Raw genomic sequence first — 288,358 nt, forward strand, 5'->3', positions numbered from 1 at the left:
ACCTCCCCGGGCCACGCGCAGCCAGTGAGTGCCACCATCTTCACCTCCCGGGGCCGCGAACGGCCAGTGGGCGCCGCCATCTCCCCCCCTCAGTCCACGTGTGGCCCATGGGTGCCGCCATCTTGTCCAGCCTCCGCAACGTGCGGCTCATGGGCACCGCCATCTTTTCCAGCCCCCGCAACGTGCGGCCCACAGCCGCCGCCATTTTGTCCCCAGCAGGATCTTCAGGTGCCGCAATCTTGTCTTCCTCACGGGGCATGGACAACGACAGCATTCCATGACCTGGGCCCACCCTTCCATCTTCTGCGCCAGCGGCGACCAACCACAGCTCACCTCATTGACGATCGACCAGTCACGTCCACACAACCAGGCCACCGCTTCGACCAGTGTGAGAATCAACGGTCATGTGACCTCTTGCCTGCTAGATTCCGGGAGCACCGAAAGCTTCATCCACCCAGATACGGTAAGGCACTGCTCCCTCACGGTCCACCCCGCCAATCAAAGAATCTCCCTGGCCTCCGGACTCATCATGATCCGGGGGTACTGTACGGTCACACTCACGGTCCAGGGCGTAGAATTCAGCGACTTCCGCCTCTTCGTCCTTCCTAATCTCTGCGCTGCACTACTACTAGGCCTGGACTTCCAGTGCAATCTCCAGAGCCTTACCCTCAAATTCGGTGGGCCTCTACCACCCCTCACTGTGTGCGGCCTCGTGCCCCTAAAGGTCGACCCACCCTCCCTCTTTGCCAATCTAACACCGGATTGCAAACCCGTTGCCACCAGGAGCAGACGGTACAGCACCCAGGGCAAGACCTTCATCAGGTCCGAGGTCCAGCGGTTGCTTCGGGAAGGCATCATCGATGTCAGCAACAGCCCCTGGAGAGCCCAAGTGGTAGTCGTTAAAACTGGGGAGAAACACCGAATGGTCGTGGAATACAGCCAGACCATCAATCGGTACACGCAGCTCGACGCGTACCCCCTCCCACGCATATCTGATATGGTCAATCAGGTTGCGCAGTACCGGGTCTTCTCAACGATAGACCTCAAATCCGCCTACCACCAGCTCCCCATTCGTAAATTGGACCGTCCATACACTGCTTTCGTGGTGGACGGTTGTCTCTATCACTTCCTCAGGGTTCCCTTCGGCGTCACTAACGAGGTATCGGTCTTCCAAAGGGAGATGGACCGAATGGTCGACCGGTATGGTTTGCGGGCCACCTTCCCGTACCAAGACAACGTCACCATCTGCGGCCACGATCAGCAGGACCACGACGCCAACATTGCCGAATTCCTCCACACCACCACTCTCCTCAACCTCACCTACAACAAGGAGAAGTGGGTGTTCAGCACAACCCGGTTAGCCATCCTCGGCTATGTGGTCCAAAACGGAGTTCTGGGGCCCGATCCCAACCACATGCCCCCCCTCATGGAGCTTCCCCTCCCTCACTGCCCCAAGGCCCTCAAACGCTGCCTGGGGTTCTTCTCCTACTGTGCCCAGTGGGTCCCAAACTATGCGGACAAGGCCCTCCCACTCATTCAATCCACCCACGTTCCTCTTACGGCCGAGGCACAACAGGCCTTCGCTCGTATCAGAGCTGATATAGCCATGGCCGGGATGCACGCAGTAGTTGAGACACTGCCGCTCCAAGTAGAAAGCGACGCATCAGACGTCGCCCTCGCCGCCACCCTCAATCAGACAGGCAGACCCGTGGCATTCTTTTCCTGCACCCTTCATGCCTTAGAAATTCGGCACTCGCCCGTCGAAAAAGTGGCCCAAGCTATCGTTGAAGCTGTGCGGCATTGGAGGCATTACCTGGCCGGCAGGAGATTCACTCTCCTCACTGACCAACGGTCGGTAGCCTTCATGTTTAACAACACGCAGCAGGGCAAGATCAAAAACGATAAAATCTTGCGGTGGAGAATCGAGCTCTCCACCTATAATTACGAGATTTTGTATTGCCCCGGCAAACGCAACGAGCCCCCAGATGCCCTATCCTGAGGTACATCTGCCAGCGCACAAGTAGACCGACTCTGGGCCCTACACGACAGCCTTTGTCACCCGGGGGTCACATGATTGTACCATCTTGTCAAGGCTCGCAATCTGCCCTACTCCATCGAGGAAGTACGGACAATCACCAGGGGCTGCCAGGTATGTTCGGAGTGCAAGCCGTACTTTTACCAGCCGGACCGTGCGTGCCTGGTGAAGGCCTCCTGCCCCTTTGAACGCCTCAGCCTGGATTAAAAAGGGCCCCTCCCCTCCACCGACCAAAACACGTATATTCTCAGTGTGGTCGAAGAGTACTCCAGATTCCCCTTCGCCATCCCATGCCTCGATATGACGTCTGCCACCGTCATCAAAGCCTAAACACAACCTTCGCTCTGTTTGGTTTCCCCGCCTACATCCACAGTGACAGGTGATCCTCATTCATGAGTGATGAGCTGCGTCAGTTCCTGCTCAGCAGGGGTATCGCCTCCAGCAGGATAAACAGGCAGGTAGAGAGGGAGAACGTGACGGTATGGAGGGCCGTCCAGCTGGCCCTCCAGTCCAGGAATCTCCCAGCCTCTCGCTGGCAGCAGGTCCTCCCTGATGCACTACACTCCATCTGGTCACTATTGTGCACCGCTACGAATAACATACCCCATGAATGTCTTTTTGCCTTCCCCAGGAAGTTCACATCCGGGGTGTCGCTCTCCACTTGGCTCGCAGCTCCAGGACCAGTCCTGCTCCGTCGGCATGTCTGACTCCACAAGGCAGACCCTTTGGTGGATAGGGTGCACTTGCTCCATGCCAACCCCCAGTATGCCTACGTGGCATACCCCGACGGCCGCCAAGATACTGTCTCTCTCAGGGACCTGGCACCAGCAGGTTCCACCCATACACACTTCTCTGGCCCGGCGTCACCCTCACCTCCCCCGGCACTCCCAACATTAACCCCACCAGGACCATCCATCCTACCCCTGCCCACGCCAGAGGAAGAAGGAGGATTTCGGCACACTCCCGGAGTCATCCAACATCAGGCCAGCATCGACATCGCCAGCATGGACATCGCCGTCACTGCTACGTCGCTCCCAGCGGAACATCAAGGCACCAGACCGGTTGAATTTCTAACTGGCACCGGGCTTTCAAAGGACCTTTTTTTTTCCTTTTCCCTGATAAAACACTGTACATAAATTCATTACTGTATATAGTTCTCCACCACCCCCTCCGGACTCATTTTTAACAGGGGGTGAATGTGGTAAACCACTGTTACACCTTTATTAGCTGATGTAAGGTAGGATCTGTTCTATAGGTTCACCGGTATCCCCTGCCTGCTGGTTCCACCCAGTAGGAGGAGCGTGTCCTCTACTCAGCAGCCATTTTGCCAGCTGCTGTGGGAGGCCACACATCTTACTGCAATAGAGCCATAGTTGTATCCAACCTTAGTCTTTGTACAATTGATCGTGCATCAGGTAGTGATCGCAATGGATGCAGAAAAGGCTTTTGATCGGGTAGAATGGGATTATCTGTGGGAAGTACTGGGATGGTTCGGATTTGGGCGGGGCTTTATTGACTGGGTCAGGTTGCTGCATCAGGCTCCTGTGGCAAGCGTACGGATGAACAGGACAACATCGGACTATTTTAGACTGCACCAGGGGACGAGACAGGGATGCCCCCTCTCCCCACTGTTGTTTGTGCTAGCTATAGAACCATTGGCAATTGCTCAGAGAGCCTCAAGGGGTTGGAAGGGGCTGGTCCGGGGGGGAGGGGGTGGAGCACAGAGTCTCGCTCTATGCAGACGACGTGCTTCTGTATGTATCGGACCCAACAGAGGGGATGGAAGAAATCAAGAGGATTTTTGCGGAACTTGGCCTGTTTTCGGGGTATGAGCTAAATATGGGGAAAAGTGAGATGTTTGCAGTCCAGCCGAGGGGACAGGAGAAGCGATTGTGGGAGCTGCCATTTAGATTCGTAGGGGGAAGCTTTAGGTACCTAGGCATTCAAGTGGCGCAGGAATGGGACCGGCTGCATAAATTAAATCTGGCCTGACTAGTAGACCAAATGAAGTACGATTTTCGGAGATGGGACGTCCACATGTTCTGGACATGTCTGAAGCATATGGGATTTTGGCAGGGGTTTGCAGATGTCATGGCCTTCATGTTTAACACCACGCAGCGGGGCAAGATCAAAAACTATAAAATCTTGCGGTGGAGAATCAAGCTCTCCACCTATAATTACGAGATTTTGTATCGCCCCGGCAAACTCAACGAGCCCCCAGATGCCCTCTCTCAAAGTACATGTGCCAGCGCACAAGTAAACCAACTCCGTGCCCGGCACGACAGCCTTTGTCACCCGGGGGTCACTCGATTGTACCACCTCTACGTAGGCATGTCCGACTCCACAAGGCGGACCCCTTGGTGGACAGTGTACACTTGCTCCACGCCAACCCCCAGTATGCCTATGTGGAGTTCCCCGACGGCCGCCAGGATACAGTCTCACTCAGGGACCTGGCTCCCTCAGGTTCCACTCCCTCACACTTCCCCACCCACGCGCTACCCTCCCCTCCCCCGGCGCTCCCAACATTAGCCCCAACAGGTCCATCCCTCCTTCCCCTGCCCACGCGAGAGGACGAGGAAGATTTCGGCACGCTTCCGGAGTCATCTAACTACTGGCCAGCACCAACACCACCAGCACGGACATCGTCAACGCCGACACCGCCAGCACCGACATCGCCACCACCGCTACGTCGCTCCCAGCGAACCGTCAAACCACCTGACAGACATAACCTCTGACGGGAACCAGACTACAAGATGGACATATTTATTTCCCCCTCCCCTCTGCAAATTAAAATTATTTGTAAATCTGTATATAGTTCCATGCCACCCCCGCCGGACTCATTTTTAACAGGGGGTGACTGTGGTGATCCACTGTGTGCACCTGTGTTAGGGGATGTAAGGTAGGACCTGCACTATAGGTTCACCGGTAGCCCCTGCCGGCTAGCACCGCCCACAAGGAGCCGTATAAATATGCATGACCTCCTCCTGATCAGCCATTTCGCCAGCTGCAGCAGGAGGCCACGCTTCTGACTGTAATAAAGCCACAGTTGTACCAATCTGAGTCTTTCGTGCAATTGATCGTGCATCACTGTTTGAAATAGAGCCCTCTGGATTTTGAGATTGCTGAATCTAGACAAAAACATCATCTAGGGAGAATATGGATACTCTTTAGGTAGTTTAGTGCTGTGGAGATCTTGAGAAAGTTTCCACCTAAAAAAAAAGCCGAAGGGAAGTGAAACAGTTTAGAAGAGCGTCCATGGGCAGCACGGTGGCGCAGTAGTATCACGGGAGTCTCACTGCGCCAAAGTCCCAGGTTCGATTCTGGCTCTGGGTCACTGTCCGTGTGGAGTTTGCACATTCTCCCCGTGTTTGCGTGGGTTTCGCCCCCACAATCCAAAGATGTGCAAGGTAGGTGGATTGAACACGTTAAATTGCCCCTTCATTGGAAAAAATGAATTAGGACTCTAAGTTTATTTTTTTTAAAAGAGTGTCCGTGAGGAGGAGCTTCAGTTTCCTAACAAAATACCTGAAGCGCAGGAAAGCACAGACAGAGAGAGAGAAACAGAAGCTGTGAAAGAAAAATGTTTTGACAGTCTTTTTTTTTTTTTTTTTTTCTTTTTTTTAAAATTTAGAGTACCCAATTATTTTTTCCAATTAAGGGGCAATTTAGCGTAGCCAATCCACCTATCCTGCACATCTTTGGGTTGTGGGGGTGAAACCCACGCAGACACGGGGAGAATGTGCAAACTCCACACAGACAGTGACCCAGGGCCGGGATTCGAACCCGGGTCCTCAGCGCCGTAGGCAGCAATGCTAACCACTGTGCCACCGTGCCGCCCTTGACAGTCTTAAAGAGGTAATGTATTCAAAGTTGTACAACATTAATGCAACAACCACCAGAAGGAATAAAGGACACGGGATAGGAAATTCAGAGAAGTGCCATTATTGGGAATTCTTTGGAAAATGCAGATGATTTTGAGAAAGGGGCATTCTGCAGAGAGGCAGAAACTGTTTAGCATTTGGGTTGCCTCGAAGAACATAGCTGCGGACAAACCCAAAAGTAGAAAACAACCGTTTGGACAAGTTGGCAATTCAGGAAAATTGTCTAATAAACATAACAAAAAAAGGAAGAAATATTGAATGTAGAAGTAGAGTTCAACAAAAGGAACGAGGCAATAGTCCAAAACCATGCACAGCAAGTGAAGGGAGAGGCTATTATCAAATGATTGTTAGAAAGAATGTTGGATTCAGCTTGAAGGAGACTCAAAGACAGTTAAACTGAACGTGTTGCAAAAGCAGAGCAAGGGACTAGAGAATGGCTGTGATCATTTTCGGCACGAGAAAGTTACTATGGCCGAAAGAAAGCCACAGGTAATCGAGAAAAAACACCGAGGTGTTCAGTAACAGAGCATTAGACTGCCAGAAAATGTCAGTGGATTGGGAATTTTCCACAAAGGGCTAGAATGGGCTCAGATCAGCAGATGTATGGTATAAATAATTCCTCATGTCCATGTTGGTATAAAGGACTCGTCATCTCCATGTATGGTATAAGGAACTCCTCATACCCAAGAGGAAGGTTGGTTGATTCAGTAGGCAAAGGAAACTGAGATGACATGCAAGAATAAGATCGGTGAAATGGTCACACTAATAGATATGCACAGAGCTAATATGATAAAGTGGTCGATCGGAAGATGCCTAACAGAAATGCTAGAATGAGAATAGACTTTATCATACGACCGAAGTACCAGAAACAGAGTACCACAACCATCATCTTCACAAGTGACAGACTGAGTTTGTGAATGAGCTGTCAGGACATAAGGCTGTGGTGTATTGTGATGAAGGTAACAGCATGCATTGTAAAGTGAGATGCTCAACAGAGAAAAGGATCATCGGAGGATTAGAGAGCGAAACCATCCACAGAACAAAGTATGGATTCCTTGGTCAGCGCAGAGTCTAGGGCAGAAGTCAGAAAGCAGCAAGCCTGTTTGGAAGAGAGTCATGCAAGGCTACAATTGGAACTGTGCATAGTTGAAACCTGCGAGTGAGGTGTTATATTAAAAGCATGCCTCAAGATCTCATTACACTGATTTGCAAATATTCAACTTGTGTGTATAATGTTTGTGTAGAATTCGGGTTGAGTAGGTTAATTTTGAAGATTGTGTAAAAACAGGGGCTGGTTTAGCTCACTGAGCTAAATCGCTGGCTTTTAAAGCAGACCAAGCAGGCCAGCAGCACGGTTCAATTCCCGTACCAGCCTCCCCGGACAGGCGCCAGAATGTGGTGACTAGGGGCTTTTCACAGTAACTTCATTGAAGCCTACTCGTGACAATAAGCGATTTTCATTTTTTTCATTTCATTTCATTAAAAGGGGGGGGGGGGGGGGAGTGTGGTAGATTGTGGTGCCTCTCGCTTCAAGACAGCACAGCAGAGGGGGGTCACCTTCTGGGGACCAATGGGGACCGCAGATGAACACCCCAGAGGGTGAGTCCCTTCCCAAGCAGAATGCATCAGGGAACCATGTAGTAAGGGTGTAAAGGCTCGAGCAGTAGCTCTGTGCGGCTTCAGGCCAGTGAGACCACTGGCCTCTGTATCATTATTCCTTGTTAACAATAAGCTCTATTTATTCACATGAAGATCCTCCACCTTGTCAATGCCAGGCTACCACAGGAATGATCTCTGGCAGGTTATTTATATGGCTGGAGCAAACGTCTGATGCCGACTATTGGCAATTAGTGGCACCTACCCTCACCACCAACGGAATGTTAGAGTAACGCTGTACTTCTCTGATGGTGAAGGAAATGTCTGATGATGACTGAAAAAAGTCTCTCTTCTTGCGGCTTCCTATACCTACAGAGGCAAATAGGATTCATTACCTTTTCTTAGTAACAATTTAGGACTTTTTTTTACAGGCACGAAAATGATTCACATAAAATTTCAACTGCTACGAGGGCATAAGAATATAGAATGGTCATTAACCCTAGGGAAAATGGAGAATTTCCCAAGTGTTTCTGTTCATTTAACAGAGGGGTGGGAGGTGGAGGTTATCGCCGGAACAAAACATAAAACATAGAACATTACAGCGCAGTACAGGCCCTTCGGCCCTCGATGTTGCGCCGACCTGTGAGACCCCTCTAAAGCGCATCTACGCTATTCCCTTAACATCCATATGTTTATCCAATGGCCATTTAAATGCCCTTAGTGTTGGCGAGTCCACTACATTTGCAGGCAGGGCATTCCACGCCCTTACTATTACCTGAGTAAAGAACCTACGGCTGACTTCTGTCCTATATCTATCTCCCCTCAATTTAAATCTATGTTCCCTCGTGCTAGATATCACCATCCGAGGAAAAAGACTCTCACTGGCCACCCTATCTAATCCTCTGATCATCTTGTATGCCTCAATTAAGTCACCTCTTAACCTTCTTCTCTCTAACAAAAACAGCCTCAAGTCCTGTCTTGTTATGCTCTAAGTGTGGCATAAGCAGCTTCTTTGTGGTGCACTTGATAAAGGAAGGTTCAGACGTGGAGATAACTTCAACATGTTTATTAAAGTATATACACTTCTATTACTGGGGTTCAATTTGAGGCATTGTTCTGTCTTTCCAGGTGAAAGAGGGTTGTTTTACGGCTTTAGGAGTTTTTTTCTTTGATTTGGGACATTTCCCCTTTAAATGGCTGTGTCCGGGGCCTCTGCGTCATGACACATGTGACGTCAGACGTAGGAAGCGTTTGTGCAAGCGCAAATCGCTGTTCCTCTACCGGGGGCCGTTTTCGCAATTGCTCATACACGGCTTCTCGCGCATACACAAACGTACCTTCCCATTCTGTGCGATTCTCGCGCAACTGCGCATGTGCAGTTCCTTTAGAAAGATGGCCGCCGATCAAAATTGTTCTCTTCTCCGGGATCTCGACCTCGTGGTAAGTACTGATGCTTCTCTTATCTTTTCTTGCTGGTTGGAGTGTGTTTTCCTCACAGTATTTGCCGAATTTGTCCAGCATTGCCTGGAAGTTGCTCCTGTGTTGCTTTTTTGAGAAGTTGACCTGTTTAAAGTTTTCTCCTGCTCTGGCACCGGCGATGGTGAGCAGAAGCTCTGTTGTTTCAGCATCAGCCATGTCTTGTAGGTCGGCTGCTACCAGGAAGATTTCAAACCTTTGCCGGAATGCCCGCCAGTTTTCACGGAGATTGCCATGGCACTGAAGCTGCTGCGGAACCGGGATCTTGAACATCTTGCCTGGGTATTGTTGCTGGTTGTCACTGTACGCTGAGTTTTGGCTATATGGATTTAAAACAGTTCACCCCTGGTACCATGTCTTGTTATGCTCAAAGTGTGGTGCGGATTCCTTGTGGTGCACTTGACAAAGGATCTTCAGACGTGGAGATAACTTCAACACGTTTATTAAACTATATACACTTCTATTACTCGGGTTCGACACTGCTAATCCTACTATAGCTACCCAGACTGACAAACCAGTCTGCTACAATCCACGTGGTGGGAGTGATATTGAATCAACCCTGTGTCTGTACTCACTGACTGTCTCCACTGGAAAGAGGCAGATCATGTGTGTGGTGTCCTTTATATATGGGTTGGTGTAATGCCCTCCTGTGGTCGTGTCACCTCTGTGTGTATCGTGAATGCCCATTGGTCATGTCCTATCTAACTGATCTATTGGTTGAGTATCTGCATGTCATGTCTCTGGTGTTCCCTCTAGTGTCTAGCTAGTCTACATGTATTTACATTAACCCCTTGTGTATTTATAGTGATGCACATCACCACAGGTCCCTCAGCCTTCCCTCATAAGATCTTCCCTCCATACCAGGCAACATCCTGGTAAATCTCCTCTGCACCCTTTCCAATGCTTCCACATCCTTCCTGTAATGCGGCGACCAGAATTGCGCGCAATACTCCAAATGCGGCCGCACCAGAGTTTTGTACAGCTGCAACATGACCTCATGGCTCCGAAACTCAATCCCTCTACCAATAAAAGCTAACACACCGTACGCCTTCTTAGCAACCCTCTCAACCTGGGTGGCAACTTTTAAGGATCTATGTACATGGACACCGAGATCGCTCTGCTCATCCACACTACCAAGAATCTTACCATTAGCCCAGTACTCTGTCTTCCTGTTATTCCTTCCAAAATGAATCACCTCACACTTTTCTGCATTAAACTCCATTTGCCACCTCTCAGCCCAGCTCTGCATCTTATCTATGTCCCTCTGTAACTTGTAACATCCTTCCACACTGTCCACAACTCCACCGACTTTAGTGTCATCTGCAAATTTACTCACCCATTCTTCTACGCCCTCCTCTAGGTCATTTATAAAAATGACAAATAGCAGTGGCCCCAAAACAGATCCTTGTGGTACCCCACTAGTAACTGGACTTCAGGCTGAACATTTCCCATCACCACCACCCTTTGTCTTCTTCCAGCTAGCCAATTTCTGATCCAAACTGCTAAATCACCCTGAATCCCATGCCTTCATATTTTCTGCAATAGCTTACCGTGGGGAACTTAACAAATTTGTAATAGATATAAACAAGGGAGGGGGGTGAGGGGTGCAAAATGGTACCATTAAGAAATAAAGAGTGCTCATAGTGGCAAGACATAATATAGCAGAATGTGCAACTGAGCAGCCAGGCACAGGTGGCCATGTGGGAGATGGGTTGGGCTGTGTTGGGGCAGATCAGGGATCTGAAAAACAACTAACAACAAGCTATAAAGGGAGGGAGGGAGGTTGCGGTTTAAGGTGGAGGGGGACATTTAATGTTGTTGAACTCAATATTGAGTCCAGAGGCAGTAGCATGCCTATTTGGAACATAAGGGGCGTGATTCTCCGACCCCATGCCGGGTGGGAGAATCGCGGGAGTGCAGGGCGAATCACGCCACACCATCCTGGCACCCGCACGTGATTCTCCCACCCCACAAAAAAAGGCGTGTCGCGTTTTGCTACAGGCTGCTCGGAGAATTGCCGCTCCGGTCGAGCGGCGATTCTCCGGCCCGGATGGGCTGAGCGGCAAGCCGAACCCGACTGGTTCACGCCGGCGCCAACCACACCTGGTCACTGCCGGCATGAACAGCGCGTGACCGCTGCATGTGGGGGGCGGAGGGAGAATCGAGCACCAGGGGGGTGCTCAGCAGGGTTCTGGCCCACGATCGGTGCCCACCGATCGTCGGGCCGGCGTCTCTGAACGGCACACTCTTTTCCCTCCGACGCCCCGCAAGATCAATCCGCCATGTCTTGCGGGGCAGCGGAGGGGAAGGCGGCAACCGCGCATGCACGGTTTGGCACCGGCCAACCTGCGCATGCGCAGGTGACATCATTCAGGCGCCGCCGGCCACGTCATTCAGGCGGCGCGCTTTGACGCAAGCGTCATGGCCCGGTGCCTGAGACTGATGCAGCTCCGCTCCTAGCCCCCTGGGGTGGGAGAATAGGGGGCGAGGAGTGGCCTCTGACGCTGGAGTGAAACACTCCGGGTTTCACTCCGGCGTCGGCACTTTGTCTCCCTTTGGGAGAATTTCGCCCGAGGCGTTGGTGTTCCAGTTTGCATTGCCTGCGTTTAGTCTCCGCAATGTAATGGAGACCGCTTTGGGAGCAGCTAATATAGTCGGCACATTTTACTTACTCATATCAAGCATGTTGGGATATTCACGTTTATTGGAGCTCAGCATAACGAAACACAGAATCATAGAATCATAGAATCATAGAATTTACAGTGCAGAAGGAGGCCATTCAGCCCATCGATTCTGCACCAGCTCTTGGAAAGAGCACCCTACCCAAGGTCAACAACTCCACCCTATCCCCATAACCCAGTAACCCCACCCAACACTAAGGGCAATTTTGGACACTAAGGGCAATTTATCATGGCCAATCCACCTAACCTGCACATCTTTGGACTGTGGGAGGAAACCGGAGCACCTGGAGGAAACCCACGCACACACGGGGAGGATGTGCAGACTCCACACAGACAGTGAACCAAGCCGGAATCGAACCTGGGACCCTGGAGCTGTGAAGCGATTGTGCTATCCACAATTCTACCGTGCTGCCCCCAGCATCTCAATCTTACTGAGCAGATAAGCCAATTCAGTGAATCTCTTTATGAGACCCGAATACAATCTAAAAGTGCGATAATATCAGTGGCACACCTCTCTGCTCATATAGGAACTGCATAACTGTACTCTGCAATTAACCAGATAATCAAATGGATGCATGTCAAAATAATGTTGGTGGGGCAGGTTTTAAACTCCAATTCAAACTAACTGAACTCATGAAATTCAAACAAGGTTGGGCATTAATACATTTATTTAATGTCATAAAATGATGCCTCATTCAAAAGCAGAAGAGATGAGTTCAAATGCACTTGAATCCTTATGACAGATATAAAGTGAAAGTATCAGAATGAGGCAGTCTCTTTCCTGGCAAAAAGGCTCAGAAAGAAAACCGTCTATCCCTGTTGCGAAAAAAAGCGGTAGTTTTTCAAGGATAACCATTCTGAAGATGTAATGGACTAGATGCTGTTGATTTGTGTTATGCTGTCTTGGTCATGGCATCAGTTTAGTACATTGTTACAAGCAATCTGCAAGAATTGTCAACATTTTAATTCATTCACAAATGTACTGCACTCTCTCTCTCCTAAATCTAAAGAAGTGTTTTTCCACGAGCAAGATCCCAAATGAATCATAGCAAACTCTCATGTTCCCCTGCATGTATTTCATGGTGTTGCTCTGTGGATCATTTCCTGTGCTAACCCTTAGCAAAGCACACAAAATCATGAACGGTGAACCATTTTATTTTAATATCTGATTAATGGTTTATATCAGAATGCCAGTTTATGAAAAATGAAGCTAGATAGCGCTTATTAAGTAATACATTCTTAGCTCTCAGGTAAGTGCCTATAAAATAGAAATTCAAAGTACTGTCATTTATATTTTAATGTTCCCAGGAGAAACCCCACGCTAATATTCCGGTCTTTTTCTAACAGCTGAAATGGACCCTATAAAGTACTGATTATGGAAAATGGAAAGATAAAGTTTGATCAAACCTTTATGTTTCATAGCATCGGAGTACAGAGTTGTACACTTACAAATATATTGCTTTAATTTATAGCTTAAGGGGTTAACATTGTAGTATATTATAGTTACATTTCATAATGCTTTTAATTTTCATTTGTAATAGTGCATCAGAATATTTAGTATCTGAATCTAAATCTAGGTACCGGGTACTGCTCAATGGGAAAAAGACTTCTTCATTGTGATTAACTGAATTGTCCATTTGGTTATTGAGCAATTTAGATCATGCAGGTTCCATCTTGCAGTTTTCCTTTTCGCATATCATCCAGTTCGAGTCTATCTTGTCAGTCATCGTGAATTACAGTATTCCTTCACACATTTTGTCGTGATTTTAATCAATCATATTGGCTGCAACCAATATGGTGATACGATTAAATCATTACGCAGCTGACTGTCGTCTCAACTCCACTTTCCTGTCTGCCCCTAGACGTATCTTCTCTTCTTGATCAGAACTTTTAATTCATCCATTCCTTAGTGCATCTCAAGCAGTTCTTCCTGATGAATTTAATCCTCAAATGACGCCTCCAGCCTCAAACTAACTCACAGAAGATTCTTTATGCAAATCTGTCAAATTTATTTTATTCATTCAAGGGATACGGGCGTCACTGGTGAGGCCAGCATTTGTTGCCCCTCACTAATTGCCCTTGAGAAGATGGTGGTGAGCTGCCTTCTTGAACCGCTGCAGTGCGTGTGGTGTAGGTACATCCACAGTGCAGTTCGGAAGAGATTTCCAGGATTTTGACCTAGCAACAGTGAAGGAACGGTGATACATTTCCAAGTCAGGTGAGTGACTTGGAGGGGAACTGTTGGGCGGTGGTGTTCCCATTTATCTGCGGCCCTCGCCTTCTGGATGGAACACACTGCTGCTAATGTACATCGTTGCTGGAGGGGATGAATGTTTGTGGATTGTGTGTCAATCAAACGGGCTCCTTTGTCCTGGGTGGTTTCAAACTTCTTGAGTTGTTGGAGCTGCACTCATTAAGGGAAGTGGAGAGTATTCCAACATACTCCTGACTTGTAGATTGTGGACCGTCTTTGTGGGGTCAGGAGGTAATTTCTAGACTCGACCCTGCTCTTGTAGTCATGGGACGTGATCCAACTTTGTGGCCGATAATAGCCGGAGGACCTTGCTCCTGGGACCTACCAGGCTCGCAACGCCTTGCGAGATCTCACGTAATCTCGTGAGACATTGCAATGTAAATTCTACCAAGTGTGGGCAGGATCACCTTTTGACAAATCTGCATATTAAAGTAGACAGCTGGGGCTGGATTCTCCCGTCTGCCCATTTGGCACTGGTTTCCACAGATGTTAAATGGCACTTGGGGAAGGGATTGGAAGATCCAGTTGCATGCTGTTTGGGAAAGGTGGTGTCCTGGCACTGTTGATGCCAGCCTGGCAATGCAAAGGTGCCCAGGTGGCACCAGCAGTGCAAGGTTGCCACTGCCACGGTGGTGTTTGTGCATGTGTGTGATTGGGCAGAGGGTGCCCTGTGGGGTGGGGTGTGGGGGAGCTGGAGACCTTGCCATATTACGTTCAGGATGGGGGAGGGGACGAGGTTTATTTCGGGGCCTCTCAGATCGGAATGCCATTTAAACATGGGGTCGCGATCCCTTGGTACACTGGGGAATTCCAGTGAGCGGGGCTCCTCAGTGTACAAAACGAGGCTATGTGAGGCCTCCGCCGCGCATTCCCCACTGAGGCCCTTTATAAAATGTGAGTAGCATTGTCTCGCCATGTGTTTCTCAGCACTTCGAGCTCCTGGAAACACACAGCTAAACGCGCTCACTATGGTACTTTGTTCCCAATTAGTTGAATCACGCACATTGTATTTATATGGCTAGTCCAGTGCAGCTTCTGGTCAATGGTAACACTCAGGGTGTTGGTCGTGGGAAATTCAGTGATGGTAATGCCATTGAGTGTTCAAAGCAGAAAGTAAGGGTTAATAATAACATTTAAGTAAAATTTTATTATAAGGCCTTTAGGCGCAGCTGCAAAACCATATGGGAACTGAGCAGGGTGGGAGTTTTCTGACAAAGATATAAGATGCTGCTTTGTCCATTGTAACTCAGTTTTGATGGTCATAGCAACTGCTGTGGTAAAATGGCCAGGCTCTCTGGCACCTAGATCATCTTATATGGGATATGTATGCATACAGACAATGTACCTGAGGATGGACCTCTGATGGGAGTTCCTGGTGTCCTGCAGAGTTGCAATCAGCAACTCTATTGAGTGTTGCGACCCCCGCCCAGCGACGTCATTAGCTCAGAGCCAGAGAAACTTCTAGAAGGGAGCGAAAAGGGAGATAAGAACAGGACACTCAGAGACCCTTCCCAGCGAGGACTCAAAGCAGAAGCAGTGGAGAAGACTCAACAGCAGACCAGAGTACAGATGGAAATGAAATGAAAATCGCTTATTGTCACAAGTAGGCTTCAAAATGAAGTTACTGTGAAAAGCCCCTAGTCGCCATGTTCCGGCGCCTGTTCGGGGAGGCTGGTACGGGAAATGAACCATGCTGCTGGCCTGCCTTGGTCTGCTTTCAAAGCCAGCGATTTAGCCCTGTGCTAAAGCAGCCCCTGCTCTGTGCTAAACCAGCCCCTGCTGGAAGAAGCATGCGAGACCCACCTTCACAGATGAAGGCCCTGAGACGACCTGAACTCAGAGGATTGGGCCCACAGCTCAATCCAGTTCATCAGCCGGGTAGTTTTAGAAATTTGGACATTTTATATTTGGGATAATTTGGGAGGATAACTGTTTTATTGTGTTTGAAAACAAAATTGGATTGAATTGTGAACTTGTGTTTATCTCATCTCACAAATAAGGGCACCTGGGTAAAGCATTTGAATAATAAACTGATCAAAGTGTCTGAAGCTTTACAGACAACATAGTGTAAACATGATAGGACAATCACTGCTTACTTGCATGAAATGTGATCGCTAACTGTATTAAAGTAGAAAATCATGTTAATTAGTGATTGGTATATGCTGCTAATTGTAGCTGTTGAAAATGTATAACAATGATGAACTCTAACTGATCTGGGAGTTTGTACATCAGCCTGACTAAGATGCATTCTCCCCTGCATATGCTTGAACAAACAGCTGTAAAGAATCTGAGTTCTGCCTGCTGTGTGGGTTTGCGAGAGGATAGAGCTCCTGTATCACCATCCGGGGGACTGGAGAGGGATTGAGCTCTGGATTTTCTACCATAACAAATATTGGTTAGATTCTCTCTTGTTGGAGATGGTCATTGCCTGGCAGGCACTTCTACGGCATGAATGTTACTTGTTACCTGTCAGCCCAAGCCTGGATATTGTCCAGGTCTTGCTGCATTTTGACATGGACTGCTTCAGTATCTGACGAGCCATGAATGGTGCTGCACATTGTGTGATCATCAACGAACATCCCCGCTTCTGGCCTAATGATGGAAGGAAGGTCATTGATGAAACAACTGAGGATGGTTGGGCCTAGGACACAACCCTGAGTAACTCCTGCAGTGTTGACCTGGAGCTGAGATGACGGACTTCCAACAACTACAACCATCTTCTTTTGTGCCAGGTATGACTCCAATCAGAGGAGAGTTTTCCTGCTGATTCCCATTGACTCTAGTTTTGCCATGGCTCTTTGATACTACACTTGGTCAAGTGCTGCCTTAATGCCACCATATCACCATTTACTTAAGCTCAAAGCTGCTCATTAGACATATTAGTGAACTGAATGTCATGGCTATGTAGTCCAGTGTCCTTGTTTTGTATCAAACTATTGAAATTTGTTCACTCAAGTAACTTCTATTCTATTTCTACACCCTAAAGAATTTACATTCCAGCAGAGTCTAATCAAGCAAGGTTAAATGAAAAGTCGAGCATAGTTTTGTGGTATGGTTGTTTCGGTATCTATCAGTAGCTTTCCCATTGCTGCAGGGGGCTTCCCAGGCACAGTTCATCACCTACAAATGTTCATCTACATTCAGAGAAACAAAATCATGAGCAGTTTCCAGGATAATTAAACTTACAGCATTAAACTATTCCATTATAGCCTTTCCACAAAAAAAAAACGGTGTGGATCACTTAAACTGCAGGGCCTCTGTTTTTCAGAGAAGGTTTTACCATCACTATCAATTCTAGGTTGGTGAATTCTCCGTGGCATGTTTTGTTTTAATTCTGTAATAGGCCCTCTGGTCAACTGGGCTGTGAAGAGAAATACGGTGGAAGAGAAAAGAAAGGTGTTAAATATCAGGAAAAAGTACAATACAAATGTCTCTCAGACATGGGCTGTGCCAACTTGATGGATGCACCTGGCGACTTTTCACTCATTCACAATTTTGATCACAAGCCACACACCAAGGAATTGGCCAATTCTTCCTTTCAGGAAAATTGTTGGTCACGTTAATGCAATCGGCACTAACCAATGTAAACGTTAACGGGGGAGCTACAGATAACATTGTCCTGGTCACTCAGGGAGCGTGTCTTATGAATACTCGACTGGAGCAGGATTAACTGTCAATCAATTCAATGTTAATTCAAATCAGGATGTGGAGATGCCGGTGTTGGACTGGGGTGAGCACAGTAAGAAGTCTTACAACACCAGGTTAAAGTCCAACAGGTTTGTTTCCAACACGAGCTTTCGGAGCACTGCTCCTTCCTCAGGTGAAGCTAAGTCGCACGTTCGGCAGCTCCCGCTAGGAATGGGCTTTTGGACTCTTTTTAGGGCCCCTAACGGAACTTTTTCGACGTCTCCCGGTGTGGGAAGGAGTCAGCTGAGGAAGGAGCAGTGCTCCGAAAGCTCGTGTTGGAAACAAACCTGTTGGACTTTAACCTGGTGTTGTAAGACTTCTTACTGAATTCAAATCTGAGTCCCAGTCTCAGGGCTGCAACGCTGAAGCCCCGCTCTCACTACCCAGGCCCTGCCCCTCCCTCCAGGCCCCACCCTTATAACCCAGACCCCGCCCTCATCACCCAGCCCTCTCTTCAGAACCCGCCCTTTTTGCCAGACCCCGCCCCTAGTATCATGGCTCCGCCTCATCTTCCTCCAGACCCCGCCCTTGCCACCTCGGCTCTCAGCCGCTCGAGCAGAACCTTTGAGTACGGACGCTTCAGCGCGGGGGAAAGTTGTGAGCGCTGCACTCGGGCTGCTGCTTCCGGTTAAGATGGCGCTGCAGGTTGGAGCTGTTTCACGTGTGGACGGTGGTGGAGCAGAAGCGGAGTTCAGCGGTAAATGAACATGAGCGGAGCCCCGGGAGTTCTTACTCTTCTTAAAGTCTAGGGAAAAGCCAGACGGAGCGGCTGCGGGAAGAGGAAGAGGTTTGCACCGTCAGAGCGCATTTACTTCACAGTTAAACCAGCTCCCAACCCTTCCCGCTCCGCATTGTTTGGACGATTTAGCCTAAACCCATCCTTTCTGCGCTTCTGGACTCCTTATTCTCTGTCTCTACTCTGTACTTGTTTGAACGTTCCCCTGTCTTCTCCATTTGGCTTTTGACATCATTGACAACTCCATCCTCTTTCACATTAAATTTTCACGCAGTCTTCTCAATTTGCATGGCAATGCGAATGGCACAGTGGTTAGCGCTGTTGCCTCAGCTCCAGGGACGCGGGTTCGATTCCAACCTTTGGTGACTGGAGTTTGTACGTTCTCCCTGTGTCTGTGTTGTTTCCTCCGGGTGCTCCGGTTTCCTCACACAGTCCAAAGATGTGCAGGGCAGGTGGATTGGCCATGATGTCCTTGGTGTCCAAAAATGTTAGGTTGGGTTACTAGTTTATTATTGTCACAAGTACACTTACCGTTAACACGACAATGAAGTTACTGTGAAAATCCCCTGGTCGCCACACTGGTGTCTGTTCAGGTACACAGAGCAAGAATTCAGAATGTACAATTCGCCTAACAAACATGTGTTTCGGGACTTGAGAGGAAACCGGAGCACCTGGAGGAAACCCATGCAGACTCCGCATAGACAGTGACCCAACTGGGGATCGAGCCCGGGACCCTGGTGCTGTGGCGCAACAGTGCTACCACTACAGGGATAGGCTGGAGGTGTGGGCTTAAGTAGGGTGCTCTTTCCAAGAACCGGTGCAGACTCAATGGGCTGAATGGCCCCCTACACTGTAAATTCTATGATACTATACTTCTACTGGTTTTGTTGTCACTAGCGAATCCCAGGGGCCCAGCTTCGACTCCCTTTTCACCGTCAGTGTGTAATCCTGGGCAACACAATCCAGAAACACAGATCAGCTTCCATGTATCTGTCAATAGGATCCAACTAAACACTGTGCCCCCCCCCCCCCCCCCCTTCATTAAATAAAAGACTTGCTACCATGTCAAATTGTTTAATATCAAGATTAGGATGGGCCTGATCTCGTCCAGTTAAATATTCACCAGACTGAGAACTTGCTACCTCCTGTGATCCACATCCTGTTTTGCAATGTTGTCCCTTTAATGCGGTTGTCCAATATATCGCTTATTTTATATTGGGCTATTTACCAAAACTACTCTGAAACCTGCACTTGTAGAGTTGTGAAGACTTATTAAAATTCTCATTGTTACCTTTGCTAGTTTCCTGTTGAATAATTAATTTTTTTCATAAGTCAGGAGTGCAATGGAATGTTCTCCACTTTGTCTGGATGAGTGCAGCTCCAACCAACTCGAGAAGCTCAACACCATCCAGGACAAAGCAGGCTGCTTGATTGCTACCCCTTCCACAAACATTTAATCCCTCCACCACCGACAAACAGTGTCAGCCGTGTGTACCATCTACAATATGCACTGCAATAACTTGGCAAGATTACTTGGGCAGCAGCTTCCAAACCCACGACTACTACCATCTAGAAGGACAAGGGCAGCAGATACCTGGGAGCCTCACCACCTAGAGGTTCTGCTCCAAGTCACTCACCACCCTGATTTGGAAATATAACTCTGTTCCTTTACTGTCGCTGTGTCAAAATCCTGGAACTCCCTCCCTAACAGCACTGCGAGTCCCTACACCTCGGGTCAGCAGTGATTCAAGAAGGCAGCTCACCCCCACTTTCTGAAGGGCAACTAGGGATGGGCAATACATGCTGGCCTAACCAGCGATGCCCACATCCTGTTAAAGAATTTTTTGAAAATTTGCAGGTTTCCACCAGAAATAGATTCAACTTATTGCTGACCAAGAATCTGATGCTATGAAATTTAAGATGCTCTGGACTGTTCCTCCTTGATTACGTAAAGATAATGTACTGAACAATTAATTCAGATGCTCGGTCGCTGTTGATGCTTTAAGCAGTTCACTTGTGTATGTATATTTGTAAGTGTCAAAATACATGGGGGGAAAAGGAAAGCATGATAAATGAAGGCCTGTGTCTTATGTTCAGGTATATATTGTACTTTAGTGTTGGTGCCACACTGATGGGTGTATTTGCTGGTGTTATTCAGTCTCAAGATTGCTTGGCATCCAGCACCATGCTTATTCCATTTGTACTAACTGAATGCAATCAGCATTCACCAGCATTCCCGTAACAGCCTCCCCGAACAGGCGCCGGAATGTGGCGACTAGGGGCTTTTCACAGTAACTTCATTTGAAGCCTACTCGTGACAAGCGATTTTCATTTTTCAGTGTGCCATTGATGTTTGTACTTTTTCATCACTTCCCAATCCCTTTGTCGCCTCTGCTTGTCCACCATCCTGTCCCAGACAAGTCACAACACCTCCAGCTTAGTCTTGGTAAGGCTGATTCCATTTTCTCTTACCCTGACTGCAAACTCGATTCATTTACCAGTGATTCCAAGCTTTTTCCTGGCCAGTCAGATTGATCAAGACATTTTGCAATCTTGATTTATGATTTGGCCTTGAACTAATGTTAAAGCTCAACAGCTTATCCATTCGTCTCTAAGGCCTTTTTATTTGCTTTTATTATCTGCTATCCTTGCTTCAAAGCTCCCCAAAACAATTGTCATCTAATTTACTCTGGCTCTTATTCTTCAGTCAATTCAGTATTCTTGGCCTTCTATAACTCCTTCCCCATCCTATCTGTGACATCTTTATCACACTATATCGCCTCCAAAGCTATTCTCCCCTTCCTTCACCTTAACAGTCAGCTCAGTTCTACTCCATGGAGCTTCCATTCTAAATTGCTGTCATTTTGCTCAAAAAATTATTCTCAAAAGCCTCCTGAATTCTTCCCCAGCTTGACATTAATTTTCATTGCGCCTATTTGTGAAGTGCTTGGGATGTTTTTGATGCTAACGGCATTTTGCATATGCAAGTTATTGTGACCACTGCAACAATTGAAACAGCCATGTTACCTTTTTTAAAAAAAAAATATTTTCTCTGTGTTGCCAGTGAAACATCTAATAGGGTGTGTTATACCATGATATTGATGAAGGCAGAAACAACTCTCCAGGTTCTGCACCTGAAATCGGCATTAGTGTCTTTGCCAATGTAACTAGGCAGGTTGAGGTCCCCTTTGTAAAGTTGTGCTGTCCTGCAAGGAAAACATGAACTGTATGTGGCCTAACCAGCAATATTTTTTTAAGGGACCAGTTTAAAAACAAAATGATACTTTGACTTTGGGACCGAGAGGTGCAGGAGCATTTCCCCTGGATTCATTACATTGCTGAAGACTGTTGTTGGCCCCTGCTTCCTCTTTTTCTCCTGGGAGTTAGCTGAAGACTGCTGCCAATAACCCAAACTTCAAATCCTTTTCACTGACAAATCACCTGGGGATGTGCATATGCAACTCACCAATCTTCTGTTTTAAAAGAAAAAGTGCCCTGGATACACCAAAATTTGTTCACTGTGCCTAGTTCACTCCAGTTTGTCAGCACAAATTAATTTCTAGGCTGTTGTATCTCGGATACATGTGAACACCACACCTGCAAGTTCCCCTCCAAGCCACTCGCCTCCTTGACTTGGAAATATTTCACAGTTCCTTTGCTGTCAGTTTTACAATATTTTGGAACTCCCTCACGAACAGCACTGTGGGTGTACCTACGCCACATGGACTGCAACAGTTCAGGAAGGCACTTACCATGGCTCCCCAACTGCACTGCGAGAATTGTAATGTATCACCTTAAAATCAGTAAACAGTTTTTAAGTGAGAGGCAGTGAGTTAGAAAAGTACACTAGCTTTTGTGACAGTGTCCCTGAAATACTGACCATCCATGCAGACATTTGAGTCAGGCTGCTCTACAGTAACGCAAGCCGCCTTAGTTTATTAGCTTTTCAAAAACATTTTTTTACAATTGTGAAGTGACAATTCTGTCAGCTATTTCTAGTTATTTCATACACTTTATTTAAGTCTTGAAATTTATGCTGCCTTTTAAAGGGCATGTTGTGCGATTTTATTTTGAAGATATGATGCAGGACCAACTGTAGTTTTCTCTCGCCTCTGAAACCATGAGGCAAGTGGAACTTGAAATGCTAGCACAGGCTGACTGTTCTCATTCCCCACCTGCCCTGGCCTCAGCCTACCTTATCTTTTGCTGTGCACAGAAAAGGTGCTTCTGGGCTTGGCAAAGGTGGCTTTCCACAGGACCAGGTTGGATGTGCTCACAGGAAATGGTTGTGCTGGCTACCTGACACACTCCCGCAGCCTTGTCTGTCCCCAAGTGGCCCTGATTATTATTATTAGAAGGGGCGCACAGTGTCTGCCGTTATGCTTGAGTCTTTTGCAATAGTACTGCAGGTTCTGGAGGACATATTGGATGCGGACGTCAGTCTTGCTATCTAATTTGATATATTAGCTATTTTGGTTTGACAGCACTGGAGCAGCCTAGTTCTTACGAGTTTCAGAAGAAAAGGCATCCTAGTACTTTTGAGTGTTAATCTGCTCAAACCCTGTGCTGAACTGCTCCTCTGTCAGCATGTTTGTTAATGTGACCAATCCGTACAATTTTCCCAGGAATTAATTCTAAAAGTCCGAAGTGTGCTGGCATATCATAGTACCTCTGAGCTACCTTCATAAAGAGCTGAAATAATCAAAAATATTCTATAATTGTCGGAATCTGTTGAGTATTCTTCAATGCGTTAAAGTTTATGTTTGCAAATCTAAATTCCTGTGACAGGCGATAAATCAGGGTGAGATTAATGTAGCCGGAATTCAGTTTTATAAAAAAAAAGTTTAAGATCTAAAGGCACAATACAAATTTCTAATTTTTCCATTTAAGTATTTCTAAGACGGTGTGAAAATTGCAACTTTGAGACTGCTGAACCTCTTGCTGACACTAGGTGTCAGCATTGCATCAAATTGAAATTCACGCGAGTGAATTCTTTATATTTAGAGCAAAAATATCTTCTGTTTTAGATTCTGATGGAGATCTTGGAAGTGACCGCTTCTCTTCATGTGAAGATGAGAAAAATCATGCTCCAGAGGCTGAACTTGAGGGGGAAACTGCAGACCCGAATCCAACAAATTCCAATGCTGGCTGGGCAGATGCTATGGCCAAAATTCTAAGAAAGAGAATACCTGAGAATAAACCAGCAATCCTTGCTAAAACTAAAGAGAAGCTGAAAGAAAAGCGGAGGCAGGTGATGTTGGAAAAGACGAGACAGGTATTGATTGCATTGCCCTCTTAAGATCTAAACTATTGAGATTTTTTGCTTGGGCCTAAAGTGATGAAATATGTCCATGCAAACTGAATTCTACATGGGAATAATGTACGGAACATCAGGCAAGTTCCATATTTACCAGAGTCATAGCATGTCGTTTGTAAAAAAAATTTTAAATTAAGTCAGAAAAATTCTTGATGTCAGCACTTTGTTTCTGCCTGTGCACTTGACTGGGGAAGAAAGTTACCCGCTGACGGTTTACACCTCAAAACAAGAATTGAAGGACCTTCAGGTTCTGATGTTAAACCGCACTGGCAAGTGGAGTATCTTTACTGGCAGATGGTAACTGTACCAAATGGTAAACCAAATGGATTTCTTTTACAGCCAAAGGTGATGTAGCTGTGGAACAAGTTACTAGGGAAGCCCATTGAAGCTGGCACTATAAATGGGTCTTCCACACAACTCTGTGTTTCTGGAGAAGGGAAGTTGACCAATTGAAAAAGCAGAAGCATTTTCTGTAGCATTTGTGCAATATGACCAGTGTAGCGTGAATACCCTCAATGAAAATGATTTTCAAATGCCAGGTGGTTTAATTTTGCTTTTCTGCACAAACAGCATTTGTTGTGACTGCTCCACTTTGTTTTAACACTTGCATATGTTTCACTGAACTTCCCGAATAAATGCTAAAGATTTTTGGGTTTTCCACATTTCTGAATTGTCAAGTGTACATAGCGTGTGAGATCCAGATAGTTGAGCTCACAGCTGTCACTATTTCCAGACATGTCCCATTTTGTCAGCTTTTTGTTCTTGATCTGAACATCAGCCGGGAGTGTGCAAAGTTCAAGAAGATGGACTAAGATGTGAATTGGGTTGGGCTTCCAACTCCAAGTCACTTGGAAATTAAACACTGCTTTAATCCTTTTTTTTTTCTTTCCTTATGATTTACCTGATTCAGTGATATAATGTAAAACGCGACTGTTGGAATTGTGTGGTGTATATGGGTAAGCTGTGTTGAATTTGTACTTGGAGAGCCACTGTGTTTACTGTTGACCAGTGTGGAATTACAAATGTTTGTCTTGGCCATTCATTTTAAGAAGGAGGGTTACTTTAGGGACGCTGGCAGTAGATCTGGAGGCAGCAATGCCATTTGAACCCTTCAATCACATTGTAAACCACAAACTTTAACATTTTGAAGAGTTTGTCAACAAACCCCCAAGATTGGATTGCTGCCAGTAACCCTGTACCAGACCTCCAGCATTTACGATGTTTAGTAGTAAATTCTGTTAAATGTACATAAGTTTCTAATATTTCTGGAATTCCAGTTAACGTGGCATGTGTGGAAAGAAGTGATTCTGAGGGGCATTGAGTGCTGTGGGTTAGCATATTCTTAACCTCTGGATTACAGGAGGGAAGTTTTCTTTTCCCTGAATATGGGGGTTCCAATGTGAAACAAGTTTGCCTGGCTCCATTGCCATTCCTGGTGGATATGGGCCGACCATATACAACTGCTTCTAATTCAGTTTAATTGATAATCTGGCAGGGACTGATGTCAGAAAAGAAAATCTTTTACTGGTGCAGTTGGGAGGATAGATACATTTATTATGTATCCAGCCTGATGCAGAATTGCTTGCGACTGACCAGTGTTGAATGGGGAAAGTCCTTCATTTTAGCCTCCTCATTTAACACAACATTTCATTTTCAGAGAAAGCTGCTTTGCTGGCACGAGTTGCAGCATGGTGTTTACAGATGCATTACAAATACCAGTAACTGTTTTGTTGAGGTTTTAGTTTTGCTGATACTGTGGTCTCACCAGTACACGACAAATGTTTGGATATTTAATACAGTCATTTATTCATCAGAAACCTTTAGATTTCTATGAAGTCAAGACATTATTCAACATGCTCTTAAATTAGCTTTCTTTGGCAGCTGGATAAAAGGAAAGAATGGGAGCAGATTGGCAGAGTGAAACCTGATGTCATTCGAGACCGAGAGGCTGAGAGAAACTTCCAGAAAATAGCCACCAGGTAGGTATTGTGCAGGCACAGTATTGAAGGGGGGTTTTATTTTGAATAAATACAACAGTAAACATGTAAGCATGAAAGCAGACTCCTCTTCCTTGATATCATGCCTTGGGATCTTTTGCATCCACCCATGAAAATGAAGCCGCGGTTTAATGCCTCCCTCAAAAGATACTCCCCCAGTAGAAATCTCAAACACTAGAGTCTCAATCATGATTTTTTTTATGCTCAATCCCTGGAATGGCATTTGAAACCAGAACTTTGAAAACAGATAGGTGAGGGTGCTACCAACTGAGGTAATTCCGTTGAATATCAAGGAGATGTAGTTGAAACTTACATTTTATTTCGCACCAATTTGTGGGCTAGCTAAGGTGGCATTTGGGTGACATGTTGAGCGCTGTTTTCCTACAGTCTGAAAGTAGGTTAAGCAGGACACAGACCCAACTGCTCTGCCAATTACATTATGTATTGAGGTTCCTCAATATTTGAGCTTTTGTTTTGGTGAGTGAGAGTATGGGAAAACGTGCAAATTGGGTAGAAACTCACCCATCTGTGTGAACTGGGTTGACGGAACTATTTGTTTAATATGCAGAGGTGTTGTGCAGCTATTTAATGCTGTGCGAAAGCACCAAACGAGTGTGGATGAAAAAATTAAAGAAGTCGGTGGGTCTGAACGAAAGCGTGCCAAATTAATGTCATCTGTCTCGAAGAAAGATTTCATCAATGTACTCCGAGAATCAGGACAGTATGTACATCAGAACTCAGCAGAAAGGACGGCTATTGGTGGAAAACGGGTATGTGGAATTTTGTATAAAACAGGTTTAATAGTTAGCAATGTGGCTGGGTGCTTTGTTTATTTATTTTGTACCATAGAGATATCAGTTACGAGGAACAGGAGGGGGTCTTTCCTTTTATTGTTCATTCACGTAAATAGATTTCACTGGCAAGGCTAACATTTAATGTCCCTTGAGAAGGTAGTGGTGAACCACCTTCTTGAACAGTGCATTCTTGTGGTGAGGATACTCTCACAGTGCTGTTACAGTGAGATTTTCAGTATTTTGACCCATTGATGATGAAGGAATGGTGAGAATTTCTAAATTGGGGGGGGGGGGGGGGGGCAATAAGCATCCTGGTGTTTTGCCCCCGAACCTATTCCACCTTTCGGTTAGATTATGGCTGATCTGTATCCCAACTCTATTTACTCACTTCATTCTGTAACTTTTAATATCCTGACCTAACAAAAAATGTTAGGTTTGAAATTTTCAATTTGTCTATCCTCGAGCATTTTACTCTGCCTTGGCAAGGCCAGAATTACACCCCAAACAACTCAGAATTTCCTTGTTAAAGAAGATAACTAGCCAGCAGTCTGCGTTTACCAGCTTTGGAGCAATAGAGTTATTAATTTATCATCGTCAGCAGCTTAGTGTCCTACTTGCAACTTTGTTTGGCAAATCTTTGCAGGTTATTCAGATAAATTGACTTCACAACAGTAGTCTTTTCCATTATTGAGTCTTAATGGGTTTTCTGCAAAATTATCAGTGGACCAATGGCTAGCAACAATATCTTTTTCTACTAAACACTGAGAATGGCTGTAACAGCACCTCAATATTCGCACGTTTCAGGCAACATTTCCCTCTCTGCCCTGTCGCAATTTGCAGTCACCTAAGGTTGTTTCTGGGATGCTGAAGTTCAATTAGTGAGGGTGGCTGAGGCAGCACATGGGTCCGTGGATCTGGTAATAGTAGTTGTATCTCAAGTGAAGTAATTGAACAGCGTTATATCATTACCCACAAGGTGTAATGGTGGCAAAGGAGCATCACTACCGAAGGCAGTAACTAAATGTCAAAAGTACTTCATTTGTCGTGGAGTGTCCTGAGGTTGTGAATAGTGCTCTATAAATACATGTTTTATTCCTCTGACAATTTAATTTAGATGTTAGACTGGTTCAGTTTGGACTGCTTACTTAGTTCCTTTTTGATTGCATCATTTAGTGATTTTGTATCTTGTATTTAAGAATTAAATCTAAAATGAAACAACTGATTACAGCCCAGATGCAACTGATTCATTGCTTTTTGTGGTCATTGTCAACTAATATTGAGCAGAAATGTTGAATAGTAATATAGTTAGACATGATGCATCCTGACCTATGGGGCGGGATCCTTTGGCCCCGTCGAATGTGGGTGTTCCTCAGCAACGGGGGCAGGCCCGAACAATGGGAAACCCCATTGGCCATGGCAGGAACGGAATATCCTACCATTGACAAAATTTACTTGCCGGGGTGGGTGGAAAACCCTGCCCTCTGAGTTTATTTTTAATGTTTGGTATTTGTAAAATTACTTGGCAGCTTAGAATCATAGAATTTACACTGCAGACGGAGGCCATTTGGCCCATCGAGTCTGCACCAGGTCTTGGAAAGAGCACCCAATCCAAGCCCACACCTCCACCTATCCCATAACCCAGTAACCCCATCCAACACTAAGGGACATTTTGAATACTAAGGGGAATTTATCATGGCCAATTCACCTAACCTGCACATCTTTGGACTGGGAGGAAACCAGAGCACCCGGAGGAAAGCCACGCACACATGGGGAGCACGAGCAGACTCCACACAGACAGTGACCCAAGCCGGGAATTGAACCTGGGACCCCGGAGCTGTGAAGCAATTGTGCTAACCACTATGCTACCGTGTTGCCCATGCTTGGGTCTGCAAGTGGATTTTTAAAATCTTTTAATTCATTTTGGGGGTGGGCATTGCCATTTGATAGAAATGATGTCCACTTGTTTTTTTTTCTTTAAAATGGAATTTGTTTTCAAGCGAAGTGTGGCCACTAAAATATTGGAAAGCTGATGGGATACATGTCGTACTTGCGTATCTGTTTTTCTAGTTTTTTATGCAGAGAAATACTCTGCAAGGTTTGAGGTTTGACTGTTTATCTTGTGATGAATGAGCTGTTGGCTGGAGTCAAATATTTGCTTTCATTGCTTCAAACTGTAGTCTTTTTTTCAGGTTTTGTTTGCCCAGATGGAAGTGACTGCCCCTGAGTATAAGCCAGAATAACTTTTATATAACTTAAGGTGTCTTTACCTCTAAGTGATTTTGTACTTGATATTTTGGGGGGGGGGCGGTCTGATTTTCTCCAACTTCTGTCAAGTACCAAAGCAATACTTAAGTAGAGTACTTTTCTTTTTGTAACTTGTAACCATTTTTTATTCTGTGTTTTAGTAAGTTTTTTTTTGAGGTATTATGTGTAATACTTAATTAGATTGTGGAGGGTTTTTCCAAAAGAAGATTGGGTGTTGTAATTAAATACTTCAAACTTATAAAGCTGAGCTTATGCGTACTAATACTGAAATATTTGGAAAGATTTGATGTGTTACCTAGCAACATGAGAGGACTGGGATTTTGCTGAGCTCATTTCTATATAGTGTAGTTAACTCTGTCTAGGCCAGTGCAGAAGGATACTTTGAACTGTAAAAACAGTAAGCAAACCAGCTGGATTACACTTTAAAAAAGTATAAATGCAGTCAGTGAAATAGAGACCCCTTTATGGATGCAAAGTTGAATTTTAAGTTGCACAATCTATTCAACCAATACAGGTAATTTCAAAGTTTGTTAAGGAGATAAATTCAACTTTGATGGTTTAAGTTGGCAGCATTTCGATATTAGAAAGAAGGTTTACACAAGTCTTTTAAGCATGTCTGACTGTTTTCTTGCCATTTCTGTCATGGATGATAATGCTACAAGGCAGTAATTTAAGGTATAGCGTTCTGGACAACATCATACCTTGAGATGTGCTGCAGGAGTGCAATGTAAACTGGGAAGAAGATCTTTTGTTTGGGCATTGCCTAACTGCAGTTTTGGCTGTGCACACTGCCGATACCACACCGTTCAGCGGTTAGAGCACTGGGCAGTGTAATATTGGCAATGTGCTCAGCCAAAACGGCAGTCAGAAGGTCCGAACCCGTGTCATTTTCATTAACATGCTGTGTTGGTGAGCTGTGGGCACCCAGCAGGCTGCCATTGGATTCGCTCATTGGAAAATGGCACAGCTAGGCCTGGGAAGAGGGTTGGGGTGTGGTCATGGAGGAGTGGCAAGACTGGGTGGGAAGATTTTCAAGCTGGTGCTCCAACAGGATCCATTTTTTTTAAATTTAAAACTTACCCTTTGGGAGTGGCTTCCAGTCATTAAGAATAGTTGCAGGGTCGACACTTAAAGAGATGGGATTGATGTACCTCTCCTGCTTCAATTATTGCAGTTGGAATTTTACTGCAGGTCTGTGTTCAGTTTACTTAACTAAGTAACCTCTTCCTCCTTTCGGGCAGGAGTGTTGAGCCCCAATTAAAGGCTGGCCTAATTCCTGATTGGGATAGGCAAACAGGCTGCAGGGTCCCTTTTGATCTCTCAATTGCCAGCCACTCCTGTTTGGACATGAAACAGGTGGCCAGCAGTTGAAGTTCTGCCCTTGCATCTTGGTTGCTGAAAGGAGGGTGTTAACATGAACCCACAAAATGTGTGAAATGTTAAATGCCACACTGGTTGAAGGATGTGTCTTGCATTCGTTTCTTCGGCTTCCATGAATTGACTGTTTCTTCAAAGACACAAAATTAAATAATCCTGACAGAATACTGGTTTTGTCATTGGTTGAACAGACATTTAATTTGGCAGAAAGCTATCATTGAATATTCCAATCTGATTGAAGTTATGCACAACTGTACTATGCCACTCTTTTAGGTGAAGAGAAGACTGTCTTACGTTGTGTTGCCATACAAAATGAAATCCAGCTGGCTTTGAACATTTTTCAATGAATCCACAGCTAGCCAGCGACTAAACCAAAGACTCAAATTGCATAATTTTGTCTGATTTGTTGAATAGAATCTGAACAACTGAGTAAAAATATATACTGCACTCTGTGGTTAGCTTATTGATCCCCAAGTAATAGCATCAGCAAAGCTGACCGTTATGTGGATATAGTGAATCATTTTGTTAAATTAGTCTTTTGTTTAAAAAAACTATGAATAGTTGACACATTTGACTTCTTATTTTCTCTGTCTTTCTTCCTTTTCCAGGTCGCACTGGCCTCTGCCAGTATCTCACTGCTTACCAATTGGTACAAATAAACCTTTGTAATGATCATGCAGATGCAGCACTTAAGTAGAACTTGCCAAACCCCATTTTCAGTAACTGTGGCTGTTCATTTGTACTGATTAGCACAAGTCCAATTTTATTCATGAAAACGCCAGTAGAATCTCCATTGTTTTCACTTCAATCTCATCTGTATTATTTTGGTGGAAATGAACAGCATGGAATAACCAAGTGCTATTCACCAGTGATTTAACAATATGATTAACTTTTTTGCCTCTCTGCAATATCCCATTTAGAACAGTAATGCTCTTAAAATCGTAAGGGAAAACTGTAACGGTATATTGGGTAAACAGGTATAATTGGCAATACTCTTCCAATTACAGAATGTCCCGTGACATTTGGAATATATTTGTTACTTCATGATTTAATTCATCACTTTAAATGTGTCAGACGTCTGATTGGATCTTTTTGGACTTTACTCGCAGCATTTTGGTGAACTTGGCTTTTGAACAACCAGCCTCACCTGTCCATTTCATTTGTGGTTATAAAAAGACATGGCAAATTTTTTGGAAGGACCACACATCAAACAGAGCAGGCTGTTGCAAATCCCAGGACATCTGATCAGGGACTGGTTTAGCACAGTGGGCTAAAAAGCTGGCTTGTAATGCAGAACAATGCCAGCAGCGCAGGTTCAATTCCCGTACGGGCTCCCCGAACAGGCACCGGAATGTGGCGACTAGGTGCTTTTCCCAATAACTTCATTGAAGCCTGCTTGTGACAATAAGCGATTATCTCAAGAGGATGTGAAAAGGTTAATAAAACCAATATTGCAAGATTCTAATATTATTACTGACTTCAAGAAGGGCAGTTGGAGGTGATCTCTAAAGGGGAGGCAGTTCAGCGGGCTCACTAGACAGCTGAAGCTGATTACGTTATAGCATTATGAAGCAGAGGAACCTATGATTTAGAAGTACAAGTATACTTGAGATGTTTTAAGTCAAATATGAATGATCAGGTGAGTTGTGTTATGGAGAGGGGAGAAAGAGACTGAAATTCTCAATTGGCTTTCCCTTCGATCTTTCATCACTGTAGTTTAATTTTAATAAGGCTGCTGCCTGTTGCCAAAACCCTTTTAGCGTGTGGTTAATAGAAAAGTCATCAGCAGACTTTAATGGATTTAAACACGGAGTATCATTTATTCACACACGCATACACCCTGGGAGGCATACGCTATATCAGGGGTGGGCAAACTACGGCCCGCGGGCCGCATGCGGCCCGCCAAAGGTATTTCTGCGGCCCACCAAGTCATTAAAAAAAAAAAATTTAAAAAAAATTTTTTTTTTTTTTTTTTAATTTTTTTTTAAAGGTTAATGGGTGGGGGGGCTGTTGGGTTACTTACTGGTATAGGGTGGATACGTTGACTTGAGTAGGGTGATCATTGCTTGGCACAACGCCGAGGGCCGAAGGGCCTGTTCTGTGCTGTACTGTTCTATGTTCTATATGAGGCGCCCACAATCATAACCGGGTGAAGTAATTATTTTACTTAATATACTATGCGGCCCTTTGTGAATTGTGAATTTCTGAATGCGGCCCTTGCACGGAAAAGTTTGCCCACCCCTGCGCTATATCAATCGCACAACACACACCCAAGAATGGTACAATTAAAGAAGTTGGTGCACTTGTACAAGTATTATTTCTACAGCAGAATAGTTAGCCATTCACATGCTAAGAGTCCAGTGAAGAAGGGGGCTTTTCCCACTCTGGAGTTGAAGTTCAGGTAGGTTTTGATGTCTGGGAGTCAAACATGGATTGATTGCAGGGTTCATTTGAAGTAAATATTGTTCAGGTTGTGTTGATAGGTCCTGATGGTTGTTGTAACCAGAGGTCTAATTTCTTACAGACAAAATCAAAGCTGTTTGAAACAGGTTAGAGGAGGCGTTTAAAATGCCTTTTCGGCCTCATGGGTCTTGATAAAGCAAGATCACACTGCCTTTCTTTACAGCTGTGATGTTATTGGTGTTCTGTAGTTTCCCCGGTGTCTCAGTTTTTGGACCACATGATGAATGGCCATTGATGCATGATGGAAGACAAATGATGGTCTAGGCTTTTCAGTTTTGTGATCAAAGGCATCTACATACAATAAATGATCTTTAGCATTTCATTTCGGATACTCAGTCTCCATAGCCCCCCTTTGTTACATGGCAGACCTGGAGTCAGAGATTCTGGGAGTTTATTATCTCTGTTTTGGAGTAAGCCTTGATAATGGTAGGTGTGAAATTTCATAGAAGAGTGCTATTTGGACATGCCCATTCAAGGGAGACCCACGTCCATTATAATCCACTTTTGAAGTTGCCAGAAAGCTTGCTGGGCTGTCAAAGTTGCAAACGTCAGGTGACCCCATGGCAGCCACCCTTCAGTTCATCATTTTAAAAGGAATACAATTTTTTAAATGTAACATCGTCATGGCTGTACTGGCATGACTGTTTTAGCGAGTTTAGAACAAATCCTAGACTAAACTTAGCACCAAGATTGCTTTCTTGTTCATTATTTATTTAAAGTTCTTCTACACTTTGTACGAACTGGGTGGGGAAATGGCCTCTGCATCTGTAAATAATTCTTTCAGGCATGAAGCTAAACTCAGTCTACCTGTTCGGTAGTTTAAATGAAGTTTAAGGATCTCATGGCAATGTTTGAAGAGCAGAAATTTCTTTTTGTCCTAGCCAACATTCCTTCCTCAACTAGTAGCACTGAAAACAAATGAACAGATCATTCATCTTGGTGATGTTTGTGAGAATTTTGTTATATCTAAAACAGCTGCTGCATTTATCATAGTGTTTCAAATAGAATCATTTGTATGAGTGAGATGTTCAATTGAGAACTCGATCTAAGGTACTACATAAAATTAAGGCTTTTTTTTTTAAGTTTAATGAAAACAGCGGATTGAAAAATAGGACAAATGGAAGCTGCAGTTTGAATGAATTGCTCTTGTAAAATTGTTGCATTTTAAAAGTTGTCCATGGGATCTCGTGGACATGGATAAATGTGATGTGGTTAAAATATGCCACAAAAAGTTAGCTTAAATCACGTGCAACAGCATTTGCTTCGTAACACAGCATATATATTTTCTGTATCAACTTGGTGTCAGTATGATTCAATTGGTAGCACACTCTGCTGTAGTTTTTATGTTCAAGTCTCACTCCAGGGCTTGAGTACATGAGCTAGGTTACCCTCAGTGCAGTACTTGGTGGAATGCTGCGTTATTGGATGTGTCATTCAAAGTCACGCCTTGCCCTCCAGTCATTTTCGCAGGGCAGGCAGGGAATTCTGTTATTTTGGCTGGTAGACTTCCCTGACCAAAAGTACCTGAAATACGAATAATCCGGTTGATCATCTCATTTACTGTTTATAAGTTCTTGCTGCACATGGATCGGCACCCCTGCTTAAGTAAGTAAGTGAAGAAGTAGTTTTTTTGATCTTGCGTTGATATTTTTCATTTGGTATAGGCATTTGGTTTGTAGTTGTCAATGCCAAGGATAGTCCTAACATCACATTGGGCATGTGGATAGGAAAGTAGCTTGTGAGGGAGCTATTGGATGCCTATCCTTCCGTTAATATGGATTCAGCTGGCTCCTAAACTGTTGAAAGGTCATCGGCCTGAAACATCAACTTTGTTTCTCTTTATAGATGCTGCCAGACCTGCTGAGTGTTTCTGGCATTTTCAATTTTTCTTTCGGATTTCCAGCATCTGCAGTATTTTGCTTTTGTCCCAAGCTGAGATTCTGGATCCAGTCTCAGGCTCTGAATTTGGAGCTTGACACTTCAATCAACAACAATCGGTTCATTCATAACCTGATTTTGTTTTTAAATTAAAAACCATGTTTTTTTGATATAGATCAAAATTTGAGGATTGTTGGGTTTAAAATAAGTTGTTTATGGCTTTCTTTGGCTCAGGAGAAGTAAACTTTGCCAGGTAGAAGAGATTCTTCCATTTTTCTGGCTTCACACATGGTTTTAATGCGAGTTGTAGTTTTGGTCCCTCCAACCAGAAGCAAGAGAAAAGAAATCTTGTAACTGGCTGCTGATCAGAGCAACTCCAACTGTTGTGCTTTGCATTTGATCTGTTCATGAAGTTTTGGCATGGATCCTGATGGAAAGGAAAGAATGTCAAGTATAGAGCCATGAACCAAACTAAACTATTGGAAAAAAATATGCTGCAGGAGATCAGTAAAATAGCTACTCTTGTCATTGAAAAGCCTCATTAAAAATGTTGTATAGCACAAAAATCCTTGGCCCAAATAACTAATGTTAACGGCGCTGATTGTTTTGCATTTGACATTGGGATTTTTCAGCTAATCACAAACCCTTTCGCTTGACCGATATGAATTTTCAAATTTCCAATGGGCATGCATTGCCGAACCACCCATTAAGCTATTCATTTATTTTTCTCTCAAACTAAGCTATCTGGAGATGACAACTATTACAGATCAAACCACTTGCAGTTTCTTCATTGTGTTCAGTCCTTTATTTCCATAAAACCAGTGCCTATGATTAACGTTCGCAACTTAATACACGTCTCTGTGAAAAGAAAACACAAAATATACCCTTAAAATTATTTAATGGTGGAAATTCGTGAGGAGGTTTTCCTAAGTAGGCCTAATTTTGACATTTCACAGGGGAGGCACAGATCCAAAAGTAAATTTTCCCCTTTTCAGTGTTTTACATAGCTTAAGCTTAAGTTTTTTTCTTAAAAAACTGAACTTATGCTATTCTGGATAAGGTTTTCTTGGCAGTACGAAGGAATGATGTGTACTTCGGAGAAAAAGGTTATTGGCTTGGATTGTGTGATCAGTGGAAGACGGATTATGCTGGCATTTTGCTACATTTACGGCTACCCATACACTTTTTTTGTGGGCTTTTGCATGACGGATTACAGCTCTTGGAGATCCATTTTAGTTTGATGCTCCACTCAAGGCGTCGGGGACCTGTGCGAACAACAACGTGTTTTGAACCAATGAGATTGAGACGTACTTATAGAGAGACAGTTTCAAGCAGGAAGAAAATGGGAAATGCTGGAAAAACTCAGCAAGTCCGGCAGGCTTTGCAGAGAAAGGACAGAGTTAATGTTTTGAATCCTCTGGCTTCAGAGTTAAAGAGGGAAAATGTGCTGGGTTTTATACTGTTTAAAAGGGAGTGGTGCAGGTGGAGCAAAATAGAATTTCAGGGATAGGTTCCTACCTATCCTTGCCCTTCAATGTTGCTCCACCCCCTGTTAAACAGTATAACATCCATCCATTTCTCCCTCCTGAGCTCTGCAGATGAGTTGTACGGATTCAAAACGTTAACTGTTTCTCTCCAGACGTGCTGAGATTTTCCGGCATTTTCTGTTTTCATTTCAGGCTATTTTTCATGTATTTTAGTGCTGATTCTCTTGGTAAGGTATTGCTGTAATGAAGCTTGTGGAGGCCCAGGGCAACTTTGACAGCGACTTTCTGATTTGCAGAATTACACATCGTGTTCGCCATAATTATGCTGAGCGCTGATAATCGTTGCGATGCAAAAATGATGAATTGTGAAGCTATTGTGGAAATACCTATCTACTGGGAAAGAAAGTGGTGAAGATGTATTTTATAATCATGCAGACATGTGAGGAAAGAAAGTTTAAAGAGGGGTTGGGGCTAGGGAATGACTTGGTCCTATTTGTGCCAGATGCTTAATGCTAATTTATCAAAAGGTTATGCCATCAGCAAATTGCAAATAGACTTGCACTTGCTGCATAGCTCCATGGTATGTATCTCTACTACTGCAAGGACAACAAGATTGAGCAGCTCTGCCCCAGAAGATATTGCCTAGTAATACTAAACCAAATAAAAGCCCCAAGTTCAATTTCTTGTCTGTGATGAGTTGACTTATGTCATAATGGGGTAATAATTTGGATACAAGGTTTACAATAGAATCGAAAATTCATTGGGGCTCTTGCTCTTGATCACTATTTGATTTGATTTAGATTTATTGTCACGTGTACCGAGGAACAGTGAAAAGTATTGTTCTGTGTACAGTCGAGGCAGGTCACTCCATACATGAAAAACATTAGACATACGATAAATACTCAATGTTAATACATAGACATCAGGTGAAGCATATGGAATGCAGTGCTACTCAGTAGAGAAGATGCGTAGGAAGATCAGTTCAGTTTTTCGGAGGGTCATTCAGGAGACTGGTAACAACGGGGAAGAAGCTGTTTTTGAATCTGTTAGTGCATGTTCTCAGACTTTTGTATCTTCTGCCCGATGGAAGAGAGAATAACCTGGGTGGGAGGGTCTTTGATTATGCTGCCGTCTTTCCGAAGGCAGAGGGAGGTGTCGACAGAGTTAATGGACGAGAGGTGGGTTTGCATATGGACTGGGCTGTGTTCACAATTCTGTAGTTTCTTACGGTCTTGGGCCGAGCAGTTGCCATACCAGGCTGTGTTGCATTCTATGGTGCATCTGTAAATATTGGTAAGAGTCAATGTGGACATGCCGAATTTCCTTAGTTTCCTGAAGAAGTATAGGCACTGTTGTGCTTTCTTGGTCGGAGCGCTGATGTGGGTGGACGAGGACTTTGTTGGTGATATTTACACCCTGGAATTTGAGGTGGTCAACCACCTCCACCTCAGCACCATTGGTACAGACAGGGCTGTGTATGATACTTTGATGCCTGAAATCGATGACCAGCTCTTTAGTTTTGCTGACATTGAGGGAGAGATTGTTGTCGTTGCACGATGCCAGTAGGTTCTCTATCTCCCTCCTGTACTATTTGGTGATGCTGGCTGGATAGTGCAGCTGGAAAGCGCTCGTATGAAGACAGGATCTGACTTGGTTGTGGTGCCCTCTGTGCTGGAAAGCCCAATAATATTCACTATCTAGGCACAGTTGAAGAAAAATGTGCACCTTGGGTGGATTGGCAATGCTAAGTTGCCCTTACTGTCCAGAAAGGTTAGGTGGGGTTACGGGAATAGGGTAGAGGTGTGGGCTTGGGTAGGGTGCTCTTTCCAAGGGCTGGTGCAGACTCGATGGGTCGAATGGCCTCCTTCTGCACTGTAAATTCTATGATCTATGGATGGTCACTTTGCCAAGGAATTAGTCGTGCCTGTATGAGCATGCCCTGGCAAGAGGGGGTGCCAATAGAAGAGGAGGCAGCACTTGGGTTTGTGAACAGCCTTGTTTATGCTGTTTTTGAACATTGGTTGTGCTTGTGATTACATCAGAGCTCCAGCTTCTCCTGGAGAATTAATGATGACAGCCTTAAACTCCATTTGAAAACAATTCAATGTTTGTGTTTTTTTAGTAGCTTCTACACTGTTCTTGAATCTTTTAACTGCAGTAATGATTGCCAAAATACATTTTCCACATGTGTATGTGCAGTCACTAAATGACCACAATTTTGTGTGGTTATAAATTTCATAATTTCACATGGAGGGTCCTTTATAGTGGCTATAATTGTTGCACAGACCCTTAAACTGCATCAACACCTCCTGGTAATTTAGCATTCCCTTAGAATCCTAAAGAACCTAATCTATACCGTGCCTGTATCATTGCATGGAATACACTGTCATAAGATACGGGTGTTAATACTGACCAGTGGGCATGGTGATCCATGTATTGTGGTTTTGCGAGGTTTGAAGGGGCATCTCGGATATATTGGGTGTAAGATTCAAGAGCCATCTGCCTTGCAATTACCCACAGCTCTTGCCAGGTTCCAGGTTTCTTTAGAAGCATGCTAAGAAGAAGAAAAAAATTGTTATCGAAGAAAAATGAGAAAGACCATTAAGCTGTGGGTATGTAAGAATGTTCAAAACTAGCCTACAATGAAAGGCCTTCCTTCGGGTGGTGAGAAAGGTTCATTCAGCAACACTTAATTACAAAAACATTCTTCAAGGCTAAGATCCCACTTCAAAATCTTTGCTGCAAAAACAACACTCTTCGTGTTTTTATTTTAGATTTTCGTGTTATCTGCTTTAATGCTTCCGTGTTGCTGTAGGTTCTAACGGCGCAGAAAAGGGATTTATTTTCCCAGCAGACGAGCAAGCTGGTGCAGTGAGTAAATTTTGTACAGTGGGGCGGTGAAATGCTGAAAGGCGCCTCAGCGTGGCGCTCCAGTTCCACCTTAATCCTGCCCGTGTCTCGTATTCTGTTCACATATCCAGTTGTAAAATAGTAACTCTTGAGAAAAGGGAGTTGAAGGAGAACTCGCGGCTGATTTCAACTACAGAGCCGGATGCCTCTAGTTTTGAACACAAATATAGGAAATGTTGTACAAGATTGCTTCCGCTTGAACTAACCGACCGCAAGAGAATGAATTAGTGCCATGATAACAACGCTAGACTCCCAGCACAGATCTATATTATAGTCATCAGACTTCCTAAACGCCAGCTTTGTGCCATGTGATGCAATGTAGCGTATAAAGGAAATTTGGTTTTAGAGATCGAAAGAAATATTGTATCGTTTTCAAGAGGGTTAATTAGATCCAATGCTCTGTATGGGATCGCTTTGGCAGGAAATATTCAGATGAGCCAGCACCTGGGGGTTAAAAATTCCATCAGATGGGTGTCCAAACTGCCAGGATTAATGAGAAGGGAGTTTTCAACGCTCACTTGTGTTTTGATTCTATTTCATGATGAACTTGTCTATTTCAGGTTGAAGTTAAATCCGAGGATAGTGCAACATGGAACATATTACGTGATGACTTCATGATGGGAGCTGCGATGAAAGACTGGGATAAAGAGAGTGACATGGAGGAGGAGACAAAACCCCTTGGAGGTGTGGAGGAAAGTGATTCAGACCGATAAACCGTGTGGCCATTTGTACTTCTTGGTGTAAACCAACCTGGACTGCAATAATGCTCATTCTGTGAATGTGTGAAATTGTGTGCGGGATGGGGAGCGAACTGCCTTTTTTTGAATAAAGCATTGTTTCGTACCAAGGACTTCGAAATAAACGTGTTCCAAATGCATCCATCCCGCCCTACCCTGTGTACAAATTCCTTCGGTACTGAGTGAGAATGTGGAATCCATGCTGCTTGGAATAGCAATGTGAAGTTGAGTATTGCAAGGTGATGCTTGCTCGAATGTTATCCACCTTTAAGGGGCTGATCCTTGCCAGAGATGCACTAATCATTCATTCTCCCTGAGACAAAACGGACTCTTGTTACCGCTTTGTACCGTGTAACAAGCATCTGAGCTTCGCACACAAGAGGAACAATGTTGGAGTTACTCCGGGAAATGGGGCGAGTACAGGAACCCACAGAGTAATGGGGAAAAAGGGCCAGTTAATCCAGGGGATGAGAGGCTGCAGGAATCCATTACCCGTCTACTGTCCTGCCTTTGGATCTTTAACATCCACCTGAACAGCCAGAACATCTTAGTGAAGTATCAGCACTCTGCTGAGAACGATCAATGACTTTGTGCCGTCCTGGGGAGGGGTTCCTCCTCTAAAAGAGAGACGTGTATAAAATGTGTCTAAATGTGTAGCACTCACTGCTGATCCCCGCGTGTATGCTTCGCACACGGCGGCAAATGTCCATTCCTGAGGTCAGTGTGTGTGTTGAGTAAATGCTGGATCCTGGAGCGAGGTTGCTGGAGAGACTGGCATTTGCTTTGTGTGAGCTGTTTTATTTGACTGCACGGGGCTTTTTTTTTGAAGGCAGGATTCCAGTGGCGCTGCCGAGTCTGAATCACTTTATATCCCCCCCCCCCCCCCCCCCTTACGATGTGGAAATATTTGTCCAACTGTCTTGTTGGTTTAGAAACGGAACTAGCCGTCCCACTGTCTACTCGAATGTTCTGAGTCACGGAGGTGGACGATTCCTCAAATGATCAGGATTGCTAGCTGCTGCACTCTATGCAAACGGCCCATGTGGCGCCCCTTCTGGGCCCTAGCGCCCTTCTCTATTCCCATCATTTCGATTTTTTAAAAAACATTTTTTGTTTTAAATCTGAGGCGACTTCGAGCTGTGTCCTTTTCAAACATGAGTTGAAGTGACGAGACAGAAGGGCTGTGGAAGAAACAACCGGGTAGTTAGTTACTCCTCCCCTTTAATATTGTCAAACTCGCAGCGTTGAACAGTCCACAAGAAGTTGCATAAGTGCAGAAAGTCTAAACTGGAGTTTGCAACAGGTCCCTGGATGGAAACGTTCCGGGTGAGAGAAGCGCCAGGTCTCCGTGACAGAGGCTTCTGGCCATGACTCACGCGACTCGAGTTCATCCCCGCTGGGTTTGCGTGTGCATCTCTTTGATCTGTTCCCTCCCTCTCAGTTTGAGAGGATCGCATTTTCCTTCATGCTGGCCGGCTTTTGTCTGTGGAGAAATGCTGCCGGGGTGGGGAGTAAGCACGGTGCCGCTGTGCGGCTCTCTGATGCCACACGTGTTGAACAGTTCCAGTGCACTTTCATGTTTTGAGTTGGCCCGTGATTACCGCCAACCGCTTTAATTTATTTATTTATTTGCTGCGGCTTGTAGCTTAAGGTGGTCACCCAACGAAGTGGCGATCCCAGGGCTGTTTAAACATTTGTTGCTGCCACCAAGGGTTTGCACCTTTAACCACACTCACCACCCTTCAATGCCCCTGCCTCATTGATACAGATCAGGGTGAATACATCTTAATCCTATCTCGCCAGAGAAAACATTCCAGCTCCAGACATTGGCTGTGTCTGGCTACGGTCCGTAGAATTGTGCCCACTGCCTGCCTCTTCCACCCCCGCCCCCGGGGAAGGGGGCTCGCTGGACATTTCCTGTTAAATCCCATCTGGTGTAGCAGTTTGGGAAGCAGAGCCCCCTCGCCCCCCAAAAGCGGGTGGGTACCAAGAGACCGTCCACTTGGCTGGCTTCGCTGTGTTACCCTTTTCCACAAAGTCGGCGTTTCAAAGTCCAATACTGGGTCCGCTTGAGGTTGGACCGGGCAGGAATAATAATAATCTTTATTAGTATCACAAAATCGGCTTACATCAACACTGCAATGAAGTTACAGTAAAAAGCCCCTAATCACCACACTAACAGCATACTAAAAGGATGGGGGCGTGGAGAGGGGAGCCCTTGCTTGGGGGGAGCCCTTGGGTGGGAGCCTTTGGGTGGGTGGGGGGAGCCCTTGGGTGAGAGGGACAGGGAGTGGGTTGGCGCTAGGACAGCGCGGGGGGCTTGGAGCTGCCTCTGGGTAGCCCTGTTAACGAATGCTGAGGAATCTTCCGTCGGTCGGACCCCCGCGTCATTCCATGGAGGCAACACGTGGTAAATGAGCCATTATAAAGGCCTCCTGGTAACAGCCCTGATGTTATCTGCTGGCAAGTCGCTCTCTAACACGCACACTGTACACACTCTGTCTCTCTCTCACTCTCAGCCTGGGCTCTCTCAGACTAGGATGGAGCAGCAAAAGTAACGGTTCGCGGAATGACTTGAGGCTCCTGCTTGAGATTTTAAAAAATATATATAAACTTTTGCTTTTCAATCTCTTGCCAGCCTCTCCCGTCCCCCCACTTTTTTGGAGGAAAAAAGAAATCGAACTTAAGCTTTTTGCCAAATTATTTTTTTTAATATATGTGCGTGTATTTGTGTCAGATTCTCTCCTATTTTTGTCACTTCACCCCGGACTCCAGGCGATTCAGGAGAGTTCAGGAGCCCTGGTGGAATAAAGCTGCTGTTTTATTGACATCTTTATAACTGGAGACAGGCAAAGGCGCTGGAGAGACAGAGAGAGAGAGGGAGAGGGAAGTTTGGGAGAAGCTAAAAAGATTTCCTCAGGACTGCGATGGAGTGAGAAGGTGTGTTTATCTTCGGCAGAAAGGCAACGTTAGCGCCCGGGACTGCAGCTGCAGCGAGACTTTGGCAAGTCACTGAATAGTGCACAGGACTTGGGAGTCGAGCTTAAACAATAGCAACAATAAACGTGCCTATCCTCTATTTTATTTGTTGTTTTGTGGTTAAATATTTAACTTGTTTTGTTTTCGCCTGACGATCACGATCTGCAGCTGAATTTTTTTCTGCCCCCCCCCCCCCCCCCCCCCCTCTCCTCTCTCTCTCCAACTTTCCAGCTGCCCAGCTTTGAAAATGCACTACTCCATTTTCACTGTTTTCCTCACGCTGGATTTTGCCATGATCGCCGCTTGCCTGTCGACCTGCAACACCCTCGACATGGAACAGTTCATGAAGAAGAGGATCGAAGCCATCCGAGGGCAGATCCTCAGCAAACTCAAACTCACCAACCCCCCGGAACATTACCCGGAGCCGGAGGAGGTCTCCACCGAGGTGCTGGCGATTTACAACAGCACCAGGGATTTGCTTCTGGAGAAGGCGAACGAGAGGGCTGCCACTTGCGAACGGGAGAGGAGCGAAGAGGAGTACTACGCCAAAGAGGTTTACAAGATTGACACGAACCCATTGAACCATCCTGAAAGTAAGACACGAGTGGTCATTTAAAGAGGTCGCGTCCCTTTTTGCCAGTTTACAGGAGGCTGTGATGTATTTATCAAGCGAAATCCTCCTTAAATCTACTATTCCTAATACCCCAGTTTGGCTAAACCTGTATGATTGGCGAAGTTTCATTTAAAATAACAGTCTGATAGTTTTAATATCCTACCTGTGCTATCAAAAAGGGATGCGGTTCCTCTTTAAGACGAAACCCCGTTTTGCATGCACCATCAAAAAAGTTCAGTGGGCAGCGTATTCGCGCGTTATATTTTATGTAATATGTTCTGTGCGGCATCTGAAGTGCAGCTTTCGCTCATTTGCAGAGCGAAGTGACACGATTTGGGGGAGGGTGGTGGTGGATATACCAACGGCATGTTTTGGTTGGGCTTATTTTTCTTTGTCGCGGTGATTTTGAGGGCTAAGGGGGTCGATGGCTCGAGCCAGCGGTTAGACCGGTCCTGCACAGTATCCCGTGGCAACGGTGTCAAAAATATTCACCACACAACCCAGAACCTGCTGTCTTCAGTGGAAATGTTGAAATTCCAAGACAGGTGCTGTGTAAACAAACACGGCAGTCAGGCAAAGGGAGAAATATTCTGATCTCCAGCTACCATTTAACCCATTCCGCGCTGAGCTACTCCTAACAACTGCGGGAGCATTGGACACTCTCGCAGGGAACAGAATGTGTGCCCGGTGCATCCAACGCTCAATAATGGAGGGATTAATACGTTTTTTTTTAAAAAGCCCTGCCAGTTTTTTTTTCCAGATGAATTAAAATGACTTCAAAAAAAATGCTAAAAAAACTCATAAACAACTAAGTACCATGGGGATGTATAAAATGTGATTTGTCAAGATCTGCTCCATCCTGAGGTTATTGTGAGGCCTGTCAGGGAAGCGCTCGCTCGACACTTAAACTGTGGGATCTTCCCTGTGTCTTTCCTTTAGACTGCACTTCAAACGGGTTTTGGGGAAAATTGATGTGCCAAACAGCACATATTACGATGCAGCGTCGCATTTTGGACGGGTGTCGAGGCTGGGGGCCGCTCTCACGGTGCAGCACTGGGAGCCCACGGTGACAAGCGTCTGAACACTTGAGGGGTCAGTCCAGCCCGAGTGGTGTGTTCAGTCCAGACCACAGGTCCTCATATCAAAGTCTCCCCTTTCCCTCCCCTTCTGTCCCAATGGCGTGCAAGCCGTTATTTCTGTACGGAGCACGTGTCCGTTCACAGTCAGTCTGGAGCAGGTTAACTGGGGAGAAACGCCCAGCCTCGCAATCCTTGGTGTACGGTTTCACATACAGTGCTATCCTTGGCCCTTACAAAAATACCGTCAGACTCCAGCTTGGGCTGCGCGCCAACAATCATCACACACCAGGAATGGGTCAAAAGCAGAGCTGCGAGATATCGGTTATGATATCAGAGCAATTGTAGAAGTGTACAACAACAAAAGAAGGACAAGTTTCCTTGCTTGTGTTTATTGACCTGAAGCCACTTGCGCTGGTTTGAGGGCAGGGACCGGGGATCTTACGTTTTCTATCCTTCACTGAGAGTCAAATCTCCAGACTGCACCTTCTTTGGTTTTTCCTTCATCAAAAGCTTTGCTAGCCAGCCAGAAATGACCGTGGTTTGACTCGATGAAATGTCTGTGCTTGCAAAATATACATTGTCCCAATAGTTGGTGCGTTACGAACATGAGCGCAACCGAGAGAGGAAGGGTAATTGGAATAGATTTCTCTTCAACTAGAAGCCTAGGCCGTGCATTGACACAAATCCCCAGTAATATTCTTGTAATCGCCTGGGAAGCAAAGTTTCAATCCGTTGCAAATCCGCGTGTTGTGAACTACTCTATAGCACACACGCAGCATTTCCTAATGTCAACTTGCTGCCCTGATGAATATTTTCAGAGCCAGTATTATGGGGAGAGATCTGATCGTTAAGAATGAAAATGTTTGCGTTTTCATGACGTGTGTATGGGGTTAATGTTGGAATTATTAAAATATAATAACGGGGGGGGGGGGGGAGTGTGAGCAGAATGAAATCGCGCGTTCTTGGCTGGAAAGGGAAAGTCTTTTGGAGCGGCGTGAGGTCCTGCGAAGCGTTTTATAGATGCTGGTCTTTTCCTACATGCCTGCATAATTTGACACGAATGGTGCTAAACTCTGAACAGCTTGCTCTGAATTGCATGTTCTGTGTTCCTGGTTCAAATCTCCAGAGCCCAGATTAATGGCCTCTGCCTCTCAGGCTGGTGTTAACCCTTGATGCAAACTCGGTGTCTGCACATAAACGACAACTTCCAGCCGCCAAACTGCCGCCTATACTTTGCAGTAACTATGTGTGTGTGGTTATAAACTCCAGTGATGCAGTTTTCGGATGCTGGCAGAACAATGCAGACTCCAAATCCAAACCTAGGGGCTCTCTATTCCGTCCACCCGACTCCTGCTGCAACCCCCTCTGGTCTTGGTGTTCCCTGAGGTGAGTTCCATTGATCTGAATGGACAACTTTCAACCACTGGGATGCGGGGGCGTAAGTAACGTCGTTGGTATTCAGGAACACCCAGGTATACATCAGTGTTGAGGGGGGGGGGGGGGGAGTCATCCAACTTTGCAACAATTTCAGGAGCATTAAATGATGGTTCAGATGTTTAAAGATGATCGAGAGGTCAGTCCAACAAGAGGAAATGTGAAATGTCACCGTCTCTCCTACTGTGGGATGCCCAAACACACCAGCTCCCCCCAACATTAGAAGCAGCCGGCTGCTGCTGAGCTCTTCCTTTCCCCCAGCTGAAGGGCCAAGCCAGCTTGGGCTGCTCCAGAACTCGACCTTCGTGAGCCATACATTTGGGAAGTTTGTTTTTACAAGTGTTTACTTCTCCCCATCATTGGCCACAACCATAAACTGAATTTGGCATCAATCAGGTCCTGGACACTGCCCCCTTTTTGCAATGCGCGAAAAAGCGCCTCTCTGAGGGCACATTTCAACACATTTTACTTTCTTATTTTTTGAAAAAGAAGAAAACAAATTATTTCCAGACTGTATTCCAGCTTTGAGACTTCCCTCTCCACAGCCTCTTCAGGATGGCATTTTATATCAGTTGGCACTGCCACAAGTCAGTTAGGGATTCCCCAGGAAACTTGATTGCAGTTTAAAATGCTGCATTTGTCTCAGAAACAGTAATTTTTCCTTTTTCCAGGGAATATGCAATCAACTGGTTCGCTTCCCTGAAACACTAGAATTTCGTGGACTGCATTTACCCAAAACTTACGTCAAAACCGATACCCGAGTTTAGGAACCAGTAAATAACCAATGCAAATAAATGCAACACGACCATTAGACTGTAAGCTTTGGGAGCAGAAGGCCATTTGGTCCATCCGTCTGCTCCACCATTCAATGAGATCATAGAATCCCTGCAGTGCCAAAGGAGGCCATTTGGCCCATCGGGTCATCACTAACCCTCCAAAACAGCACCCTGCACAGATTCACTCCCCCATCCACCATGTCTTATGCCTGCAACCTACCTGATAATCAAGGTTTAACATGGCCAATCCACCTATCTTACATATCTTCCGACTATGGGAGGAAACTGGAGCACCTGGACCAAGCCCATGCAGACACAGGGAGAACGTGCAAACTTTACCCATTCATCGAAGACCATAATTGAACTCGGTTCCCTGGTACTGTGAGGCAGCAGTGCTAACCAACGTGCCACCCCCTTCCCCCCGTTTCCCCCCCAAGTTCAAGAGTAACAAATCCTATCAGCCCAACACCACTGCTATTTGAATTTAGATCAATCATAGAATGGAATTATAGAATTCCTACAGTCCAGAAAGAGGCCTTTCAGCCCATCGAGTCTGCACTAACCCTCTGAAAGAGCATCCTACCTAGGCCAAACTCCACACAGACAGTCATCCAAGGCCGCAATTGAACCCATGTCCCTGGCGCTGTGAGGCAGCAATGCTAACCACTGTGCCACCTGATCATGACTGATCTGAAATGATAATCCTCAACTCCACTTTCCCGCTTTATCCCTAGAACCCTCAATTCCTTTGCTGATTGTAGATAGGACAATAAATGGTTATCTACTGCATATGCTACCTCATTCTCAGAGCCTTTTGTCTTTACCTGCTCCTCTGTCACTTCTACTGTTGTGAAGAGCATGGGTATGCTCATTGGGAAGATGTTTCCACCTGCGTAGCCCGGAAATAGAACAAACATAGAGCATACAGTGCAGAAGGAGGCCATTTGGCCCATCGAGTCTGCACCGACTCACTTAAGCCCTCACTTCCACCCTATCCCCATAACCCAATAACCCCTCCGAACCTTTTTGGACACTAAAGGCAATTTATCATGGCCAATCCACCTAACCTGCACATCTTTGGACTGTGGGAGGAAACCGGAGCACCTGGAGGAAACCCACGCAGACACGGGGAGAATGTGCAGACTCCGCACAGTGACCCAGCGGGGAATCAAACCTGAGACACTGGCGCTGTGAAGCCACAGTGCTAACCACTATGCTACCGTGCTGCCCTAAATGCATGGGAAAAGGGGTGGGGGCGCAAAATATTTCAGGTGGACTGCGACTGACAGAACTTTGGTTAAGTATAATGCACCTCTCAGTAAAAGTATTTTCTAAATCATGAAGAAAATCATTATAAGAATCTATGACTTCCATTTATACCAAACGCAAGTGCCTTTGAGCAGTGCCTCACCCTCAAAAGTGGCTCATCAATCTACTCTCGGGCATTTTGCTTTCACAAAAATCAAGCAAGCGCAAGGGCCCTTTGGAGGCTGCTGAAGAGGTTAACCTGAATGATTGCAGGAATAAGGGATATTAGCTCCAAGGTTTGGTTGAAGAGGTTGGTGTTGTTTTCATTGGAGCAAAGGGGATTGAGGGGACGTCTGATAGAGGTGCACAAAGTTACGACATATTTGAATAAAGCAGACAAAGAAAGCTTGTTTCCATTAGCTATTGGGGCAAAAACTAAGGAAACACAGATTTAAGGTTTTGGGCAAATGATGCAAAGGGAAATGTGCAGAAGGATTTTTGTTTCTGCAGTATATGGAATTCAGCCTATGTGGGGGGTGGAAGCAGAAATAATCAATCATTTAAAAATTAAATTGGCCGTATGCTGAGGGAAATAAATTTGCAGACAAAGATAGAACAGAATAATAAGACTGACTGGATTGATCTGTATAGAGCCAGTATGGATTAGTTGGGCTGAATGGCCACCTTCTATGCCATTCTAACACGAAGAACTTAATATGTAACCTGATCTTTTGCATGGGGCGAGGGGGTGGGTGTTGGTAGTGTGGACCTATGTAAAGAAGCAGCTGAGGGTTTTGCTGGCTATAGCTCTGAAGTGGCAAAAAATAATTGAGGCAATTTGCGCATTGCAATGTATCAGTGTTTAAGCAACGCTAATCAGCTATGCATATGTTTTCTTGGAAAAAGTTGGCACATCTCCAATCTTACAGTATAATTTCACGGAAACTTTCCAGGAAATTCCAGGCCATCATTCCGTCGTGTGAACGTTTTCCCAGCTAATTTTCCTCGCACTTGTTTTCTCTTTATTATTTGGGCCAGGAGGGGTTTTTGTTTCAGCATTTTTGCTCAGCAGTTGTGCTCAGCCGTTTCCAGCTGCTGGTGTATTTTGCACAAGATAGGGAACATTCACTGTTCCATGGGTACTGCGAGAGAAAGCCTCCTAATTTAATATCTATTTGTAAACAATGCCAAATCATTCCTCACACTTTAAAAAAAATTAAAATGCTAGTGTATTGTGCTTCTTATTTAGGATATAATTCCTGTAACTCTGGTATAAATTCCAAAAATGCCGCTGGATTGTGGTTTTGACAGAAGGATTGGTGAAATATCCTAAAACCCTGGTACAATTCCAAGAATATGACTGCAGGCTTTGCAGACAAGTCATCCCAGTTATAAATGGACAAAGTGCCGAATTCCAATTTCAAAAATATAGATAAAACCTCCCGGAATCTCACAAAATAAAATTTGACCCCATCCAATCGCAATAAATAAATGGCCCAGCCCACAACTGGGCCATTTATTGAACAAGAGTTGGCCTTACCATCGAATGCAATTTTCAATGTAGCCGCACACGATTGCGGGATTGGCATGGCCTTCTCTTCCAACTTTCTTTGTTAAAAAAAGGGCAGTACAACATGGTTGACAGGAATGGTAAGACATTTGCTGGCTGTGGAAGCGGGCTCAGATCCAATCCACGAATGCCATGTTATTGAATAATTTGATTATATAGCAGTGGTTATATAGATCAACCCAGACAGCCTTATTCCTCTGTTCTGTCCTTGCTTTAGGAAGAAAAGCGTAACAACAGATGATGTTCCTAATTGTTGCTGTCTGTTATGAAAATAAGCAACTACTATCCTTGGATTTCTATATTTTACACACCACCCCAAAAACAGATAGAAATCCCAAGCTTCACTTCAGTGACAAAGAAATTAAAAGATAAATGGATTTAGCATCAGGGAACAGGACCAAGTACTCCAAATAAAGCATATTTCTCCCCAAGGAATTCCTATAAGAAAATAAAAAATGGTTGCACTCTAAGATAATTAAATAGTTGTCTGAAATATTTTATGGTCCTGAGACTAAAACTCTTATCTGACTGGAAGGTTGGAACTGCCTGTGCAGTCATTTTCTCTTCAGAATGTAAGGTGTGCACAAGTGGATAGCACTGTGGTTTCACAGTGCCAGGGTCCCAGGTTCGATTCCCCTCTGGGTCACAGTCTGTGCAGAGTCTGCATGTTCTCTCCGTGTCTGGGTGGGTGTCTTCCGGGTGCTCCGGTTTCCTCCCACAGTCCAAAGGTGTGCAGGTTAGGTGGATTGGCCATGATAAATTGTCCTTAGTGACCAAAAAGGTTAGGAGGGGTTTTTGGGTTACGGGGATAGGGTGGAAGTGAGGGTTTAAGTGGGTAGGTGCAGACTCGATGGGCCGAATGGCCTCCTTCTGCACTGTATGTTCTATGTTGTGTCTGTGTTTTAAAAGTATTCAAGTGGTCTGTTGCAATTCCTGGGCACTTTATAACCTTAGCATTGAGTCGTTCTAATCTGACGAGTAAGTGGACACTTGTGCATGTGCAGAGATACACATGCACAATGCTCCTTCCTGTTGGGCAGATTATGATTTCATGCCACTCACAGTCCAATATATAAGTTGAGTATTGCTGGCTGCAATTCAGTTTAAAGTTATGGATCTTAGACAGCAGGACAGTGTAACTGAAGGCTTGCTGAAGGAATAGTAGCTAGGTTTGATACATGTTTTGATGTACAGTTTCACAAAAGTCATTTCAAAATGTACTTTTTTAGCCAAGTGAATTTGGAAAGGCCAGTGGCTCGAAATGAAAAGATTTCTATTCAGGGAGATTATTAATCATCCACTAATTTATCATGTGCTGTTACTGATGCGCCAGTGTAGTTTATGTAACATCATCCTGACATTTCCAAGTTTTTGTCAATATGAAGGTGATCTTGGATAAGCTAGCTCCAGGCAGGAACAAATATCTACCTAAGAATGCCTCTACATATTACATCACCGACAACATCGATCAGCTTTAGGGGCATTGTCAGACCCAAAACTAGGGGTCTCCCATTTAAGACGGAGAAGAAATGTGTTCTCTCAGAAGACCATGAATCCTGAGAACACTCTTTCCCAGAGAGCGGTGGAGGCTGGGTCGATGAATATTTTTAAGGCAGGAATTGATAGATTATTGACTAACAAGGGAGTCAAAGGTTATCAGGGGTAGGTGGAATGCAGAGTTGATGCCAGAATCAGATCGATCACGTTCTTATTGAATGGCGGAGAAGGCCCGAGGGGCCTACTCTTGCTCCTAATTCCAATCCTCGTAGGTATGTTCTAGGGAATCTTTCCATTGCATTCAATCTGAGATTCAGTGGAAAAGTATTTGGACAGATATTAAAAATACAGAAGCACTGGAAAACTTTGATGCGGTTGGAATGTTCACTGCTAATAGATGCTATCCTGGCACAATGAGCCTGTACTGAAACAATACTAAAAGTGCAGAACAAAATAGGCAAATGTACATTGATGTGCTGGTAGCAATTACACGTGGGAGAGTGCTCTTCACTCAGTAATGATGTGCTTCAGTTTCAGCATAAAACAAGTCTGAATCGCAGTAAAGTGCAATCATTCACATTCAGTAATCGTCAAGGACCAAATGCCTCATTTCCTTTCAGTCTTTCGATCATTACCAGCAGTCAGGTGCTGTGTACAGTGCTGCCTGCATGGATAGTGTGGATATCAGACTACCTCAACTCGATGATAGTACAACCGGATGTAGCTCTCTGTTATAATGTTATCCCATTGATAGCCACATGCTTGTCCCAAACCCAACCCCCTTTTGTTCCTCAGAATGATAGCTTCAACACACTCACTGTTATCTTCCCAACCTCCCACCCTTCCCAAGAGGATCCCAGAGTGCTTCTCTAGTACAGAAAGTTTTGATGTCTCTATTAACCTGCTTCAGGATGACCTTGCTTCCACCTCATTGCTTTAATCCCTACAGGGTCTGGCCACAGTCCCTCAAACCCACTTTTCAGAATGTCGCCTCTGCCAATCTGCAGCCTTTAGCCCTCAGAAACTCTTGGTCTGAGCGCTAGCTGTACTTCCTCCATCTTTTGTAAGAGTGTTTTAGCAAAGGCTCGTCTGTATGGAAAAAAACCTCACGTGCTGAGAGCACGTAATTACTGATTGATGGGTTCACTATGGAACAGCAGATATGCAATTCTCTACAGAGTGAGTTATATTTTTAACTGTGTGAAGAAGAGTATGTGCAGTGCAGTAGTCAGACATCTTTCCCACAGTAAGGAAAGAAAGATGAAAGAGGGGATCATATCCAGCTAATGTTGTACACTTACTATAGTGACAGGTCAAGTGGCATTGCTAAAAGATAGGGGAAGGTCTCTTGTGCATCCTCTCGTCGGTACGGAACATGAGGAAACTGGAAAAAAATGGAAAGTGAAGCACCACACATTAGATTAGATAAAAATAGGAAAGTACTTTGGATCATGTTCCTCATTCACCACCAAACTGAACAGTTCATTTCAAATAAAATGATTGAACTGTGGCATCACAGTTTGGGTTTCTAGTTTTTATTTCACATTTTAAAACATGGTATTGAATGTTTATTTTAGGCTTCTTCTCTGTGCTTTCCATTTTTCCTTCATTAAGAAAGGTTACATGTGAAGGAAGATTAATAATGTAGAGCTTTCCCAAATGGCCAGTTTCAATGTAATCTGACAATGGGAATAAACAATTGTCTGTATTACTATTGAGATGTGAAATGACATGTTTTTATCTCCAAGAAAACATTATTTAATTAACATGGCTATAAGATATTTAGCAGGCAAATATATGGCAGAGCTCCTTCTAACCTCCCCCTTAATTTTTATGTTTATTCTGTGTTATCGAAATAAAGAATCATTTCACCATTTTTCTTTCAGGGGAGGATTGTCATCAGGTCTTACTGGTTAAAATTAAATGAGGCAACCTTATTTACCATGTGTCTAAGCATGTGTGTGAAACAGATTTAATTTTAAGTGAATATGTAGAGACAGTGGATGGGATTCTCCAAACCCCAGCCTCATGTATCTCAGCCGGTCCCGTTCGCTGGCGGCGGGAATATATCTTCCCGCCGCTTGCCAATGGGAATTCCCATTGTGACCACCCCACACTGCCAGGAAACCGGAAGGTGGGGGTGCACTGTCGGCAGGAAAAGTGGATCGCAAAAACCGGAGAATTCTACCCGGTTTTATAATCTAAGCGATTGTTAGTGTGATAAGAATGTCTATTTAATACTCCCTTTCACGTGCTTGTTCCTTTGGTGATGAATGTTAATATTAATGAATGGAACATTTTCTATGTCTGTCACAAACGGGCAAGAATTTTGCTGCGGCTTTCAGGCTGAGATATGGGTCAGAAGCCTGCACTATATGTGAAGCAGTCACTCACTGTGATTTTCCCTAGAGCAGTCAATTAGTGGCCAGAGGGTGGGCTCACCTTCCAAATAAGGATGCTGGACAAGCTCCTAAAGCTGGAGGACCAATCTGCCTCTGTACTCCAGCCTGAAATCAGCAGAATGGAAGGTAAGTGAGGTAGAGGACACTTCAAAATGGAGGCACCCACTCTTCAACACTTTTTTTCTGGTAGCCTTCTGTCTCATAAGATTATGGTTTGCGCTGCCGTGGGGAGCTCTGTGTTAAACATCGCCTGGTGTGGCTCAGGATGTTACCAACTGTCTTGTGCATGCCATCAACCACGTATAAGTCATCTGTCAATCCTGTGGACATGGTCCTGACGTCCTATGGGGCCCCTCTCAGACCTGGCAGTCTCTGTTGCATTCGCTGTAGGGACAGTGGACTGTGAAGGTGCATGATGCATTGGCCTCTGTTTTCTCTGGGCCATATCATCAGCGAGTTGAGCTTCTTGTTTCTGCTCACCTCTTCCAATACCCTTCCAAACAGTCAGCCTCCAGAGATCACAGCCATCAGCGACTGTCTCCCAGATGTCAGAAACAATGTCCACTATCTTCACTGACTTGCAAAAGACAGTTGGCGAGATGGGTGAAATAGTCCCTTGAGCTGTACACTAGGGAGAACCCTGTCAATGAGGAAACTCTAGACCAGGGAGTGCGGCCCACCAAGTCATTAAAAAAAAAAAAATTTTTTAAATTTTTTAAAAAATAATTTTTAATTATTTTTTTTAAGGTTAATGGGGGGGCTGTTGGGTTACTTACTGGTATAGGGTGGATACGTTGACTTGAGTAGGGTGATCATTGCTCGGCACAACGTCGAGGGCCGAAGGGCCTGTTCTGTGCTGTACTGTTCTATGTTCTATATGAGGCTCCGAGAATCATAACCAGGTGAAGTAATTATTTTACTTAATATACTATGCGGCGCTTCAAAATTGTGAATTTCTGAATGTGGCCCTTGCACGGAAAAGTTTGCCCACCCATGCTCTAGACATTATAGAAGGCCTGCCTGACATGATAATGCTGGATTTTGAACCCACAGTGGAGAGGCTTAGCACACTTATAGGTGGAGTTTTTGATACCCTAGAGGTCATGACCCAGTGGCCGGTTCACCTAACAGAAGGTTTTTAGTTTATGACTGCCGTTCATCAAATGAATGAGGCTCAGCCAATGCAGTCGCCCTGGACTTAGGAATGAGTGTGGGCTGATGGAATTATCACTTTCCAGGGCCTCTACTTGGTGACCTTGTGCTGCCAACAGATGTTGAGGATATATCTGAGTCAGTGAAGGTGGAAACTGTTCAGGCTTTTCCCCTGCTGTTGTCCAGCTCTCAACACTGTAGAAAAGTGCACTGAAGGTGAGGGCTGGGTAGACTCACGTTTGGTGTTCTCAGTCAGATTGCTGTTGTTCCACACTGCCTTACTCAGCTTGGACATAACAGCTGCAGCTTTTGCAATCTGCATGTTGATTTCAGCATCATGTGACAGATTGCTAGTGATTGTGGAAGGGAGATATGTGAAGCTATCAACAACATCCAGCGTCACATTATCAATGCTGATAGATGACGGTATGGCAACATCCTGTATAATTACATTTGTCTTCCTAATGCCGATGGTCAAGTTAAACTCTTTACAGGTGTGAGAGAGCCTGTCCAACTTCTTCCATCGGGCAGGAGATACAGAAGTCTGAGAACACACACAAATAGACTCAAAAACAGCTTCTGTTACCAGGCTCCTAAATGACCCTCTTATTGACTGACCTCATTAACACTTAACCCCTGTATACTTCATCCGATGCCAGTGCTTATGTAATTACATTGTGTACCTTCTCTTGCCCTATTATGTATTTTCTTTTATTTCCTTTTCTTTTCATGTACTTAATGATCTGTTGAGCTGCTCGCAGAAAAATACTTTTCACTGTACCTTGGTACACGTGACAATAAACAAATCCAATCCAATCCAATCCAATTTGTTGCTAATGTGTTCCTGGGTATGAAATGCTAGTGCAGTCTTATCAGCATGGATCAGCTCTCTGTTGAGGGCTTGATGCATCTTTGTCTAGGCTCGCAGGAAGGCAAGGGTGAACAATATTCTGTCAGTTCTGCTATGTAACGTGAAGGCATATGACAGCAGCAAAGAGGTGAATATGCCACAGAGTATCTGTGCCAGAACACAACCCTCTTTGACCCAACAGAGGATTTCAAAAGCTGCCCTTACCCATCATGTTGTTACGGAAAGAGGAGATCACATTGAGCAGCTTCATCAGGCAGCCAGTTTTCTCCAGCAACTTAAATAGACTGCATCCGCTCACATGGTCAAATGTCTTGGTGAGACCGAAGAAGGCAATTTTTGAGGTCTCCTTTGTTCACGGCAGTTCACTTGCAGTTGCCGAACTGAGAAGGTCATGCCATTGTAGATCTTCCCATTCTGAAACCACACTGGGGTTAAGGATAGATACATTCAACCAGGCTCTACAGTCTGACAAGGGCAAAATGAGCGAATACCTTTCCCATGATACTCAGCATGCCTGAATAGTTGTTAAAATCGCTGTGGTCACCCTTGTTCTTGTATATATTCAAAATCTTTGCATTGCACATATCCTGTGGCACAACCCCCTCCCTCGAACAGAGACATTTGTGCAGATGCTACAGGAATATCAGTTCCCAATACTTGATGAGCTCAGGTAGTTAAAGCATTAGCACCTGGAGCTTAGTCCATGGCAAGTGAGTCAATGACTTTGCTAAGCTCGGCTGCTGTGGTTTCGATACTCAGCTCTGTCATCACGGGTGTCTTTCTATGGTATCGAGAGCTTCCTCATAGACGGTGTTCTCTCTAGAATGCAACTCAAGGTAATGTTTCACCCATCTCTCCAACTGTTTATTGCAGTCAATGATGGCCTCCCCTACCTTTGTTTTCAATAGAGCTGTTTTTCTTTGTTGATAGACCTGTTGTCTGTTTGATCCCTTCATACATGCCCCGATCATTCCATGTGTTGACGGACATCTGGATATTCTGGCAAAGTTGTAACCAGTAGTCATTGGCGTACGGCCTAGCAGTCTGTTGGACTTGACTTCAAGCGGCTTAGTGCATTCAGAGTCCCTCGTGCAATTAATAAGAGTGGACCGCTTGGCTTCAATGACAGGTTCCACAACAGTGACGTTAGCCTCGAACCAGTCAGCACTTTTCCCTTGCTTCCTACATGGTGAGCGTGCAGTATTGTAGGTGCCTCAAACTATGTTCCATTTTGCTTCAGCACTCTGTGGGAATGCTGGAGAGCACCTGTTCAACCTCGTGAAGGAACAGTTGTTTTTTTATCTGGGTAGGAAGTATGGCTGACGTTGATACAAGGACAGCATTTCAGCTGTGAATGAAAAACCTCAAAGTTTGCATTCTAGCGCTGGTGCACATCAGGGAGTGTGATCTGCATCATAGTCAGCAATGTGGTAGCTGTATGTGTTCAGGATGTTGTTTAGAGAGTCACGTCTGGTGACGATCAGATCCAACTAATGCCAATGCCCTGATCTTGGATGTTTTCAGGACACCTTCTGATCTGGTTTGTTCTGAAAGAAGGCATTAGTTACACAAATCTCATGGTAGCAGGAAAGCTCAAGCACTCTCTGCCCATTCTCATTTATCTTTCCCAAGCCATGATGTATGAGGCAGGAGGGCCATGCCTCATAGTTCATGACCACTCTTGTGCTGAAATCACTTAGCAGCCAAAGATGTTCTGAGCTAGGGATTCTGTTGATAGCAGTCTTATAGATCTGCGCCTCTGCACTGGACTATAATGTAAGAGCAGAGATAGTCATATGGTTAACTAGCTATGTTTGAGCCATTTGTTGAGGGTAACAGGTTTCTTACAGAGAAGTCCACATCTTGCTCAAGAGGTTCCTCTGAGCTCTCCCCCTGCCAGATGGCTGAATAATGTTTTTCTCCTGTAGGGAGGCTGTGTCAATGTTCAGCCTATCAAGCTTCACGTTGATCCCAGCTGTCTTGTGGACATTATCGACCAGCTGCACATCATCTGTTAAATTTCAAGGGCCTAACGTTCCTGCTTGCCAAAGAATTGGCATCTTCTTTCTTTTTGTTTGTTTGCCTGGTGTAATGGATTCCGTCGCCTGTTGTGTGGACTTGACATTCCAAGTACCTATTGAAGCAGATGGACTGTGGCAGGTCCGTAACGTACTCGTCAAGATTGCCTGTCCTAAGGTGGACATTGGCTGACCAGTGGAATACGATGTTCCCTCTTACCATTGGAGATACCCTGTAACACCTGTTTTTTATGCCAAGCGATTTGTGTTTATCATTCGTAGTTGCTGTCTCTCATGTTGTGTTAACACTCAGCAGCGGAACTGGAGTGTCCTCTCTCAGGCACAAACCTGTGTAATATGTGTTTTTTCCCCCTCCATGGGTTTCAATTTTGTTTTTTAAAATAAATTTAGAGTACCCAATTCATTTTTCCAATGAAGGGGCAATTTAGCGTGGCCAATCCACCTACCCTGCACATCTTTGGGTTGTGGGGCGAAACCCATGCAAACACAGGGAGAATGTGCAAACTCCACACGGACTGTGACCCAGAGCCGGGATCGAACCTGGGACCTCAGCGCCGTGAGGCAGCAATGCTCACCACTGCGCCACCGTGCTGCTCCTAAACCTGTGTATTATGGAGACCCTGGGCTGCCTGAATGCCTGAGGCCCTTTCTCGATCTTTTTGCTTGAGCCCAAAGGTACGCAAGACACTATGTTTGGCACCGGTTTGATTCCAGGAGTTGCCGGAAAGATGGACATTTTTTATATTTGAGGGATGGTGCAGAGTCCTTCTATAGGCCGGACTGCGGCTGCTGCTTTACCCAGGCAGGCAGAGAGGGCCTTTGGATCTGTCTGAAATGCTGCCTCTGGCAGCCTCCTGCTTTGGTCTGTCAGTTAGACTGGACTATTCACTGCCTGTGGGCCAATTGAAAAATCAGCATGCAGGTGGCCCTGTTGCCAACCACAACCACCCTCCCCCTCCCGTTCCCCACCTCCTCTGCCACCTATTCACCCTGGGGGCAGGATGGAGCTGAATAACTGGCACCCATGTCAGCAGCACTATCTTTGATGCCCACAGGCCTCTGATCCAAAGTTCCAACTAAGTGTCAGTTCAGAGCATTCAGAAGCCAGGTACAGCATGGTTAGATGGAGAGTGAAGCTGTTTCTGCTCTGGCCTAATGATGCACTTTAGGTCCATCCTGAGTCATTTGAATTAAACCATTGATACATTGTTTTCATTTCCCACACCCAACATCCTGGGGCCTCTCTACATAGGATTGGGAATATGTGCTAATTAGTATTTGGCAATTTTCATGTTAGGAACTGTTTTAAGAGCGACAACATTTTTGACAATCCACCAGTATACAGGAGCTAATGATATAAAATGGTTTCCAGAGACCAGGAAGTTCTTTGGAGCTGTTCTTGTGTTTCAAAGAACAATACAGCAGAGGAACAGGCCCTTCGGCCCTCCAGGCCTGTACTAGGCATAAGACCAACCTTGGCCAAAACCCTCAGCACATCCTAGTGCCGTATCCCTCTATAGCAATCCTATCCATCTATTTGTCAAGGTGCCTTTTGAACACCGTGAATGTACCTTCTTCCACAACCTTTCCTGGCAGCGGGTTCCAGGCACTCACCACCCTCTGTGTAAAAACCCTGCCTCGTACATCTCCTCTAAACTCTGCCCCACAACCTTAAATCTATGCCCCCTAGTGACTGACCCCTCCACGCTGGGAAAGAGTGCCTGCCCCTCATAATCCTGCAGACCTCCATCAGGTCACCCCTCAACCTCCGTCGTTCTAATGAAAACAATCTGAGTCTATTCAGCCTCTCCGCATAGCTAACACTCCCAGACCAGGCAACATCCTGTAAACCTCCTCTGCACTCTCGCCAAAGCCTCCACAACCTTCCATAGATTTTTTTTCCAGAAATGTGGCATAAGTCCCGTTATGCCAGATTCCTGAAAAAGTAGAGCAGGAGCAAGTTTGAGAAATTTCCTGGCCAATGTTTCCTCCATGTTACTGGAAATGTACCGCATTGAAGTCAATTCCTGTGGAGTGAGCTTTCCTGGAAAGCAGTAGAAACCTTTGCGGTAAGGAGATGATTTACCTGAGTCCAGCTTCAGGAAACTGCTTCTATTCACTGCATACAAAGCTGCACTGGGTTCTGAGCAATCCTTGTGATTGGTAACAGTGGTGAGTTGTTTAACAACCAATACTTTGTATTTAAAACACAGAGGGGTGATTTTTCATATTCAATGTTGCATGGAAACTGGCGATAGCAGATCAACCACTCGCCCGCCTGCCCAGAATAGATATCTGAGCAGTGTGGAAAACAGCCGACCAACCCACTACCACCACACTGAAGGAGCGGCAATACAGGAACTTCAGGTGCAGTTTCTGGATTAAGGGGAATTAATCCCTTCACCAAGAGCAGTTCAACTATTTCACACGGCACCACAAGGAATTTACTTTTGCGATTATTTCAAAGCGTTTAATTTCTCGAACAGCAGGAATTGCAAATTAATTCCACTCTTTACGGCAGTCATAAAAAAAAGAAAAGCTTGCATGATTTTATGAGAAAAGTGAATGAAAACTAATATTTTTAAGTGTGGTTTTCCAAAATACATGCCGTGCAATTTTCCACACTCTCCCTCCAGTCTTATTTACAATTTCTGCAACAAAAGAATTCCAGCCAGTCAAATTGGCAGCAGGAAGCAGTCCTCTTCATTTTAGAGCCCAGTTGCGCCAGGAAGTGCGGCAAGATATTTAAATTCCCTTGACATCAGCGGGGCCGGAAAATCCCACCGGATCTACCCCCCGGGAGTATTTTGTGGTGTCGAAGGTGGCCCGCCATTGGCTGGCAGATGGATAATCTGGCCTCACCACTGTGAAGGGGGCTTCCCGTTGTTCGCACCCTCCACTGCCAGGAGACCCATCCAGGGGGAGCGGGGTAGGGTCAACGTCGTTGGGACCATAAGATCCCGCCGGCAACATTGGCTGGAAAATCCCACCCCAATTGTTGATTGAAGCAATCCACAAAGATAAATAAACAATAAAGTTCTGTAGTTCTAACATTTGATAGCTTTGATTCACAGACTATGTGATAACAGAAAATGATGTGTAACTGTGGCTGTGGATATTTAATATAACAGGAATGTTATAGGCTTTTTAGATATTTTTAAAGGATGTCTACCCTGGGGTCCTACTTCACTCCTTTCATATGGGAGGCAGTGGCAAAGTGGTATTATTGCTGGACTAGTATTCCAGAGATCCAGAGCCAGTCTCTGGGGACTGGGTTCAAATCCTGCCATGGCAGATGGTGAAATTTTAATTCAATAAAATAATCTTGAATTAAAAGTCTAAAGATGACCATGAAACCATTGTTGATTGTCATAAAAACCCTTTAGGGAAGGAAATCTGTCCACGTGTGACTCCAGATCCACAGGGATCACCAAGCCAGCGACACACATATCCCATGAACAAATTTTAAAAGTTACCTGCAACCCCTCTGATGCTTAACATTGGTTGAGTGCATGGGGTAATTTGGCATGATTTTCCTCTTTAATTATTCTCTCAGTTCAATGCCTGGTTTTGCTACTCTTTGGAGCATGACTATGTTTGAAACTCGGCACATGTACCATGGAACACTGCATAATACAGTAGCAATGTCCTCCACCACGCGATGCAGAACATTGGAGTAACAACACACCACATATGGCAACAAACTTTCTTTAACCCTTTAAAAGTGAATGCAATATTTTGTGCGTCACATCCAAAACAAACATGAAATTGCAACTTTCTGTTTTTCCTGATGAAATAAATCGGGATAAAACTCACAATTCCAAAGTAGAGATTGAATTTACCAGCAGACAGGCAGACCCAAAATAATACCATGGCTGCTAAATTTCACCATCTTAGAAGCCCCGATTAGTTGCCAGATATTATTTTAAAAAAGCTAATTGCAAAGATAACCAATGTGCTAATCATGTGGGAATGAATCTGGTGTTTGCGACAAATCAAAACATTGAAACATACGAAATACTGAATGTAAAAGACCGAGATCCATCTAGTTCACATTCTATTATCTCATTAGTTGTCCAAAAATTTAATTTGAATTTGCTTTATTGTCACGTGTAACAATGTACAGTGAAAATGTACAGTCCAGACATGTCGTTCATACATGAAAAAACATAGGACATGCATAAATACATAATGTAAATACATAGGCACAGGCAGCGGGTGAGTATGTGGAGTGTAGTACTACTCTATAGAGAAGATGTGTGAAGAGATCAGTTCAGTCCATAAGAGGGTCATTCCAGGAATCTGGTAACAGCAGAGAAAAGAAGCTGTTTTTGAACCTGTTAGTGTGTGTTCTGAGACTTGTATCTCCTGCCCGATGGAAGAAGTTGGAAGAGAGAATAACCCGGGTGGGAAGGGTCTTTGATTATGCTGCCAACTTTCCCAAAGCAACGGGAGGTGTGGACAGAGTCAATGGTGGGAGGCGGATTTGCATGATAAACTGGGCTGTGTTTATGACTCTCTAGTTTCTTACGGTCTTGGGCCGAGCAGTTGCCATACCAAGCTGTGATGCAGCCAGCTAGGATGCTTTCTACGGTCACCTGTAAAAGTTGTAAGAGTCAGTGCGGACATGCCGAATTTACTTAGTTTCCTGAGGAAGTATAGGTGCTGTTCTGCTTTCTTGATTATAGCGTCGACATGGGTGGACCAGAACAGATTATTGGTGATGTGCACATCTAAGAATTTGAAGCTGTCAAATATCTCCACCTCGGCACTATTGATGCAGACAGGGGTATGTACGATACTTTGCTTCCTGAAGTCAATGCCAGCCCTTTAGTTTTGCTGACGTTGAAAGAGAGATTGTTGTCGTTACACCACTCCACTAGGTTCTCTATCTTCCGCTACAGCAAAATGGAAATGCTAACTTATCATGACAATTAATCTCTTATCACTCAATCTGCTACAGTTGATTGTAATGGTGGAAAACATTGGGAGTCATAGATTAAAAGTTCTTCCCAAGCTACACGTATATATGTCATGCCTCAAATTACTCACAAAGCAAATGTGAAAATATTCAGATAGAAATCTAATTCACCTGTGAATGAAGACAAATCCCCACTTATCTATGATGACACAAATAACCTTCTGGAAATACTAGGGGACAGATTGTGTAGCATGAAGGAGAAACTGAAGGAAATCCTTGTTAGTCAGGAAATTGTATTGGGGAAATTGATGGGATTAATTCCAATAAGACCTCAGGGTCTGTGGCTCTGCATCCCAGAGCACTTAAGGAAGTGGCCCTAGAAATAGTGGATGCATTGTTGATCATTTTCCAGCATTCTATAGACTCTGGAAGAGTTCCAGTAGATTGGCGGGTAGCTAATGTAACTTAATGTAATTTTAAAAAGAGGGAGAGGGAAAATGGGGAATTATAGACCGGTGAGCCTGACATTTGTGGCGGAGAAAATGCTGGAGTCAATTATTAAGGATGAAATAACTGAGCATTTGGAAAGCAGGGATCGGATCAGTCTAAGTCAGCATAGATTCACTAAAGGGAAATCAGGCTTGACAAATCTTCTGGAATTTTTTGTGAATGTGACCAGTGGACAAGGGTGAACCAGTGGATGTTGTGTATCTGGAATTACAAAAGGCTTTTGACAAGGTTCCACACAAGAGATTAGTGAGCAAAATTAAAGCTCATGGTATTGGGGGTAATATATTGACGTGGAACTGGTTGGCAAACAGGAAGCAGAGAGTGGGAATAAACTGGTCCTTTTCAGAGTGGCAGGCAGTGTCGAGTGGGGTACCGCAGGGTTCAGTGCTGGGACCCCAGCCCCCAGCTGTTCACAATATACATTAATGATTTGGACAAAGGAATTGCATGCAATATCTCCAAATTTGCAGACGGCACTAAGCTGGGTGACAGTGTGTGCTGTGAGAAGGATGCAAAGTGGCTGCTGGATGACTTGGACAGGCTGGCTGAGTGGGCAAATACTTGGCAAATACAATATAATGTAGGTAAATGGGAGGATATCCACTTTGGTGGCAAAAAAAGGAAGATTATTATCTGAATGGAGGCAATTTAGGAAAAGGGGAATGCAATGTGATCTGGGTGTCATGGTGGAACAGTCGCTGAAGGATGGCATGCAGGTACAGCAGGCGGTGAGGAGAGCTAATAGCATGTTGGCCTTCATAGTGAGAGGATTTGAATATAGGAGCAGGGATGTCTTGCTGCAGTTATGCAGGGCCTTGGTGAGGCCACACTTTGAGTATTGTGTGCAGTTTTGGTCTCCTCGCTTGAGGGAGGACATTCTTGCTATTGAGGATGTCCAGCGAAGATTCACCAGACTAATTCCCTGGATGGCAGGACTGACCTATGAAGAAATACTGGATCGACTGGGTTTGTACTCACTGGAGTTTAGAAGAATGAGAGGGGATCTCATAGAAACATATAAAATCCTGATGGGACTGGACATGCCAGATATGGGAAGAATGTTCCCGATGTTGGGGACTTCCAGAACTCGGGGTCACAGGCTAAGAATAAGGGGTAAGCCATTCAGCCCTAAGACAAAGAAGAATTTCTTCTCTCAGAGCGTTTTGAACTTGTAGAATTCTCTCCCACAGAAAGCTGTTGGGGCCAGTTCGTTGGACATATTCAAGAGGGAGCTGGTCATGGCCCTTGCGGCTAAGGGGATCAAGGAGTATGGAGAGAAAGCTGGAGTGGGATACTAAATTTGCAAGATCAGCCATGATCATATTGAATGGTGGTTCTGGCTCGAAGGGCAGAATGGCCCACTCCTGTACCTATTTTCTATGTTTCTATGTGATGCTAACGTTCCCCCCCCCCCCCCCCCCCCATGTATTATAATTAGTTTCAGAAGCACATCAACATAACCTGAGAACATAGAAATTAATAATGTTGTATCTGATGATGTAATTAATGTTTTGTGTTTGGTTGACTGCCAAGTGGGATGAATTAGTGGCTCATCTAACTAAAAGATGTTGCTCTTGTACGTCCTTTCTTTGGAGAATGGCGTAAAATTGTGGAAGGATTTTCAGCCTGATTCACAATCACAAAAAGCCCCAAATGGTCTCACAGAACTATCTTTATGCCAGCTTATATGGTGATTCATCCTGTAAAGTGAGAGGCTTTAATGGACTCCCCTTACCCATATGATATGGAGAGTCCTTTACATCCATCAGACCCATACATCCCATTGGACGCTAACCTTACAATTAAGAACCAGCATTCAGCCACTACCTCCAAGACACACTGGAATTAAGATCAAACACTGACTGAGGGACAGGAAACCAAAGGCTCTCCCCCATCCAGCTGCAAGTGAAAGCATTCAATTTTTACTACTAATCTGCCTAAACTCTAATTATCTGCTCAATTTCCAATAACAAAATACTGTTTAAAGCAAAAAAGAGCTAATTTAGTAAGGAATGTTGAAATTCTGTCTTGAAAGGGTTAAGTGGGTGTCCCTCTGTATTGGAAACAAAAATTAACTTAAAAACAAGCCAAACTATCTGTCAGCCAAAGGTGTTGTCATGGTGACCTCTTTATCCAAAAACATATTTCATGGAGGTTGGATAAACTTGCTATCCTGGCCACTGATAGCTGTTTTTATTGGCCAGTTTTTCTGAGGTCACCTGGACTCTGTTGATTATGGAAAACGATCCAGAATGTAGGCAGTGCCAAGATTTGTGTGGAAGCATTTCAAAGCCCGCATTTGAAAGATTGCTGCTGCTGGGGGTCCCGTTGTCTGGTTAACCAGCATCTGCAGCCAGGAGGACAAAAGGTTATTCCATCAATGTAAAGGATGACTCCAATCCACATCTTATATTCCCTCCATGGAGTAAAACTGGAATATAGGAACAGGAGTAGGGCATTCAGTCCCTCAAGCCAGTTCCGTTCTACAATTAGGTCATGGCTCTTCTATATCTGAACTTCATTTTAACCTCAAGCCCCATCTGTTTCTTATCTCTTAATACGATCCGGCCATAAATATTCCTGAATTTGTTTTTCGATCTCAGCTGTGAGGATTTCAATTGGCCTAGACTTAGTACCTTTTGGGGGGAGAAAGTTCCAGCAACCACCCCCCCCCCCCCCCCCGCCCCCCGCCCCCCCCTCTCCCCCAACAACATTGCATTGCAGACTCACCAATAACACTGGTAAAATGCTATTGTATGCTACAGTGTATTATCCCTTCAGTTTGATTGGGCAATGTGCTGACTGTGTCAACTCATTATGGGACATCACTCAGAGACTGAAAAACATGATGGTACAATGGGTTCATATATTCCCTCAACTCTAACTTAGAGTTACGGCGTGGTGGCACAGCAGTTAGCACTGCTACCTCACAGTGCCAGGAACCTGGGTTCAATTCCGGCCTTGGATGACTCTCTGTGTGGAGTTTGCACATTCTCCCCTTGTCTGTGTGAGTTTCCTCTGGGTGCTCCGGTTTCTTCCCACGGTCCAAAGATGTGCAGGTTAGATGGGGATGTGGGGATGTGGCAGTGGGTGGGGGTGCGGGGGGGGGTGGGTTGGGCCTAGTTGGGTGCTCTTTCAGAGGGTCAGTGCAGACTTGATGGGCCGAATGGCCTCCTTCTGCACTGTAGGGAGTTTCTGGATTCAAGATTCAGAAAATTACAGATCACCTTTGTGCATATGATCCCACTTTTGGAAGTTGGATTTTTGTGACTTTTACTTCTGAGAAGAGTCGATTTATCTGCTTTTATCACTCAGTGCATCATGTACTGCCTGGTCAGGTAAACTACCAGTTATAAATTAAGTGTATTAAAATTGTTGCCTCACCTAAGTGCCCCAGTTTTCTCCAAAATGTAGAGCACCTCTGTACATGAGCATTGATAGGATGCAAAATGATTTGCTGTACGCAGGTGAAATAAGGCACTGATTCTTGGAATTAGATTTGTTCCAGTGAGTAGATAGGCTGATGTTATGGCATTTCTGGGGCACTTTGTCAGTGCCAGCTGTTATACTGAAGCTGGCACAGCTACTTGAGCATTCAGCTACCTACTCAGGAATTGGCTTCGGGAGGCGTAGCAAGTGCAACAGCCCAATCAGTGTATAATTGGCAACCATGATTTTTAAGTCAAATTCATACATTAAACTCGGGGTGAAAATTCTGGATGCAAAGATCTAAAGAAAAACTTGGAACAAGATTGCCTCTTCAGAGAAAGAATACCAAAGCAAAATTCAAGACTTTTCAGTATAAAGGATGTGGAAGTTTTGGACAAGCTGATAGGGCTTAAGACAAATTGTTCCCCAGGGACAAGTTGATATTTATGTCAGAGTGTTGAGAGAGACTAAAGAGAAGATCTGAAAGGTACCGATAATCATGAGGAGAGATTTATTGGACACTGAAGATATTAATAGATTGGAAACATACCCATTTTCAAAAATAGTGGCAAAGCAGATGCAGGGAATTGTAGCCTATTCATCCTATTTCAATTCTGTGCAAAACAATGGAACAATTATCAGGAGTAAACCCGAGGATTATCTGCATAGAATTAACCTAGTTAACAGCAGGGAACATAGTTTTTACATGAGCAAGATCCGGCCTGATTGATCCCCTTGATTTATTTTAGAAGTGATAACTCTCAAATGAGTCCTATGAATTCCAAAAGATGATTGATAAATCTCAACATAATTAAACTCTGTGCAGTGGGGATTTAGTACTAAACCTGGGTGTGAATAAGAAATTGGATGAAGAGTAGAAATGTTTAAGCATTTTTAAAGGGGTTATTGATGTAAGTATTTAAACCGAGAGACCCAGGGCTCAGCAATGGGGCCAGTGCTGTATCTATGAAATTCAGAATTCAAAAATTCTACTATAAGCTGGTCAAATGTCAAGACAATACCAAAATAAGAAGGGTAGTGAAATCAGAGATGCAACCTAGAAACCTCAGGATGAGCTAAATACAATATACACATAGTTTGAGCAAAAACTGATAAAATGTAATGCAGGCATCTATGAAATGTTGCACACAGGGAGGAAATGGGTGATTTATGTATTTGTGTGTAAGTAGCTACGGATGAAATTGAAAGAAACCTGAGCATTAGTAGATTGAGTGTTCAATTTGTACAGACAATGCAGAATAGAAATCACAAAAGCCAAGCTGAGAATCCAACGACATATCCAAGGCAGCAGAATACAAATCAGAGGAAGTCAATGAACAAACTATATGGTGCTCTGGTCAGATTGCACCTTGAGTACTGGGAAATGAGGAAGATATTTAATTCTGAAAGCATTGCAAGGAAGAGCCAATTAGCTGCAGTCCCAGGGACCTGAGCTATGAAGAAAGACTGACAACACTGAAGCTTTCCAGCCTAAAAGGGAGGAATTTGGAAGGGAATATTATGGAGATACATGAGAGAACTAGAAAGGTTATTTTGGAATACTTTTTAAATAAACTGGGAATAGGGCATAGGTTCAACCCCATTAAAAGTAACTAACAACGTGAAATGGGATTCTGGATAGAGGAGTGGAAGTGCAAACCTTGGAATGAATTGAGAACTAGCTAGATACAGCTACTGGGAAAGTATAGTCATTCAGAATGGATGACTTAAAATAGGTAGGATTGTCTTCCTCATCTCAAATTTAATTGTAATCTTGTGAGGATAAAGTTACCCTTACTTCACTCTAACGTTATCCTCAGTGCAACACCCTCTATGGCATCAATGTGGCACATGTCTTTGTCGCAGGCTGCGTCATTCTTGATTCAGAATGAAGCTGGAAATTTAGTATTGCATCATGCTAAAGTGTGGCAGCTCTGATCATGTGTACTTTTTGGGAAGTAGGTTGAGACTGCACAAACTTAGTTCATGCAATAGTTCAACAACCAGCAGGGAGAGTAGACAATCTGGGTTGTATTTATTCTCAATTTCCTCCTATCTCCTTCTCTTGAAAAGGCTCCCTACTCTGCGCAGTTCCATGAATTACAATCATATTTCAGTAACGTATCCAGACAATTGTTATTCATGTATTACATTTTTCATTGAGTGTTAAGGGGCTATTAAATGTCAGAGCTATCATAACCAAGCCTGATCTGGTCCTCAGTTAATAGTTAATATGGGCAGCATGGGAGCACATTGGTTAGCACTGTTGCTTCACAGTTCCAGGGTCCCAGGTTCGATCCCGGCTTGGGTCACTGTCTGTGCGGAGTTTGCCCATTCTCCCCATGTCTGCGTGGGTATCCTTCAGGTTCTCCGGTTTCCTCCCACAATTCCCGAAAGATGTGCTGTTAGGTAATTTGGACATTCTGAATTCTCCCTCTGTGTACCCGAACAGGCGCCGGAATGTGGCGACTAGGGACTTTTCACAGTAACTTTGTTGCAATATTAAAGTAAGCTTACTTGTGACAATAAAGATTATTATTATAAACACATGCACACACTAATAATAACAATCTTTTTTGTCACCGGGGGGCCTAGAGCCCCTGCCGATTTACTGGTATCACTGGCATCACAGTGCCACTCTGTTCTGGCTGCTGACCTTGAGATGCGCCAGTGTCAGGAGGGGTGATTCAGGTGAGCTGGAGACTGCCGTTGTCTCCTTGGTGGCAGGCCCCGGGTCAGCCTCCAGCACTTCCTCCTCCTGGATGATGCCCGTAGAGCCCTGGGGTTCTCCATGGGATAGAAAGGTAGATGTAGTGGGCTCCAGAGGCCTCTCCATCATCAGGCTCTGCCGATCCTGGCACCTCACCATTATCTGCACCATGGTGTTGACGCCCTCAGCGATGCTGCTCAGTGACTAGGCCATGCTCTGCAGTGCCCCGGCAATGTCCACCTGAATCTGGGACATGTCCCTCAGTGACTGGGACATGATGTTGAGGCCCTCAGCCATGGTCAACGCTGACTGAGCCAAGCCTTGGACACCACCCCGTATGGCCCGGCTGCATCAGGTGGATGAACATGTGGTCAGTGAGAGGGAAGGACCATTTTGTCTGACATGAACAACTCACTTGAGACAGGTCATCTGGGTGAAGGCGTAGTGGATCCTCACCTCTACGGCGCATGCAAACTTTGCTGTCAGTGACCGATCTCTCCTCTGCTAACCCCGCGATCTCCAGGCCCCATTCCTGATAGAGGGTGAGGACTCTGATATCCGGAGCCCCACTGCCCATTGCATGTTTCCCGCCTGTTGTGGGCCAACATCTCCTGCGGGGACAGAGAGGGGGAATTGCGAGCCACATGTTTGATGCATCAGAGGGGGTCTATTGCAGGTCTAGGCACCACTCCTGCACATGGAAAGGTTCTAGTGGCAGGCACCAGGGTGTGCTGGGGCACAAGCACGGTGATATGCTGTGGAGGTGAGGGTAATAGGTGGCAGGCGCCAACTTGTCGATGGGAGGTGGGGGGTGCCGGAGATCAGAGGGGGTGGCAGGTGGGACTGATGCCAGGGAGCCGATATTAACTTACCCTTGCAGCCCAGTGGAGCTCATTAGTCTCCTTCCGACATTGGACAGTTTGCCCGAACTGACGGCCAACTGAATCAGTTGACGGGATAGCCAGTTCCGCTATAAAGCTCGTGGGGGGATCATTGTCGGTGCAAAGGCTGTTAAATACCGGCCACGGTCTCGCTGGCTTGGCCATCGGGAAGCACCCAAGAAGTCACGCCGGATATGACACTGAGAACTTTTCTCATTAAATCGCACCCTAGTTGATTAAAAAAAATGTTTACAGACAATCTGCTATTACTGGAGTTGTTTAGATCTCTAATGCATGTATATTTTGAAAATTACTAGGGGATTTTAATGTCTAAATAATTGAAATACTGCAATGATTATCACAAATCAGATGGTGGGTCACACTAGGTTGACAGGGAACCTTTTCTGCATCCAAGTCATGCAGTCCTGAAGAGACACTCCCACTTTTCTAAAAGGAAATGAAATTAAATTACAAAACTGATTGGAAGAAAACATGAAATTAGTGCTATGAATTTCATTTCAAACCATTTCACAACCGCAAAAAGAAAACACATGTTTGTCGGATAATGTATGGTTGTAACAAGGTGGTTAGTTATTTGAAGAATCCAGGTAATATCATAAGCAGCAAGAGCACAGCTCAAGCTGTTCAAGGACTCAGCTGAACCCCTGCGGGTAATTCACAGCCTTTTACTTCATTTCAACCATATTATATTAATACCTGAATTTGAAAATATTTGTTGGAAGTCTTTTGTGTCTGTACTGTTAAAATAAATGATTAATTTGGCAGTTTTATTAAAGCAGATGTTTTATTAATATCCTCACTAGTTATTATGGTGCAGTACCTGGAAACTACCTGCCACAGAAGGCCAAAATGAGGAAACCATTTAGAAATTCGAAAACAAAATTGTGAGGAATAGAGTGTGTCATTGCTTCAGAGTTAGAAAGTATTATCATTGTAACATTTATTACAGATTTGAAATGCAGACAAATAGAATGCTTACCTGATGTCGAAACCTGGAGCCTTGTTACCCTCTGAAACACTATTGTTATTGAATAATGCCAGGCTTTGGAATGTGGAAAATATCATAATTTAATGATTTACATTTAAACTTAATTGTTTATGAAATCTGGGAGCAGGGGTCATGGACTATATTATATTTATGTAGGGACATCTGGGAACACTGACTGAAACTAATACTTTACACACTGACTTCAGTTGTTTTTACTACTATGCTTGTTGATCTATGTTAATATACTGACTTGTCACTGCTCTGTACATTTCCATGTAGATGTCATCCTGTCCCAACAATATAACCGATACTTCAGACGTGTGTACTTAGACGTCACTTCAATGGAGAAAAATGTTTCGAACCTGGTGAAGGCAGAGTTCAGAGTGTTTCGTTTACAGAATCCAAAGGCAAAAGTAGAGGAACAACGAATAGAACTTTATCAGGTAATTTTTCATTTTTAGAAAAGCTTATTGCATTTAACGTTCTTTTTATTTGATGCTAATTTAAATTGTTGTACATATGTTGTATGTTGAATCATTTCATTTATTATATCATCTTTAGGAGCCATTAAGTGTTTATATATGGGGAGAGTTCTTTATAGAGGAACAATATGCTCTACCAACATGCACGTCAAATATGGAAATCATCATGTTTGTAGGGTATAGGGTTTAGTAAAATCACCCCAGAACGCCCTAAATGCCCTAAATAATATGCATTGTTACAACACCCTGGGCTAGTGCGCGGTCAATTCCAGCTCCACTTGACCCGGAGTCACAACACAAGTGAATAAATCAATATTGCTTAGAAAAACACCCTCTATACACACACACATAAGACAGAAATACGCAGAGGGGTGGAAAGGGGTGAAAAACATACATGAAAGGAAAAAGAGTCTTTGTTTCAGATGGTGTTTGTTAGCACACATTATGTCACAGCAAGTGTACAGGTTAAAATCCCGGTTGACAAGCTGTACTGATCTTGGGCGAAATTCTCCGACCCCCAGCAGGGTTGGAGAATCGCCCGGGGCCACCGAAACTCCCGCCCCCGCCATGTCCGGAATTCTCCCACCTGCAAAAAGTCGGCGTGCCGCCAATCCCGCCGCCCGCCTCGGAGAATGGCGGGGGCCGGCGGGAGGCTACGGGTTTCTGTGCTGCCGTTATTCTCCGGCCCGCGATGGGCCGAAGTCCCACCGCTGGGAGGCCTCTCCCACCGTCGAGTTTGAACGACCTCTGGTGGCGGCGGGATCGGCGACGCGTGCAGGCCCCCGGGGTCCTGGGGGGTGCGCGGGAGTGATCAGACCCCGGGGGTGCCCCCACGGTGTCTAGGCCCGCGATCGGGGACCACCGATCGGGGGGCGGGCCAGTGCAGTGGGGACACTCTTTCTCTTCCGCCGCCGCCACGGCCTACACCATGGCGGAAGCGGAAGGGAATCCCCCAGCGCGCATGCGCCGGTGGTGACATCAGCGGCAGCTGCCGCTGACATCACCACCGGAGCATGCGCGAACCGGCGAAGGCCTTTCGGCCAGCCCCGGCGCCGGGCGTCAAAGGCCGTTGGTGCCGGTTTTGGCGCCAGTCGGCGTGGTGCCAACCGCTCCGGCGCGGGCCTAGCCCCAAAGGTGCAGAGAATTCCGCACCTTTGGGGAGGCCCGACGCCGGAGTGGTTGGCGCCACTCCCCTACGCCGGGACCACCCGCCCCACCGGCTAGGGGAGAATCCCGCCCCAGATCTGTAAATTCATTCAGTCAGGCTTCAGAAATACAGCAGTCACAGACTATCTGGAGAGAGAAAGCAAGTCCTAGTCTTGGTTTGCAGCCTGTACTGATTTTTCTGTAGATTAATTAATTCAGGCTCTCTGCAGCCCTAGGAATACTGGATTCACAGCCTTTCTGGAGAGAACCTGGAGGAGAGAGAGTAGAAGGATCTTGTCTCTGTTATGCCAGGATCAAACTGGACCTCTTTAGAACTTTGAAAATCATTCCACTGGGATAGGATCCAATCGCCACCTGTTACTGAGCAGAGTATGGCCTTTTGGGTTAATTCATTGGTGACCAGCCAATCAAACTGAGTCCCATCCCATCTCTCCTCTGGTGCCGACAAGTTTGCAGCTTCTGTTTCAACCAGCAGAGTGTTCTCTCCTATAACTTCTGAATTCTGCAGCTTGCCTTAAAGATACATATCGATTAATCACCCATGGATCAAAAGTAAGAATGACAAAATAAAGGAAAGGGGAAATAAGAGGAATAAACAGGAAAGGCCCACACAGCATCCATGTGCAGATGTTGGGAGAACACTTGAATCCCAAAGTTGTTCAGCACAACATTTAGTAGCTGACAGGGGAGGGGATTAGCATTGACTTGACATTTCTTTTCATGTACTGCAGGACAGTTGGTAGCATTTCCAGCATTACAGTGCCTGCTCTATTTTCTTGATCTGCACTTGTGGGAAAGTCATTATGGTATTAATGTGAGTCAGCAATCTGCTGTATTATACTCAAACATGAAGAGACAATTATACCTTGACCAATTAATATATTCTAATGCTTTAAATATTTGTAACCTTTCAAGAATAAGTAACTTTTGCCTTCAAAGACTGAACTAGATTGCAGTTCAAAATGCAGGAAAGTTTACAAAATGTCAAAAAGTGAAATATCTGTCGGGAGGGGAAGGCTTTGCTCCCAGAGTTCAGTAAGTATGCACATAGCCCACCAAAAAACATTTTGTTTCACCAGCATACAAAACGCATTTTTGTGTGCTTTGGTTTTTACCTACGCTACAAGTGGGTGAATATATTGGGCAGACCAGCAGCTTACGTTTCAACAGACTTATGTCTCGTTGCAATTTCAGTGTAACTAATTGTTTTTATGCCATTGACAAAAGTCTTTGGGTTTTGCCTTCATGGGTAAAGGGTCTGAATTATAAAATGTGGCTGCACAAAACATTGTTGAAAATCTAAAATTGCATGCACTAAAACCAGACTTATTTAATTATTGTAAAGCAATCATGCTAGTTACAAGCTTGTATTCCAGGTTTCGTGATTCTTATATGAATTGTCAGCTTATGGTGCTGTGTCAGCTTTCTTGAGTTTATGAATTTTATTAATTATGTTTATTATATACTCAACATTTCTGAGTTTCCTAGATCAATATCTATGTTCACAGGATACTGCCATTTAGCCAATTTAATATGGTTTCACTTCAGTATTAAACAATTTACCAGGCAGAATGAGAGAATAATATTAAGCATGTTAAATATGATTTTCCTATTAGGCTGCAAGCCATGTCGAATATGATATTGAGAATGTAATTTCTAGATTAGAAGGGGAACCATAATTGCGCTGTGGGGGAGGAATATTTTGAATGGTTTCTTTATGATACCCTTGAATTTTAGCTACATTCATTTTGCTATGGTTGTAGGTACTATACCATTATCTGAAAATAGGGGTGTCCGTATTTCTCCCACCTTTGGTGCTTCTAGTTAGAATGTTAGTACAATGATGGATTAGAATTGTGTCCATTTCTGTGTAACATTTCAGTCTAATATCTGAAGTTGTGGCATGTTATGATGTAATTGGCTGCATAAATGCAGCTGTCATGCTTGCATATCAATATTTCTTCGATTAAGCTTCTTTTAGGAATCTGGAACAATGCGCAAAATTCTCCCCTACCCGACGGGGTGGGGGGTCCCGGCATAGCGGAGTGGCGCCAACCACCCCGGCGTCGGTTCTCCCCAAAGGTGCGGAATTCTCCGCACTTTTAGGGGCTAGGCCCGCGCCGGAGTGGCTCCCCCTCCGCCGATGGCGCCAACGGCCTTTGGTGCTACGCCGGCCGGCGTTGGGGCTGGCTGAAAGGCCTTCACCGGTCCGCGCAAGCGCCGGAGCGTCAGCGGCCGCTGATGTCACCACCGGCGCATGCGTGGTGGAGGGGGTCTCTTGCGCCTTCGCCATGGTGGAGGCCGTGGCGGCGGCGGAAGAAAAAGAGTGCCCCCATGGTGGATTGGCCATGCTAAAATTCCCCCTTAGAGTCAAAAGATGTGCAGTTAGTTGGGGTTACGGGGACAGGGCTGGAAAGTGGGTCGAGGAAGGGTGCTCTCTTAGAGGGTCAGTGCAGACTTGATGGGCTAAATGGTTTACACAGAACAGTACAGCACAGAACAGGCCCATCAGCCCTCAATGTTGTGCCGAGCAATGATCACCCTACTCAAACCCACATATCCACCCTATACCCGTAACCCAACAACCCCCCCTTAACCTTACATTTTAGGACACTATGGGCAATTTTGCATGGCCAATCCACCTAACCCGCACATCTTTGGACTGTGGGAGGAAACCGGAGCACCTGGAGGAAACCCACGCACACACGGGGAGGACGTGCAGATTCCGCACAGCTTCTAAACTTTAGGGATTCTATGATTCTATGAATAGCATACCCCAGGTGTAGCATATAAAGTCACACGGTAATAAACAGGTTGAGGAATCTATAAAGAACCAGACTACTTGGAGCAGCATCATGCAAGACAGCAGTAAGTGGGACATGCACATAGTTAATGATTAACAATAAACAGTTTATGTTTAAACATACAAATCTCAACATTGAAACATCAAACATACCAATAATAAAACATGCTACTCAGCGGTGGCATCATAATACAACAGGTACTCTCTAAATGCAAGTTGTTGATGCTACCATCAGCTACTATATTTTTGGGTCAACTCAGATAACCAAGAAATGAGGAAGCTACAATATAAAACTGAAAGAAGAAGTTTAAACAAACGTAAAGCAAAGTGGAAATCTGGCAGACTGGGAGAGTTAGTAAAACAACCAAGGGAAACAAACAACAATATCATCAACAATTTGCCTCCATGTACACCATTAATATAAGAAAAAAAAACAAAGGTACTTCTGGGAGCATTATTCACACAGACTATGTAAGGAGATATTGGGACAGATGATCACAAGTACGTTTCAAAGAGCATCTTTAAGGAGGGACGAGAGGTACAGCAGTTTAGAGAGGGAATTAGTTGGTCCCTTAAGAGCATCAATAAGCCCAAGAGTGGCAGGGCTGTGTTGCCTCATTCACCCCTGTAAAATTTCAGACAGTTTGGGGCGAGTGCGTAGGCGGCGGAAAGGCCACTTTTTAGGTGCTCCCCCACCCCCATCTTCAACCCACAAGCAGGGGAAGTGTAAAATCCAGCCCAGAGAGAGTGAATGGCAAAACTGAGGAAAATGAAGTATACTGTTGGTAATTGTGAGATCATCCAACTTTACATGATAAGAAACTAAGATCTGTCGAGGAGCAAAGGGATTTGGGTGTCCATCTGCACAAATTATAAAAAGAAAATGAAAAGGCATTAAAGACAGTCAAAACACTCATGGAATGTTGACTTTTATCCCAAGATTGTTTGAATATCAAGAGAGGAAGTTCTTCAGTTCAATAGAGCCTTGATCAGATCCAGCTAGACTACTGCATTCTGGGCACTATCCCACATGCAGTATCCATTGACCTTGGAGGGGTGCAATGGAGATTCACCAGAATGGTACTGGAGGTTAAAGGATTTTATTGTACAGACAGGTTGCACAAACTAGGCGTTGAATTTTTCCCATGGCTAGTGGTGAGAAAGATCCTCCCCGTCAGATCCTTCCTGTACACCCGGAGTCTCACTCCATCCGCACATTAACCTTGAAGGGGCTGTGGTGGGGAATTGACCATTCTCCACCCCCTTCTGGAATGTGCCTTCGTAAAGAAGGTTTAGAAAGAGATTCAGTAGCTTTTGCCGAGGTTCATTCCCAAAATTGTAACTTTTAACCTCAGCCTTAAACGTTTCCACACCCCTTGAAACCCTTACTCAAGAATAATCTATCAACCTCAGGCTTAAAATTATTATAGCTGAAAGGCAGATGGATGGAGGGACTGAGTGGCCTACTCCAATTCCAATGTTCTAATATTTAGCTGGCGAATAACTATCTCTTATATGGGTCCAATAATGTTCATTGCACAGCCACGTTTCTTCCAACTTCATAATTTGATGTACACCCAATAGCACAATAAATGGAGAGGAAAGGGGGTGGATGGAGCAGAATGGGGGCCCTGGTGGGGCAGGGGTGTTGGATTTCTCTGCGATTTCACCCAAAACAGAGAATAACAGAAGGTCTAGCCTCGCTGTGCCCACCAACAATGCTCACCACTGGCTGTTACCATGTCCGTCACATATTCCCCCCCCCCCCCCGGTGGATGCTACAGGACATTTAAATTGCCGTTTCTTTCAGCTGGATCGCAGTATCCCATCGGGCAGGAGGGGCTGCAAAATCCTGGCTCCGAAGTCCCAGGAAGCAGTTGCAAAGGACACAACAGTAGTTCCACCAGTAGAAGGAGGGGATTGTCTCCTCTCCCTCCAAAGCTGCGGAAGATCCCCCTGTCTTGACCAAAGCCTTCAGAGGAAGCCTTTATTCCCATCGTTGTAATACTTCGGCTCTCTTGAGGCTCCTTGTTGCCACTGCAGTTTGTTTAGTTGCATTGGTGGGTCCCATCATGATGGAAGATAATCTGCCAAGAGCCTGTTGTGTATATATAATGAGCCCCAATGAAGGGTGTAGCAATGTACAGCATGTACCTGCATGCATACGTGCTTTGGCAATGCACTAAAATTCAAAGGAAAGATTGTGGGTGGCCAGAGAACTGCTTAGCACAAGTGAACAATAACAGATACAATGACTTGTACCAAGGGAATTTACGCCAACAACCAAGAATAATGAGAGCATGAGAGAGGAGCCTTACATTGCTGTTAATTAATGTCTCTGTTAGAGACACCATAAATCAGCCTGGCAATTCCTGAAAATGATGCCACACCAAAATTAGGCGGAGAACCTCATTAGCATATTTTAGCATATTTTAGGGCAGCACGGTAGCATTGTGGATAGCACAGTCGCTTCACAGCTCCAGGGTCCCAGGTTCGATTCCGACTTGGGTCACTGTCTGTGCGGAGTCTGCACATCCTCCCCGTGTGTGTGTGGGTTTCCTCCAGGTGCTCCGGTTTCCTCCCACAGTCACAAAGATGTGCAGGTTAGGTGGATTGACCATGATAAATTGCCCTTAGTGTCCAAAATTGCCCTTAGTGTTGGGTGGGGTTACTGAGTTATAGGGATAGGGTGGAGGTGTTGACCTTGGGTAGGGTGCTCTTTACAAGAGCCGGTGCAGACTCGATGGGCCGAATGGCCTCCTTCTGCACTGTAAATTCTATGATAGCATATACCAGATCATAAAAACACACTTAAAGCAAGTGGGAATCACACAAAATATCAGGAGCCTAGGTACCCAGCAAACTAATGCCACCTTCCTTCTTTAAGGTCCTCTTTATGCATGAACATTAAGCTTTTAAGTCGTCAGACTAACATATATACATATAAATACGGCATGGGACCTTTTCAATATTTAGTGCAAATCATTTTGTTCCTTGGAAATATACTGAAAGACACATAAAATATATTGATGCCTCAGTGGAGGGAAATGATTAGAAAGAAGTTATTGAAAATGCCATGAAACTCCAGAAATAATACCTGAGGTCCTATTGTAGCCTGAAATGATTTACTGCCCATTCAGAACGGGCAAAAATTCCAGAAATCGAGGTTATCGAGATTTGCAACAAAGGTTCCTTTGAATAGGCAAATCGGTAAAAGATCGAGAAAGCTATTTTGTAAAAGCAGCGGCAAGTGATTTACTCCAGAATTTTCTTAATCTTTTACACTGTCAATTGGCATTACCGTGATTGTGCTGTTTTTTCTTCTGATACAAATTTGCAGGCCATGCTTTATTCACATTCACTGTTGTACAGGGAGTCCCATACAGTATGAGAGGGAATGTTTAATATGCTTTCTCTACTGTTTATGGAATCTCAACATTGTGCTGTCAGGAGGTTTTATTTGGACTTCTTGACTTTTGTGCTTATTATTGTGAGTGCTCTCTATAAAAAGAAACGGCTCACAAAGACACGTTGAAAGGCTTGTTTTGAAAATATAAGACTTTATAATTAACTATGGGTTGTTTATGCCCTGTTTTCAGAGGAAGACAATCAGCCGTGAATAGACAAGGTGGAATGTGTTTATTTTCTTAGGGCTGCTGTTCAATAATTTCAGTTAAACCCTGTCTTCTTCTGTCAGTGCAGGAGCACCACAGTTCCATGTTTAGCTTGGAGATTGTAAAATCTCCTGATGTGGTGCTTCGAATATAATTAAATCATTGTTTGAATGCCAGATGGCTCTGTGCCATCAGTATCCTTTTATAGGGTTTTTAAAAAAAAAATTCAAAGATGGCACAATGGCAGTGTGGTGGCATGGCATTGTGGTAGTGTAGACAGTGCCACAGAATGATGGGATGCAGACAAATAGGAATAAAGGAATGGGAGTATGTCTTTCAACCCCTCGGGCCTGATCTACCACTCAACTTGATCAATGGCCTCAATTTCTCGCTTAATAGGTTCCTGAACTCAGTCTGACCATCAAGAGGAAATAGAGAACATAGCCCACACACTTCACAACAGGAGGGGAGGAGTATCCACAAGAGAGTCACACTGAGGGGTTGTAATGTTGTTTGTAGTGAAATCATTTGCAGATGGCTGAGAGCAAGTTCCCTGCCCTTCCTCTCTCCGGGAGAATTGCTAGAGATTCCCACGAAGAAGCAAAAAGAAATTAAGGAGAAAAATACCATAGGTATTGGAAAACCAAGATAAAACAGAAAATGCTGGAAAAATGCAGCAGGTCAGGCAGCATCTGTCAAGAGAGAAAAATACATTGCCAGGCTGGATTCTAGTGGTTGCCAGGTGGCGAGGGCAGAGACAAGGATATGCCAATAAAATGGCGGGGAGTTCTGTCAGAATCAGAACAGTCCACCAGTTGGGTAGAGGTTCAGCCTGGATGTGGATTGCCTGCTCGCACTATGGACTCAGGCATCCAATTTTCAGAATTAAGGCCTCAGTTCATTTAACCAAGCTGTTGGCATTTTACTGATGGCTGACCAGTCCGTGCCTCATCAGCTCCATGGAGACCACCTGCTTTCCCTGGGATCCTCAGAGCCAGAGGCTCCATGGCTCAACAAAGTGGTTGCCAGCATGAAAGAAATCCCCATCAACCTCAATGATTCTACCCCCACCCTCTTACCGCCCTCGGCCCCCCATCACCAGACCCTAAATTTTAAGTAGAATGAGAAAACAGTAAAAACTGGGAAATAAGGGGACGGGATTCTCTGATCCCGTGCCGGGTTGGAGAATCGCCGGGTGGGGGGCGCGAATCCCGCCACGCCGCTGCGACACCGGGCCACCGATTCTCCGGTCGGGAGCCACTAAACGCGGCCCACCCCCCAGCGATTCCACGCGCTCGATGTCCGCCGAGTTCCGCCAAGTCTCACCGGCGTCGTTCACGTGTGGTCCTACCCAGCGGGACCTCAGCGTTCTGGCTGCGGGAACCGTCATGGTCGGGGGGGAGGGGACATACGACTCCGGGAGGGGGGGGGGCCTCCAGGGTGACCAGGCCCATGATCGGGGGCTACTGATCGGCAGGCGGGCTAATTCCGGGGGGGGCATGTCCATCTGCGGCAGGCCCCTGTAGGTCTCCGCCTTGTTGCGTGGGGACTGACACGGAGACAGCAACCCATGCGCATGCGTGGACCCGCGCCGGCCATGCTGGAGCCTGTATCGGCAGCTGGAGCTGGCCCCCTGTGGGTTGGGGGATCACTGCTCCTAGCGGCCACAGTACATTTCCATCTACCGTTTCAGGTCAATGACCTTTCATCACAGCTCTAAAAGCTTTCACAGAATTTTCTGTCTTTATTTAAGACAACGTAGTCTTGCCCTGTATAACTCTTCACTTCCTTCCAACCCCCCCCCCCCCCCCCCCCCCCCCCCCACCCCACATTAAGAACACATATAGGATTCTGATCCAAACTCGATATTTCCTGAAAGATTTTCAGGCTACTTCTCCAGCTACTGGATTGCTCTACCACCAGTGGGAGCCAGGGAGAAGCATCAGGTCAATGTCTGCCATATTTAGTCTCCAGCGTTCCAGTCAATATAAAACAATATGGAGATCTCGTATAGCATTGTAAAAGTAGTATAGCATTATCTATGTGTGGTAATATCGTGCATTGCAATAACTTGGTTTTTAAATCAACATCGTATTAGAACATAGAACATAGAACAGTACAGCACAGAACAGGCCCTTCGGCCCTCAATGTTGTGCCGAGCCATGATCACCCTACTCAAACCCACGTATCCACCCTATACCCGTAACCCAACAACCCCCCCCCCCCTTAACCTTACTTTTTTATTAGGACACTACGGGCAATTTAGCATGGCCAATCCACCTAACCCGCACATCTTTGGACTGTGGGAGGAAACCGGAGCACCCGGAGGAAACCCACGCACACAGGGGGAGGACGTGCAGACTCCACACAGACAGTGACCCAGCCGGGAATCGAACCTGGGACCCTGGAGCTGTGAAGCATTTATGCTAACCACCATGCTACCCTGCTGCCCACAATTACTGATTGACTCTTACGTGAATGCTGTTGCATGAATGAAATTTAACCTATAAATTAAAAATTGCTCTTCAAACAAGTGTATCGATTCAGACAGCCACTGATCAGTGGAGGCTGACTTGCTTCTTCCCAGAACATGCTGCTGAACCACCTGTAAATGTGGTGCGGTTACATTGTCTCATTTTAAAATCTTATACATTCAGAAGTATTGTAATTATATGTTTCCAGGAAGCCATTATTTTCACAAAATAAAAGGTGAACAGCATCCCTGTGCTTTTCATCGGGAAGGCAAGACAGATTTGCTACAAATAATAGCTCTGCCAAAATTGAATTATGTCAATAATATCACCGGCAGCTGTACCAGAGTACTCTAAAATTACCTCTCTTAATAAAGCCCCTTTTTACGGCAAGTGAAAAACACCTTTGAACAGTGATTTCTATCTGCTAGAATAGGGGAGATATGAGGGTGGGCCATGGCCTCCCAGAAGCAGCAGCATTCTTTGCGCTTTTTAGTTTATTTTCACAAAGCAATCTCCTCATAAAATCAAATAAAAATACTGATGTATTTCATGGGGTGTGTGGGGGACAGGGACATGGGGGTAAGTGGTCGTAATTTGGATTCTGAAAATTTGATCAGGAATAAAATACCTTGTCCCAAGAGTCCCAGCCTTAAATGGTAGTGTTAGATCTGAACTTTTAGCTCTCCCATAGTGGGGAAGCAATTTCTGAGACTGCAGCATTATACTGTGGGAAATGAAGAAGCTTTTACCTACTACATTGTATTGTGACTGTTGGATCATATACAGTCAAAACACAAATATAATCCAGAAGGGTGTCTGTTGGCCAGTTTGAATTGATATTAGCTTACAGCTGCATTCTACAGTTATCTTGAGCTGCTGGCAATAGCATTTTACTTAGCCTGGCATTGCTATCCTTATCTACCCTCTGAAAGTAATGATTTCCCAAAGCACAAGCAGTAAAGTTGATAGTCTTGCTATTTCTTGAGATATGGAATGTATGAAGCCAGCCAGTGCCTCAAGAAGCCAAGCTCTTGACTCCGAACCAAAAGGTTGGAAAGTTTTTTCAGCCCCTTTAACTGATTGTTTTCTTTGGGAGTGCATTGTTCATTGTTGGTGGGTGTGTTAGATAAAAGCGCCGCACAAAATTCAGCCAGCTTATTTCTGGTAGGGGGCTGAGTAGAAAATACGTTGCCAGTTTATTTTATTGAAAGCAGTTGTGGAAACCTCTGCAGCTTAAACCTGTCTAGTCCATCTTATGTCAGTGGGATGGGCATGGGGGTAAGAGAATATGGGGAGGGGGGGGGGGGGAGATGGGAAAATATATTCATTAAAAATTAAACAGTAAAGGGCTAATTTAAAAGATAAATATATCTACACCTAAAAAGGAAAAGCATGGAATGTGAAGATTTGTGTGGTCTTTTTGATTGGTGGCTCCATAGATAACATGCAAAATGACCCGAGCTGGGTTTCTGCTACAGTCTGTGATGCTAACATGGTGGAGGTTGGAATCTCCTCTGTAATCCTCTTTGGAATGGGGTGGAATAGTGGTAGAAACTGAGAGGAATGGGGCCGTGATGGCAACTGATGTTTTACTGTTCCAACCTGAATTGTCTTGCCTGTAATGCTAACAGAACCTCAGTTGAAAACTCCTTCTTCACCTGCTCCATGCAAGTGGCAGTGGCGGAGGTAGGAGGAAAGGTGGTCCCATATGGATATTACTGATACCTGGGTCTCTAGTCCTCCTGCTTCCCAGGAAAAGTGGCAGTAGGCTTGGATCAGCTGAGGAAAGGATCCAAAATTATTTGGAAAGAGGGAGAAGGCCTAGTAATGGAATTCTGTCCCTCCAATTGCTTATCTGTTTGAATCCTCAATCTTTGGGCCCTGTAATACCTCCCACCTTTTTGTTTGTTGCAACAGCTGTCCTTCTGCAACACAATCTTAATTTTCCTGTGGACCACTGGTAGGTTCGCACTTTCTACCAAATCTTGCAATGGAAATCAAATGGTCCCCAATTCAGGAAACTGGCAGAGTTAGGATGGTGAGGGGCAGAAGCTCTGCAGCGGCTCAGCCCTGACATGGTGAAGCAAGAAAATCCGGCCCACCCTCTGTATAGAAACAATGTGCCCTTTTAAAATTTCCATCCATTAGTGATAATGTAGCCAATTTCTGACATTATTGGGGGGGGGGGGGGTTCCAGGCCTGATTGCCGTGGGCACGAATCCCATTATGACCGCAAATTCTTATGAGAGGGCCATAACGGGATTTATATCGAGGGAATCACTATTGCTCTCTGCCCACCAGCACTCTGGCAGTGCTAGGTTGACAGTGCAAGGTTTGTACCATCACGTTGGCCGTGCCAGGGGAGGGGCAAAGGGGCAGGGCCAGGGTGGGGGGGTCTCCAGGAAACCCCCATTGTCGGGAATGGCAGAGTCCCACTATGTGGGGTGCCAGTGGTGGGGGTGGGCACTGAAACCATGATGCTGGCAACGGTGGTTGTAGGGGCGGTCTTTACTTTCACAATGAGATCAGGACGCGCTTTAAAATGACGCCCCAATACCTGTAGAGTTGGACATGCCTGTGTCTTTAGACAGCGCCCCTCAAGAATGACAGTGGAAAACATGCCTCCTGTTTTCTTTGCACAAAGTGCCAGAAGATCTGGGGAGAAACCCTGGCTGTTTTTCTATGGAGAAACATGCCGGTTTTCAGTAAGAACCTGACACTTCACCATTTTTTAGGAAAATTCTGCCTATGTCGAGGGAAGATGGATTGAGGATTGGCTGAATGACAGAAAGCAGAGTGGGGTGCCGCAGGGGTCAATCCTCAGACCTCAACTGTTCACAATCTACATGAATGATCTGCAGGCAGGGACACAGTGTAACATAGCAACATTTGTGGATGATACTAAATTAGGTGGGAAAGCAGGCAGTGAAGAGAATTTACATACGGATATAGATAAGCTCGGAGATTGGGCCAAAATTTATCAGGTGGAGTTTAATATAGATAAGTGTGAGATTAACCATTTTGGCCAAAAAAATAGAAAGGCAAATTACTATAAATTATTATAAAATGCGTCTGGGCAGAGCGATCTGGGTGTCGTTGTTCATGAGTCGTAGAAAGTCGGTATGCAGATACAGCATGTAATTTAAAACGCAAATGAAATTTTAGCATTTATTGCAGAATGACTGGAGTAAATAAGTAGAGAAGTATTGTAATTGTATACCGTGTTGGTGAGACCCCATCTGGAGTATTGTGTCCAGTTCGGGTCTCCTTATTTGAGGAAGGATGTGGCGACGTTGGTGGCAGTTCAGAGGAGATTCACCAGATTGATTCCGGGTATGAAAGGATTGCGTATGAGGAGAGATTAAACCACTTGGGTTCATACTCACTGGAGTTTAGAAGATAACAGGGGTTCTGATTCAGGCATATAAGATACTGAAAGATATTGATAAAGTAAATGTAGACCAAATGTTCCCCCTTGCATGGCAACCTAGAACAAGAGGTCACAGATCTAGGTTGAGAGGCAGTAGATTTAGAACTGAGATGAGGAAAATGAAATGAAATGAAAATGGCTTATTGTCACGAGTAGGCTTCAATGAAGTTACTGTGAAAAAGCCCCTCGTCGCCACATTCCGGGGCCTGTTCGGGGAGGCTGTTACGGGAATCAAACCGTGCTGCTGGCCTGCCTTGGTCTGCTTTCAAAGCCAGCAATTTAGCCCAGTGTGCTAAACAGCCCCACTTCTTGGGGCACTTCTTGCAGAGGGTGCTGAATTTGTGCAACTAGCTGCCCAATAGGGTGATGGAATCTGAGTCGTTGAATGGTTTTAAGAAGGAGATAGATATATTTCTGATAAAAGCAGGTTAACGGGATATGGGGAACAGGTAGGGAGGTGGATTTGAGAACAGGGAGATCAGCCATGAGCTGATTGAATGGTGGAACAGGCTGAAGTGCTGAATTGCCTGCATCTGCTCCTAATTCCTATGTTTCTATGTGTTAATGTGATGTTCCAGATGGCATTAAAGTACCTTTATTATGGTGACATTCTTTTCTTATCACCTTCTTCACAGGGAAAGCTTTTTTCCTTACAGTCTAGCAGAGAGCTGCTAACTTATGTTTAGTGGAAAATTAGTTTTGTTATTTATTCTCTTACTATACATACACTAATTGGATGAGAAAGAAATAAACAGTAAAAAAACCATTCTAACCCATTGTAAATTTACTAACCTACAAAAAGTCACTAATATATAATGCCATCATCGTCACAAGCTCAACGTGCTCTCTGAATGTTTCTAACTTTCTGTGTGGCTGAATAACTGGCACACCACTGTTCCTTAATGGCAGCACACGTGCTGTCATTATCCATAGGAATTTAATCAGATCATCTCAGTGCTAATATTGAGCTCTCCTCTGGATTCATTCAAATCATGTATTTAAATGCTGTCATGTTGGCAAATACCTGACGTGTCGGCGTGCACATGCATTCACACAAAAACTTGGATTTTGATTGCGTGAAGGTCCATTAATTGTGCTGTCAGTGGCCCTTTCCACATTGGTAGAAGATTTTCCATAGCAGATTTTGCAGAACAGGTGTCAAACTGCAACACGAGTGAAGGAGGAAACAAGCACCATGGTGGTTATATGTATTTATTTTGCATCCAATATAAATATTGAGCATTGGGGGATTGGATTCAATCCTACTGCACTAAGTACTGGGGTTTATCATCCAAGTCAATTTAGAATGATTTAGAACAGATATTAATCCCTTCTAAACCGTCAAAAGTAAATAGCGCTCTATTAAAGGATGGAGTTATTGGTTGTTGAAGGGGTGGAAGTGAAAATTTGAAACTCCTGGCAGCAATGTTAGATGTCCAGCACATTCACAAGTTGGGTAAGGAAGCAATACCGTCCAGTCCCTGTTTAAAATGAAATGCCAACCTGTTTCAGAAGGGAGTTTTCATTAGCCACTCCAGACATAGTTCAAGAAGAGAACAGGGCTAAAGTTAAATGGCAGAGCTGGCTTCCAGTGGATTCCACAGTCCAGGATGCTCTGTGACCGGAAGTTGGACATGTCAGATCCTAAAACTGGTCCCATTTATTCATGAAGGTCTATATTCAGTTTCTATTCATGACCACCCTGAAAATACAGAAGTTACCTTCGAGCTGGAGACTGATTGAAGTCAGATTGGCTATTTGTAGTAAGCTGACTAGGTGTGTGTTCTGCAGAGCAATGGGAAGGAGAACTCATGTCTACTAATTCCAGAAGATACACCAAAGCCACAGGAATTCTATGAGGATCTAATACCTTTCACTTTGTCTGCTTTCTTCCTCGCTTGCTCGTTCCTTCTTTGAGCTTTGATACAGCGACCAAATGTCCTTTCCTTTAGCTTAGGGTTCACAGAGCAGCTGTGTCCTTCATTCAAATTATTCTCAAATCCCACATTTCTGAGAATATTTTTCTATGGATTGTATTTCAAAACAATTCCTGTTCTTTGTGCAGATTTACAGCCAACATGAGCAAAAGGTGCCAATTGCAAGCATTTTAGATTACTTTAAAAATCCACTACAAAATGGTAACAATTTTACAGTGTTAATGACTGGGCATTTAGCCCATTTTAGATTTTGATTTCGATGAGAGGTTATGAAATTCTGGTATTGCCAAATGTGTGTGAAAATTAATCATACTTTAGTCAAGCAACAGGCATCCCAGAAACATCCACTATATTCTTCCATGCCTCCATCAGCCTGCCCAGCATTAGACACATGCAGATGCTGACACACAAACATGCTCACACAGAAGCCCCCTGCCCCCCCACACACATGTACACAGATCAGAATTTTCTGGCCCCGACCACCGCTGAGATCATCCGGTCCTGCCAAAAGTCAGTGAACGTTAAGCTGGGCCTTGATGGGGCCAGAAAACTGCACACACAGATACGCACACACACACGTACACACACAGGCACACAAGCTGTGACTTGCGCTCAGACATACACTCTCCTTCTCCCATATAGAATCATAGAATAGAATCATAGAATCCCTGCAGTGCAGAAGGAGGCCGTTCGGCCCATCGAGTCTGCACCGATCCTCTGAAAGAGTATTCCACCCAAGTTCACTTCCCCACCCCTTAATCTAACCTACACATCTTTTTTGAACACTACGGGGCAATTTAGCATAGCTAATCCACTTAACCTGCACATCTTTACACCGTGGGAAGAAACCCACGCAGCCAATGGAAGAACGTGCAAACTCCACACAGACAGTGACCCAAGGCTGGAATTGAACCCGAGTCCCTCGTGCTGTGAGGCAGCATATAGTGTCAATTTTCCAACATTACAACAATGAATACTTTTCTGAAGTACTTTACTGGTGCTTTGGGGTGTCCTAAATCTGTCAAGACACGCTGAAAATGTAAGCCTTTTTGACTTTCTTCTTTTCAATTTTCTACAATGGCTCCAGCCACATAAATTGAAGGTTTGTAGGTGGTCCTGTTTGGAGTTATTATTTCCTAGTTTTTCAATGTATTTTAAAGCTTGTAGAGAAGTCATTGGAAAGGTGTTTGAAACAAGTACATTGAAGGTGTTCTTACATTCAGTTTCTGGGCCCTTCAATCATTTGCCAATCATTTATCAAGAGTAAAAAAGGCCCAGACAATCAGTTCTGGCACACATATCCAACACATAGTGGAAAAGGTATTGCATGTGTGCACCACATTGGCATGAATTGGTTCCAACTTTGAAGAAGTATAATGGAGGCATGTGTGTCCTGTCTCGCCATACTAACACTTGGCTGAAGAATTGCAGGACCAGACTCTTAACTCTTCAGTCTTCCAGTTGTCCCTGATTTGAACAAAAGCCAATAGTACACATAACACAGCAAGTCCATTGCCGTTTTCTTCGCAGACCATTTAATTACTTTCATTCTGTGTTTTCCTCTTTTTATCGTGAATTTTTTTCACAGCCCCAGCTGTCCTCCCTGTGGAATGTGCTACAGTATTACAACATTCTTTTCTCAAACGATCTCAGCTGTCCTTTTGCGGAACTTCCTCGTTTCTGCTGTCGATGTTGCCACCCTCCCAGGGTTGGCTTAGACAGTCTTGTTTTTGAGTGGGCTGTCCGGAAATATCTAAGATGTAAACCAGACATCAAAAGTCTGATTTTTAAAATATGAGCCCCAAATTTTTTTCATGCATGTTTGCGTCTCGTAATGTGGCGACATTAATTATTGAGGTTATGAGGGGGCTTTTCATCACCAACACATTGAATCTCAGAACATAAGCCATAGTCTCACACACTGCCTCCCGCCACAGTTCCACCCGTGGTCTGGTTTTGAACTTGGCAGAAGATGACTGAATTAATTGCATTTGTCTAAAATGCATCGTGAGAGCTTGCTTCCTTACACCATTAACCTCTTGCTAGGAACGAAGCAAATTTCACTAATGCACTAAATAGAGCAATTTAATTGATAGTGTTCAGGTCTTCCATTTCTAACCATTATTGCCCCAGCGTACCGATCTAGATTTCTGCTACAGATATCAACTTCCTATCAAATGATACCAACTTATCATCTATTGAGATAAGTTCCCTAACCATTGACAAGTGAACAAATGGATGAGACTCTGGTAATTTTTCTGTAGATAAGACAAACGAGGGAAAAAAAAAAGCAAAGGGTCAAGAACAACTATTCAAACAGGTGTTTAGTGAAATAGCCAACAGAGAGGCAGAAAAAGAAAAGATTTAATCATCAACAAAAAGCGCATTCAACTTGATTGACGCTGAATTTACAATAGTGGCTCTTTCATTATGGAGCCTCAGTTTTTTTTTACTTCTCCAATTGGGGGCAATTTTGCGTGGCCAATCCACCTGCTCTGTACATCTTTGGGTTGTGGGGGTGAAACTCACGCAGGTATGGGGAGAATGTGCAAACTCCACACAGTGACCCGGGGCCGGGATCAAACCTGGGTCCTCATGCCGTGAGGTAGCTATGCTAACCATGGTGCCACTGGAGCGTCTCAGTCGAGCGAATCTAGCCACGCTAATTTCAAATGCAGCTTCATTTAAATATGTCTCTCTGCTTCCATCTCTCCAATATGCCATAAGGTGGGACAGAGCCATAAAGGCTGGGAATTGCTGGAGGTTCAATTGCGACCTGTGTTGAGTTTGCTAGCCATGGAAACATTTTGGTACATTCCAATGGCCTCAGTGGTCCGGATTTTAGCTACTGAGGTGGGTGGCTGGCATTGGGAAATTTCCTGACCCAGCGGAGCCACCTCACCTCACTGACCCTGGAAGTAGATCCTCGCCAGTCATGGTTGGCGGGGTGGGGGAGGGGGTGGTTGTGGGTGGGAGCATGGGGAAGTGCTGTGAGCAGATGCCGAGGTGGGCTGGTTGGAATGCCCACCTCCGATATCTGAGAATCTCTCCCAGCTGTTTCAGACACTGTTAGGTCTTCTTGCTCAATTCGCCACCCCCAGCTCCATGCCCCTTGCCCTCATACCACCTTCATGCTAATTCATACACTCTGCCCACTCCCATGCCACCTCACCCCATTAGTGACTTCTCCATTGCCAGTATCCACCATGGCTGGACTTCAGGAGCCATATGGAGGTGAAGAAAGATAAACCACTAACAACCTAACAATTCACTTGATCATAAAAAAGACTCCCATTCAGGAAACAGCTTATCTGCAGACCCCAAACCTACGACCAATAATAGCCTTTTTAACTGTCAAGCCATGAATGTATAACCCCATGCTTTTAAAATTCAGCCAGGCTTTCATAATGGCATAAGGATGGTTGTTGTGGAAATGTCAACAAAGAACTCTATTGAAACCGGGTGACCATTTGGTAATCCATTTTTCTAACCTACACCAAATGGCCTGTTAATCAAAGCAGCCCACCAGAGGGTTCTTTTTGTAACTCTCATTGTCAGCTTCAGTCTGTTTTTTAATGTTGGGGGATTTAAACTTCAGATCATGACATTTAAATGAACCTTATCCGCTACATCTACAGAATCAATTTTTGTCTCCCTTGAAACAGCAAAAACGGGGCATGTTTGAACTCATCACTAAGTTCAAATGACCCTGCAGAGTTTGGATTTCCTGCCTGTGTAAATAACACTCATCCCCCTTTCCCCGATGGCAAAACGTGGATCTGTTTGGAATGGGGATAGGACTCCTGCTTCTGAATATCATCCACCATTTTTAAAGGTCTGCAGGAAAATTTTAATCAATGTCTCAAGTTAGGTAGGATGTGAAGATGTCGGCATTAGTCTGTGGTGAGCACAGTAAGAAATCTTACAACACCAGGTTAAAGTCCAACGGGTTTGTTTCGAATCACTAGCTTTCGGAGCACAGCTCCTTTACCTGAGGAAGGAGCTGTGCTCCAAAAGCTAGTGATTTGAAACAAACCTTTTGGACTTTAACCTGGTGTTGGTAGGGTAGGTAGGAAGAAAATCAGCCAGGATCTACAGTTGAGTGATCCTCCTAGAAAATCTGGGTGCAGACATTGGAATCAAGGTCTACGCTAATACTTTTATGGTTGGAAAACAGGCAGACATTTATTTCATGGGCTTACCCTTGAAGAATTATGACTTTGGTGAGGTACTGGAGGACAGCAGTTGTCTATGAGTTTATGAGTTGGGAGCAATTAAGAAGAAAGTTGGAGAATATAAACTAGTCTCATTAACAGTAGTCATGAAGTGAAACCTATTAAAATCTGAATTCTTGGCTCAGTTCAGTATAACTAAACTGTAGATTTTGGTTTGCATTATTAGCATTGACTTTTTTTGGTAAAATAACTGCTGCAGAAATGGAAAAAATAACCCAACCTGTTCTGCACATTTTTACGCAAACCATTTTTACATTTGTTTTTAGTTAGATTGTCAATTTGTATATATTGCACAGGGGAAAAAACACCAATAGGCAAACACTAATGAACAAACTTTATTGACACCTCCCTAACAGAGATGGCAGCTGAGAGGACAATGTTGCAGCATGCTCCAACCTATTGATAATTTTTTTTTTAAGAGTACACAATTATTTTTTTCCCCAATTAAGGGGCAATTTAGCATGGGCAATCTGCCTAACCTGCACATCTTCGGGTTGTGGGGGTGAAAACCATGCAGACATGGGGAGAATATGCAATCTCCACACAGACAGTGACTCGGGGCCAGGATTGAACCTGAGTCCTCAGCGCTGCAGTCTCAGTGCTAACCACTGCGGCACATGCCACCCACCATGCTCCAACCTTACAATACACAACATTGGTAGTTAAAAACAACAGATACATTAAAACGTAAAATGGTACTTGCACATAATTCCCCAGGATGCAATATGACAAAACTAATATCAACAATATCTGAAATTTAACAGGTTGGGTCGCAGATTTGTTTTTACTGTAATCACAATCAACATAGATATGACCAAAATTACCGGAGTAATTTACATGTAAAAAATGCTTTTCCTTAGTACCAGTATATATTTAACAAGAGTGTCACCATTTGACATGAAATAATGAAAAGAACATGGACGGGATTCTCCATCAGCTGACGGCAGAATCAGGAAATGGGATTGGGGAGAATCATGTTTGACGCCAAAATCACGGTGGGCCCCGGTTTCACGCAAATCCCAATCTCCGGTGCCTCAACAGCTGCGTCAATGTGTTCCAGAACACACGTACAGTAAAGGCTGTTTGCATATCATTAGCTGCCCTGACCCGGTATTCACTGGGGCCTCCATGATTTTCCCCCTCCACTGGAATGAATTCCCAATGGTACGGTTCACTTGTGCTTTTAAAAATCATGAAACAGGTGTCGTGGCTGATGAGGGAGAGAGGGGGAATTGAAAGTGTCCAACATCACGATAGTTTGCTGACAGTTGTTCCGTTGACCGGGGGCCTTCTGCAAGGGCCGGGGAGGAGTAGCGGGGGGTGGCCAGGAGGTGGGCTGTGGGGTTGGGGTGGGCAGGCACAGCGCACCATTGCCACGGCCTGCAAAGCAACCACGTTACTGTGTACTCCGGTGACTGCCCACTGTGAACTTAGAGCCACAGTTCATATGGGTGTCCCCCCCAGGGCAACCCCCTAGTGCCCTCTGGCTCCAGCTGACCCATCAGCTGGATGGGTGCGCTCAAGGGACCAGTGCCATGCTGTTGGTTTGGATGAGTGTGTGTGGGAGAGTAATGTGTATATGCGGTTGTAACTTGTTTGCCTCCCAGGTATCAATCACCGACCTGGCGAATCTCGCACTCTTTCTAATTGGAATTGTTTGTGTTCCACGTGGCGCCAGTGCTAGCCCCTCCACAGTGACTGAATCGGTCCAGGTGCGGTGCCACTTTTGCTGTAATGGAAGTCCACGAATCCGGCCCCGGCATCAGCACTTAGGCTCAGGAACTGAGAATACCACCCCTAATTTGTTTCTTCCTTCCTACATACTTTCAATCAACCCACCTTGCTCCTCAATCTTTCATCTAGGTAGCTCCTGCCATTTCCATTAGCTTGACTCAGCACTCTCAGCATTTCTGACAGTCAAATCTAAACTTTGACGAGCAATTCCACTTAACAGGACTGGGACTTTGATATGTCTTAATGAAAGACCACTACCTTTGCTCTACCGGGGAATTCTGTGGTGTCAGCAAACTTTCAGTTTCATCTTGATTTTTACTTTCTTTCTGACTTTCACTTTGGGCTAGATGAGGATTTGAACTCTAGGAGCTTTGTCATGCTCTCTCTTCGTCAGATTTCCCGTTTCAGTAGGTATGTGAACGCACCTAGTCTCTTTATGCAACTCCAATCTCAAATTTCTCCCTATCTCGATGGTTTATCGCCATGGCCTTCTGACCAGCACTGAACTCTCTTAAGTTTTACGCCTGGTGCATTATGACTCATCTTCAAATTGGAACCATAAAACCGTAGAATCCCTATACTTCAGAAGGACAATATTTGGCCTATTGAGTCTGCACCAACCCTCTGAAAGAGCCTCCTAACTAGGCCCACTTGTCCACCCTATCCCTGTAATCCCACCTGACCTATGGGTCAATTTATCATGGCTAATCCACCTAACCTGCACATCTTTGGACTGTGAGAGGAAACTGGTGCACCCGGAGGAAACCCATGCAGACATAGGGAGAATATGCAAGCTCCACGCAGACAGTCACCAAAGGCCTGTTTTTTCTTCCTTTGCTCTTGGCATCAGGCTTAAGCAAACCAATCATTGTTCTAGAGGATGTTTAAAACTAACTCACAGGGTGAGCAACCTGTTGTAAACTGCATGTTGTAAGAGAACAGAAAATTGTTTATCTGGTGTTGAACAAGAGTGTAGAAATTTCTGCCTATCTTGCCACCGAGCAAAGGCCTCTTCACAATGTGTGCACTACTTTCAGCAGCGCCATTTGATGTTGGGGCATTGTGGTGATATTAGAATGTGTTTTACTTGATTCTTACTCCTAAATATTTCAAAATCTTCTGAATTAAGCTGTGAACCATTATCTGACACCGGCATCTCTGGCAGCCCATAGACTGTAATCCAGCTTCTTGAAACATCAAGAATTTTGGCACTTGTGGTATCGGGCATAGATTCAACATTAATCCACTTGCCGTAGCCAACAATCAAAACAAGGTATACTTTTCCTTCTGCTTCAAAGAAATCAGCACATACTCATTCCCATGGTTCCCCTTTGTTTGACCACGGAATAAAAGGCACCTTGGTTGGATCATTTCTCAATCTGAGACACACTTAACAATTTTTCACCAACTCTTCAATATCTCTGCCTTTGGATAGCTTTGTGATCCTAGTTTCATTTGGACTATCTCTATTGCTCTTGATGAGGCTCCTCTAACAATCTCTCTCGAAACCTTGGTGGAATAATGACTCTTAAACACCATAGGTGACAGCTTTGGTCTACACTGTGTGAAACACTCCTGCAATTTCTCATCATCACACTCTTTAGACCAGCCATTCATGACATATTTGAGCACTTTGCTGAGCATCACATCCTTGCGAGTTTCTTCATTAGTTTATCTGGCTGACACTGGCATGTAATGTAATTCACAGGGAACCCCGTGGTTAGAAATGAATCATTCTTCTCAGGAAATATCAAATAAATTTCTGCATTTGCATGATACACTGACAAATGCGGCTGGATTCTCCATTCCCGAGACTAAGTATTGACACCGGGGCAGGATTCGTGGACTTTCATGACAATAAAACTGGTGCCGCACCTGGACCGATTCAGCGACAGTTAAGGAGCTAGCATTGGCGCCACGTGGAACGCAATTGCTTCCGATGGGAAATGGTGCAGGATTTGCTGGGTCCATTATTGACACTCGGGAGGCTGACAAGGTGCAGCTGCCCACACACACCGTTCCAGTCAACAAGATGGTACAGGTTGTGCTGGGGCACGCCCATCACACTGATGGGTCGGCTGGGGCCAAAGGGCACCTAGGGGTGGTCTGGGGCGATACCTATAGGACCTGTGGCCCTAAGTTCACAGTGGGCAGTCAGCGGCATATGCAGCTGCATGGCTGCCTTGCAAGCTGTGGCAATGGTGTTCTCAATCCCGACTCCACTGCCCACCTCCTCGCCATCATCTGCTACTCCCCCCAGACCTGGCAGAAGCCGCTAGCCAGCAGCACAACTGTCAGCAAACGATAGCGATGTTGGATACTTTCTGTACCCTCTCTCTCTCCCTCAGCAGCCATGGCGCCTGTTTTACAATTTTTAAAAGCGCAAGTGAAATTCACCATTGGGAATTCGGGCCATTGGAGGCAGAGGATCGCGGAGGCTCCGGAGAATACCGGGTCAGACCCGCTAATGATATGCCAAACCCATTTACTGTACCTGCTTTCTGGAATGTATTGATGCAGCTGTCGCCGTGTTGGAGAATTGCGATTTGGCGTGAAACCAGGGCCGGCCAGAATTTTGCCGTTAAAACTGATTCTCCACCCAACCGTGTTCCGCAATTTTGGAGAATCCCGCCCATGATATTTAATTCATAATGTTGGCTAATTTTATCATTTGGTCCTTCTTGCTCAAATACCACTTTCATCAATGATAGATATACCCGTAATGATTCCTACAGTGAATACCTCAGTCCAGTTTAACTAGATTTCCTGAAGCCAATTCCTTTTCTCCTACTACTACCAATGACAAGTCACAGGATATTTCATTGTATTCCACTCTGACACTAACTTCACATCACTTACTGTTATTGGAATAACTAGCCAGTGTCGCACCAGTCTTACATAAGGGAATGTGTCTTAGGGACTTCTTGTATTCTTCTTCTGATATATGTGGTAGTTTTATCAGTGATGAAACAAAATTATGAATCTCAGCTTTAATTTTTCCTGTGGGTGGCATCCCATGGTGGGGCCCTGCAACGAAAATCAAAACGGCAAAGGAAACTTAACTAACTAAACCAAAATATCATTTCCAGAGGTGATATCCCCTACTTATATGGGCTCAAAGACTATTAACACCCCATCACCTGTTTTTCTTAACCTTAATAATGTAATTGACAAGATATTAACAACTGACAGGACAGTATTCTGAACCAATGATATTCAACAGCTCCTGGTCCCACAGGTTGGTAGATTTTGGATATTTTCAAGTCCTAATCTTGTGTATCAGTAACTTATAGTTGCGCCTAATTCCAAACACCAGGAGTTGGATTTTCCCTTTGTGTGTCTGAATCCCATTTTTAGTGTCTGCCCAAGTCTGTTCCGGCCCTGGCAGAGGCTAAAAATCCAGCTCCAGGAATCATTGCCGAGAAAGCAATTTTCAGTGGGTTCACCAGATGTTTTCACTATTAATGAGCAGAATGATTTGAAATTCTTCCCGAGTAAATGTTGCCAGGAAGATTCTCAAGTGCAATGTTGAAAGGTTTTGACAGTGTACCATTTTTCGAATTTGGAGGTACTCTTTATAGAGCAGACAAGAAGGGTGGTCAGGTGAAAGAGTCCATTAAGCGCGCACTTTCTTCATGGATTTCCGTCTAGGTTAATGGGAGGAATTCTCTGGCATCGCGATTCACTTTTCCCACTGGCACCGCATCCCCATCAGAGGGTTTCACAGCAGCACGGGGTGATTTCAATGGGAAATCCCATTGACAAGCGGTGGGAAGATAAAATCCCGTCACCAGTGAACGGCACGCTGCTGAGAAACACGTTGCTGGGGACCAGAGAATCTCGCCCAATGTCAGAAGATGACTTTCCAGGGAGACAAACATGGTTGCCTCTTGTTGTGACTTTCAATTCAACAGCTCTACATTTGTTTTCTAAGCTACATTCCAGTTCTTCTGAGACCATATCCTTATGCGTTGTAAGAATGAAATGTCAGGAACGCCATTCACATTGCGGAAAAAATTGGCTCCGTTGTGGTCTCGGAAGGCAAACTCTTTGTATGTACAAGCGGCCACAAATATTCATGCATGGCTATGGTGTTTGAGTGAATAAGTCAAAATTATTTAACTATCGAAGAACTGGATTATTCAACATTCACTAATGAATGAGAGCAGGGGAGAGAGTAAGACTTTAATTTCTAAAGCTGTATGTTGTAGAATTTTTTTAAATGCCTGGAATTCTGGGTAAATTCTTAACTCAAAACATTGTTCACATAAATACACACATTCTTTATTCTTTTGGCACAAAAGTAGTATTCCGGGTCTCAGAACGTGCTGGGTGTTCTATAATCAGGAAGGTTGCAGAGATAAGTCCGAATAAATGCAATTATTGTTACTAACAGGGAAAGAATTTAGATTCACACTCCCTAGTTCTTGGTTCAGTGAATAAAGATACCCAGCCACAAAAATGGGAGAATCCAGAGAAAAGAACAAAGTGTGAAGCTCAAGACTGGCATCGTCCCCAGTTGAGAAAGCCAATAAGTAACCTGATAAGTAACCAAATAAATAACCCCCCAGAGCTCCACCAGAATAATTTAGTCTTAGAACTAACAGGAACTTTGTTTTCTTCTGGATGTTATAAATCAGGAAATGTATGTATGTCCTACAATCCTGAAGGGGTTGTGTTATTTGCAAAAAAGTGTAGTCCAGGCAAACACTATAACCACATTTGAATATATGTGAGTGCCCAGGCTAATCATAATAACTAGCTTTCCATGTAGAAACAATATATTGCAGTTAAATGATACTTGCAACAAAGTTTCCCAAGGCACTTCATGATGGGTTGCACAGTATTAGAAGATTTAGGGGAAGTGATCACAGGCAAGGCAAGGTTAAAGAGGTCGTTTTTGAAGAGGAAAGTGAGCACTAGAAGTACATTTTTAACATTTCAACTCACCTATCAGTCAGTTTTATTATTAAAATATTATTTTAGATTTTTGTACTAAACCTACTTTTCTAAACCTGAGTCAAAACGGTTTCACAAAGCGAGGGACGCAAATAGCTCAGTCGGCCTCTGCCAATTGACCTTAATTGGCCTTTAATTGGGTACCTAGTGCTAGTGGGTGTGTACAACTTCCATCCTGCCTCTGGGAAAATGGACAATCGGCAAATGGTGCCAGAAACTGATATGTCGGCTAGCAGTGTGGGTTTTCGCACTTGGCTGCCTCCATACCTGTCCATCATTGGGGATGAAAATCCTGCCCCCCAGTGTCAACATCAAGCATGCTCAAGTCAAGCAAGCCACAGCAAGATACAGAGAAAACCCTGCCTCAATCACAAATTGGCACTGTCTGTTGCACTAGTGTGAGGTTTTCTGGTTCATGTAGATTCCTCCACTTAAATTGACCATTAATGCTAAGTTTTTGTTGTAGGTCCATAGTCATTAGGAAGGGATTTACACTGCCCAATCATTTTCATATATGAAACACTTTGCCCACAAGGCCAGGATCTATTTAAATTTTGGTCCTGGAGGTAATAGTCGCATCAACCAATTCCTTATCAATGCTTTTCTTATTGTAAAATTGATGTTACAGCCTTTCAGTTCATTTTCTGCCAGCTCCACAGTGTCCATTTGGATGTCAAAGCGTGTTTATCAAATCCAGGTCCTAAATTGAAGTCCCATGAGTTTTCTGATATTTATAATAGCACTGAAGATTTGAATACAATAACCATTTCAGTTGCACATCAGGGATTTCCCAAAGAGAGATTGATTCTATTTGCCTCCAATATACAAGCTGGTGCAGGGATTGGCTAGTGGAGTATAGGCAGCACGGTAGCATAAGTGGTTAGCACTGTGGCTTCACAGCGCCAGGATCCCAGGTTCGATTCCCCGCTGGGTCACTGTCTGTGCCGAGCCTGCACGTTCTCCCCGTGTCTGCATGGGTTTCCTCCGGCTGCTCCGGTTTCCTCCCACAGTCACAAGACGTGCAGGTTAGGTGGATTGGCCATGATAAATTGCCCTTTGTGACCAAAAAGGTTAGGCGGGGTTATTGGGTTACGGGGGTAGGGTGGAACTGAGGGCTTAAGTGGGTCGGTGCAGATTCGATGGGCCGAATGGCCTCCTTCTGCACTGTATGTTCTATACAATTACAGGTTAAACAGAATTGTATTGTCACAGGAAACCTATCTCAAATGGAAACTATTTCTATCCATTCTGTTTGTTTACTCGAGAAATCTGATTTTCACGATCAACCGATATTAGTATCTGTGTTGAACATTATGCATATACTTTATCAACAGCATGATTTGTATTTTTGTATAACATCTACTGTGTATTGTATGTTCCTTCCTTATAAAATGCAACTAGAAGGATAGGGTCAGCAGATCTATCGGGAAATGGCCACTTGCAAGTTCCCCTCTGAGCCACATATTACTTATTAATAATAATAAGTGCTTATTGTCACAAGTAGGCTTCAATGAAGTTACTATGAAAAGCCCCTCGTCGCTACATTCTGGCGCCTATTCGAGGAGGCCGGTACGGTAATTGAACCCGCGCTGTTGGTCTTGTTCTGCATTACAAGCCAGCTGTTTAGCCCACTGAGCGAAATGATGGTCAATATTTTCCAGCCCCACCCATCACCAGGGATTTCTGGTGCCGTCGAAAGTCAATGGACTTCTGGCTGGCTCTCCAAATTTCTATTTCCGCTCACGACAGTACTGGAATAACCCGGTCCGTATCACCGTTCGTTCACTGTCGCTGGGTTAAAATCTTGGAATTCCCTTCCTAAGAACCCAGTGAGTGTACATCCATCATATGGACTGCAGGGGTTCAAGAAAATAGCACACCACTACTTTCTCACGGACAATTAGGGATGGGCAGTAAATGCTGGCCTCAAGCGATGCCCACATCAGGTGAAAGAATGTTTCAAAATTCTACTTCCATTGGATGCTAAATCATACAAGGAGAATCAATGACATCTACTTAAGTATTAAAAATTAACATAATATATTATAATAAATTATATGAGACATAATATGTGATGTAAAATTGTATTGTATATTTATTACAATAATACATGTTAGTGTTGTAGCTTTCTCGTAGCTCAGTAGTTCAGTCTGATATGTCTGAAATGGCACTGAATCATATGCACCAAGATGGAGGTAAGATCCTGGATTATTTTGAGATAGCTGATATCAGGCAGCTAAAGATAAGCATGCCACAATTAGTATCAACACCTTGGCCGGGATTCTCCGGTATCCGGCGGGGTGGCCGTACCGGTGCCAAAGAGTGGCGTGAACTTCGGGGACTTGGCTGACGCTGGAGTGATTGGTGCCGCGCCAACCAGCATCGAAGGGCCTCCGCCGGTCGGCGCTAGTTGGCGCGTACATAGTAGCGCCAGCATGTTCCCAGAACCGCTGGCGTGATTCCTGCGCATGCGCAGGGGGTTTCTTCTCCGCCCCGGCCATGGCAGAGCTTTACACAGGCCAGCACGGAGCAAAAGAGTGCCCCCACGGCACAGGCCCGCTGGCAGATCGGTGGGCCCTGATCGCGGGCCAGGCCACCATGGGGCTCCCCCTGGAGCTGGATCCCCCCGGTCCCCACCCCCACCCCCTCGAGGACTCCGCAGGCCGCCCTCAGAGCCAGGTCCCGCCAGTACGGACCTGGTCTAATCCACGTAGGCGGGACTGGTCGAAAACGGGCAGCCATGTGGGACCGGAAAATCGCCGGGGGGGGGGGGGGAGGGGCACTGCCAACGGCCCCCGACCGGTGCAGCACGATCCCCGCTCCCACCTAAGAACTGGCGCCGGAGAATTCGTCAGCTGGCATCGGAGCGGCGGGGCGAGATTCATGCCGCCCCCGCCCGGTGATTCTCCGACACGGTGGGGGTTGGAGAATCATGCCCCTTGTGCCAAGGAAGGGAAAATCAATCCCATTCCTGCTCACTGACTCCAACTGGGAGTATCTGTGTGTGAGTATTGGGATAGGTTCAGGTTTGGTTGCAATAGACTCTAACACTGCATGTTCTCCCTGTGTCTGCGTGGGTTTCCTCCTGGTGCTCTGGTTTCCTCCCACCAGTCCCGAAAGACATGGGGCAGGATTCACCCCGCCGCAGTGGGGCGGGCGGTCCCAGCGCCGAGGAGTGGCGTGAACCACTCCGGCTTTGGGTTGCCTGAAGGGGCTGAATCCTCTGCACCTTCAGGGGCTAGGCCGGCACTGGAGTAGTTTGTGCCCCGTCGGCCGCCGCAGAAAGGGCTTGGCGCCATGCCAACCGGCGCTGAAGGGCCTCCACCGGCCGGCGGAAGTTGGCGTATGCGCGGAAGCGCCAACGTGTGCTGGTGTCATCCCACCGCATTCGCAAGGGGGGGTTCATCTCCGCGTCGGCCATCACGGACTTTTACACCAGCCGAGGAATAGAGTGCCCCCACGGCACAGGCTCGCCCGCGGATCGGTGGGCCCCGATCGCGGGCCAGGCCACCGTGGGGACACTTTCCGAGGCCAGGTCCCCCCGAGGACTCCGGAGGTCGCCCACATAGCCAGGTCCCGCCAATGAGTACGTACTCTGATTTACACCGGCGGGACCGGCTGAAAATAGTCGGCCACTCGGCTCATCGCGGGTCGGAGAATTGCCGGTGGGAGGGCGCTGCCAGTGGCCGGCGACTGGCGCGGCGCGATTCCCGCCCCCACCAAATCCCCGGTGCCGGAGAATTCGGCAGCTGGTGGGGGTGGGATTCACGCCGCTCCCCCGGCAATTCTCCAACCCGACAGGGGGTCGGAGAACCTCGCCCGTGCTGTTTGGTGAATTGGATATTCTGAATTCTCCCTCTGTGTACCCGAACAGGTGCCGGAATGTGGCGACTAGGGGCTTTTCACAGTAACTTCATTGCAGTGTTAATGTAAGCCTACTTGTGACAATAAAGATTATTATTATATTATTATTACATTGCAAAGTCCACTAACAGTCACTTGCCAGATTTGCACATGAATGTGCCCTGGAATCATTGCTTCCAGAGAGATGAGGTAAAAGGAGAAAACAGGCAGAACAACTCTGGTGTGCATTATAAATAACCAATACCAATTAGCAAGTTTAAGGTAGCTGTTAAACCCTTGGTTTCAAAGGTTTTTGCCAGCATGGATGCAAAGGGTTGAATCATCTCCTTTTGTCTTCTAATCACTGTTATGGACTCTAATGACAAGTGAGGTTTTTATGGTGCCAACTAAGCTCCAGGATTAGATTTGTTTGTTTCTTTAGCAAGGCCGGGCCCATAATGTGTGACAGCATCAAGGCTGCAATATGGAGGAAGAAGACAAAATAAATCAAGTGGGTAGGTGATGTCAAGGTTGAATTTGAAAGGTTATGGATGTAAAGAGGAAGGGAATATTGAGGATTGTAAGTATGTTGGCAGGTTTGATACCCTGGAAAAGAATGAATTAGACTAGGGGAAAGCGTGATGGGTCTGGTTTTCGACACAGTAAGGCATAGAAAATAGGATGAGTGTGCAGGATAATGAACTTGGAGTTTTAGAAGAGCAGGAGTATCTAATAATTCATTTGCAGGCATCTACTATCTTGTAACGAATGACTTGTACTCAAGCACTGATAGTGTTTTATTTATAATGTGTGTGTGGTCTGGGCTGCTGCAGTGTATGTTGCAGGGTGACTTTGCAACCATACTTGTAAGCATCTCCTCCCAACTCCTTTTCTTCTCTTTCTACAAACACCAATTGTCATCACAGCTGGAATCCTTTCCAGCTCTGCTTTCTGCTCCTGTTTAGCTAAATGAGCTGCTTTTTCATAAGAAAGTACTTTCAGTGAAATCTAAAAAGTTGCATGTGCTTGCGAGTCGGATGAAGGAAAATTTGGGATTTGGGTTGAGACTTTTTTCTTCTTCCCGGGGGGTTATGTAGCCTGCTGACACTATGTAGATTTACACATGGCAAAACAAATCGATACTGTGTGATATCCTGAGGGTCACTGGTGCCCAGAAACTGGGCTCCAACTTATGTCAGCATCTTTAAGGGGGGTGAAATTTGTGATGAAAGTTCCTCATGATTTTATTATGTTTTGGGGCTATCTATGGGACATTTTCCATATGTTGTGCTTGGCATACGCACTGTCCACATTGTAGTAGTCTACATGAAATAATGGGCAGAATTTTCCCCCCAATATGGCAAAGTATTAGGTTCTGACTGTAAACCAATGTGTTTCTTCCCAGAGAAACAACCAGGTTTTCTCTCCAGATCTAATATGGAGCACGATCCAATGGCCACACTGCACCCAAAAAGCAGCTCGCCGCAGCGCAGCGTGGACAATTAAAGCTGGGAGAGATTTAATTCTGAGATCGCCCTGGCAAACCCCACTATGGCCCTCTCACAAGAGTTAGCAATTAGTGGTCATAATGAGATTTGTGCTCACCGGGCCTGGAATATCTCCCCCCCCCCGGTATCTGTTTTCTTATCTTCTAATTATCTTTAAGCAATTGTGCAAAAGTCTGTGTGTGAGCAGTTTTTTTAATACAAGTAATTCCAAAGATTACTTCAGAACCTATTGACTTTAATGGAAAGCCCGACACAGGCCATGTCTTAATACCAGCCATCAAGGATTTCTAATACTGTAATATCACTTTCCTCTTCTCGTAGTCTACCTATTGCCAAAAGTAATAGAGATAAAAGCCAATAACAACATTTTTTCAGTTAGTAAATGTAAAAACATGTGACCTCTGAATACAAAAATGAATATTGTAAAGAAAAATATTAAACACTGTGGTAATGAATTAAGATAATAGTTTGTGGTGTCTCTCTTCATCTCCAACTATCTGAATTTCTACCTCAGTACCTAATGGTTCATTACATTATATCTCTTCTGGGTTCATTTATAGTTACAAATCCAAATCTTATTTATTCTCTGGCGCAAATTTAAAATGAATGGAATCTGTACACCTCTAATCTCAACATGTCGGCAAGTTTTAGAAATCTTTATTTTGATTATTTCACTTTCTGGTCCTTTGTTTGGTCTTCCATTGCTACATGTTAGCTTGCCAGATGGGAGTGAGACAGTGATGCACTGTATTTCAGTTATGTTATTAAAGCTGCAGCACAGAAAGCTGAATGCTTTGTGTGGTGATTGTTTTCTCTACATTCAGGGAAGCTACAGATTAAGACACTTAGATATTGTTAGAAGTGCATCCAATGTATTTTGTGGCAATCTAGTTTATTTAAATACTTGTATTTTCCCATTCTGAGCCAGTGATGCAGAACTCCTTTTCTGCAAAACGATCCTGTTGATACCTACTCTCCAAATCACCAAGGCCAGGGTTTTACAGGCCCCCGGAGGGGGACTGGAAGGCCAGGTGTTGTGCACTATAATTGTAGGGAGCCATGTCAAATTGGCTCCTGGCATAGTTCTGCCATAATTGGCAGCAGGAACAAAAGTGGTTGCCCACTTTAAGGAAGCAGGCAGTCGATTTCCACAAAGACCTAATTAGGGACCATTTTATAGGACATCGCATATGAGTTGGTTGCTGGCTAAATGAGATGATCTCCCAGTGGCAACTTGGTGTCGGGAACATTTTAAGGTATAAAGATGGGGCTGTGGACAGGGAAGGCAGTCCCAGCGGCCCCCATGATTTCCCCAGAGAAATTTCCCCTCCGACTTGAGATCCTTGGTTTTCTTTTCATTCTATTTATTTACCTTCTGTCGGCCCGAACTGTCCTACATTCCTCAGCTGTGACCACATTTCCCAGTGGCGCTGCTGAGACTTCGGAGCTGCCAGCCTGCTGATTGGGCTGGTACATCAAGAGCTTGCTCATCATCCATAATTGGAGGGCAGGCCCACAGATGGCCAATTAGGGTACATCCTACAGGGAAATAGCTCAGCAGGTTCCACTGTCGGCAAGTGGGGACTCTTTTCACTGTACCATCAGGGTCCTAAATCCCTTCCCGAAATTCAGCCCCAGGTTTTTGGCAACTCACTGGGGTCTGAAGTGTGCATTCTTTGGGTGGAATCAAGTTTTTAATAATTGGTACTAGCCTGTAATCTACATCCTCTTTCTCGAGTGCCTTTCTCTTGAACTAAGGCTGTCACATTTATGTCAAATGTACAATCTGTTACCAAACACCTGTGTCTCTGAGATGGATTAAAGATATTTTTTCCACATACATTCTCCACATATCGGTGTCAGTCCATTGTTCTGCTGTCTCTCAGGAGATGTTCAGAATAGTTTCCAGATCAGAGAACAAATTCAATGATGGAAAGTATAATAAATGGACCAAAATGCATTTGAAGATAAAGCTATCATATTGCCAGGAGTATCACCTTACTTATTCCAAGAACAAATTTTTAAAAAATTGTAAGGCATTTATTTCTTCCTTTCCTTTTCCGCTCTTCATGGTTTCCTGCACTAAAGTTATTTTAAAAATAGAGAGGCGCATTTAAGAAAAAAATTACTGTACTTAACCATGTGCATGTGTGTGCACTTATCCATTTTGCGTTACTGGAACAGACTGTGGGAGAGGAAATGGAAAATAGAAAAGTGAATGGAAGAAAAACTGGAACCAGAAAAGAATTCTGCACTTCCCTTAAAATTGTTGTTTTAGTCATCAGCTGTACAGATATTCTATTTACTATTCTTGAATAAGAAAATGAACCATGGTTTGTTGGATCAGCCCTGCAGCAGACATTGTCTGCCCACCAGATGTTTTTTTTCAGTTGTTAGTTGAATATTCCATTATTTAATTTGCACTTTAAATGTGCTTCAATATATTTCCCCATTTTTTTCCGTGAAAAGAAAGTAAAGGAAAGTACAGAGTCAGAGCAGGACAGATAGGGAGAGTTCAAGATGACTTAAGGCTTAAAATAGAGAGGGATTTTTTTCTCTCCCTGGTCAACTGCAGATAGTGCTGGGTGGTGAAACATTTAGAATAGGATAAGCGAGGCAGGCGTGGGGAGGTACAGGGAACATAAATCTTGCTGCACTAGTACTTACAGTGTTTACCGATATATACCAAATGCCATTTCTGTTGAAATAGAAACCAGGCTTGCACTGTAGTCACATTTTTCTTCTATTAAGAGGTCTTGGGAATCACTGCATTAACTCTTTACATTCATAGTTTTTTTTCCCTAGTTCATCCAAGATAAAGGTCCAAGACAGCCTTGCTCCGGTCAAGATAATTTTCAGCTTCGAGAAGCCCAAGATTTCTAGTGTCAGTGGTTACATAGGATTATCCATGTCCTGGGTGGCTCAGTGAACACACTCAGGAGCCAATAGCACAATGTTGACAGTGTCATCCTTCAATCAATTTGCTTTAAGTGTAAGGGAGAAAATAAACCTAGGAGAATTTAAAGTACTTTCAAATACCAGGAAGTTCATGACTGTGACCAGTGCTTGGCCCTTAACTTATTTCTGTGTAAGATCAACATGTGGACCTTGATGAAACACAAGACAAAGGAGACACACTAAAGAATATCCTGATCCCTGTACCCAGATTTTATTTGACAGTGCAGAACTGATTTATGGTACATTTGGTGATGATACAGAACTTTAAATTGTAGCCAGCTTCAATACAGCAAGCATTTTAAGCTGTTATATATTTATCTATATGCTATATAGCTATAACTCACAAATGGTGAGTTATTGTAGCATTGTGTTGGTATTATGCCTATTGGTGACACTCTGAAGGTCAAGTTGTGTGACCTGTCAAGTACAGCAAGCCACAACTGTACTGATTAGTACTTCTTCATTGCATTTGATAACCATTGAGTTGAATATCCAAATTCATTGAGCAATGAATGGATGCTCTTCATCTCCCCTTCCTAGCCTTTAAATATTTTGAGAAGTTAGCTGCAATGATACCTTTGCCTTTCTTGCAACCCCATTGATTGAATTTGAAGAGGCAATTCTACTATTTCTGCTCACATGCAACACTGTACCATTATCCATCCTCGCCGTTGCCCATTCTCACATTCTCCTACTCTGCTCCCCATGTTCTTCACTCACCTCTTTCTTTGTCTTCCTTCTTTCTTATTTTCAACCCTCCTCCTCCCTGCCCTGAGTCCACCTTTAACTTTGCTACGCCTGAATACGGAACTTGGTCTTGGCTCCATGGGCTGGATTTTGCCAGGGAAACAGTGGCCCTGGCAGGCAGGAAAACACAGGCAACCTTGCCTTGGCCTTTTTTGGGGAGGCCCGACTGGATTCTGATACACAGGCAGTTATTAGCTGCTATCAGAGCTCCAGTCCCTTTAAGGAAATCTGTCCACTGTTCCATCCCAGCAACAGTTGAGGTGGCCACACATAACTTCACTCACTGTACAAAGTCTGGAGAAACAGCATGTCCATCAACCTCCGAAGATGGTAAGTAGGGTCAGGATCACTGGGGCAAGTCAAGCAGGCCCCACGAGGGTGCAAGGTTTGGCTGATGATGGCAAATGGGGATATTGTCACAGAGGTCCCCATTACCATTGTGCAGGTGCCCTCATAGGAGGAACTCGCCTCCCCCTCCCATCCCCACCCATCTCCTCCACTGCCACCTCCAAGCCCACAGGCAGACCATCAGGGTTTACAAGGTGGTCCCTCCACACAGCAGAGGGATAACCACCCACTGTTAAATGCCAACAGTTATGGGAAGAGGTTCTTAAGTGACAGTTTAATGGCCTCAGTTGGCCTCAGGGCAGGAGGATGGTTCTCCACCATCACTGATAAAATTCTCTGGCTTTGAAAGGCAATAAACATTCCACTGCTACCTCCCTTACCATTTTATAGACCACTCCCCACCTCCCAGTCTGTCCCTGAACACCCCTTAAAATTCAGCCCCATTGAATCACCAATGCTGGATTGTACCTGTGGTACAAAATTTAGTGTTTGGTGGATTAGTACTCGTCTTTATTTTTATTTTAATAATCTTTATTATTGTCACAAGTAGGCTTACATTAACACTGCAATGAAGTTAGTGTGAAAAGCTCGTAGTCGCCACATTCCACCGCCTGTTCGGGTACACAAAGGGAGAATTCAGAATGTCCAAATCACCTAACAGCACTTCTTTTGGGACTTCTGGGAGGAAACCGGAGAACCCGGAGGAAACCCACGCAGACAGGGAGAACGTGCAGACTCCGCACAGACAGTGTCCCAATCAGGAATCGAACCTGGGACCCTGAAGCTGTGAAGCAACAGTGCTAACCACATTGCCCCTTTATGTCCAAAAATGTGCAGGTAACCAGGGGTGTGTATGACACTTAGCTTCCTGAAGTCAATGACCAGCTCCTTAGTTTTGCTGACATTGAGGGAGAGATTGCTGTTGTTACATGACGCCACTAGGTTCTATATCTCCCTCCTGTACTCTGACTCATCGTTGTTCAAGATCAGAAGAAGCACTACGGTCGTGTCATCAGCAAACTTGTAGATGGAGTTGGAACCAAATTTTGCCTCACAGTTGGGTGTGTATAGGGAGTATAGCGGGGGCTAAGCACGCAGCCTTGCAGGGCCCCGGTATTGAGAACTATCATGGAGGAGGTGTTGTTGTTTATCCTTACTGATCATGGTCAACGGGTCAGGAAGTCGAGGATCCAGTTGCAGAGAGAGGAGCCAAGGCCTAGGTTTTGGAGTTTCGATATGAGCTTGGCTGAGATTATGGTGTTGAAGGCAGAACTGCAATCAATGAATAGGTGTCTGACATAGGAGTCCTTGTTGTCAAGATGATCTAGGGATGAGCGTAGGGCCAGGGAGATAGCGTCTGCTGTTGACGGTTTGTGGTGATATGCAGATTGCAGTGGATTAAGGCATTCTGGGAGTATGGAATTGATGTGTCTCATGATCAACCTCTCGAAGCATTTCATAATGATTAATGTCAAGGCCATCGGATGGTACTCATTGAGGCAATTTTCCTGGTTCTTCTTTGACACCGGTATGATGGTGGTGTTCTTGAAGCAGGTGGGAACTTTGGAACGGAGAACAGAGAGGTTGAAGATGTCTGTGAACACACCCTCCAGTTGGTCCGCACAGGATATCAATGCACAACCAGGGACTCTGTCAGGAACCGTTGCATTCTGAGGGTTCACTTTAAAGAAGGCTGATCTGACTTCGGAGGCTGTGATGGTAGGTACGGATGTGACCAAGGCTGCTGGGGCAGTTGACAATGGTTTGTTGGTTTCCTGCTCGAAACAAGCATAGGATGAATTGAGTTTATCGGTGAGGGGTGTGCTGTTGTCGGAGATTCTACTCGGCTTTGCTTTGTAGCCCATTATGTTGTTTAAGCCTTGCCACAACTGACGAGTGTCCGTGATGGTAGCCTGTGACTCTAGCTTTGTCTGGTATTGTCTCTTGGCGTCCCTGATGGTTTGCAGAGGTCGTACCTAAATATCTTGTATAGGTCAGAGTAGCCTGTCTTGAACACCTCAGACCTGGCCTTTAGTAGGGAGTGAATCTCCTGGTTAAACCATGGTTTCTGGTTGGGGAACGCACGTATTACGTTCTTTGGCACTCAATCTTCTACACACTTACTGATGAAGATGTGTCTCATGATCAACCTCTCGAAGCATTTCATAATGATCAATGTCAAGGCCATCGGATGGTACTCATTGAGGCAATTTTCCTGGTTCTTCACTGACACCGGTATGATGGTGGTGTTCTTGAAGCAGGTGGGAACTTTGGAACGGAGAGCGGAGAGGTTGAAGATGTCCGCGAACACACCCGCCAGTTGGTCCGCACAGGATGACGGTGGTGGCATACTCGTTTAGGTTAGCCAGTCCACTGACTCCAAGCAGTCATGTAGGAGCTCTTCCGTTCCATCAGACCAGCATTGCATGACCTTCTTAACCGGAATCTCCCTCTTAAGTTTCTGCTTGTATGGCGGGAGAAGGAGCACGGTCTTGTGGTCCGATTTTCTGAAGTTCGGTTGGGGAATGGATCGATAGGCGCCCTTGGTGTTTGTGTAGCAGTGGTCAAGGATGTTGGGGCCCCTGATGGGACAGGAGATGTGTTGGTGGAATTTTGACAGTACACTCTTGATGTTGACTTGTTTGAAGTTCCCTGCCACGATGAAAAAGGCCTCCGTGTATTCTGTTTCATTGTTATTTATAGCAGTGTACAATTCATCAAGCGCCTTCCTCACTTCCGCTTGGGATATAGTCCACTGTGATGATGGCAGAAGTGCACTCCGGTGGAAGGTAGTACGGGCGGCACTTCACAGTCAGGTATTCAGGTCAGGAGAGCAGTAGTTCACCAGGGTTGCCACATCCGAGCACCAGGAGTAGTTGTTGAGGAGAAAAAACCCTCTACTATTCACTTTGTCCGATGGTGCCATGTGGCCCATCCGGTGTGTGGAGAACCGTCAGGTTGTATGGCACAGTCCAGTTTGAGTCGCTGGCAGCTTCTTCCTGGGTCAGCTTGGGCCGGGTTACATGATCAGTTCCAGTGTTGGTGGTTGGGTCTGGCTGTCCTGCAATCGGGCCTTAGAGTAGGCCTGTTCTGGCCTCCATGTAGATTCTCCTTTCCTCCATCTGCCAGCATGTTGGGTGGACTGGATGGGCCTCTCCGGGTCGAGTCGCGCTGGGTCTCGTGGTCGGGGACCAGGTCGGGCATTCCGGGGCACGGGGTCGCTTCCTAGGCTGGGTGCCCCATGCGCTGGGTCGTTTTCCAGGTCAGGTCGGGTTCATCCTTCAGCGTCAGGCCTCTTCTGCTTCCAGGGCAAGGTTAGGGTAGAGTCACCGGAGGAGTCCTACCGAGTCAGGTCCTGTCGGGTCTTGTGGGCCGGCCCACGTACGTCGGAGGTTCTTCAGTAAGTAACACAAAAGAGAAATGTTCGAGATAATATTAGTGTTAGTATTGAGTTTTAAAAGGTTAGTAATGTTGTAAGAGTTGTAGGAAAACGATCTGTGGGAGGGAGGTCGCAGTCGCCATGCTCCGGTGCCGTCTTGAGCTGCAGCACGCTTTGGGAACTGTGCATGTGTGGTGCGAGTTGGGAACTGCACATGTGCGGTGCACATTGGGAACTGCGCATGTGCAGTGCGCCTTGACAACTGCGTATGTGCGATGCGCCTTGGGAACTGCGTATGTGTGATGCGCCTTGGGAACTGCGCATGTGCGGTGTGCCTTGGGAACTGCGCATGTGCGGTGTGCCTTGGGAACTGCGCATGTGCGGTGTGCTTTGGGAACTGCGTATGTGTGATGCGCCTTGGGAACTGCGCATGTGCGGTGTGCCTTGGGAACTGCGCATGTGCGGTGTGCCTTGGGAACTGCGCATGTGTGGTGCGCCTTAGGAACTGCGCATGTGTGGTGCGCCTTGGGAACTGCGTATGTGCGATGTGCCTTAGGAACTGCGCATGTGCGGTGCGCCTTGGGAACTGCGTATGTGCGGTGCGCCTTGGGAACTGCGTATGTGCGGTGCGCCTTGGGAACTGCGTATGTGCGGTGCGCCTTGGGAACTGCGTATGTGCGGTGCGCCTTGGGAACTGCGTATGTGTGATGCGCCTTGGGAACTGCGTATGTGTGATGCGCCTTGGGAACTGCGTATGTGCGGTGCGCCTTGGGAACTGCGTATGTGCGATGCGCCTTGGGAACTGCGTATGTGTGATGCGCCTTGGGAACTGCGCATGTGCGGTGTGCCTTGGAAACTGTGCATTGCCCAGGAGCCTGGTCGGATTTCCTATTAGTGACGTCTCGTCGGTGCTGAAAAAAATGTGCGGATTTCAAAATTTTTCGGTGTTTGGAATTTCGGATAAGGGATGCTCAGCCTGTAATAATTGAGTCTAGTTTACAAACAGTATTGATGAAAAAGTGTTTCTGACCCCGATGAGGAAAGAGTGAGGGGGTTTAAAGAAATTTCAAGAATAACTACTGAAACAAAGGTAGGGGAGGTGACACTCGGTGGAACACCTTCCAAAGGTCCCTTGATCAAGCACTGAGTACCTTTGAACAAAAGACCCCTGGTGGGAACATAGAAACAAACAAGACTGAGTTTGCTTTTTGTGTTCCTGATTGGCAACAGCCCCACCCGCTGTTGATTGAATACCAGCAACGATAGGACAATACCTTTAAGTGGACAAATGCAATTGGTGGCAGGTTGGGAAGACCTTTCCACCCCAACCCTATTTGTGGCAGAGACAAGAAGACAGTGGAGCCCGCACCAAGCACATTTTGTAGCTGATTAAATGTTCCCTGCCGCTAGACTCATCTTCGTGAGGACATTAATTTCCAGGCATGGTGTCTGCTTAATCTTACTTCTCAGTAAAATAGGACAATCAGTTGCAGACTAATAGCTGGCCCAAAAATACCCACTATAAACAAAATACCCACTAATACTGCTGGACCTTAATTCTCATGCTTGGCCTGCTGAATGTTTGTAATTTGGTAGCTAGGTGCTGCATTACTGCTTGTACACTCTCCGGTGAAGGCTGTGGGAAAGAGATCTGAAACAAAAAACTGAAAACAAGTGAGATATTTGTCTTGCACTTGTCAACAACTGTAGCTATTCCTCCTGTGCGAAGAGTGCGTCAACATTGAGCAATATACAGAGGATGACAGGGGAATATGTTACTCTTCATATTGAGTTATAAATGTCGGGCGAGATTTAACGGACTCACTGTGCCCGACTTGGCGTGACGAGGCCACTGAATCTCATGCGAAAACTCGCCAGATTTCCGATGCTGAAAGCACCTTGCCCTATTTAACAGAGTCTCGCGAGACGTCACATTCTGGATCTCGCCCTCACTGCGCGTGATCCAGATCAACATATTTAAAGTGGCTATTGGTCTCATATAAATACAGGATTTTCCCACCCTCAGGGCCTAACAGCTGCGCCTGAGAATCCTCAATAGGTTGCCATTTCGTACTGGTTTCCACAAACGTGGACCAGTCGTAATGGTACCTACGGCGCTCTCACAGGCTATTAAACACCCCTGGGAGGTCGGGGATAGAGCAGGGTGGCACCCTGGCACACCCTTTCGCATCCGGGCATCTTGGCAGAATCACAGGGGGTCGGCGTGACTCCCCCCCCCGCCGTCCTCCCAATTCACCCGCACCCCCAAAAACCGGCCTGGCGTGAGTCGCGCCACCCACCTCAGAGAATGGCGGGGTCCGACGCGAATCAATGGGTGCCAGGGCCGCCAAAATCTCCGGCTCGCGATGGGCCGAATTCCCGCTCGTTTGTGGCCAGTCCCGCCGGCATAAATCAGAGTAGGTCCCTTACCGGCGGGACCTGGTGGCGCGGGCGGGCTCCGGGGTTCCTGGGGTGTTGCGGGGGGATCTTGCCCCGGGACGTGTCCCCATGGTGGCCTGGCCCGCGGTCGGGGCCCACCAATCCGCGGGCGTGCCTGTGCCGTGGGGACATTCTATTCCTTCCGCATCGGCCATTGTGGTCCTCCACGATGGCCGATGCGGAAGTGAATCCCTGTGCGCATGCGCGGGGATGACGCCAGCATGCGCTGGCGCTCCCGCGCATACGCTGACTTGCACCGGCCGGCGGAGGCCCTTCCGCGCCGGTTTGCGTGGCACAAGGCCCCTATCCCGCCAGCCGGCAGAGCGCCAGCCACTCCCGGGCGGGCCTAGCCCCTGAAGGTGCGAAGGATTCCACACCTTTGGGGCTGCCCGACACCGAAGTGGTTCACTGTCAGGGAATATGTAAGCGCATGGATCCATTGTACTTTGAATCCTTGGCAGAGAGCAGGAGTCCAATCACCAGGAAGTGCCCTAAAGTTGGGGATGCATGCCATGATTCAATTCAATCAAAACTGAGTGAGGCATATCAGCGTTGTGGATTCCCTGAGAAAAGGGTATTGCCTTAATGGGAAAATAAATAAACCCAATAAATAAATAAACTAAAGTCAGAATTGCTGAGCTCGATTTTTGCTCAGTCAGATTGGAAAGTAGAAAGGTAGTTTGATGGGGAAAAGGAACAGGAGCATTCAATTAGACCATGATTGATCTGTACCTCAATTCAATTTATCCATCATTTCTCTATATAGTTCAGTACTGTGACTCAATAAAAAGCATGGTCCTTGACATCAAAATTTCAATTGGCCAGATATTCATTGCATTTTAGTAGAGATCACTCCACATTTCCATTACCCTTTGTGATAAAACTATTCTTTGCATAAGATTTCAATTATTGGCTCAGAATTTCATTCCCTGCTCTACTTTCCTATCAATGCTTTTGCCATTTGATTTGAGGGCCCATTTTACTGAAGGCTTAGATCTCTGACTCCGAGTGCCTCCTAGATTTGATTTGGTTCTGCAAAAAGGTTCCTTTTAATTTTCTTCTGTGCACAAGCCAGCTCCCTGACTGAGTCCTCCTGCCACATCTGGCATCCTATGTTGCAAGAAGTGTTTTGCAATGACCTCATTAAGATGATGCTAGCTATCAGTTTGCCACTCAAGTGATTTACATCAAAGTTCTGAATAGCAAACATCTATCCCATTCTTGGTTAATAGGTATGGGGCGGGTTTCTCCGGTACGCCAGCCATGTTTTCTGGTGCGGGATTCTCCATTCCCGCAGCCGGTCAATGGGGTTTCCCATTGTGGCCACCCCACGCCATTGGAAAACCCGTGGGCGCGGGTGTGCTGCCGGCAGACTGGAGGATCCGGTCAATGGAGAATTCCATTGGTGGTCTTTGATTGACATTGATGTAGTCAGAAAAATTTACCATTCTTGCATTCTTATCCTCAGGTTCTAAAATCTAAAGAACTTTCATCTCCATCCCAGCGGTATATTGACAGTAAAGTAGTACGAACAAGAACAGAAGGAGAATGGCTGTCCTTTGATGTGACTGAGACAGTTAATGAATGGCTGCTCCATCGAGGTAAACTTCTGCAGTTGTATATTTAGAGTGAAATGCTTTTGATTTTGCAAATTGTTTGTTTGAGCTCTGTCTTCAATTGTTCGATATTTTGTGTTTTGCAGACAGGAACCTTGGATTTAAGATAAGTCTACATTGCCCATGTTGCACATTTGTGCCTTCAAGTAATTATATTGTACCAAATAAGAGCGAAGAGCTGGAAGCCAGATTTGCAGGTAATTAATATGACAATTCTTACATTTCACGTAGTCTGATGAAGGGCAAAGGCACTTCCTTTGGCTCTGGATGTCTGTGGTTTCAGCTAAAAGTATCTGTGTTGTAACTCAATGTAAATTTGGTCCTGAGTCTGTCACAGCTTCTTGTCATCTACCTTGGCCATTGTGTGTTTTGCTGGTTGATACCTCAACAATGCTGGCTCTTCAAAAGAAATAGTATCAGTTAAAAATACCTTGGAACAAACCCAATGTCATCTGCTATAATTTTATTATTAGTATAATTTTGAATGAACTTCACAGTAAAATATTCACAATGTGTACTGCAAGAATGTGGCGCAATTAATCACTCAACACCACTGCGTGCAGGACTTGGAAAGAATTGTGTAGTCTCTAACTTGCAAGTAAGAAGATAGCTAATGCGAAAAGTTTAAAAACAATGGGCAGGATTTAATGAGTCCTTTAGCCACATGCGCATATCACATAATGGCCACTAAATATCACAAGAGTCAAAACGGGATTTGTGTCTGCGAGATTTCAGAACACTATCTTCCCGGGCCCTTCTCGATGATCTGATCAGGTTAACGCTCTGGGCATCAGGGATTCCCTTCATTGACCACCAGATGAGGTTCATGTGTGCCCATTTTCTAGGGAGCATGCATGAGATCTACATTTTTGGGAAATTGCAAATACCTAGAATTTTCATGGATGTCTCGCTGGAGACAAGGGATATCCCCTGAGGTCTCTGCTGATGGCTCCAGTGCGGAGGCCTGAGACTGTAGCAAAGCCCCAATATGATGAGGCTCACAGTGCCACCCGGTCTGTGATAGAACGGTGCATCAGCCTCCTCGAGAGGCACTTCCACTGTCTCGACAGGTCTGGTGGGGCCCTTTAATACTGTTCCCAGCACATCTCCTGCATTGTGGTGGTCTTGTATAACCCTGCTCAACAGCGGGGTGGCAAACTTACTGATGAAGACCTGGAGGAATGTCATGTTTCTTCACATGAGGAGGACATCCTGGTGGGAGTAGAGGAATAGGTTGATGAGGAGCCAGAGGATGGGAGGCCACGCAAGGTTGAATGCTCGCTTGGGCAGAAGGGCTAGGGAAGGCTTTATCACTTCCTGCTTCATGCAGTACGTTGTCCGACAACAAGCTCCCCCCTTGCCCTCGCCCCCACACTGCTGTGACCCCTCACAACCATAGGATGAGGGTTGCAGAAATCTTAGTTATCAGGGTGCTGGGGCTGAGGAGTCCTTACGTGCCTGCTGCCTAGTCATTGCCGGAGAATGATGATGACTCATAGTGTAGAATGGCCTGCTAGTCCTTAAGTCTGACTCCTGTCTGTTTGCTGCCAGAATGCTGACTCTCTGGCTCATGAGCTAGTGAGGTATGGCTCTAGATTCCTTTGTCCCTTAGCACTAATAGGAGTATTAGGGGTGAGGGTCTTTGGTCACAGGTTCATGCCAGAATCCTATTACAATTAATGAAACATTGTCTATGAGAGTGCCTCACTATTTGCCGAACATTGAGGGCCTGTGAGAAGATCTTTGTCCAGATGTGGGGAAGCGCTATGACACTGGGAGGAGGGTTAACAAAAGTGAGGCCTTAAGGTTGTGAAGACCAATAAAATTTAATACAGTGAAATGTGCAGATGTTACAGGTGATAAAGACCCAACTATCTGTGCTTAACTTCAGCCATGCCCACACTGTGCTTCTACAATTCCCTACACTTGCAAACCTTCCCACTACATCTTGATGTATTCCAAGGATGCATATCAGAGGTGGAGACAGCCTGCTACCTCCCACACCCTGTTGCCTGATACGCCCTTGGCGGGCATCCTCTGGTGGGCCGGAACCTGGAGGGCCGCGGCACTTTTGGGTGACACTGGTTTTGTTGCATTAACCTGTTGTGCTCATTGCGCCTGAGTTGCGGCAATCTCAGGAACAGGGGATTGAGATGGGCTGGTGTTTCTCAAGGTCACCTGGGTGGATGGCCCTGGGATGTGCTCCAGTGAACCCTCCTCACTCCGGTGCTCCTGGGCCCCTGGGTTACTCAATGGGATGGAGGGACAGCTGGAGTGAGCCTCATCTCATCTGCTGCTGCCAGTCCAGGAGGCCTGCCAGCATCTGCACCATGGTTTTGAACCTCTCAGCCATGGTCATCAGGGACTGAGCCATACTTTGGATCTGACCCCTTGCCCCAGGTTTTCCACTGCAGACACCATCCTTATAGTGTTGACCTGCGTGCTACGCATTGACAACAACATTTGTGACAGAAGGCTTTGGGACTCCTTCATTCGGGAATGCAGTCACAGGAGTGTTGTTGGCATCCCTTCAAGGTATTCCCGGCTCTGCCTTTACATCTCCAGCAACTGAGGGACGAATGTGTCCAGAGGCAAGTCATCTACCTGGGCACAGCTGTGTTCTGGAATCTAGCAAACCTCTGACTGTCTGATTCATGGGACTCTCCTGTCTCCCCTTGATGTACAGTAGAAGCTGTGTTGTGCTCACAAGAAAGTGACCCTGAAGCCTGCCTGCTCAGTTTGCCTACCGAAGTGTGCATCCCTGTGATGGTGAATGGTGCAGGTGAAAGCTGTGACGCTTAATCCGTGATCTCCTTCAAGGTTTCCTCCAAGGTGATGTCAAGGGTGGGTGGGGCGACACTGTTGGTAGACAGGCTTGGCTCTACAGTTGATTTTCCTGCAAAGCAGGGGACTTCGTTTTGGTGCATGGCCTGGTCAAGGTTTTGGACCACAAAGAACTCACCTGAGACTAGTTATCTGGATGAAGGTGCAATGGCTCTTCACTTTTCTGTCACTGGTCAACCTCGCTGTCAGTGCAGGCCCACTGCTGCTCCTTCCCTGCGAGCTCCACCACCCTCTCCTCTTAGGGAGTCAGGATCTTCAGCTCGGGCATCCCATTGCTCATTTTCTCACTTAAGGCAGTTATGGATGATCTTCTCCTGCAGGAAAACAAATGGGAATTATGTGAGCTGGTTGCCTGGTGAGTCAAATGTCGATGACACCTGGCATGTGTGGCCACTGAGGGCAGCACGGTGGCACAGTGGTTAGCATTGCTGCCTATGGCGCTGAGGACCCGGGTTCGAATCCCGGCCCTGGGTCACTGTCCATGAGGAGTTTGCACATTCTCCCCGTGTCTGCGTGGGTTTCACCCCCACAACCCAACAGAGGTGCAGGATAGGTGGATTGGCCATGTTAAATTGCCCCTCAATTGGAAAAAATAATTGGGTACTCTAAATTTATTTAAAAAAAATGTGTGGCCACTGCAACTAAGCAGGGAGGGGACGGAATTTTCCAAAGAAAATGGCAAAGCGTTGGGTTCTGACTGAAAACAGACATATATCTCCCCAGAAAGACAACCGGGTTTTCACTTCAATGTTCTTTGTCAAAAAAAAGTCTTCTTTTGAGAGTTCGCGGGCATTACAAGATTTGCGCCCACGGTGAACGGGCCCAGAAAACCCTGGGCCAGATGTTCCGATGAGAAGTGCAGTGATGGGGTGTGGGGGGGGGGGGGGGGGGGGGAGTTTGGGAATACTGCTGGGAAGTCGGTTGCTGGGGCCCTACGAGGTGGTGGCATGGGTCAGGCAGGTGACTTTCTGGGGATGACAGAAGGTTGAAGTGCAGAAAGGAGACTGGGAGCACTTACCCTTGCTGAGTAGATCATTCATCTTTTTCCTGCACTGCACACCTGTCTTCTTGCTGGCACTGGCCAGGGTTGCCACCGTCTCCCAGGTGGGATTTGTCATCTGGCTGGAGGATCTTCAGCCAGCCCGAGGGCATATGTAGCCCGCCTCTCGGCCACAGCATCCAGCAAATAGCTGAGTGCCCCCTCTAAATCTAGGAGCAGGTCTCCTCACTTCCAACCTCCTGGCCTGAATGGGAGCAAGCACTATGGAAACATTTAAATGCAGCACCCCTTCATTGAAGTGCTCAGATGACCCCGGGGCAACCAATCAGGCGCTTCATGCCTCAGGTGTGGCGCTTATCACGTGGCGGGGGGGTTAAATCTTTTCAAAGTGCCTGAAAATTGTGTCCCGGGTCACTCCGCCAGGGCCGACGGGAATCACATCTATTTTCTCGCTGAAAATTACATTTTGCCATATTTTGGGAAAATTATGCCAATGTCTGAAGACCCAGATCATGATACATCACTCACCACTTATACCATACCAAATTGAGCCTACCTTTTTGTTGGGTGGTGAGGTGTTGGGAGAAAGCAGCAGCTGTGTTCTTTACAGACATTCATTAAAATTGTTTAGATTTCTTAAAGGAAAAGGATCATGTTTGAATAATGCATCCAAGACTTTTCTAATCATGTACTGATCAGTCAGGGTCCGTGGAGGGAACTCTTTTGACATCAAAAATAAATGGCCTCAATATTTACATAGATTTTGAAACAGATCATTTGTACAGCCAAGAATTTTTATAAAGTTCTCCAAATATTTTCCTTGTGGCTGCTTTGGGATGAGGACATTCATTCTCGAATGTCAGCGACAACTACTTCTTAAAACAAGAAATAGATAATTACTGTAAAAATATTTTTCCATTTTGTGACAGTGGGGTCAGAGTTTCATGTTAATGGGGATGACTTGTCTGACTAGTGAGTTTACTGCTGTTGTTCTAATATGGCTTTTTTCTTTGATAAACAATTATTGTCCAACTGTTGATAACATAAGTGCTCCAACAAAGCCAAACCAATGAATCAAACGTGCTATTTAATAGCAGTGAGAAAATGGTAACAAAAGTGGACTCGTGCCAAAGCAGCATTTGTAGAATAGTGCTTTGATATTCTTATATTTAAAAAAAGCTAAATGCCAGAATATAAACTCATTAACATTTTACTTGTTCGATGTCCATATTGAGGCGAAGCTGTTTTTAAACTTATGAGTGCTTTTTAAAAACTCCATTTTATTGACTTAACCTCTCCCTACCGCTTCTAGGGCCGACATTGGAATTCAGGATTTTGAGCAGCACTGCATTTAGTACAGTGCTACAGTAACGTACGTTACAATTGCTGGAAAAATGGATCTTGCTACTGGAAACAGTAAGCATTCCAGAGATTCCTTAAGTTAACAGACCTTAGTTAGGTCATATTTATAGAATTTCACAGTAATGTTACATTGAATCTTTTAAGTTCTCGCAATCAAATAAAGCATTTCAGTAACCAGGGATAATACTTAAACCCAAGTGAAAACTTAAGAGACTTGAACTAAAACATTTCAGTGGCTTTAATTAGTGCAACCAATTATTGAAATGATTTCCACAGCAGTGCCTAAAAGGGAGTCTTGAGGCAGGCCTGAAGGAGAGCTGAAGAAATTAGCGATGACCCTTTCAGCTCAGGTTCAGTACATTTTATGCTCCTTGCTTTGGTGCTGGCTGTGTTGGCACTCTTTTTGAGAATTGTTTCATTAATGTCAATTTTTACCCATTTAAGGCCCCTCAAATTTGGGGTGATTAATCCTCTTAAGAAAATAAAGCTTTATGTCCACACAAACTCAATGGGGCCGATTTTCTTCGCTGCCCTTTTCTCAGGCACATGGCAGTGTGTGGTAATTGGTGAGATGACCTTACCTCTGGTGCAGGCCCATCCGTGACAGCATTATGTACCAGGAAACAGGAGCTGAAATAATAATGTAGCTGCAAAATTAATCGCTGACGTTTGGAACTTCCTTTGGCAAACAACAGCCAAAGGACCTTCAGAACTGAAAATCCAATTTAATAAAAGGTAGGCTACTTGCCTTTTTGTCCAATTTTACCTAGCTGCTTGGCACCCTCAGAAAGACTTTAAGGTTCAAGATCCATCATCAACTTTTTGGGGTGCCAGTGGAAATGGGTGCCCTTAAGGGACAGGATCTTCGTCCACCTCATTACCTTGCAAATGCTGGGTCTGCACCTATGTTGCCAACTTTGGGTCGACAGCTTGGATGTCACCTCAGGGCAATGCTCATTTTATTTTATGCAAATTCAAAAGAAAGCAAATAATAATAAACTATTGCCGATTGGATTCAAGCGGATAATCTGCAGTCTCCAAATAAGTCTGATTTTTGTCGCTTTCGTCTGGGATAAATCTTGCTCTTGAAGGGATACTGTGACAGTAACTTTGGCCTCAGCAATTCTAATTTCAGGGGCTGAGGCGGGGGTGGAGGGAGCATCCTCAATTTTGGCATATGATAGCAAATATTGTGGAACTACGATGTTGTGGCCATTACAGAGACATGGATTTCACAGGGGCAGGAATGGTTGTTAGATGTTCTGGGGTTTAGATGTTTTCAGAAGAATAGGGAAGGAGGTAAAAGAGGATGGGGAATGACATTGTTAATTAGGGAATGCACCACAGCTGCAGAAAAGGAGGTAGTTGAGGAGGGTTTGTCTACTGAGTCAGTATGGGTGGAAGTCAGAAACAAGAAAGGAGCAGTCACTTTATTGAGAGTTTTCTATAACCCCCCAATAGCAGCAGAGAGGTAGAGGAACAGATTGGGTGGCAGATCTTGGAAAAGTACAGAAGTAACAGTTATTGTCATGGGTGACTTCAACTTCCCTAATATTGACTGGAACCTCCTTAGTGCAAATGGTTTGGATGGAGCAGATTTTGTCAGGTGTGTACAGGAAGGATTCCTGACTCAATTTGTAGAGAGGCCGACTACGGCGGAGGCCATATTGGACTTGGTGCTCGGCAACAAACCAGGCCAGGTGTCAGATATCTCGGTGGGAGAGCATTTTGGTGACAGTGACCACAACTCCTTGACCTTTACCATAGTCATGGAGAGGGATAGGATCACACAGCATGGAAAGGTATTTAATTGGGGGAGGGGAATTTATACTGCTATTAGCCAGGAGCTGAGGAGCATAAAGTGGGAACAATTGTCCTTGGGGAAATGCACAACAGTAATGTGGAGATTGTTTAAGGAGCACTTGCTGCGGGTTTTGAATAGTTTTGTCCCACTGAGACGGGGAAGGGATGGTAAGGTGAAGGAGCCTTGGATGACAAGAGAAGTGTAGCATCCAGTCAAGAAAAGAAGGAAGCTTACGTAAGGTTGACTAAGCAAGGATCTGACTTGGCTCTAGAGGGTTACAAGCTAGCCAGGAAGGAACTCAAAAATAGACTGAGGAGAGCTAGAAGGGGGCATGAAAATTCCCTGGCAGGAAGGATTAGGGAAAACCCCAAAGCGTTCTACACTTATGTGAGAAATAAGAGGATGATCTGAGTGAGAGTAAGGCTGATCAGGGATAGTGGAGGGAACGTGTACGTAGAGTCTGAGGACATGAGGGAGGCACTAAATGAATATTTTGCTTCAGTATTCACTGGAGAGAGGGATCTTGTTGCTCATGAGAACAGTGTGAACCAGGTTAATAGACTCAAACAAGTTGATATTAAGAAGGAGGATGTGCTGAAAATTTTGAAAAGCATCAAGACAGATAAGTCCACTGGGCCTGACGGGATATACCCAAGGTTACTACGGGAAGCGAGGGAGGAGATTGCTGCGCCGTTGGCGATGATCTTTGCGTCCACACTCTCCACTGGAGTTGTACCGGATGATTGGAGGGAGGCGAATGTTGTTCCCCTGTTCAAGGAAGGGAATAGGGAAATCCCTGAGAAATACAGACCCATCAGTCTTACGTCTGTGGTGAGCAAAATATTGGAAAGGATTCTGAGAGCTAGGATTTATGATTATTTAGAAAAACATAGTTTGATTAAAGACAGCCAGCATGGCTTTGTGAGGGGCAGGTCATGCCTCACAAGCCTCATTGAATTATTTGAGGATGTGACGAGACACATTGATGAAGGTTGGGTAGTGGATGTGGTGTATATGGATTTCTGTAAGGCATTTGATAAGGTTCCCCATGGTAAACTCATTCAGAAAGTTAGGGGACATGGGATACAGGGAAATTTGGCTGTCTGGATACAGAATTGGCTGGCCGAAAGAAACAGCAAGTGGTAGTGGATGGAAAGTATTCCGCCTGGAGGTCGGTGACCAGCGGTGTCCCGCAAGGATCTGTTCTGGGACCTCTGCTCTTTGTGGTTTTTATAAATGACATGGATGAGGAAGTGAAAGGGTGGGTTAGTAAGTTTGCCGATGACACGAAGGTTAGAGGAGTTGTAGATAGTTTTGAGGGTTGTTGCAGGTTACAGCAGGACATTGACAGGATGCAGAGCTGGGCTGAGAAGTGGCCAATGGAGTTCAACCTTGATAAATGTGAAGTGATTCATTTTGGAAGGTCGAATTTGAATGCTGAATGCAGGGTTAAATGTTGCTTTATCTGGCCACAAGCTGAAATATCTCTTCTGTACAAACATAGTGGAGATGTCAGGCTGGATTCTCCGATCCTGCGGCTATGCCTGCAGCATCTGGTCTTAAAACCAGAAAGTCGGCACCGCCCCTGCACCGATCCTCTGTCCGGTGGGGGGGGATAGCAGCCGCATAGCATAAAGCCCCTTGGTTTACCTGTGGATATGGCCAGAGAATGGCCGGGTCCGTGGCCGCGCATGTGCACGGTGGCGGCAGTGGCGTGCAACATTGCGCCGGCCGCACACGGACCCGGCCTGCCAAAAACTGCCCCCTTTAAGCAGCCTCGCCACCCCTTGACCACCGCCCCATCAGTGCCCCCGCCAAAGCCCCCTCTGCCAGTGGAATGGCACCCGCCTGACTGACGGCGCTGGACTACGGTCCGCAGCCACCACGTGAGATCCCTGAACGGTGTGAGCACACGTGTCCCAAGCCATCGGGGACTTGGCCCATTGGGGGTGGAGCATCAGGGGAAGGCCTCAGTTGACGTCCTGAGGCCGTCCATACAGCATGCGGCATATCCCACGAGTACGCCTTTTTTGAGGGGCCGGATCATCGCTAAAACGGCGCCTCCCCCGATTCCGGAGTAAACGGGGATTCTCCGGCCGATCGCCAAACGCAATTTCGGCACCGGCAATCGGAGGATCCAGCCCTTCATTTTCTGCCTCCATACTGCATTTATTTAAGAAACTGAGGCAGAAGGCCCACTTGCCAAGGTTGGCAGTGGGTTGGGAAGCCAATAATTCATGAAGTGGGCTTTGTTATAGCTTTGCCATTCCATAAGAATCCTGCTTACAGGTTTTCAATGAATTTGAGCAGCCAGGCAGGATGATGATCTGCGCTTGACTGTTTAAACTTCATTATTGAATGGGACCTGGACAGGCATTAGAATGGATCCATTCCACAACTGTCAGGCCAGAGACAGCAGCTGGACAGAGGGAGTTTCAACACCGGAAAGGTCCCACATTGGTCCTTGGAGGCCACTAAGGATCATATTGCGGTTGTAAAGGCCCGCAGAGAAATATTCTTCCCAGAAAGTGGTCAATCTCCGTGACCAAGCAGGCTGAGGAGATAAGCAGCAGCAGTGTGGTCCCTCATTCAGTGCCTTGAGAGATTCAGTGATTTCATGAGGGGAGGAGAGGTAATTGGCATGCCAAACCTCTGACTTCACCAACCTTCCCTGGCACACACACTCATTGCCATGCCACACCATCCCTCACTCCCAATCCTCACAAATGTTGTCCTACCATATTTCACACTCATATCTCTCTTTCTTCTCTCCGGCTAACAAAGGAGAGAGAGCAGAATGTCAGGGAGAGGCAGAGAACTGGGTGTGGCCCTCCAGTCTTCACCAACCCGATGGCTGCAGAGGAAGATTTACTGGAGATCGGTACATCGGCAACTATGTTAGAGATGGAGAAATGGAGGTCTCCCAGATATCTGCCGATAGAATTAAATATCACACTACAGCATGGCACACAACACTCACTTATGTTGACATGATGCCAGCAAACAAAGTAATATAATCATCTGCACAAGAATGACTTTGAAACTTTTCATCTTGCCAGTTCTAATTCCTGTCTTTCACCTCATACAAATACCACGAATGACTGCCCCACCTTGCTCCAACTCGACCATAGGGACAGGGCGCAGCATGTTGGCTTCTGACTGGGGCAGTGGGGACAAGTGACTTTTACTTCAAATTGCATTTTATCAGCATATAGGATGGGGCTAATTGTATAGATGGCACTAATCCTATTTTGCTTTAGAGTCCTTCCTCCTCCTCAGAAACTGAATTGTCCTTTTTCTACCTGCTGAATCAAGAATGGTCAGAATTCACGCAGTGTGCATTGTTCAAACTCTGTATAGCACAGCTAATAAAACCTTTGTTACCAAATCATCTAACCTGGACCCAAGACACTGGAACATTTCAATTTTTAACATCAACAAAGTTGGCTGTCTGGTCTGGTTTTTCAGAGGGCCTTTTAACATATTGAGATAAAGAAATATGCTGAAGGCAGGAATATGCATTGCTACCTTTTCTAACTGGAAATGTTGTTACTTTTGAAGGAATTTATGACAACTATCCAAGAGATTATTCCAGTGGTGATAAACTAAAAAGTAATCATTATAATGGAAAAACGGCGCATCTTATCCTAATGCTACTACCAACCTATAGACTTGAGTCACAACAATCTAGTCGGCGGAAGAAACGTGCACTGGATGCTGCATTTTGTTTTAGGTAACGTAAATCCAAATGTTTCACATTCCTCAGTCCCACATATCTTTGTGAACTCACCTACGTTTTGAGGTTTGAAGTGTAACATTTATAAAACTGAGAACATTACTCTCTTTCTCCACAGAGAGTGAAGTTTTGGGATGAATATTGTGTTCATGAAGCTCATCTATATGTTGGTACAATCAAAGCCTTTATTGTCTTCTCCCTCAGCTATGTATTCTGTTCTCTCATCCCTGGCCCAAGCTTATCCCACTCCAGCCATTGTGCAGAATCAAGCTGTTCCCTACTTTGGTGTCCTGATTACCCAAGCTCAGTTTTAAAACTCATATCCTCACCAGCACAATGATCTGCTTCCATCACTATAACGAGTCCGTCTCTGTTCTTACCTCAGCTGTTATACATCTGTAAATCTCACTCACATTTGCCACCTTGCACTCAAATACCTCAATGCTCTTAGCACTGGCAATCCATTCTCCAAAAACTCCACCCTGCCCAAAAGTCTACTGCTTGTATTCTATCCCATACCAGTTGCTGCTCACGGGCGGCAGGGTGGCACAGTGGTTAGCACTGCTCCCTCACAGCTCCAAGGTCTCAGGTTCAATTCCGGCCTCGGGTGACTGTGTGGAGTTTGTACTTTCTTTGTCTGCTTGGGTTTCCTCCGGGTGCTCTGGTTTCCTCCCACAGTCCAAAGATGTGCAGGTTAGGTGGATTGGCTATGCTAAATTGCCTGAGTGTCCAAAAGGTTAGGTGGAGTTACTGGGTTACAGGGATAGGGTGGAAGCCTGGGCTTAAGTAGGGTGCCCTTTCCAAGGGCCGGTGCAGACTGGATGAGCTGAATGGCCTCCTTCTGCACTGTAATTCTATGACTCTATTATTAATAATGTTTAATTGTGTGCAGGAAGTGGATATTAACTGTGTATTCACTTGTGCTTATATAAATAGGCTGAAACTATGAACATTAGGTTAGGAGGTGTATGTTTGTAACATGTAACTCTTCAAACAATTGTTTCATAGTCACCATTATTAAAACTAACTTTATATTCCAGATTTTATCAGTTGTTATTAAATTCCACCATCTACAATGATGGGATTTGAACCCATGTATCCAGAGCACGTGCCTGGGCCTCTGGAGTACTAGCACAGTGACACTATGCCATCATCTCCCCTATAACCTAGTAACCTGATTATCTGCTATTATAGTTTTATCTCTTTATTGCTTCTACAGATATCTCTAAACTGCATACAGATTTCACTTTCTATGTTTTAAAACAATTTGATGCTCTGAAAACACAGCCAGTATTGTAGAAATCCCATTGTTAACATCTTAGCGGAATTCACACTCACCTTGTTTGATATTGCTCTCATTTCCTAGTTTTATTCCTTATTAGTTGCATAATAGAAGTCCTTTGCTGAATTAGGTGTTTGCAATTCCATATATCAAAACCTATCTTCTCACCGTGATTATGTATGTGATTATCTCGCCCTTTAATTTCCCAGGTGAGTGCTTCATTTTCTAGCCAAAACAGTGGGGAAGCTTCTATTAATATCACTGCTAAACCGGTCATCAACAGGTGACTCACCAGTCAATTTCTCCTCCTTTGATATAGGAACAAGCCTAACCTCAGTGTTGTGGCTGCCATTCATGGCCTGGATGTGATTGGAGAGGTTGCTTTGTGGGAACTGTGCAGTTTTAACCTATGTTGCATTTTACACTGGTGTAGCCAGTTGGAGCAGTACCAGATGGCATCATATTACTGACTTTTCATAAACTCGTAGCCAAGATATAGACATCAAAGTCTTCTACAAAAATAAGTTGCAACAATACTTCAGATTTTCAGTTGCTGAAAGCCTAGATGAGGATTTATTTTGTCTGAAAATGGCCAATTGATTAAAGTTTAAAAAAATAGTCAAGTAATGAAAAATATTCTGTAAATTAGCTTAATGGCTCCATTTCAAATTAATTCCAATTAGGCTGGAAAGTATTAGAAATGGATGTGGGATTCTCTTTCACCTGTATGTCCCTCTGGAGGAAAAATTTTAATGTATGAAAGTGTTTGAAATTAACATTTTCGCTCACTTTTGTGAAAATGTTGGCATTGTTAGAAACAGAAAATACTAAATGTGTCGCATCCCATTTTCCCCACTCACATTAGTAAAGACAAGCCAAAAGTTATATGTTTTCTTAACGTGCAAAACTTACATTATATATTTTGCAAGCTTTGGCCAGCATTTTTTAAAGTTTGATTTTATTGACCTGATAGCGTGATAAATGCAAACACATACCTTTCCAGCAGGCGCATAGCTTTGGTTTTGCAAAGCATATTTGGGGACAGCTTCAGGCTATATTTTTACTGTCATTATTCGTTATCTTTCATCTAAACAGATCAGATTTGTGCAGATTAGTTTCTGATCCTCCAAAGCTGGGAAATGTGAGTAAGAAGCATCACCTTTTATGTGAAGTAGTTATCCACAGGCGAACCAGTGAGTGCAAGTGAGATCCTACATTAAACTCAAAAACATTACGTTTACTAATAGATTTAGGAAACTACTGAACTTCATCTGCATTCCTGACTGAATGCACGCAGATCAGCTTCCTCAGTGCAGTCGCTCTGACAGTGCAGGGAACACAGCAGCCAAATTGCGCTCAGCAAGGTCACAGCGAAGTAATCAAGATGGGTACTGACCAACACCTTGTACAGGAATGATAGAATCTCCTTTAATTTGTACTCTATCTCTTTGTTAATGCAAAACATTACTTTGTTTGCCTTTTATATTGTGGCTGATTGCCTTATAAATCTTTCCACAACCAGTGCACATTATCCAATCAGCCTTGCTAGATTTAGGAAAAAAACATACAGTTTTAAAGTATTTTTATTTTGTAATTACCGGAGACTCCAGTCCCACACCAACATGGTTGAATTTTAATGGTCCAGTAAACCACTGAGTTGTACCAGTTGTATGAAGGTTCAGGGCAATTAGGGCTTGGTAATAAATGCCAACTTTTCCAGCCGCACCCGCATCCTGAGAACTACAATTTAAAAACTGCTTTAGACATACTATTGCACAAGTCAGAAATTTCAGGAGATAAGGGGAAAAAGGAGTACGAAATTGAAAAAAAAATCCGTCCACCTAAATGTGAACTTTTGTCTATTGAATAGAAATGTGCAGGACAACTGCTGCCTACGCCCGCTATACATTGACTTCCGGAGAGACCTAGGGTGGAAATGGATTCATGAACCCAAGGGCTACCATGCCAACTTCTGTGCTGGGGCCTGTCCTTACTTGTGGAGTTCAGATACTCAACACAGCAGGGTAAGTACTGTTTGTGACTGCACAGACACAATTGCACTGTGATGTTGAACAGTTTAACGATTTTGGATATTTTACAATGCTGCTAATTTGTGCCATGTAGTTTGATATATTTTTGCGCTGGCGCAAGGGAAACTGCTGTATGTTCTCACTCTGTATTTTCTACACTCCTATAAGGATGTATAATAAAATGGACATTGTGCTATCAAAATATGTAAATAATGATCAAGCAGTGCAAATTAATTTAATCATCTAAAATTTGAGCAGTTGCTTGTGAAAGAGGAACGAGTTGCGGGCTGGTCCACCTTGGCTCGATTTTTCTGAAATTAGTTTCTAGAATTAGGAAGTCTTGTTGGGCTGGGAATAATATCACTTTTCATTTGCACAGCGCTCGGTAAATTTAACCGTTCTGGACTCAAAAAACAACTGGTGAGAAACCACAATGCAGTTGAAAAAACTGGATGCTTGACAGCGCAATCCAGCCTACATTTATAATCATTTAGAATCAATATAATCAACCCGAGTGGGAGAACAGGAAAAAAAAAGTCAAATCCATGTCCTTGGTCATCTCATCACATATATCAAAGGCTGCTGCAGACCAATTATTAGGACTGTTATTCGGACAATCATTAGTATAAGGTAGAATAAGATTACTTTTTTAACCAATCTGTTATATGAAATTTCATTAACATAATCGTGTTCATGCATATCAAATTATCCATTTCACTGGGTTCCAATATAACAATGTTCTTACTCCACATTGTCCATGGACAACAATGTACCAACGCCACACTGTTCTCATCCACCACTCAACTTACCCCACACTGATTCTATACAGCAGGGCAGCCCTTTTGCATTTTTCCTATATTGCAGTATACCTATTTAATACTGTTCTTATTTAACAATCAACCCATTCCACACTTTTCCTCTGGAGGAATACCTCTATTCTACTTTGTTCTAAGAGAGGAGTACCCCTACGTTTTACTGTTCTAGGTTTCCACCACCTGCACTATCTCTATTAAGGAAAAATATCTATTTCAGCTTTATCTTACAATGTGGTAACCCTAATGAATACTCTTTTAATTTCACAAAATACTTTTATCAGCAGGTTGCCCGTTATTTGGTCTGTCCTGCACCAGCTTTGCAAAATCATTTTGAAGCTGATGAGCAGGAAATAGGGGGGCGATTCTCCGAGCCCCGCGCCGGGCCGGAGAATCGGCGCAACCGCGCCATGACGCCCTGACACCGGCGCGCGATTCTCCAAAGTGTGGCGAATCATGCCATTTGTGCTGGCGCAGCGCCAGCCGTGGGCCGCTGGAATTGGCTGGGCCGCTGATTCTCTGGTCCGGACGGGCCGAGCGGCCACACAGATACGACAGAGTCCCACCAGAGCCGTTCACCCCTGGTCGCTGCCGGTGGGAACTCTGCGCGAACGGTCGGGGGGGAGCGGCCTGTGGGAGGAAAAGGGGGGGCTCCTTCACCGGGGGGGGGGGGAGGGGGGCACCGATGGGGTCTGGCCCGCGATCGGGGCCGGCCCACCAATCGGCGGGCTGGCTTCTCCCACCCCCGGGCATTCTTCCCCCGGCCTACGTCCCTGCGTGTGCGGCCGACCCCTGAACACCAACGCCATGTTGAGTCGGGGCCGGCACGCTAAAGACGTCCCCCACGCATGCGCAGGTTGGCGCGGCCCAACTGCATATGCGTGGGTTGACACGGCGCCCATTTGGCGCAGGGAAAGGAGGCTGGAGTGGCGTGAACCGGTCCAGCGCCGTGCTGGCCCCCTATGGGGGACAGACTAGGTCGTACCCGGGCCCGGTTTGCACCGTCGTGAAACGCGATGGCGTTTACGACGGCGCGAACACTTAGGCTCCATTTTGGGAGAATCGCTCCCTAGGTTTTACTGTATGGAGTGACAGCATGATGGTGGTTAAAGTTGTGCAACTCATTCAGCTACCAATTTCTGGCAGCCATTTTGAACACATTAAGCTCCAAATGTCTACATTTTGAGCCCAATTAGCAAAATCACTCGTAGCCCAATTAGCAGAATAACTTTCCAGCCTATTTAAAGAAATCCCCAATTTTAAAATTAAAAAGTAAGGAAATTAGAGATATAACTCAGCCCTGTTTTATTCCTAGGAGGCACTCAAAATATTTATAGATGCCAAAAGGTGACATACTGTAGTAATGGCAAAATTTACTTCAGCATTTCACACATTGCCAAGGATTTAAATTAAATATTTTCACTTCCATCTGTGTCCATCAATAGGACTGAGTGTTCCTTAAAAACAATACACCCTGTATGTGGTATCTCTTTTAATGGTAGAATGTTACTATAAAATCATATTTCAGAATTGAACATGTTATGGTGTCAGGAAAACAGCATCACAATTCTCTTTTGCTTATTTAATAGGTCAATGGTCAAGCTGCAAAACTGCCTTTGTCCCAGTGTGGCAGTATTTATTTAGGCTATTTCTCAAGTGACCATTCACTCTTTATTTCAGTCATATATAAACTTCCTACCAGAATGACCCTGGGCCAGTTGACTCTGTTTTTCTAAAAGATTATTGGCAGACTAAATGATGTTTTCTTTATTTCAGATACTTAGTCTGTACAACAACATAAACCCTGAAGCTTCTGCCTCCCCTTGCTGTGTTTCTCAAGACCTGGAGCCACTCACCATTCTCTACTTCGTTGGCAAAGTTCCGAAAATTGAACACCTTTCGAACATGGTAGTTAAGTCTTGCAAGTGCAGCTAAGAGTGAATACAACACCCCTGAAAATCCCAGGTTCATCAGTGTTAAATAAAAGAACAATACATGGTACTAGTTTGAACTATTTGGAACATTTGTTTTCGTTTAACTACCAACAGAAGCAAAAGGAAAAAAAAATGTACATTGAAGGCTTTATTCCTATCCTTCACCTACTAATTTAGTGTGATAGATGAGACACAGAACCTTTAAATTTAAATAAAAACACTGGAAAAATTGTAAGTGTTAATATGTGAAATAAAAAGAGTCCCACTTAGTGGAAATGCTGTACAGGTCCCATGCCTTACTTGATCTTTTGTATTGTTATGCAATTGGCATCCTATATACTCCTTTCTTAGGGCACCAACAAAGTTAGATGTATTGCTGATATGTTCATTGACGGGATGTGCTATTGGTTGAAGTGGTGGCAGACAATAACAAACTTGTAAACAGCACACAGCATGTACTTTTTATCAGTCAAGTACGATATTGGTCGAGGGAATGAAAGTGATTACAATTCGGACCTAAAAATGAGTGTGTTACAAGTAAGAAGAAACAGCAAGTGGAACACTTAGAATCCAGATGTTAGCATGTTTGTAGGAGAACTGTTCAATGAAGATGCATTCTGGGAAAGAGAAGATGTTGAGTGATTATGGCAAGAAGGCTGAATGTTGGGGTTGATTTTTGAAAAGAAAGTGGAGACTTGTTAGACTTCATGCCCTTTCCACTAAAAACCATACATTGTACAGTCTGGATTAGATTTAACAAATTCATAAACATGATAGCCTGGAAATTGTCAACTCTGCTTTTGGTGCAGAGTCTTATCCAACAGAAGTGTTGACTGGAGAATTATCTGTGGAGGTCAGAATGGTTGATTTAATTTCTAAACTGTTAAAATCAATGACTGGAATATCAGAAATGCCATCAATCGAACTTAATGGGAATTCGTTCTTTCTAAAGCACCTTTGCCGATATTTTCCACTGTGCACTGGATTTGTACTTGCATTTCCAGATAATAGCCTGAAATTGTGAAACTCTGCTCCAGCTAAGATCGGAGAACTACATGCAGAGGTCAGCATACTTGACTTGTGGGACTCATAGGACGGGATTCTCCGGATGCACAGCGATGTGTTTCCTGGTGGTGCGCCGTTCGCTGGCAACGGGATTCTCTCTTCCTGCCTCTTGTCAATGGAATTTCCCATTGAAGCCACCCATGCCACCAGGAACCCCATGGGCGAGGGTGTGCTGTCAGCAGGAAAAGAGAATCCCAGTGGCCGGAGAATACTAGCCATAATATTTCAGCATTTAGACTAGGGGCTTTTCACAGTAACTTCATTGCAGTGTTAATGTAAGCCTACTTGTGAAAATAATAAATATCATGATTAATAGCCAAAAAATAGAACTGCAGCAACTCAGGCACACTGACCTTTCCACCAAGTCTCCAATCTGTACTCTTGCTGAGCTAGATTGCATATTAGGAACAGTCTCTTCCAATTCCAGACCTGCGACACTTCTGAATTTGCAAAAACAAATGCAGAGAGCAAAATACGAGGACTCATGTCCTTTAATGTTTCTGTTTTTGGTTTTCCATATTTCAGTTTCATCTTTAGATGCAATTAAGGAAATGCCCCTTTGTCCCTCAAGCCAGATATGACATTTGCTAAATTATATCGGCTTTATTCTTCATCTGAATTGAGCATCAGCCCAAAAATTCCATCTCTTCTGTTTTTAAATCTACTTGTGTGATGCATTTTTGTTATCAGTTACTTATGAGTGAACAGTTAGCAAGCACAACAATGAAATGTGTACAGTATTGTTAAAAATAAAGAAACTAGCACAACAATATGAAAGTGATGCTTCTGTTTCCACCAAGCAAAATATTTTATCTGTAAGGGGCGGCCCATAGCTACGATACTCATCTGATTAAAATACTCAAGTTCCTTTTTAGGTTAGGTGCAGTACAAGGACAATGCATTTTTGCTTCAGGTTTGTAATAGGGATGCTGTAACGTGTTGTATAACAGAATGAGAGAATGTGGGTCTGTGTCAGTATGTCGTCACATGCTGAGCTCTCTGTTTTAAGTGGGGACCAACAAATCCTCACAGGAAAGAGAAAAGAAAATCAAGTGTTTCATAGTCCCTGTCATAAACTGCCAAGTGGTGTCTCCTCAGGCCGTTCAATTTAAATCCCAGACAAGAGTCTGCAGATTGACTAAAAGTCCAGCTAGAAATCCTAGACTGCTCACTAGAAATGCTGGTTTGGTCTGCCTGCCACAGTCAAAGCAGTGGGATAAAGAAAGGAAAAGAACTGGGGGTTGGGATCAATTGGATAACTCCTTCAAAGAGCCAACATAGGCACAGTGGGCCAAATGCCTCCTTCTGTGCTGGACAAGTCAATGGAAAACTGCTGGGGGAGAGTCTGCTTTACACATTGCCCTAGTGATGTTTCTGGTTGCTGACTATGGAGCAGCATTTACGGTGTAAATGGGGAACAGTGTACATTGTCTCCATAGTTGCACCTCCCAGCTGAGAAGGACACGAGCAATGGGGGAAGGTGGGGAGAAGGCCATGGAAGGACCTATTTACAAGGGCAATTATGAAAAGTCAAGTTTGATCAGGTATAGACCCTTTATTATTTCCAATATTTTAATTCAGATGTATTTTCAATAGTAATTTCAAGAAGTTTTACAATGTTAAACCATGGGAATCTCTCACTGTTGTGACTACTTCCATTCACTTGGTAAGTGTAAAGTAAACATAACGTCACTAGAAAAATATGCAAGAAAACAGCGTGCTAAAGTTAACTCATGGAAATAAGGAGTGACCTTTGACAGCTTCCTTAAGATACACAGTGGAATGTGTGCTGATGTAGTTTTCTAAATAAAATAAATATCCAGATCCCCTTTATTACTTCTCATGACTCACTGATGTGTATAGGACATTCATCTAAACCTAATTTGGAAACCCCTGCTTCTGTGATGCTCATCATACTAGATGATCAAACCATGTTACTTATTTTATAATACTGTCTATTTGTTTCAGAACTTTTTGATTTGTTGATCTAATTCCCATATGATTTTCATTCCTCATTGGGATAGAAAGAGTGAATCATTTTAAAGGGCCACTGCCTTCAAGAAAAAAAGTCCCTGGCCAACTTTATTATTTGGCAAATGAGAAAACCCATGCATCATCTTCATTATTGTAATAATGCCTGCAAATGACACAGTGATACATTTTGGCTGGGTTTACAACTATGAGGTAACTGCGTCAGGCAAAATGAAAAAAATGTTTGCCAAATACTGTTTTCATGAAGACAGTGGTCTCAATTTAGCTCTAATCGAACACTTTTAAACATCATTTGAAAGTCACAAAATATACCTTGTAGATAAATACATGAAAATAGCTTCTGACATCTGGAATGCCAGTCGTAAGCACTTTTGTCGGGGAGAACCTATCTTTAAATCTTTAAGAGTGTCATTCATTGTGGATAGTATGGGATCCTATATCTGAATGGCATAATAATTTGTCTTTTAGCTCCAATTAAAGGAGATGGGATGCCAGAATGTCAAACTATACTTGATTGCGCTGGACGCAGCCAAATGTTGAATGCTTTTTTTTAAAAGAAAAAAAAACGTATCTCTGTATTTTGCTCAATATTTCCTTCTGCTGTTTTTTTTTTGCCCCATTAGGATGAAGTTTCTTTTCCTCAGGATTGCACTGATACTAGTATAAAGCTTCCTCTTGTAATGCTGACGTCTTTGAAACTATTGTTTTTAAAAATTGTACACTTATTTCTTGATCCTTAGTAAATGTTGGACATTTGATGATCTTACCACTTGGGTGGGAGGGTGGGTGCTTTTTCCTCGTTTTATCTTTCAATCGTACATTTTGGTCAAACATACATATTTGTTGGCTAATTACTATGTATTTTAACACATGGTATGTCTGTGAAGCCTGCAGATTTTGTGGTGCTCTAGTGGTTAAATAAATTATTTCAGTTTTACTTTTTTTTGGAAGTCCTTGACTTATTATAAAAAATATATTTTACAGATGTACAACAGCCTAAGGTCCAAGATGTTCTTACTGAGATTACTGGAGAGATCATAATCCAGGTGTCTCTTGACTGAAAACTGGCTTAAAACACTTAGTCCAAATACCGTTCATCTCGGCTCGCAAAGACTTATTATGCAAATTACTGGATTAGCAAATGGGCTGCATTTTTATGAATAAATCATCTTGGTTATAAGAGATCATCATTGAAGAGAATTATTATCTGCTTTGCCCTAAATTGGTTGATTAGCTAATTACCATTGGCAGTACAAATTTGGAAGTAAATTCAGGAAATCTTCTTTGAATCTTTGAAACATTTGTGGAAAGTCTCCAAAATATTGTATTTCTATAACTGATAAACAGCAGATAATAAAGCATTTTAAAATGAGGCAATCTTTGAAACACTCGGGGCATTTTCGACCTCAAGCCTGCTAGACTGATTCCAATTACATTGATCAGCCCTTTACTGATCTACTGAATTGTTTGAATTTTCACAATACAATTGACAGATGACACTAACCAAAGCAACAGTACCAAATGATGTGAGACAGGCAGTTAACATACGTATGTACGTGATCGTAATTGCATACAACTGAAGTCAACAGATCTTTGTATTTCAATTTTTAATGAGCCACAATTGAATGCGTTTTACTGCTGGGGGGACCGATCCATTTGCTTGATGTGTAGCTCCTGGCTTTTCAGACCTGAGAAACAAGACAAAGATTGGTTTGACTTTGTAATTCCATTTTTTAAATTCATTCATGAGATGCGAGTGTCGCTGGCTGGGCCCAGCATTTATTGCCAATCTCTAATTGCCTTTGAACTGAGTAGCTTGTTAGGCCATTTCAAAGGATATTTAAGAGTCAACCATATTGCTGTGGACCTGGAGTCACATGTAGGCCAGGCCCAGTAAGGATGGCAAATTTCCTTCCCCAAGGGACATTAGTGAATCAGATGGGTTTTTATGACCATCGACAGTAGTTTCACAGTCATCATTACCCTTTTAATTAGATTTTTACTGAATTAAAATTTTGCAACTGACCATGGAAGGATTCAAACCCGGATCCCCAGAGCATTACCCTGGGTCTCTGGATGACTAGCCCAGTAAAAATACCACTTCACCATCACCTCCTGCACCGCCAAGTATGAATTTTTTATCGCTTCATTTTCTGACAGATCAGCTATTCAAATGGCAATTGTTTCAAAGTTTCTCAAACTTCTAAAATACATGGCAATATTACAAGTCACTGATCCACTCAAGTATGGATGTTATCCGTATCCCGTGCTGGCATGGGCTGCTTCATTATCACAGGCAATGTGGATGATGCTGAACACTATGGGATTTTTAGTGATCAGCCCCACTCCTGACAGTATGATGGACAAAAGTCATTGATAAAACAATCAATGATGACTGGGTTAAAGATGCAATCCTGAGAGTCTCCTGCAGTGGCATCCTTGGGCTGCAAATATTGGCCTCCAAAAACCAGAAACTATCTTTGTGAACGAGAAACTTTCATTTGATCTCAATAACTTCAGTTTTGAAGGGACCCTTTAGGGATACTATGTAAAATGCTGCATTAATATCAGCATCAGATACTCTCACTGTTCTGTTGACAATCAGCTTTTGTGCCCACATTTGGATCAAGACTGTGATGAGAACTGGAGCCAAGTGCTTTTGGTGGAAACTGAATTCAGCATCAGTGGGCAAGATATTGGGGAATAGGGGTCAATTGATTGGAATATTGTTGAATCCAACTGAAACATAAAAACGTGGAAAATAATTAAATTCCTCCCGCACATCTACTTGCATAAATGTCTTGGACTAGAACACGTGGGATTTAGATTTATTAATGCTGATGTTAGAAAAGTAAGGGAAATATTGAACATCAAACTAAAATGATCAATCTATGTTGCTCTGATGTTACAGTGCAATACATCCACATGCTTCCCCTCAGCGGCATCATCCAAAAATAAAACATCAGTTTCACATGTACGCCGATGACGCACATCTGTACCTCACCACCACCTCTGCTCTTGCACTTCCGTGAATTTGTAATGCTGTTTGTCTACCATCCAGTATTTCCTGTAACTAAATATGGGGAAGATAAAACATTCCTACAATTAAATATGGGGAAGACCGACGCCCTGGACTGATATTCCTATGTCCATGAATACAGTTTTGGAATCAGGGGTGCGAAGCACTTTGGAAAGGTGCGCATTGATTAGATTCTCCAATGCATTCCTACCTCCAAGCACCACCAGTAGTGGCAAGAATCCACCTAAAGATGGCAATGAGTAAGGCACTGAACTTCAATTTTCTAGGCCCCAAACGATTTTCCCAACGCACTGGCCTGTGTCAGGTGCCTGAAAATGGATCAGTGGGTGAATTTGTAGTGGGAGAGCCAAGCTGTGAGTCAACTGAGGATTTAAATTTATTTTCTGGCAATTCACAAAGGAGATCTAACTCCAGGCACCAGACATGTCTTTGAAACCAATTCATGGAGATTGATGTCTCTGTTAACGCTTGCCCTGCTTCAATGGTAGCCACTTCTCTTCCAGAGCAGGGCTCTGTTGCTGCTGTGGTTTCTGCTGATGGCCAGATATCGGCCACACACCGAAGGATGCTGGGTAACCCGGTTTACGAGCAGCACTGAATAGAACTCCCATTGCTGCAACCCAGCCACTACCTAGTTGGATGGGGTTCATGGAGGAGGCTCATTAATTAGCCATCTCTGGACAGATCATAGCGGTCATTTAGTCACAGTCACTTCCAGGTTCCCAACTTAGAATGCCACCTGACATCTGGATTGTGATCCGCCCATGAAAATCCAGCCCATTGTCTTTGATTGCCAGCACAAATTCTTTCCCTAGCCACTGACTCCATCCTTCTCCCTCCAACTGCCCAGGGCTAAGTCAGATTGTTTACAACCTTAGAGTAGTTGTAAATTAGCCCCAAGGTGAGTTTCCCACCACATATCGGCTGTGCCACCAACTTACTTCAATTTCCATGACATAATTCCACTCTGCCGCTGCCTCAGCCCATCTGTTGCTGCAACCCTAATCCAGGGTTTCCAAACATTTTCCATGGAACCCTTTTGGGCCTACCAAGAGTACTTACGGGACTTCTAAGAAACCATAAGGCCATAAAATGTAGGAGTAGAAATAGCCATTCGGTCCATCGAGTCTGCTCTGCCATTCGATGAGATCACGATTGATCTAATATGATAATCCTCAACCCCACTTTCCTGCCTTATCACGTAACCCTTGATTCCATTACTGATAACATACTTAACGACCCAATCTCTACAACCCTCTACGGTAAAGAATTCCACAGTTTCACTACTCTGTGAGAAAATAAATTCCTCCTCATCTCTGCCTTAAATGGGCGAACCCTTACTCTGAGATTATGCCCTCTGGTCCGAGACTCTCCCACAAAGGGAAGCAACCTCTTATAGAATCCCTGTAGTGAAGAAGGAGGCCATTCAGTCCATTAAGTCTGTACCAACCCTCTGAAAGAGCACCCTACGTCGTCCCACTCCCCACCCCATCCCTGTAATCCCACCTAACCTTTGGACACTCAGGGGCAATTTATCATGGCCAATGCACCTAACCTGCATATCTTTGGACTGTGGTAGGAAACCCACGTAATAATGAGGAGGAAAGTGCAAACTCCACACAGTCACCCGAGGCTATAATTGAACCTGGGTCCCTGGCTCTGTGCCACCGTGCCACCAATGTCAACATCTACGCTGTCAAGTTCCCTGAGAATCCTATATGTCTCAATAAGGTTGCCTCTCATTCGTCTAGAGTGAGTACAGGCCCAGCCTACTCAACCTCATTCTCAACATTCTTATTACATTGAATAATTAAACCACAATAAAAATTATTGTTATTGCGCAAGAGGTTCAAACGAAAACAAATTTGAAAGATTTTTCCATTTCTTATATGTATACACTTATTTTAATGTAAATGTTCTCTCATTCAATAAATACGTTCTTTTGTAATTTTTAATGGGAGCAGTAATGCTGATCTTTTGCTGACTAATTAATTCAATACTGGAAATGCTGCTGAGGAGCTGGATTTTCATTTCAGACACACACAGGCTCACACCCAAAAGCCACACAAGCGCACACCCACTCACTACCCCCGTACACATGCACACAAACGCACCCCTCTTCCACTCACGCACACTCACCCCTCTTCCACACACACGCACTCACCCCTCTTCCACACACACGCACTCACCCCTCTTCCACACACACACACTCACCCCTCTTCCACACACACACATTCACCCCTCTTCCACACACACACACCCCTCTTCCACACACGCACACTCACCCCTCTTCCACACACACACACCCCTCTTCTACACACACACACACCCCTCTTCCACACACACGCACTCACCCCTCTTCCACACACACACACACCCCTCTTCCACACACACACACTCACCCCTCTTCCACACACACACTCACCCCTCTTCCACACACACACACTCACCCCTCTTCCACACACACACACACCCCTCTTCCACACACACACACTCACCCCTCTTCCACACACACACGCACTCACCCCTCTTCAACACACACACTCACCCCTCTTCCACACCACACACACACCCCTCTTCTACACACACACACCCCTCTTCCACACACACGCACTCACCCCTCTTCAACACACACACACTCACCCCTCTTCCACACCACACACACCCCTCTTCTACACACACACACACCCCTCTTCCACACACACGCACTCACCCCTCTTCCACACACACACCCCTCTTCCACACACACACTCACCCCTCTTCCACACACACGCACTCACCCCTCTTCCACACACACTCACCCCTCTTCCACACACACACACTCACCCCTCTTCCACACACACACACTCACCCCTCTTCCACACACACACACACACCCTCTTCCACACACACACACTCACCCCTCTTCCACACACACACACACCCCTCTTCTACACACACACACACCCCTCTTCCACACACACGCACTCACCCCTCTTCCACACACACACACCCCTCTTCCACACACACACTCACCCCTCTTCCACACACACACTCACCCCTCTTCCACACACACACACTCACCCCTCTTCCACACACACACACACACCCCTCTTCCACACACACACACTCACCCCTCTTCCACACACACACACCCCTCTTCTACACACACACACCCCTCTTCCACACACACGCACTCACCCCTCTTCCACACACACACTCACCCCTCTTCCACACACACCCCTCTTCTACACACACACACACCCCTCTTCCACACACACACACTCACCCCTCTTCCACACACACACACACCCCTCTTCTACACACGCACTCACCCCTCTTCCACACACACACACTCACCCCTCTTCCACACACACACACACCCCTCTTCTACACACACACACACCCCTCTTCCACACACACGCACTCACCCCTCTTCCACACACACACACACCCCTCTTCCACACACACACTCACCCCTCTTCCACACACACGCACTCACCCCTCTTCCACACACATACCCCTCTTCCACACACACGCACTCACCCCTCTTCCACACACACGTACTCACCCCTCTTCCACACACACACACTCACCCCTCTTCCACACACACACACACCCCTCTTCCACTCACACACACACACCCCTCTTCCACACACACACACTCACCCCTCTTCCACACACACACACTCACCCCTCTTCCACACACACACTCACCCCTCTTCCACACACACACTCACCCCTCTTCCACACACACACTCACCCCTCTTCCACACACACACTCACCCCTCTTCCACACACACACACTCACCCCTCTTCCACACACACACCCCTCTTCCACACACACACACTCACCCCTCTTCCACACACACACACCCCTCTTCTACACACACACACACCCCTCTTCCACACACACGCACTCACCCCTCTTCCACACACACACACACCCCTCTTCCACACACACGCTCACCCCTCTTCCACACACACGCACTCACCCCTCTTCCACACACACTCACCCCTCTTCCACACACACACTCACCCCTCTTCCACACACACACACTCACCCCTCTTCCACACACACACTCACCCCTCTTCCACACACACACACTCACCCCTCTTCCACACACACACACACCCCTCTTCCACACACACACACTCACCCCTCTTCCACACACACACACCCCTCTTCTACACACACACACACCCCTCTTCCACACACATGCACTCACCCCTCTTCCACACACACACACTCACCCCTCTTCCACACACATACACACCCCTCTTCTACACACACACACACCCCTCTTCCACACACACGCACTCACCCCTCTTCCACACACACACACACCCCTCTTCCACACACACACACACCCCTCTTCCACACACACGCACTCACCCCTCTTCCACACACATACCCCTCTTCCACACACACGCACTCACCCCTCTTCCACACACACGTACTCACCCCTCTTCCACACACACACACTCACCCCTCTTCCACACACACACACACACACACACACCCCTCTTCCACTCACACACACACACCCCTCTTCCACACACACACACTCACCCTCTTCCACACACACACTCACCCCTCTTCCACACACACACTCACCCCTCTTCCACACACACACTCACCCCTCTTCCACACACACACTCACCCCTCTTCCACACACACACTCACCCCTCTTCCACACACACACACTCACCCCTCTTCCACATACACACTCACCCCTCTTCCACACACACACTCACCCCACTTCCACACACACACACTCACCCCTCTTCCACACACACACACTCACCTCTCTTCCACACACACACTCACCCCTCTTCCACACACTCACCCCTCTTCCACACACACACTCACCCCTCTTCCACACACACACTCACCCCTCTTCCACACACACACACACCCCTCTTCCACACACACACACTCACCCCTCTTCCACACACACACACTCACCCCTCTTCCACACACACACACTCACCCCACTTCCACACACACACTCACCCCTCTTCCACACACACACACTCACCCCTCTTCCACACACACACACTCACCTCTCTTCCACACACACACTCACCCCTCTTCCACACACTCACCCCTCTTCCACACACACACTCACCCCTCTTCCACACACACTCACCCCTCTTCCACACACACACACACCCCTCTTCCACACACACACACTCACCCCTCTTCCACACACACATTCACCTCACACTCACTCACCCTCTTCCACACACACACACATACACACACCCCTCTTCCACACACACACTCACCCACCTCCCACACACTCTCACATTCACCTCACACTCATTCATCGTCTCCCATACACAAACACTCACCCTCTTCCACACACGCACACACACTCACCCTCTTACACACACACACACACTCACCCCTCCCCCTCACATGCACACTCACCCCTCTGCTACACACACACACATTCACCTCACCCCCACTCACTCCTCCCACACCTGCACACATTCACCTCACACACACTCACCCCTCACGCACACATGAACACACACTCATCCCGCCACATGAATGCACACTCAGCCCACTCCCTCACACACAAGCCTACATACTCACCCCTCTTTCACATATGCATACACACTTACGTCACACACATATATGCACTGCTCTCCCACACATGCACACACAATCACCTCATACACACACACACACACACACTCTCACCCCTCTCCCAAACATGCAGAAATCCCACTCCCTCTCAATTCTCCATATGTAAATTTGCGTGACTATAGATTGGAAATCGCTGGGAGGGCAAATCCGGTGCAATTCAGCTCTGGCAGGAGAACATAGGGCATGATTTTTCATTGGCCGAAATCTAGAAATGCGACTGGGTCGCAGAATAGCTTCCGACTCCAAAACCGCAGTCAAACAATACATCAAATTGGGATGCATTGGCACCCTGAAAATGGCATAAATGCGTCGCTTGCCGCGCCTGGTAAAAGTACAGTAGGCATACCATTAGCGGGCCTGACACCCTATTCTCCGGGGCCTCCGAAGGGCCAAGTTCCCGACGGCGTGGTTCACTTCTGCTCTCAAATGTCAGGAACCTGGCATCATGGCTGCTGAGTGAGACAGAGAGGAGATAGGAAATGGCGTGGAGTGACTGTAGCTGCAGGTTCGGACACCGGCCGTGCTGGCTGGGGTGGGGGGTGATAGGCTGAGCAGCCGGGGTGCTTCACCATAGGACTGGCGCGGAGTCCAGCAACCGACTGCCATTATAGTGGCCACCTTGCTGTGCAACCACTGACCATGCACCTCGGCCCCTGGTTCTACACAGTGACACCCAACATCCCGCCACAGTGAACCCCCCCCCCGACCCGAACACCCTGCCCAATCGGCCGCCATCCACCAGGGGACCACCCAGTGCAACACCCACGGCAGCCCTCAGTGAGGGCAGTGCCAGGCAACGATACCCCTGGTAGCAGGGACAGGCGTTAAGACCAGGGGCGCCGATGGTGCCAGATGCCAACAGGGCAGGGGTGCGGGTTGGGGGAGGGACATGCGCAGGTAGAGACCGCAGTGCCGACCGGGGCCACCATGTGGCCCATGGACCCTGGCTGGGCTGGGGAGTATTAGCCGTGCTAACATGCTGGCCTTCTAACCCCTGCAGATAATGGCGTTTGGCTATCAACTGGCAATGCTGACCGCCGTGGCGATGGTCGCACAAATTCACCTGCACTGGTGCCTCCCCCACCCCCGCACCTGCAGTCCCCTCCCCCCCCTCCCCCCCCCCCCCCCCCCCCCCCCCCACACCCCGGCCAGCCCAGACCAGCCCACCCCCAAACCCATAACCATCAGACAGAGCCACGAGGCAGGTTTCAACAGTGTTAACAGGTGTTCATTGTGCGGAGATATATACACGGTCTGTGCCCTAGCCCCTATAACTAAACTGTCCCCTGCACCCATGCCAAGCTAACTGGTGTATAACTTTCTGGCCTGACGAGCCCCAATCTAGGTGGTTGCCCAAATGGTACAGAATGAATGGAGGCGAACTGTTGTGACTCCTGCCCTGTGACAAGGGTCCCCGTTGGCACGCGTCTCCTTGGGAGACCCACCTCCCTCTGGGTGTGGGACGCCTCCCTCTGGGTGTGGGACGCCTCCCTCTGGGTGTGGGACGCCTCCCTCTGGGTGTGGGACGCCTCCCTCTGGGTGTGGGACGCCTCCCTCTGGGTGTGGGACGCCTCCCTCTGGGTGTGGGACGCCTCCCTCTGGGTGTGGGACGCCTCCCTCTGGGTGTGGGACGCCTCCCTCTGGGTGTGGGACGCCTCCCTCTGGGTGTGGGACGCCTCCCTCTGGGTGTGGGACGCCTCCCTCTGGGTGTGGGACGCCTCCCTCTGGGTGTGGGACGCCTCCCTCTGGGTGTGGGACGCCTCCCTCTGGGTGTGGGACGCCTCCCTCTGGGTGTGGGACGCCTCCCTCTGGGTGTGGGACGCCTCCCTCTGGGTGTGGGACGCCTCCCTCTGGGTGTGGGACGCCTCCCTCTGGGTGTGGGACGCCTCCCTCTGGGTGTGGGACACTTCCCTCTGGGTGTGGAACACCTCCCTCTGGGTGTAGGATACCTCCCTCGGGTTGTGGGACACCTCCCTCTGGGTGTGGGACACCTCCCTCTGGGTGTAGGATACCTCCCTCGGGTTGTGGGACACTTCCCTCTGGGTCTGGGCCACCCCATCAAGTGTCTGCGCAACGCTGATCTGTGCCTGGACAATGCCGCCGACGTTCCCAGCCATGGCCTGCTGTGACTGGGTCATGCAGAGGATCACCGCTGCAATTTCCAAGTGGGTCTGGCACCTGTGAGAGGGCAGCACTGTCCTGGGCCTCGGATAACTCCTGCACAGAATGCCCCAGGCCTTCAACACAGTGATCCATAGCCGAAACTGTCGCCCCCAACGACTCCACCAAGGATGCCACCCATGCAGTGTCGGCCTGGATGGCACGCAAGACTGGCACCACCTCCAGCTCCTGCATACGGATAAACTCCTATACCTGCGCCTGCAGGTGCCGGATGCCGGCCGTCACCTCCTACTGTGGCCCCTAGGTCTCTGACTCCATCTGCACTGTGGCTGGGACCGGATGTTCCAGAAGCCCAGAACCCATCTAGATGGCAGCTGGTTCCTGGGGCCGGCCTGCTCTCTGACCGTCCGACCCTTCGTCTGCTCCTACCTCCACTTGCTGTACCAGATGCAATGTGTGGTGCACATCAAATAGTGCATATCGTGTCCCAGGAGCCTCTTCACGAATGTGCCCAGCCGAGGTGATAGTCTCTGGGATGGTGGCGGGTGCAGGAGACATCAGTAATGGAAAGTCGGTGTCTTGCTCTGAGCCGAGCACTGGGGTATCCCGAGTCTTGGATGGGGGGCTACTGTTCGAGCTGCTCTCCCCATCAGTGTTCGGCTGTCTGGGGGCCGCCGGCTCTGGCACTGGCTGGGGCCGGGGGGCTCGAGATGCAACCATCTACGGCAGATCCTGGAAGACACAGGATGACATGTATGATTAGACAGCAGGCTGGGGGAGGGTGGGGGGGGGGGGGTGGGGTAGGGGAGACACGTGACATGGGGATCTGCAACTAAGCAGGGTATCACTTCCTCGCCGGCCGCCGAACTCCGCCTCAGCGACCTCCCTTTCCTCCGGGCCTCCGATCACGTCCAGTGCCCACTTCCCCGGCATGGTGAGGGACCGCAGTTGTGTGATGGTCCCAATCCGGTACTCTCCCGATCCCGGCGGTTGTGCGTGGCCTTCTCCTGGGGGGACGGGGGAGGGGGCTGGTGGGGGGGGGGGGGGGGGGGGGGACACAATCAGCAAAGCCGTGAGACGTTCCAAAGCATGCAGCCCAAGAGTTGGGCTGGGGTGTGGGTTCTACCATCCCCCGGGGGTGGAGGGGCCTGGTTACGGGTGTGTGGGGGCCGTGGGGTTAGTGCCAGGGGAACGGTGCAGCCAACACACCCTGGCCCCCTGAGAAGGTTGTGAAGATTCTTTCGGCACTGCATGCCAGTCTGGGCGATGTTGCCCATGGTGCTGACTGCCTCTGCCACCTGCACCCAGGAACGGTGAACAGCGGTGCCTGGCGGCCTTCCTCCCAGGTCAGGGTACAGGGCCACCCTTCTCTTCTCCACAGCATCCATGAGGGTGTCCAGCTCAGCGTCCCTGAACATTGGCGCTGCTCTCCTCCCTGCCATCTTGTTGGCTGGGACTGTGTGTGTGGAGGGATGGATCGTTTAACTGCGGCGTGTGAGCCTCATGTGCACCAATCACGGACCCGATGAATCTGGCACCGTTTTGCATGGAATTGATTGTGTTCCATGTGGCGAAGGTGCTAGCCCATTTAAAGTAGCCGAATCGGTGCAGCTGTTGCACCGTTTTTTCTGTCATAAAACGACAATGTTCCCATGCTGGCGTCGGCGCTTAGTCTCAAAATCAGAGAATCTAGCTCATAGTCTCCCAAACGGAGAATCTTGCCCAGAGTTTCCGGAAATTGGGTGGTCATATCCACGATCAGAAGATGTATTAATGTCCTGCCCTTGTTTTAGGCAATCGTCCTACACAATCTACCAATACACCACAAATGCTTCTTCCAAAATTGATAAAGTATTAAATACATGGGTTTAATCCCATGTTGCGGTTTACTGATTACCTAACAGGTATGACTGGTTGTACAGAATCACACTATAATTGTTCCTGTAACTGTTCTGTCTCCTTATCTTCTCTCAGACTCCCTGTAATCATGGGTGAATCTATAACTTTCACTCCTGCCAAATCACTGGGGGTCACTATCACCAACAGTCTGTCTTGGTCCACTCATGTTGATGCAACAGTCAAGACAGCCCAACAACATCTCTACTTCTGACGGAAGCTGAAGAAATTTGGCATGTCTGCATCCACTCATAAATTTCGACAGATGTGCAGAGAGCATCCTATCTGGCTGCACCGCAGCCTGGTATGGCAACTGCTCGGCCCAAGATCGCAAGAAACTGCAGTGTGGTGAACTCAGCCCAACACATCACACAAGCTTGTCACCCGCACATTGATACTACCTACACCTTTCGCTGTCTTAGGAAGGCAGACAGCATTATCAGAGACCCCTTCCTCCCATCTTTGCCTTCTTCGAGACACTTCCATCAGGCAGACGATTCAGAAGTCTGAAAACCTGCACATCCAGACATAGGAACAGCTTCTTCCTCACAGCTACTAGACTCCTCAACGACTCTCCCTCAGACTGATCTGTTTCCTGTAAGAACACTATTCACGATGTCCTATGGTGCTCTTGCTCATCTTTGCTTTGTTTGGCCCTTTGTTCCGCACTGTAACCAATCGCTGTTTGTCAATGTACCATTTGTTAATGTACTGTCGATTATTCTTTTTCGTCTACTATGTACGTACTGTGTACGTTCCCTTGGCCGCAGAAAAATACTTTTCACTGTACTTCGGTACATGTGACAATATATCAAATCAAATTCCCCATAAGTAAGTCTGCTCGGTCTACTGGTAACTTCTTAAGCCACTGACAGCTACTGGACCTGATAATAAATCACACTCCTATAGTAACATTATACAATGGAACTGGGATATAAAGGCTGGATTCTGCATTTGGGAGACGCTCTCCAGCCAGAGATTAATCGCCTCTGACTTGTGCTCACGCTGTGAATGGCAGGCAGAGATGATTCACCATCCCCTGCTATGCCAATTTATGCTTGGCAGTAATGCAAGTCATTCCTCTGTGAATCCCGCTACTGGGCCGCCATTTTGAATGAGCAGCCCGATAGTGAGGACCGGCGACTGGCCATTCCCCCCCCCCTCAATTCAATTCTGCTCCCCACCATGGGATTAGCTGGGTCACCAGTCCAACAGTACGAGGGTGACCAGACTCCCCTCTCCACCAACCCCCACAGCGACCCCCATAACAGAGCCCTCAACCAAAGACTATCCATATCAGAGACCCCCACCAAAGTCCTCTCCATAACAGACCCCCCCCCCCCCACCCCCCACCCCCCACCCCCGGAGTAAAAAGACTCACCACTATTTTTAGAATTCCCTCTATGCCAAAAAGGGTCAATAAGGTATTCTAAATGGTGAACAGGGATTTTCACTCCCTGACTCCTATGCAGACTTAGGTGGGTGCTATTTGGGTCAATCTATATTTTCAAGTTATCCCCCGGTATAACCCATATCTTCATAGAAGATTTCATCTACTTACCACTTTGTAGCATCAATCCTGGGTCCCGTATTGCTAAGTAAGTAAAGTAGACTTTGTAATTACACTGTTTCAGATTAAAACTTTAAGTTATTTTATTATTATATTTTTTCTTTTAAAAGATGCAATCACTGTCTTTACAGAAAAGTAAAAAGATCTGGCTTCTGGATTCTCCATGTTGGTTGAAAAGACCCTCAGGTCTACCTTGACAATCTTTCTTCTTTAACTTTTGGTTTTCTCCTGATGGATTCGCTGTTCTGCTCGGTTTCTGTGTTCTACCCTTCCCATGACAGAGGGCAGCTATGAGAGCGGACTCTGCTGGCTGTTACCGATTTATGGTTTATATTTCCCTTCTAGCAGTTATTAAGTTTATATAACATTATCGTAAAGTAACTTTGTTTTGCTCTTGATTGTTCAGTGTACCTTTAATCTTAATTACTTCTAACACGACTATGTATTCATGTTGAGCATGACTTTACTTCATCAAACTCTGATTACATTTTTTCCCTTGTAATGTTCAAAAGTGCTTTGATCCAAGAGAGGTGTTACATCAGGTTCCTTTCACTTCTAAAGTTGCTTTATTACCAAATAGTTCCCTTAGCTTCTCAGGACTCTGACCCCGATTCGGTGTTAACCTGTGCTCTCATGGACACATCATCTCTGGCTTCCCATATTCAACTCGTGTCAGCAAGATTTCACACCTAAACATTTGTCACCTAATTCAACTGAGGATCCTGGCAATTCTTCAATAACTGCTTACTGAAATAATTAACTTCAAAGAAGGTGCGAAATATTGTTTCCCCTTCATGTAACTAAAAGTTCAATCTGCTTTAACTTGAAAGACATGCATCACTTTTACAACTTGAGCTGTTACAAGCTGTTTTCTTAATGCCTGTTTGATAAAGGCTATCTGCATTTCAAAACTTTTGCTGCTGCTGTTAACCCTTCGTGGGATTTTTCCCTATATTTTCTCATGTACCCTCAGGTCAGGTTTTGCCAGACTTCCATGTTTCAAATGACATATTTTCCCATTTTTATTTTACACCCCCCACCAGAGATCCCCCATAACAGAGCCCTCAACCAGAGACCTCCCATAACCGAGACCACCCCCATTATAGAGACCCTTGCCTAGAAGACAGAGTGCAGTTCAGAAAGGGACAGTGGACAAACAAAAATCACTGCTTTAAAACTCACCTGTCCCCGACACTGGCTGCCTTAGGCAGAAAAAAACAACAGCTGTAAATTTGTAGAAAGCAAAACCACATCTCCAGAGTTTGAAACCTCTCAGATCTTTGATCTGCAAGGCTTTCATTCACATTAATGACAAATTGCTTCTACTAGGCCATGATTGACAGCTTCCAGCTGTTTGGATTGTTTAATTTCATTTCCCTTCATGCTTGAATGGATCTCATGTAGCCCGCTGTGAAACTAACCACAATGTTGATAAACATCGAGCTTTGATTGACAGCTCTTGATCACATTCAAAGCTGTAAAGTGCTTTCTGCAGATAAAAAGGGGCGGTGAGAGCACTCTGTGGGACTCAGGTGAGGGGATATTTTAGGGTTTAGTCTGGTGGGGGTGGGGTGAGCACAATTTGCATTGTCAGGGGATGCGGACCCCCTTATGGACTTTTGGGGCAACTACCTTAAAAACGTATTACCTTCGATCACCGCGAGGTCCACCATGCCAGAGCCACACTGACAAATACCTACACCACTCCATACCCATGTGAATCCCGGCCCAGAGGACTGGAGAATCACGGAGACGGGGAGAGTCTGTTGTCTATCTGCTGATAGAATGCAAATGGGCGAATCTGACCCATTTGCATCCTCCCACTGGTGCAGGGCACGTGCCTCAATGCTGTCACCAGCTGGAGCATCAGAAATGGATTGGCGCCCGGTGCCGATTCTAGTTTTTGACAATGCTGGATTCTCTGACCGACATTTCTCTACCTGCGTCAGGCAGCAGAGAATCCATCCCATATTCTCCTCTGATCCCATTAACTAACAAACTGAGTGGGATTCTCCATTAGCTGATACTGGAATTGGGAAACGTGATTGGGTGAAAAATTGGTTCTGATGTCGAAATCGTGGTGGGCGCTGGTTTTACGCCAAATCAGAATTCTCCAGTGCCTCGGCAGCAGCGTCAATGTTACCCACTCCGCATGTACAGTAAACATTGTTGTCATATCAACAGCGGGCCTGGCCCGGTATTCTCCAGGGCTTTGTGGGCAGCACGGTAGCATCGTGGTTAGCACAATTGTTTTACAGCTCCAGGGTCCCAGGTTCGATTCCCGGCTTGGGTCACTGTCTGTGCGGTGTCTGCACATTCTCCCCGTGTGTGCGTGGGTTTCCTCCAGGTGCTCCGGTTTCCTCCCACAATCCAAAGATGTGCAGGTTAGGTGGATTGGCCATGCTAAATTGCCCTTAGTGTCCAAAATTGCCCTTAGTGTTGGGTGGGGTTACTGGGTTATGGGGAATGGATGGAGGTGTGGGCTTGGGTAGGGTGCTCTTTCCAAGAGCCGGTGCAGACTCGATGGGCCGAACGACCTCCGTCTGCACTGCAAATTCTATGACACCATGATTCTGTGATTTTCCACCCCCACTGGGGGGAATTCCCGATGGTGAGGTTCACTTGTGCTTTTAAAAATTGAGAATTAGGCGGTGTGGCTGACGAGAGAGAGGGAGGAGGTAGAACACGCAGAGGCACAACCGTGGGCTGCCGGGATGGGCACTGGCCGGGCTGTCTGGAGGGAGCCTTGCCAGGGCCAGGGGTGGTGGTCTATAGGGGGGAATGGAGGTGGAACCGGGGTGACCCTCTAAGGGACTGGGGTGGTGTCCAGGCAAGGACCACCATTGCCGCAGCCTGCAAGACAGCCATCTTATTGTGCACCCTACTGACTACCAACCTTGGTCTTGGTTCTGCACAGTGAAAACGGCCGAACGGGTGCCCCATCCCACCACTCCCGCACTCCACCCTCCGCTATACCACCTCCCCTCAACCAGCCACCACCCGCTGGCAGGGCATCACGTGGCCCACCCAAAGGCAAAGCTCACAGTAGCCCCTACTGGCAGTGGCAGTCAATGAAACAGCTGGCAGCAGGGAGATGAGCCAGGGCCAAAGGCTCCCACGGTGCTGGGCACTGATGGGGCAAAGGGTGCGGGGATGGGGGAAGGACATGCGGGAGCAGGGTCCACAGTGTCAACTGGGGCCACTGTGTAGTCGGGTGGACCTGCTTCGGCACGGGGGTACGTACCATGCTAACGTGTTGGCCTTTGAGCCCCTGCAGACAATGGATATTGGAATTCAATCAGCAATGGTAGCCTTCCTCCTGGGCACCACAGCCTGGACGATGCACTGCAGCTGTATGAATTAGAGCTGCTCGAGGAGAAAGCTGCAGCGCTGTTAAATTCTGTTGTTAAATTCTTCCAAAAAATGATTTCTTTCAGCACCTCATAGATAGTTTTAACTACCAAAGTTCATATCCACCTATTAATACTATTCCGCTTTATCCTTTCAAATTCAACATACGTCTGTCCTAACTGTTTGCTTAAATTTCAAAACTTTTGCCTACATGCCTCTGGAACTAATTAATATGCTCCTAGCCTTTTTCACCTCGTTGTAATCCTTAGACAGGGAAGCATAAATTTCCTGTGCCAACTCTGTCAATTTACTTTACACGGGTAATGTCCACTTTTCCTCTGGCCACTCCATTTGGTTCGCTATTTTTTCAAATGCTATGAAGAACGCCTTTGTGTCCTTTTCCTCAAATTTTGGTAGGGTCTGTATAAACCAAAGTTTATACCCACTGGGGTCTGACCCAGGGTTAGGCTCGCCTCTAACTCTTTGCAGCTCTACATCAATTTCCAGCGCCTTAAACTGGAACGCTCATTACATTTTTAAAAATTCCCTCTTGTGCGCCAAGTGGAACCGAATTATTTCCAGATTGATTTTCCAGCCAGAAAGTGCCTCTGATGCTACACTCCCTGGTCTACATGCTTGTGGGCTTTCCTATGTTTTTAACAGATCCAAGCACTCAACCACTACATCATGTATCTCTGCCTTCCTAGCTTTAGCCAGCAGCTCTACTTTTAATTCACTTGCCAATTCAATTAATTTCTCTTTTCGAAGCACTTGGAAATAAACCAAAAACAAGTCCTCCACCTGAAAAAGGCCTTAGTAGCTGCCAGAGCCATTCTTTTATGCTATTATAAACCTGATGCCTCAAACCTAATGGTTAATATATCCTGTACCGCGAAATGTCGCTATCTACCATTCTAAGGATACCCAGATGATGCCTGCGAACTATGTTTTGACACCCTAGGTTAGTGCGTGGTCAATTCCAGCCCCAGTTGATGAGGTCCTTGGCTGAGCCCAATAAACTGCAGTTACCAAGTGTGTAACTTTAACAGAATGTACATTTTATTATTAACAGTAATTATAATGAAATCGGTAAAACATACAACGGGATATCTATTGTCTGATTCCCAACCCAAGCTTCACTTTTTAAACTTTCCCCACCCTCTACTCACACACGCAGACAAACAACACAGAAGGAAAAGATAGTGGAAAGGGAAGAGGAATAATAAGAAAATAAAAGGATGAGGGTTTTTGATTCAGATGCTTGCCTTCTACTTAGTTTCTTTCTCAAGGTTAGGCCTTCAGTTGGGTACTTTCTTTATCTTCAGCTTGTGTCAGTCTTCACTGCAGACTCACAGAGACAGCAGCAAACCGGCAGCAGAGGGAGACACACAGACATAAACACTCACCTCATATACACACACTCACCCCTCCACCACACACGCATACACCCCTCTCCAACGTATGTACACTCCCATCACACACACAGCCACCCTGCTCCCACACTCACCTCAGATACGCACTTCTCTATCTCCCACACGCATACACACTCACCTCAGATACGCACTCCTCTATCTCCCACACTCATACCACTCACCTCAGGTACGCACTTCTCTATCTCCCACACGCATACACAGACTCACCTCAAATACGCACTCCTCTATCTCCCACACGCATGCACACTCACCTCAGATACGCACCTCTCTATCTCCCACACGTACATTGAGCTCAAATACGCACTCCTCTATCTCCCACACACATGCGCACCCTTCTATCACCCACACACACCCCCCTCTATCACCCACACCCCTCTATCACCCACATACATGCGCCACGCTATCACCCACACACGCGCGCACCCCTCTATCATCCACACACACCCCCCTCAATCATCCACACCCCTCCATCACCCACACACGTGCATCCCTCTATCACCCACACACGCGCGCACCCCTCTACCACCCACGCACACACACCCCTCTATGTCCCACACGCCCGCGCACCCCTCTATCTCCCACACACTCGAGCACCCCTCTATCTCCCACACGCCCGTGCACCCCTCCATCTCCCACACGCCCGCGCACCCCTCTATCACCCACACTCACCCCTCTATCTCCCACACCCACGCACCCCTCTATCTCCCACACACTCTTATCTCTCACACACCCCTCTATCTCCCAGATACGCACACCCCTCTATCTCCCACACACATGCGCACCCCTCTATCTCCCACACACATGTGCACCCCTCTATCTCCCACACTCGCGCACCCCACTATCTCCCACACACATGCACGCCCCTCTATCTGCCACACACATGCACGCCCCTCTATCTCCCACACACATGCGCACCCCTCTATCTCCCACACTCGCGCACCCCACTATCTCCCACACACATGCACGCCCCTCTATCTGCCACACACATGCACGCCCCTCTATCTGCCACACACATGCGCAACCCTCTATCTCCCACACACATGCGCACCCCTCTATCTCCCACACACACACACCCCCATCTCCCACACACACATACCCCTATCTCCCACACACACACCCCTATCTCCCACACACACACCCCTATCTCCCACACACACACCCATCTCCCACACACACACCCATCTCCCACACACACACCCATCTCCCACACACACACCCATCTCCCACACACACACCCATCTCCCACACACACACCCATCTCCCACACACACACCCATCTCCCACACACACACCCATCTCCCACACACACACCCATCTCCCACACACACACCCATCTCCCACACACACACCCATCTCCCACACACACACCCATCTCCCACACACACACCCATCTCCCACACACACACCCATCTCCCACACACACACCCATCTCCCACACACACACCCATCTCCCACACACACACCCATCTCCCACACACACCCATATCTCCCACACACACCCATATCTCCCACACACACACCCATCTCCCACACACACACCCATCTCCCACACACACACCCATCTCCCACACACACACCCATCTCCCACACACACGCACCCATCTCCCACACACACACCCATCTCCCACACACACACCCATCTCCCACACACACACCCATCTCCCACACACACACCCATCTCCCACACACACCCATCTCCCACAAACACACCCATCTCCCACACACACACCCATCTCCCACACACACACCCATCTCCCACACACACACCCATCTCCCACACACACACCCATCTCCCACACACACACCCATCTCCCACACACACACCCATCTCCCACACACACACCCATCTCCCACACACACACCCATCTCCCACACACACCCATCTCCCACAAACACACCCATCTCCCACACACACCCATCTCCCACAAACACACCCATCTCCCACAAACACACCCATCTCCCACACGCACACATCTTCCACACACACACGCAACCATCTCCCACACGCGCACACACTTATCCATCTCCCACATGCACACACACTCATCCATCTCCCACGTGCACACATACTCTTGCATCTCCCACGTGCACACACACTTATCCATCTCCCACATGCGCACACACTCATCCATCTCCCAAGTGCACACATACTCTTGCATATCCCACATGCAAACACACTCTTCCATCTCCCACATGCACACATACCCACCCATCTCCCTCACATACCCACCCCCCCCTCCCACATATACCCACCCCTCTCCCACATACCCACTCCTCTCCCACATACCCACTCCTCTCCCATACGTGCAGTCACCTCACACACACAGACGTACAAACATACTCACACATCTTTTTTGGGCCCTGGCCTATCTTGGGTCCCCGCAGCCTCATATTCTCTCGGACCACTGCAACATGTCTCAGCCCCCATGATGCCGGACTTTCTCAGAACCCACAGCCCCTCTGGGATCCCATGGCCCCAGACTCTCTCGAGAACACTCTTGGGCCCCTGCAGCCCAGGGCCTCTCTCGGCCTCGGGATCAAACTCGCTTGGCCCTTGAGCCCCATCCTCTAATTACCTGGCCGGCAGGAGATTCACTCTCCTCACAGACCAACGATCGGTTGCCTTCATGTTCAACAACATGCAGCGGGGCAAAATTAAGAACGACAAGATTTTGCGGTGGAGGACCGAGCTCTCCACCTATAACTACAACATCTTGTATCGCCCTGGGAAGCTCAATGAGCCCCCAGATGCCCTGTCCCATGGCACCTGCTATCCACAACGACCTCTGTCACCCGGGGATCACCCGGAACCTTCCCTTCTCCACAGAGGAGGTCAAGGCCATGACCAGGGACTGCCAAGTCTGTGCGGAGTGCAAGCCTCACTTCTATCAGCCAGACAAGGCCCAACTGGTGAAGGCCTCCCACTATTTTGAACGCCTCAGTATGGATTACAAAGGGCCACCCCCCTCCACTGATCGTAACGTGTACTTTCTCAACATTGTTGATGAGTACTCATGTTTTCCTTTCACCATCCCATGCCCTGACATGACCTCTGCCACAGTCATCAAGGCCCTGCGCAGCATCTTCACCCTGTTCGGTTTCCCCACTTATATTCACAGCGATCAGGGATCCTCATTCATGAGCGATGAGCTGCGTCAGTATCTGCTCAGTAAGGGCATTGCCTCGAGCAGGACTACCAGCTACAACCCCAGGGGAAACGGGCAGGTGGAGAGGGAGAACGCTACGGTCTGGAAGGCTGTCCTTCTGGCCCTACAGTCTAGCAGTCTCCCAGTCACCCACTGGCAGGAGGTCCTCCCTGACGCGCTCCACTCCATCCGGTCTCTGTTGCGTACTGCCACTAACGAGACCCCTCACAACCGTCTATTTGTCTTTCCCAGGATGTCAATTTCCGGGGTCTCGCTTCCTACCTGGCTCAAATATTGCCGTAGCCTCCGGCGCCTGCGGGTCAAGATCTAGCTGATTAAATTGATACCAATCAATCCAGTGAGAACGATAGTTAAAAAGAACTGTGGTTTTAATGAGCTAGAATGTGCCCACCAGTAGCTCCTCCTGCACTGAGAGGCTGTCCTGGATCAATGGGTTATATACCTTCTCAGAGGGGCGGAACCACAGGCGAAGCCAACAACAACATCAACACAACAACAGGAACAGTGGGTAAATACAATAATATATACAACAGCCTTGAGTAAATACAATAATATATACAACAGCCATGCTGGCTCACCACACTCGGGGATATCAAGCCCTGGGCCACGACCTCTCTTGGGCCCCTTTAGATATGGACGCTCTGCGCTCATGTGATCTCGGACTCTCTTGGGCCCCTACAGCCCAGACTCTTCCGGACCTCTGGCGTCTAGAATTCGTCGGACCTCCATGGCCCCAGACTCCACCGGATCTCTGGCATCTAGGACTTTCTCGGCCCCTGCGGACTAGGATTCGTTAGGGCCCCAACTGCCCTGAATGGTCTAGGGCCCCTGCAGCCCCGAAGCTCTCGAGCTCCCGTGACTACAGATTCTCAGGCCTCCCTGGGTTCTCGGGCCCCCGGGCACTCTAGGACTCTCTCGGGCCCCCGGGCTCTGGGCCCCTCAGGCTCCAGGACTCTCTCAGGCCCCCGGGCTCTCTTGGACCTCAGGCTCTAGGACTCTCTCGGGCCCCCGGGCTCTCGGCCCCTCAGGCTCTAGGACTCTCTCAGGCCCCCGGGCTCTCTCGGCCCCTGTGGCCCAGACTCTCTTGGGATGCTGTGCTCTAGGGCTCTCTCGGAACCCCACCGCCCTGAACTATATTGAAGCCCCGGACTCTCTTGGGGCCCCCATGGCCTCTCTCAGTCCCCACAGCTCCTGCCTCTCCCGCCCTGCGGATACGAAAGTCCTTGCCTGTGACTTCAAAATTTTACCAACATTGCTGGTATTTCCAGCTTGTCCAATCAGTGCCTGGCTTTTTAGTTCATTGGTTTCTCATAGGCCGATTATTGTGCTTATCAATAGCCAACACAGTGAAAAAAGCTGCCTTTGAATGATCAGATTGGAAGGGCAGATTTTGTAAAAATTTAAAATTGCTGGACCCAGCCCGGAATCTTTGGGTAACCCAGTTTGGGAAACCCTGCCGTAATCTATCCTTTGTTATCTCCAGATTTGATCACAGTCAGCCAGCCTAACATCTCCCACATCTCAGAAACTTAAACGCGTCTGGAATGTGAACACCTGCATCCTAACTCACACAAATCCCTGTTCCACTATCACGCCTAAGCCCACTGACTTACACTGGCTCCCCATTGAATAAAACCCTAATCTTCACAAATTTGTTTTCAAATCCCTCAAGGGCCTTGCACTTCTCTATCCCTGTAATTTTTCCCAGCCCTACAACCCTCTGAGATTTCTGTGCTGTTCCAACTCTGGTCCCTTGAACAATGCTGATTTCAATGGTTCCACCATTGATAGCCGTGCTGTCAGCTGCCTGAGCCCGAAGCTTTGGATTCCCCTCTCTGAACCTCTCTACCTCTCTACTTCTCTTTGCTCCTGTAACATGCTCCCTTCCTGTAACATGCTACTTAAGACCTATTTCTTTGACAAAGCTTTTTGTTATCTGCCTGAATATCTCATTGTGTGGCTCAGTGTCAAATTTTGCTTTGATAAAGGACCTGTGGAGCACCTTATGGGTGTTTTTTCAAGTGAAAGGCACTATAAAAACACAACTTGTTATTGCTTCGAAGGTATTTCTGACCTGTTTCAATTCATTTACAAAGCATTGCTGAATATGCCAGAAAGCATCTACATAATTGTTGTGGCTTTTGAACAGCAGTTACATTTGGCTCACTGGTCCATACAGGAGGCCTAGCCAGATGACCTATTCCCAGGCCTTTGCCTGTGCTGTTCTTTGTTTGCTAAGAGATGCAGAAGAAACGTCCTGGATGACTTCATTGAATTCCCGCTTTCCATTAGGACGACAGTATTGGACGTTTGTCAGGCATGTCTGAGGTTGATAACTTACTGTGTACTGAGGGCAAACTTCAAATTCTGACAACTCTTTGGCATCCAAATGTCAATGTTCTTTGAAATAAAACATTTTTGTCCACTATCCACTTCTCCCTCCATTTTCATTACTTTGAGTACTGTAATTGAATTTCCTTTCTTTTTTTCAGAGTCTGTCATATGCCTTTAAAATAGGATAAATAGTTATTTTCAAAGTGTTGAATTCTGATGAAATGAATTGTAAAATTCACAATTTTTGATCAGAATAATTACAAAACAGATGCCCCTTTAATTGACAAATGTCATCAGACAATATAATATAAATGGAATAGTCCTTGCCCCTACCATTGTAAAACTCCAGCATTTTTGATCTCCCTATGGAAATAAAATGAACATATTTGAGCACCCAGTCGGAAACTTAAAGGCCTCATAACACACAAGGGCTTGCTCAAAAGCACAGGTGCAGGATGTTATATTCCTTGGAAACAAATGGCAGGAATTCCCTTTATCTGCCTTCCATTGATCACCCTATTGTTGGACGTTTCTGGGGCTCTGGCTGAGGCCTTTTAAGGGTGAAGTGGACAGAATGTTCTTGGAAAATTCAGGAATTTCCCAGATCTGCCCCATTGGTGAGCAGTCTGCTCAAGGCCACCCCACCAAATATAACAGGCCAGATTATAATGGGGAAGAGTCCTGTCGCAATAGGTTCTGTCCCAGTTCTCTGGCTCTTTACTGGCAAAGCTCTTTCTTCCCACCCTTCTCAATTCCAGGAAATTGAGGGATACGTTCGAATTTTTATGAAGTTAAAGAAAATTGACTGGCCACAGCCACAAAATCTTATCCACCCCACACCAGCGTGTTTAGATCATAGAATTCACAGTGCAGAAGGAGGCCATTTGGCCCATCAAGTCTGCACAGGCCCTTGGAAAGAGCACCCTACTTAAGCCCACACCTCCACCCTATCCTCATAACCCAGTAACCCCACCTAGCCTTTTTGAACACGAAGGACAATTTATCATGGCCAATCCACCTAACCTGTACATCTTTGGACTGTGGGAGGAAACCAGAGCACCCAGAGGAAACCCACGCAGACACGGGGAGAACGTGCAGACTCCGCACAGACAGTCACCCAAGCCAGGAATCGAACCTGTGTCCCTGGAGCTGTAAAGCAACGGTGCTAACCACTGTGCTACCGTGTCGCCCACTGTGTGACACAGATCTGTGAACTGGAATATTAAGAGGGGAGCAAACTAAATCCATGGGCGCAACATTTAGCCGCTTCCAGGAATCACTAATAGCAATGTTGATGTGCAGAAATTGTTTACTCTGTGGCTCTGAACAGATATCATTTCCTGGCCATTGATGACATTTTAGTTTAAGAATTTTATCAAACCCTTCCTGCACGGATATGAGTATGATGTAAGTTTGGTTTTCATTATCATTTCAATCATTGGGATAAAGAGGGTTGAGCAGCATTTCAAGTCAGAACGTAGTTATGTAAGAAGAGAAAACAAACGTTTCATTCCATTTAACCGCGATGCTGGCGAAGAGTGCTACTGAATTACACGCAAGATCAACTCAGCAACACAAAGCAGTCTATGGGTAGTACAATCATCTGTGAGCCATAGAAAAACATAATACACATAAGCATTACCACATGTGCGGAGGAAATATATTCCAGCCTGTATCATCCATTTCATTTGTCTGTTCATGTTGAAATGTTTTTTACTTGCGCCTTATTTTTTTTTCCTGGTGTAAGGCAGGTTGCAGACACCACAGATCAGCAGGTCAAATGTCATTCAGCCAGGTGCCGGCAGTTGCAATAGTTCCATGAAATAAACATGAAAAAATTAGTTGAACCCACCGTCCTGACCACGTGTAAAAGGCGTTTCCTTAAAGTAGTCTGTCAGCTAAGAATTTTGTGTCTCATTCTGTAGCTCTCTTGATTTATGAGTGGTTCAATTTTAAAATAACCCAGCAGACAAGCTTTAGCCTTCGACAAGATAAAAGGTTGGTTTATTACAGACACCGCTGCTGAAAGTTACTGAGGTAAAAGTGATAACGTTAGTAACTAAAAAACAGATACAAGGAATAAAAGCAAATAAAGATTGAAAAAAAAAGAAAATTCAAGATGAGATTTCAAGTCAGTGCCTGTGAGGTACTGTTGCTGGCCTGTCATTTGAGTTCCTTCTTCCCGAAGTGAAGGTGTTGAAACTTGAGGTTCAGTTCAGCGGCTGCATTGGCTTCTGTGGTTGAAGAGTTGGGGTTTACCTTTGCAAGTGGCTCAACAAGCAGAGCATGGCCTGGGACTGAAGGCTTCCATTTTCACTGTTATGGTACTGCAGGTGATGTTTCTTGGCAGCTTGATTTAGTACAGCAGTCCAACAGCTGTTTCTGGAAACCTTCCTCGGTCTCTCCCTGTTGAGAGCAGTTCCTGTGTCAAGGTGTGCCTCTCATGATGTTCAAGATGGCTCTGCACACAAAATGACTGTCCGCAGCTAGTCATTCTTGTTCCAACTTAAAATGGATGCCAGCCCAAACTGTCAAATCATGTCTCCAAATTAGGTCTTGGGGATGTGAGGGGTAGAGGTGGTGGTGCACAGTCCCAAACATGTCTTCTTAGCAGAGATAATTAACCTTTTAAAGGTCTCAGCCATTAACTTAATGGTTCCCATTCTCCCTGGTTTGAGATAAGAAAGAACTATTTACTCCTCCAGGGAGCGGCACGGTGGCATAGTGGTTAACACTGCTGCCTCATAGCGTCAGGGGCGCAGATTCAATTCCGGCCGTGGGTGGGTGACTGTGTGGAGTTTGAACAGTCCAAAGATGTGCAGGTTAGGTGGATTGGCCATGCTAAATTGCATTAGTGTCCAAAGGTTTAGGTAGGGTTACAGGGTTACGGGGATAGGGTGGGGACCTGACCCCAGGTAATGTGCTCTTTCAGAGAGTCAGTGCAGACTCAATGGGCCAAATGGCTTCCTTCTGCACTGTAGGGATTCTATGAGACCACATTGAGTTTCTGTTTAACCTGGTGGAAATGCAAATTGAATTTAAAATATCAATATTATGGATATGTCAACCGCAATCCGTCTGGAGCTTTCTGGAAGCCTGACCAAAAGGTTAGGCGACTTTTGGCGGCTATCTTTCAGGCTTCTTGCATTAATTTAAAGCTGAGAGTTCTGGAAAATACTCAACCAGACAGGCAGCATATGTGGAGAGAAAAACAAAGCAGTTGATGCTCTTTCAGCTGAACAGCTGGTGTTATTTGTTGTCACTCAGAATTGTTCTGCTTCAGTGTCATGCACAAGCCTGATTACAAGGCCATATTTGGTCTTATTTCACACTTTTTCAAAACCCACTGCAATTCTTATCATAGAAACATAGGTCGGAATTTTCTGACATTTTTCCTAAGTGTTGGCCTCTGCGAGAAAACTTGAGAGAATCTCGTCGGCGAGAAAAATCACCATATATTCAGCCACCTTTTCATGAGTTTCATGCCGCGCTCAGGACAGCCAGCCCCTGATTCGCTCGCTGCAGTAAAACCTAATCAAACCTAAACCTAACTCAGTGGGGAACTCCTTTTAAATGCCTCCCCGGGGGATGGATGCCAGGATGATTCAAGGAGAGAGGGAGGGAGGGAGCCCTCATCAAACCTCTAGATGGGGCAGCAGAGGCATGACATCTTCCACCTGAGAGCGGCCCTACATCCAGCAAGCAAGGTCACCTACTCTGTCTGGGAGGCTGTGGCCGCAATAGTGAGCACCAGCTTACTCCACAAGAGTATGAGGCTACAGTGCCGAAAGAAGTTGAATGACCTTCTTTGTGTAGCAAGGGTAAGTTTGTCTCCTCATGTCTCACACAGCATCACTTAACACACCCATCACACCTCCATGGTGATCTCACTCCCAGCTAACTCACAAGGGCCCAGTACTTGCCATGCTGCCTCCCAACCAACCCCCACCCCCACACACATCATCCACACAGTAGCACCTCACATCCCCGCTCCAACTCACCCCCCATGCATGTCAGATTTCATGACCATCTGATGTGGCAGGACTCCTGCCTACACTCTCCCCATCTGTCTCATTGCAGGTCCGATCAAGGACAGTAGCGGGAGATTGTGTATTGAGTCTGAAGAGATAGGAGAGGTTTTGAACAAGTATTTTTCTTCAATATTTACAAACGAGAGGGGCCATATTGTTGGAGAGGACAGTGTGAAACAGACTGGTAAGCTCGAGGAGATACTTGTTAGGAAGGAAGATGTGTTGGGCATTTTGAAAAATTTGAGGATAGACAAGTCCCCCGGGCCTGACGGGATATATCCAAGGATTTTATGGGAAGCAAGAAATGAAATTGCAGAGCCGTTGGCAATAGATCTTTTTGTCCTCGCTGTCAACAGGGGTGGTACCAGAGGATTGGAGAGTGGCGAATGTCGTGCCCCTGTTCAAAAAAGGGAATAGGGATAACCCTGGGAATTACAGGCCAGTTAGTCCTACTTCGGTGGTAAAGTAATGGAAAGGGTACTGAGGGATAGGATTTCTGAGCATCTGGAAAGACACTGCTTGATTAGGGATAGTCGGCACGGATTTGTGAGGGGTAGGTCTTGCCTTACAAGTCTTATTGACTTCTTTGAGGAGGTGACCAAGCATGTGGATGAAGGTAAAGCAGTGGATGTAGTGTACATGGATTTTAGTAAGGCATTTGATAAGGTTCCCCATGGTAGGCTTATGCAGAAAGTAAGGAGGCATGGGATAGTGGGAAATTTGGCCAGTTGGATAACAAACTGGCTAACCGATAGAAGACAGAGAGTGGTGGTGGATGGCAAATATTCAGCCTGTAGCCCAGTTACCAGTGGCGTACCGCAAGGATCAGTTCTGGGTCCTCTGCTGTTTGTGATTTTCATTAACGACTTGGATGAGGGAGTTGAAGGGTGGGTCAGTAAATTTGCAGATGATACGAAGATTGGTGGAGTTGTGGATAGTGAGGAGGGCTGTTGTCAGCTTCAAAGAGACAAAGATAGGATGCAGAGCTGGGCTGAGAAGTGGCAGATGGAGTTTAACCCTGACAAGTGTGAGGTTGTCCATTTTGGAAGGACAAATATGAATGCGGAATACAGGGTTAACGGTAGGGTTCTTGGCAATGTAGAGGAGCAGAGAGATCTTGGGGACTATGTTCATAGATCTTTGAAAGTTGGATAGAGCTGTGAAGAAGGCCTATGCTGTGCTAGCATTCATTAGCAGAGGGATTGAATTTAAGAGCCGTGAGGTGATGATGCAGCTGTACAAAACCTTGGTCAGACCACATTTGGAGTACTGTGTACAGTTCTGGTCACCTCATTTTAGGAAGGATGTGGAAGCTTTGGAAAAGCTTTGGAAAGATTTACCAGGATGTTGCCTGGAATGGAGAGTAGGTCTTACGAGGAAAGGTTGAGGGTGCTAGGCCTTTTCTCATTAGAACGGAGAAGGATGAGGGGCGACTTGATAGAGGTTTATAAGATGATCAGGGGAATAGATAGAGTAGACAGTCAGAGACTTATTCCCCGGGTGGAACTAACCATTACAAGGGGACATAAATTTAAGGTAAATGGTGGAAGATATAGGGGGAATGTCAGAGGTAGGTTCTTTACCCAGAGAGTAGTGGGGGCATGGAATGCACTGCCTGTGGAAGTAGTTGAGTCGGAAACGTTAGGGACCTTCAAGCGGCTATTGGATAGGTACATGGATTAGGGTAGAATAATGAAGTGTAGATTAATTTCTTCTTAAGGGCAGCACGGTAGCATTGTGGATAGCACAATTGCTTCACAGCTCCAGGGTCCCAAGTTTGATTTCGACTTGGGTCACTGTCTGTGCGGAGTCTGCACATCCTCCCCGTGTGTGCGCGGGTTTCCTCCGGGTACTCCGGTTTCCTCCCACAGTCCAAAGATGTGCAGGTTGGGCGGATTGGCCATGATAAATTGCCCATAGTGTCCAAAATTCTATGATTAACCTAGGACAAAAGTTCGGCACAACATCGTGGGCCGAAGGGCCTGTTCTGTGCTGCATTTCTCTATATCTAATCACAAGCACAATTGGCAAGAGTGGGTACATCCAGCCAGAGTCATGCCCAAGCCAAGACCCATAATCTCCTTTGAGGAAAGAGCCCTTGAGCTGGCCAGCGAGAAAAATGTGAATCCTCAACACATCCAGCCATGGCACCAGTCTCATTTGAGTTAACTTTCATCTATCAGTCTGGCCTGCCAAGCACTAATGCCATCTCGCTTCCCTTGCAAGTGAATTAACAGACTACCCCAGACCATCCGCGTGCCCTCTGGACAGCACTGATGCAAGCAGCTCTGAGGAAGACATCTCGAAGACGAGCATTGAAGAGGTGTCACATCTGTCACCCGCCCCTCCACCAACGCAGATATTCGCATCTTGGTGGAAATCATTAGTGGGCAGACTTCTAGGTCACTCAGTGGTGAACACCTCACAGCTGGTGAAGGCAGGGATGCCCTGGGGATCTGGCACTTGGAGGGATGCACAATCTGGGGCCTTCCACCCAAGAGATCCTGGGGGTGCCCAGCCCATCTGACTCCACCCTCCCTGTGACCGACACACCTCCAGCCCCACCAAGGAGGATAGCTCTGCAAACATTCCTGCTGCCCAAAAACAGGGCAGGACCCTCAATGTCCCGCCCTCCAGGGGATGCCCGTCAAGTTCATCAGCGGCAGTAGGGCATAGAAGCTGCCCTCTCCCCATCTGTGCATCCTGGGAATACACCTAGACATAGCGGGAGGGTGAAGAAGGCAAAGGAAAGAAAAATGAGCCCTGGCCATTGCCCAAGATCCTTTTCCTCTCTGTCTCCTTCAGATGTTGACCCACACTGCCCTCCTCAACCTCCTCATCTGAGGAGATGTGGTGCTTCTGCATTTCCTCCTCATCCAGCATCTCTCCCTTTTTGCTGTGCAGCAAACCCCGTTGATGTGGGACACCCTCAGGGGGCTGCACTGAAGGGCTCGTGGAAATCATCCCAGGCACTGGAACTGCATTGTTAGCAGGCTGATTGCCTGTGCGACCACACAATTGCATTCTGTGCATTGAGTGGTCGCACATGATCTGTTGAGGGAGTGGAATCCCTTGCAGTTGATAGACAGTGCCACATGACACAATGAGGAGTGCAGAGCCACATGAGTGCGGTTTATGACACCCTGCACTTGGGGCAAGCCAGCTACATGGGGGGAGCCAATGATGCTAGATTCCGGGCTCTCCTGATCCCGGTAAAAGTTAATGTATTAATGAGCCCTTGCAAAAAGTTCATCTGTCAACCTCTCTTATGCATTTATGTGCAGCAGACTGGGAGATACCACACAGGTCACCTGTGCAGTCCTGAAATGAGCTGCTGACATAAATGTTCAGCGCTGCTGTAACTTTCAGAGTCACGCAGGCAATAGGTGACCTCCCGATCCATGCGGTGCCAACTCCTGCATCACCTGGCTCAGGTAGCGGCACCAGCCCTTGCATCACGTGACACAAGTGGTCCACCGTCCCTTGGGCCAGATGCAGTCACCTCAGGCATTGGATCTCTGACATCTGGAGATATGATATTCTCCTCCAGTAGACCCGTGGCTGGTAGTGTCTCCTCCAAACCACCTCCATGTGTTGCCCTGCACCCGCTAAATCAGTGGGCCCTGCTACCCCTCTCCTGCATGTTGCTGGTCCTGCCCAAAGGCAGCCGCACATTGACACTGTTGCTTCACAGCAATGAGTAGCACTGCCAGCTTGACTGGCTCCATCATCCTGTTGGTCCAAAAACTAAAAGGAGACAAATATAAATGTGAGCAATGAGGAGTCCTGAAAATGCACTAACCCAGAGCCCTTTCAGAATTTGGGATATCCACCCATGCACGTTCTCTTGTGTGAGCACCTTTCCAATGCGCCTCACTCCCTTTTCTCTCACACCGCCTTTCCCAACTCCACTTGACAAGGCATCCACCTTGGTCAACCTCAATGGCCCACGTGACCACCCAAGGTTAAGGACTGAGGACACATGACTGAACACATTTGAGCCACGTACTGAGTTCCCAGGGGTACGATATGCTGGCATGTTATGGCTGACTGACTGAGCTCATTTACCCTTGCGCCTTGCATTGAGGGAAACCTCTGTGTCAGACATTGGTCTGTTTCCATAGCGAGTTATTCCTGGAACAGGTCACTAGTCATCAAGTTCTGGGGTGGGACTCGAACCCGGACATTCTGTCTCAGAGGCAGAGACGCTAATTCCACATGTGGTTGTGAAATTCTGCCTGGTGTTTTATATAGGTTTAACATTACATCCTTGCTTATGTACTCTATACCCCTATTTATAACCCTAAGATGCTGTCTGTTTTATTACACTCTCTCAACAGGTTCTTCAGTGATTTGTGTACATATACACTCACGTCCTTCTGCTCTTCTAACTCCTTTAGAATTTTACCCTTTATTTTATGTTGCATCTCTCTACTCTTCCTACCGTAATGAACCACTTCACATTTCTCTGCACTAAATTTCATCGGCTGCTTTACTGCCCTTTCCACCAACCTGGGCTTTGAAAGATCTACACTATCCTTCTAATAGTTCACAATTCCAATTCTCTTCCTGCACCTAGTGATGCATGAAGGCAGACTTTTTAAAAAATAAATTTAGAGTACCCAATTATTTTTTCCAATTAAAGGGCAATGTAGCGTGGCCAATCCACGTAACCTGCACATCTTTGGGTTGTGGAGGCGAAACCCACGCAGACACGGGGAGAACATGCAAACGCCACATGGACAGTGACCCAGGGCCGGGATTCGAACCTGGTCATCAGCGCAGTAGGCAGCAATGATGGCCACTGTGCCACCGTGCTGCCCCAGAAAGGCAGACTTTTGACTGTTTCCACGGAACATGCCGCTAGTCTGTTGCCAGAGGCTTTAGCTTAAGGGACGCCACTCCACCAGAGGTCTCTCCTGCTCTTACCACCAATCATTGCCATATTTGAAAGAATTGACAGGATGACATGCAACTTGTTTGACTGTGTTATGAACCCACCTTCCCTGACCTTCAGGTCCTGGGGTGAGAATCAAACCTGGAATTTCTGGCTCAGAGACACTAACGCCACAAGACCTCCTCTATAGTTCACAGTACAAGTTTTGTATCATGCGCAAATTTTGAAATTGTGCTCTGTACATTAAAGTCTAGATCATTAATATGTATCAGGAAGAGCAAGTATCTTAACACTGATTCCTGGGAACTCCACAATAAACATTCCTGCGAAAAATAACATTTAACCACTACTTTCTGTTCGTAGTTTTCTGGCCCCAGCTTCAGCAGACATTATCGTGGGCAGGAAGGGAACATTTGGAGAGCATTGACTTTTAACGGCTTTGCAGACTTTCCTAGCTTGCTTGCGATGATACCGGCAGGCTGGGGCCGAAGTATCTCTCACTGGACAAATTTTGTTTCCCTGTTGTTACTGTCCGGTTAATTCCAAACTTTGCTGATAAGCCTGTTATATGGCACGGTATCAAATTTGTTTTGGAAGTCCATGTACAGCACATCAACAGCATTGCCCTCATCAGCCTTCTTTGTTACAGCATCAAAAAACTCTAACAAGTTAGTTAAACACAATTTTCCCTTAATAAATCGACGCTGGCATTTCTTAATTAACCCACATTTGCCCAAGTGACTATTGAAATAATATCAACATGAATCCTAATTTTGCTACTTCTGTCTGTCCAAACCTGTTACCGACAATTGCATATGTTAATTTATTAATCTGAATTTCACAACCTAAAAGCTCACAACTCACCTGATGTTCCTGCTCAGGTTTCCATGTGTCCCAGCAGTGTTCACAACTGAGTTCGGGTGCTGATGGGTCTACTGAAGATGCAGGCAAATCAGCTTGCCCAGAGTATGATCCTTAACCTGTTTAGCATAAGACCTGTTTGTTATTTCTGCCGGGCAGGCTTTTTAAAAGTGGTTCCGTTTGGCCTTTCCTTTGGGGAGGGGGTGAGCAGTGTGTCCCTCCCCCCTTAAAATCCATCCCATTATGTACCATGCCTCTGGTTTTGATGTTCTACAAGGGCATTTCCATTGGCAGCTGTGGTGGGATGGAATCACTTTTTGCACATATGAGTAGCTGTAGATTCTGACCTCAAACTGCACGCTCGTTCCCACTTGTTTCACCACTTTACCAAAATTTTGTCGCACTTTCTTCTTTTCCAGTTGTTTTTCAAACTTGTGCATGCTAGCAACACGTTTATGAATCTTTTCATTCGGCAACAAGTCTGGTAAGTTGAGTTGTCTTTGTTTCAAAGTTATCTGTGGAACTCTTATATAAGTTTGACAACTCCATCTGGGCATTCAGCTCTGTTGGGAACCTCTCTCCCAATCTGCTTTGTAGAATTTCTCAGATGATTTGCTCTTCCATATTTCCCATCTCAAACTACATGTTGTTCAGGTTGGACCGAAGTCCAAGGACTTAATCAGTTTTGGTTGCTAATTCTGCTTTCAAGCAACCGTTCTTATTCGTCAATAATTCTTTCTCCCTGTTACAAGTATTTTGGGGCAGGATTCTCCGTCCCACTGCAGCGTGCTCCTTCCAGGGTGGGATTCTCTGTCCCGCTGCAGCATGCCCCCGCCGGGGCGGGATTCTCCATCCCGCCAGCCGGCTAATGGGATTTCCCATTGTGGGAAGCCCCATACTGTTGGGAAATCCCCGGACGTGGGTGCGCTGTCGGCGCAATGTGGAATCCTGCCAGTGAAGAATCCAGCCCCTGATGTTTGAAGTTCATCATGTTTTAATTGAAGATCTCTCTTTGTTGAGCGTGCAAGTTTGTCTTTTAAGCATTTCAAATCCTCTTTCAAGTGTTCTACTTCTGGTGAGCGGTAATACATTGTTCTCATTCATTCTTGTTTTTGCTTCATTTTTAAAAAAAAAATTTAGAGTACCCAATTCATTTTTTCCAATTAAGGGGCAATTTAGCATGGCCAATCCACCTACCCTGCACATCTTTGAGTTGTGGGGGAAAACCCACGCAAACACGGGGAGAATGTGCAAACTCCACACGGACAGTGAGCCAGAGCTGGGATCGAACCTGGGACCTCGGCGCTGTGAGGCTGCAGGGCTAACACACTGCGCTACCATGCTGCCCTTTTTTTGCCTTCATAAATTCATCTTTTGTACATGCATGTTGGTTCTCTACGCTGATCAGTTTTTCTTTAGCAGAGCATAATTTCTCTGCACTATCCTTCAAACTCACGTTTTGTTTTTGAGACTCTTCATGCTCTTTTGTGAGAAGTACTAATTTTTCTTGCCATTCTATATTCTTAATTTTTATCTCTTCGTATCTCTCTCTGGAAAAGAGTAACGTTTTCCCAAGTTTCTTCCAAATTTCGAACCATTTTTTTCAGCTCTGTCACCTTTTCTTGTACATTTTGGTTTCTTCCTGAAATTTAAAAGATTCCGGAGTCTTCTTTGCCAACTGGTTCTTCAGTTCTTTGAAATGAATGAAATGAAAATCGCTTATTGTCACAAGTAGGGTTCAATGAAGATACTGTGAAAAGCCCCTAGTCGCCACATTCCGGCGCCCGTTCGGGGAGGCTGGTACGGGAATTGAACCATGCTGCTGGCCTGCCTGGGTCTGTTTTAAAATCCAGCGATTTAGCCCAGTGTGCTAAACCAGCCCCTTTCAAGGCCGCAACCTCTTTGAGTGCATTTTCCGCCTGCAATTGTGTCTGGTTGTATTTCTGCTTGAATTTTCCCAACTCCTGCTTTGATTTGCCAACGATGGAATTAACAGTTATTATTTCCTATTGATACTTTTGTGACACCCCAGAAACTTGTTTGCTGAGATTCCAAACAGTTTGGTTAATTGAGGACTTTAGTTTATCATGTGTTTTCAAAGATGCTTCCAATAGAGCAGAGAATTTCTAAACTACCTGGAGTACATCAAGTTTAAGTAGAAAGTCAGAAAAAATCCCAGATCAATACCTTCTTATACTGGCTAGGCGTACCTGTGGAGGACGTGATCCTAATTCAGTGCATTGAAGAATCCTTAACCAACTTCAATGAAATATTAAATGCCTTTGACAAATATTTTTATATTCAAGTTGTGGAGTGCATAGAACTTAAAAAAGGGATAGAAACCCTCCAGCAAAGCTATGAAAGAGCAAAATATTATTAGGCAAGTAAGTCACAAATTTGTAAAATCCTGCCTTTTGCTTTCTGAGTTTAGGAGTTTAGGAGTCGCGATTCTCGCAGATTATTTAAATATTTTTCTGATTTCAGAGTGTGTTTGCATGCTGGGTGTTCAGGCGCTGACTTGGAGGATTGGATTCAGCGATGGTTCTTTTCAAACTGCACTTCTGACTCTGATTTTGCAGGACTTGATGTAGCCTGGAGTTTTAAAAGATTTAGTTTACCCCTATAAGTGCTGATTTTGCACTCTGGCATTAGAAACTGGATCTTTGAATGGAATTCAATGGAGTCTTCTGCTGCAGTAAGGAACTTTAAATTTCTGCCGTCAGCTTCCAAGCCTCTCTTTGAAGTCTTTTTCCTGATGATTTTTCCGCTGTGCCTCTGCTACTGGAGCTTCTTTTCCGGTCAGCTTGCTTTGCTGAAATTATTCTCAGCATTTTAGTTTTTCTCTGCATTTTCTGAAGGTTCTTGGGTTTTTCCACAAACTGTTGCCTTCTTGTAGAGTGTTGGTTATAGTTTGATAAGTCTGAAAAAATCTTTGTAGTCATACGTAGGTTAACTGTAAGTCTTTATTAATTTTTGGAACTATTTACTAACATGCAGTAAATGATACAAGCTCAGAGCTGTCACCATGCTTGCTGGTACACAAGGCTTAGTTCAACACTCGTCTGATCCTGGGTGAGGGTCATGCACTCTCTTACATCACGGTGCGGGTGGTACTCAGACCCACATTAACTCAAGATGTGCCAGACCCTCATACCGCAGAGGCCAGATGTGTCAGTTTACTATCTTAGTTTTCAAATGATGAATATAAATGGAAAAGATTGGCTGGTAGATCGGTCCAGCACCTATTTACTTTACTTCAAAGATCTGAGCTAGAAAGCCTCTATTTTCTGGCTGTGAATGTCTAAGTTGAAATAAGCTGAGCCTGCCTCACCTCAGTAATTGGTAGCAATAGGCCATCAACGCAATACCATCATTTATTGGAGCAAATTGGCAACGTTATTAAAAAGAGCACAGTGAGGCTGGTGTTGAAAATGGAAATTTCACAATGGTGAGTACTGGACAATTTTCTGAAGCTGGAAACTTTTGTAATACCTTTCTGGTATTACAACCTCAGACCAGACCCCAACAGTGGCTAGCGTACTGGACATAAACCCAAATTATTTGTGAGGAAAGGATACATTGCTCCGGGAGGGATTTCACAAAGAAATAGGGATATTTTAAAACAATCTTTATGACTAACACAGTATTAAAATCTTTAACATCACACTAGGAAATAGCTTATAATTATCCCTTAAAGAGTACTACTCAATACAATGAATACAAAACCCTTAATTGCTATCTTTATTCTCACTTAAACAACAAGCAAATAAAGCAACACAGCTCTCAATCAACCTTAAATACAAATGACACAGATGAATACTTTCTTTACAGAGATATTCTTTGCGAAAGAGATCTTTTGACACTGCTTTACAGAAAAGATCTGACTTCTGCCAGACTCCTGCAGAAAGTCTTGCTGCTTGGTTTCAAAACCTGTTCCAACTGGTTTGTTTCAGCTCCCCATTGTTCCCAGACAAGTCAGCACTACTTTCAATACTGCTAATCTCTTTTAACTAACCAGGGAGAGCAGAACTGCCTCACCTCTGGACACAGCTTCATTCAGATCAGAACTGAACTGAAAATTTGTTCCCAAAAAGCCTGATGCCTTAGCACCACCTAGAAACCATGGGCTGGTTTAGCACAGTGGGCTAAACAGCTGGCTTGTAATGCAGAACAATGCCAGCAGCGTGGGTTCAATTCCCGTACCGGCCTCCCCGAACAGGCACCGGAATGTGGCGACTAGGGGCCTTTCACAGTAACTTAATTGAAGCCTATTTGTGACAATAAGTGATGATTATTATTATTATTAAATGACATCATCTCACCAAGCTGAAAACTAATTAACTCCACAGGGAATCCCCTTAATAAAACAAAACTGCATTAGCCAAAGTTTTTACGGTGGCTAATTGCACCCCTGGTTCATAAAATATGCTTGTCTTTCAAAATAGGATTTATTTCAAAACATGGCTGCAGCAGTCAAACACACTCTGATCCAGAACTTTTAACCGTACTGCACCAAATACCTATAATACAACACATTTGAAATTCCTACATACATCACACTGGGTTGAGAGAGGAGTCACCAGGGAGTTTGGTTATGGGGACACTGATAAACCTTCCATTGCTGGCATTCTTTGTTTTTCAAAATTTGAGGCTGGATTTTTAACATTTTACTGCAATAGTTCAGCCAACCAAACAGAGAGGCTATTCATGATTTCACCAATGAACCAGTGGAAGCAACCTGGCATAAGAAAGAACCGCTCATTTGCCTGATGTTTCCCAAAGTCCAGTACAATAAAAGCCAAAACATTGACTGTTGCAGGGACTGCTGGTTAGGCCAATTTCTCCTGGTAAAAAAGGGCAGAGCATAGAAGCTCATGATTTGCAATTATAGGCTCCCTACCTGCCTGGTTCAGGCACATGTGCCTTTGGCTCCTTTACAGCCCCTACTTATATCAAGTTAATTTGGATGTCCAAGTTGCCAAATATCATGCTACTCCCCCTGCGCACCAAATTCCCACTACTGACCGCCTCTTTTTCATGCCTTGAATGATGATTAATAGAATAGGTCTTTTTCATGTTTGCGACAGAGAGAATCATCTTTTGTTTCTTTCATTGGTTTCCAAACATACAACACTTTGATTTGAGTCACATCAGAACACATGACGGGACAGCGCAAGGATGAAAATAACACATGTCTCTTCAGGTTACTTTTTAGAAGCACGCCAGTCACTTTTTTTATGGAAACAATGCTCTTTCAAACCACTTTCGCTGGCGGGCGAAGAATGCAGGCTAAAAATAGCATGGTTTTATGTTTAATCATGGTTTAGTTTTCTGTTTGAACAGGTAGGTTGGACACAAAGTTGGCCAAGCCACTCCAATGGAGGACTTTCAGAACACACAATTGCCAATTGTTGACAACCAATGTTAATATCACTCATGTTACAAACAAAAGACTCTGGATGAAACAATAATCAACATTCTTAAATGGCACTGGGTATTCATATTATCAATAGAATAATAGTCACATAAGGGAGATAAAAACAGCGCAGTTTTGGATGATCTGCATGCATATTAATATGCAGTGTTGCATATACAAGTGCCGTGATTTATTCTCTCCCTCCCCATCTGGAATTTCAATGATATTAAAGGATATTTTAAAACGTTTGATCACATTCAATGATTCAGCAGGGGGAGTCTTTCTAGATAGCCAGGGAAATTCAAGTTTTAGACGGACAGACCACAACATTGATCCCCCCCCCGAACTCCACCCAAGTGCCAGGGAAATTCACAGCTCAACTATTTTGTCTACACCAATAGGAGAAACCAGGGATATGGGGTGGATTTTGTTTTTGTGTCATTTGCCTATGTTGCTGCTTTGTAACTCTATGCCAGCTATTATTTAAAAAAAATTTTTTTAAATAAATTTAGATTACCCAATTATTTTTTCCAATTAAGGGGCAATTTAGCGTGGCCAATCCACCTACTCTGCACATTTTTGGGTTGTGGGGGCGAAACCCACACAGACACGGACAGTGACCCAGAGCTGGGATCGAACCTGGGACCTCAGCGCCGTGAGGCGGTTGTGCTAACCACTAGGCCACCATGCTGCCCTTATGCCAGCTATTATTACATGTAATATTACACTATTACATATACAATAGTACAAGTAAAACACATTTTAAATGCAGTGCTGTCGCTTTCAGTGACCGTTATACTGAAAATCCGATTTAAAGGCAATATTTTTGTGAATATTGGAGTAACTCAGTTTTCTCAATGTGTATTTTTGTTCTGAGCATTGTCATCTGTGCAAATTGGGACTTGGAGAGATTTGCCTTTGCCAGTGTCAACCAATCCTGCATTTTTCACTTTCAATCAAACTTGCAAAATGCAGACACTGTCAAAAGCAGTAAACAGTGAGCCTGACTGCTTTCAGTGCCAGGATTCATACTGCATGCATTCTGCTAGCCTGAGTGACAGCAGGAAACATGAACACTGCCAATACCAACAAATTCAGGTTATCGAAGCGGGATCCAATCAAACATTGTGGATTGTTCCGTAATTAGAATTAGTGCAGCAACAGGAGACCCCTTCATTTTAGCAAGGACCAGTTGTTTCTGCTATTTGAGATGCCTGATCTGATAAATGAAGAGGACCCTCATGTGCTCAGAGCATGGCCATTAGAAGTAACACTTCAAGAGTTAATGGGAATTTTGTTTCACTTCATTTCAAAATGATGGTCAATACTTTACAATACTACTTTTTGTGATATATAATTCATACTAGTGGCGTAACTATCAGCAGAACGTTTCCTTTTAACCAGAAGGACACAAAGGGAGTCATTTTCCTTCAGGACTGACCTGTACTTGTACTTGAATATACAGGACTTGATTTTAACAAGTGAGCAGTTAAGATCATCTAACCAGCTCGTACTACAGGGAACTCATTGTGCATTATTTGACTGAGTGCCTGGTCAAGGTCACCAATACAGGAGTGTTGTGAATAAACTCAAATATGGTCCAATGATACTGGATGAGCTGATCAGAATTCCCACCCAATGACTATTATTGATCGGACTAAAAGCTGAATTTAAAAGAGCACTTGCCTGTGGGCACTCAAGATGTGTGCACAATAGGGCCGGTACGGTGGCGCAGTGGTTAATATGCTACCTCATGGCGCCAAGGATCCGAGTTCAATCCCAGCCCTGGGTCACTGTCCGTGTGGAGATTGCACATTTTCCCCGTGTCTGTGTGGGTCTCACCCCACAACCCAAAGATGCGCAGGGTAGATGAATTGGTCACGCTAAATTACCCCTTAATTGGAAAAAAATGAATTGAGTACTTTAAATTATATAAAATAAAAGATGTGTGCACTATTGCATGGTAGCACAGTGGTAAGCACTGTTACTTCACAGCTCCAAGGTCCCAGGTTCTATTCCCTTGGGTCACTGTCTGTGCGGAGTCTGCACGTTCTCCCTGTGTTTGCGTGGGTTTCCTCCAAGTGCTCCGATTTCCTTCCACAAGTCCCGAAAGATGTGTTTGATTGATGTATTGGGCATTCTGAATTCTCCCTCAGTGTACAAACAGGTGCTGGAGTGCGGTGACTAGGGACTTTTGACAGTAACTTCATTGCAGTGTTAATGTAAGCCTACTTGTGACAATAATAAAGATTGTTGTTGATAAAGATTGTTGTTGTATTGTCAATAGTGTAATTCCAACGCAGCTCTGAGCTTCCAGTTTGTTTGTTTACTGATCAAAGTCCCTACTTCATACCTCCTCATTAAACGCTTATGATTTTGGATGGTTTAACAGTTGGAGGGAGAGTAGCAGCAGGATGAACAACCAGAACAAGTGATAGATGTATTTGTTATAAAAGCAGGGATGTACTTCTGAGGCTTTATAAAGCACTAGTTAGGCCCCATTTAGAATACCGTGAGCAATTTTGGGCCCCACACCTCAGGAAGGACATATTAGCACTGGAGCGGGTCCAGCGGAGATTCACACGGATGATCCCAGGAATGGTAGGCCTAACATACGATGAACGTCTGAGGATCGTGGGATTGTATTCATTGGAGTTTAGGAGGTTGAGGGGAGATCTAATAGAAACTTACAAGATAATGAATGGCTTGGATAGGATGGACGTAGGGAAGTTGTTTCCATTAGCAGGGGAGACTAGGACGTGGGGGCACAGCCTTAGAATAAAAGGGAGTCACTTTAGAACAGAGATGAGGAGAAATTTCTTCAGCCAGAGAGTGGTAGGTCTGTGGAATTCATTGCCACAGAGGGCGGTGGAGGCCGGGACGTTGAGTGTCTTTAAGACAGAAATTGATAAATTCTTGATTTCTCGAGGAATTAAGGGCTACGGGGAGAGAGCGGGTAAATGGAGTTGAAATCAACCATGATTGAATGGTGGAGTGGACTCGATGGGCCGAATGGCCTTACTTCCGCTCCTATGTCTTATGGTCTTATGGTCTTATGTTAGAAGATAGTCGGTGAAGGGGTTTGTTTGCAGAGTCTATAAGCTCAGACTGGGGTTCTTGCATATTTCTTAGAGGCAGTGCATGCGGAGGTTGCAGGCACACTGTTGCTGATCCATGCAGTCTGTCCAGAGTGCCATCTTTTGCCAGTAGCTTTCAAAGCTAAACAGCCCTGTAACGACTTTGCCACAAGCTTCGACCATTACAGCAGACATCACGTGCATCTCTCAATTGCAATGCAACAAGCAGGTCACCAATGCACCCCCCACCCCCTTGCCAGAGCAAACAAGTTTATTGTCTTGATGATGAATGCCAGAAGCCATAATGTGAGAACAATGGGATTTACAGCAGTGGCAGCTTTCCTCATGCCCAGAGTATTATAATCATTTAGTTATCAGAGCACCAGCCGGTGAACCAGTGTGAAAGCAAAGGGTCTATTTCCATCAACATACTACTGGTGTCTGATCACCACAGACGGATAATGCGAGTTGGTGCCAGTTTTACAGACTGCTGGCATGATTTCTTCTTCCTGTGCCATCTCCACACTTTTCCATCCCTCCAGAAACATCAATGCCTTGCTGCTGGGTGAGAAGGCAACCCCTACAAACATGGCTGATGACTGAGAGCCAAAAGACCACCATGAAAATTATTGACTACACCACTTCCCTTTTGAATCAAATATCCAATGCCTTGATTGCATTGGGGAATCCTGACAATATGGCCCATATAAAGTTAGAATCCTATATATCTCAATGAGGTCACCTCTAAACTCCAACGAGTACAGCTCCAATCTAATCAATCACCCCAGGTGCTTAGGACTGATGGGCCGCATGAAAGAATCTCTTCAAAAGAATTCTCTTCTTCCAGCTGTCTTCTTTAATGGGCTTTGGCTGTTGCAGGTATAAAGAAAGGACTCAACATTTTCAAACAAACTGTCTAGATGGAGGCACCTCCCAAAGCACCTTCCAAACAGTGAAGCAGTTTTGAGATATAATCACTGTTATAGTGTATTAGGAAATGCGGCAGCACATACAGCCAGGTCTCATAAAGAAGTTTGAAAATAATAAGCTGATAATCAGTCTATATCTTTATTGATATTGATGACCAAGACATTGACGCATCTAATTGTGTCGTGGAATCTCTTCTGTCCCCCTGAGAGGACATCTGGGGCCTCAATTTCACATTTTATTTGAAATGCAATACTTCTGATAGGACAGCACTCACTCAGTGCTGCACTGAAGTGTCAGCTGGAGTCTCTGGAGTGGAACTTGCCCCGACAATGTTCTGTCTCAGAGGTGAGAGTGTTTCCACTGAGCCAACGCTGACAGCTAAAGGAAGGAACCTGGAGGGAGGAAAATGGCAGAGTTAAGATGACACAGAGAGGTGGACCCGAGAGAGGACACGGTACAATAATGCAGCAATGTCTGGAAAACGCACAAAGGGCTGCAAGAAAAAGTCACAAATGCCATTCAGAGAAAAACTGGCCTCAAACCCTCCTAACCTGACACTCAAGAAACGTGGCCCTGATGTGGTGGACCTCGTGGTGGGCCAAGGTGGTAACTCCAAAGTCCATCAGAGGGCCACCCTCCCTCCCCACAATGCAAGGCTTGCCCACCAGACACCCACCAGACTCTCTCCCCACTCTCCACCATCCCCTTCACCAGAGACCCCCTAAATAAAGAGATCCTCTCCAGGGGCTCCCTAAGTAAAGAGACTCCACAGAGACTCCCGAAATAAAGAGACCCCCACAGACCACCTAAATAAAGAGACCCCCACAGAGACCCCCTAAATAAGGAAGTCTCACCTACAGACACCCAGAAGAGAGACTCCTGTCAGGAAGCCCCCCACAGAAAAGAGACCCCTGTCAGAAAGCCCCCCTGAAGCGAGGCCCTTGTCTGGAAGTTACCGCCCCCCCCAAAAAAAAGAAGCCCAGCCTGGAACCAAGAGAACAGTCCAGAGAGAGGCAATGAAAACAATCACTGCTTTAACACTCATCTGGGCAATACATCTGCTGGCTCAGAAAGTAACACCTGTCAATTCTTGGAAAGAGAAAACAAGTCAGCTGGGTTTAACCCCCCTCAGATCTTTGATCTGCAAGCCATTCATCCATTTCTCTTTGATACTGATTTTACTAGGCTGTGATTGATAGCTTCCACATAACCTCAGGAGTGTTTCATTCATCTCCCCTCAGGGTTGAGGAACTTTGAAGTGGTTTAACCGCAATGTTTATTAAATGCAAGATTTGATTGACAGCTCCTGGACCACTTCAAACAGAATTAAGTGCTTACCAATCACATCCCTTTATGTCTGAGTAACTTTGAAGTGGTCAGCTAGAAACTGACAGCACTTAACTTAATGAGGGAACTAAATTGCGATGCGGAGGGAACTGGCCAGTTATGGCACCTCACTATCAGGCCATTGGCTCAAAATGGCGGCCCTATAGCGGGATTCCCTTGTAATTCTCACCATGCATACATTTGCATAGCTAAGGATTGGTAATCGCTTCCTGACTGGGAGCTCAAATCAGGTGCAATTCAGCTCCGTCGGGAGTACATAGTCTCCGAAACGGAGAATCTTGCCCAACATGTGGAAGTGTAGTGTAACATTTTGTACTAAGGGAGTTGTTGAGGGTGGCATGGAAGGGGTGAAAGTTTGTTGAACATGCTGTTGCGAGATGGACAAATTAAGAGCTATCCTCACCTTGTTACTTTTGGAGAGGTCACTGGAGCCAATCACATAAATCTCTCTCCATAGTGTTCTTGGTTTTTCAGGTTCCCAGGTGGAAAGAAAACTTCATGCCCCACTCTGATCTCTTCACACATAGAAACTTCAGGAAAGCTTTAGTGACCTGGGCTTTATTTTCTCATCTTTGATTACGTTCTCCTACCTTGTACAGCAATATTTACCCAGGAGCTGGAAGTCAGGGCAACCTCATTTTAAGAAAAGCTGACCCATTGGAAATTCAAACTGGGTGAGTTTTCTGGTATTTCAGCTCGGGAACTACCCATGAGGTTGAATGAACCCTGGGAGTAAAAATATACCTGACCTATTTTCTGGAGAAGTGGATGAGCGGTATGCTCACCCCACTGGCCACCCATCCAAAACCCAGCCACAGTTTGAGTTTGGGCCATTAGTTTAGTGAATGTTGTCCCTTCTCAGCTACACCACTAGATGGAAGTGCAGCGTGAAAGCAAGATATTCCATTTCACAAGTCTTTGGAGCCTGATGCTAGCTTAGTCTGGTCGCAAGTTCTTGAATGTTACTCAGAGAGATTGTGAGAAGTCTGCAGTTCAGTCCATTTTTTCCTGTCAGAGGGAACAAGCTGCATATTGTTCTAACTGGAGAAGGTAAGTAAATGCTTAAACAGTATGGATCAGCACACAAGCCTTTGCAGACTAAGACAGATTTTGACCCACAACCTGATAAATGTTCCAACTCACCCAATTGATCAATGAAACTGACCACTTTTACAAACAAAAGACCACATTGGCATTTTCCTTGATTCATTAACCAGTATTCGAGGCAATGCCTTTGAGATGGACAGTGAGTGACCTTACCAACTATTACTATCAGAAGGCAGCATCTCTGAACTAGCAACAATGTCTCACTATGCGTTCTCAAATGTTCAACTCTACTTTGAGGGTTGAATCTAATTTTGGGATAATTCAGTGAGATTTCAACGATATTTCTTCCTCAAGATTTCACTCAGATAATTATGTCAAAAGCTGATTAAGTCTTTAATACCACCTCAAGCAAAAACCTACTTTTCTTCCAAAGTGAAATATAATCCTGCTAGTAGCTGAAGGAAGGCAAGACAGAAGTACAACTATTAACTTGTCCTGAAATTGGTGACAATTTATATGATTTTGTTTTCAAAAGAGTACCATACCGAATACTTCATCTTGTGTATGTGTCAAGATTTCAAATGTAAAACTTTTCATTCCGACCAGAAATCAACTAAGTGGATCAGCCAGTGGAAAATAACTCCACTGATGATCTGGATTTGATAATAAATCCATCTGCTCATTCATTGGTATATAGGATCAAAATAAATTTCCATTATTTCCTTCCTTAAAACCCCTAACACTGTATCTATTCACACAATAAACAGAAAACCTGTGTAAAGACAACCACCCCAGCTCATAGTATGCAGTGTTGACGAGACACGGATCCTACCAGCTTACGTTAAACAAAGTATTACCTATCGGCATGGTGCTGCTATCTTACATTGATTTTTAGGCTAATGAACTACCGTGAAAAGCAAGGCCAATTTAGTGACCTATATCTACAGTGAACTGAATTCAGACTATTTTGTACAAATGCCTTATCAGGCTGTTCTGTAGTTAAACAGATTTATTCTGAACTGCAAGAAGCACATGTCTCACAGACATTCTGTCTCCACCCCCTATCCAAATATTTCCACTTCCTGAGTTCACAGGGAGGTCATACTTGTTTTGAAAGTGTCAACTCTACATCCAGTCTATGGGTTTATTGAAAAAAATATTTTTTTCACTAAAAGTCCATTCGAGACAGTTGTTTTGAACATCATCCAGGTTTTTGCCCAAGTTCCTACTTCCTTTTGGTTACTAGGACAAGCGTCTAATGGTTCTCCGGTGTATGATTCAGTTGCAGATGTTTATTGGCAGTACCTGATTCTTTAATTTGGTTGTTTTGAGCCTGGCGTAATGCTAAAATAACTTACTTTTGGAGGAGAATCCCCACTGATAAGGTAGAATTGCGGAGCTGAGTTTGAATCTGCATGAGTTGGGGGGTGGGGGGTCAGAAGCAGGTAGGGGGAAATGAACAGCGCATTGACAAGCTGACTCTAATGTGCTTTATGCCTCAGAGATGTGCAGATAGGACACTCAGCAGGTTCTATGTGAACAGGATCTTTATTCCAATGCTTTTAAAATATCAGCAGCTACAAGCTGACTGTTTTATTTTTCTCTAATCCACATACACAGGCTTGACTCACAGCACACAACATAGAGACCAGTCAACAGATGCACACAATTGAATGCCAAACAATTGACCAGTTGAACACAACAGACTCCACATTTCACTCAAGCGTGTTAAGATTCATCCTTCCAACCCGCTTCGGAGAGACAGACTATCAATATACACTAATTGCTGAACTACAGTGGTGTTTTTAAGATTTTTTTTGGTTAAGTGCTGGGTCCACGGGGTTTTGGGTTTTGCTAGTGAAAGCAAGTCGAGTATACAGTGGTCACAACAACCTTCAGGAAATGTGTCAATAAATGCCCGGTATCCACAGCTGCTTTCTTGCTGGTGGCAAGGGATTTGTTCACAGTACCTTTGCTGAAAGCTTACTTTCTACACTTTGGAGGTTTACTTCATTACATCAGCCACTTCCAATGTCTTATTTTGGACCTCAGATGCCCAGCAGTAGCAACAACAATAGCACTTACAGACCTGTAGGGCTCGACAGGGGGGTGGGGGGGGGGGGGGGGGGGGTGGGGAAGGAAGATGAGGCAGTGCATTAGGTTATTGACTAACTGGTGAGCTGTGGGTGCGAAGTGGAAACTTTGGATGGAGACCCTACTTCCAAATCCCATTTTGTTGGGGTGGTCAGGGATAGGGCTCTCTAATGGCCTGCGACACCCCCCCCCCCCCCCCCCCCCCGCCGATGTGCCATCACACCTGGTCCACGTTTGTGAAAACCAGTGCTTAACGGCGCCTGGTCAAGGTCTCACAGGCATAGCCATTGACTCCTGGGTGAAAGAACTTCTGGGTGCTTAAATGAGCCTCATTTAAATATAATTCTGCTGGACGGAGAGAGTCGGGTGAATTGCGATCAGCTCAGTGCCCAGCGTGGAGTCAAATTTGGGGCCCTCGTGGGATTTACCCGCTATGCCCAGCTCCACGCCGGGCGCAATTAGTGACCAAATTGGGCCCATCAAGGATACACCGCAGCTCGAAGTAAAGCTAAACTTACAAAAAGAAACATTCTTAAACACAAGAAATAGTGAACAGCTCAGTTGCGCTTAAATATTTCAGCATAAAGTTACACCCATTCAGAACCAATCTCATTGCAAGAAGGTCACATTCTCTGGTGAACTGCAAAAGGCAGAATTCCATTAATTGGCTACATTTCAGTCGACGTAGCTGGTGTTTGGCAAAAGGAAGAAGCAAGGCTTTCAGAAACCATTGAGCATGTGGCTATGAAGAGCAAGATTAACATGAAGAGATGTCCAGTCAATGGATTTTCATTGTTCAGGTGCTGATAGTCTCAGTAATTCTGCTCAGTTTTCATATTAATGCCACAAGCAAATTACTTTTTTATTTCATGAAAAGAAATGTTGAGCAACATTTTTTTTGAATTGTTGACAATCACACAGCCCCCTAAACATAATCACGGCTTTTTGCAGTAATTCCCTTTGCAGTCATTTTGGTTAAAATGGTGCATTAATCCTCTGAGTCTGCTCCTTGCCCAGAAAATAAGGGATTGGATTGGATTGGATTTGTTTATTGTCACGTGTACCGAGGTACAGTGAAAAGTATTTTTCTGCGAACCGCTCAACAGATCATTAAGTACATGAAAAGAAAAGGGAATAAAAGAAAATACATAATAGGACAACACAAGGGAAACAATGTAACTACACAAGCACTGGAATTCTCTGGCCTTTGCGGTTCACATTTCCCGCCCATGGGTTTTCCCAGCGGCATGGGATGACTTCAGTGGGAAATCCCATTGACAAGTGTGTAGAATCCCGCTACAAGTGTTTGGCGCCACACCGAGAAACACGTGGCTGGGAGACCAGAGAATCCAGCCCAAGATGTTAATACATGTTTGAGCAATAGTTAACAGTAATGGTAAAGAGTAAAAGCTAATCACTTATTTCATGAAAACAATCAATTCCTGAGAGTAACAATGAGACAGTAATATTATTAATGACATCATAAGCTACTAGAGTGAAACTTAATCATTCAGAATTATTTTGTAAGCCTCTATTTGAGGTTGCAACCTTGAAATATCTCTAAGGTGTCTATCATTTTAATGGTGCAGGTATATATCATGGCCATGAAGGTGAGGCTCAATTCACAGTAGACAATGGGCACAATTCAGTGGACAAATGTTACAGAACGCGTTGGGGTGCGCTGAGCAGGGTGTTTCTCAGTGGCTGTAGCGCTGAGAAACACCCCACCATCCAACGGCACTTTGCCTAATTTCTTTTGGTCTCGGAGAGTTTCTTCCCTCTGAGGCCACACTTGGAAGGATTTCCTGCTGGCGAGCTGATCTCAGCAGTAGGAACGGCTGTTTGCAGATCGGGACGCCATTTTGATCGACAGCCCTGATCTTCCACCCCCTCTCCCTGCTTTTCAGAGCTCCCCCGACTCAATCAACCTCCCCTCCCTCACATCTCCAACCTTGCTGAGATCCTTGGGAACATCCCCTCACTCCCGCCTCTAATTGGCAAGGACCCCCCCTACCCCCTCGACCTGACCCCTGTCAGTGCCAATCTGGCACCCAGGCACCCTGGCACAGCTGGTCTGGCACCCTGGGCTCTCACTTGATTCCCCCCTATGTGCCCGGATCCACCCTGGGCACAACGGGGTCACTGAATTGCACCCAATAGCCCTGTATCCCTCTGAAATCACCATAGGATAGCATTCATGGTGAAGATTAACAGTTGTGCATAGTCACTGAGAGTTAAATTAATGATAATCAACGATTACAACATAATTGTACAATTGCTATTTGCATGGTTTCCCATTAGCTTCTATTCTATGTTCTTGTTCAAAACATTACAGATAGTAAAACAGGCTGCTTAACCCTCAATAAACTATGATTTCCTTGAAGACTTCTTTAATTTATACTGACTAAGAATGAAATGAACACTTGCTTTGGAGAGTTGGCAGTTTTCATAACAGGTATATTAGAAAGTGTTCTTTTTCATATAGCTGTCATGCTGTGAGCTGAGCTATTCATTACATCTGTATAATAGGATTTCAGACTTTGTAAACCAGACTAGTCCATATTAATCAGTGCTTTTGTTCGTCGGCTTTTAACTGATATAAACATCTAAGAAACCCATGATTATTGAGTTTCCGACAATGTTTTGCTAAAGTATCTGCTGCCATGGATGAAAAGGTCCCTTTGTTTTGGTACTTTCCTGTCTGATTTTTAATTTTGATTTCTTTTTCAATGAAAATTAAAAAAAGAATCGTATAAAGTTCTTCTGTGATCTAAGAGGAAATAACATTTACCTCATAATTTCCTTCTTTATGTCTGTGTAAATCACATTATCCTTCTTGTGAAGGTAGTTTCCCATTTGGGAAAACTGCTAAGTTTTTCCCTCGCACTTGAAATTTACTTACCCGGGGTAACAGGAAATGTGGAGAGCTGAGCCCTCGATTATTATACCAGATGTTAGACTTAACACATACATGTAGACCATCAGTGACACTGAGTCATCAGCAGAAGAACCCTTCATCTGTTAAAATTTAACAAAAAGACAACTTAAAAGACTGTTGTGTGATATTGCATCTAATTTACATTGGATACATATATTTTTTAAGTGTTGGTGTTTTTGCAGTGGAACAGTTCTCCCATGCTGCAGATATTCTTCATGTAGCACAGTTAATCTCGTTCTTACAGTTTCTCCATTACAAACCTCTTGTCATAATAAACAGTTTTTCTTGGTCCTGAAACTCCATTAGAGCCGGATGATGAGCTCACACCTCAATAGGATGAACAGCCTGATAAGAGGACCTGCAGTCAAATGTCACCAGTGCAAGCATGTGAGGGTAAAGGAAGTAATTTTCCCTTAACAGGAGTTCACCTTATCGAGGTTTGAGCTTGCTTTCTAATAGTGGGCAGCTTTTTAATCAGGCCATCCGGAAGACACTTTGTGCAATAGGAGGTGTGTAGATGCTATCATGTTAATTTAATTTTGTGGTTTGACTTTTCAGAATTTTAATATGATTGTCTAAAGCTGACAGATGGATGAATGACGCCTTCCATTTAGTTTCATTTCAATTTCATTTTTTTGATCTACAAAATAGATAAATTAAACCAATACGAAGAAACAGCTTTTAGAACAGAACAGGGCTTGTAATAAAGCTGGAATCTAATTTGCCAATCACCACCAATGTGCTATGATGAGGCTTACCTGCGGCCTGGAAGATAATTTTATATAATCTTCATAATACATAATTCATAAAGTGCACAATACAGCACTTATTAAAGAAAATCTTTCTATGCCTTAAGCTACGAAAGCATAGAGTCCCTTCTCCAGACAAGTGCACACAACCTCAGACAGTAATAAGCAGATGATCTTGTGTGAAATTACCGGAAAATATTTGCACTTCTATGATGTCAGCAAGAAACAATGCACTTAATTACTAAAAATTGCATTGGGCTTCCTCATTGTCCAATTCTCAAGTTATAAGGGCTGTAGATTATTTTCCATTTCGTCTGTTATGGTGACTCAAAGGACTGTTGCGAAGATTGGAATGTTAGTCCACCACAGCTGAGTTATTACATAAAAATATGGCCATCTCTTTAAACTATGGAAAAACACACTAATAATGATTGAAGATAGAACCCTTAATGCACAAGCCAACCCTCAAGTGGGGCAAAATAGATATTTAACAAAAAATGAAAAATACTGCAACGTAAAATTTGTATTTTGTTTCAATGCTTTTTGAAGAATCCTTATATTATATGCATTTTGGGGACTATTTCTCAATTCAACTACTCTGACTTATAATTCTTTTGTTGGAATATCGAATAATGAGTCTTATAAAAGACAGATTACATTCCAATGAGCTATATTACAACAGACCCCTTTTCTGCTCTTCGTTGAAACATTACTGGGTGTCAGAAAGACATCTCACTGTTTGGCTGCCTATCGAAATGAATTGATCAGCATGGAGTTCCTGCACTTGTAAAGCAGATACAAGTTATATTCAGCACAGATCATGAGGGCTTGTCCATTTTAATCTAAGTATCTTTTTAATGGCATGATAAATGTTAATTACTTCCAGCAAGCCTCTGCAGCATTGAAAATTAACTATTACAAGTGTGGAGTCCTATTTGTTCAGATTTAATTGTTGTGGAGATTAATATTTTTTCTTAATCACTTAATGATTATTTCCCTCTTTATTTTTCTTTCTAAACTTGGTTTGTTAAGGAACTCACTTTTCTGACTTACTCATGTGCGTCCTTTGTATTGTTAATTTTACAAGTATTCAATTTGATTGGTTGAGCAGTAATACAGTTGCTTGCCTGTTCGCTCAGATTCCAGATGCCCTGTAGATATTGTGACATTCCCATCTTGCACACCTGGCATGACAATATGGATAGTCAGGCCCAGGTTTTCATTCTCAGGTCAGGTGTGCAGAGTCGAGAGATTTCCTTGCTCTGCAAACCTATCTTTTAAATATATCGGGGAGGGTTGGGTCACATGATGGGAGCATGATTGACTGTGTTTCTGTGAGCTCTGGTCCTATTCAGCCTATAATCTTGTTATTTATTGCATTTACACAGTTGGTGCTTACCTAATTTGGGAGCAAGAACTCCAAATTATGTCCCTAGAAGATTTCTGGCTAAATGTTGGTGACAAATATTAAGCAAATTGTTGACAAAAAAGAGCAGTCAGAAGTGAGTGGGGTGGAGCCGACTCCTCAACATGGCGACTTAGTGAGTGAACAGGCTCTCGATCCAATACTTTCAAACGTATTACAATAGACTAATATTATGAAGGTCATTGATGAGAAACTCAGGGGTGAATTCTTCACCGGCAGGGTTCTCCGTTCCTCCGGCAACACACTCCCGCCCACAGGTTTCCTGATGGTATGGAGTGCTTACCATGGGAAATGCCATTAGACAGCGACGGAAATGGAGAATTCCGCCGCCAGCGGTGGCGCGTTGCCAAAAAACACGTAGCTGGAGAGGCGGAGAATTCACCCCTCTGTCCTTTAGCAGAAAATATCAGTGCTCATACTAGAGAGCTGCAGAATACGGGTAAAAGGCTTGCGAAGCGGAGGAGAGAATTAGTACTGCTGAAAATGCAACTTCCTTGGAAAAGCAGATGCATGGTTTGTCAGACTTCCTTGACGACCTGGAAAACTGAGGCTGGGATTGGCGGTTTGCCAGAAGGAGCTGAGGGTAAGCGCCCAATAAAATTCGTTGAGAGCTGGCTACTATGTTTTAATTTAGAAACGAAAGGTGGGCCCATTAAATTAGAAACATTGTATCCTGTCTCTGAGGCCTGGGGGTGATCAATGACCCCGGCCTGTAATTATCCATTTTCATAACTTCAAGGATTGCAAAACAGTATTTGGGCAACTAGACGTAATGGGGCTTTGCTCTATGAAGGAGCGAAGGTCACTTTTTTCAAGATTTCTTGGCGACGATACATCAGAGATGCATGAGGTTTGATGAAGTTAGAATATAGAACATACAATGCAGAAGGAGGCCATTCGGCCCATCGAGTCTGCACCGACCCACTCAAACCCTCACTTCCACCCTATCCCCGTAACCCAAGTAACCCAATAACCCCTCCAAACCTTGTTTTTGGTCACTAAGGGCAATTTATCATGGCCAATCCACCTAATCTGCATGGCTTGGACTGTGGGAGGAAACTGGAGCACCCGGAGGAAACCCGCGCAGGCAAGGGGAGAACGTGCAGACTCCTCACAGACAGCGACCCAGCGGGGAATCGAACCTGGGACCCTGGCGCTGTGAAGCCACAGTGCTATTCACTTGTGCTACCATGCTGCCCTAGTTGCTTGAAGGCCATTAGAGGGCAATATGCCCAAATATATAAAGACGTTCAATAATCCAGCTAAAATCTTGGCTTTTGTGAACTCTATGGAAGATAATAATTTGTAGTAACAGACTGCAGTTCACTGTATAATCCGGACTCTATCCCTTGTCATTCTAATTCTTTTCTGATTTTGTACTGGTATTTTTTATTCTGACAGAGATGATTTCGCAATTGAGCACTACAATGAGTTTTTATCCTTAAGAATGGCAGGGACGTCCCTCATACTCCCTATATCAACCAATGCCCCCCCCCCCCCACCACCAACAACCCGTTGCTCTTGTCCCCTCCATGTCAACTCATCTAGTATTCTTGCATACTTCATTGACAGCTTTGACCCTTCCTTGAGAGTTCCTTGACAGTTGGACAATTCTATGACAGTTCTTTAACAACTGCACAATTCCTTATGCAAAAATGCATAATCATGTTGAATTTTAACAATCCCAAAGGATGCCATACCTCGTAAGGAATGACTATAGCAACACTAAAGACATAATTCTCTGAACTCCTTAAGTGGCTGCCTCAAGAACAGTATTGATGCTTTTCTATCCAACCTTTCAGTCAGGGAGGGGGTTACTTTCATTCGAAGAAGCTATAAGGATATTTATTGTGAGAAGTGGGAAACTCATTCTTACAGTATCAGATCATCTTTTGAGGATATGTGACAAATGAAAATGAGTTACAGGCTGGACTTCCCTAATCATTGCAATTTACTTTTCCTGCCGGCAGCGCAACCCCACCCATGCGGTTACAAGGGGAAATAAAGTTGACAAGCGGCAGGAAGATAGAATCCCACGACCAGCAAACGGCGTGCCGCCGAGAAACACACGATTGGGGGACCGGAGAATCCCACCCACAATGTTTTAGATGGTGGATTGTAGCAAGGAGTTGGTAAATTTCATTCAGCTCACTGTATTCATTCCTTATATTACTATTTGTATGATTTGATTTTGGAAGGCCAGGCATGTGAAACCCAAAGTGTGCCGATAAGAACAGGTAAGAGGAGGTCTGAACTTACTGTATTTGTTTGGATAACCAGAGTACCTCTTTGGAAAGGTATGGCACCGCTTTGTATAGGGTTCCGGGACACCTTTGGGAATGGTAAGGCACCCTTTGTGATTGTTAAAATTAAACATGATTATGCACTTTTTGCTCATTGGAATTTATTGGAACTTCCCAATTCATAACTTTGAACTATGTTGAGCATAAGATCAAAAGATGGGTCATCATGCCAAATGGGGTCAATACGAAGCAATAAAGGGTGCATATGACAGATATTAGGTTGATAATACAAGTGAGAATTAGGCTGAATATAACAATTTCGAAGAGGAAATGAGAAAGGAAACATGAGAGTCCAGAAGACAGCATGAGAAGAGATTGGCAGCTAATCTAAATGAAATCCAAAAGTGTTTTGTAGGCAAACAAAACTTATAGGGCAGTAAAAGAAGGAGTGGGACCAATTTTAGGAAACCTAAAAGGGGATTTATACATGGAGACAGAGGGCATGGCTGAGGAACCAAATGAGTGCCTTACATGTCGTTACCGAGGAGGAAGATGCTGCTGAAATCATAGTGAAAGAGGAGGTAGCTGAGACATTGGATGAGGTAAAAATTGATAGAGGAGTTGTTAGCAAGGCTGGCTGTAATTAAATAAGATAAGGTATCCAGAATCAATGAGTTGCTTCTGAGGATATACAAGGAAGTAAGGAATAAAGTAAGGAAGAATAAAGATTATTATTAGGAAGGGAATTGCAGAGACACTGGCCATAATCTTCTCATCTTTCTCAGGTATAGGAATGGTGCCAGAGAATTGGAGAATTCCAATTGATGTAATCTTGTTCAAAAGGTGTGTTCAGATAAATCCATCAACTAAAGTCTCTGAGACAAATGTGGAATAATTAAGGAAATCCAGAACAGACTTTTTAAAGTCAAATCATGTTTAACTAATATGATTGAGTTTTTTGACGCGGTAGCAGAAAGGCCATGTGGTTGATTTCCCCCCCCCCCCCCCCCCTTTAGTCTTGGGATGTGGCTGTCGCTGACAGGGCCAATATTTTTAGCCCATCCCTTCAACTGAGTGCCTTCCGAGGCCATTTCAGAGGGCAGTTAAGAGTCAACCATGTTGCTATTAGTTTGGAGTAACATATAGGCCAGACTGGGTAAGGATGGCAGATTTCCCTCCCCAAAGGACATCGGTGAACCAGATGGGTTTTTGCAACAAACCATGATAGTTGTCAAGGTTACCATTACTAGAGACTAGCTTTGTATTCTAGCTTCACCAATTGAATTGAATTTCCACCAGCTGCCATATAGGGATTTGTACCCATGTTCCCACAGCAATGTTGGGTGCCATATGCAGTAGTATCCCTCATGCTGGTGTATGGTTACGCTGACATCGTTACCCCCACCATAAGCATTATTCTTTCACTGCTTGCCAAGTCGAGCACGGCATATAATAATGTAATTTGTATCTGCATGAATGAAAAGTACCGATGGTGCTTAATGCAACTATTTTGCTCTCGTCTAATGAGAATTAAGTGGATAATAAAAGATCATGCTGTTGAAGCCCAAAGTAGTGAGCCGATCGTGTTATCAAAAAATATCGTGGTCCGGCCTAAAAAGAAAGTGACTTTTAATTCATCTTCGATAATGTTTATCATAACCAGTGATGAAGCTCAGGATATTGATAGTACTGCTGAACTTGATGCCACGAACCTAAACATCATCCAAGTGAGACCATTAAATTCAGAAACAGCAAAAAGAGAGTTTTAAAACAAATTGAATACTGTTGCATGTTGCAGGGGTATGTTTTCTCATTGTAAACGGAATTGTGTCCTATAAATAACTCTCCACTTGTAACTTCTGTAGCATCGTGTAGTTAAAATCTTGAGAAAGAGCAATGATAAATTTATGTTAGAAAAAAACTGGGCAGCACGGTAGCATGGTGGTTAGCATAAATGTTTCACAGCTCCAGGGTCCCAGGTTCGGTTCCCGGCTGGGTCACTGTCTGTGCGGAGTCTGCATGTCCTCCCCATGTGTGCGTGGGTTTCCTCCGGGTGCTCCGGTTTCCTCCCACAGTCCAAAGATGTGCGGGTTAGGTGGATTGGCCATGCTAAATTGCCCGTAGTGTCCTTAAAAAGTAAGGTTAAGGGGGGGGGGTTGTTGGGTTACCGGTATAGGGTGGATACGTGGGATTGAGTAGGGTGATCATTGTTCGGCACAACATCGAGGGCTGAAGGGCCTGTTCTGTGCTGTACTGTTCTATGTTCTATGTTCTAATAGCATGAACCTCTGGATCACTAATCCAGTGAGATTACTACAATGCCTTTATCTACCACTGCCCCAGCCCCACACCCCCTGCCCCCTCACCCAACCCCTACCCCACACCACTCTGTCCCATGGTGTACATGGACTTCCAAAAGGTGTTTGATAAAAAGACACATACTTGGCTTGTTAGCAAACTTAAAACCTGGAGAAAAAGTAACAATGGCAGCATGGATATGCATTTGACTGAGTGACAGGAAACAGAGAATAGTTTCTTAGACATGAGGAAAGTATGCAGTGGGGTCTCCCAGGGTTCAGTATGAGGACAACTGTCTGGACCTGGGTGTCCAGGGCAGAATGTAAATTTATACAATGACACAAAATGCGAAGGTATTATGGACTTTGAGGAGGATATTGATAGACTTCAAAGACTTAGGCTAGTGGAAATGGACCTATATATGGTCGGTCAAATTTATCACAAAAAAATGTAAAGTGATACATTTTGGTTGGAAAAACGAGGGAGGCAATAGAAAATAAAGCAGGCACGAATGAAGGGAGTGCAGAAACATAAGGAACTGATTGCACATGAACAAATTGTTCAAGGCAGCAGGAGATGTTGAGAAAGTGGTTAAGAAGGCCACCAGGATCCCAGGGTTTATAAGTAGATGCATAGGCTTGGATTTTCACTCCCAAGGCAGATGCACAGAGTCGGAAAATTTCCTAGCTCATTTCTCCCGTCTTGTGAAATAGTGCCCTGAATAACAGGACCTTTGGTCCGGTGCACTATGGTATAGCGCTATGTGTTGGAGTGAGGCCCGTTGCCTCCAGAGAAAATCTGGAGGTCATGGGCACCAAGTGCAGAGACAGACACAGTGTGTGGTTGAATATTAAGCCCCCCTTAAACCTTACAAATCACACTCCCTCATTCCCACCCACATCCAAATGTACCCTTATTGCTGCTATTTCAATTTAGTGCCAGCTCGTACTATAACATGCCTCTCCACCAATCACCTTTTTGTCAATTTTAATTCCCCCAGTATCCACCATGGGCATACCTCAGGAGCCATGTTGAGAGGAAAGAAAATAAAGTTCTAAGTATCTATTACAAACTTCACAATATGTTGATAAAAGTCCATTTAATAAACTTAGATTCCCTTAAGTACTTGATCCTTCATACAAACAAGTGTTTGTATTCATAGCCTCATATCAAAAACAGCATCCCTTAATGACCTCTTGGAGTTGTTAATCAAACTGTGAAACTTACACCCCAACTGTAATAATGATGAATTATGGAAATAATCAAAATGTAATAATGCTATAATGATAGTCTTTAGGATTACATCAAGAAATAGCTATTGAAACTTAAAATTCTGGGGTGAATTCTCCGCTGGCAGGATTCTCCATTCTACCATAGTGTACCCCTGTCCACGGGTTTCCCAGCAGCGTGTGGTGACCACAATGAGAAATTCCATTGGCCGGCAGCGGGTACAGAGAATCCCGCTGCTGGTGCCGGTGCACCACCAGCAAACACATGGCTGGGTAGGCGGAAAATTCACTCCTCTGATTTTTTTCGACTCAAAGACATGATAAATTTTCTTTTAAATTTTAAATGGTAGGGGTTTTAAATAATTTAACAGCTTGGCAGTTCCACAAATCATATACACCCTTCATGAGCATTCACGTTTACTGTTAAAAATATTAAGTCACACAAAGTGGGAAACAAACCTTGCTCCAGTGAAAATAGGATCTGTCCAAACTCACCAATTTTCAAATGACCCTGCTGGGTTCAGGTTTTGCAATGTGTGAATCACGCTCTCTTTCGCTCCTGGAAAAAATACGATTTGTTGGAAGTGAGGAAGGGTCTTCCGGAACCAGAACCCGGAGTAATTTTGGATAAGGCACGGAGGCTCCACAACTCTGTGAAAATCAGAGTTAGAGTGTAAAAAGGAAGTTATTGTGAACCTTCACAAAACAATGGTTTAGCCTCAACTAGATTATTGTGTCCAGTTCTGGACACTGAACTTCAGGGAAGAAGTGAAAGCCTGAGAGAGAGGGTGCAAAAATGACTGATGAGAATGATTCCATGGATGAGGCTTCAGTTACATATATGGATTGGAGATTCTGGCATTGTTCTCACAGAGAAGAGAAAGTTGACAGGAGATTTGTTAGACATGTTCAAAATTAGGATGGGTCTAATCAGAGCAGCCGTGAGGGATGGGATTCTCCGGCCTCCCAGTCGTGTTTCCCGGTGGCGGGAGGAATTCCCATCGAATTCCCATTGAATTCCGCCAGGAAACCTGCACAGCCAGGGTGCTTAGGTTGCACTTCCAGGCTCTCTGGGCACTGCCAGGCTGGCAGTGTCAAGGTGCCCAGGTGTCCTGTTTGCCGTACCGGTGTCTTTTTAAAAATTCATTTACGGGACGTATGCTGGTTAGGCCAGCATTTATTGCCCATCACTAGTTGCCCTTCAGAAGGTGGTAGTGAGTTACCTTCTTGAACCGCTGCATTCCCTGAGGTGTAGGTATACCCGTTGTGCTGTTAGTGAAGGAGTTTCAGGATGCTGCCCCATTGACAGTGAAGGAACGGTGATATATTTCCAAGTCTGGGTGGTGAGTGACTTGGAGGGGAACCTCCAGGTGGCAGGGTTCCCAGGTATCAGCTGCTCTTGTCCTTCTACACGGTAGTGGGTTTGGAAGGTGCTGTCTAAGGCCCCTTGGTGAGTTACTGCAGTGCATCTTGTAGATGGTACTCATGGCTGCCATTGTTCGTCTGGAAGGATCAAATGTTTGTGGAAGGGGGAGCAATCAGGCGAACTGCTATGTCCTGGATGGTGATGAGCTTCTTGAGGGTTGTGGACCTCCACTCATCCAGGCAAGTGGACAGTATTCCATTTCACTCCTGATGTGTGCCTTGTAGATGGTGCACAGGCTTTTGGGGGGGGGGGGGGGTCAGGGGATGAGTTACTCGCCGTGGGATTCCTCGCCTTTGACCTGCCCGGGAGTCACAGCATTAATGTGGCTAATCCAGTTCAGTTTCTGATCAATAGTAACCTCCAGGATGTTGATTGAGGCGAGTGGGGGTTCAGTGATTAGGCGGGGTGGGGGTTCAGTGATGGTAAAGCCATTGAATGTCAAAATGCGGTGGTTAGATCCTTTCTTGTAGGGGGTGGTCATTGCCTGGCACTTGTGTGGCACAAATGTAACTTGCCACATGTCAGCCCAAGCCTGGAAATTGTCCAGGTCTTGCTGCATTTGAACATGGACTGTTTCATTATCTGAGGAATCGCGAATGATGCTGAATATTGTGCAGTCATCTGCGAACATTCCCACTCCTGACCTACGTTATGTTGGAAGGGAGGTCATTGATGAAACAGCTGAAGATGCTTGGGCCTAGGACACTACTCTAAGGAACTCCTGAATTGATGTCCTGGAGCTGAGTTGATTGACCTCGAACCACCACAACCATTTTCCATTGTGCCAGTAATGGGTCCAACCAGCGGAGAGTTTCCCCCCAATTCCCATCAAGGGTTCCTTGTTGCCATACTTGGTCCATTGCTGCCTTGTTGTCAATGGCAGTCACGCTCCTCTCAGTTCTGGCATTCAGTTATTTTGTCCATGCTTGAACCAAGGCTGTAATGAGCTGAGTGACCCTGGCAGAACCCAAACTGAGCTTCTGTGAGCAGGTTATTGCTGAGTAAATGCCATTTGATAGCACTGTTGATGACTTATTCCATCACTTTGCTGATGATGGAGAGGATACTGATATGGCAGTAATTGGCTGGGTTCAATTTGTACTGCTCCTTGTGTACAGGACACACCTGGACAATTTCCCATATTGCTGAGTAGATCACCAAATCATGGAGAGGACCTTCAGCCCATCGAGTCCGCACCGACGCATGAAAGACACCTGACCTGCCGACTTAATCCCATTTACCAGTATTTGGCCCATAGCCATGAATGTTATGATGTGCCAAGTGCTCATCCAGGTACATTTTAAAGAATGAGAGGCAACCTGTCTCTACCACCCTCCCAGGCAGCACATTCCAGACCGTCACCATCCTCTGGGTAAAAAGGTTTTTCCTCAAATCCACCCAAACCTCCTGCCCCTCACCTTGAACTTGTGTCCCCTCATAACTGACCCTTCAACTAAGGGGAACAGCTGTTCCCTATCCGACCTGTTCATGCCCCTCATAATCTTGTACACCTTGAGCAGGTAGTTCCTCAGTCATCTCTGTCTCAGCGACAAGAGCCCTATCCAACTTCTCTTCATAACTTAAATGTTCCACCCCAGGCAACATCCCAGTGAATCGCCTCTGCACCCCCTCCAGTGCAATCACATCCTCCCTATAATGTGGCAACCAGAATTTCACACAGTACTCCAGCTGTGGCCTCACCAAAGTTCGATACAACTCCAACCTGACCTCCTCGCTTTTGTAATCTATGCCTTGATTGATAAAGACAAGTGTTCCATATGCCTTTTTCACCACCCTATTAATCTGCCCTTCTGCCTTCAGTGATCTATAGACAAACACGCCAAGGTCCCTTTGTTCCTTGGAACTTCCCAGTGTCAGGCCATTCATTGGATACTTCCTTGTCAAATTACCTCTTCCAAAGTGTATCACATCACACCTTTCAAAGTTAAATTCCATCTGCTACTTTTCTGCCCATTTGACCACCCCGTCTATATCTTCCTGTCACCCAAGACCCTCAACCTTACTGCTAACCACCTGTCCAATCTTTGTGTCTTCCGCAAACTTACTGATCGTACCAGTGTTGTAGATGTATTGGAACAGCTTGGGTAGGGGTGAGTTAGGTTCTGGAGCACAGGTCTCTAGTACTATTGCTGGAATAGTGTCAGGGCCTGTAGCCTTTGCAGTATCCAGTGCTTTCAGCTATTTCTTGACATCATGTAAAGTGAATCGTGTTGGCTGAAGACTGACATCTGTGATGCTAGGGCCCTCTGGAGGAGATCGAGATGGATCATCCACTCGGCACTTCTGCCTGAAGATTGTTGCGCATGTTTCAGCCTTGTCTTTTGCACATATGTGCTGGGCTCCTCCATCATTGAGGATGGGGATATTCGTGGAGCCTCCTCCTCCAGTGATATCAATTGTCCACTACCATTCATGGCTGGATGTAGCAGGACTGTAGAGCTTAGATCTGATGCCTTCAGTGTGGAATTGCTGAGCTCTGTCTATTGCTTGCTGCTTATGCTGTTTGGCACACAGTTAGTCCTGTGTTTTAGCTTCACCAGGTCAACACCTCGGGCGAAATTCTCCGACCCCGAAAATGCCGCCCCCGCCATGTACAGAATTCTCCCACCCGCAAAAAGTCAGTGTGCTGCCGTTATTCTCCGGCCTGGATGGGCCGAAGTCCCGCCGCTGAGAGGCCTCTCCCGCCGCCGTGGTTTGAACCACCCCTGTGCCGGCGGGATCGGCGGCGCGAGCGGGCCCCCGGGGTCCTGGGGGGTGCGCGGGGCGATTGGACCCCGGGGGGTGCCCCACGGTGGCCAGGCCCGCGATCGGGGCCCACCGATCGGCGGGCGGGCCAGTGTCGTGGGGGCACTCTTTTTCTTCCGCCGCCGCCACGGCCTCCAGCATGGCGGAGGTGGAAGAGAATCCCCCAGTGCACATGCGCCGGTGGTGACGTCAGCGGCAGCTGACGCACCGGTGCACGCGCGAACCAGCGAAGGCCATTCGGCCAGCCCCGGCGCCGGGCGGCGGGCTTCAAAGGCCGTTGTTGCCGGTTTTGCCGCCAGTCGGTGTGGTGCCAACCGCTCCAGCGCCGGCCTAGCCCCTCAATGTGAGGGCTTGGCCCCTAAAGGTGCGGAGAATTGGCGCCACTCCGCTACGCCGGGACCCCCCGCCCCGCCGGGTAGGGGAGAATTTCGCCCCTCATTTTTAATATGTCTAGTGTTGCTCCTGGCATCCTCTTCTGCACTCTTCATTGAACAACGGTTGATCCCCTGGCTTTGTGATAATGGTAGAGTGGGGAATATGCTGGGCCATGAGTTGCAGATTGTGGTTGAATACAATTCTGCTGATGGCTCACAGCATCTCATGGATGCCCAGTTACAAGTTGCTAGATCTGTTTGAAGTCTATTCCATTTAGGATGGTGGTAGTACCACACAAGACGATGGAGGGTATCCTCTATGTGAAGATGGGACTTTGTCTCTACAAGGACTATGTGGTGGTCACTTCTACCGATACTGTCATGGGCAGATGCATCTGCAGCAGGTAGGTTGATGAGGATGAGGTCAAGTACATTTTTCCCTCTTGTTGGTTCCCTCATCGCCTGCTGCAGAACTAGTCTAGCAGTTATGTCCTTTAGGACCTGGCCAGCTCGGTCTGTGTTGGTACATTGAAATCCCCCACCCAAAGTATATTCTGGGCCCTGGCCATCCTTAGTGTTTCCTCCAAGTGGTGTTCGACATGGAGGAGTACTGATTCACCAGCTGATGATGGATGATACGTGGTAATCAGCAGGAGGTTTTCTTGCTCATGTTTAACCTGGATCCTTGAGACTTCTTGGGTCTGGAGTCGATGTTGAGGACTCCCAGGACAGCTCTCTCCCAACTGTATACCGCTGTGATGCTGCCACCTCAGCTGGGTCTTTCCTTCTGCTGAGACAGGGCATACCCATTTGGCCCATCAAGTCTGCACCGGCCCTTTAAAAGAGCACCCCCTTAAGTCCACACCTCCACCCTATCCTCGAAGCCCAACTTCACCTTTTTGGACACTAAGGGCAATTTAGAATGACCAATCCACCTAACCTGCACATTTTTGGACTGTGGGTGGAAACCGGAGCACCCAGAGGAAACCTACGCAGACACCGGGTGAACGTGCAGACTCCGCACAGACAGCGACCCAAGCGTGGAATCGAACCTGGGACCCTGGATTTGGGAAACAACAGTGTTAACCACTGTGCTACCATGCAGCCCTGAAAGAGTAGATAGAGAGAAACTTTGTAAACCAGAGGACACCGTTTTAAGATGACTCGCAGAAGGATCAATGGCAACATGAGGGAAAACATTTTATTGTGGTTAGGATCTGGAATGTGCCATCTGAGAATGTGATGGAGGCAGTTTCAATTGTAGCTTTCAAATGGGACTTGTTTGAACATCTGAAAAGAAAATGCTTTGTAGGACTATGGGGAAAGGATACATCAGAAGAAACATAGAAACATTAGTAGGCCATTCAGCCCATCGAGCCTGCTCTGACATTGAAGGACTGAATGGTCAGAATGGTCTCCTTGTCAGCGATAACCATTCTACAGTGTTACAGTGCTGCATCAGTGACCAGATACAGCTTCTGTAAAATATTGCCTTTCTTTACTAACTTCACCATTTCAACTCTTCCAGAATTGATCTGATAGCCTGACAAAACCAAAAAGAGCTGAATGTTTGGGATTGTTAAAGACCAGAGACACGTGGCCGACATCATGATCAATCCTCCTCAAGTTATTGACATGACCTCAGTTCTAAACAAAACACATATTTTGTCTGCTTGCTCTCTCATTCTGTTTCTATCTGCTTGCAGTGTTGGTTGCTGGTTATCTTTCAGAATGTGGTATTAATCATGCTGAAGAGAGTGGTGTCATCAGAAAAGAAAACAATGTCAGTTTGGATGATATCTACCAGACCATTGATGAAAGCGCGAAATGGGAAGAGACAGGGATCGCACACGTTGCTAAGGGCCTCTTGCATATGTGTGCATAGGTGTAATGTAATTGCTTTGGCTTTTCATTCCAGTGATGTTTTTGTTGATAGTCATATTGTGAGTACATTTTATCCCAAGACTAAACTAGTCTTAGTTTGCCCAGCTCCCTTCAGCAAAAATGGGTGTGATCAAAAGGAAACATTTCTAAGAGTCATTTTGGATGCGATTGGGTTTTTCTCGATGGCCGCGTTGGTAAGATTGTGGCCTGTATTTAACGGCACATAGTGTAGGAAATGAGCCCCCCTGAGCATCTCACCATTACTGGCTGAGTCGCCATCTGGGGCTGGTTTAGCTCACTGGGCTAAATCGCTGGCTTTTAAAGCAGACCAAGCAGGCCAGCAGCACGGTTCGATTCCCGTACCAGCCTCCCCGGACAGGCGCCGGAATGTGGCGACTAGGGGCTTTTCACAGTAACTTCATTGAAGCCTACTCGTGACAATAAGCGATTTTCATTTCATTTTCATTTAATCTGATTAGCCAGACTCGAAGCTCACCATCTTGTTGCTAAAAAGGGGAAGCTGATTTTAAACGCCCCCTCATTACCTCACTCCCAGTGAACATACATGCATGGCAGCACGCAGACCTGCTCCTCACTTTGGAGTTGCCAACCTGGACAGGCTTCTCGACACTGTGAATGAGAGGCGGGGCATCCAGTTACCTCGAGGGGGTCGGAGGGCCAGCAGCAGGGCCACCAAAACTGCCTGGGAGGCAGTGGCAACGGCTGTCAGTGCGGGCAGCATGACCAGGAAGACCGCAGTCCAATTTCGGAAGAAGGCCATTAAGCTCCACCTACCTGCAAAGGTAAATTACCACCTCTCTCCTGGCATCAGTTCTGCCGACCAACCCTCAAAGTCTCAACCCTAAACTCCCTGCCCCACAAATCATTGGCTGGCACCTCGCACCCACCCTGCACCCGATATTCTTCTTGTTCATCAGCACTCACCACCACAGCCCCTTCATGTCCAGTTGCAGTGCCCACACATGCCACCTGCTATAGACCCCTCTGACCTATCAAACGCGTGGCTCACACTGCTTTCTCTTTGCCCCCAAAGGAGAAGACAGCCCATAATAAGCAGGAAAAAGCCAAGACGGAGGAGGGAGGGAGCGGAGTCCTCATCCCCTAGGAGGATAGGCCCTGGAAATCGCGGGGTTGTATGAGGAGAGAGTAGTCACTGACAGAGCGGTTGGTCTGAGCCACAGAGGTAAGGATCTGCTGCCCCTTCACCCAGATGACCTGTCTCAAGTGAGTTTTGTAATGATATGTATAATGTAAGGAGTGTAAAGAGTTAACAAGATTATATTCATGTATCTCAACACTAGATGGCACCACAGAGTAGTCTTGTAAAAGGCTGCGTCTCTAGGTTTTCTGGGAGAAGGTTATCAAGAACCTTCTCAAGAAGTATAGTAAGAGGTTGAGATGGATTGCTAGCTGTACTAAAAAGATATTATAGGTCTATAACATAGATTTTACACTGTTGTTTTATTAGCTATTACTTAGTGAAGTGTGCGAACCATTTGAAGTGGTGTAAAATAAACTAGCCTTTTTTCAAATACATAGCTTGATGTTCTTTGTCAGCACCACACCTTTTAGCCACCTTGGAGAACTATACAAGGAACAGCACAAGTTTTTCATGACAAAATGATCCTTCCCTCTCACAGTCCAGGGGCGCGATTCTCCCAATGGGAGACTGAGTGCCGACGCCGGAGTGAAACCCGGAGTGTTTCACTCCGGCGTCGGAGGCCGCTCCTCGCCCCCTCTTCTCCCCCCTCCCCCAGGGGGCTAGGAGCGGCGGTGCGTGAATCCCGAACGCCCAGCCTTGACGCTTGCATCAAAGGGGCGCGCTGGGAATGACGGGCCGGCGGCGCCAAAGTGACGTCAGCCGTGCATGTGCAGGTTGGCTGGCTCCAACCCGCGCATGCGCGGTTTCCGTCTTCCCCTCCGCTGCCCCGCAAGACATGGCGGCTTGATCTTGCGGGGCTGCGGAGGGAAAAGAGTGCGTCGTTTACAGACGCCGGCCCGATGATCGGTGGGCACCGATCGCAGGCCAGACATCTGCTGAGCACGCCCGTGGTGCTCGATCCTCCTTCTGCCCCCCACAGGCCCCACACTCACCTGTCGCGCGCTGTTCACGCCAGCAGCGACCAGGTGCAGTTGGCGCCGGCGTGAACCGGTCGGGTTCGGCAGGCCGCTCGGCCCATTCGGGCCGGAGAATCGCCGGTCGCCGAGAGAAACGGCAAGCAGCGATTCTCCGAGCGGCCTGTCAAAAAATGCGACGCGCCATTTTTGGGGGGGTGGGAGAATTGCGGGGGTTGCCAAGGTAGCGTGGCGTGATTCGCCCGGCCCTCCCGCAATTCTCCCACCCGGCGTGGGGTGTGGGGAATCGCACCCCTCATGTCCATTCTCCTGCAAGTCCTCTATCTGATGGGGCTGGGCCATCCAGAGTTGCCACCGAAGAGATAACCTCGGAGGAAAGTTTGAGGAGATCATCATCGAAGCATCACAGCTATCACCCCCACCTTCGGCCACCGCAGAGACACATACCTCGGTGGGTGACACTAGGGGACAGGTTTCTGGGGCACAATCTGGTGAGCACCACATAATTGATGATGCACATCAGGTGGAGGCAGGAACATCCAAGGGAGTCAATGGTCGGAAGTCTGCTGGATCCCAGGACTCAGCTGAGTCCCTGTAAGATGCTGGGCCTCTGGACAAGGTCATCCCAGATGCTAGTACACAGACATGAGATTCAGGAGGGGTGGTCAGTGACATTCCAGTGAGTGCATAGCCGGTTGGAGGAATCCCAAAGGCTACGTGTGTGGAGATGATGCCGACAATGCGTGGCACCAAGGCCAACATTGCGAGGGTGGGGACCACAGTGGACAACCTGGTGTCTTGAGTGTTGGTGTCCAAAGCATGGCTCAGTCTGTGACGACCATGGCTGAGGGCCTCGACATCATGTCCCAGTCACTGATGGACATGGCGGGGCACTGCAGAGCGTGGCCTAATCACTGAGAAGCATTGCTTAGGGTGTCGACACCATGGGACATACAACGGGAGGTGGCCAGGACCGGCAGAGCCAGATGACTCAGAGGCCTCTAGAGCTCATTCCAGCTGCCCCTCCATCCAATGGGGACTCCCTGTGCCCTATAGGCGCCGTAAGGGAGTCCAACCTGGGACCTGCCTCCATGAGATGGTGGCGGTCTCCAGTTCTTCTGAATCCCCTCCACCTGACATTGGCGCATCTCAAGGAAAGCAGGCACAATAGGGTGCCACTGTGATGCCAGTGGAACCAGAAAGCCGTCCGGGGCCCTCTGGCTCCAGGCCTCCCAGAGGACGTCTGGCAAAGGCATTAAAGACCACATGGTTCCCCTCCATCCATTGATGTTCTTTCTGAACACGACGAATTTTAGCCATCTTGGAGAGCTATACAAGGAACATCACAAGTTGTTCATGGCTGACAAAATGATCCTTCCCTCTCACCGTCCACATGTCCATTCTCTTGCAAGACCTCCATCCGATGGGGCTGGGCCATCCTGTGGTGGTCCTCGAAGACACCGGGCATCTGCAAGTGTCACAGGATGTAGCTGTCATGCACATTCACTGGGAAGAGTGCACACACGTGCATGATCTGGAGCCAGTGGTCGCACACAAGTTGAATATTGAAGGAGTGGAGCCCCTTCCTGTTAATGAAGGGAACTCCCTGATGCCCCGATGCGTGCAAGGTGACATGCGCGCCATCAATTACCACCTAGACCGGGGTCATCCCAGCAATGGAAGAGAATCCTGCAGCCTGGGCACGGTGGAGGGCTTGGTTCAGCTCAAAGTTGATTAAGTCTGATGCCCAGGCATGCAGGGCATCCGTGACCTCAAAGATGCACTTGTGGATCCCTTCGAGTTGTCCCTGCTCGAAATCTGGAATGGCCTGGTTGCAAAGAAGTTCAGGACTTCATGGCCACCGAGAGCAGGTTTCCTTCTCCTTCACGGGGTGTCACGTCCGCATGGTGTCACGCTGTCTCTATGTTCAGATGGAGTTTCCTGCGGCCCATGCTGTCCTTCATCTCCTCAAAAGACCAAATACGCCAATATGCCTTGGCCCATCGCTGGATCCCACCTCTGGATTACTTCTCAGCATGATGGGTGGCCAGGTATCCAGGATGGGTGGCCACCCCCTGAATATGACACACTGCCTCCGGTCTGCACCGACGCTGCTGCCTTCTCTGCCGTCTGGCCACTTGGGCTGCCACTAGCACTGTGAGGGCATCCTCTGCAGGACCGACACCACCATCTGGAGCAGCAACTCCAGTACCCTGGAGCCGCATGCCCGAAAATGGAAATGACTACTCAGGAGCTGGTTTAGCTCACAAGGCTAAATCACTGGCTTTTAAAGCAGACCAAGCAGGCCAGCAGCACGGTTCGATTCCCGTACCAGCCTCCCGGATAGGCGCCGGAATGTGGCGACTAGGGACTTTTCACAGTAACTTCATTGAAGCCTACTCGTGACAATAAGCGATTTTCATTTCATTTCATTTCATTTTCATCTCCTTAGTTCCCCTCAGTAGCATTGCGCCAACTTCACGTTTTTAAAAAGGAGTACTGAATGACGCCTGTGCGATTTCCCGCTGGGGAGCCAGTTAATTTCCGGGAGGCCATTGCATTTGACTTCAGTCTTGCTAATGAGGTGGAAATTAATGTAAATTAGGGCAAATTACATATGCACCTAATTTGGGCGCGATCCAGAGCTCGTCATTGGGACTGGGCCAGTTAGATAGCAAACCAATTTGCCCCCAGCGCGCATCTTGAGTTTGGTCTTTCCCGCTATTTAACTGGCGCATCCAGATCCGTGCCCGGCACAACACACCAAAGGTCTTTGTCAGCAGAATTTTCAAGGCCATGTGATTTGGTAACCTCAAGTTAGATGTTAAAAATAGAATATGAAGAGTGCAAGACAGTTGCCGTGGCATCACATGCATACGCGTGCAGGAATCCCTCAAATGCCCCTGTGGAATTCTCTGACATTTCCTCTCTATATCAGTACATCAAATGTTCAAATGCGTCACAGAGGCACTCCTTCCCTTGCTGGCGGTGTGGGGAGATGGGAAGGATGAGGGAGGATGGGGTTGGGCGTGGAAGGGGGCACTTTAGAATCCTGCATATTTGAGACTCAATGCTTGCCCTGCTCATTGGGAACTAAATTTCAAAAGGCCTCCTACAAGCTTCTTTAGGTCCTTCATATTCAAAGAATCTAACACCTGTTTTAAGTGTCTATCATTGACCCCCACGACTTTGGCCATAAAGCTAATGCTGGTGCCGAGTGATTGAAGGCTCTTCCCACTGTTAAGCTGGTTTCTACCCTGTTATCTTTCATCACCTAAGATTTATTGCACAGCTCAGAATATAGTGCTTTAAGTGACACCTGTTGTCCTTTACATAACTGCAACAATGCATATAAATTACTGCAATCTGTGCAAGTAATCATCTCAGTCCCAGGACATCACTGTAGGAGTTCCTCAGAGTGGTGCCGAGGCCCAACCATCTACAGCTGCTTCATCAATTATCTTCTTTCCAACATAAGGTCAGAAGTGGGGATGTTCACAGATGATTGCACAATGTTCAGCTCCATTCAATGACTCCTCAGATGCTGAAGCAGTCTGTGTCCGTACGCAGAAAGAACTGGACAGTATCCTGGCCTGGGCTGATAAGTGCCAAGTAACATTCAGTCCACATAATTGACAAACAATGATAATCTCCAACAACAGAGAATCCAACCATGTCCTCTTGACATTCAATGGCATTACCATCACTGAATCCCTCAGTATCAATATCCCGGGCATTGCCATTGACCATAAACTGAACTGGACTAGCCATATAAATACTGTGGCAAAAAAAGAAGGTCAGAGGCTAAGAACCCTGCAGCGAGTAACTCATCTCCTGACTCCCCAAAGCCAGTCCACCATCTACAAGGCAGAAGTCAGGAGTGTGATAGAATACTCCTCACTTAGCTGGATGAGTGCCACTCCAACAACACTCAAGAAACTCACCACCATTCAGGACAAAACAGCACGCTTGATTGACACCCCATCCACCACCTTCTCCATTCACTCCCTCCACCACTGACACACAGTGGCAACAGTGTGTACCATTTACAAGATGCACTGCAGCAATTATTTGTTACGGTCAAATGACCATGAATTTTAGGTAAATTAATCCATGTTAGAAAATTATCACAATTCCCAATATCATGCATTTCCATCCAGAATGTACCGCCACAACAGTTGGCTCCTTGAAGTGCATGTTGATTAAATATTTAGAAAATAATTGGTCAAATAATTTGTAAATTATTTTACAAATAATTGTAGCTAAAACAAAAGGGAAGAGTGGAATCAACCTCCATATAATGAAATGTGGTTAAAGTGCTTACTTATGATTCAGGCCAGGAGTATAGGTTCCATTGAGTAGTTCTTGTTATCACCAATGGAAAATCGATACATAAAAAAAAACTGGAAATCTACATAGTCACAAAGAAATTTAAATAGATTTCTACAATCCATATATACAACTTCAACATGTACTCCAACCCTAACCTCAGAAAAGTACCTCTTCTGCGCCAGTGTGATTTTTTTCCATTTCTCATACCAGCAATCCTTTAACGTGAGATAGCTATTTGAGTGCTAACTTGTGATGAATTATGGACATTTTGTGCCGTGGGACCATAACCACAAGAAACTGAGCCGAGAATATCAGATCCCTTACAACTATCAGAGGAGGAAAATTTTGCATCTGGGCTGGATTTGAATTTAATGTGAAAGGGCAGTATGCTAGTCCTTTATATCACACATTCCCAAACGATGGGGGTTTTTAAAAAAAATTCTCCACCACCAGATTTTGTCCAGCAAATTCCTTACCTTTTAAAATGGTTTTGATTCTTTTCAGAAGCGTGGTTCAATGCAACGCAGTCGACTTTGTATACTCAACCTCCAAGTATGAGCCTCGAGAGTGAGTTAGCAGGCTAGTTGATTCACGAGAGCCATTTGCAAATTTGTTTGTGACATTTACGTCATTGCTGCTTGTTGAACCTTGCTGTGCACAAATTGGCGGCCACAGTTCGCTAAATAATGACAACGACTACATTTTACAAGTACTTCATTGGCGGGAAAGCTTTTAAATATCCGAGGTTGTGAAAAGCTCTATAATAATACAAGCTTTCTTTCTATTGGTTGTCCAGTTAGTTGTGCTAATACATCAGCATAAATTGCTACTTTTCTAATAACGACTTCAGTGATTACTATGCTAAATCAATATGATTTTGACTGAGCATACAATATTAAACCTTTGCAAAGGTTTGCCTTTCCTTCCCTGATGGCAACCTTTAAGTGTAGCTCAAGATTTGGTAGCTGTTCATCTTTGTTTCTTGGGTTTGGGACTTCAGAACAATCATATTAGTGTGAAGCACTGCAAGGGATATTATTTAATATCCATGCTCCCCACACTAGGACACGGTGACAGTTTTCCTGATTCATTCATCCTTTTAAAGTTACAGAACATCTTCTAGACCTCCTCCTGGATCATTCTTGCGGATTTTCCTGACTTGGCCTGATTCGTAAACTCCTGCCAAACTTTGCAGGTTTGGTTCACATATATGGGCGATTCCATTGCCCTGAGAACTTCCGTCTGCTTTTTTTCCCTCCAAAATGCTATGAATCAGTATCTTGATGACCTGTCAATGAAATATCCTCTTGGACATTTATTGTCATATTTATACAAATCTTTGCACACATTGAGCCAAGTGGATGAAATATTAAGCATTCATTCCAGCAAAATTACAACTTACACAATTGAAAATTATAAAAGCACATCATAGTTAGCTTGCTCTTTTTCCTTCTACTGAACTTACAATGCACACCCACCATTTCACTTTGCATTCACATTTTCCCATAAAATTGGGGCAATTAAATATTTATTCAGCAAAAAATGCAACCAAAAATGCTCCCTTCTTGGTAGCTTGAGAAAAATCTGAGACATGTCAAGTGATTATTCCAAACAGGATCAAGTTAAAAAAATTATAGGAGGAAACAACATTGCGATGTGACAAAAAAATTGAGATAGCAGAAGACATAGCTAATGTCCCAAAACAGGCATTTCCTTTGGTCTGCAATGGAAAGAATGTTTATATAGTGTCAACTAGCAAAGTGTTTCGGAAGAAATCTGGCAGAAAACCATATGGAAACAAGTAATGATTATGATCTTGATGAGTGCAATACTTGTTTAGAGGATGGAAGGGGTGTCTGTAAAGATTGAATTGGCAAGAAGGTGGACAGATTATAACAGGGGTCCTTGTTCAAAGCCAATGCATGTGAGATGATCAATAATTCAGTGGTAATAATTAATATTTTGTTCACTTCTAACACAAATCCTTTCCAAGTTTAACTTGCAAAAACCTTTTAAAGAAGTGCTCTTCAAACAAGAAAGATTTGGACAAAGCTATTTTTCTTCAGAATGAAGAAGAGCAGAGCTCCCTGCCCTTTTCATTATAATAGCTTCATGTTAAGATAATATATTTCAACTTGATTTATATCATTATGCTGTGCGTTTGTGAAAATGAGAAACGGATTGCCAAACACTCTCCCATGAACATTTTGCCTTCTGAGCATTGAGTGCTCTTTGGCAACAATAAAAAAGAACATTTTCTTTGGACACTTTATTAGCATCAGTTCAAATTTGTTCTTGTGAACCTTGTACATAAAATGCTTTTGGGGCAAATTATTTATCCAAAATCAGTCTGCTGGTAATAATAGAATGAACGGACATTGTAAATGGCAGCAGCACAATGGAAAGAAAATGTCCCCTTTGTCTAACTGTTCTAGTAAGCCAAGAACATGAAAATTAAGTTTGCAAATATTCAGAGTATTATTTAACACTTCAGATTCAATTTTGTTAGTTTTTAAATTGTATTTTCACAATAAAATCTTGACATAGATTATCTGCTTTACCAATCAGAGAGTAAATTTATGTGTGGCTTGATCTCTCTGAAGAAAAAATGGAGGGAAGAACAAAAGTGAACATGGGTGTAAAAGGTTGTCTGTAAGGCAATGAATCCAGTTCATCTGTTTGATAAACCAACAACTTTCCTCAAATAGTATTAGTGTGAAGCTGCCATTCACTGTAAGAGAACATTTCTGATAACAGTTGCTCATAATTGATGCTCATTGTGAAATAAATACATTCATTGGTCTGTAATTGATGAACAGATTTGATAACTAATAACTAATGTTTGAACATAATTTCCTCTCTTTGTTCAGCAATCAGGTATCAAAAGATCCTTTGACATACTCTGAGGGCCCATGTGCTTTCCACTCCAACCACTTGCAAGAGTCGTGGTGGGTGGGGGACGACGACACTAAATGTGTTGTGAATAAAAAAGTCTGATTCCTGCCATCGGGTTATTAGTTTTGAATTTTCTTCTTCAGACTCTTTGATAGTGAGCTATGTCAGAATGACATTTGCATTCATTTGCATCTCATGAATTGTCATTAGGAGGCAACTCGCCGGAATTATGCTCCCCCTCCAAATTAAGTGACCAGCCAACGTATAATTGGAACGGACTATTTTACGACATGGTGTGCACCTGGTGAGCTTCACTTCATCCATGTCTTGGAAGCAGTAGATACTGCCATCTTCTTCTTTTAAGACTTTAACTGAAAAAATAATAAGGGCCTGCAGCACAAACTGCATCAGTGCCTGGCATGGGACGCAGCACCATTGGGGAAGAGTGTGATAGAGGCAGGATTGTGGTGGGGTGGAACATTCAACAATAAGGTAAGATAGAGGCAGGGCTGGGGCAGTAACATGAGAGGGGAGGGCTGAGACAGAGAGAGGACTTGAGGCGGTAGGACCATGTGAGGGGAGGGGTAAAACAGAGACAGGACTGGGGGCGGGAGGCTGGTCAAGGATTAGGTTGGAAGGATGAAAGACTGTCCAGAAGCAAGAGTTGAAAGATTGTCTGTGACAGAGTCAAAGATGGTCCTGCGACTAGGACTATGCTGTTGGTGCATATATCAAAGACTGTCCTTGATGCTGAGGCCATGCTCTCAGGGCGTATACCAGAGACATTCTTGGTGTTGTATGGGCCATGTTATATGGCTCTGCATGAAATGCATGTCTTGGTTCAGTGGAGGCAGGACTTTCTGGGCAATGGCAGTCATGCACAGTATGGTCTGTAGCAAGGGTGGGCAAACTACGGCCCGCGGGCCGCATGCGGCCCGCCAAAGGTCTTTAAGCGGCCCACCGAGATCAAGTCATAGAAAAAAAAAAAAAAAATTTCTTTTTTTTTCTTTTAATTTTTTTTAATAAGGTTAATGTGGGGGGGCTGTTGGGTTACTGGTATAGGGTGGATCCGTTGACTTGAGCAGGGTGATCATTGCTCGGCACAACATCGAGGGCCGAAGGGCCTGTTCTGTGCTGTACTGTTCTATGTTCTATATGAGGCGCCCAGAATCATAACCGGGTGAAACGCCATTTTTGAAAAGTAGAGATAAAGAGGGCTAAAGGCAGGATGCCGCCGGGGGAAGCGCTGAGGTATATGCCGCACGCTAATTGGTTACAACCGGGACTATTAATAGTATGCGGCCCTTTAAAATTGTGAATTTCTGAATGTGGCCCTTGCACGGAAAAGTTTGCCCACCCCTGGTCTGTAGGGTTTGGGTCATGGTATTGCAAGGCAAATGGCACAGCAACATTAAGGGGAGGCATCTGGACCCTATATGTTGCTAGCTGAAAAGTCATGGGGGGAGGTATTTGATGATGAATGGTGTCATGGGGGTGTGTCCTGAAAGCATGTTGACTCTCAACCTCGCTTTAACCCCTCCATGACTCCTTGAGGAAGAGGGACACCCAGAGAGAGGTCAAGGTTCCCCATCACCCTTTCACTGAGCCACAGCTGGTGAGAGCGATAGTGTGCAGGTCCAAGGACAATTCCAGCAGAAACTGTGCATTCTGCTGGACCTGGGTCTTCAAGGCAACCGGCATCCTCCCAATGCAGACTTTGATGTGCTTGCATGCTAGAGCCATGACATCAGACAGAACGTGAATACATTCCTTCATCCTTCGGCCCAGTCTGCTGACGGCCTCTGGCAACCCTGACTGATGTTCCCTTGCCTATTTCTGCATCTCCAGCATGCCTGTTAGTGCTGAATCCAGAGGCTCATGATCAGACACAGGCTTTGTAGGGGCCTGGCCTCCTACAGTCCTCCAAGTGTCAGAGACCTCAGCTGTCACAAACTCTGGCTGCTGTCGACCCATGTTGGTGAGCTGAGTGTCAGAGTGTGAACCCAAACCTACTTCAGAACTAGATCCCAACAAGGTGCTTGTATCTGCGCTGGTGAAGGATGCAAGTGAATGCAGTGATGGTTCTTCATTTGATAATTGTTCTGCTTCTTCATCTGAGGTAGCCAGAGGGCTGGGGCTGAGCCTTGGAACCATAGAATCCCTACAATGCAGAAGGAGGCCATTCAGTGATTTAAGGCTGCAACAACCCTCTGAAAGAGCACCCTGCCGGGGTCCACACCCACGCCCTATCCCCGCAACCTCATAACCCCACCTAACCTGCACATCTTTGGACTGTGGGAGGAAACCGGAGCACCCGGAGGAAACCCACACAGACACAGGGAGAAAGTGCAGACTCCGCACAGACAGTGACCCAAGGCCGGAAATTGAACCTGGGTCCCTGGTGCTGTGAGACAGCAGTGCTAACCACTGTGCCACCGTGCCATTCTGGACGACATCCAGAGGACATCCTTCACCTTTTCTTGCTCATGCCTGGAATAGAGAACATAGATAATGAGTGACTGATTAGGCAGGCTCCTACACAATAGGTCACTCACAGCCATTTTCCACATGTTGCCGATGTTTACTGGATGGGGCCTCAATGGCTTGTTGGTGGTTGCAATCTTGCTTTCTGCACTGCAATGATTCCTACCCTCTCCAGCCGGTTCTGTGGTCTGTTCTTCGTATGGGGAGAGTCTAAGAGTCCTTCTTGTTTATTTCCTTTCTTCCCATTTCGCTTATTTTATTATTTTTAGTCCGTGGACCCATAATTGGAATGCGCCTTTAAGCTGAAGAGTGCTTGCCAGGACAATGTGTTCCTAAGTTTTGTATTTTGAAGAGGAGAAACCAGTCTCATCGGCAGCGAGTGAAACTTAGGAACTGGTTTTGGAGGAAGTCAGTGCGATTGGGGAGGCCGGGGACAGTGTTCTGCCTGGCAACAGTTAGCACTTGGTTCTTGTCAGGTGGTTTTCTTCTGAGAGAACTTGCTAGAAGCCTCTAGACCCTTGAAGGAAGAGGAGATGTCTTTCCATCTCTCTGCTGCTGGTTTCCTGCTGTCTCTGTGAGTCTGCAGTGAAGATCATTACAAGCTGAAAGTAAAGAAAGTACCCAACTGAAGGCCTAACCTTCAGAAAGAAACTAACTGGAAGACAACCATTTGAATCAAAGATCCTTATCCTTTTATTTTCTTGTATTTTCTTTACCTCTCAACAACCCTTTTCCCTCTGTGTCATTTGTCTATGCGTGTGTGCTGAGAATGGGGTGAGTTAGAAGGGGGGGGGGGGGCGCAGTAGGGAATCAGATAGCGAACAGCCAATTGTTTTTTTGCCTGTTGAATTATAATTACTGTTATTAATAAACGGTTAGTTGTATTTAAATTTTACAAACCTGGTTGGCTTCTGTGGTCAATTTAACCCAACCAAAGCCATGGGTATCAATATGAAATCCAATTTCACCTGTGTTGCAACTCCGGATCAAGTGGGATTGGAATTGACTGCACTAGCCTAGGATGGACGGAGATAGCAGCCCAGTGGAGCGGGCATGATGTGATGCGGCAAGCATGGATCCGGTACCAGAAAAGGTTCAATGATCTTCTCCGTTTTGCAATGTACCGAGTTGGCATGAATGTACATTCATGTGACTTAAAGGGTGGCCATTCTTCATGGCGCTCAAGGGTGTGAGATTCAAAGTACCAAATGGCACAAATACCTGTGCTGGTCAAGGCTGGGAGACCTGCTTGCTGGCCTTGGCCGCATAAAAGGAGGAGGTGTGCTAATCTGGCAGGCACCTCAATCTGGTCCCCTGGTGGTGGTGGAGGGAGGTGAGGGTGAATTAAGGAATGAACATTTGTCCGTGCTGTGGAGTGCTCAAGAACGGTTGTTGGGGTGGCCAATCTGCTCATGCTGAGCAAGTTCAAAATGGATGCTTAGAGTTGAAATGCTAGTGTTGAGCAAGGTCCTCAGGTTGCAGAAAGGCAGGGTTCTCAGGGGACAGTGAGAGTCCATTGGACAGGTGATAAACTGGCAGAGTACGTAAGAAATGTAAGGTTATGCTGTCCCAACTGATAATTTACAGTGGTTAGCATTGTGGCTTCACAGCGCCAGCATCCCAGGTTCGATTCCCGGCTTGGGTCACTGTCTGTGCGGAGTCTGCACGTTCTCCCCGTGTCTGCGTGGGTTTCCTCCGGGTACTCCGGTTTCCTCCCACAAGTCCTGAAAGATGTGCTTGTGGTGATCTTTGTGTGGTTGACTTCAGGATGGAAAGCGTACTGTTCATAAAGACACTTGAAGCTATGTTCATCAACAAAGCTAAATGTATTTACGTTACTTAAATTAAAGTTCGACACTTATTCCTACAGTAAACACATAGATTATATTAAACTACATTCACTTACACTGGGCTGAATTCTCCAATTCGGGGGCTATGTCTCCATGCCAGCGTGAGAACGGTGGCATTTTACGGCAGAAGAAATGGTGTAAAATGGCCACCGATTCACCTTTTTGCTGTGGGCTAGCAGGAAGGTAGCGTAGAGCACCTGGCTCTAGCTGCCAATACGGCCTGGACAATTGCCGGATCCGTGGCCACGGATGCGCATGGCGGCCTTCCTGCAGCAGCCATGCTGTGCAACCGTGCTGTGCATCATGGCGGCGGCCGCTCGCGGACCCGGCACGCGAAATAATCCCCCCTTCGGCCGGCTCGCGCGCCCGGGACCACTCCCCCCATAGTGCCCCAGTCCCTGATAAAGACTCCCCCTGCCCGCGGATCGACCCTCCCCCAGCTGTGACGGCACTGGACTGAGTCCGCAACCATCATGCCGAGTTCCAGACGGATGATACCACATATGTCCCCACCATCGGGAACTCAGCCGGTCAGGGGAGGAGCATCGAGGGGCGGGCTTCAGGCAATGTCCTGAGGTCATCGATACTTGACGCGTGCGTTGGAGGGCGCCACCCCCCGATTTCGTTGGGAACTTGGATTCTCCGTCTGGTCACCAAACGCGATTTCGACGTCGGCGACCGGAGAATCTAGCTGACTATCTCTATACTCTAACCATAACTATATTCTCTCCTCTCTAGCTCTACTATGCACTTCACTCCCATCTTCCGCTCCCCTTTACAGATAGACGGGAACATTGTGTTTAAGTGAGAATATATATTTATTGCAAGAATTTGTAAAGGTTGAGGTCGTTTTATGTCATTGTTCAGCTGATAAAGTTAAATGTTAAGTTTAATGTTTACTGGTTTCAAAGTTTTGTATTTATAAAATTAATTTTGATAAATGTTTTACATTAAACTTTACAAGTTCTACAAATGTCTTACTGAAACATCAGAACACAACATTTAATTAGGTAATTATAAATGAATAAGATTTAATTTTTAAAAATTTAGTCTACCCAATTCATTTTTTCCAATTAAGGGGCAATTTAGCGTGGCCAATCCATCTAACCTGCACATCGTTTTGGGTTGTGGGGGCGAAACCCACGGAAACACGGGGAGAATGTGCAAACTTCACACGGACAGTGACCCAGAGCCGGGATCAAACCTGGGACGTCGGCGCCCTGAGGCAGCAATGCTAACCACGTCGCCAGCGTGCTGCTATAAATGAATAAGATAATTGAAGTAAACAAGGCAGAAACATAATTAACACAGGTAACTAGGTGTCACTCTAATTAGCACTGCTGCCTCACAACACCAGAGACCCATGTTCAATTCGGACCTTGGGTGACTGTGTGGTGTTTGTACATTCTTCCAATGTCTGCATGGGTACTATAGAACCATGGATTAGAACCATAGAATCCCTAGAGTGCAGTAAGAGGCCGTTCAACCCATCAAGTCTGCATCGATCCTCGGAAAGAGTACCTTACCTGGGTCCACTCCCCTCACTATCCCCAAATCCACCTAACCTGCACATCTTTGGACTGTGGGAGGAAACCAGAACAGAGCACCCAGAGGAAACCCATGCAGACATGGGGAGAACGTAAATTGTCCACACAGTCACCCAAGACCGGGATTAAACCTGGGTCCATGGTGCTGTGAGGCAGCAGTGCTCACCATTGTGTCACCATGCCGCAAGCAGGAAGCTACGGGCCTTTATTTCAGAAGTAGATAGTGGACATAAGGGTCCCAGAATGGCCCAATCAGAAACATTCAGTGAGGAGGGGTCGCCTTTGCACTCACTTTCAAGCCTTGCGTTGGATGCCTAGCTGAGAGAACAGTGAATCAAGCCCTCCTTGGTCTAACTGCGTCCCAGAATTCTCATCACTCCTACATCCATGTCCTCACCCTGGGCCTCCTCTGGCTCCTCCTCAGACCCATCAGTTGAGTCATCCTCTGTGGCCTAGGGAGCTGCCTCACTGTCTTCATTCTCCAATGGGTTCCCCATTAACAGGGTCAGATTGTGCAGGATGCAGCACACAACAACAATAGGTGCACGCACAAGATATTTCAATTCTCCTTTCGGTCTTTAGAGAGAAGTCAGAGCTGTGGCCCTCGAGTTTCATGAGCAAAACTAATACTGAAAGCAAGCACACAGTCTCGCAAAGTAAGGAACACCCCAGAATGATCAGCACCAAGTGTTAGTTAAGATCCGGGAATTTAAAAAGCTTATTTGCTGCCAGCCAAGTCCATCAAGATGAGCCATCACCGATGGCAGCACAACTGCACAGTCTGCTGGGGGATTCACTTTTTCTTAATTAAAGGAGAGGTCCATTTTAAAGGCATGGGCCACAGTAATTGTCCACATTAAAAAAAAGACAAAAGCAAAAAGAAAAGAAATTACAAAGGAAAACAAGAGACAGACAAGGATTTACAAGAGGATCCTTACATTTTGTGCTGTTTCACCTTGATCATTTCACTCACGCTGTTACTATTTCTGGTTTCAGTGACATTTTTGTTATTGAAAGAGTTGTTTGCATGCAGCAAGACATTAGTCTTTGGACACTCCTTAAACATGAAACATGAAGTAGAGATAAAACAGATTTTTGAATCCCGAAAATGCTGCAGAGAAGACACAGAAAACCCAGGCACATGGAAATGTTTGAATCTGCAAAAAAGCTGCTGAAAAAAGAAACTGAAAAGCAAACACAGATTGCAGGCTGTAAGTAAAACACAGCACAGGCACAGCTGAGAAAGACACATAGGAAAGTAAAATCTGAAGAAAGCTACAGAAAAAGATCAAAGGAAAAGCAAACACAAAAGAATAACAGGAAAGCAGACGCATAGCAAAAGCTGCAAATAAATAATGGATGAGTGAACATGGCAAAATATGCAAACTTTCCAATCCCATCTTTAGTAATATTGGATGGTGATTATGTGGCAGAATTGACAGATTTGCCACTTACAATGCCAAAACTATGACATTGCAACAGACTTAAATGACAAACATGAACTGATAAGAGTAGCCACATTCCTAACACTGCTCTGTAGGGACTGCTTTAAGTTGTATACCCCCTAAATCTAACCAACGAGCACAGAAAAAAAATCCAACAGAGATTTTGAAAGCGTTGAATGAAAACTTTGATCCCCAAGTGAAGGATGGCCCAGCATAGAAATAGCAGTGTTTTAACCGTAAGAAGCTGAATCAGTTTGCATACCGATTGGGGGAGAAAAAAAGCAAAACAAGCTTATACAGATGGGGACTGGTGAGAAATCAGCAGAAGATTCTGATGAAGAACTATACACCATCCAACTGCCAAGTCGCTAAGGGATAAATGCTTTATGACTGTTACAATGATGACCGCAGAAGAAGTGTATCAAGTGAATAAAGAAGTGTCAGATAGACACTGATGTGCCCTGCGGCATAATGACATTCACAAAGGTGAATTAAGTGCCTCAATATGGCAACCCAGAAATAAAGCCCTGAAAGGTAAGATTGAGGCTATATGAAGGCCCAATACTCATACTGAGAGGACAAATTAGTCTGAGAGCATAGTGTGATGGCAATAAGGATTATCTAGAGTTCCAGGTCATAGATGGGGCACAACGGACGCTCATTTCAGCAGAAGCCAGTCTAAAGCTTGGACTGCTAACCCTGAATGAGCCAACGGAGGTTGGCAACGTGTCACAGCACATGAAACCAGTGATGACAGGACAGACCCCAGAGGAGTACAAAGTTGTCTTTACAAGGTTGGGATGTCTACCAGGAGAATATCATCTGGCAGTAGATGAGATGTAAAGACCAATTCAGCATCTCTCAAGCAGAGCTCAAGCCAAAGAGATAAGATAGGTCTTTACCTGGATCCTGACAAGGTGAGAGCTGTCACAGCATTGCGGCGACTAAGAGATATGAAACCAGTGCAACGATTTGTTGGATTTGTGAACTCTTCCGCAAAAATTTTGCCAATTTTGCAAATTTTGTAATTTGTTACAGAGTGTGAATCATTATGCTAGGTCACTACAAAGGAGGCATTGTAATATTAGTGAACAGAGCAAGACGTAATGTTGACTAAAATCAAACAACTAGTGATGACAAACCCAGTGCTGATGTACTATGATGTCAATGAAGAAGTCACTTTGCAGTGTAACACCAGTAAGACAGGTCTGGGAACAACACTGCTGCAGCAAGGACAACCAGAGCACTAATGCAAATGAAATTATGCTCTGCATAGATTGAGAAAGAGTGCTTGGCTATTGTTTTTGCGTGTGAGAATTTGCATCAGTACCAGCTTGGGAAAGGCAAAGTAACAGTGGAGTCTGATCATAAACCACTTTAAAGCATCTTTCTCAGACTGCTACTATCTGCTCCAAAGTATCTGCAAAGATATCTTCTAGATGTGACATACAAGCAAGGAAAACGGATACACATGATGAACATGCTGTTGAGAGCAGCGCTACGCATAAAGAAAGTTGAGGATTCTACGGAATGTGAAATCTTCCAGATTCAACTTGAAGTATAGAACATAGAACATAGAACATTACAGCGCAGTACAGGCCCTTCGGCCCTCGATGTTGCGCCATCCTGTGAAACCCTTCTTAAGTCCCTCTACACTATTCCCTTGTCATCCATATGCCTATCCAATGACCATTTGAACGCGTTTAGTGTTGGCGAGTCCACTACTGTTGCAGGCAGGGCATTCCACGCCCTTACTACTCTCTGAGTAAAGAACCTCCCTCTGACATCTGTCCTATATCTATCTCCCCTCAAATTAAAGCTATGTCCCCTCGTGCTGAACATCACCATCCGAGGAAAAAGGCTCGCGATGTCCACCCTATCTAATCCTCTGATCATCTTGTATGCCTCAATTAAATCACCTCTTAACCTTCTCTCTAACGAAAACAGCCTCAAGTCCTTCAGCCTTTCCTCATATGATCTTCCCTCCATACCAGGCAACATTCTTGTAAATCTCCTCTGTACCCTTTCCAATGCTTCCACATCCTTCCTATAATGTGGCGACCATAACTGCACGCAATACTCCAAATGCAGCCGCACCAGAGTTTTGTACAACTGCAACATGACCTCATGGCTCCGAAACTCAATTCCTCTACCAATAAATGCTAACACGCCGTAGAGATATTGGGCGGAATTCTCCATTCCAGTGGCTAAGTGCCGGTGCCAACGGTGAATCCACGGGTGGTTCACAACAGGAAATCTGAGCGAACCCATCATAGGTTCTGGTACCGGTGAGGGACTATCACCGATGCCGCATGAACCACCTGCGGATCGCATGGAAAACAGCCAAAGAATGGTCGGGCAGGGCTGCACCGGTCACGCCGAAAAACATGGCACCAGCCATGCTAGAACCCTAACTTGCCCACCCCTACCCCACTACCCCACAGCCTACCCCCTGCCCACCCCTTCCAGTCCCCTCAGCCCTAGCAGAAGCCCCCTGGCCAGTGGCACGGATCCCGGAGGTGTGTGGCGGCTCTGGACACAGTCCGCAGCCGGCACGCCAGGTTCTCGACTGCTAATGACAATATTGAGTTCTTTACCCGTCAGTCTGGCCTCAATTAAACTCGAGATGGATTTGTAGGTATAGTATTATTTATTTTTAACCAACTTGCAAGGCTAACTCACTCCACAGAGATTCAGAACACACAGGCAGTCTTCTGATCAATGAAATTAAAAACCGCATTGGCAAGCTAGAGAACAGTTGATTATGTATGACATCCCAGACCATAAGACCATAAGACATAGGAGCAGAATTAGGCTACTTGGCCCATCGAGTCTGCTCCATCATTCAATCATGGCTGAAATTTTTCTCATCCCCATTCTCCTGCCTTCTCCCCATAACCCCTGATCCTCTTATTTACCAAGAACCTATCTATCTTTGTTTTGAAGACACTTAGTGATTTGACCTCCACAGCCTTCTGTGGCAAAGAGCTCCACAGATTCACCACCCTCTAGCTGAAGAAATTCCTCCTCTTCTCTGTTTTAAAGGATCGTCCCTTTAGTCTGAGATGGTGTCCTCTGCTTCTAGTTTTTCCTACAAGCAGAAACATTCCCTCCACATCCACTCTATCCAGGTGATGCAGTATCCTGTAAGTTTCAATGAGATCCCCCCTCATCCTTCTAAACTCCTACGAGTACAGACCCAGAGTCCTCAACAATTCCTCATACGACAAGCTCTTCATTCCAGGGATCATTCTTGTGAACCTCCTCTGGACCCTTTCCAAGGCCAGCGCATCCTTCCTTAGGTATGAGGCCCAAAACTGCTCAGAGACAGACCATGGATGAAGCTGGGAGTAGCAGTAACTGATTATTGGGTCACTGTACACCACTGTTATTTATGGTGACATTGGTACAGTCAATGAGATCCTGGAGCTGTGCCTTTCTGCATCTGGAACACTAATAAACGAGGAAATGCAGTTAGATTCATTCTGGACTAAGGTGTTTGCATGTCTGGGGTTGATTAAGTTTGAACTGTATTTCTATTGTGCTTAGAGAGAGCTAGAGAGAGCTACAGTATGAAAAATAAATAAAAAACATAAGCATCTGAGCGTTGCTTAGCAACTGCTGATCCTAGTAAGGTAGATTGCTTTTAAATTTTAGTTCAGGTAATTTGAGAACAACTGGTTACAGGATCTTGCGGAGGGGACATCTCTCAACTCTGCCAGAAGAAAGATTCGCTAGAACAGGAGTTGCAAAAAGGCAGGCTTCCTAAAGTGCAAGTTACAGTTCAGATAACCAAACCATAGAATTGGGACAGGAAGAGTGTCTAAGAAGTCTGGAATTAAATGAACAGTAACCAAGGTATTGTTCAGAAGAATTCAAGGCAGAGTAAACAAAGTGTTCTGAATTAAAGAGACAATCGCAATGACTAGATTTAAAGTGGGACAGCAGATTTCAGAGACAGACAAAATGTTTGATGTCATTTTAATACAGTCTGTAAATCGAGAATTAAAGCAATTGCGAGCAGTTTGCACGCAGTCATTACCAAGAAATCCTAAAAGGGTTGGTGTGAAATCCTGGACTAGATTCAATGCTAAAAGTGGAGCAGAAGCTTTGTTTGAAAGTGTCATTTGTAAAACCTGGATTGGTTTTCAAACTCAAACCACCAAGGGAAAAGATTATTATGAGTGATGATTTTAATGCGTGCCTTTGTGGGGCAAGTTTGAAGACTGTCATGGAACAAGTATCGGGGGGGATTGTGAGGAGAAAACCACAGACACCAACTTGGGTTCAACGCAGAGTGTGTGCATTTGTCCACTGTCATCATAAAAGATATATTTTTGTGTCAATGAGATCATAGCAGATTAAGATGTACTTTGTAATCCATGTTAATCTTTAAAATCTGTGAGTGTTTGTTGAACTAAGGGAGGAGTAAAGGAGTATTGCATAATAATCTAACTTTTCATGTTCAATAAATGTATTTTCCTTGTTGTTAAAACTAATGAGTGGTCCTGTGACTGTCTTCCTCCATGCTTTTTAAAGAAAATATAAAAGTTATGGGGTGGGACTCTCCATTTGAGAGTCCAATGCCTGGATTCTCCATTTCAGCGGCTAAGTGCCGGCATCAGAGGAGCATGTGTGGTCCTTTACAACCAAAACACAGTGTGAAACCCTCACCTATTCCTGCACAGGTGAGGGGCTAGTACTGGTGGCGAGTAAAAACGGCCAGAGAATGGCCGGGTCCTGGGCTGCGCCGTGCATGGGTGATGGCTTGCAGCGGTTGTGCTGTACAACACGGCATGGCTGTGCAGGGACCCATCCCGCCATCCGCAACCACACATCCCACCCCCTCGCCACCCCTCATCAGTCCCCCAGCCTTTGCAGAAGCCTCCCCAACCAACAGCACAAATCCAGGCCGAGTGTGGCGGCTGGACACAGTGCGCTGGCTTCACGATTTGTGTGACAACACGTGGTCCTTGCCATCTGAAACTCGGTCTATCAGGGGCGGAGCATTTCAACTGGGCCAGCTGGTGACCCGCCAACACGGCGTGCGTCACAAGGACTGTTTGGAGGAGTCAGAGCATGGCTGACTGGCGTAAATCCGAAGGTGGCCCTAATTCAGGCGTCAGTGCTCATTCTCCGCCCAATTGCCGAACATGATTTCAGCGTCGGGCAATGGAGAATCCCGCAGAATTGGTGGACCTCTACGACAGCACAATTGGCTCCGTTCCCAGAGCAATTCATCAACCATTGACATGGGCCTGGAGCAGGAGGTAGAGGTCGTGAGTGCCATGGGCCACATTGCAAGGAGCGGACAGCAGTGCCAGAAAAAACTGCTCGACCTCCTCAGGGCAGCTAGGGTAAGTAGGCCCTTGATGCCCCTGGCACCAACCCCCATCCCACACGCTCAAACCCCCCCCCCCCCCCCCCCAACTCAAAGGGTGACCGAATGCCCACCCTGCGTTACACGCCAGCACGCATACCAACTGCCATCGCCGGGTTCCCTGGCCATGAAGGCCACCAGCTATCCACCCCCCCGTGCTCCATGCATCCGACTTTCTAACACTGTGTTGAAGTGTTGGCTAGTGTAGACTTGAGAGATGAACAGACGCTTCCAACACTGATGAAGGTCCAACTCAATTTTATTAACTACTTCTAACTAACTAACACACGATGACTGTGGGTCTAAATTATGCTAACTTAAACTAGAGACCTAAGCCTTGTCCGGACCAGTTGATTCTCTCAGCATGTGTCGGGAGTCCATGCTGGGCTGGATGAGTTCCTGTTACACTCAGAGGCAGCAGCCAGAATGAGCGGGAACCATGGTGCCCTCTGCCTTTATAGTGTGTGTATTCTAACTGGTGATTGGCTGCGATGTTTGTACATGTTGATTGGTCCCTGTGTGTGTCCATCAGTGCGTGTCTGCACCATGATATACTGGTGTATATTATGACATATGTGTTTTCTGTCTCCCCCGCAGGAGAAGGCAGCTCACACCCGCGGAGAGGGAAAAGACTGGAGGGGACCCATGGGCAGCAGAGCAATGGGCCTGGAGAGAGGGCCGTGCCGGGGTGGAGGGGGTTGGCATCGGGTGACCAAGTGAGATCCCGCTGAGTTGCTGTTCCCCATGGCACACGAGACATCACCCCCATCAGCACCCCACACCCCCTTCCACCACCACCACCCCCACAACTCCCTCCACCACTATCATGCCCACACCACCCCCAAATCCCCCCCCCCCCCCCCGCCACCACCGCACCCACATCACCCCCACACCACGCCAATACGCGATTCAAACAAGCATCATGTGTCTTGCAGGATCTCCTGGTGATGAGCTGGGCTCCTCTGGTGTCCCTCACCACCGTCCCAACAACAACCCGAACCCCATGTGGTTCGCAGCGAGGAAGAGGACACAGACAGCAGCGGGAGCCCTCGGCCAGCAGCCCAAGACACCCCAGAGTACCAGTCCGGAGATGACACTGGCTTCCCATTAGAGCTGTCTCCAACACTTTCCACCATCCCAGACCCATCTCGGTTGGGCACTTTAATGAAGAGGCTCCTTAGGCACTACCTGGCGAGCACACAACACGAAGGGAGGTCCCATCGATAGCGGAGATACAGTCGCAGAGCCAGGGACTTCATGAGAGGGTGTCAGCAAAGATCCAGCGCCTGCAGGTGCAGTTGGAGAAGCGGAAACGCCTGCAGAAGGTGGTGCCAACCATGCCTGCCACCCAGGCCAACACCGCACAGGTGGCGTCCACGGTGGAGGCCTTGGAGTAGAAGGTTTCAGCCATGGGTCATGATGTCCAATGTCTGGAGCACTCTGTGTGGGCGGCGGCTCAGGCCCAGAACAGCACTACCCTCACACAGGCAGCCATGTACCAGGGCCACCTGGATATTGCAGTGGTGCTCCAGAGTGTGACCCAGTCACAGCGGGTCATGACTAATGCCCAGGCGCTAGCTGATGTGGCACAGACCCAGAGGGAGGTGGCGCAGTCATTGGCTGATGTACCACAGATCCAGAAGGTGATGGCACAGTCACAGCGTAACTGATGCAGTCCCAGAGGGAGGTAGTCCACTCCCTATGCTTCATGGCTGCGAACATTGAGACACTGGTCGAGAAGGGAGCGGGCCCCCAGGATTGGCAGCGTCAGATGGCAGGGAAGCCTTAGGGGTTAGCTTTGCTTGCACCCTAGTCCCATGGAGTAGCCCAGGGCCATTGGGCAACCTGAGGGAGGAAGAGGTGATGGGGCCCATGCTGTTGCTTCCCATGAGGAGGTGCTGGAACACCACAGCACCTCGGACTCCCTCCCCCCTGTCCCTGGTGCATCTGATGGGCAGCGGGCAGAACAGAGCCAGTTATCGAAGAAGACAGCCGTCAAAAGAGACCCCGGTCATAGGGCAGAAATCAGAGCAGGCCACCTCCACACCTGATGTACCACCTGGGGATCCACCTCGGTGTAGCATTAGGGCCTGTAAGGCCAGAACGATAGACACCAGTTAGGTTGGCACGGATGCAGCACACAGTATAGCAATATGAATTAGGGACAAACCTGTAAATATATATGTTCATTGTTGCACAATAAACACCTGTTCACAATGTTTCAATCTGCCTCGGTTCTCCGTCAGGTGGTTGTGAGGGATGGGCTTGGCTGGTTGCAGAGGGTGCACTGTGGCGGGGTGCAGATGGACCTACGGTGAAGATGGGCTTGGGCCAAGGACCCCAGTACAGGCAGCATTCACTGCTCCAGGACCCCACCCCATCCTTTTCCACCATATCTCCTCCCCCCCACCCCCTGCCACTGTCCCCACCTCTGCCATTCCAAGGGTTCAGTGAGACCATATGATGGAATGGCCAGCTCGCATGCAGGGATCACCGAGGTGGACGGTGTAAAGTGCTACCGTGGGCAGGGGGCAGATGTTGTCAAACGGTGCGGAGCACCAGAGCTCATCGCAGAGCGGGTCGTCATCACCCTCATCCAATGGACCAGACCCACTGGTACTGCCACCCCAGGGCCCGCATCCAGTAGTGCAGCAGGTAGGAATCATGGAAGGGATTGCAAAGTGTGTGTGGGGGAGGGGGGGGGGGGGCATGTGGGGTTGGGATGGGCTGTCCTTGTTGCTGGCCAGGAACTCCAGCTGGTGAACCTGGAGCCGATTAAAGCCTTCTGTGTACGTAAGCCCTGGTAGACATGTTGTGAGGGCTCCGGTGCCTGCCCCGGACCCATATCCTGGCCATCCTCGCCCTCTCCTGCATCCTCCTCATCAGACGAGCCCTGGCATTCATCCTTTGTCACAATATATACCAGTATATCATGGTGCAGACACACACTGATGGACACACACAGGGACCAATCAACATGTACGAACACCGCAGCCAATCACCAGTTAGAATACACACACTATAAAGGCAGAGGGCACCACGGTTCCCGTTCACTCTGGGTGCTGCCTCTGAGTGTAATAGGAACTTATTCAGCCCAGCACGGACTCACAACACGTGCTGAGAGAATCAACTGGTTCGGACAAGGCTTAGGTCTCTAGTTTAAGTTAGCATCATTTAGACCCACAGTCATCGTGTGTTAGTTAGTTAGAAGCAGTTAATAAAATTGAGTTGAACCTTGATCTGTGTTGGAAGTGCCTGTTCATCTCTCAAGCCTACACAAGCCAACACAACATCCTTCTCCTCCAGCATGTTACCCCTCTGCTGCCCGGTGTTGTGGAGGTCGCAGCAGGCCACCACAAAGTGGGAGACTCTCCCAGCGCTATTCTGGAGGGCCCCTCCACATTGGTCTGTGGCCACCGGATAGGCGTCCGCTATGGTTGCAGCGGATAACCCTTGTCGCCAAAGAGCCAACCCCTCACCCAGGGATGTGCCTTGAAGAGGTCAGGAACCGTCGAGTGTGCCGCTCTTGGATTAAAGACATCCATTAGTGAATGAATTTTTATCACTTCCGTGACAACAATTTCCAAAGAGGTCCCTGCACCTCTTCAAAAGCGGAAGACCCAAGAAATCTCAACCCTGAGGCAAATATTTGAGACAGCACTTAGACCAAATGATTAATCTTCCTATTTCTGATACGTATTGAACTTGAGTTACTGGGTGTGTAAGTCAAATGGGTATAGAAGGAAAGCCGAACAAAGAAATTTGGTTTGAAGTATAAGTATGTATTTGTCGTACTTCAAAAGCTTTAGCTTAACTAATTATTTATAATAGTGCATTCATCACTATTTGTAAATACCTTGGTTTGTGCATTCTTAAATAAAATAAGTGAAAACATCTGGGGCGCGACTTAATGGAAAAAAAACACTGTCCCATATTGGGAGCCTTTAGCAGGGTGTTTTTTGGTGGCTGCAACACTGAGAACGACCCTGCTATTTTTTATAATCTTTATTATTGTCACAAGTAGGCTTACATTAACACTGCAATGAAGTTACTGTGAAAATCCCTTAGTCGCCACTCTTGCGCCTGTTCGGATACACAGAGGGAGAATTCAGAATGTCCAAATTATCTAACAAGCACGTCTTTCGGGACTTGTGGGAGGAATCCGGAGCACCCGGAGCAAACTCACGTAGACAGGGGGAGAACGTGCAGACTCCGACAGACAGTGACCCAAGCCGGGAATCGAACCTGGGTCCCTGGCACTGTGCTACAGTACCGCCCAATTATTAAACTGGGCTCTGTTTTTAGGGGGGCCTAGGCAAAGAGCGACCCGTGGAGGCCACACTACAAAAGCTAGTGATTCAAAACAAACCAGTTGGACTTTAACCTGGTGTTGTAAGATTTCTTACTGTGCCCACCCCAGTCCAACGCTGGCATCTCCACATCACACTTAAATTCATTCAAGTGAGCAAGGGGCCAATTTGAAATGCTGTCCCGATGGCTCGAGCCCCCCTCCCCCACTGTGGCCTCTCGATGCCCCCAACTTGCCAACTAGGGGTCTTCGAGCCCCCCACTCATAAGGGCCGGACACCCCAGGGTCTGATCCCTGGCATGGGAAAATGGCACCTTGGCACCACCACCAGCTTGGCAGTGCCATCTGAGCACCATGACAGTGCCAAGGTGAAAGTGTCAGGCTGGCAATATCAAGGTGCCAGGCTGGCAGTGCTAAGGTATCATCCTGCCCAGAGCCCGATTATCTGGGGGCCTTCAATCACCTGTGAGACCCCCGACCCATCAAGTGCTGTTACATTTAGTCCATGTTTGTGGAAGCCAGTGCGAAACAGCGCCATGATGACATCTTGCAGGCATGGCCGTTCAATCTTGTGCCTTGGAAGACTCCAGCATAGACATATTTAAGTGAAGCTAACTGCTCACTTAAACATGCAAATCTGGATCCCACCCAATGAGGGTGAGGTCCAGAGGATGATGTTTTGTGAGATCTCATTACATCTTGCAAGTTGCCCTGAACATTGTAAATCTCGTGTAAGTCACCAAGTCGGGAGCGACGAGGCTGAATGATTGCGCCCCTGGTCTCCATTGAGATCATAACAATACAATATTATGGCACATATGTAATTCCTGTTGCCTATTATCCCCTTATTAATGTAAATGTACTAGGCACCTTGGTCTCGAAACTAAGGCCATTATTCGGTGCATGGGGACACAGGGCATGATCCCTGCACTTGAACAATGAAATCTGAGGATCTCAGGTCTCATTTCCACCGTGGGAAAGTGGCAAGAGTGTGAGGTACCATGCCCGCAGTTGAGGTATCGTTGAAAACTGGACGATTTTGATACTTGCACTGCCGCCCAGCCAAGTGAGAGGGGTGACCAAAGGGGAGAAAGAGGTCAGGCTTTGAGCCAGAGGGAAAAGAGCAATGGACTGGCCAACCTAGACTACACAGCTGTTTTATAGGCCTGTCCACTATAGAATTGTTTTGACTCTTAAAAGGGGAATTAGAGAGGAGTGCTGTATTTTCAATGTTTTTTTTATCCCATTCTTAAAGTCACAGAGTGGACAGGACCAAGCCCTCAATCCATCTCATTGTTTACTCCTAAAACATATTCAAATTCAAACAGAATCCAATTTATGGTCTCCATAAGAGAGACATACAAGACCCAAGCTGACAAGAAAAGGCACCTCATCTAGGGCTTGATCTTAGCCAACATCAGGAATTTGTTTTGTTTTGATGGAATAACCTGATAGATGCAATTGCTTAATTTCTTCTGGGAGTTTCAATCAACAGGATTCAGCTACAACAATAAATCAGATAGAGCAGATGACTGAATGGCAATAAAACACAGTGGTTTATGATCACTTTATATTTCATTCACCTTGCACTTTGCACTTTGGAGATGTAACTGGTGCCTATCACGGAAGTGGAAGCTCGGGTATTTCTGTGTTGAGCAAAACAGGGGCTCCCTGAACAGGCGGCGGAATGTGGTGACTAGGGGCTTTTCACAGTAACTTAATTGAAGCCGACTTGTGACAATAAGTGATTATTATCATTAACAGTCACAAATACCGAAAGGCTATTTAACACATTTTTAACAAATACATACCAGTGTCCTTCGTTCTTGTTTGCACGTTACTTTATAATACTTTTTGGTGTATTTTGCAAAATTCAACAAAATAAATGTATCCCTCATATGAGGAAAGTTTATAATCCTGTGAAGTCGATGTGAAGTGATTTGTATACTTGGTGGACATTACAAAAGTTAATGGCAGCAATAAAACAGCTATTAATTATTTGTTCTCACTTTTTTCTGCAGAAATATACTTCATGTAAGTGGCACTAAAATAATGATAATTTTATGTGATTTAGCTGGGGGGTGAGATGGTGGGCCAATAGTTATAGCATTGCTAACGAGACAGGAAATGAAGAATCCAGTGAAATTCAAACAAAGTCCTGAGGTTGAATTCACTGGACAATATTTTCATGACATATTGAAAGTGTACTTCATCTGGAATTGGCTATAACTGAAAGACTACAGGAAGCTGTCAAGATTATTGATGATTTGTAGCTCTCCTTAGAGAAAGGAAAAACAAATGTACTGGTCCTGTGCGAATAAGATGATGTGTGCACCATTGCATGGGATATGATTACCACAGGAAGGGTATACCCATTGATAATTACTTGTGCCAAATTCTGTTCAAATATGAGTACCATAGACACAGGTCCTTTATAGATTCATTTCTGGATTAAACTGTTTAAACTGAAAAGGGTGCACGTTCAAAGTAACATGTCATTGCACATTTATCCAACAGATGGAGTCTACTCATAGAGGCAATGCCAAAGAAGAACAAGGTAGCCTTAATGACTACTGACTGGTGGCCCTGACGTCTGTTATCGTGAAATGCTTCACGCGGCTAGTCATGAGACGGATCAAAGCCAGCCTCCCAGATGGTCTCGATCCACTGCAGTTTGCCTATTACCGCAACCGGTCCACAGCAGATGCTATCTCCCTGGCTCTGCAATCATAGGCAACAGCACCTCCTCCACAATAGTCCTGCAAGGATATGTGCTCAGTCCTCTACTGTACTCCTTATACACACATGACTGTATGGCAAGATTTAACTCCAATTCAATCTCTAGGTTTGCGGATGATATGACTGTGGTGGGTCGTATCTCAAACAACGACGAATCAGCCTACAGAAGATAAATAAATCACTTGGTTGCATAGTGTACCGAAAACAGCCTCTCTCTAAATGTTGGAAAGACCAAGTAGCTGATCATTGACTTCAAGAAGCGTAGCTCGACACACACTCCCGTCTGCATCAATGGCTCCGAAGTGGAGATGGTTGATAGCTTTAAGTTCCTGGGAGTCACCATCACCTACAGTCTGTCCTGGTCCACTCACGTTGATGGAACTGTCAAGTAAGCCCAACAATGTCTCTACTTCCTACGGAAGCTAAAGAAATTCGGCATGTCTGCATCGACTCTCACAAACTTCTACAGATGTGCCATAGAGATCATCCTATCCAATTGCATTACAGCCTGGTATGGCAACTGCTCGACCCAAGATCACAAGAAACTGCAGAGCCCAACGCATCGCACAAGCTTGCCATCCCCACATTGATTCTGTCCACACCTCCCGCTGCCTCAGGAAGGCAGACAGCTTTATAAGTGACCCCCCCACCCAGGCATTGCTTCTTCCAGACCCTTCTATCAGACAGAAGGTACAGAAATCTGAAGACCCACACATCCAGACATAAAAACAGCATCTTCCCCACAGCTACCAGACTCATCAATGACTCCCCCTTGGACTGATTTGTTCCCTGTAAGAACACTATTCACGACACCCTGTGCTGCTCTTGCTCATGTATTTGCTTTGTTTGGCCCCTTGTTCCGCACTGTAACCAGTCACTGTTTGTCGATGTACCATTTGTCAATGTACTCTGTTGATTATTCGTTTTGTCTACTTTGTATGTACTGTGTACGTTCCCTCGGCTGCAGAAAAATACTTTTCACTGTACTTCGGTACATGTGACAATAAATCAAATCAAATCGACCACCATTCATTTTGTAAGGTTCTGGCTGCGAAATAGAGACCCAAAATTCATATTTGTTGGCAAGGAAAAAAAGCAGACACGGTGATATTTAAGAAACTGTGATCTGCTTAATTTTGCCTGTATACAATGACGCAGGTTAGGCTGGATGTGCCATTGAATCAGACAGCAGAAAAAGAGGCCATTTAGTCCTTTGTGCCTGTGTTGGGGTTTTGTGCAAATTAGTCCCAATCCCCTCTTCTTTCTTCACAATATGCATTTTTATTTTCAAGTATATATCCAATTTCCTTTTGAACAGCAATTTATGAAAAAGTGCAATTTTACTACAGACGTGAATGAATCATGAATGCTTGAGTATTCATTACATGATATAGAAAAGATACATAAGACTTATGGATGGCATAGAATCATAGAATTTACAGTGCAGAAGAAGGCCATTCGACCCATGGAGTCTGCACCTGCACCTGGAAAGAGCACCCTAACCAAGCCCTTACCTCAACCCTGACCCCACACTTCCACCCTTTCCCCAAATCTCCACCCTATTCCATAACCTTTTTTAAACACTAAGGGCAATTTAGCATGGCAAGCCCACCTAACCTGCACATCTTTGGACTGTGGGAGGAGACCGGAACATCTGGTGGAAACCCACGCAGACACGGGGAGAACATGCAGGCTCCGCACAGATAGTGACCCAAGCTGGGAATCGAACCTGGGACCCTGGAGCTGTGAACCACTCTGCTACCGTGATGAACAGTTAATTATATTGGATTGGGTATTTACAGACACTGTGGTTATTTGAGCTGTGGGAATATAGAAACATAGGACCTGGAGTAGACCATTCAGCCCCTCGCCTTAAACCAGCTGAGACCTTCAATTAGATCATAGATTATTGTCTACCTCAATGTCACTTTCCCACACTACCCCCATACCTTGAAGTCATCAGGATTTATAAATGTATCGATCTCTGTCTTGAACATGCTCTATCAATGAGTCACCACAGTCCTCTGGGTAAGAGAATTCCAAAGGTTCACCACCCTCTGAGTGCCGAAATTCCTCCTCATCTCAGTCCTGGATGACTTGCCTCTTATTGAGACTGCAGTTTCTGGTTCCAGAGCTATTCCCACCTCCCCTGGATAGGAGAAACATTCTTTCTGCATCTATCCTGCCTAGCCCCTTCAGAATTTTGTACATTTTAGTGAGATCATCTCTCATTCTTCTAAAGTCCAGATAATAGAGGCCCAGGGCGTGATTCTCCGGAAAGATTTCCAAGTGCACACAGCAAGCGAATTGCCAAGAGTTTCCCGGCGCTCGGCCTGGCGAGGCCTGCAACACTATTCAACGTTAATTGGCCAACTTAATGAGGCCTCACGGGCATTTTGCCCTGAATGCCGGCTCGCCAGCTGATTCACCGGGACCGCTCTCGCCAGCGCCCCTGCTAACCAGGTCAAGCAGCACTCAGGCTGCACTTGCTCAGCCAACCCCAGCCAGCTCGCATCGAGGACGCCCAGGAGACTGGCCCCAAGATTTGGGGACGCTGACCCTGGGGAGGCTCCTGGATGCGGTGGAGGCCGGAGGCATGTCCTATTCCCCGGGGGGCCTGGAGGGTGAGCCACAAGGCAGCCAGTGCTACCTGGAATGAGGTAGGAAGCTGGCTGCCTCCATCTCTGATGTGCATCCTGGGGACACAACTAGATGTAGTGGTAGGGCTAGCTGGGCAAAGCACCTCGAGGATCGCTGAGGGCACCGGGGGAGGGGGGACAGGGTAGGTAGGGGGTGAGGGGTGGGTGGGGGGAATGAGGAGATGGAGGGTGGGGAGGGGTGGTGGGTGGGGCATGCACCATCAGGAGAGTGGGGGCATATATTGAATAATAAACACCCTTGTGCTCAACTAGTGGGAAGCCTCTGTCACTTTTGTTTATCATCACCCCCCCCCCCTGCCCTCGACAGTGACCCGCAGACATTGCCGCCACAGTCCCAGCCTGGAGTGATGTCACACATACTCTGAGAGGATGGGAAATGGGGGTGGCGGGTTGGTAAGAATGCGACAATGGACTTGGCCATGTTCTCGGTGAATTGGGCCAATTTGAGGGCCTCCCTGGCCCACCGGGCTTGCCGGACCCTCACCGCTGCCACCTGTCCTGCAGCCTCCGGATGGGCCTCTGGTTCCTCCCCAGATTCATCCTCCAGCCCCTGCTGGTCCGGTGCCTTCTCATCATCCTTGTCGCCGACCCTCACCCCTCTCCTCTGCCACCTCCTCCTTCCCCTCCTCCCCTCCCCCTCCTCCTCCCCCCCCTCCCCGCTGAGGTGGCCACATGTTCCTCGTCACAATCTCCAGCTCGTCGCCCCGCTGCTGTGTGAGACTGCGGAGGACACAGCAAACCACAACAAAGCAGGCGACCCTCTGGGCGGTGTACTGGAGTGCATCTACAAAGCAGTCGAGGCATCGGAACCACATCTTGCGGATGCACCACTCAATGACAGCCGGGTGACAGCATGGACATCATTGTACCAGGTCTCCGCTTCAGCCTCCGGCCTCCGTACTGGCGTCATTAGCCAGGTCCTCAGCGGATATGCCTTATCCCCCAAGAGCCAGCCGTCCATCATGGGATTTTCCTTGAAGAGGGCAGGGATGACCAACTGCCCCAGGATGCAGCTGTTGTGCACACTCGCCGGGAAGCAGGCACACACGTGCATTAATTGCATCTGGTGGTCGCACACGAGCTGTATGTTGAGGGAGTGGAACCCCTTTCTGTTAACATAGGGCACCCCTGATGGCCCGGTGAGCGTGGGGCAACATGCATGGCATCTATGACTTCCTGGTCCTGAGGCATCCCGGTGATGGCGGAGAAACCTGCTGCCCCGGCATCCAGTTCCATGTCAAAAATGATGTAATCTTCCGCCCAGGCATACAGGTCATTTGTGACCTGCCAGGTGCACATGTGGGCAGTGGCCTGTGAGATACCACACAGGTCCCCACCCGAGCCCTGGAATGATCCCGTGGCATAAGTTCAGAGCTGCAGTAACCTGGACGGCCACCGGGAACATGTGTCCTCCTCCACGTGGTGCCAAGTCTGCGAGCATATCGCACAGGTCTCGCACGATCTCCTTGTTGAGGCGGAGCCTCCTGCGGCATGCGCTTTCTGTCATTTGTTCGAATGACCAGCGGCGCCTGTACACACTGAGCCATCGTGGGACTACCTCTCTGGGTCCCTCTCTGGCCTGATCGTCGCTCGGGTCCTCAGGGTGTAGGGCGGTATCTGGAACATGGGCCACTGCCTCGAGCATTTGCAGACACTGCTGCAGCTGTCGCCTTTTCCTGCATCTCTGGCATCGAGTAGCACCAACACCACTTGGGCAACTTCTGCATCCAACACCCCTGCCGTGGAGTTCAATGTCTGTAAGGCATTGGGTGAGGGTGTTAGACTGACAAACAGCAGTGGTTCCCATCCCAGGACCCTCCATTCCCCCATTGATTACCCCCACCACCCTACTCGGAACCCCCTACCCGCATACTCCGGGCTGCAGCGGGCCCTCCTCACCGTGCCCCAGACCCTGCACCCCGGACATCTGCTCACAACACCACCGGACCGAGTGCTGGCACCCTCCCCGTGGCACTCACCCACCGTCCAGCCATGAACATGTCGCTGGAACTGTGCTCCGTCCCCTGGGTGTTCAGATGTTGGCTGCTGTGTGTGCAGTGTTACCTCCCGCAGTGTTCAGGTATACTGCCCAGGCATCAGGATCTGATTGGGATGATAGGCAATGATTCCCACATGCTATATGGCCCGCCCACCCATGGGAATCCACTTGGGTTGTGCAAAGTGCTCACTTAACCACGATTCCCAATTCCCTACTGCAGCCCCCCCCCCCCCCCCCCCACCCTCCAAAGGTGCCCTACCCCTGCGGAGGGTCCTCCCAACAGGGTGCCTCCCACCCCCAGCTAAGGTCCCCCACCCCACACTGAGCACAGGTTGCAGCTAGCCCAGTGCCTCTGGGCTCTTTGCCTGTGAGCAAAGATGGCTACTCACCTCCTCGGCTCCCCACAAAAGGTGTTCTGATCGGCGCCACATGAGCACAGGCTGGGGAGGCCGGTGAATGACGGGAGACAATTGGGTTACAGGTGGCTCTCATTAATTGTATGGAAATGGGGCTTAAGTGGTGATACTTGGTTTCCCGCCACGCTACGGCGAGATTCCGAATTCGCCTGCGGGAGCAGACCAATTGCATCGCAAACTGTTCGGCGCTTGGCGCGGTTCCCATTTTTGGCCTCTCCTGCTATTCACCGGATTCGTTACGTTTGGGCGCGAGTGTAACAAAGCCGGAGGATCGTGCCCCCAGTCTTTTCAATCCCTCTTCATAAGACAATCTCACAATCTCTGGAATTTGTTTGGTGAACATTCCTTGCACTCCCTCTGTGGCAAATGTATTCTTCGTGAGGTAAGGAGACCAAAACTGTACACAACACACCACGTGTCTGACAAAGGGGGACACCCACAGAAGCTGCTACAGGAGGGCGCCAGGTCGGGGCCGCAGTGCTTAACTCTGGCATGGATAGACCAGCCACCAGTGCCCATGCTGGCAGTGATGGGTGCCATGCCCAAAGGCGCCAGGCATTGACAGGGCCAGGGATGCGGGGTGTTGCGGAGGGCAGAGTGCCAGTGGGAGCGGTTGAGGGTGGGTGTGGGGATGGGAGAGGTGGGAGGGGGTGAGGGGGACATGTGAGGGCAGGGGCTTCAGTGCAGGCCGGGTCTGCTGTTTAGGTCATTGGACCTGGCTGGGCACAGAGGTATGCACCATGCTAACATGTCTGCTTTCCACCCCCTGCAGACAATGGATTTAAGAATCCAAGCAGGAATGGTTGGCATCTGCCTTGCTGCTGCAGCCCTGGGGATGCACTAAGGCTGCACGAGCTGCAGCTGCTCGAGGGGGAGGCTGCAGCAGCGGATCCTGCCCCAGGGGAACAGGAGCCAGCTGATGAGGATGGAAAGCCAGCCGCCCAACAGACCGAGGAGGAGGTGGGAAGGAGGTGTCGCATTTGGCCTTGTGTGTACCGGCAGCGCCTGTCATTTGAGGACCTGCTGTGCCAGGCGTGTCATCGAAGACTCTGGCTGAACAGGGGTCCCCCATACCGGGCACCACAGGGGTATGGGGGAAGGAAACCCACCAATTGCCTGGGCAGTGAGGTTCGCCCCCATTGCCGAGATCCCCCATGTCCAAGGGGTGCTGGACAGGCCGCATGTTCCCCACGAGCAATGGCGCATGTTGGGCTGGCCTGCACAAACCAAAACGGGTTCCACTCCATGAACGTGTAGCTGGTGTGTGACCACAAGATGTATATCATGTACGTCTGCACCCGATACCCAGGCAGAATGCACGATGCCTTCATTCTGGCACACTCAAAGGTTCCCGAAACCTTCGAGGCCCATCCCCGAGCAAGGAGTTGGCTCTTGAGCGACATGGGTTATCCGCTGCGGTCATGGCTGATAAAGCCTATCCAGCGGCCACAGACGAATGTGGAGACCCGCTACAACAACGCCCAGGCCACGATCAGGGCCATGTACAAGCAGTGCATCGGCATCTGAAGATGCAGTTAGGTGCCCTGACCGTTCTGGAGGGGCCCTCCAATATAGTGCAAGGAGAGTATCCCACATCGGAGTGGTTTGCTGCATCCTCCACAACCTCATGCAGCAGAGGGGCGATGCGCTGGAGGAGAAGGATGAACACCAGGCCTCGTCTGCTGAGGAGGAGGGCCAGGATGGGCAGGACATAGGGCCCAGGCAGCCACAGTGGGTCGCACCATATGTGCACCTTGACTGCTGCACATGGAACACTCTAATCACCTCTATGTTCGTCGGTTAGGGGACCTGGCTGACGGCAGCATGAACATTCTTCTGGGAGGGGGCTGGGCCGGGTACCGGGCGATGTGTGGCAGCTGACCTGGGTGGTCCTGGTCTGTGCCCACCTCCAACAGCCACCCTTCCCCCACCCACTCACCCCAGCGCCAACTCTGCAGCCTGCCCAGCTCAGCTCATCCCTCACACCCTTCTGTCAGAGCACCGAAGAAGGTTGCGAAGAGTGTTTATTGTGAAAAGGTGAACAAATTTCTCCAGCTTTCTTTCCTTGCCCCTAATGCCAGTTTGTGTGCTGCTCCCGTGCCAACTTAACTGGTATCTACCTTTCTTGCCATAGCGCCCTAACGCACCTACCAGGTGGTTCCCCAGGCGATACATCAGGTGTGGTGGTGGCCTGCTGTGATTCCCACCTTGTGACCTGAGCCCCCTTTGGCAGCCGTCCTCTGGAGTGACTGGGTCTACATGGACCTGGCAGTTTCTCGGGTGTCCTAGGTGGTGTAGTGCAACCCTATATTGCCCGCTGCCCATCAGATACACCAGGGACAGGATGGGGGGAATCTGAGGCATTGTGGTGTTCTGGCATCTCCCCTGAGGGGATCAGCGGCAGGGGGCTCCTTCACCTCCTCCTCCATCAGGGTGCCTGATTTACCGCGGGCTACTCCTTGGGACAGGGGATGCGGCTGGAGCGAACTCTGGGGACTCCCCCGCCACCTGCCACTGTCAAACCTGGAGGCCTGCTCTCATTTCGACCAGGGTTTCAATTCTCACTTCCATGGAACACAGGGCTTATGCCATGCCCCTCTGTGACTGGCACAGGTCAGCCATCAATGCCCGCAGCCCTGTCTCTGTGTCTGCATCTCCAGCATCAATGGGACCACTTTTTCCAGAAGCCCGAGACCCAGCCCCATAGGGGCTGGTTTAGCTCACTGAGCTAAATCACTGGCTTTTAAAGCAGGCCAGCAGCACGGTTCGATTCCCATACCAGCCTCCCCAGACAGGTGGCGGAATGTGGCGACTAGGGGCTTTTCACAGTAACTTCATTGAAGCCTACTCGTGACAATAAGCGACTTTCATTTTCATTTTTCATTTAATCTGGATGGCAGCTAGTCTCTGGAGCCGGGCCGCCCTCTGAGCAACAGCCCCCTCAGGAGCTCTACCTCCACCTGACTACCGCTGCACGTGTGTGGCAGACTCCAGATAGTGCCCAGGAGCCTCCTCACTGTAATGCCCAACCGTGCTGCATGTCTCTGGAAAGTGTTGGAGATAGGCATGATGGAAAGTCAGTGTCATCCCTGGACTGGTTCTCCTGAGCTGGCATTTGGGGGCTTGCGTTACTGTCCGGTCCCACCTTGTTGCCTCGTGTTTCCTGGCATTTTGGCCGGGGGTGGGGAGAACCAGAAGGACCCGCCTCATGGCCAGACATAAGACTGGACACATGGTTGGATCACGGTTGGAGTGGTGGAGGGGAAGTGTGAAGGTGGTGCGGTTGCTGGGGTGATGGTGATGGAGGGGTGGTTGTGGGGTGGGTGGAATGGTGGGTGGTGCGGGGATGGTGCCACGCATCCCATACGAACACGACAACTCAGCGGTCTCACTTGGTTTTCCCATGCTGCCCTCCGCATTGTCAACTACCCACTCTCCGGGCCCACTGACCTGGCCCAATGGCCGCCACCCCACTTCAGTCTGCTCTCTCTCCCTGCGTTTGTGTGGCACATACTACTGGCGGGGGTGGGGTTGGGGGGTTGGGGAGGGAGGGTGGGGCGACAGAAAATGCAATGTGAGGATGTTGGACGCGGGAAGCACAGCAGGTGGGCAGCTAGTAGCCTCTGTGTGCAGGGCATCTGGCCACGGTGGATGTTATGGGTCTTGGCATGTGCTGCAAGATGGTGTGTGAATAGACTGCCAGCGGTAGGGTTTGATTGCCCTCTGGGTGAGGGGGTCGGGGTGCTTGGGTGTGTGAGATGGGGGTTGATGTCAGGGGCACGGTGCTAGCTCCCCAACCTGGCCACTCTGAGGAGGTCATGCAGCTTTGTATGGCACGGCTGGTCACTCCTAATGGCGGGGCCCACAGTGCTCACGGCCTCTGCCACCTGCGCCCAGTCCCGATGTACGTCTGCGGGTAACAGCCTCCTTCCCATCCCAGGTAACAAGGTGCCCCATCTCTCCTCAATGACATCCAGCCAGCAGGGTCTCAAGCGCCACATCTATGAAACGGGGTGCCACTCTCCATGCTGCCAACCTCTTGGCTGGAATGAGTGCCTATTGGAAGTGGAATGCTTATATGAGGCTGCAGTTTGACATCTTCTCGAGTGCCAATCCCGACCCCAGCTAATCGGATGCCATTTTGCATTGGAATTGCATTAGTTCCATGTCTGGTGCTTGCCCATTAACGGATCCTGAATTTCTCCGGGACCGGCACCGCTTTCGGGATCGTAGAACCCCACAGATTCAGTCCCAGCATTGTCATGTTAGGTACATTGGTCTAACACTGGCTGCAACTGGATGCAGCTTAAATCAGAAAGATACTCCAGACCTTAAAGTTAGTTCAATCAGGTTTATTGAACTAATAGCACAGTTAGTACAGTTCTCTGTGAGTTTGACTCTCTGCTAATTTAAGTGTGGTTACTCTGTCTGACTGAACCAGACTAGCTCTTAGCCACGTGGTGGGGGTGTGAGATTGTAACAACGCCCTTGATTGACTCTCTAGATGTTCATCCTTGGAAAGAGGCGGAGTGTGAGTGCCTCGTGTCTTTTATAGTCAGATCCCACCCCTGAGTGTCCTGCCTGCTTATTGGTCATGTCCTGTTCTCTGTGTCCATTAGCTGCTTGTCTGTATATCATTATGTGTGTGTCTGCATATCATGACAAGCGTCAGCACTTAACCTCTGAAACGGAGAATCTGGCCCATTATTCCTGCAGAGTTATTAACAGATTCATCTCGCGCCTGGGACTATCTAGGTCAATTTCAATGGGGGACCATTGAGGGGGGGGGGGGGGGGGCAGCATTGACACCTTGATAAGCTTATCCCTCAAGCAGAATCAGAGGATCTGCCTAGATAATGGCTTCCTGGCCAAGAATCAGAATATGAATGATGACTATTGTGTTGTTCTACAATCCCCACAACTATTTCAAAAGCAAATGGCTGGGACATTATCGGTCCTGAAGTAACAGCCACTTGCAGACAATAGATAAACATTCCGCTTGGCACCATTGTGGAGAAAGAAGGTCACAATATTTGAGTGACCATTTTGAAATCTCCATATTCCTTTGAGAACTGAAAACCTGGAGACTGCTGCTTTACCATCAAAGAACAAAGAAAAATACAGCACAGGAACAGGCCCTTTGGCCCTCCAAGTCTGCGTCAACCACGCTACCTGTCTAATCTAAACCTTTCTACACTTCCGGAGTCCGTATCCCTCTAATCCCATCCTATTCATGTATTTGTCATTGTGCCCCTTAAATGTTATTATCGTATCTGCTTCCATCACCTCCTCCAGCAGCAAGTTACAGGGGTGCCAGTCAATTTTTAAAATGTAGCCTTTCGAAGGGTTAGTTAATTGGTTGGAGTTTGCAGGCTTATAACGGAGTACCAGCCAGATAGAACCACAAGATTTACCGACACTGGACAAAATGTGGAAAATAGAGCTCCTTGGTTTGGATTCCAGGGCACCATTCTCATAGGGGAGTGGCACAAAGTGCTTGGCAGTTAGTTGTAGAAACTTTGGAATGAAAAGAAATATGAGCCAAGGTGAAGTTACCTGCATATTTTGTTTAAATAGGTGAGTGATGTATGCATGTCACAAGCTGTTTTCATGCACCTTGTTTCACAGTGACTGCAGCAATTGACAGAGCAATTTGACTACATTACAGCAATATGAATGCTTCCATACATGTCCATGTTGCAGTAAGGCATCAAATATAGCTGCAATTTATCACTGAAACTCGTGACATATTGACATTTTAAAAGGGCTCCATAAAGCCAGTTGCGATAACAAAATATATGAAAATGGTACATTTTCATGCACATACACATGATAGGCTATAGCATGGACATTCATGTGTCACTTTACTCATGCCACTCCTTCTATCTCAAAACTACCTTTCTGCTTGCCGGGCAGAGCAAGGTATCTGGGATTCAGCAGAACTGGAGAGTGCTCCCAATATTAGTTGCCCCTGAGTGTTTTGTGAAGATAATTTATAAATTGTGTTGTGAGAGAAAATGCAGCTGGAGGCATCTTTCAACCTAACATGCTGACTCGTGCTCATTTTATCTTTCTTATTTTATTTCTTCTTCATTTGATCACTCATTTCCTGTTAATTCTTCCAAGCCTACACTGAAGTGCACACACTGTCACAACGCATAGTTCCATGCAGCCAGTATTTTTTTAAATGCTCCTGTTCTTTTGGGATCTCCGCCCACCCAAAGCAAAACAGGTTTCAGTGCCTTAGGAGTCAGCATCTTTCAGCACCTTCTCTATGTCATTTACAAGCATAAAACAGCCATATACATTTCAGAGGATGATCTTGAAGAACTAGCACGGGGGAATCACATTAACACAGGTGAGGTGGAGAAAGAATTTGTTGCATAGTCATGTGGATTCTATCAATTGTCCATTGCACATTGGGAAATGCAATAAATAAAATTGGAAAGTCATGCCTTGCTCCTGTTGCTGTTCAGTTTGAAAGGGGAACAAAATTCCGGTAATTCTGATGGATCTAACACTTGAGACAGATGGGGGCTGTATAATCGGTTAATAATTCATATATAATAATAATCTTTAATGTCACAAGTAGGCTTACATTAACACTGCAATGAAGTTACTGCGGAAATTCCCTAGTCGCCACATTCCGGCACCTGTTCGGGTACACAGAGGGAGAATTCAGAATGTCCAAATTATCTAACAGTAAGTCTTTCAGTACTTGTCGGAGGAAACCGGAGCATCCGGAGGAAACCCAGGCAGACATAGGGAGAACGTGCAGACGCCGCACAGACAGTGTCCCAAATTGGGAATCGAACCTGGGGCCCTGGTGCTGTGAAGCATCAGTGCTGACCACTGTGATGATGTCCACACTAGCCCAAAAGGAGCTGGAGACTGCAACAAATAGGTATGGTGCTCGCCCTCTAGCGTTGTTGGCTTCAACAATTATAGATGATAGCAGAGCTGTGTAATTGGCATGGCACCTTTTTGAAATCAGTTTACAATGGTAATTAATAAGGAGGTGTCCCAAATTCTATACATTTAGGTGGTGGCGTAATAGTTGGAGCCGAGAGTCTGACAGTGGTTGGAATTCTCTAGCCGCTGCGATTCCCTTTGCCCGATGGTACTGCACCCTTGCCCCTGGGTTCCCCACTGGCGTGGGGTGGCTTCAATGGGAAATCCCATTGACAAGTGGTGGAATTAGAGAATCAGAGAATGGCGTGCCAGCGAGAAACACGTTGCTGGGGAACTAGAGAATCCAGCCCGGTTAACGTGTTTGGCATATTTTCTTTCATTTTACAGCACTTCAATGATTACAATTTGGTTGATTTGAAAGCAACACTTAAAATTCACAGAATATGGGCATCTCCAACCAGGCCAGTATTTATTACCCATCTCTAATTGCCCTTGAAAAAGTATTGCTGTGTCACCTTCTTGAACCGCTCCTGTTTATGGAAGGAACAATCCTTTTAGAGTATGTTCATTGCATAAACTTAGTGATTCATGAAGGTGGATCTTGACTTAAAAGTTATGAAGGGATGGTGATATATTTCTAGGTTCGAATGGTGTTGACTTGGAGTGAAACTTAGAGGTGGTGGTGCTCTATACATCTGCTGTCCTTTTCCTTCTCGGTAGTAGCGCTTGAGGATTTAGGAGGTGCTAGCAAAGAAAGCTGGTGAAAGAAATGAAGACACCTCCTGTGGGCTGGCATGCAGACTGTTCTAGTATTGCCATTCTTATAACTACCATGATGACCAGTGGCTACATGAAATGAAAAAATGAAATGAAAATCGCTTATTGTCACGAGTAGACTTCAATGAAGTTACTGTGAAAAGCCCCTAGTCGCCACATTCCGGCACTGGGGAGGCTGGTACGGGTACATCAACTAGGTAACAGGCACCAACTCCAAAAACAACAGCCTACAATGTCATGTGGTAGTTTCATGTGCGGCACTTTATTTTATTTATTTTAAAAATAATTTTTATTGGAATTTTTTGATAAATATATATCAACAAAACAATAAGAATAATAACAATAATAATAATAAACACCCCCCGGCACCCGTAACAACGCATATAACAAACCCCCCCCACCCCCCCAACCCCAATAAACAAAATAAATTAACAATAAGCAAATTAACTTAAACACTATCCCCCTAAAACACCCCCCCCCCCCCCTTCCCCCCCTCCCCCCCCTCCCCCCCCGGGTTGCTACTGCTGCTGACCTAGTACCTTATCGTTGAGCCAGAAAGTCGAGTAAAGGCGGCTACCTCCTAAAGAACCCTTGTACCGACCCCCTCAGGGCGAACTTGACCCATTCCAGCTTAATGAATCCCGCCATGTCATTAATCCAGGTCTCCACACTCGGAGGTCTCGCATCTTTCCACTGCAGCAAGATCCTCCGCCGGGCTGCTAGGGATGCAAAGGCCAAGACATCGGCCTCTTTCGCCTCCTGCACTCCCGGCTCCACCCCAACCCCAAATATCGCGAGTCCCCAGCCTGGCTTGACCCTGGATCCACACCGTCCTCGCCACCCCCTTCCAGAACTCCTCCAGTGCCAGGCATGCCCAGAACATATGGGCATGGTTCGCTGGACTCCCCGAACACCTGACGCACCTGTCTTTGCCCCCAAAGAACCTACTCATCCTAGATCTGGACATGTGGGCCCGGTGCAGCACCTTGAACTGGATGAGACTAAGCCTCGCACATGAAGAGGAGGAGTTCACCCTCTCCAGAGCGTCCGCCCATGTCCCCTCCTCAATCTGCTCCCCCAGCTCCACCTCCCACTTAGCCTTCAGCTCCTCTACTGACGCCTCCCCCACCTCCTGCATTACCTGGTAGATGTCAGACACCTTCCCATCCCCGATCCACACCCCCGAAAGCACCCTATCCCTTACCCCCCGTGGGGGCAGCAAAGGGAACCCCTCCACCTGTCGCCTAACAAACGCCTTGACCTGAAGGTACCTGAACATATTCCCCGGGGGAAGCTCAAACTTCTCCTCCAGTTCACCAAGGCTCGTGAACCTCCCGTCAATAAACAGGTTTCCCAACTTCCTAATGCCCGCCCTGTGCCACCCCAGGAACCCGCCATCCATGTTCTCTGGGACAAACTGGTGGTTCCCCCGCAGCGAGGCCTCCACCGAGCCTCCCACTTCCCCCCTGTGTCGCCTCCACTGCCCCAAAATTTTGAGGATAGCCGCCATCACCGGGCTTGTAGTGTACCTCGTTGGAGGGAGCGGCAGCGGCGCCGTTACCAGTGCCTTCAGGCTCGTTCCTCCATGGGACGCCATCTCTATCCGTTTCCATGCTGCCCCCTCCCCATCCATTATCCACTTACGTACCATCGAGACGTTAGCCGCCCAATACTACCCAGAGAGGTTGGGCAGCGCCAGCCCCCCTCTATCCCTGCCCCGCTCCAAAAAGACCTTCCTTACCCTCGGTGTCCCGTGCGCCCAAACAAATCCCAGAATGCTGCAGTTCACCCTCCTAAAAAAGGCCCTCGGAATGAAAATGGGGAGGCACTGAAACAAAAACAAAAACCTCGGGAGCACCGTCATTTTAATGGACTGTACTCTACCCGCCAATGACAACGGCAGCATGTCCCACCTTTTAAATTCCTCCTCCATCTGCTCCACCAACCTAGTAAAATTGAGCTTGTGCAGAGTCCCCCAGCTCCTAGCCACCTGAACCCCCAGGTACCTAAAAATCCTCACTGCCCTCCTTAGCGGGAGCCTACCAATCCCCTCCTCCTGATCTCCCGGGTGTACGACAAACAGCTCACTCTTGCCCAGGTTCAATTTATATCCCGAGAAACTCCCAAACTCAGCATGAATCTCCATCACCTCCGGCATTCCCCCCACCGGGTCTGCTACATACAACAGCAAATCATCTGCATACAGTGACACTCGGTGCTCCTCCCCACCTCGCACCAAACCCCTCCACCCCCTCGACTCCCTGAGAGCCATGGCAAGAGGCTCAATTGCCAGCGCAAAAAGCAAGGGGGACAGGGGGCACCCCTGCCTCATCCCACGGTGGAGCCTGAAGTACTCGGATCTCCTCCCTTTTGTCGCTACACTCGCCATCGGGGCCTCGTACAGCAACCTCACCCATTTAATAAACCCCACCCCAAACCCGAACCTCTCCAACACCTCCCACAAGTACCCCCACTCAACCCTGTCAAAGGCCTTCTCCGCATCCAATGCCACCACAATCTCCGCCTCTCCTTCTGCTGCCGGCATCATTATCACATTTAGCAGCCTTCGCACGTTAGTGTTCAGCTGCCTCCCCTTCACAAAACCCGTCTGATCTTCATGTACCACCCCCGGCACCCAGTCCTCTATTCTAGTGGCCAAGATCTTCGCCAACAACTTGGCGTCTACATTCAGCAGTGAAATCGGCCTGTATGATCTGCACTACAAGGGGTCCTTATCACTCTTCAGGATCAGGGAGATTAGCGCCCGAGACATCGTCGGGGGCAGAACACCCCCCTCCCATGCCTCGTTGAAGGTCCTAACCAACAGGGGGCCCAGCAGGTCTGCATATTTCTTATAAAATTCAACCGGGAACCCATCCGGTCCTGGCACCTTCCCCGACTGCATGTGGCCAATCCCACTGACCAGCTCCTCCAACTCGATCGGCGCCCCCAGTCCCTCCACCTGCTCCTCCTGCACCCTTGGAAATCGGAGCCTGTCCAAAAAACTCTCCATTCCCCCTCCCACTGCCGGCAGCTCCGACCGGTACAGTTCCCTATAGAAGTCCTATAGGGGCCTCACGGTAGCATGGTGGTTAGCATCAATGCTTCACAGCTCCAGGGTCCCAGGTTCGATTCCCGGCTGGGTCACTGTCTGTGTGGAGTCTGCACGTCCTCCCCGTGTGTGCGTGGGTTTCCTCCGGGTGCTCCGGTTTCCTCCCACAGTCCAAAGATGTGCGGGTTAGGTGGATTGGCCATGCTAAATTGCCCGTAGTGTAAGGTTAATGGGGGGATTGTTGGGTTACGGGTATGTGGGTTACGTGGGTTTAAGTGGGGTGATCATGGCTCGGCACAACATTGAGGGCCGAAGGGCCTGTTCTGTGCTGTACTGTTCTATGTTCTAAGTCCCTAAAGACCTCATTGACCTCTGCCCCCTGCCGCACCACATTCCCATCTCTATCCTTCACTCCACCAATCTCCCTAGCCGCGTCCCGCTTACGAAGCTGGTGCGCCAGCATCCTGCTCGCCTTCTCTCCATACTCATAGACTGCTCCCTGCGCCTTCCTCCACTGTGTCTCCGCCTTTCTGGTGGTCAATAAATCAAACTTGGCCTGCAAGCTACGCCGCTCCCCCAGCAAGCCCTCCTCCGGGACCCTGTGCGGCACTTTATGTGGCAGAACCTGTCTCAAGGATCGGCTTTCACAACTACCAGCAAAGGTGAACCAAACAAAGAGACCCCGCCTAAATGGACTGTTTAATCGTCTCTTGTCGATGGAATGGTGCCAACAGCAGCCCTCCTTTTCCTTCAAGGTGGTAGAGCTTCTGAATTTAGGAGGTGCCGCCAAAGAAACCGTGGCAAGTTGTTGCAATTCATCTTGTCAATGCAGCAATGTTGCACCAATGGTGGAGGGAGTGAATGTTTAAAATTGTGGTAGGATTTAGTGGGCAGCTTTGTCCTCGGTTACGTTCAGTTATTTGTGTATCGTTGGAGCTACAGACATCCAGTAAGTGGATAGTGTTCAACCTTTGTCTATACCTTGTAAATGGTGGAAAGGCTTTGGGGAGCCAGCAGATGAGTCATTTATTGCGGAGTTCCCCAACTCTGACTTACCTTTGCAGCCACAGTTTTTATTTGGTTGGTCCATGAAGTTTCTGTACAATGTTTATGTCAGAGGATTCGACAAAGATATTGACATTGAAAGTCAAGGATAGGTGGTAAGACTATTTTGGTTGGAGATTGTCATTGCCTGGAACTACAGTGGTGTGAAATTATTTGCCACTTATCAGCCAAAGTCTACATGCTGTTCAGATCTTGCTACTCACAGGCTTGGATTTGTAACCATGATGTGGAGATGCCGGTGTTGGACTGGAGTGGGCACAGTAAGAAGTCTTACAACACCAGGTTAAAGTCCAACAGGTTTGTTTGGGATCACTAGCCTTTGGAGCACTGCTCCTTCCTCAGATGAATATGAGGAAGGAGCTGCGCTCCAAAAGCTAGTGATTCCAAACAAACCTGTTGGACTTTAACCTGGTGTTGTAAGACTTCTTACTGTATTGGATTTGTAAGTGATATATTTAATAATGGATTTGTTTGTTAATTGAGGAGTTGTGAATGGTACTGAGCACTGCAATCATCAGCGAATATCCTCACTTCTTACTTTATGATGGAGGGGAGGTCATTGATGAAGCAGCTGAAAATTGTTCAGTTTCAGACCCTCCCCTGAGGAACTCCTTCAGGACTGGCCTAGGGTTGAGATGATTGGCGTCCAACAGACAACCATATTCCTTTGTACCAGGTATGATTACAACTAGTGAAGTCTTCCCAAGTGATATAACTTTAATTTCACTAAGGCTACTTGATGCACACACAGCTTTACAGAGCCTTAATACGCTATAAAATATGGGGCAGAATGTTACGCTAGCGGGATCTCCCAGTCCCACTGAAGTCAATGAACTTGAATGGCTCACCGCATTTATAATAATCGCTTATTGTCATAAGTAGGCTTCAATGAAGTTACTGTGAAAAGCCCCTAGTCACCACATTCCGGCAACTGTTCGGGGAGGCTGGTACGGGAATTGAACCCGCGCTGTTGCCTTGTTCTGCATTATAAGCCAGCTGTTTAGCCCACTGTGCTAAACCAGCCCCTAATTTAATGGCCCAGTAAAATTCCACCCATGGAATTGCCCCCAGCAATGAGGAAACATGAGGCAGCCATCTACACAAACTACAAAGACGATGGATGGGGTTTTCCATTGTCCGATGCCGATATCGTAATTGCTGATTCGGCAGAGAATCCCTTCCGATGACCAAACTGGAGCTGGTGCCGGTTTGATGCCAGTTTTCGAGTCTCCGCCCCCTCCAAAATGGTGTCATCATGTCACGCACTGCACGGCGTTAAAACAGCGTTGGTACGTCATCAAAAGGCCTTCCTCTGATACTCCGCCCCCGATGAGCCTAGTCCCCGACCATGAGGTTAACCTGAGGTCTGAGCGGACGGGAACCCAACGTATCGGCTGCGGACTGTATCCAGCATCACCACACTTGGCTGGGAGCTGTGCCAATGGCCGGGGGGGCTTCCTCGAGGGCTGGGGAGACTGATGGGGAGTGGCCAGGAGGTGGCCTGTGGGGCCGTATTTGGCAGGGTCAGGTTCCTGCATGGCCGGCGCCCTGTTGTACGGAGTGACCTCTGCAGGTTGTCGCCATGGGCATGCGCGGCCATAGACCCAGCCATTCTCCGGCCGTTTTTGGCGCGGAAGCCGGGATTTTCACCCGGCGCTGCTGCTAGCCCCTCACCGGTCCCAGAATTGGTGAGGGTTCGGCACCAATTTTGGCGTTGTAAAACGTTCGCGAATTCTCCATTGCAGCCGGTACCAGCCGCTGAAATAGAGAATCAAGCCCCTTGTTTCCAAAACAGTTTATCCGCAATCTTTCTTCTAAGCACAATGTTACAATAGAACAAGCTGCCATCGCTTGAAATCTTCACGGTAGCATAGTGGTTAGCATTATGGCTTCACAGCTCCAGGGTCCCAGGTTCGATTCCCAGCTTGGGTCACTCTCTGTGAGGAGTCTGCACGTTCTCCCCGTGTGTACGTGGGTTTCCTCTGGGTGCTCCGGTTTCCTCCCACAGTCCAAAGATGTGCAGGTTAGGTGGATCGGCTGTGTAAATTGCTCCTTAGTATCCAAAAGGTTAGGTGGGGTTACGGGGTATGGGGTAGAGTCGTGGGCTTAAGTAGGGTGCTCTTTCCAAGAGCCGGTGCAGACTCGATGGGCCGAATGGCCTCCTTCTGCATTGTAAATTCTATGTTCAAGACCCATCTTTAGTTCCTCCCCATTTATAAGTTTTCATTATCATGACTACCACATCAGTAGGTCATGTCTGGTTCAGCCAGCCCTAAACACATCCATAAATGTTGGTGGAATACGGATGTTACTCTGTGATGCTGACACAACCAAAGCAGAAGCAGAAGATATTAAAGGCAGTCACTCTCACTTAACTTCTGGAGTTCAGCTCTTTAATGCATGTTTTGATCCATGCTCTAATGAGGTCTGGAGTCAAGTGGTCCTGGTAGAAGCTGAACTGAGCATTAGTGAGCAGGTTATTGCTGGGTAAGTGCTGCCTGATAACGCTGTCAATGACACCTTCCATTACTTTGTTGACGATTGCAAGTTGGCTGATGGGGTGGAATGGAGAACATGGTGTGGCCATTTTCCATTTTGTATGGTAGATGCCAGTATTGTAGCTGCTTTTTAACTGCTTTATGAGAAGCGTGGCTTGTTCTGGAGCACAGGCCTTTAGTACTACAGCTGGAATGTTGTCTAGATCTAGCAGCTCCAAACTGGACATCCATGAGGTGCTAGATCTCGACAACATTCCAGCTGTAGATCTAGCACCTCATGGCTGTCCAGTCTGGAGCTGCTAGATCTGTTCTGCATCTAGCTAATTTAGCACGGTGTTAGTGCCACACAAGACAATTGAAGATGTGCGAAGTGTGAGGACTGAATTTCATCACCACAAGGTCAATGTGTTATGGTCATATGATCTACAAAGGTTGATTGTGATGATGATGAGGTCTTTCCCCCAAGTTAGTTCTCTCGCCACCTATAACAAGCCAGATATGCTCGTTGAGGACTCAGCCAGCTAAATCAATAATGGTGTCACTGAGCTAGTCTTGGTGACGAACATTGAAGTCCTCCGTCCTCAGTACATTCTGCGCCCTTGCTATCACTTGTAAATGCTCCAATTCCAGTTGTTATCAACGTTTCTCTTCTTTGAAATTTTTATTGCATTTATTTATCTTTAGTTTAATTTATAGCCCCGATTAATTCACTAACATTGTGATCATTGTTTCAGAAAGATATCTGTCACAGTGACTGCTTGGTTTACAAATAAACCTTCATAATGCACTTTGTTGGGTAGCTTTGTTCCACTATGAAGAAAGGAAAATGCACAATATAAATCAACAGGCGTCTCAAAGGTGCATTATTGAATAGTCAGTAAAACTCCGTAATGGCATAATATGGATTGATATATGTATTATGCAATGTAATTTTCATGGTTTTATTAATGGTTGACAGCAACTGAAGATGTGATTAATGTGAAATGTTGAAAATTTACAACAGCAATACACATTTGAAAGGAAAATCAAATCTGTGCTCTGTTTGAGTAAAGTGATGAACGTAGCAATGCCAAGATTGGTTTTGAGGGAGCAGGAATTCAGATGCATTCAAAGCTGGGCCATTGAGCTGAGCAGAGTGGGAGGCATCTCACAAGTAAAGCAGCATTGAAGACTGGGGCATTGCAACATTAACAGCAATCTTCAGATAAGTGAAGGGTGCCAGGCATGCAACTGTATTAGCAAAGTGGGTGTGTGATCTGGTCAAAAAGGTTGGACGATCAGATCGCAAGGATGGAGACTGGTTTGGATAGGTGGGGTATGAAGTTGGAAATGATGGACAATTTAGTTGGGAGGTATTGATAGCAGGCAGGGGTAATTGCCGTCCGGTGAAGAAGAGCAATGTCTAGAGTGAGGTGGGTAATCAGCGACTGGGAAAAAGCAATGGCAGGAGAAATGGTGGTTGGCAATTGGGCTTGTAGTGGCTGTGCAGTTGGGTGATAGGTGGCTAGGAAGAGAGTGATGGTTGGGAGGTTCTGGTGAGTAGTGGCTGAGGGTTGGTATTTGCTGCCTAGGGTAGAAGCAGAGCTTAAAGATAGAGGTGTGATGGCTAGGTGGGTGGGTGATTGGTGGATGGCGGATGAGAAGTTATGGAAAAAGGGGTAAGGGGAAGGGCGGCTGTGGAGTTGGGCAAAGGATTCCTACTAATCTGCAACATGGGCCTAATTTTCCTGAGGGAAAACCAATCCTGCAGAGGAGGCTTCCAATTGACATTTGCCCCTTTATTTGACTCTGCAAAGCATAAAACCTGACTCAGAATTCGGCAGTGCATGTTGATTATTTTGCCTTTATAGATATGTCAGATCATGTGCTTCCTTCCTGCCATATTGGTGGTTTAAAGACAATTGAACAACTTCGAAATAGGTGCCTCATGGTCTTTGATAGGGGGCAGGAATATAAGCCAAGGTTTTTCCCACGAACGTTAATGGAATAGAAAATTGAGAATGGTGCAGATCAGGCCTCAGTTTGTGCCCCTCCAAAGCTGAATTTAGTTCCTTAGGTAATCACCAATATTTCTACTCCACTATTTCCTTGGAGACATTCAAAGTGACTCTCTCTTTGATGTCTATCTTTCCCTCTAGAGGAAGTACTGAGCTCCCACATATTTTATGTATCATAACCATTTCATCTACCTTTACAGTTTTCCACCTTTCTTTCAGCCCTTACCTCATTCCCACTGCTGCTGAAGCCATTATACATGCTTTTATTACCTCAAATTCAATTTCTGCAAATCTCTTCTCATTGACCTCATCAGCTAAATCTGGTGTAAGCTTCAACTTTTCAAAGATAGTGAAATGTATCCTGTTCTTCAATACATTTTGTTCATTCATTTCCCTGCTCTTGGCACTCTTCATTGGCTCCCTGTTTTGCAATACATTGAAATTAAAATCCTCGTCTTAGTTTACCAAACCCTCCAATGTTATCGTCTCACCCGGCTGGTCTAAGCTTTTCCAGCTCCATATCCCAGGTTGTGCCTTTCAAAATCCTCCCGCTCTGTCCTGTGCAATCCACTCACTCCACACCACCACTTCATTCCTGCTTTGGGTGCCCAATTTTACCAACACGTTTGCAGTCATCTCTCCTAAATCTTCTGTTGCTGCTTAATGTCCATTTCATCCCTGTGAACAGTTTATCAAGTTAATGACACTCTATATATGGAATATTGCTATACATGACTTGTTAACCTCTTTGATTAAAAATGAAAGGAAAGAATGCAACAAGCTAGGTGGAACTAAGTAAGTTGAAACTTTACCAGAATTAAATGACACAGGTCACAGTTTGCGGAGTTACTGGTATGAGTATTCACCAAATGCCAGCTCCCTAATAACTATTTCCAAACATTTCCATTAGTATGTAATACAAATAATTTATAACATAATAGTTAATTAAAGCATTACATTAAGGCAGGGCATTTTAACCTTTGTTATGCCCTGTATTAGTAGCGATAAATCCTCAAGCTTGTCTGGGACAACACAAAGGCAATTATACTATTCCATAAACCCACATAGAAGTATGGATGTAAAAGTCAGTTTGCTAAATTAATCATTAATTCATTTAGTCGCAATCAGCGGAAGTTTTGCTTTGGTGAAAAGACATTAATGCTCTTGGTGCCAGTGCAAATGTCGATGTCCCCATGGAAATTTAACAAAATAGACCACAGACTCCTGGTCTAGAGCGGCAGGAGTCCAGGGGGATTTTGTTTTCTTGTTCAACGAATAGTCAGGACATCCAAGCACTTATTTTTCATGCTCCACCCAATGCTGGAATTTCAACTGAGGTAGCCAGTAACATGGCTACCAAAGCAGCGAGCATATCCCACATGCCAACATAAAATGTGGTGGGAGCTTAACAAAGTATAATTTTGCAACCTATTCCAAATGCAAATCACACAAATGGAAAATCCCCCCCCCCCCCCCCCCCAACCCCGTGTATAAGCAATGCCATGTTCACATATGGACACAAGCATTAGGAACTGTAATAGGCTATTCAGCCCCTCAAGCCTGTTCCACCTTTCAATAAGATCACGGGTGATCTGATTATGGCCTCAACTCAAATCTCCTGTCTGCCCCCCCCCCCCCCCCCCCCCCCCCATAACCCTTAACTCCCTGCAGGTCGATCAAAACTCTATGTAACTCAGCCTTGAATATATTCAATAACCCAGCCTTCACTGTTCTCTGGGGAATTGACTCCCGTGGACTAACAGCCTTCTGCAGGAAAAACAATCTCCTATCTCAGCCTTAAATGGGAGTCCCCTAATTTGTAAACTCTGTCCCTTAATTCTTAACAGTCCCAGAAGAGGAAATATCTGTGGATCCACCCTGTCATGTCCCCTCAGGGTTTTACATGTTTCAATAAGACCACATTTCATCTGTTTAAACTGTAATGAGAATGGGCCCAGTTTTCTCAACCTTCATCCTGGGAATGAGTTGATTGATCATTCTCTGAACTGCTTCTAACGCAATTATATCCTTTCTTAAGTAAGGAGACCAAAACTGTACACAGTCCTCCAAATGCGGTCTCACCAAGGCTTTGTACAGCTATAGCAACACTTCCCTACTTTTATACTTGATTTCTCTTGCAAAAAAAAAGTCAATATTCAATTTGTTTTTATAACAACTTGTTGTAGTTGCATATTTTTGGTCCCTTATCATCCAAGTCATTAAGGTAAGCTTGTAAGTAGTTGACGTCCTAGCACTGATCCCTGTTGCACTTCAATAGCTACCAACCAGAAATTCCCCATTTGGATCTACACTCTGTTTTATATGATCTAACAAATCATCTATCCATGCTCACATGTTACCCCTACAAAATAAACTCTTATTTTGTGAAGTAAGCTTGAATGTGGCTCCTTATCAATTGCCTTTTAGAAATCCAAGTACACCGCATCTACAGGTTCCCCTTTATCCACCTTGTTTGTTACTTCCTCAAAGAACTCTAATTAATTGGTCAAACACGATTTCCTTTTCTTAGAGCCATAAAGAATCTGTTTGATTTTCTTATGATTTTTTCTAAATGTCCTGCTATTACCTGCCACTTTCCTGGTCAAAGCATGGTACGAAGAAAAATTACCAAATGGGGAGAAAAATAATTCAAAAAGCATGAGAATCGAAGCAAGGAGAGTTTTTCACAGCCTCCCATTCTACACATCACTTCTGTTCCATACTCAGGATTCATCCCGCTGCACCCATACAAGAATTCTTCTCCCTATTACCTACCTATTCTCCTCTGAAGCACTCTTAATTGCCATGATCACCCTAAAGTTTATGGATCTAAATGATCTACTTACAAAGGTGAAGGCCGGCCCTCTCAACCTTGCCCCTCGACTGAGGTGTGATGATCCTCAAGTTAAACCACCACCAAATTGCTCTCCTCAAAGGGGAAAGCAGCCTATGGTCACCTGGGACTTTTGCGACTATACCTATATTTACAAAGATGAATTGATTGCAGAGTTTATGTTTGTGAGAGGAAAATAAATGTAAAAGTAAGTAAATATCTATTATTATATTTAATTGGTAACAATTAGATATGATCTGCATGTTCCATTACTTAAAGAAAGAATTAATGGGCCGGAAGAAAAATTGGTTAAAGTGACTTAGATTATTAGCTCAAGTCAATGTTCAAATATATCTGCTGGATAATGAATTTAACTTGTTTTAATGCAAGCCCTATTATTATTACACTAAATTAACATCTATTCTACTCAATAATAGTGTATTTACTTTTTGAAAATCGTGCCTGGGAGCAGAATCTGGACAGAGATTACAGGCTGTGAATTTAAAACATTTCAAAGAAATTCTGGAACTGAGCCTGGGGTGATATTGACCTGGGGAGATCATTTGTTTTCCTCATTTTGTGAACACCCATCAGATGTATCATTAACTTTTTTCGCACATCTTACAATATTTCAGTCCTTGATGATGCTGATCCATCAGAAATGTAAAGTTCAAATATGATTTTGTTCAGTGGGAAAATGTGTATGTGGGATACCAATGAGAAGTAAAATGCTTCAGGAGGGACGGCTGTATCTGTTAAGAGGTTAAAAGGTTATGAAAATAGCCTTTCTCCCAGTTCTAATAAAGTACTATAACTGATGAATGGAGCTGACCTGTCTGATGAATTTCAAAAAAGATTATAATCAAACTGCAAAAAAATAAATCAAAGCTCTGAAGGAGATTGGGAGCAGAACCAAGTGTCAAATGCTTGCACCTCCCCCCCACCCCACCCCCACACATCTCAAAAACAGTAACAGCATGCTTGTGGAGATGATTCAACTTCCCCTGATTAAAGAAGAAAATTTTCCATGCCTATAAAATAATGGGATAAGGTTCTCATCCCACATTGGAACATCTGCCCACGTTGGATCTAAAATTCTGGTGCACAGCTCGGTCACAGATAATAAAATGACTTTCATTCTTCGATTTGACTTTGACCAGTGGAAGCCACAGGTGCCAACATAGAAACATGACTCACTGCAACTTGCTCCTGCTCCGCAGTCACAGGGCTTCTGCACAAAGCTTTCGTTCAGCAATCCACAGTATCCAACTTGAAAAGGCTGACAAATAGAATTTGAGGATCTCTGTTTCCACAGGGTATTTTCTTTCTGAGTAACTGCTGGGGAAACAAGTAAACTATGAGGTGTCTCCTTCTGGTCGTCTGTGGTCGGATTTGCCATGATGAATCATCTGCTGTGAACAAATAAAAAGACCTTCCCTGGCACTACTATCGAATATTAATAAGACTGACAATAAGCTCAAATGAGAGTCAGAGTCTGTATTTCTTTAGCAGTGATTTTAACCCTTAGACATGGATTACACCATGTTCACCAGGGCAGACCATGTTTTAGGTTTGCAAAAACATTATGTGGCTGAAACAAACTCAAATCATATCGTAATATCGTGCCTTAGAGTCAGTATTGACTCTGAGGATGAAATTCTTTCCTTTATTTAAATTAGTGAAGTCAAGAATTTACATATTTAAGATGGTAATATTTAAGAGCTAATGGTGCAGGGCAGGTTTGACCATCTCACAGGTCACATTACTACCCCTCCACCCCCCAAGGCCTCTGAACCTGCCCCGCCAAAACTGTTGGGCTTTCAACTGACTTACAAAAATGGAGTAAAGCTGCTCAGCCAACCACAGGCTGGTTCCTCCCTGCATTTGCCGCTGATAGGCTCATTAGTAGCAAATGCAGAGAGAAATCAGCCTGTGATTGGATGAGCAGTGGGAGGGATATTTGTAACGTAAGTGAAGGGAGGTGGACTTCCAGTGACAGGGATGTGCTGAGCAGTCTCATATCAGGTGGCCCTCCTCTGAAAGACAAGAAAATAGACATGTTCAGCCGAATATAGCCCATAAAAATTGGACTAAAACATCCCCTCACCCTCAACAATACTAAGAACGGCAACGATGCCAGGAAACAGCAGCTCAAGAATCACTGGGCAAAGGGAAACCCCGGAGTGCAGGGTTCACGCACATGGCGTTCACACAGTTGGCGGCCATGTTGGGTGGCTCCTGGACAAAGGGAAACGCCAGAGCACAGGAGCCCGGCCTCATGGTGAGTATGGTGACCACTGGCATTTTTGATGACCTGCTAACAAAGGGGAACCCCACAGTGGGGGGGGGGGGGGGGGGGGGGGGGGGGGCGCATCCGCAAAGTAAGTATGGTTGGTCTGCAGGGCGGGGGGGGGGGGGGGGAATAGAAACCTCCCAACCAGAATAGTCAGGAGACTTCATGGCCCACTGAAAATATCCAGAATCTTGCCCATCCGAAAAGTATGAAAATCGACATTGTCTTCCTTCAAGAGCTGCACCTAAGGGTGAAGGACCAACTGCGGTAAGGAAGGGTTGGGTGGGACAGACATACCATTAATGTTACCAGAAGAGAGATGGGGGGGGGGTAGTCTTACTAATCATAGAATCCCTACGTGCAAAAGGAGGCTATTCGGCCCATCGAGTCCACACCAACTCTGAAAGCTAGTCCCAATCCCTCTTCCTATCCCTGTAACCACACCGAGGGACAATTTAGCATATGCAATCCACAGGGAAAATGGCAAGTATGGCTAAAGAACTAGGGCTAGAACTATGGAGCAGATGGGGCAGTGGACCCATGGAGGTTCAGGCACCTGGGTGAGAAGGTGTTCTCATTTTTTTCGCAAGTTCACAAGGTTTATAATTGCATCAATTTCTTAGTAGTGGGGAAATCGGTGGTTCCAGGGATAGTAAGAGCGGAATACTCCGCAATTGTATTCTCCGACCACGGTCCACACAACATGGATGTGAGGTTGGAGACGGGCCGTGCAAAACGCCCCACATGGAGGTTGGACACGGCCCTACTAGCCGACAAGGTCTTCTGCCAGAATATACAGGCCATAGACAAGTGATTACTAACATCCAGAACGGGAAGTTCTCACCTGCAACATTCTAGAAGGCGCTGAAGGCTGTGATCAGAGGAGAGATCATCACCCACAAGATATGCAGAGACAGGGATGAGAGGGCGGCTAGGCAACAACTGATCGATTCCATTCTGGATGTAGGGAGAAGGTAATCCGCGGCTGCGACCGTAGAGCTTCTGGCAGAGAGGAAAAAGCTACAAATGGATTTTAACTCACTGTCCACCAGGGAAGCAGTGCCCCGACTCTGCCAGACACAGCGGACCTTCTATGAACACAGAGACAAGGCTAGCCGCCCACTGGCTCAGCAGCTGAGAAAGCAGGCAGCCACAAGAGAAATAGCCCAGGTAAAGGATAGCAAAGGCAGACTGGTAGTCGAACCAAAAAAGCTGAATAACGCGTTTAAGGCCTTCTACCGGGGTCTGTACACCTCTGAGCACCCCGACGGGGACTCAGGGATGAAACGGTTCCTCAATGGACTGGAAATGCCAGTCATGGGGGACAACAGAGAAGGGGGGAGCTGGAAGAACCAAAAGAACTGGGAAAGGTCATGAAGATCATCAGCTCCATGCAGGCGGGGATGGCACCGGGACCCGATGCGCACCCGGCGGACATCTATAAAAAATTTGCGACAACACTGGGCACCATGACTTCTACGTTAACACAAGCCACAATATCATTGAGACCCAAAAAAGACAAAGACCCAACCGAATGCGAATCATACAGACCCATTTGACTGTAGAACTGCATACCAGAGGTGGTCACTTGCTTTGTTAAGGGTAGACAGCAAACAGCAAACATCAGACGACTGCTAAACGCGATAATGATCCCACCCAGGGAGGGACCACCAGAGGTGATTTTCTCCCTGGACGCAGAGAAGGCCTTCAACAGAGTCGAGTGGAAATACCTCATTGAGCTACTGGAGTGGTTTAGCCTGTGGACAGGGTTCACCTCATGGCTGAAACTTCCTGTACAACGCCCCCAAGGCGATCATACAGACCAACACCACCAACTCGGAATACTTCCAGCCGCACAGAGGCGTAAGGCAGGGATGTCCGCAGTCCCTGCTCCTATTCTCGCTGGCAAATAAGCGATCACCTTCAGAGTGGCAAAAAGCTTGTAAGGAATCCAAAGAGGAGACAGAGCCTCCACATCTCGGACCCACAAAAAGGCATAGAAGGGATCATGAAGCCCCTGAGAGAGTTTGGAGTAGTCCGAAGGAAGAAAAGATAAATTTTTTCCGCCGATCTGGTGAATTACGGCCACCTGGAACTCAATGCACGGAAAGACTGTGAAGTTAGAGATAGGAGATTTGAAGGCACCCCACCAGCTTCAAGTTACTGGTAACATATATGAAAATTGGTGTGCTTTCAAGCAGCAATTTAGACTCGATATTGCAGCCCTTGGCCTGCAGGCACAGCCTGACGAGAGGCGGATTGTGTTGCTGCTCACGGTAGCAGGTCCTCAAGCTATAGAAATGTACAACACATTCAACAGTGAAGACGAAAGCAAGAGCTTTGATGAAGTAATAAAGTATTTTAATCATCATTGCTCCCCGAAGAAAAATGAAACATTTGAACGTTACATATTCTGTACGCCTAGCCAAATGCAGAAATTTTTTTTGATATCTTTATAACCAACTTGCAGTTGAAGGTGCAATTGTGTAATTGTGGTTCTTTAAAGTCGTTGATGATCCGCGACCCGATAGCGTTTGGGATCGTGAATGGTACGTGAGAGGTTATTCAGGGAAGACAACCTGAAATTAGAAAATGCTATCAAAATCTGCCATGCAAGCGAGCTAGCTGCACAGCAGATCAGGACGCTCAATCTGGAAGAAGATGCCAGTGCCTTAAGCACTGTGACGCAGTTGAATAAAAAAACGTTATCTCAGTGCGGGCAGCGATTTTAAGCGGCTGGCTGGGTCCGCAATCTTATGCCAGCAATGCGGCAATCGACATGGGCCACAGCAATGTCCCTCATTTGGGAAAGTATGTTCCAAGTGTGGCCGCACAAATCATTTTGCAAAGCAATGCTTTTCGCATCCAACAGTGGACCAAACAATGTTAGTCAACGCAATTGATGAGAGGTCACTTGAAGGACTGTTTCTCGTTGATCTGATTTCGACCAAGGACACAATATGCTCGAGTATGGGCAGCATGGTAGCACAAGTGGATAGCACTGTGGCTTCACAGCGCCAGGGTCCCAGGTTCGATTCCACTGACTATGCGAAGTCTGCACGTTCTCCCCGTGTCTGCGAGGATTTCCTCTGGGTGCTCCGGTTTCCTCCCACAGTCCAAAGTGTGCAGATTAGGTGGATTGGCCATGATAACGTGCCCTTAGTGACCCAAAAGGTTAGGAGGGATTATTGGGTTACGGGGTAGGGTGGAAGTGAGAGCCTAAGTGGGTCGGTGCAGACCCGATGGGCCAAATGGCCTCCTTCTGCACTGTATGTTCTATGTAAAGAGGTCTTGCTGACCAGTTGTGACAATAGTCCCGGAGATGTTGATACCATTGAAGGTAGATGGACAATTCCAGTGACACTGAATGCCACATTGATAAAATGTAAGTTCAATACGGGAGTGAGGGCCAACCTCCTCAGCTGGTCCGAATAGATCGGCTGCGAGTTAAAAGAAAGCCGACTGAAAGACTACAAAGGGAGTGAGATTGCAACACTGGGTGTATGTGAACTCGAAGCATGGGTACACAACAGAAGCTGCATCATACCATTTTCCATTGTGGACATGGAACGCGAGTCCATCATAGGTGCAGATGCGTGTGAGGCCCTAAACCTAGTTGAGCGGCTGTACATTCCAGACAGTGCTGATACTGGCAACGAAATATAATAGCGCAGTTATCTGGAGAGATACAAGCGAAAGTTAAAGTGGAGGAAGACAAACCAGATGAAAAGATGGAAGAGCCAAAGAGAATTCCAGATTTCTGGTTAACAGTTTTTAAAAATGTGAATTTGCTCAGTGACATGATACAGGAGCATGATGAACCTATCCTAAAGCATCCACAAGATATGAACATTATGTTCACATCCGGAACAGACAATAAGCTTCACTCTGGTGTTTAAGTTTGAGCTAAATGAGTATTTCACAAATGTTGCAAAAGCATACCAGCTGGAGCCGCGGCCTGACAAGTTAGACTTCTTATTCTTTGACGAATCAGAAATCATGGGATGCACAGGGTGCCAAATTGAGTGGAAGAAAGGAAAAAAACATCACACAGAAAACCATTAAAACCGAGCAGAAGCATAAGGGTCAGAGCCCTGGCAGAGCAGTTATGAAAACTGTACCAAATGACACTTTCTTCAATTTCTTCAGTCCTCCTGACGTTCCAGAGTATATAGTGTGCGATGCAAGACTCGCTGCTGACTTTGAAATTGGTCAATTCTTACGTCAACACATAATTCCACGTGCAATGTCATATTTTACAGGAGAAGCCATTGCAGATGATAATGACTCCGATGATGATTACGAAGATGATAATTACAACAACCATGATTATGATAAGGAAAATAGAGACTCAGATGATGACCCTGAAGAGGACGACTATGAAACGCTCTTCAGGTGGTTTGGTTGTCGTGACGAGGTGATCACAAGGGGCGCCTGTGATCTGTGCAGGACAACAAAAATTGTGAAAGCTCTAAGATGGCATGTACAGAGACTGAAAGAAACAGATATATAAGATGAGAGCACCTCAACTGCGAACAGGCTGGTAACTGAAGAAATAATCCCCATTCTGGAAAAACTGGCTTGAAGGCGTACGGTGAATCATTTCAAGCCCGTGAAATGGGTGGCACGGTAGCAGTCAAGTCAGTCACCTCAACTGTACTGTGGGTAGCCGAAGAAACTTCCAGTGACAAATGGGAGGAAGTTCATCCAGTATTGGTGGCAGATGAGGATTCTGGGAGAAGTCAACTCAGTCACCTCGACTGTACTGTGGATAGCCAAAAAACTGGGGCGAAATTCTCCCAAAGGTAGACAAAGTGCCGACGCCGGAGTGATAACCGGAGTGTTTCACTCCGGCGTCGGAGGCCGCTCCTCGCCCCCTATTCTCCCCCCTCCCCGGGGGGCTAGGAGTGGCGGTGCTTCAATCTTGCGCGCCGGGCTCTGACGCTTGCGTCAAAGCGGCGCCACCTGAATGACGCCACCCGCGCATGCACAAGTTGGCCAGCGCCGACCCGCGCATGCGCGGTTGCCGTGTTCCCCTCCGCTGCCCCGCAAGGCATGGAGGGGCGGAGGGAAAAGAGTGCGTCTTTCAGAGATGCCGGCCCGACGATCGGTGGGCACCGATCGCGGGCCAGACCCCTCCTGAGCACCCTCCTGGTGCTCGTTTCTCCCTCCGCCCCCCACAGGCCCCACACGCAGCGGTCGCGTGCTGTTCACGCTGGCAGCGACCAGGTGTGGTTGGCGCCGGCGTGAACCGGTCAGATTCGGCAGGCATCTCGGCCCATGCGGGCCGGAGAATTGCCGCTCGACCGGAACGGCGATTCTCCGAGCGGCCTGTCGCAAAGCGCGACACGCCGTTTTGGGGGGGGGGGGGGGGGGAGAATCGCATGCGGGTGCCAGAGCGGCGTGGCGTGATTCGCCCGGCACTCACACGATTCTCCCACCCGGCGTGGGGTCGGAGAATCACGCCCCTGGTGTCAAGGAGCGGTTAAGCCCAAAACACTATGTTAGTGTTTCTCTCCTTCCTTCCTTTTCCTCTAACCAAAACAACAGGGACTGTGAGGAGGTCAAGCAAGGGTAAAGAAGGATGTCACAGCCAGCAGCTAAGTGATTGGCTAGTGACTGGTAAGTAATTTTTATTTTCTATTTTATTTTCTCTTACTCTCTCTTGGTGTTGTAAAGTTAACTTAAGGGTTAAGTCAAGCCATGAGATCCCAGACCCGTGTCATGATCCTCTTGTGCGATGTAGGAATTCAGGGACCCTTCCAGTGTCCCTGATTCCTTCAAGTGCAGAAATTGTATCCAACTGCAGCTCCTGTCAGATCCCTTGATGGCTCTGGAGTTACTGATGGATTCACTTTGGAGCATCCGCGATGCTGAGGATCTCGTGAGTAGCACGTTCAGTAAGTTGGTCACACTGCAGATTAAAATTACTGAGGAAGATAGGGAATGGGTGACCACCAGACAGAAAAACAGTAGTAAAGCAGTACAGGGATCCCCTACGATCATCTCTCTCCAAAACAGATATACCATTTTGGATACTGTTGGGGGAGATGGCTCACCAGGGAAAGGTGGCAGCAGCCAGGTTCATGGCACCACGGCGGCTCTGCTGCACAGGAGAGCAGGAAAAAGAGTGGCAGAGTTATAGTTATAGGGGTTCAATTGTCAGGGGAATAGATAGGTGTTTCTGCGACCGCAAACGAGACTCCAGGATTTTGTGTTGCCTCTCTGGTGCAAGAGTCAAGCAGTCTTGGAGCGGCTGTAGGGCGTTCTGGAGGGGGAGGGGGAGCAGCCAGCTGTCATGGTGCATATAGACACCAACAATATAGGTAAAACACAGGATGGGGTCCAACAAGCTGAATTTAGGGATCTAGGAGTTAAACTAAAAAGCAGGGCCTCAAATTCAAATTCCTGGGACATTGGAGCCAGTTTTGGGGGATGTGGGACCAGTACTAACCGGACGGTCTTCACCTGGGCAGGACTGGAACCAATGTCCTCGGGGGAGTGTTTGCTCGTGCTATTGGAAGGAAGTAACGCGGGGACAGAAACAAAAGGCAGTAAAGGAAAAAGTGGAAGGCAGAGAAACCAAAGTCAAAAATCCAAAAAGGCCACATTACATCATAATTCTAAAAGGGCAATAAATGTCAAAAGAACCAGCCTAGTGTGTCTCAATGCAAAGACCATCTGTAATAAGGTTGATGAATTATCTGCCCTGACAATCATTAATGGATATGATGTAATTGGGATCACGGAGACCTGGCTCCAGGGTGACTAAGGATGGGAACTCAACATCCAGAGATATTCAATATTCAGGAAAGATAGAAGGAAAGGAAAGGGAGGTGGGGTAGCATTGCTGGTTAAAGAGGAGATTAACACAATAGTAAGGAAGGACATTAGCCTGGACAAAGTGGAATCTGTATGAGTGGAGTTGCAGAACACATAAGGGCAAAACACGTCAGTGGGAATTGTGTACGGAGCACCAAACAATGGTTGTGAAGTTGCGGAATGCATCAAACAGGAAATTAAAGATGCGTGCAGTAAGGGTACAGCAGTTATTATGGGTGACGTCAATGTACATATTGATTGGCTAATCAAACTGGTAGCAGTGCAATGAAGGATGATTTCTTGGAATGTATAAGGGATAGTTTTCTCGACCAATATGTCAAGAAACCAACTCAAGAGCAGGCCATCCTAGACTGGATATTGTGCAACGCAAGAGGATTAATTAGCAAAGTTGTGGTGTGAGATCCTTTTGGGAAGAGTGACTGTAATAGAATTCTTCATTAAGATGGAGAGTGACACAGTTAAGTCTGAGACTAGAGTCCTGAACTTAAAGAAAGCTAACTTTGATAGTAAGAGACGTGCATTGGATAGGATAAGCTGGCAAAGGATTCTTAAGGGGTTGACGGTGGATAGGCAATGGCAGATATTTAAAGAACACATTGATGAACTTCAACAGTTGTACATCCTGGTCTGGCGCAAGAGTAAGTCGGGGAAGTTGGCTCAACCATGGTTAACAAGGGAAATCAGGGATAGTGTTAAAGCCAAAGAGGAGGCATATGAATTGGCCAGAAAAATAAGCAAGCTTGAGGACTGGGAGAAATTTAAAATTCAGCAGAAGCGGATAAAGGATTTAATTTGGACGGGGAAAATAGAATACAAGAGTAAGCTTGTAGAAAACATAAAAACTGACTGCAAAAGCTTCTATAGATATGTGAAGAGAAAAAGACTGGTGAAGCCAAATGTCTTATGCCTTATAGTTAGAATCAGGTAAATTCATAATGGGCAACAAAGAGATGGCAGACCAATTGAACAATTATTTTGGATCTGTATTCACTAAGATAGGCACAAATAACCTTCTGGAAATACTAGGAGACAGAGGGTCTAGCATGATGGAGGAACTGTAGGAAATCTTTAGTCAGGAAATTGTATTGGGGAAATGTATGGGATTAAAACCTGATAAGTCCCCAGGGCCTGATGCCCTACATCCCAGAGTACTTAAGTAAGTGGCCCTACAAATAGTGGACGCATTGGTGATAATTTTCCAGCATTTTATAGACCCTGGAAGAGTTCCAAAGGATTGGAGGGTAGTTAATGTAACCCCACTTTTAAAAAAAGGGGGGAGAGCGATAACAGGAATTATAGACTAATTAGCCTGACATCAGTTTTGGGGAAAATGCTGGGATCAAATATTATGATGAAATAACTGAGTATTTGGAAAGTGGGACAGGATCGGTCCAAGCCAGCATGGATTCACTCAAGGGAAATCATGTTTGACAAATCTTCTGGAATTTTTTGAGGATGTGACCAGTAGCGTGGGCAAGGGTGAACCAGTCGATGTTGTGTACCTGGACTTTCAAAAGGCTTTTGACAAGGTCCCACACAAGGTATCAGTGAGCAAAATTAAAGCTCATGGCATTGAGGATAATGTATTGACATGCATAGAGAATTGGTTGGCAGACAGGAAACAGAGAGTGGGAATAAATGGGTCCTTTTCAGAATGGCAGGCAGTGACTAGTTCCTAAGGGTTCAGTGCTAGGACCTCAGCTGTACATAATATAATTAATGATTTGGACAAAGGAATTGAATGCAATACCTCCAAATTTGCAAATGATACTAAGCTGTGTGGCAGTGTGTGCTATGAGGAGGATGCAAAGAGGCTGCAGGATGACTTGGACAGGCTGGCTGAGTGGACATATGTTTGGCAATATAATGCTGGTAAATGTGAGGTAATCCACTTTGGTGGCAAAAACAGGAAGACAGAATGGGGGCAGTTTTGGAAAAGGAGAAATGCAACAAGATATGGGTATCATGGTGGAACAGTCACTGAAGGTTGACATGCAGGTACAGCAGGCGGTGAAGAAAGCTAATGGCATGCTGGCCTAGATAGTGAGAGGATTTGAGTATAGGAGTAGAGATGTCTTGCTGCAGTTATACAGGGACTTGGTGAGGCCACACCTTTTCTTGCTATTGGGGGTGTCCAGCGAATTCCTGGGATGGCAGGACTGATATGAAGAAAGACTGGATTGAATGGGCTTGTACTCCCTGGAGTTAAGAAGAATGAGAGGGGATCTCATAGAAACATATAAAATCCTGATGGGACTGGACAGGGTAGATGTGGGAAGAATGTTCCCGATGTTGGGGACGTCCAGAACAAGGGGGTCACAGCCTAAGAATAAGGGGTAAGCCATTCAGGACTGAGATGAGGAAGAACTTCTTCTCTCAGAGAGTTGTGAACTTGTGGAATTCTCTGCCACAATGTTGGGGCCAGTTTGTTGGACATATTCAAGAGGGAGCTGGACATGGCCCTGGCAGCTAACGGGATCAATGGGAATGTAATGAAAGCGGGAATGGGATACTGAATTTGACTGTTCAGCCATGATCATATTGAATGGTGGTGCAGGCTCGAAGGGCACCTATTTTCTATGTTTCTATCCTCAGGGTATCCATCCTATCAAATCACCTCAGCATCCTATATGTTTCAGTAAGATCAACTCTCGTTCTTTTAAACTGCAATGGGTATAAGGCCCAACTATTCAACCTTCCTTTAATAGATAAGTCCGTCATCCCAGGAATTACTTGAGTGAAACTTCTCTGAACTCCTTCTCATGCAATTATACCTTTTTTCAAATAAGGAGAAGAAAACTGTACACAATATTTCACCTATGACATAAAACTTTCTGCCACTTCTGGTCCTGCCAATGCCCCTCCCCCCCACCCCCCCATCCCACACTCCGGGCTTCCCAGTGGTGAGAGGTGCATTTCATGGGAAAGCCCATTGACAATGGCAGCTTGACAACAGGAAATTTCACCTCCGACCAATGACAGGCGTGGGCAGGTTGCACGGAATTTCCCGCCAAGACAGTGCTGTACAGCTGCAGTAAAACATCCCTACTTCTGTGTTCCATTCCCCTTGCAATAGATTACAACATTCCATTAGCCTTTCTAATCACTTGCTGTCCCTGCATACTAACCTTTTGTGATCCATGTACTAGGACAGCCAGAGTCCCTCTGTACCACTGAGTTCTGCAATCTCTCTCCATTTGTTAAGTGTACTGATTTTCTATTCTTCTTACCAAAGTGGACAAGTTCACATTTTCGCACATTGCTCTCCATCCGCCAAACATTTGCCCACTCACATAACCTGCCTCTATCCCTTTGCGAACTCTCTGACCTATTGACAAATTACTTTCCTACCTAGCTTGGTATCATCAGCAAAATTAGCCGCCCCATATTCAGCTCCTTCATCCAAATCATTGATGTAGATTGTCAGTAGTTGATGCACCTGCACTGGTCCCTGTGGCACTCCACTAGTTACAGCTTTCCTGGTGCTGCTCCTGGCATGCACTCATCATTGAACCATTGTTGATCTTCTGGATGATGGTAATACTTGGAGGATATTCAGTGCTATCGAGCGCTCACTGCAATAACCTGCTCACTGATGCTCAGTTTGGGTTCCGCCAGGTTCACTCAGCTCCAGACCACATTACAGCTTTAGTTCAAGCATGGACAAAAGAGCTGAACTCCAGAGGTGAGGTGAGAGTGACAGCCCTTGACATCAAGGCAGAACTTGATTGAGTATGGCATCAAGGAGCCTGTAATAACCTGTAGTAACCTGCACAGGACACATCCAGCTAGGGATGATTGTTCCCCTTGCTCAATTGGACTGAGTTAACCCAGCATTACCATAAAAGGCCGGTAGCTGGAGAGCCAGCTAAAAAAGGAACAAGGACCCAGTGAAAGGTAACTGGGCCTTGTGCTTGTATGATGCTGTTGCTGAAATAAAGGACCTTTAAAAAGTTTGTTGGACTCCCCTGGCTTTATCACAGAACCCTAACAAAACTGGAGTCAATGGGACTTGTGGTGATATGCATCACTGTAAATACACAAGGGGTTAATGTAGATACACTAGGACTCAGTAAACACTAGAGGGAGCACCAGAGACATCATGACACCTCAGATAATTCAAGTGACACCTCAGCTGATTCAAGTGAACCTGAAATGACTCCAGCCGGGGAGTGTCAAGAAACCAAAGCTGATTCAGGTGAACCAGAAAGGACTCCAGACAGGGAGCATCGACAAGCCAAAGATGAATGAACACTCAATGAAACAGCAGATGCCACAAAGGAAAGAACAGGGCACACATGCTCTGTCCTTTTATATGGGTAGCCCCCTTGTGGTAGTGTCACCTCTGGGTGTGTCTTGACTGCCCATTGGTCGTGTCCTAACTGACCTATTGGTTGAATGACTGTGTGTCATGATGTCTCTGATGCTCCCTCTAGTGTTTACTTAGTCCTAGTGTATCGACATTAACCCCTTGTGTATTTACAGTGATGCATATCACCACAGGAATCAGGGGGGAACTCTCCGGTAACCCTAACCTGGCACAAAAGAAGATGGTTGTGCTTGATGGAGGTCAATTATCTCAGCTCCAGGAAATCACTGCAGGGGTTCCTCAGGGTAGTAGGCCCAACCATCTTTAGCTGCTTCATCAATGACCTTCCTTCCAACATAAGGTCAGATGTGGGGATGTTCGCTGATGATCACACAATGTTCATCACCATTCGCGATTCCTCAGACACTGAAGCAGTCCACATGCAAATGCAGCAAGACTTGGGCAATATCCAGGTCTGAGTTGACAAGTGGCAAGCAACATTCATGCCATCTAAAGCCAGGTAAAGACCATCTCCAATAAGAGAGAATCAAACCATCACCCCTTGACACTCAATGGCATTATCATCACTGAATCCCCACTATCAACATCCTGGGGGTTATCATTGACCAGAAACTGAGCTGGACTAGCCATATAAATACTGTGGCTACACGAGCAGATCAGAGGCTAGGAATCATGTGGTGAATAACTCGCCTCCTGACTCCCCAAAGCCTGTACACCATCTACAAAGCACAAGTCAGGTGTGTAATGGAGTGCTCCCCACTTGCCTGGATGAGTGCATCTCCAACAACACTCAAGAAGCTCAACAACATCCAGGACAAAGCAGCCCACTTGATTGGCACAGCTTCTAATAACATTCACTCTCGCCATAACCAACGCACAGTAGCAGCTGTGTGTGCTATCTACAAGATGCATTGCAGGAACTCACCAAGGTTCCTTAGACAGCACCTCCCAAACTGATGACCACGACAATCTAGAAGGACAAGGGCAGCAGTTACATGGGAACATCACCACTAGGAAGTTCCCCTCCAAGTCACTCACCACCCTGACTTAGAAATATATCGCCGTTCCTTCACTGTCGCTGAGTCAAAATCCTGGAACTCCCTCCCTAATAGCACAGTGAGTGCACCTCCACAACATAGACTGCAGCGGTTCAAGAAGGCAGCTCACTTCCACCTTCCCAGGGGCAATTAGAGATGGGTAACAAATACTGACCTAGCCAGTGAAGCCCACAACTCATAAAAAATAATTTAACAAAAAAGCCATGCCATGTGGTTGTGGATTGTGGTTGAATACCATTCTACTGCTGATGACCCACTTGTTTCGTTGATGTTCATATCTGAGCTGCTAGATCTGTTCTCAATCTATCCCATTTTGCAGAATGGTAGGACCAGACAGCACAATGTGAAGACAGGACTTTGCCTTCACAACGACTGTGCAGTGGCAATATTGAAATGAAAAAAATGAAATGAAAATCGCTTATTGTCCCAAGTCGGCTTCAAATGAAGTTACTGAGAAAAGCCCCTAGTCACCACATTCCGGCGCCTGTTCTGGGAGGCTGGTACGGGAAATGAACCCGCGCTACTGGCCTGCATTGGTCTGCTTTAAAAGCCAGCTATTTAGCCCTGTGCTAAACCAGCCCCTCGTCAAGGAAGTATTGTCAAGGAAGAACACATCTGTGACTGATTGATGGGTTGCCCCCTGTTGGTTTTTGCATCACTTGCCACAAGTAGATTAGGCAGATATATCTCGAAGGACTCAGTCAGCTCTGACAAGTAATGGACATTGAAGTTCTTTACCCAGAATATATTTTGTGTTCTTGTGACCCTCAATGCCTATTTCATGTGGCATTTATTATGGAGGAGTACTGATTTATAATAATAATCTTTATTAATAATAATATTTATTAGTGTCACAAGTAGGCTTACATTAACACTGCAATGAAGTTACTTTGAAAATCCCCCCCGTTGCCACACTCCGATGCCTGTTCAGATACACTGAGGAAGAATTCAGAATGTCCAAATCACCTATCAAGCACGTGTATTTCCTTTTCTTTTCGTGTACTTAATGGTCTGTTGAGCGGCTCGCTGAAAAATACTTTTCGCTGTACCTCGGTACACATGACAATAAACAAATCCAATCCAATCCAATCTTTAGGGACTTGTGAGAAGAAACCGGAGCACCCGGGGGAAACCCATGCAGACACAGGGAGAACGTGCCGACTCCGCACAGACAGGGACCCAAGCCAGGAATCGATCCCGGGGCCCTGGTGCTGCAAAGCAACAGTGCTAACCACTGTGCTATCGTGCGGCCCAATTTATTATCTGAAGGACGTCGGTAGGTGGTAATCAGCAAGAGGCTTCTTTTTCCATGTTAGATCTGATGTCATGAGCGTCAATCTTGAGGAGTCGTAGGGCCACTTTCTCCTCTCCGGATACCATCTAGTAGGGTGTGTTCCGCTAATGGCACAAAACATACCCAGAGATGGTGATAGAGAAGTCTGGAATGTTAGCTGAAGTGTATGACTATGTCAGGCTGTTTCTTGACACGTCTATGGGACAACCCGTAATTATGGCACCAGCTTCCAGTTGTTGCTGAGGAGGACTGGGCTGGGCGTGTCGTTGCCGAGTCCAGTGCCGAGGGCAACGTCTAGTGGTGCAAGTAGTTTTATTCTTAGACTTAATCATTTGTAGCTTACTACAACTGAGTGGCATGCTCGGCCATTTGAGAAGGCAGTAAAGAGTCAATTGCATTGCTGTGATGTATAAATCAGACCAAGTAAGAATGGCAGATTTTCTTCCCATAAGAGCATTAGTGAACCGGATGGGTTTTTATGACAATCTGGTAGTTTCATGTTCACCATTAAAGATGCTAACCTTTTATTCCAGATTTATTTACTTGCCATAATTTAAATTCCCCAGCTGCCATGGTGGGGTTTGCACTTGTGCCATTGGATCATTAGTCAAGGTCTTTGTATTTCTGGCCCAATAATATTACCACTATCCTACTGCACCCCTGTTGTGTATGCTACCACTGGCAGGACTAACAACTAAGTGTATCAGATTCACTTTCAGTGAAGGAAAGATGATTTTACTCTCATTTCATATATGTAATATGAAATGTATATCAATATATGTCAAATATTTGGATTAAATTGCCTTATATGAATTTTGCAGTCATCAAGACGAGGAATGTCAGTACTGGGAATGGAATACTTTTTCACTCTTGGCGCTCACTGTCAGTGTCACTGCCTGCCAGGTCAGGTATAATATGACCAGATGTAGAATAAAGCTCCCTCTGCAGTATTCTAGTCCAAACTGTTCCTTTAACGATAACCTCAGAACAGCAAACGCTACTGCATCAGTGTGAAATTTTCCACATCCCACGCCAGTCTTTTTATGTTTTCTCTGAGTGCGACTGCCAGTTGGAATAGTGATTAATCCTGAATTATGGAGAGTTTTGCACTGTGGAATTGCATCCACTAAGAATTGGTCCTGCTCAAATTTATGTTACTATAAGGACATTTACAGGAACCAAAGAGCTTTCATCACAGCGGTTTGAACTGGAATGAAACCAGACAACAGGGAAAAGGACAGTGTTTGCAATTGCTGTCCCACCCAGTTCCGTTTACAGAAATATATACCTTTTATTTTAGTACGCTATTGGTGGTAGATTTGTACAATTCACTAACTCATTATTTCTTGCGGGGGTGGGGGGGGGGGGGGGGGGGGGGGGATCTACAACCACAGCGTTTTTCTAAAATTGAAAACTCATGAGTCTTTCTTTGCTACTCATGAATTTTCCGCTACACTTCATCAAGGAGTGAGTCGGTGTAACAATTCTCCACTGTTTTCAATGAGTAACAGCATTCGATACCATTTCGAAAGAATATACTTGCAGTTCTGCTACAAGCAGTACACAGAGGAAACGCTCTCTCTCTCTAAGCCTATGATTTCACTATTATAGATGTGGGGCATTGCCAACTGGAAACCAATCATCCTTCATAGACTGGGGTGAGGGAGGGAAGGGACAAGGTCAGGTTGGAAATTACTGAAAGTTCCTTGCTCATAAACTATGCCTGCACCTTTTCTTTGATTTGCATTTTATTCATCGGACTGGATGGATTGCAGACATATTCCTAACTTACATTGATTTAAATGCAAATAAGATAAAGTAATGGGCAATGGCCGATCTAATCGTCTCCCACCACTATCTGACACAAACGTTATAATGGCACATAATCTATCAGATTAAGAATGAGTATAATAGTAGTTACCCTTATTGTGTGAATGCTACAGCAATACCAGTAAACAGCAACTGTGGGGTTAAATATAGAAATCCAAAAGCTGCTGTCCAAGATGTCCCATTCCACCATGAACTTATAGTCATGTGCTGTCTGCTTCATAATTGAAATGCATGCAAAGATGTAAAGATGATGTACTTTCTCGGTACATACAAACTAAACATATCCATTTCTGTGTAAGCACCTTTTTAATGACTTTAGTGTTAGCTACTGTAGTCAACCTCTCTAGCACAGAAAATTAGCTATAATAGGTGTAGGATGAATGGAGGCATAGACTATTTTCTTAAGGGGAAAGGCTGAGGAAATCAGAAGCACAAAGGGACTTGGGAGTCCTTGTTCAAGATTCTCTTCAAGTTAACGTGCAGGTTCAGTTGGCAGTTAGGAAGGCAAAAGCAATGTTAGTATTCATGTCGAGATGGCTAGAATACAAGAGCAGGGATGTACTTCTGAGACTGTATAAGGCTCTGGTCATACTCCACTGGAGTACTATGATCAATTTTGGGCCCATATCGAAGATAATTTTACTTGATTGCTTATTCTGTGGGTGGAGCGAGTGAGCAAAGAAAACTGAGGAGATTCCAGAAAAGACCTGAAGCTCTGAGCTGGGACTTTGTGTGCATATTGATGCACTATTAATTACCACAAAGGCAAGAATAGTGGAACAATCAAGACTTTATTGAGCAAGATGTTGTGCCTCCTGTAGCTGGAACCAGAATGGCTGCAGCACAGGACAGCACACACATTTATACACCGCCTACTGGGCGGAGCCAGCAGGCAGGGATTTACCCTTGCACCTCTAATATACGGGCAGTGCCGTAATACATGTAGTATACTACTAGTGGTGACTACCACATTCCCCCCCGTTAAAAAAAGTCTGGCGGGGGCGGTGGAAAATATTACAAGTTAAGACTGTCGCCTCAGTCCTGGTGGTGATGTGGGTGCCGACTTGGTCACCTGAGACTCCGGGAGCATGTTGTCCTCGTCTTCGTCACCCCTGAGTGGAACCAGTGGGAGGACGGATACTCCTGCGGCGGGGGCTGCTGTGAGGTTCGCTGGAGGGAGGGTGAGTGGCACAAGGGTGAAAGAGGCAACCGGGGGGGGGGGCGGTGTCAGGTTGGGGTTCGTGGGTAGGGATCCAGCGGGTGCCAGGTCCCGGAGGGAGACCGTGTCTTGGCGCCCATCGGAGTGTGCCACGTAGGCGTTCTGCGGGTTAGCATGTAAGAAGTGGACTTTTTCGACCAAGGGGTCCGACTTATGGGTCCGGAAGACGGGTTCAGGAACTGTCAGCCATGTTGGGAGCGAGACCCCGGAGGTGGACTTCCTGGGGAAGGCAAACACACTTTCGTGAGGGGTTTCGTTAGTTGCGGTGCAGAGGAGCGATTGATGGAGTGCAGTGCATCGGGGAGCACCTCCTGCCAGCGGGAGGCCGGGAGATCTTTTGACCGCAGGGCCAGCAGGGCGGCATTCAAAACCATCCCGTTCTCCCTCTCCACCTGCCCGTTTCCCCGGGGGTTGTAGCTGGTCGTTCTGCTTGAGGTGATGCCCTTGCTGAGCAGGAACTGACGCAGCTCATCGCTCATAAAAGAGGATACCCAATTGTTGTGGATGTAGGTGGGGAAACCAAACAGAGTGAAGACGCTGTCCAGGGCTTTAATTACCGTGGCAGAAGTCATATTGGGGCATGGGATGGCAAAAGGGAACCGGGAGTACTCATCAATCACATTCAGAAAGTACATGTTGGTGGAGGGGAGGGGCCCTTTGAAGTCCTCACTGAGGCATTCAAATGGGCGGGAGGCCTTCACCATGTGTGCTCTGTCTGGCCAGTAGAAGTGCGGCTTGCACACTGCGCAGACTTGCCAGTCTCTGGTGACGGTCCTGACCTCCTCGATGGATTAGGGCAGGTTGTGGGCCTTGATGAAATGGAGGAACCGGGTGACCCCCGGGTGGCAGAGGTCATAGTGGAGAGCCCGGAGTCGGTCCCCTTGTGCGCTGGCACATGTACCGCGGGATAGGGCATCAGGCGGCTCGTTGAGCTTACCCGGGCGATTCAAAATCTCGTAATTATAGGTGGAGAGCTCGATCCTCCACCTCAAGATCTTGTCATTTTTGATCTTGCCCCGCTCTGCATTGTTCAACATGAAGGCAATCGACCATTGGTCAGTGAGGAGAGTGAATCTCCTGCTGACCAGGTAATGCCTCCAATGTCGCACAGCTTCCACAATGGCTTGGGCCTCCTTTTCGACAAGGAGTGCCGAATTTCAGAGGTATGGAGGGTGCGGGAAAAGAAGGCCACAGGCCTGCCCGCCTGGTTGAGGGTAGCGGCCAGAGCTACGTCTGATGCATCGCTCTCCACCTGGAAGGGGAGGGTCTCGTCGACTGCGTGCATCGTGGCCTTGGCGATGTTTGCCTTGATGCGGTTGAAGGCCTGGCGGGCCTTTGCCGCTAGGGGGAAAACTGTGGACTGAATTAGTGGGCGGGTCTTGTCCGCATAGTTAGGGTCCCACTGGGCATAGTAGGAGAAAAACCCCAGGCATCGTTTCAGGGCCTTGGGTCAGTGGGGGAGAGGGAGTTCCAGGAAGGGGGACGCACGCGGTCGGGGTTGGGCCCGAGGACTACATTTTCCACGACATAGCCAAGGATGGCTAAGCAGTTGGTGCGGATCATGCATTTCTCCTTCTTGTATGTGAGATTAAGGAGTTTGGCGGTCTGGAAGAATTTTTTGGAGGTTCGTGTCATGGTCCTGCTGATCGTGGCAGCAGATGGTGATGTTATCTAGGTACGGGAAGGTGGCCCGCAGTCTGTACCGGTCAACCATTCGGTCCATCTCTCGCTGGAAGACCGAGACCCCATTAGTGACGCCGAAGGGAACCCTAAGGAAGTGATAGAGGTGGCCATCTGCTTCGAATGCAGTGTATTGGCGGTCCTCCAGGCAGATGGGGAGCTGGTGGTAGGGGGACTTCAAGACTCGATACTTCGCAATCTGATTGGCCATGTCAGATATGTGTGGGAGGGGGTATGCATCGAGCTGCGTGTACCGGTTGATGGTCTGACTGTAGACGATGACCATCCTGTGCTTCTCACCAGTCTTCACTAACACCACTTGAGCTCTCCAGGGGCTGTTGCTGGCCTCGATAATACCTTCCCGCAGAAGCCGTTGGACCTCCGACCTGATGAAGGTCCTGTCCTGGGCACTGTACCGTCTGCTCCTGGTGGCGACTGGTTTGCAATCCGGGGTGAGGTTCTCAAACAAGGAAGGTGGGTTGACCTTAAGGGTCATGAGGCTGCAGACGGTGAGGGCGTTGTGGTGCGGGGGTGGTTTGGGGGGGGGGGGGGGGGGGGGGAGGTGTCTGCCGAATTTTAAAGTTAGGCTTTGGAGATGGCACTGAAAATCCAGGCCGAATAACAGGGCAGCGCAGAGGTGGGGGAGGACGTAGAGCCGGAAGTTGCTGAACTCTACGCCTTGGACGGTGAGGGTCGTGTTGCAGTACCCCCGGATTTCCACAGAATGGGATCTGGAGGCAAACGAGATTTTCTGGGAGACAGGGTGTACCGGGAGGGAGCACCGCCTTACTGTAGTGGGGTGGGTGAAGCTCTCTGTGCTCCCAGAGTCAAAAAGGCAGGTCGTCTCATGCCCATCGATCTTCACCGTTGCCGTCGCGGTCGCGAGGTTGCGGGGCGGGGACTGATCCAGGGTGATAGAGGCGAGCTGCGGAAGGTGCTGGGAGGCCCCGGGCTGGTCAGTGGTGATGGAGTTAGCGGTGGGCGATGAACGGCCAGATGGGCAGGGGTCCGGAGATGCCGTCTAAAATGGCGCTGAAGATGGCGGCACCCACGGGGCACACATGGCGGGCTGCATCAAAGATGGCGGCGTCCACGGGCTGCACGTGGCTTGCGGTCAGGAAGATGGCGGAGCCGCTGGTCGCACTTGGGGGATGTAGGAATGCCAGGCCTGGAGACAGCGGCAACCGACCGGGCCTGGCAAACAGAAGCGAACTGTCCTTTCTTCTCATACCCGTTGCAGGACGCGCTCCATGCCGGGCAGCGCTGCCTGGGGTGTTTGTTTTGCCCGCAAAAGTAACACTTGGGCCCCCCAGAGTTGGCTGGATGCCGCGCGGCGCAGGCTTACGTTGAGCTGGAGTCGGCAGCTGGTGGGGCCCACGATGCCCACGAGGGTGCCGTGCGGTCGGGGGCGTAGGACTGAATGTTACGGGAGGCCACTTCTAACGCGTTAGCGAGCTGCCTGGTTCCCGCAAGATCGAGCGTACCCCCTTCCAGTAGCCGCTGGCGGACGTACGCAGACCTCATGCCCATGACGTAAGGGTCTCTAATTAAAAGTAATGTGTGCTGGACTGCCGAAACTGCCTGGCAGTCACAGTTCCTACCTAGGTTGTGCAGGGCATGCCAGAAATCATCCAGAGACTCCCCGGGGAGTTGCTGTCTTGTGGCCAGGAGGTGCCTGGCGTATACTTGATTTCCTGGTCGAACGTAATGTCCCTTCAGGAGCTCCATTGCTTCGGAGTAGGTGGGCACATCCCAGATGAGGGGAAAAATGTCAGGGCTCACCCATGAATAGAGGACTTGGAGCTTCTGCGAGTCCGAGGGTTCCTCAGCGGCTGTTCTGAGATAGCTTTCGAAGCAGGCTAGCCACTGGTCAAAGGTGGACATAGCGTTGTCTGGCTTGAGGGCTCAGCTGCAAGTGATCAGGCTTGATGCGGAGATCCATCTTTTAAAAAAATCTTGCTCAATAAATTGATGCACTATCAATTGCCACAAAGACGAGAATAGTAGAACAATCGAGACTTTATTGAGCAAGATGTTGTGCCTCCTGTAGCTGGAACCAGAATGGCTGCAGCACAGGAGAGTACACACATTTATATGCCACCTACTGGGCGGAGCCAGCAGGCAGCGATTTACCCTTGCCCTCTAATATACGGGCAGTGCCGTCATACATGTAATATACTACTAGTGGTGACTACCACACATATAGAACGTCCTGTGTAATGAGATGAATTAAAGTAATGTAAACAAACTTGTGGTAGATTTGGAACCAGTATCATCTCTGCATTGCTCTAATGTAAATTGGACATATAAGATATACAGCAACTGGTTTAGGTTGAGGCCGGTTTAGCTCAATTGGATGGACAGCTGGCTTGTGATGCAGAGAAAAGCCACAGCGCGGGTTCAATTCCCAAACCAGTTGAGGTTACTCATGAAGGCATTTGGGCAGCACGGTAGCACAAGTGCAGAGCACTGTGGCTTCACAGAGACAGGGTCCCAGGTTCGATTCCCTGCTGGGTCACTGTCTGTGCGGAGTCTGCACATTCTCCCCGTGTCTGCGTGGGTTTCCTCTGAGTGCTCTAGTTCCCTCCCACAGTCCAAAGACGTGCAGATTAGGTGGATTGGCCATGCTAAATTGCCCTCAGTGATGAAAAAGGTTAGGAAGGGTTATTGGGTTCCGTGGATAGGGTGGAAGTGAGGGCTTAAGTAGATCGGTGCAGACTCGATGGGCTGAATGGCCTCCTTCTGCACTGTATGTTATATTAAAAAAAAGGCCCTGCCTTCTCAACCTTGTCCCTTGCCTGAGGTCTGGTGATCCTCAGGTTAAATCACCATGAGTCAGCTTTCCTCCCTCAAAGGGGAAAGCAGCCTATGGTCATCTGGGCCTATGGTGACTTAACAGAAACCCAGCAAATTCATAATGTAGGAGACTTATACTGGCCAGTATTTACCACTCAATCAGCATCACAAAAGCATATACAGTTATACAGTCATTATCCGATCGCTGTTTTTGTGAGTTTGCTGAGAGCACGTTAGCTGCCATATATCCTGCATTATAACAGTGACTACACTTTAAATGTATTTAACTGGCTGTATAGTACTTTGTGGTGTCTCATGATCATGTAAAGCACTATATAAATGCAAGTCTTTCTGTTTTTAAGCAATTTTTGGGAGAGATTTCATAATTTTGGTATTTACTTTTCCTTTCTATTTTTTCTCTCTCTTAATCCAATCATTCTTCTTTCCTTATTTCTCTTATTGCTCCTGATTTGATATTGAATTCCTCCATTCTCATTTACACTTTTCCCTGTTGCTGTGCTATTATGCTATGCTCCTTGGTCATGGAATGTTACCTCTTCTGGTTGCTGTGAGTTAGAAATCATCACACTTTAGACTGAAAATGCAGAAGCTTTATTGAGTGTATTTCTTCCAGCTTCCATGTAGCTGATAGGCTGATATATTGTTACTCAGCACATGCAGAAGTAAATGGTATACCCTGAGACATGGATTCACATAATAATTATAAATAATATAATAATAATCTTTATTAGTCTCACATTACATTAACACCGCAATGAAGTTACTGGTAAAAGCTTCTAGTCGCCACAATACGGCGCCTGTTCGTGTACACAGAGGGAAAATTCAGAATGTCGAATTCACCTAACAGCACGTCTTTCGGGACTTGTGGGAGGAAACTGGAGCACGCGGAGGAAACCCACGCAGACACGGGAAGAACGTGCAGACTCCACGCAGACAGTGAACCAGGCTAGAAATCGAACCTGGGTCCCTGGCGCTGTGAAGCAACAGTGCTAACCAGTGGGCTACCGTGCCGCCCTATTAAAGAGTTGCCTTGCATATAACAATATAAAAAATATACAAATGTCCTTCACATGGTCACTGAGGTCCAAGATGCTCTCTTTCCCTTGCATTGATGTTGTCAGATGACTGATCATGCACAAATGTAAAAATCTGAATGTGCATGGATATATCTACCTCATGGCAGATACTGCCAAATTTACTCCTCCAGCAAACGTCAGCTCAAGCGAATTGTATTCACCAAGTACATCGAGTCACTCCTGGACAAAATGTACCAGAGAATGCATTTCACGCAAAAAAATGTCTGATAGGTTTTTCAATTAAACAAAAACAATGTGGCTGCACTCCATCCAAAGTTAGTGAGTTTGTGAATTGGTAACTGTAGATTGAGGCCCCTAAGTGGCCAGTTCATGGCTACTTAAGGGCTGTTCCCCACCCAGACTCAACTTTTAGGCTGTCAGGTGGATCAAAGCTCTGTGAGGAAACCCCAAAATAAAGTTATGTCTCGGGAAGGAAGAGTTGTGGGTGGGGAGCGCCTTCATAAGAAGGCCCTTACTAACTGGGACCTCTTAAAGTTCAGTGACCACCCAACATCCCTAATCCCCCCACAGCCACCCCCCCCCCCCTCCCCCATCCATCCCAGTCTAATATCATGACCCCTATCATTCCCTTTGTGACTCCCAGGCCTTCCCTTTCCTCCTCTCCCCCAACCCCTCCACCCCAGGATCCCTTTTATTTACCTGGGTCTCTGGTGCCTCGGACTTTATTTCGGGCAGCCCATATAATTCCTACAGTGCAGAAGGAGGCTATTCGGCTGGCACTGCTGCCTCACAGCACCAGGGACCCGGGTTCAATTCCGGCTTTTGATGACTGTCTGTGCAGAGTTTGCACATTCTCCCAGTAAAGGTGCTCAGAATAATACGTTCAACCAGGTCCAGTTCCCTATCATCTTAACCCATTTCACCCATATTGTTCCCTCCAGGTTTGAGGTTAACATCAGGATTTTATTTTCTGACATTTGCTACCCCTCTCACTTCATTATTGCTTTGTTTTCCAAAAAGGTAGAATGTTTATGAGGGTACTTCTTAAAAACATGCCCACACAACATTTGGAATAAAATATACTTTTGATTAATCAATGATAAAAAACTTACATTTGAAATCAGTCATAGATAGTACAATTAATTAGCTAGGAATAATTTGCATGTTTGGAATTTAATACAACAGATGTAATAATATAGACCAAAAGAATAAAACTTGTACTACAATTAGCGTGCAGTGAGGTTTTAGTAGCAATATTTTTGAATTAACTTAACAGTTCACTAGGAAACAGTGATGTATTTCTCATTGCGCGCACCTGCTTTTGTAGAATTGTACAACAGCTTTTGACATTGTGTTGTTTTGTAGTATCAATTCTATTAGAATGAGCATGTAATGGTTCCCTGGGAATGTTAATGGTAACAGTGGAACAAACCTGGGCATAACAGAATGTAAAAATTGTTTTAAGCAGACTGATTAAATCAGCTGTTTTGATTATTCTCCATCTGTGTTTTCCAAATTACTTTTTAATTATTTTGTCGAGACACCATTTTGTTTGTAACATTTTTGCCTGGAGTACTGCTGTCATATCTGTCCTGCTTTTGTGTGCCTGCCAGACGTATTAGATTTATAATTAGGTAACAAATTATTCAACCACATTTGTGGGAAGCGATGGCAGACAAATTGTAACATGCATAATCCCAAACAGTCATCAGTAAAGACTTCATGGAGCATATTGATCTAATTCCTGCTGTGGGATCTGACTGGAGACACCATATATACTGACACTGAAAAGTTTAAGCCATGTTTAAGCTTCTCAGTTTAAGCCATGCTTAGTCAACTGTGTTGCAGGTTGATTCAGAGTTTTAACAAAAAGTAAAGACCTGGGGCTGGATTCTCCGTTTCAGCGGCTAGGCGCCGGCTCGAACGGAGAATTTGTGGGTGTTTTACAATGAAAAATTCGGAGGCAACCAATCGCCGATTCTGAGACCAGTGAGAGACTAGCAGCGGTGCTTGGTGAAACGCCTGGCTCCCACGCCAAAAATGACCAGAGAATGGCCAGGTCCTGGGCCGCGCATGCGCACGGCGACGACCTGCAGCCCTCATGCCATACAACATGGCACTGGCTGTGTACGGGCACCATCCGCAACCCCACAGATTTCAGAATCAATTGCCATTTGCAAAAGAGGGTTCCAAACTGCTACCACCCTTTGTTTATGGAAATGTTTCTTAATTTAACTGCTGAAATATCAGGCTCTAATCTTTAGTCTATGTCACCAGTCCGGGACTTCCCAACCAGTGGAAATGATTTCTCTCTATCAACTTTATCTGTTCCCTTTAATATCATGAAAATTCCAATCAAATCAAACCAGAGGCTGGAATTCTCCGATCGGTATGATTCACTTTTCCTGTTGGCAGTGTACCTCCGCCCATGGGTTTCCTGACAGCGTGGGGTGGTTTCAATGGGAAATCCCATTGACAAATGGTGGGAATGTAGAATCCCGTCGACAGCGAATGACGCGCCGCCAAGAAACACACGACTGGGCAACCAGAGAATCCAATCTGTATTTTTCCAAATTCCAGGGACCACAAGTCTAGCTTTGTGTAACTTTTCCCTTGATTTAATGCTCGGGACAAAGCGAGGGAGGTCCAAAATGCAGGCGTGTGATGCCACAATTTTTAATTTCCCCGATGAATCCCATCACCCAACATTTTCAACCGGTCCGGAATGGTAACAGGTTGTGATCTGATGCTCACTTTAAGTGATGAATGGTTTGCAATTTAAATCCCTGCTGGAAATTCAAACTTCCATGTCTTTGGTAATCACATGTAGCCAGGTGGATTCCCACAGATTATGAGAACCCCACCAGTTAAATGACTTTGTGAACTTGCGGGACATTGGCTGAGGGGTGAGGAACCTTTTGACAGATACATTTAAAAGCTGTTGCCAATGTCCCCTCATATGCCCCATGTCCCTTCCATGACTCCTCATATCCCCTTCATACCCCCAAGCCCTTTTCACCCCAATGCTCCTTCCATACTCCATTTTCCTTCCATTCCCTTCCCCCCATGCATCCTCCATACCAATTTTTCCATTATCTGCTCTGTATAAAACTAACAAAATGTTGGCATGTCAGGCACGACTTTGAAATGCTCCTGAAACTGTCACAATATGCAGTCTTTCTGCCTGGGCGCTTGTCATTTTAATTCACTATTTGGCTCTCGTGCTCACATTTCTGCCCTTGGCTGCTCTTCCATTGAAGCCCATCACAAGCTGGAGGAAGAGCACCGCAGGTGTGATCGAACGGCCTTGTCGTGCCCAATTCGGTGATGCAGCAAGGCCATTAATTCTTGTGAAAGGCCTCTTGCGAGATTTGCGATGCTCAGATCGTCTCACAAGATCTAATGAGGCATCACTATCTCTGGGCATGATCCAGATTTACATATTTATGCGAACAGTTAGATTCACTTAAATGTATTATCGCTGGATTCTTCCAAAACGCGGGAGCAACGCCCGTAGCTGGCAGACCTTGCCATGGTGATGTTTAGTATTGGTCCACACAAACATGGCCCAGACATAACAACATCTTGAGGGGTCTCCCAGGCTGTCCGGAACCCCCAGGTGTTTGGGTTCTGGACAGGGTGGTACATTGCCACCCAGGGATCTTGGTACTGTCAGTCTAGCACATTGGCACTGCCACCTGCAGACCCTGGCAGTGCCACCCTGGAACTACCTGCCAAGGTGCTCGGATGTCAGGTTGTCTATACCGGGGATTGGACCCGGGCGTGCCCTGCCCTTATGAGGTGGGGCGAGGGGTGGCTCGAGGACCCCCTAACAGGTAGGTTGGTGGAGGCTGCGGTGTCGGATCAAATGCCACCCCAATCTCTTCCTGCACTTACAAGCTCAACTCATCAGTGCAGGAAATGAAGGTCAGTGCGGGCTCGGTACAGCCATCCTCGCTGAGGTCCCATTTGATAGCAGTGCCGAGGAACACCCCGCTAAACGTGCCCAAAATGGTACTTTGTTTTTGTCCCATTAAATTGCGCTCCTCATCTTCCAGTTAAGCACTTTATAGCCTTTTGGATTCAATGCTGAATTCAACAACTTTAGACCATGAACTCTGCACCTCGTTTTGAATTTTCTTGCCCCCAAGTGCCTGTTTTTATCTTGTTTGCATGTTTTGGCTTTCAGTCAGAGCTGATCCTTATTCTGCTATTAATACCTACTCTTGAGCAATGCTTTGTTTCTTTACTATTGCCATTACCACTCTATTTGCCTTTTGTTCCATGGCATCTTTGGTATTTAATTTCCTTCACCCTCTAACATTTCCCTGGCCTTCCCTTTTGTTCCACCTGACCCTCTACCCTTTTCAACAGCGTAAAACCCATCACATTTCTACCCCTCTTCAATTCCAAAGAAGAGTCATATTGAACTGATGGCACCAGACCTCCTGGGTTTTCCAGCACCATATGTCTTTATTTCAAATCTCCAGAATCCCTGCAATAAGCAGAGGTTTTGAAATGCCACACTGCAAAAAAAATGTTCATCTTACAACCTCATAAAATTGTCAAACAAAAACAACAATTCATTGTATCAATGTAAACATTTTTCAAACCTTGTAATCTTGTATCAATAAACACATTAAAGCATTGAAAAAAATCACATCAAAGAAAGGATAAGGTATTACTGGGTAATAAATTTAAGAGTCAAACAAAGCTTGTACTTTCATGCATGCATCAACAGAACCATGTTGAGCAAAGTGCATTAGTTATTCTTAGAACTCAGCCAGGTTTTCATAATAAGACCATCTAGTATGGGTGGCACGATAGCACAGTGGTTAGTACTTTCGTTTCACAGCGCCAGGGTCCCAGGTTTGATTCCTGGTTGGGTCACTATCTGTGCAGAATCTGCATGTTCTCCCCGTGTCTCCCCGGGGTGCTCTGGTTTCCTCTCACAAAGATGTGCTTGTTAGGTGAATTGGACATTCTGAATTCTCCCTCTGTGTCCCCGAACAGGTGCTGGAGTGTGGCGACTCGGGGATTTTCACAGTAACTTCATTGCAGTGTTAATGTAAGCCTACTTGCGACAATAATAAAGATAATAATAATTATTTTTTTTTTCTTTTTCTTTTTTTTATCAATTTAGAGTACCCAATTCATTTTTCCAATTAAGGGGCAATTTAGCATGGCCAATCGACCTAGCCCACACATCTTTGGGTTGTGGGGGCGAAACCCACGCAAACACGGGGAGAATGTGCAAACTCCACGCTAACAGTGTCCCAGAGCCGGGATCGAACCTGGGACCTCAGCGTCGTGAGGCAGCAGGGCTAACCCATTGCGCCACCATGCAGCCCATAATTATTATTATTATAGTTTCCTCCGGGTGCTCCGGTTTCCTCCCATGTTTCAAAAGACGTGCTTGTTAGGTGAATTGGACATTCTGAATTTTCCCTCTGTGTGCCCAAACAGGCGCCGCCATGTGGCGACTAGGGGAATTTCACAGTAACTTCATTGCTTGTTTTAATGTAAGCCTACTTGTGACACTGATAAAGATTATCTTTGTTAAAACTGAATTCTAGCTGCTTCCGTGGATACAGAAATGGAAATTCTGCTGGAGTGGGTTTCGGATGGCGAAGTCGGGAAATTATGGCTCTTTTTTCCTGAAGTACTGGGGAAGATCTAGGCACAAATATTATTCAGGTAAATCTACAAAACATTGCCTCCAAGGCCAGCACAGTTGCCCCCATTATGGTGCCCAAGAACTGCTCACTGAAGTCAATGTGTGTTCTATTTTCGCATTCCCCTTTGAGAATATCTCACATAACCAGCATCCAACCTTTTTGTCACAACCCTCCTTATCTTTTCCTTTTTTCCTATTTCAGTAATAGCATTACCGGCCTGATTTTCCCTTTTTTTTTAAGCCTGAACACTAAATTTGCCATTTTAATACATCCTCAGTGTATTAAACTGAAGACCCATCACATCCACAATCTCAAAAACATTGCAACTCCTTAAGTTCTTCAATCGTATTTTCCTTCACTAATCTGATTATTTTAAAACTCAAGGCTCATGTCTTTTAACCGAAGCTTCTTTGAGTTATTTTATTATCTTCTTTACTTCCTGTCAACCTCGTAAACGTCCCACTTTTTTCCTTCGTGCGGGCATTGCTGGAAAAGGCAGCATTTGTTGCTCCCTCCCCCACCCCGAATTGCTCTTGAATGAAACATTTTACAGAACAGTTCAGTGTCAACCACATTGCTGCGGATCTGGAGTCACATGGAGGTCAGAACAGAAGATTTTCTCTCCTAAAGGACATTAGTGTGCCAGGAGGGGCTGGTTTAACTCACTCGGCTAAATCACTGGCTTCTACAGCAGGCCAAGCAGGCTAACAGCACGGTTCGATTCCCGTACCAGCCTCCCCGGACAGCCGCCGGAATGTGGCGACTAGGGGCTTTTCACAGTAACTTCATTGAAGCCTACTTGTGACAATAAGCGATTTTCATTTTCATTTAATTTCATTTGCAGGTTAGGTGGATTGGTCATGATAAATTGCCCTTAGTGTCCCTTAGTGTTGGGTGGGGTTACTGGGTTATGGCCAATCCAGCTAACCTGCACACCTTTGGGCTGTGGGAGGAAACCGGAGAACCCGGAGGAAACCCACGCACACACGGGGAGGATCTGCAGACTCCGCACAGGCAGCGACCCAAGCCGGAATCGAACCTGGGACCCTGGAGCTGTGAAGCAATTGTGCTATCCACAATGCCACCGTGCTGCCCGGGATTTGAACCTGTGTCCCCAGAGCATTCATTAGCCTGGGCCCCTGGATTACTAGTTCAGTGACATTACCACTACACCACCATCCCTCCCACATTATAGGAAACTATCTAGGTTTCTGAAATGGAAATGAATGCATGTAGATTCTTCTGGTAGCTGGTAGATGAATGTTCCACCTAATGTAGGACATTATTCTGAAAGTCCCCAAACCGAATCTTGATCTTTGCTGAGGTAACTCATCTCTCGTAGCAGTGCGGACACTGTGCTGGGGCCAGGGAAGGAGGGACATTTCAACCAAATTCCAGATTATTGCCATCAAGAGATTTGAGCCGGTACATTCAAGCATGTCGATGTTGGACAAGGTACCCCCAGAATCGAATAAGCCGCTCATTACATAGTTGATAGATAAGCTGCAACCTCCCATCCTGGACTGCAGTTCATGGCAACCTAATAAATATGTGAGCTGTACACCAGGCAGTATGGTAATTTCTTTTTTTAGAATTTCAAACACACGGGCAGTGTTTTTCCACTTACTGTGAGCAAACAGTAATTGCCATGGAGAGATTGTTAGCGACCTTTTATCTACAGATTACAATGTCTATCCCACATGCTGTGAAAGAAAAAATATCTAATTTAAAACACACTGTACTCCTACATTTCCACATGAGTTTAGCCAGCAGCAAAGAGCACTGCTTGCTTCTGGCTGAATCTGCATGGAAATGTAGGAGTTTTGTGTGTTTTAAATTACTTGCTTTCTTCCATCAGCACGCAGGATAGCTATTAGCACACAGTTAAACTCCCTTTCTGTTTAGTCACTGGTAAAAATCTATGTTTATGAAATCGCCTAATTAAAATGGCCTCCTATGATGACATTTATAGTTTCCCTCTGTATTTTCGCCAGCAGCACCGAGCAATGTGACATCATTATCTGCTGACAAAAGACTGTTGTAACAGTTGCTCCAATTAGCAAATGGCTGAACTCAGGAAAGTGGAAAATGTTGACTTTGAAACTTGTTTTTCATGGGGCGATTGAATAATCAAAATCAATCGGTGCTGAGGACCAGATATTGGGAGAATATGTCAGAACTTGGATTAACTCCCAGTTCTCCTCACCAATGTCCACAGAAAGAGTCAGTTGTGCAACCCAGGATGAAAATACAGTAAAAACTGGAAAATAAAAATATGGGTCCGAATTGTTTGTGCCTATTGGGAGAGCAGATTCGATCTTCCATGATCTGAAACTCGCAACTCTTCTGTGTGATGTGAAGGGAGTTGCACAAAACAGGATGGACAATATTAGCCAGACTATCTTGCGCTGTAGATCTCAGAGACTGTCACCATGTGTCCCTGTCCACTCTGAGAAGCAGAAAGCACTGGGCAGATCATATTGGTCAGACGTAGACCGCTAGTCAAATTCTTCACACAAATTTATAAATAAAAATAAACTGAAAAATATAGCAAGATACTAGTAGCAGGATAATAAGACAGAATGAACCAGTCCCTGAAAGTCAACAAAGATGTCTGTTGTAAGTCCAAAAATGAGCATGGCTTAATGAGAAAACGTTTTGTATCTGTCCTAATAATTGAAGTTGACTTTAATGTTGCCCGTTTGTTTTCAGTGCAAAGGAAAATTGTGTGGGGTGCAAATTGGGAGACCAACCCACTGCCATCTGTTTCTGCCCAGCAGGAACAGTTAAATCAAACCCCATGATGTTTTATGTGGTCGATGCAATATTTCCACCCCGTGCAAAGAATCAAACCATCATTTTGGCCTGAATTGAAAATGATCTAAGGATAATTAATGGTAAGTTCTATTTTTTTCCAACAATGATCTTTAACTTTGGAAGTATTGCATTTGGAGGGTAGAATTTAGTGGAGTCCACTGGGCAAGATGGCAGGCAGGCCCAGAGAATCACGTGTGAGGCCATGCAAATTACTCACACCAACAGGAAAACTGTCCCACATTTAGTGAGAGGTGGGAAGGGGGTGAATAAGGAAATCCATCCCCAAGCAATCAAAAGGCAATCAGGCTTATTAATGAACCATGTAAATGCAATTATCACTGAGCCTGCCAGCATTTAATGACAACTCAGGGATTAAATGAGACTTGCACAAGCCTTCCATGCATCCAGAAAGCTCGTCAACAAGCTATCGGGTTAGTGGGGTGTCCCTCATTCACAGGCACCTAGTGTTCTGTTGAGGGAACTGGCATCAGGAAGGGGTTGGGCTCCCTAAGAAGAAAAACCAGTTTGGATCAGTATTTTTCTTTCCCCGTTTTACTGGTGTTCCATTTTTAAGTATACAAGACCAGTTCAGATGAGCATTTTTTAATCCACATTTTATGTTGAAGCATCCATGCCTTTTCATCCTTGATCCCTAATCCACCCTACTTAACTCTCTCCAGGGATTCAGCATCGAAAAATAGTGAAGGCCTCAGTGTGTTACAATGACGCTACTAGCTCTGAATAGCTGCCGCCTTCTGACTGGCCGGCAGCTCTCACTTCCATTGCCACCCGACTCAATTTAAAACTTTATCCAACTGGAGGCCTGTAGCTGGCCTGGTAAGTGTGACAGGCCTCCCATTGAAAGATGATGTGGTGACGTACCTCATTCCAGGTCCGACAGCCCTCTAGACATGTAGTGCACATGTCAGCGACTTCCATCAATTTGTTCCTGGAACAGCACCGCTCCCAGGCCTGTGAACGAAGCATCCACTGCTATGGCGGTGGGCAGGGTTGGGTAGCAGGGGGGCAGAATTTCCTTGGAGAACGGTATTGCCTTGACACAAATTAAAGCTTGCTCTTGATCTGGTGATTCCCAGCACGGTGCTTGGTCTTTCTTTAATAGATGCGTCAGGTGTTTTGTGATCCGTGCCAAATTTAGTAAAAGATTTGCCAGCTGATTCACCATCCTGAAGAATCACTGGAAGTCTGGAATTGAGGATGGGGTTGGGAACTCGTTGAAAGCCTCGGATTTTTGTGGTTCTTCCATGATGCCTTTATTGCAGACAATGCAGCCCAGGAATTGAATCAATGTTTAGGAATACTCACATCTGTCAGTCAGCGTCAGTCTTTCTTCCTGCAGGGGCTCTAAAACTGCACTGAGTCTTTTATCATGTTTATCCACCATTGTACCATGACCTAATACATTGCCCATGAATTAGGGACCCCTGAAGATCCTTCAAAATGGCTAACATCATGTGTTGGAATACTTCTGGTGCTGACCTGATCCCAAATGGCAAGTAGAATCTGCTGAAGGGGGTAATAATTGTTGTCAGCAGCCTGGACTCTTCATCAATGGGGAGTTGCCAAAAACTGCTGTGTAAGGCCAGATTTGACAATACTGAGAGTTTAGCCAGGCTTTCGTCTACTGGCGACATGGGACATACTCCTCTGGCTATGGCCTTATTGAGCTGTGTCAGGTCAGCACAGGTACGAATAGGCCTGTTCAGTTTTGGTACTGGGACCATCTCGGAACACCATATAGTTAGTTATGTGACTGTGGAGGTGACCCATATGTTTGTCATCTCATCCAGCTGCTGCTGCACCAGCTTGTTGAATGGATGTGGGACATTACATGGTGCGAAGAGGCTCATGGGATGAGCATTTTCTCTCAGTATAATCCTGAATGCATTTTTCAATCTCCCCAGTCCTGTGAAGAGTTTCAGAAACTCACATTTGTACTTGGAGTCAAACCCTTGTCGGCTGACCTTGGGCGTGATTCAGTGACCCTTTTCACCCGACGCGGATCCGGGCACAACTGGTGAATTGCGCGAGAGTCCCAAATCGGGCTGCACACTGGGCCAATTCAGAGTCACCCAACTTGCTCTGCTTGGCGTGATCCAGATCACCCTCACTGGGCAAGATCCTGAAGACTCATTTAAATACCTGGGTGCCAGATTACTCTGCGAGACCTCACCAGGGCGCCGTGTAGTACTGGTCCGCACAAACGTGGACCAGGCATAATGGCACCTCGGAGGACCTCGCAGGCCATTGGAGACCCCAGGTTGGGGCCAGGGCAGGGTAGTACCCTGCATTTCAGCTCCCTGGCACTGCCAGCCTCTTGTCTTGGCAGTACCACCCAGGCACCGT

The 288,358-nt window shown here is 46.2% G+C and overlaps 2 protein-coding genes and 1 long non-coding RNA gene across 5 annotated transcripts; 2 read left to right on the plus strand and 1 right to left on the minus strand.

The window, feature by feature from the left end:
- Positions 1–18,143: 18,143 nt before the first annotated feature.
- Positions 18,144–39,715, plus strand: rrp15 (ribosomal RNA processing 15 homolog). Its single transcript, XM_038811907.1, has 5 exons — positions 18,144–18,307; positions 23,374–23,621; positions 25,545–25,642; positions 26,229–26,430; positions 39,395–39,715. The coding sequence occupies exons 1-5, from the start codon at positions 18,244–18,246 to the stop codon at positions 39,545–39,547; spliced, it is 765 nt and encodes a 254-aa protein (XP_038667835.1). The 5' UTR covers positions 18,144–18,243; the 3' UTR covers positions 39,548–39,715.
- On the minus strand, positions 32,347–43,495 carry LOC119973571. Of its 3 annotated transcripts, none has more exons than XR_005462351.1 (3): positions 43,327–43,495; positions 38,338–38,478; positions 32,347–34,864 (listed from the first exon to the last, which is right to left on the minus strand). It is a non-coding gene; the product is annotated as an uncharacterized LOC119973571 (long non-coding RNA). The 3 variants fall into 3 exon arrangements; XR_005462353.1 differs by having other exon boundaries at positions 32,347–35,295; XR_005462352.1 differs by lacking the exon at positions 43,327–43,495 and adding an exon at positions 40,236–40,662.
- tgfb2 (transforming growth factor, beta 2) lies at positions 42,023–134,780 on the plus strand. The gene is made up of 8 exons (XM_038811894.1): positions 42,023–42,511; positions 42,782–43,143; positions 70,971–71,134; positions 114,217–114,349; positions 114,451–114,561; positions 124,936–125,107; positions 128,263–128,416; positions 131,011–134,780. Exons 2-8 carry the CDS (start codon positions 42,798–42,800, stop codon positions 131,167–131,169), a joined length of 1,239 nt encoding a protein of 412 aa, XP_038667822.1. The 5' UTR covers positions 42,023–42,511; positions 42,782–42,797; the 3' UTR covers positions 131,170–134,780.
- The last annotated feature ends 153,578 nt before the right edge of the window (positions 134,781–288,358 follow it).

Source organism: Scyliorhinus canicula, chromosome 1 (genome assembly GCF_902713615.1).
Source record: "Scyliorhinus canicula chromosome 1, sScyCan1.1, whole genome shotgun sequence".
NCBI lineage: Eukaryota > Metazoa > Chordata > Chondrichthyes > Carcharhiniformes > Scyliorhinidae > Scyliorhinus > Scyliorhinus canicula.

Excerpts from the sequence above, each read along its gene's own strand:
- rrp15 (XM_038811907.1), top strand. The coding sequence starts at position 18,244 with ATGGCGCTGCAGGTTGGAGCTGTTTCACGTGTGGACGGTGGTGGAGCA. Across the intron at positions 18,308-23,373 it reads AGCAGAAGCGGAGTTCAGCG|ATTCTGATGGAGATCTTGGA; the intron begins GTAAATGAACAT and ends CTTCTGTTTTAG. Across the intron at positions 26,431-39,394 it reads CGGCTATTGGTGGAAAACGG|GTTGAAGTTAAATCCGAGGA; the intron begins GTATGTGGAATT and ends TGTCTATTTCAG.
- tgfb2 (XM_038811894.1), top strand. The coding sequence starts at position 42,798 with ATGCACTACTCCATTTTCACTGTTTTCCTCACGCTGGATTTTGCCATG. Across the intron at positions 43,144-70,970 it reads CCCATTGAACCATCCTGAAA|ATGTCATCCTGTCCCAACAA; the intron begins GTAAGACACGAG and ends ATTTCCATGTAG. Across the intron at positions 114,562-124,935 it reads GCTGGAAGCCAGATTTGCAG|GAATTTATGACAACTATCCA; the intron begins GTAATTAATATG and ends TTACTTTTGAAG.